The sequence below is a fragment of the Bos indicus genome, chromosome 18 (assembly GCF_029378745.1).
Source record: "Bos indicus isolate NIAB-ARS_2022 breed Sahiwal x Tharparkar chromosome 18, NIAB-ARS_B.indTharparkar_mat_pri_1.0, whole genome shotgun sequence".
In the NCBI taxonomy this organism is placed as follows: Eukaryota; Metazoa; Chordata; class Mammalia; order Artiodactyla; family Bovidae; genus Bos; species Bos indicus.
This window is the reverse complement of record NC_091777.1, coordinates 33205442-33493799: the sequence shown is the minus strand read 5'-3', so window position 1 is coordinate 33493799 and position 288358 is coordinate 33205442. Positions and strand designations below refer to the sequence as shown.

At 42.2% G+C, this 288358-nt stretch overlaps 1 protein-coding gene across 2 annotated transcripts; it reads left to right on the top strand.

The window, feature by feature from the left end:
• The first annotated feature begins 82068 nt into the window (after positions 1 to 82068).
• CDH11 (cadherin 11) lies at positions 82069 to 236224 on the top strand. 2 transcript variants are annotated; one of them, XM_070770690.1, is made up of 13 exons: positions 82069 to 82252; positions 146568 to 146695; positions 184892 to 185292; positions 189863 to 190157; positions 193152 to 193271; positions 195256 to 195423; positions 198901 to 199088; positions 205852 to 206105; positions 214718 to 214854; positions 215882 to 216015; positions 216245 to 216362; positions 232116 to 232367; positions 234898 to 236224. In XM_070770690.1, exons 3-13 carry the CDS (start codon positions 185065 to 185067, stop codon positions 235392 to 235394), a joined length of 2391 nt encoding a protein of 796 aa, XP_070626791.1. In that variant the 5' UTR covers positions 82069 to 82252; positions 146568 to 146695; positions 184892 to 185064; the 3' UTR covers positions 235395 to 236224. The 2 variants fall into 2 exon arrangements, with proteins under 2 accessions (XP_070626791.1, XP_070626792.1); XM_070770691.1 differs by lacking the exon at positions 82069 to 82252 and adding an exon at positions 126273 to 126453.
• The last annotated feature ends 52134 nt before the right edge of the window (positions 236225 to 288358 follow it).

Here is a 288358-nt window from a genome sequence, read left to right as displayed (position 1 = left end):
ATGATCACCTTGAAAGGTAAATCCAACATTTAAGCATTTGAATAAAGATCGCCTCTGCAGCCTTGCGAAATGAGGAGAGGTCACTTTTTGCCTTGTTTTAATGAGTGGGTCAGACAGAGAGGAGAGGGTTTGCCATCACCAAAGGTTGACAACAAAGGCTTTATCACTAACCATTTGCAGCTGACAAACAACGGTATCAGAGACAATTTAGGGACTGTAGTTCTGCCCCAGGCTCTGCAGGAGGCTCCAGTAGAAGCCTCTTGCTCAGAGCGAACTCTACGTTTTTGGCCTCAGGAAAAGTTTCCCAGCCAAGTTTAAACCCCTGGAGATTAGGGGTGTATAATTTAAGCACCATTACAAGCTAAGAGGGAGAGCAACAATACTAGTGCTCCCATAATGGAAAGATCATTATTTTTAGGTTTGTATAGAAAGCAGAGCTGGCAGCTGTGAGGGAAAATGCACCCTTTGAAAAGAACCTACCATTGTTATATTTAAGCTGTTGGGATATAAGGCTTCTGACTCAGAAGCAATTGTAATATGCTCAGAATTACCCTATGAACAGTCACAGGCTTAATGATTTTGAAAGTAGCAATATACAAACAATGAAAGGTGAGGGTCCAGGGCGGATAAGTGTTTTATGGCCCATTATTTCTTTTGCCAGCTAAAGAATTTGTAACCATACTCAGAGCTGATGGAGAATGATAATGCTAAGGGCTCTTTTTTTTTTTCCCTTTGCTCATAAATATTTACCTGTCTTTCTTTAGGCAGCATAACAGAGGTTAAGTACTTGGTCAAATGGAATTCATTTAAAACACGAGGCCTGCTACTCACTAACTATGAGACTATGAGTTAAGTTAGTAACCTCTCTCGATTTCCAGTTTTTCATTGAAAAGATGCAAAAGAGATAATAAAAAGCATCTGTTTCAGATGCTGCATAATGTTTCTTTCATTCTACATGTACTTATTGGCAGCTACACTGCGTCTGGCAATATTTAGGTGCTAGGATGCCAATTATTTTTCTTCCTCTATGGGAGGGTCAGGCTGACCACAAAAGAATGACCTGGCCGGGGGTAAGGTAAGTCACCTCTTGGAGTTTGTTTTCTCGCTTGGAAATTGAAAGCAGTAACACCTACTTCCAAGGGTTGGGGTAAGGATGACATGAGATAACTCACAGTCCTGGCATTCAGGAGAGGTTTTGTGAATCAAGAACCCCTCAGACTGAGATATTGACAAGTTGACAGTGGCAAAACAGAACCAAAAAACTGACCAGATCTGAAAGCCGAGTTAAACAGCTGGTCATTCTGGCCTGAGTCCCACGTCATTACCCTTTCTTAATATCTCCTATATTCCAGGTATCACACTGCAGGCTGTGGAGAAGTGAAAAGCACAGTTTCCCTGTCTGGGGGGTGAGGGGAGAGGCAGTTTCATAAGTTTCACCAGGCATGTGAGTCCACGACTGGGAGAATTCAGTAAGTGCTATGGGACAGACACAGATGAAGGGCTGTGAGGGGCCCTGTGGGAATGCAGTCGGGTCTGAGACCTGGCAAGAATGTCTGCCACACAGGCAACTGGACCTCTAGAGCACTGGCTACATTGGGAACACAAGGTTTTGTCATTCTGCAATCATGGATGCCTACCTGGAGGCGACCATCACAGCTGCCTCTGAGTGCCACACTAAACGGGCGGTGGGAGGGGAAAGCAAGAAGAAGAGCATCTACAGAGAACCCACTGGGGCCCAAGCAGTGGATCAGGTATATTAAACATCATGTCTCTTGATCTTCCCAGCCATTCTGTGAAAGATATGTGTTTGCACTCCTTCTAAAGGTGAGAAAACTAAATTTCAGAGGTTTTAACTCACTCGAGCAAGATGATACAATCCATAAGAGACAGTGCAATATGTGCATCCCTGGGTTTTATTGATTCAAGTCTTCTCTTTCCTGCCATACTATGATGCTCCTCAGTACTCATATACAGATCACAGTTTTCCTTAGGGGGAATAAAAGTAAGATCAGGAAGGTAGAAACAATTCAATGGATTGATTCAGCGTCATCCAAGCATAATTATTGTCAAAGGCCCAAAAGGAACTGGATTTGCCCAGGCAGAGTAATTTTCCAAAGACAGTAAGGTCTGTTTAGGTCCAGCATTCAAGATATTTTTATCTGTTGATTTTGGCCTGATCTCTGGATAGCACATAATCTACTGTGATCACAGGCAGTGGACTTCTAAGGGCATGAGTATACACCTTGAGTTAGGACACCAAGACATGATCTTGAAGTCATTATGGTGGTTAATGAGCATGTTAAAATGCTTATATCATCTAGAACTATCCATGAACTATAATGTAATTGGGTCAGTTGGTAGACATTATAAGGAAATATGGATTTGGAGAGAGATTCAAGGTAACTAAGCAATGTATGATCAAGGATCAGAGTCCCCAAAAGTGGAGCTTTATTTGTCCTGTGAGAGGTCAACTTACAAATTCATGAGATTAGTCACTGAAGGAATTTTCTTTAGAGACCAGATTTATCCCAATTTGAAAGCAAGAACAGATGTGCTTAGAAATTCAGTCAGGGTTTGGAAGGATGTAAAAGAATTCTGTAGTCTAGTCATTTGGTTGTATTAAATCTGGTGGGAGAGTATATTTTAAAAAAAAGGAGGAGTAGGGTATTTCTGTGTCCAAGAAGAAAAATGGTAGAACAATACTTCATCAGAGTTGACTCAGAACTGTCCAGGGAAAGAGATACCAAACAGAGTACAGACCATATTCTGAACACTAAGGGACAGTCCACGAGCCATCCCCATACCTAATATACTGAGAATAGTAATATATACTGAGAATACACTTGTCACTATTATTCATTGCTTTTTGTCTAATTGCTGTTCAAATTCAAACAACTGAAAAATCTGACATGAATTACTTGGGATCTGATTATTTGCAAGGTGTAAACCACAAATACATAGTTGGGAACTAATACCTTGGCCTCTGAATTGCTACTCTCATCTCTTGTGATGTTGGCCAATGTGACTCAGTCCCAAGTAGCCACTTACCTTTGAACGCCCTGACACTGTTTTTGAGCCTTGGTGCTGAGGCAACACCCTGGCTCTGGACGGTCATACCCAGGCTTACAGCCCAGAGACACCCTGTGTGGACATTTGATCATCACCTTCATTCACCTTCAACACCTTCACTCCCATTTCAGCACATCATGAGTACTGAATAATTCAGAATTATTATTTTTTTTTTATGTAGAAAGTTGTTCAACTAGGTCTCAAGCTGGAAGACAATAGTTGTAGCTTCTTTTTTTTTTCCAACAGTGTTTGGGTGACCGTGTCACATGTGACATTCCCATTTACTCATTACTGCCTTCACTATGTTAGCAGGTACAAATACAAGTAAGACTGAGGCACTGCCTATCCAACACTAAGTCAGGTTGAGGAAACCATTCGTACATTCACACATGAATTCACTTATACTTGCAGTCATTCACTCATTCATAAACACTGCGTGCCTACTATATGCCAGGCTCTAAGGAACCAGCAGTGATTAAATTCCTTTACCTCATCAGTCAATAAAGAAAGAAATCTGTAGCATTTCAGATGATGATCACTGCTGTGGAAATAAAAGAGTAAAGATTCTGTCTAATACACACAAGGAAACTCAAGTGACTTGTTTCTTACCAGATTCCTGATCCTACTCTAGTAGGGAACCCTATGAACACCCTCAAGTAGAAATAAAAAAGATGGAAACTCCCAAGATGCCTTTAATAGGCAAGAAACTGAGAAGGAGCAATAGGAAAGGAATGGCAAGAGTTTCTGGAGTGTCCCACATGCCGCCTCATTTTTAATCTTTCTCCAAAGATTGAAATGGAAGCATCAATACCACCTTTGGGAGAGAAAGGCATTGATGGTGACATTGGCAAAGGTGACTAGGCCAGCCCAGATGCCAACGTTTCTGAATACAGTGGCCTTGGGCACAGGCTAGGAGAAACTGTGATATGGTGGACACATGGTAAAAGCGGCTCAGTAGCAAAATAGTGACTCAGGGGAACACAAGTACAATCAAGAAAGAGACAAGTCAGCAAGACCCTGAGTGGGGGCCCTGAGGCCATTCCCTTTGGGTATCACTGCCAGACAGTGTGGCAGAAGCCATAATGGAGGTGACGAGATTGACAGATACACAGGCAGCAGGCAGGGTGACAAGCTGACCAGATACTGACGGGAGGTAACGGCAGCGGAATTTGGAACACAGCAGGAAACTGATGGCGGCTGACTCCATCCCCTCTCGATGAGCACATCACACATTTGCATGTGTTGCTTCCTTCTGGCTTCACGTGGGAGACATCTAAATGGGTTTGCATGCATGTTAAGTCTGTTCAGTTCTGTTCAACTCTTTGAAACACTATGGGCTGCAACCTGCCAGGCTCCTCTGTCATGGGATTTTCCGGGCAAGAATACTGGAGTGGGTCGCCATGCCTTCCCCCAAGGGATCCTCCTGACCTACAGATCGAACCCGAGTCTCATGTCTCCTGCAAAGGCATGCAGATTCTTTACCACTAGCACTGCCTGGGAAGCTCCTAAATGGGTTTAGGGCTTACCTAAGTGTTAAACCAACAAAAAAGACACTTGCTCCACAATCTCCCCAAGGTTTATTTTTCCATTATAATTTATGGTGCACTAAAACAGATGCTAAAGCTGAAACTCCCATACTTTGGCCACCTCATGTTAAGAGTTGACTCATTGGAAAAGACTCTGATGCTGGGAGGGATTGGGGGCAGGAGGAGAAGGGAATGACAGAGGATGAGATGGCTGGATGGCATCACCAACTCGATGGACGTGAGTCTGAGTGAACTCCGGGAGTTGGTGATGGACAGGGAGGCCTGGCGTGCTGCGATTCATGGGGTCGCAAAGAGTCGGACACGACTGAGCGACTGAACTGAACTGAACTGAAAACAGATGCATAATAAGGTCTGCACAATAATAAACGCAGCAACTGTCAACTTCTAGAAGTGGAAAACAGGAAAGGGTACACTAAGGCACTATGAATAGCTCTGACCACAGGAGGATACATGGCCTCAAGTGGGACACAGGGATACAGAGAATGAACTGGGCTTCTTCTGACTGAAAAGCAAGTGAGAATGCGAGGTCTGCTGCTGGAGGAGAGCAGAAACCAAAATTCCTGGGACAGAAAAGGGTGGTGAAAGAGATGCATAGGAGAGGAAGGGCTTGGAGAAACTTCCTCATGTGTCAGGTGCTTGCCTAGTAGCTCAGACGGTAAAGAATCTGCTTGCAATGCAGGAAACCCAGGCTCAATCCCTGGGTCAGAAAGATCTTCTGGAGGAGGGCATGGCAAACCACTCCAGTATTCTTCTCTGGAGAATCCCATGGATACAGGAGCCTGGTGTCACAAAGAGTCAGACATGACTAAGCAACTAACACTTTTGCTTTTATATGTCAGGTAATAGAGAAGGTCAAGTTCATGTCCAGGGCTGAAAACATGCTCAAGGAAAGCCCAAGAAGACCTAAACTTTCTCCTCTAGCCGACCTCCAGACTCTGCACAGTAGGCAGTGAAGACTGACGTAGGGCTGTGTATGGACTGCCTAAGCCCTGAAGAGGTACTCCAGCACAAAGTCTATTGAAGAGAACTGCAAATGTGTCTTTTTCTTTTTTTTTCCCTTTTCTGTAGTGCCAGTTGTTTAAAGAAACTCTTTCAACACACTAGCTGACCAGTAAGCAAATGGAACCCAGACTTCAGTGTGCACACGTGAGAAATAATATAGAAGTTACAAAAATAGTCTAGAAAATCACAAAACCACCACCATCCACAACAAAGTAGCTACAAGAAACTGCCATTGGAGGGGGAGTGTCTGATTCTAGAATGCCCATATTATACTATTCAAAACGCCCAGCTAGTTTTAACAAAATATATATACATATGAGGAATGTAAAGGTACAAGAAACTATTGTGCTCTTATACCCCGTGGTACCCTGCTGTTGTCCAGTCACAGTCGTGTCTGATTCCCAGTAACTCCACGGACTGCAGCACACCAGGATTCCCTGTCTGTCTCACTATCTCCCAGAGTTTGCTTAAATTCATGCCCATTGAGTCAGTGATGCTATCTAACCATCCTCTGCCAACTCCTTCTCCTCCTGCCTTTAAACTTTTCCAGCATCAGGGTCTTTTCAAATGAGTCAGTTCTTCGCATCAGGTAGCTAAAGTGTTGGAGTTTCAGGTCAGCATCAGTCCTTCTAATGAATATTCAGGATTGATTTCCTTTAGAATTGACTGGTTTGATCTCCTTGCTGTCCAAGGGACTCTCAGGAGTCTCCTCCAGCAACACAGTTTCAAAGTGTCAATTCTTTGGCACTCAGCCTTCTTTATGGTCCAATTCTCATATTCATACATGACTAGTGGAAAAACCATAGATTTGACTATATGGACCTTTGTCGGTAAAGTGATGTCTCTTCTTTTTAACATGCTGTCTAGGTTTGTCATAGCTCTTCTTCCAAGGAGCAAGCATCTTTTAATTTCCTGGCTGCAGTCACCTTCCTCAGTGATTTTGGAGCCCTAGGAAAGAAAATCTGTCACTGTTTCCCCTTTTTCCCCTTCTATTTGCCATAAAGTAATGGAACTGGATGCCATGATCTTTGTTATTTTATTGTTGAGTTTTAAGCCAGCTTTTTCACTCTCCTCTTTTACCTTCATCAAGACGCTCTTTAGTTCCTCTTTGCTTTCTGCCATTCAGTTCAGTTCAGTTTAGTTGCTCAGTGGTGTCCAACTCTTTGCGACCCCATGAACTGCAGCACGCCAGGCCTCCCTGTCTATCATCAACTCCTGGAGTTTACTCAAACTCATGTCCATTGAGTCGAAGATACCATCCAGCCATCTAATCCTCTGTCGTCCCCTTCTCCTCCTGTCGACAATCCCTCCCAGCATCAGAGTCTTTTCCAATGAGTCAACTCTTCACATGAGGTGGCCAAAGTATTGGAGTTTCAGCCTCAGCATCAGTCCTTCCAATGAACACCCAGGACTAGTCTCCTTTAGGATGGACTGGTTGGATCTCCTTGCAGTCCAAGGGACTCTCAAGAGTCTTCTCCAACACCACAGTTCAAAAGCATCAATTCTTTGGCGCTCAGCTTTCTTTACAGTCCAACTCTCACATCCATACATGACCACTGGAAAAACCATAGCCTTGACTAGACGGACCTTTGTTGGCAAAGTAATATCTCTGTTTTTTAATATGCTATCTAGGTTGGTCATAACTTTCCTTCCAAGGAGTAAGCGTCTTTTAATTTCTGCCATTAGAGTGGTATTATTTGCATATCTGAGGTTCTTAATCTTTCTCCCAGCTATCTTGATTCTAGCTTGTGATTCATCCAGTCTAGCATTTTGCATGATGTACTCTTCATAGAAAATAAATAAGCAAGATGACAATATACAGCCTTGTCTTACCCCTTTCCCTATTTGGAACCAGTCCATTGTTTCATGTCTGGTTCTAACTGTTGCTTCTTTACCTGCATACAGCTTTCTCAGGACACAGGTAATGTGGTATAAAAAATAAATTAGTAGGGACTAGAGTGTGTGCCATTTCCTCAAAACCAGTATGCCCCTTAGTAGATAAATGGACAAAAACTTTAACTGTGGTAAATCCATACAATGTAATATTATTCCACATTAAAAGGAAATGAATTAAAAAGTTACAAAAATAGAAATGAATCTAAATACATATTGTTTGGTAAAAGAAGCTGGTCTAAAAGGGCTACATGCTGTATGAGTCCAAGTATACAATATTCTGTAAAAGGCAACACCATTGAAAAAGGACATAATCTGCGGTTGCCAGAGGTGTGGGTGAAGAGTAGGTGAAGAACAAGACTTCCTAAAGTGGTAAAATTCTTCTGTGTGATCCTGTAACGGTAGATACAAGATATGATGCATTTGTCAAAACCGAGAGAACTTTACAGCACAGAAATGAACTTTAGCATATGTGAATTTTTAAAATGCCACTTAGGAGTTCAGGGGATCCTAGAATGAAATACATAATGAGATAAAAAGAATCTAATCACTTTATAAATATATGAACTAACCTCATTTGGCAGGGGTAGAGAAAAAGTGGGTGACCTAAGTAACTGAAAAGGAGTGGAGTCTGTAAAATAGAGATAAAAAGAGCTGTACACAAGCACTGTACTTTCTCATCAATAAAGCTATTTTTCATGGGGGAGAGGCTGATTGATCGCGTAGCATGATACATGTGAACTGAACAGTTAAGATGTCAGACGATGCCAACAGTTAAGATGGCAAACAACAGACAGGCTTCTCACTGTTGAGTGGGAGGTAACACAGAAGCAAAGGGAAGAGGCCAGAAGATCTATGGAGTGATGGATTACAGCCAGGGATGTAAGTGGGCATTCATGCTTAGCTTTACATGCAGGTAGTTATACAGAGAAATATGTATAGATACATGTATACACACAGTTTTAGGATACTCGCGTATTTTCCCCTGCTCTGTTGGCTGAGAGCCTGGAAGAGATGACACCCTAGTGACAGTGAGAACACACCAAACCCCTAGATCTTAATTTCTGATACCGTTTTCCAGTGAAAAGAAATAGGGCTTCTTGGTAAAATGAATGATTCTAGGGCAGCGACAGAAAATATTCAGGATACACTGGAAACTTCAGAAAGTAAAGGAGTGCTGAAAATAAGTATCTGCAACAGGGGTGTGTCAAAGGGACACAGGGACCAACTGAAAGAGCTCCCAGCGACCAAAGCTGACACAGTCTGAGCACAAAACAATCTTGGATTAAAATTCTGAGTATGAAGGGAGCATTGATGAGTCCACAATGATACCAATAAGTCAATGGATACATACACCAGGGTGAGAAAACAGACACACCTCTCCATGTGTAAGAATCCCAGGCTGTTTACACAGCACTCCTCGCTCCCGAAGTGTGGTCTGTGCACAGTGGCTTCCATCAGAAGGTTGAGATTTGGAAAGAAGGGTGCAAAGAATGACTTCACAGTAGAGAAACCCAACGAGCACTATCTCAGCCAGGTGACCAGAGATAATATCAACAGGGATAAGTCATCTGGAGAACATGCGGTCTCAATGTGGTGTGATGTGATGTGAGAAAAATGGTAACTTGTCTGTGAAGTCTTCCTTCCCCAAACACATAATGTCAATGTAATCTTGAGAAAAAAATATCAGATAATTCTCAACTGAGGAACATTTTTGAAAGCATCTAAATGGGACTTCTCCAAGATATGAAGATCATCAAAAACAAGAAAATTTTGAAAAACGGTCACTGCCAGGAGAAGCCAAGGAGAAGCAATAAGTAAATACAGTGTGGTATTCTAAGTGACCCTGGGACACATGAAAGACTTATGTTTAAAAAAAATTAAGGAAATTGTAAAAAAACACGGACTTCAGTTAATAATATCATATCAATATTGCTTCCTTAATTCTCACACATGTACCACACCAATATGAAATTTTCACATTTAGGAAAACCGGATAGGGGTATAGAAGTCAATATACTCAATAGGGCAGCAGAACTCAATACCACCCTAACAAAGTCTGAGTGAATATGAAACTGTTCTAAAGTGAAAATCTCATTTATAAAAAGAACAATGGTTAAAATCATTTTATATTTTCCTCAAGAGTGTTTTCCTATTTATTTTATATACATTTAAATTTATTTCATATGTACTTATATAATCTGTATTTTTTCAATTATTTTAAACATATGCATTTACTCTTATTCATAAAAAAGCTTATTTAAAACATTTCAATTGCAGCAAAAATTATGTATGGATGTACCATAATTTACTCCAACTCTATTACTGAACACTTTGTGTCAAAAGTCTCTGTTTAAAAATATATGTCCCACATAGAAGAGTATTTTGAAGGACTAGATACAGGAATGGCAGCCCATTCCAGTATCCTTGCCTGGAAAATCCCATGGAGAGAGGAGCCTGGTGGGCTACAGTCCATGGGGTCACAAAGAGTTGGACACAACTGAGTGACTAACACACACACACAAACACACACACACACACACACACAGATACAGACGAGCTTTTTTCCCCTGGTTTTCAAAGTTGAGTATCAGTCTTGTGATCATTCCACGGGCACAGAGTAGGAAACAGAGCTATAAGCTAAACATGATACTTCTCACACTTTCACATATTCAAGACTGGCCTGCAGATCCTGTTAGTAAAACCACAGATTTTGATTCAGTGGATCTGGAGTGTGGCTTGAGATTCTCCATCTCCAACAAGCTTCCAGGTGTGGTAGTGCTACTGAGCCATGGACCACACACTCGGAAATGGCCAGGCTGTAAACAGCACTGTGCCTGGATCCAGGTCACCCGCATTTTCTGCTTTAGCATTTCTCTCTCTCCTGTGATCTTCAAGAAATCACCTACTATCTGAAAAACACACACCCACCCCCCCCCCCAACCTCATTCTGCTTTTCTCCATTGGCTGCTATGAATCAGATCATGGGTGTAACAGCTCCCCATGAACTATGAGACATCTAGGGTAAGGAAGAGCTCTCTCTTTCTCTCTCTCTCAATGGGAAGCTCACTGTACAAAGGCACTCACACTGTACTTTTGTCAAAGTGTCTCAATCACAAAAATGGCAATATTAGCGACTAAGACATGCACAAAATGGCTGTAGCACCATTAAGGTTCCTACAGTCCTCGCTGCCAGGAGTCAGACCATTTAATCCTCATTAGGACCGATATCATTAACGGAAGGAGTTAGGAGACATAAGCGGCAATAAAACCTGAGCCTTGTTTTAAAGGAAATTGACATTCTTAGCAGAGCTGGGCAGGGTACGGGTCGTTAGGAATGGTGGAATCATTATTAAGCAAGAGCAAGTCAATCGCACTTGCAGATGGCAGGCGAACCTCATGTTTTCCCAGAAACGGATGCTCCCAGCAGCATGTTCCCATCGGGGGCCCACAGTGACACTCTCACCAAAATAAACAGGCATGTGGGGGGTTGCATTCTGGTCCCTGGGATGTGATCACTAAGTTGTCAAGTAACATGAGATCCAAGAGACAGAAATTCAAGACAGACAGATCCAGGGTAATAATCTCACAATGAGAAAACTTACTTGATTTCATTTATTTAATTGACTGGAATTTAATCAAATAAATTAATAAGACTCTATCTCATTATCTTATTATGAAGGCTTTGTCGGCACTGATGGATGGATGGGTGGATGGATGGATGGGTGGATTGATGAATAGGTGGATGGGTGGATAGATGGATGATTAATAAATAAGTGAAAAAATAAGTGAACTATAAGTGAAAAAATGAGTGAATAAGGGTTTGACAGACCCAATCACTCTGAATTTGGTGAGTAATGTAATTACATTTTTAACATGCCAGCAGGTCCCATTAAACATAAGGCTTCTAAAAAGTACGTGAAGAACTCTAAAGCTAACAAAAAGTAGGCAAATCAAATCTACTTACATGTGGAATGTGAAAATGGGAAAGGAAAGAGAAAAACAGCAAAAGACTAGATGAAAAAAGTCTGTGAGAGCAGGAACCAAGCCTATCTTATTTATGTCTATACAGCCAGCACCAAGGACAATTCCTGACACACAATGGGTGCTGAGTAAATATTGCTAAATGAGGGGATAAGCAGGTGACTGAGTCAATTGTGCTAAGACATTTCAAGTGGGTGAGAATCACCTGCGGGGTACACATGACGCCTTCATTTCTAAAGATTCTGATTCTATATGTATGAGGTGAGTCCAGGATATTTACTTCTTCAATAACCATCCCTAGATGACTCAGACACAGGTGAACCTCTGAGAAACCCCAACCAATTCTTTAAAAAATTATTTCCAGGTGTCTAAAGAGGCACTAGACATGCCATATGACATCCTGATGTGAACAGTTTAATAGCACAGCAGTGAAACCAGAGCTTTGATTTCCAGTTCAAGACTTGGCATCTGTAATGCTAAATTTGTCAGGCCGCTGGCTGAACATATAATTCTGCAAACATCTTTTTTCCAAGATACTGGCTGATGAACATTAGGAGCACCAAATGGAGAGATTCTAAAGAAGACGGATGCCTGAGGCATAGCGTAAGCCAGCAAATTCAGAGATCTGAAGACAAGGCTCAGGGATCAGTAGGTAGGACAGGTGTCCTCAATATAACCAGCTTGAAGACTTGGCCTCATCTGTACCCGCACCAGTTTCAATAAAACTTCACAGAACCACTCTCACCTCCCTGCTCACCCCTGTCTACTTTATTTTCTGAAATATGCTGGACTCAAAACATTTTATGTCCCGATTTCTGGTTAAAATCAAGGGAAAAGTCCACTGCAGTAAAATAAACCAGAATAGAAATAAACCAGGAAAGAATCCGTTTTTGAAACTGTAGTTTCATGTCATTTACTTTTATTCAATAATTTAGCTTGGGAAGGCCATGGTATGTTTCGTCATTGTGTAGCTTGAACTTGGGAGGAGGAAAAGCTTTTGAAAATCCAGTAAGTGACCACTGTCTTAGTAGCTTGCCCTTGAGATGACCCTGCTGGCTGAGCTCATATCCTCAGGTGAGAGAGGCTCATTCCCAAATATATATTCCCTTTGTGAATTAAAAAAAAAATGTGTGTGCTTTATATATTGCCTATGCTTCAAAACAGATGAAGAAAAGGTCTTAAATGCAATTCTGCCTATGAGAGAAACATGTATTGGAAATAGGTGAAGACAACGAAACAAAGGGGAGCAAGAGTGCAGACGTCAAGTGAAGCCAAGGATGAGTCTAGGTCGTATCTTCCCTCCCCAGAACTCCCTGAGGCTCCCAGGGCCTCCTCGATGAGTCTGGGTCATATCTTCTCTCCCCAGAACTCCCTGAGGCTCCCAGGGCCTCCTCAGCCTCCCCAGCACTATCAGCCTTGTGCTCTTCTCCTGAAGCTGACTTCATCATGCCCACGCCACCCCTCCCCACTGACTCCCCGAATCCAGGTTCCTGTCTAGCGTTTCTGCCCTGGTGGTCTTTCTCCAGCTTTCGCATGCACAGAAATCTCCCAGAGAGCTTGTTCAAGATTGCTGGGTGCTTCTCCCCTAGTTTTTCATTCAGCAGGTCTGGAGTGGAGCCTGAGAAGTTGCCTTTCCCATGAGTTTCCAGGTAATGCAGAAGCTGCAGGTCTGGGACCACACTGTTGAGATCCACTGCTCTTGTGGTGTCCAACTAACACACAGTCTTTGAATAAAGACAAAGTACTACCCCTGAATTACAAGGCCATGCTGGCCTCTCTCTTCTTTTCTAGGTCTGTCTAACAACATTCTCTCTTGAGCCTCTAAGCTCCTACTACAAGGCGCTTCACCCAGCTTCTTTAAGGGAGCCATTCTTCCTGCTGCCACAGCCACCCATGCATGCAGTACCATCTGACCCCCATTTCCCACCTGAATCTCCAAAGTCCTCTTTGTCTGGTTAATTCACATGTCATTTCCACAGGGAATCCTGTCATTCAAAAATCAGGTTTTATTGTTCTCTACTCACACACAAGCCTGTTTCTTCCCTCCACAATATTTATCTCAATTGGTAACTATTCATTCATGAGTGTGATATGTGGATTAATGCCTTTTTCATCCTCTAGACTCAAAGCCCCACGAGATTGGGAGCCCTATTTGGTTTCATGCAGTTTCCCATACCAATTTATCCTGAGCTCCTAGTGTTACTGAGCTAGGTTCCTTTAGCCCCATGTTTTTGTTGTTGTTTGGTTGCTCAGTCGTGTCTGACTCTTTGCAACCCCATGGACTGCATGCAACATGTCAGGCTATCCTGTCCTTCACCATCTCCCAGAGCTTGCTAAAATTCATGTCCATTGAGTTGGTGATGCCATCCAACCATCTCATCCTTTGTCATCCCCTTCTCCTCCTGCTTTTAATCTTTCTCAGCATCAGGGTCTTCTTTAATGAGTTGGTTCTTTGCATCAGGTGGCCAAAGTATTGGAGCTTCAGCTTCAGCATCTGTCCTTGTAATGAATATTCAGGTTGATTTCCTTTAGGATTGATTAATTTGATCTCCTTGCTGTCCAAGGGACTCTCAAGAGTCTTCTCCAACATCACAGTTCAAAAACATCAATTTTTCTGTGTTCAGCCTTCTTTATGGTACAGCTCTCACACCCATACATGACTAATGGAAAAACCATAGCTTTGACTAGACAGACCTTTGTTGGCAAAGTATTGCCTCTACTTTTTAATATGCTGTCTCAGTTTGTCATAGCTTTTCTTCCAAGAAGCAATCACCATGTGCAACAAACCGAAACACTGAGATGCCAAAGTTTGTGGCAAAGAGAGGGCTAATTCACAAGGCAGCCAAAAGAGGAGATGAGGAACAAGTCTCAGCTCTGCCTCCCGGAAGGCAAGGGGCTCAGGATATTTCTGGGATAAAGAATAAAGAAGTGGGGTGGCCTGGGGTATGGGGAATCTGGGGAAAGATGGCACTGATGTAACTAAGCTATGGGTCCCTGCACATTCAAAAGCCGAGGTGCTTAGCACGATCTGAGGCTGGTGTTTTCAGCCTCTGACATCATAAGGTCACACAATAGACCTTGGCAAGCTCAGAAGCAGCTTGGTGGTCTTAACCAGTCTTTACCAACTCAGCTTTAACTAAACACAGCCAACTCCCAAGTTTCTGGAAGACTCAGACAATCATCCTATTGTTTAGGCTACCTGCTGCTTGGAGGACATGCATGTTTTTTACAGCAATGTTTTAAAAGGACCTTGATTAGTGACAGCAGGTTAAAATCAAAATGGATTTAATTAATGATAGCTCACCATTTCATCAGCACACTATTTGGGACAGAGGAAAGCCATTTATTTTCAGTGGAATAAGACTGCATACACTTGCTAAAGTTGATCTCATATTTAGTTCTTTCTAGCCACAATATTAAAAAAATTAATTACATAATTCACATTCCATATTACCCATAAGCTGTAAGGAAATTAACTGTTCAGAATTATTATAAATATCATCTCTGATTCTTACACTGGTGTGGGGGTTGTATGTAATCCAAGCCTGCTGGTCAGTCCAAAGTAACAAACATGCATTGCGGTCATCCCAACTGCAAACTGCTAACCAGGGTCTTGGCTCCTGCCTCTCACTGAGTGCCCAGCATGGGTCTGGGGTTGACTTCCAGAACATACCATGGTGCTGATGGGTGGGCAGGAATTCTGCAGGTATACTACTGGTGCCTGAAGCCCTGGTTTAATCCAGAGTCCACAGAGTAATAGATGGATTCTACATACTCCAGGCTATAGCCCAAGAAGAATATTGTTTTTCTCGGCAAAACACTTGAAAACTTGATATCACCAGTGTGCTTAAGGTTTCAATCCCTGACAAGGATAGTTTGGGTGGGTTTCTTTAAACAGTGAAACCTGATGCTTTATAAGCCTACCTAGATGAGGAGCCTGAACCCTGGACAAGCTGCCGGGCTTATTGGGATTGCCAGGGTCATATTATTTAAATACTCATATTCTGGCCTCTGATCTGCAAGCCCAAAGCTTTCAGGCTCCAAATTTGCTACAGGAAACTTCAGTGGAGGCACAAAGATTTGTGCAGTGGGAACCATGTGGGCTGAACTTGGATCAACTTGGAGCAACCCTGGTTCAAACCCTGCCTGTGATGATGGCCAGCTATATACCCCAGAGTCAATTATGTAAACCTTCTCTAACCACCAGCTTCCTCCATTGAAAATGCTAATATTTTTAAAAGATTAGGGATAAATAAGATAACGTATGTAAAGTACCCAGCTTACAAGGCATAATAAATGCTACTTTTTTTGTCTTCTAATGAAGTATAAATAAATGCTAGTGCTTTTTCTTTTCTGGTCTTCTATGACTCATGATTTTAATCAGCTATTATTTTAAGAAACCCATCACCACAAAGTGATGTCACAGGAATTTTCATTTGTAAAGCAAAGCAGATTTGAGGTCAGGCTAAGCTGGGCCATCAGCCTTTATTCTCGTTCCCTCTAAGGCCTTGAGAAAGACCGAGTAGATGCTTTTTTTAAAACACTAAAATAGAAAAAAGTGACTCCCCAGGGCCCAGTGGATGACGGAGCCTAAAGGAATCAGTCTGCCTATTGCTCTCAGCCAGGTGGTGGCAAGGCAAGGGGCCCTAGAGCCACCCTCAGAGGCTTTTGTTCACATCTGAGTCCTGCAACCAAGGGTGCTCATGAACACCTTGTAACTCAGGTATTAACCTGGCATGCTCAGCTGCCAGATCCTCTCCCCAGAGGTTTCTGCAAAGAGTGTTAAGTTTGTCAGCTCATTTTTCACTTGCAGCATCTAACTCTGGAAATTGCAAATGGGCTTGGGCTGCCCCCAAACTCTGATTAGCACACAGAACATTTCTTAACAGAATCTTTCATTTTTAATACTGCCTGGAGCACCATAGTCAAGCAGCACTCACTTTGCATCAGGAGACATAGCTTGGACCTGACTCTGCCCATAAAAGGGTATCCAAGGAGAGGGAATAGCAAAATTGCAGAGACAACCAAATGACCTGTGGTATGTTGAGAGTATTTGGAAACCCAGTGTAGCTGGACTGTTCCAGTTCATGGGGTGGTGATAGAGAGTAAGGACAGACAGGGATGTTTGGAAGAGTCATTAAAGGCCCCTGTTGTTCCAGAGTTCTTCTTACTTTCATAAGCCACAAGAAATCAACATACGTAGGTTAGACACAGAGTTGTGGGTGCAATCAGATTATGAAATGCCACTATCATTCTGGCTGGCTTTGTGAAGGATGGAAAGAAGATAATGTATATATAAGAAAACAAAACACCAACTATGGAGTTGGTGAAATGATCCACACTTCTAATATATACACACACACAACCCCTGTATGAATATCTTAATCACCTCCTAACCATGCATGAACACACACACATTCACAGTTTAAGTAGAGAAAGTACAGTGAAGATAGATAGTAATCATTAAATTGAAGTGATTCTAAGGAAAAATCAACTGGATGTAGGAAGAAATGGGAAAAAGAGCAAGTTTTCAGTCTGCTGGCTTAATTAACCTGTCTAAGTGGATAAAGAGGTTATCATGAGGGAAGCTCTAAACAAATGCCTTCCCCTCCAGGTTCTGGTTTTGCCATTTGTAAGATTAGCAGACTGGAAGACAGAACCTTATTGAAACACAGGGGAAATGAGCAATCTTTGTTGGAACCACAGTCCTGTCCAAGGTGGCCTTCCAGTCAGCAAGCAGTGGCTCTATTTTTCGGAGGAAGCTGGTGATCTGAATCTGCAGCATCAAGATCCACATGCAAATAATTAACAACAGGGTTAATGGTTCAGGCCATACTGCACCTTTGAATTCTAGAATAAGAACTTGTACTTGATGAAATAATTCCGTAAACCGGAGGCAGATGAAAGTGGGCCTGGGCTAGTTCATTGAAAATTCAACCCAAGACAACATTTCTCAAAACGCTGAGTTCTCTGCAACAGGCATCCATGGGTAGGCTCTCTATTTTTAGATAATTTACATAAGTTGTTTCAGCCTTCACTGTGCTGTGCTGTGCTTAGTCTCTCAGTCATGTCTGACTCTTTGCAACCCCATGGACTGCAGCCCACCAGGCTCCTCTGTCCATTGGGATGCTCCAGGCAAGAATACTGGAGTGGGTTGCCATGCCCTCCTCCAGGCTCAGCCTTCACTATCTTAATTCTAAACAGGATAATTAGTACTGATTTCATCAGACTTTAGTGAGCTAGAATGAGAGAAAGTGGGCAGAATAACCACCACACCATTTGATATTCAGAAGGGCTCAATTGAAGTTATTCATTCCATCCTTCTGTTTAGAGGATGCAGCCTCATGTGATGGAGTATCTGATGATCTATAAGCAAATAAACTTAGAGTCTGTCTTATGAATGTGAGTAATTTGACTTCCCTGAGTCTCAACTCTCTTGTCTGTAAAATGGAGATGGGAGTAGCTACTTTACATGCTTGATGAAATATAGCCAATGACGTGTTTCATCTAACACTGTTCAGTGTGTGGTAGCAATAAATTGTATCAGCTGTTACTGAATGAGCTTCAACAAGAAGCAGGGTGTGGTTATGACAGGTCTGCTCAGACAATTACAACCAATCCGGAAAAAGAACTGGAACATGCTCCCTTTTAAATCAAGTTTAATGGCGATGAAAATGTGAGAAAGATGAGCTTCGTAGGTGGCTCAGAGGTAAAGAATCCATCTGCCAGTGCAGGAGACACAGGAGACGTTGGTTTCAACCCCTGGGTTGGGAAGATCCCCTGGAGTAGAAAACAGCAACTCACTCCAATATTCTTGCCTGGGGAATCCCATGGACAGAGGAGCCTGGCAGGCTACAGTCCATGGGGTCACAAAGAGTTGGACACAACTGAGCGACTAACACACACATGTGGGAAAGATGGAATCCTAAGCTCTAAGTAAGTCACTGAGAAAGAAGCAATGTCTAAATTTTGTTCTTTTTGCACAATTTATTATATAATAAGATAATTCAATTAGCAGCAAACAATACATTTGAGCACTGATCAAATACTCTGCGGCAGACACAGTACTTGGTTTTGAAAGTAACAGCAAAAGAAGAAAGAAAATACAAGATCTCATCAGTTTCCCAGAGTGAGCCACAAGCAAATAAAAATAGGCTATGGAGTCAGTCTTTCAGGTAATAGTGGCCATATTTGCAGCAATTTACAGACTTATTTCTCAGCTTGTTTTCTTTTCCTTAGGCAACTAACGTTTTCCTTTGCAAGGAGTTAATTCCTCAATTAGGAATGCACCCAACTATTCTGACTGAAGGACCTCATCACTAAGGTAACGGAAGGTTGTACTCTCCAAGAGAGGCTCACACACAGACACCAAGAGACCTTTGTTGTTGGTTTTTAGTCACGAAAATCACATCCTGACTCTGTTATGGCCCCCTGGACAAGAGCCCACCAGGTTCCTCTGTTCATGGGATTTCCCAGGCAAGAAGACTAGAGTCGGTTGCCATTTCCTTCTCCAGAGAATCTTTCCTGACCCATGGATCTGCCTCTCCTGCATTGGTTTCAGAGCCACCAGAGAAGCCCAGCATATAAGAGAGACTCACATAGAGACATGAAGAGATTTTGAACATCCATAAAACATGGGCCCCCTTCAAGGGAAAGAGAATGTATTTTCTATTTCTAAACAAACTTAATATTTTTCATCTGGAGTTAGTCCTGTACTGTCAGCAGAAAAAAAAAAAAAAAATCTTTGCATGTGGTTGTGTATTTATGAGTGAGTTTTATCTCTAAACAGATTTGTAACTAAAAACAGAAATATCTTTTTATGGGAGACAGCTGGTTGGGAGATTAAAGATAAACATGGAGAGAGAAAGGGGCTCAAATTAACAAACATTCCTAGACATAGAATGTCTGTGAGTATTAGGAATCTTTTAACTTGTGACCTAAAAAATATCTAATCCCTACCAGTTTCCCAGGATAGATGTCAGCCTCTTTGGCACTTAAAAGAAAAAAAAAAGTATCTTGGAAAGCCTTGTGCAGAGCTATAACTATCCAAAATCTCAAGGAATCATAGATAACCTATAAATATTTTGTGGGGCATAAAATTCCTAAATATTCAGTTCCATTTATGGGATTCAGGGAAAAAAAAAAAAAAAAACTAACCAGTCAAATCAGGCCAATTCTGGGATTACTCCCTCCTTCCTGAAATACAGAAAAAGATGTGCTTCTGAAATTTTGGATTTGATCTCCAAATTTCAAGCATCTGCCACATGTTTGTTCTGGGAGTGTGCTGTAGTTGCAATAAAACTATTCTTGGGTTTATGTTTCAAAGGGCAGTTACAAACTTGAATTTTTAAACCTTTTTCTTGAGGCTGAGTGAAACACTCTGAATATGGTAAACTAATCCCCAAATTGGATTTATAAGATATCAATGATTAAAACATTTCTAGTTTTTTTTTTTCCTAGTCCAGCAATGGCTTTTAAAGTAAATGGCCAGAACTCAGGCTAAATTCTTCGGAGACTGTGGTCACTGCCGTGAGAATGTTGGTAAGAGATGGTTAGAGGAAAACCACTTTCATGTGATGAGCTCCATGCCTCAACTGAAGAATCATATGTGCTTTAAGTTGATTTAATTTTTGAAATCATCTGAATAAGACCAAGGCATAGAATTGGCTACTGTAACAGCAATCATCAGGGTTGGCTGATGCAGAAGAAATTAAGCAAAATCTATTTCCCACATTCCTCTCAGTCTAGCTCCATGTTTCTCCAAATTCCATTTTTAAAATGGATTTACACATTTAACCTATTTGAAAAGAACATGTATGCCTTTCTCATGTATGGAAAAACAATAGCAACTGTCATAAGTAGAGGTTATGTACAAATAAATACAATGAAAATAAAATAGTGCTGGAAACGGTTCTCCCTGTAGACTCTCAGCCCAATGCCTACTCTTTGGTGGTGGCAGTTGTTAAACAGGAGATTAAGCAAGTTTTAATAGATGTTAAAGATAAATTGGGCTTCCCAAGTGGCATTAGTGGTAAAGAACCTGCCTGCCAATGTAGGAGACATAAGAGACACGGGTTCGATCCCTGGGTTGGGAAGGTCCCCTGGAGGAAGGCGTGGCAACCCACTCCAGTATTCTTGCCTGGAGAATCCCATGGACAGAGGAGCCTGGAAGGCTAAAGACCATAGAGTTGCAAAAGAATCAGACACGACTTAATGACTGAACAAAAGCAATATTTATTGTTGTGTGTTCATACTACCACGAACAGTCATCTGTGGTTTGTATTTCATGCCTCCGGAAACCCTTCTCTAGCGGACAGCTGCTGCTCTATTTAGAAGCCTTGTCACTTGGTAGTACACAACTCTTTAAGAGCTTACAAGTCATTAGCACCTGAGGGTGAATAAAGTTTAGATTCCCTCTTGATCTCCTTCCTGGTCATCAATCCTGCCTGCCTCATATTCCCCATTCTAGGGTTCAGACAGGGACTGAACCCTTCCTTTACTCATGCAGTTCTTCATGTAAATTTTACATGCACTGCTTCTAGGACCTAGAAAAGTTTCTTCAAGGTAGTCGTTCCTCTCACAAACACATCTTTCTCCACTTAGACAACTTTCACTCAACTACTCAGACTCAAAAGCCATTAGAGGACAAATGGATAATAAGTAATAAGTGTGCTACACTTTGAGGAATTAATCAGAAATATTTTCTTAAAGGTATAAGGATATGAGTACATGAGTGATTATTTTAGCACTGTTTGGAAAGACAAAAATAAAAGCTATAGTAATATCCATTATTATAAGACTGAATCAATAACCATGCTCCCTCCATAAAATATAATATTTTGAAGTGATTTTATTTTTAAAAATTTTGAGGCCTGAGAATTTATTTTCTTAATATTTATTTAGTTGGCTGCACCGGGTCTTAGTTGCTGCACACGGGATCTTCGATCTTCACTGTGGCATGAGGAATCTTTAGCTGTGGCATGTGGGATCTAGTTCCTGGACGAGGGATCAAACCCCAACCCCCTGACTGGGAGCACAAAGTCTTAGACACTGGACAACAAGGGAAGTCCCTGAAGTGGTGTTAAAAATGGGGTCATCTACATACTTACATGGGAAGAGAGCCCTTTTTTCTGTATAATTTATTGAATGCCTCCTTGGTCCTTGTCTGGATTGATTAATTCATTTATTGACTCTTCACAGAATCATTTAGGGGTTGCAGTATTAGCCCATATTACAGCTGAGGAACTTGATATAGGAAGACGAGGTTGTTTGCCCAACATTACTCTGGTAGTGTAGAATCAAGATAACCCCAGGAATTTTAATGCCTTAGATAGTTCTTAAGTTTTAGACTGTATTGTAGGTCTTGAAGAATATGTGTTAAATTGTCAATTTCATTTAACCTTTGAAGGAAGTAGCAGATCCACAAGGGATGTCTCTGCATCCCTACCTGAGCTCATGGTGTTTGTTCTCATTGCCTAAAAGGCTGACACCTTTAAACCCTAGTTAGAAAATAGAGACATGAGAGGAGACATTTCCATTTACGCTCTGGGTCCAATACCAGGCTCACAGTGTTACTCTCTGAGCCCCACTGTCTGGGTTAAAGACCTTCCAAAATGACTCGCCCTTACAGGACTGGTTTATTAGAACCATATCCCTATGAATCTCACTTGGGGTCACTAGTTGCCAGTCATAATTCCCCACCACTTCCCACCTCCAAGACCTCTCAGTCTGCAAGTGCTCAGTTGTGTCCAGTTCTTTGTGACCCTGTGGACTGTAGACTGCCAGGCTCCTCTGTCCACAGGATTTTGTCCAGGCAAGAATTCTGAAGTGGGTTGCCATGCCCTCCTCCAAGGGATGTTCCCTGGGATCCAACCTGAATCTCTCATGTCTCCTGCATCGGCAAACGGGTTCTTTACCACTTAGCGCCACCTGGGAAACCCTTAGTCTGGCAGTTCTTGTACCTTACTTGCCTAGTTCTCTTAAACTTCACCTCTTCTAAGATTTAAGATTCTTCTTAACGATTCCTGAATGTCAGAGATCAACTTATTCCCCCTTTTATGGTGGGGGGGATCTTAATTTCCAGAGTAATGCCAAGCTGCAAATTGTCCCCACATTAGGATGGGTAGGGCTGAAGGTGTGCATAGGCTACGCTTGTCATCCTTGGATGCCATCCATCTTTTCAAGGTGAAGTACAAAGACACATTCTAGGGAGCTGTCGATGGAATCACTGAGGCAGAAGCTGGCTTGTTTCTAAGTACATTATAATCACTATTGGCAAATCTATTCTGATAATCTCTCTTTGAAAATGAAAGTTCTGGGCAGTATGACAAGTATTGTGAAGTACCACCTTGCTACTGACAACCACATAATTATTATTATCATTGTTATTATCCCACAGAGATTTATTTGCAAACTTTAAATGGCAAGTGTTTTTATCTGGTTTCCTGCCAGACACCAGGTGTCCCTCCCTGTCTTGGTTAATAATGCCTATAAACATCCACTGGAAATAAGCCTGCTCTTCTGTGAACATTTACGTGATACCAAGTGGAGGAGACGACTGAACGCTGGGGACTGAACTATGACAGCAAGATCATCATCTGGGTCTGGGATGGGACAGACACTATCAAGTTGTTCATATTCAGAATCTCTTATCTCGTCAAGATAACATCACGGTTACTTTATGACACCCTATTTCAGAGGCTGGGATATTGAGGATTTAAGAGGTCATGTGATTTGATCACAGTCATCAGTAAGTTGTAGTAGAACCGTGATTCATATACACACCTTCCTGACCTAAAACCCCATCACACTGTCCAATTCCGGCTTCCATGGCCAAACCACAGACTTGCTTTAGTGATGCCCCATCTTTGAAAGGAGTTCCTTCCACAAATCTCAATGCCTAGGGAAGTCCTCTCTGACCTCTGGGTTGTGGCCACTGTGCGGGTGTGGGGACACACGGGCAGAGGCTGACTTTTCTCCTTCCTATCCAGAACTACACATTTTGGAAGCTCCCAACTCTTGGCACTGTGCTGCATCAGTACACAGCTGTGGGATGTCTTCCAGGGAAGATGTTTATTTTTGCTGACCCTTTTTCTCCCATGCTTTCATTTTATTTATTTATTTTCCCCCCGTGGGTTTCAGTGTGAACATTCACCATCCACATGAGATCTTCCAGCTGCTTCGGAAGCTCTTTGGAGACTAAGGTCTGAAAGCCACAGTCTATGACCCTGCCCTGTGAGAGGTGCTCTGAGGGAAGAATGCTGGGACAGGGGTGAGGCTGGGAGGGAGCAGAGGACCGGGGAGACCCAAGCCAAGGATGCCTATGGTCCCTCAGTGGCTGAGGTGGGGTGGGCTTTTGGGATGACTGGCAGAAGTGGAAAATCCCTCCAGCACTGCCCTTTTTTCTTTGCCCACTGGTCCTTTTTGAGGATTTCAGGACTTGCTTCTAAGTAATTTTTATTTGGTCTAAAGCAAAAGGCCCTAAGCTTGCTGTCAGGATCTGTAACTTTTTCCAGATCAGAAGGTGATCTACCGGATCCATTCCAAGTATGTGATGTTGCATTTTGTTCTTGTTCAGTCACTTAGTTGTGACCGACTCTTTGCAACCCAATGGACCCCATGAACTGCCAGGCTTCCCTGTTTTTCACTATCTCCTGGAGATTGCTCAGACTCATGTCTGTTGATCCCGTGATGCTATCCAACCATCTCATCCTCTGTCTCCCCCTTCTCCTCTTGCCCTCAATCTTTCCCAGCATCAGGGTCTTTTCCAATGAGTCAGTGCTTTGCATCAGTTGGCCAAAGTAATAGAGCTTTAGCTTTAGCATCAGTTCTTCCAATGAATATTGAGGACTAATCTCTTTTAGGATTGACTGGTTTGATCTCCTTGCTGTCCAAGGGACTCTCAAGAGTCTTCTCTAACATCACAGTTTGAAAGCATCAATTCTTTGGTGCTCAGTCTTTTTTATGGTTCACCTCTCACATCCATATATAACTATTGGAAAAACCATAGCTTTGACTAGATGAACCTTTGTTGGCAAAGTTGTATCTCTGCTTTTTAATATACTGTCTACATTTGTCACAGCTTTCCTCCCAAAGAACAAGCATCTTTTAATTTCATGGGGATTCTGACTCACATATAAATAGAGCAGAGGGTATAAAAGAAAAAACAAACAACAAAACAATAAAAGTACATATTTTCACCAAAAAGTTGTCCTTGAGTATCTGCAGGGGATTGTTTCCTGAACCACCCCCCACCCCCTGCACCTTGAATCTGCTGCTGCTGCTAAGTTGCTTCAGTCGTGTCCAACTCTGTGCGACCTCATGGACAGCAGCCCACCATGCTCCTCTGTCCACGGGATTCTCCAGGCAAGAACACTGGAGTGGGTTGCCATGTCCTTCTCCAATGCATGCATGCATGCTAAGTCACTGCAGTCATGTCCGACTCTGTTCAACCCCATGGACAGCAGCCAACAAGGCTCCTCTGTTCACAGGATTCTCTAAGCAAGAATACTGGAGTGGGTTACCATTTCCTGCTCCTATCTGCAGATGCTTAAATCCCTTATATAAAATATCAAATAACCTAGACACATCCTCGTGTATCCTTTAAATCATCTCTAGGTTACTCATGATACCTAATACAATGGAAGCACCATGTAAATAGCCATAAATACAATGTAAATGCTATGTTAATAGCTGCTTGTGTATGGAAAATTCAAGTTCTACTTTTTGGAGATTTCTGGACGTTTTGATCTTCAGTTGGTTGAATATGCTAATGCAGGACCTGTGGCTACAGAGGGCCCGTTGTATGTTGTGTCAGTATCTCCCTATTTCAGCCATGACAGGCACAACTCTTCAGCACGTTACTCTAATGAACGAAGGTATTCTTATCCAGCTATCAATAATATAGGCAACAAGCCAAGCAGCTTGTGTAGGGCAGGACTGGGTTAGTTTAGATGGAAACTGTGACATAGGACAAACATGTACAAGACTGAGGAGAGGTCATGTCAGACACTTGATCACTCAGCACTGGGTGCAGATCAACTTGGGCAGGAAAGACAGCTGGATAGATGGTGCCAACCTGCATCAAAGAGGAAGGGCTTCAGACAGAATCCCAGAAGAGAAGGGATACAGAGCCGGTCCTGAGGCCACACCCAAAGCTTTCATTCCTCCATTAGGAGGCCTCCCTATGGCTTTCTCTCTTCCCCTGTACCATTCTCTCTCTCAGAGATGCTATGGGTCCCCAGAGTAATCCTCATCTCCTCTTCTTGCTGGGCTGGAGGTGAAAACTGGATGCAGTCTTCCAGATGGATTTATGTCACCCTTTGATCTAGAGAACTAGATTTAAGGTTAGGGGTGTGGCTTCCTCCTTCTCACTGCTCATCACTGAAGAACTCTCTGGGGTTCTCTTTCCTCCAGTTTATGTTGGTTTGGGGATCTGTGGTTTGTAGTCAAGCCTTATTTTCTGAGCCCTGATCTTCAACTCTCTTTTTCCTCAATGACTCCACTTCAACATGATGCATCACCCCTTTTTAATTCCTTACCCTGAAATTGCTGAAAATTCCCTATTCAAAACACAATATTTAAAAGTATTCCCTTGAAGAGTCAGCACAGCAAAGAGGTCAGTCCTCTCCAAATTTATCCCTAAGTTCTGCTTATGAAATTCCTATCAAAATCCCAGCACGATTTCTTTGTAGACATAGAGAAACTTATTCTAATGTTTATATGAAAAAAGCAAAGGATGAGAACAAGTAAAGTATTTTGAAAAAGAAGAACAAAGGAGTCACTCTATCTGATGTTAAGGGTTACTATATAGATTCAGTAACTGAGACAGTGTGGTATTGGCAGAGGGAAAGACACAGAGCAATGGACAGAATAGAGAACCTAGATATAGACCCATGTAAATACACCCAACTGATTTTTGACAAAGACACAAAAGGACAGCCTTTTCAAAAAAATGGTACTGGGGCAACTGGACATCCATAGGCAAAATAAAAGGAAACTTGACCTAAAACTGAACTCAGAACTTACACAAAACTTAACTCAAAATAACTTGCAAACTTAAATATTTAAAACTATAAAATTTGTAGAAAAAAGTAAAGACAGGATAAAATCATCAGGATCAAGGGCTAGACAAAACAACTTTAGACTTGACATTAAAAGCATGAACCACAAAAGGAAAATACAATAAATTGGACCTCATCAAGATTTTCTAAATTTGCCCAATGAAAACTCTGATAGAAGGAAGAAAAGAGGAGCTCCAGGCCAGGAGAAAATATTTGCAAGCCACATATCTGGCAAAGGATTAATTTCTATTCGTAGAATATAAAAAGAACGCTTGATACTCGAGAGAAAAAACAACAAAGTATTCAGTTAGAAAATGTACAAAAGACATGGAAAGCTATTTCACCAAAGAGGATATATTCATGGCAACTAAATAGATAAAAAGATGCTCAACATCATTAGCTATTATGGAAATGCAAATTAAAACCACAATATCATTACATGTCTATCAAAACAACAAACAAAAAGTAGAGAAGACACCAAATACTGGCAACAATGAAGAGCAACTGAACCACTCACACATTTCTAATGGGAATGCAAAATAGTACCACCACTCTGGAAAAGAGTTTGGCAGCTTCCTATAAAACTGAGTATGCAACTCTCATGTAACCCAGGAACTGCACTCTGGTATATATCCTAAGGCAAAGAAAACTGATGTTCACACACAGACCTGTATATAAGTGTTCACAGAAGCTTTATTTATTTATTTATTGACTATAGGCAAAACTTCTAAACAACTCAAATATTCTTCAACAGGTGAACTGGTAAGCTACCTGTGGTACATCTATACCACTAAATACTATGCAACAATGAAAAAGACATGAACTACTGATACACACCCAACTGAATGGATCTCAAGGTAACTGTGCTGAGTGAAAATAAGACAGTCTCAAAACATCAAATACTGTACAATTCCATTTATATATTATTCTTGAAATAATCGAATTGGAGAGATAGAGAGCAGACAGTAGTTGCTAGACCTTACTGTGGTGGAGAATTGGTGGGTGTGGTCACAAAGATGAAAAGAAGCCTTGTGATGATTGAACAATTCTTCATCTTGACTTAATTGTGGTGGTGGTAATAAAATTAACATGGGACAAAATTGTATATAACTATAAACACATACCAGCATCCCCAGTGGTTCAGTGGTAAAGCAACCACCTGCCATGCAGGAGACAGGGGTTTGATCTTGGGAACCCCCTAGAGAAGGAAATGGCAACCTACTCCAGTATTCTTGCCTGGATAATCCCTTGGGCAGAGGAGCCTGGTGCTCTATAGTCTATGGGGTCCCAAAGAGTTGGACACAACTTGAAGACTAAATAACAACAACAACATATATTAATACAAATGAGGGCATATAATTAGCACAACCTGAATAAGCCCTGTGACTTGTACCAATGACAATTTCCTAGTATCACTGTTTTATATAGTTACAGAAGGTGTCATCACTGGGGGAAACTGTGCAAAGGATACGTGGGAACTTCCCAATCTTTAAAACTTCCTGTTAGTCAATGACTACTTCAAAGTAAAAAGTGAAAACAAAAAAATTTACTTTAGCACAGTATGTCTACAAATTATCCTCCTTTTATTCCTCCAATTAAAAAAGCCTATATTTGCCTCTCATGCTTCTCTTTCATTAACTCTATCACTCATGGTCTCATTGAACCTCCTACCAATTCATTCTAATTGCTTTCCTTGATGTCCCTGCCAATGCTTTGGTCTCTTCTCAGTCTCTTAGAGAGGTTTGATCATGCGGTGACTATTCACTAAACTCTGTCCTGAAGAACACTAATTTGATTAAAGATATTTGAGTAGGAAAATGCTAACTGAGTCTGTTATTCAAATACATTTCTGAAATGCTGAGCAAAATGACTTGCTTTACTGCTCAATTTCTAAGAGTCTTTAATGAAGTGATTTACTTTATGAACCTCTAAGAATCTGACAGAGCTTGAAACAATCTCCTAAGTATCCTTCCACATAACCTTTCTTTCAGGGAGTGAATTCATGGGACTGGTGTTCCATGTGAGGCAGCTCTTGGAAATGCAATATGTAGCCCCACACCTCTATACTCCCACACACACTTACACATCATTCTTTTTATACATTCTTTCTCTGACCTGTGTGTTTCTTCGTGATTCATGTTGTCAGTTCTATTAATGTATCCCTGAAGACGCATTATATTCCTTTCTTGCACCTTCCCATCCAGTTTCCCAAACTATATTTATTGTCTCACAACATTCAGTATTTGGGACACATATCTTTTTATTCTGCCTCTCTACACTTGGTGTCAATTCTCATGGTTCCATTTATCTCTTTGGAGCATCTTCTTAATCTGTCTCATTAGTCAAATTGTTGCCTCTCTAATCCCTACACACATGCCCAATCTCTATCTGGGTACTGTGAGAGCAACTCTAAACCAATCTATCTGGAGCTGAATTGCAATTTCTCAATCCTGACTGTTATGAACTGAATGTCTGTGTCCGCCTACAATTCATCATTTGAAGCCCTAACCCTCGATTCGGTGGTATTTAGAGGTGGGGCCTCCGGGAAGTGATTAGGTTTAGATGAGGTCATGAGGGTAGTGGAGTCCCATGATGTGATTAGTGTCATTTATAAAGAGGAAAAGAGACTGGAGCTCTCACTCTCTCTGCGGTGGGAGGAAGGACACATCAAGGAAGCAGCACCTTCAAGCCAAGAAGAGGGAACTCACCAAGAACCACATCTGTAAGCACCTCAATCTAGAACTGCCTTGCCTCCAAAATCAAGAGAAATCAAAATCTGCTGCTGAAGACTGTTGTGGTATTTTATTAGGGCAGCCTGAGCTAACACACTGGTCTTCTTAGTCTCCTCATTTCAGGAAAAGCCACCTCCACAAACCCAATCAACTAAGGGAAAAACCTGGAAGTGGTCCTACCACTTCCCCTTCCAAACCATAGATTCAGAATTAGCACTTGCAGAGTACCAGAACCCACATATGAATTAGGTCATATGTACCCTTGCCTTAAGGAAAATGTGATTTAGATGTTAAGTTTATACCAAAAGTAATACACCTATGTCATAAACCCCCTATCTGCCAGACATCAAAATCCAGAATCTTCTCACTTAACCACTCCACCTCCGTTAAATTCAGTATTTCAACAGCCTTTAATATTCATTCTCCCTTTTCCATATTCTCTGCAGTTTGCCATGGCTTCTTTTCTAAACATTCTGACAGTCTCCTTAGCTGACTTTTCACCTCCAATCTTCCCTTTCTCTATTTAATATTTCATAGCACCATTATATTTTCAGAACCTTCAGTAATAATTGTTGGCTTACACTGGATGCTGAATGAAGTTTACAATTTTTAATCCCAAAAGTAATAATGACTTACAATATGTCTCATCTTCTACCTCCATCTGTATATAAAAAATTACACTATTTTAAACAAATCAAACCCTCCTCTTTTAAACTACTTATTTCTATTTCTGTCTTTGATTTAATGCATTTATTTACTGGTATCAGAACTTCTGGATTGGAAGCCCTGGATCCAGTCTCTATACTGTTAGTATCTGTCAGTAACTTATATAAAACAACCTAACGAACTTTGAGGAGAAAAGCATATGGGAAATGTGATAAAAAGAAAAGATAGATGTTAATTCAAGCCACTTCCCACCTTCATATCTAGACGACTTGAAAAATGGTAAGTGGAAGGATGGATACACAGATACAAGGCTACATGGATGAGCAGGTAGCAGATCACAGTGTGTGTTAGAGTATGACTTAAATATGTGGAAAAAATAGCTAACTTCCTATGTCACTCAGCTTACGACAACAATAGGGAGAACTGGCTTTGCTAATCCTCTATTGGTAAAAGCAGGGAGACCTCAGTGCCACTCAATTCTCAGACTCCCCCATATTCCTGTAATCCCAGTAGTCACTCTCCTACCTACTTACTCCCCAAGAAATGAAAAGATACATTGAAAGACCATGAAACCAAAGGCAGGATACATTGTCCTGCCTGATCAGTGGATTTCCTATGGTCTTGAGTTTCCTCATCAGTAAACTGAAGACACTGGGTAAAGTAATGTGGTAGGATCAGCCTAGCCTTGGTCATTCCTTGCAAATCAGCCATAAGTGAAGCTCTTTCCTAGTATGGCTTCCAGTATGGTGGCCTCAGAGAACCAAGAATCACTTCTTGCATGGGCAGGATGGGACTATGGGGTCTCAGTAGACCACCTGCCTCCGTCTGAGCTTCCCCTGGATAACTTGCCTGTCTGACTTCATTTTCACTCTAGGCTTAGTTGCCTGAGATGAAGATTAATGCTGTAAGAATTTATTATGGAATATTCTTGGGATTAACAACTATGGAAAGATAGAGAAGGGAGTAGAATTGGGAGCAGATAGAGAAGTCAGGTGCAGTGTGGTCTCAAAAAGTTTTCAGTTGGCTTCATAAGGAACTCTGAAACCTGGATGCCTTAGAGTTATCCCCAGGTGTGATAGAGAGATGGGCCTTTACATCTCTGTGTCAACTAGACTTTGGAAACAGGATGCCTCAGTTGAGCAAAGCAGTTCTCTTTAGGCAAGGAATGTCTAGAAGGGGATTGACTGCCTGAGCACTATCTTCCAGCTGAACAATAGGCTCATTATTCCTATGATGGGTCTGGGGTCCATTTTAATGATGTGTTCTGTTCCTAGGTAAAGTATGGTCTCTGAAAACCAGTATTTCCTGGACAAGAAGTAGGAAGACTATGTGTTGGCAGAGTTGTCTTCAGTTCAGTTCAGTTCAGTCGCTCAGTCGTGTCTGACTCTTTGTGACCCCATGAATCACAGCACGCCAGGCCTCCCTGTTCATCACCAACTCCCGGAGTTCACTCAGACTCACGTCCATTGAGTCAGTGATGCCATCCAGCCATCTCATCCTCTGTCGTCCCCTTCTCTTCCTGCCCCCAATCCCTCCCAGCATCAGAGTCCTTTCTAATGAGTCAACTCCTCGCATGAGTACTGGAGTTCAGCTTTAGCATCATTCCTTCCAAAGAAATCCCAGGGCTGATCTCCTTCAGAATGCACTGGTTGGATCTCCTTGCAGTCCAAGGGACTCTCAAGAGTCTTCTCCAACACCACAGTTCAAAGGCATCAATTTTTTGGCGCTCAGCCTTCTTCACAGTCCAACTCTCACATCCATACATGACCACAGGAAAAACCATAGCCTTGACTAGACAAACCTTTGTTGGCAAAGTAATGTCTCTGCTTTTGAATATGCTATCTAGGTTGGTCATAACTTTCCTTCCAAGGAGTAAGCGTCTTTTAATTTCATGGCTGCAGTCACCATCTGCAGTGATTTTGGAGCCCCAAAAAATAAAGTCTGACACCGTTTCCACTGTTTCTCCATCTATTTCTCATGAAGTGATGGGACCGGATGTCATGATCTTCGTTTTCTGAATGTTGAGCTTTAAGCCAACTTTTTCACTCTCCACTTTCACTTTCATCAAGAGGCTTTTGAGTTCCTCTTCACTTTCTGCCATAAGGGTGGTGTCATTTGCATATCTGAGGTTATTGATATTTCTCCCAGCAATCTTGATTCCAGCTTGTGTTTCTTCCAGTCCAACATTTCTCATGATGTACTCTGCATATAAGTTAAATAAGCAGGGTGGCAATATACAGCCTTGACTTATTCCTTTTCCTATTTGGAACCAGTCTGTTGTCTTACGGAGCTGGAATTCTTGTGTCTTTCTCACTGTATGGAGGATAATCTGGAATGAGTTATAGCTACCTACAAATTCCTCAACAGGCACACTGCCACTGATACTGGTAGAGTAATTTACTGCCTGGCCTGATCTCTTTCACCCAAACATTTATATCTGACTAATTTTACTCTCCCTTTCTCAATTCACCTTCTTGCCAGATGTCATTTTCAGTCCTTTCTGATAAGTCTCCGCTGTTCTTTTGGATGGGTTGCTTGGAATAGGTTTCTTCATATAAGGCTGACTAGATGGGTAAGTAATCTGATGGAAGTTTGAGGAAAATGGATGGATTAATGGATGAGTGGATGGGTATATTTGATGGAAATAGGTTCCCATTGGCCAGTTTATCTTAAATTCCTTCCTCTTTTCCTTGTTGCAGTATCAGAAGAGAAATGAATGAACTGGAACTCTGGGGACTTCCCTGGTGATCCAGTAGTTAAGAATCCACCTGTCAATGCAGGGGACAGGGGTCTGATCCCTGGTCTGTGAAGATGCCCCCACATGCTGTGAGGCAACTAGCCTGTGCGCTACAGCTGCTCAGCCTCTGCTCTAGAGCCCATGAGCTGAAACTGCTGAAGCTCTCACATTAAGCCCGTGCTCTGCAACAAGAGAAGCCACTATGATGAGAAGCCCACACACTGAAACTAGAGAAAGCTTGTGTGCAGCAAGGAAGACGCAGGACAACCAAAAGTAAATAAAAATTAAAAACAAACAACCCAAACCTAGAACTTTGGTTGGAAAGAAAGGGAGAACGTAAAATAAAGTACAGCAGTGTCCAGAGGACATCAGTCTTACAGATCTCAAAGGCACCAGGCTCATGTCTGTCTCTGTTTCTTTGCCTATGTGCAATTCTCTCCATCTGTGATTTCCTGGCCTCAATTCTGGTTTCATTCATCCTTCATGACCCCAAAGCATTCCTCCAGACAACTGTGTCTTCATCAACCTACCTCATTTTATGAATCAAATTAGATTGAATAACAGAACTCAAGGTAAGAAACATTCATTGATCACCTATTCTGTGTGGCGACTGTCTTATGACTTTAAGATTAAAGCAAAATGGAAAAAACTCAGTTCTTCTTTCAAAAAGCTTGTTTTCCTTTTATACATATTTTGTAGCAGCACAACAGTAGTCATTACCACATGTAAGATGTGTTAAGAATAGAAGATGCATGAGAAATGCTCCCTGATTTCTTTTTAAAGGAATGAATGAATGAATAGGTTTGCATTTTGGCAAATCATTCAGGTTGGATGGATAGTTATGATGCAGGAAGGCAAGGTATAGGGTGCTGCCTGAAATGAGATCCTGAATGAGGACAGTGGCACAGAGGTCAGAAAATTAACTGGGTAGTCAAGAAAATGTTGCCTTGCTTAGGGACATACACACAGCGTCTCTTAGGGATCTATCAACAAAGCAAGTTGGGTCAACGAATAAATGATAATGAGGTTGGTACCCTGTCACATCCAAAGTCATAAATTCACTAAAGAGAGCTTATTTTCTTTTTCTTACTATTTTAAGTTTTTTTCTTGAAAAGTCACATTTCTCCTTCTTCACCAGCTTGCAGCAAATTCATTTATAGTTCAATTTAACTAATGAAGCATTTTACATAGTGATCTTTTCACATTTAGAATAATCACTCAGTTGTTTTCCCCAAACATATTTATATTAAGGCATTTTGGAAGCTAATTTGTAGTCTGCCAGCCATCAAACATATATTAAAGCTGAATCTTAGCAGTTTACCAATGAAATAAAATAGACTAAAACCTGAGTTGTCACGTTGTCGCTTTGGGCTCGGGAGTGACCAAGTGAGGAAGTGCGGGCTTTCTCCTGAGCTCAGTGCATAGTACAAAGCACCCCATTTTTTTCTGATTTGTTTAATACATGTATTTTTGAATTTCTGACTCAAAAAAATTAGGCCTCTTATCCACCACCCTACCACATATGCATATACTGACTAGGCTCAAGCTATAAAAAGCAACTAATTTCCACCTGCCCTCCAAATATATTTTTTTAAATTTCTTGTGTTTTTGTTATGGGTTTCTTCACTGATAAATGTTGTCTGAAACTCTTCTCTCTCAGATTTCCATTGTGAGAATTAGCCACTGTCTTCTCTGTCTTGCATACATCATATTAATATGTGTCATTGTTGATGTTTGGCACAAGAAAGGCATGTTTGATAAACATCTATTGAATTAGATAAATGCAAGGACCACAAGAGAAAATAAAAGACCAAAAAGGAAACACATTTGTAAAATCTCAGTGAATACATACTTCAGATTTTTGCATTTCATTGTCTATAAACTATTACATTTAAAGAAAAAAATGGTAAATAAATATTAACTCTAGTTAGTAATGTGCCTACTGAAACAATCAGGAGGAGTGTACAGGTGTCTACCATCTACTTGGAAATGTGTAAAAAAATAGATGGATCAGTGATGGATAGAGGGACAGACAGATGGATAGATGTGTGATTTACAAAGAAAGTAAAATCTACATGGCAGAATTTAGATGGTAGGTATGTGGTGGGGCTTCCCTAGTGGCTCAGCTGTTAAAGAATCCACCTGCAACGTGGGAGACCTGAGTTCTATCCCTGGGCTGGGAAGATCCCCTGGAGAAGAGAAAAGCTACCCACTTCAGTATTCTGGCCTGAAGAATTCCATGGACAGTATAGTTCATGGGGTTGCAAAGAGTCGGACATGACTGAGCGGCTTTCACCCATGTGGATGCTGACTGTAAAATTCTTTTGACTTTGCTCTATATTTGAAAATTTTTATAATAAAATTCTGAGGCTAGAAGATGAAAGAAAAGACTAACCAAGGAATATATAAATGCAACTAAAGTAATCAGCATGATCTCTCTTGACTCTGATAATCAGCATTATCTTAATTTTTTTTTCATTAACTTATATTTTAAGCACCTACTATGGTTCACATAACAATGCTTTAAGATAGGTAGGAAGGAACCTTTGCAAAATATTTCCATGGGAGGAAGAAACTGCCAAAGGTCACCCAGGGGGCCCCTCCTTTTCTGTATACTTACCCCCAAATTTATCCATCAGTCTGAGATGAAAATACAACTCATAGGTTTCAAGATTAATGACGGTATATGTGTGGTTTTGAGGTATGGGCAGGGGCATTTTATGGAAACAGCCAACACAAGATTTGTAGAGGGGTCACAGGAGCTCTGGCCTGAAGCTATTACATCATTCACATACAATATTTTATTTACTTGGATTTCAAGGAAATAAATTAAGGACACATTTGAGGGGTGAGAATGACGCTTTGGAAATCACATATATCTTTCTTTAGAGTTTAGAGTAGACTAATAAATAAAGGCTGGGGTTGGCTGATTAGATCTAAGGAGGTTGGAGAAAACATTGCAGTAATGGGGACCCAGGTTAGCTGGTTCCTTGGGATGAGCACCTAATTCGCAAGTTAGTTCACCTACTTTATGACTGTCAGCGTTCTTCAAACTCTCCATACTTTAATTGCCTCATCTGTGAAATACAGCAAGAGTCTCTTCCTGGACATCCTGCTCAACATAGCAGACTGAACACATTGGTTTGTCTCTGATCCCTAAAGAGTTCACTAAAATGAGAGTAAAAGTCTAAAAGCACAGGAGAACAAAGGAGGAAATACAAGAAGAAAATGAATGAAACACAGAAAGCAGATGAATAAGTGAAAACTGACTTCGTTGAAGGGAAACAGCTGAGGCCGCCAACCAAGGCAGGCCACTCTGTGTCTGTTTTGAGAAATGATCTGAAATCAGACACTCCAGCTATCTCTGAAGGAAGAATGAGCTGGAAGACTGAACTCAAAGAGGGCTTCTTAAATGACTATATAAGGCTGCTTAGATGCTGAGGTCAGCTCCTCCATGCTATGGGATCAGGGTCACCACCATTTCCCAACTTCAGTAGAAGACTGTGAATGTAACACTTAGAGAAAGAGAACTAGAAACTCTAGCCCCAGATCATGAAGTATGGATGAAGGTTTAAACGAGACAACAAATCAAATAAAGAGAGATTAAGACTGAAAGATGTCTACAGACTGAAAGATGAGACTCCACCTGAAGCCTCCTTTCCTTTTTTTGGCTCCTGGAATTCTGGTGAGCAGACTTAGGAATTCTAGGAAATGTGAGGATTCATTACTGGGAAACCTGACCAACTCAACAAAAATTGAAAAAAAAAAAAAATTAGACTAGGGGATGGATGGATAGAGGGAGATATTATATAAAGCTTTTTTGAAATAAAAAGAGAGAGGAAAAAGAAGATGAAATGTTTGACAAGAGGAAGTGGATATAAAAGAACTGAATCTCATCTTCATGCTAGGAAGTAATAGATGGTATCTAAAAATGAAAAAAAAATATGACCTTGGGCATATTACTTAGAAACATGAATGTAAATACTTGATGATGACAACCAAAGGATTTGAGAGCAGTTGTTTTGGGGTAGAAGACATAAGGCCGAGCAAAGTTTGGGGGGGAAGACGGCTGATTTTTGTTACCTGTTACAGAAGAATGTTATTACAAAAAAAAAAAACTATGCTCATATTTCACCTCTACAAAAAACTAATTTACCTTTACAAAAGCTAGCTAACTTAGCCCTGGGGTAACGCAGGCTGCTGCACATGGTAGGCAGTGGGTCCCAGAGGTTGAGATGTAAGCTCTGAGCTAAGTGGTCTAGTTTTCCTCTGGCTCCATGGCCTTACAAGCTGTGTGGCCTTGAGAAACTTATTTATGCTCTCATTGCCTTAATTCTTCTATCTGTAAATTGAAGACAATTTCATAATAAACATGAAGGACCTATTTCACAGCTTGCTATGGGGGTTAGAGGAATAGTAAATTTTTGGTGAGTTAGTTTTCAGCTAAGTAGGAAATGCTAAAAATGTATATTATCATTGTTATACACAGCTGATTATCATCATTATACAAAGTGACTGAATAATGATGTTCATATGCTATATATATATATATGTAAAATATATAGCAAATAATAAAAAGATAGTAAGATCTCTATTGAGATGGATGTTTGGCATATTTTTTAAAAATAGGAAAATCCTAGTAATATAAGCAACATATGAAGAGCAATTTCCTCTTAGTTGTGAACTTTTCTGCATTTTCAAATTTTTCTACAGTAAACATATCTCACTTTTATAATCAGAAACCAAACCTTGATTTTAAAATGCAAATGAGCTTTGGAAGATAAATCTGGCTGTCTCAGGGAGAAATGATGTGAAGATTAAATGAGAAATGGTAACATCTGGTGCAGTCAGACAAGGTATTAGCTTTGTCCAAAGGTAATATTCCAAAAGGAGGTGATTTTACTAGTTTTGTCCCATCTGGGCTCCAGTTGCGACCTGGGGTCCTGGCAACACACATACCCATCTCCACCAGTATCTGCAGAAGTTCTTTTAATCACATGCATGTGCAACAGTGATAAAATGTTAAATCAAAAATAACAAACTATTAGTCTTAAGAACTGCTATACATCAGTGTATAACTGGCCCGTAAACCCTTCAGTTCAGACGGTAAAGCGTCTGCCTGCAATGCGGGAGACCTGGGTTCGATCCCTGGGTCGAGAAGATCCCCTGGAGAAGGAAATGGCAACCCACTCCAGTATTCTTGCCTGGAGAATCCTATGGACGGAAGAGCCTGGGGGGCTACAGTCCATGGGGTCACAAAGAGTTGGACACGACTGAGTGACTTCACTCACTCACTCACTCAAACAATTTAAAATATTTATTGATTGAACGGATAAAATCTATTGGGATAAGAACTACATTCAGCTTACTGTGTCATTATCTCAACTGTAATATTGTAAAACAACCTACAAGGGTTGCTGACTGTATTCCTGATAAAAACTTTTAATTCCCTGTCCATCAGGAAACTATCCAACCCTGCCATCAATCACTGCCATGGGGGCCAGCGTATCGATGAAGTTTCTTCTGGACTTTTCCCCAGTGCTGCCCACATTCTGTTGATTTGCTTCTATCTAGTCCTCTCTGTTCCTTTGCACATTTACCGCATTCCACTCTCTTTTACCAAAGTTCTTGCATAAAATCCCCAGCTTTTGTTGACATTCTCACTGATGTTCACTTTATGTAACAACACAGCAAAGGAAACTTGCTTCCCTCCAAAATGTGTGCCACATGCTTTCATTCATTCATTTGCTCATTCACTCATTCGTTCTGTCAACAAATGAGTATTGAGACGGTACTATGTTCCTGATGTGTGTTGAGCAAGACATAGTTCCAGAGCTTGAAAACTGGAAGTCTAGTGGAGGCAACACACATTTCACTTTATATCCACAAGGGAGGGCATGCATGCCTTCAGTAGAGGTAATCACAGGGTGCTAAAAGGCATGTATAAGGAAGCACCTGGTTCAGAGCAGGCAAGTCAGGCTGGACTTCTTGGGGCAGGGAAACTGTTAATTACCTCTGTTCCACTTCTCTATGGAAAGTTTTTCATTCTTCCCAACTGGTGCTCCATTACATTCTTCAGTTATTTCTGGGACAGGTAGTTTCCTAATACTACAAATGGATCTCCAGTTAGTCTGAAAAATGACACATCAGTGTAATGTCATCAGATAAACCCCACATTGACAACAGCTCAGAGAACTCCTGCTTAACTTCTTCTCATCCTGCTACTCTAAGCAAAGTTCTGAGTTCCACAGAGCTTAGGAGCAAATCTGTCCTGCTCATGTTCTATCAAAAGTGTTCAGCACTGTTTCTCACATAGCAGGTGTTTCATGAGTAAATAAATAAGTGAACGGACTGTAGGGGATAGTCAATGTCCATTCATCTTTCAAATTAAAGGGCTGGATGAGATGCTCACCAAGTCCTGTTTCAGCTCGGAAATGCTTTAGTTAATATGTCCACTGGATCTTTTCATAAGAATGTGGCTTCTCTGGGCTTGCTTTCAACTGCCTCAAAGAAAAAGACACAAACAGTAAACCAAGAGGCTTGGAATCAAATGCTTAGGGACCAAAGGTATGACATAATGGACTTAGACCCTGGAAAGAGACACTCCTGCATTCAGATCCTGGTGCTGCCAGTCATTAATTATGAATCCCAGGGTCGATTCAAACCCTTCTGTGGGTCTTGGCTTTTACCACCCTCAAAAGAGAAATGGCAGTGTGTGGGACATGCAGAAGATACTTAATACAAATTCGTTGAGTGAATGAACTCAACAGGAAACTAAATGAAATAACCTATCTGTATCACCTGGCATAGGCATTCAGGGGTTCATTTCCTCCTTCCACACACTTTACAGTCAAATGCAAGTAGACAGGAAGATGGCAGGAGTAATGATTCCTCTGGATTTGAAGGAAAGTATACATTATGTCAAATTAAAAAAAAATAAAACTGCACCATTTTCCTACTTTCCAATGGAATTTAAATAGAAAAGAACAAGTGAAATGAGACAAGCAATTTATTAATCCATTTCACCATAGGCCCCCTATTACATTATCTTTAAGGTCCTTTAACAAACAAAAATTAATTTTCAGACCCACAAGTTGTTGGCACATTGATAGACTCCTTAATTACAGGGTCTTTGGTTTAGAAAATAATGATTGATTACTTTAGACTGCATTTCACTTAGTTATGGATGAGACCCTGAATATTTGCACAGAGAAATTATTTCAAAGTTATTATGATTAATAAGTGTTATGGATAGGATGTCTGAGTTACTGCAAAATCTGAGACAATGAAAATATTTTCTAGGGTATCTGAAAGGATTGTTCTGAGGTAGATGACAGGAAATTGGGAAAATGAATTGTGCTTGTTTATGCAACAAATATTTATTTGCTTCTTTCTAAGTACCAAATCCTGTGTTGGCCCTGGGAGGTCCAAAGTAGGACTAGACATGATTTCTGCCCCAAGAAGATAACAATATAATGGAGGAAACCAAATCTTACACAGATAGATTCAATGAGGTAATAGAAGTGTCATGATAGAGTTCAGAGAGGACTCTCAAATGTACAGTTTTATCTGATGTGCTAGATAAACAAACACACAGCACCTCATACACAATAGGACCCGAGCTAAAGTTGCAGAGATGAGGAAGGGCTTCCTGGGTGGACAAGGGCAGGGAAGAAGTGCCCAGTAGTGGCACTAGCCTGAGCAAAGGCAGCACTGTGCTTCCAGGCCCCTTCCAGGAGCTTGACTGTGGAGTGGAAGGTATCACTACCTCATCCAAGCCAGGATGAGGTCAGGAAGGTGAACTGTCCATTGGAGGTTTGCAAACGAGTACGGAAAATGACGACAGCCACATTTTAAGGAGACTATTCTGGTGTTAACACGGAGGCCTGAAGATGGCTAAAACTGGCCCTCTGAGAAACAACATGGATAAAGAGGGGGAGGGCAATGCTGGAATCCAAAATGACTATGGGATGCAGTAAAGGTTAAGGTGAGCCTCAGGTTTCTAACTCAGGATACTAAGTTGTGAGGTAAAGAGTGAGGTCACTCAGGGAGGTAGGCAACTCAGACAGAGAAATAAAGTTTGATGGGCTGGATAGATTTTAAAAAAGAAATGTTTACAGAGATCTGAACTAGAGGTGTTTTTCATTCATTAGAGACATATTCTTAACTAGATATGATAAAGTATTTGACATAGTTAAGTCTTGGTTTTACAAGTAAGGATCCAAGCTCTTGTAACCCTCTAGCTACCATAACGCTGAGCAATGTGGAATGCTTTATGCTTTAGCCTTGCCAATGGAATCTAAGTGGAAACACCATTCACGGTCATTTTTGTGGCGGCTGTTCTTGGTTTGAGATTCATTGCCTGCTTGTAAAAATGGAAAAGAGACCCCTACTTGATTCACAAGGTTAGGATATTAGGTGAAGGTGTGGCTAAAGGTGATAAAAAATATAGAAATTCATAGCTTCTCTCAAGCCAGGTTCCAAGCCTATATCTGTGTGTTTAGTTACATAAGAATAAAAATTATAGGAGAATAAAATCTAACTTCAGGGCAACCTGAAGTGACTTCGATCTTTTTCCTGTGGGTAGTCCATGAGATGAGGTTCTGCTCCTAATTTGTCCCTTTTTGTTCCATCTGAATCATATCCCTTGGCAGGAAAGTTCAAGGAAACAGCAGTGTTGACAGACAGAAGATATCACTGGATCACCAGCTAAGGGGGAGCCAGGACCAACACACTGCAAACAAGTTTTATGTGTATGACGCTGCTGCTGCTGCTAATTCTCTTCAGTCATGTCCGACTCTGTGCAACCCCATAAACGGCAGCCCACCAGGCTCTGCCATCCCTGGGATTCTCCAGGCAAGAACACTGGAGTGGGTTGCCATTTCCTTCTCCAATGCATGAAAGTGAAAAGTGAAAGAGAAGTCGCTCAGTCATGTCCGACTCTTCATAACCCCATGGACTGCAGCCTACCAGGCTCCTCCGTCCATGGGATTTTCCAGGCAAGAGTACTGGAGTGGGGTGCCATTGCCTTCTCCATTCTATGTGTATAGACTGTGTGAAATAGGGATTGTTTCATGAATTATGAAAAAGCAAACATTCAGAGAAGGGAATATAAAGTCCTGAACAGGCAGAGATCTTTTCACGTCCAATCTTTTGATGTAACATCTCTTAGACCAAATCCCCACATAAGCAGGCAGTCTTATGTAATAGTGTTAGTCACTCAGTTGTGTTCGACTATTTGCTACCCCATGGATGGTAACCCACCAGGCTTCTCTGTCCATGGAATTCTCCAGGCAGGAATACTAGAGTGGGTATTCCCCATTCCCTTCTCCAGGGCGATCTTCCCAACCCAAGGATTGAACCCAGTCTCCTGCACTGCAGGCAGATTCTTTACCATCTGAGCCACCAGGGTAGCACTGTCCTATGTATAAGAACCTCCAAAAAAAAAAAAAATGGGTTGGAACTCTGACTCAGTCGCTCTGTATATGACCTGGGGGAAACCTGTTGAATCATGTATTTGGCAGTGATTATAAGAATATATAACAATTACAAGAATAATTCACATTTTACAGGTGAGGAAACTAAGGTGAAAAAAAAGAGGTTAGAGGAGGCTCATAAAGGAGCTCAGGCTTAATCCTGTCTCCTGATCACTATCATGAATATTTTCTATAGGAGATAGTAAAGGAGAACACTATTCTGCTAGAGATGGTAGCAAGACTATGAACTTGCATTGAGTTCTTCGGAATCGTATCAGTATTTTTCCTCTCTTCTCAAGTCTGTTTAGGGTTGTGGGGCTTCCAGGGTAATTTGGGCAAAAATATTTACATAATTTATCAATCCTGTGCTTTGCTTAGGCTGTTTAGCTCTGCCCTAAGGGCTCAAACCAGGAGCCTCACTTACCAGTAAAGGCTATCAATCATTCAATCCATCCTTGTCCCCAGCCCACTGAGAAGAGCTGGAATAGCTAAAGGGAAGTTTGCTATCACTTATGGAACAGCCAGCACATAAATATGGTCATTCAACATGCATGCCTTTTAAAAACAGAATTTTTTTTTCTGTAATAAAGACAGGTAATGATTATCAGGGCAAGACCCACAAAATAGCAGATAAGAAATAAAATAAGCTTTTATTAGGTCTCCATTTCTACATGGTGGAAAAGGAAACAAATAACAGAAGGCAGAGCTAGTTGCTGAGGAAATATTGCCAAGGGTGGAGTCTAAATACTTGACTATGAAGCAAAGAAGAATCAGTGAGTTAAATATGTTGGTGAAATCAGAATAAATTTTCAAGTTCTCCACTGACCTTATGTGCAGTGTTTCTTTGTTCCCATTTTAAGCTCAAGGTGGACCCTTTAAGTCCTTTTTTTTTTTGCTTTTTCTAATCTCTCTTGATTTCATTTTAAGAAGTATTTAGCCGTTGTTAGGCTCAAATAAATCCTCTGATTCATTAGGATTCATTGAGATTTTATAATATGCTATTTTAAATAATACTGTAATTAATATTCTTTGTGCTCTGTGTTTTTATTCTCTGGTAATCTCTCTTTTGTCTCACCTCTGTGTGCTGACTTAAAGCTATTATACTCAATTTCATATGCGTGTGTGTAGCTATAGATATACATAAAATTTCATATGTGTGTGTGTGTGTATATATATATATATATATATATATATATAATGTTGCTGGTAGGTTGCCTAGGCTAGATTCTGATTGCTTTTATTTTGCAGGTCACTACAATGTCATATTCTTATTGAAGTCTTTAGTAAACTGCTCTCTGTTCTAGGAGGAAAGTAGAAACATGCTAATTTTCCTTCTCTTCTATCCTTAGGAAAAAAAAAATCATTTTTTGGCAGCTTGATGAATTTAAAAATCAGGCTTTACAGTTTTATTAAGTTCAGGTAAGAGTAAATTAAAATCTCATTCACTGATGCCTCATTAATTTCACTTGTTACCAATAAATGCATCTACATTTCTTGATACATTTGAATGTGTCCTATAAATATATATTAATAATGAATTCCCAGCAAGAAATATAACACATTGTTGTGTAAAGCATATTATAATGGCAAGTATTTTTAAAGTATGTGTTTAATACATAATTCAAATGATCAAGATGTGGGTGTAATAAATCATAGCAGTTTAGAAATGAACTTTTCAAATTTGTATATGTAAATTTCTAGCAAGAATCTATTTCTTTCTCTTTTTTTGTGAATGTGTGGGTTTGAATAATTACTTGATAGGAATCCACACATATTAATGGTTTCTAAGCATGTCATAATTAATTTGTCCTCCTAAATGTAGTACAAAGGTAATTTTTTCTTTAAATTACTTTAACTGAAACAGTAAAAATGCCATGGCTTATGTATACCACATAGAATATCTTAAATGCGGCTTTCCTCTTAGTTCAGTGAGTTCAGATACTGAATAGGATGGGTAACTTTTTTGACTTTTGTGTGGTTTAGAGTGAGAGCTGAGGAACTTGGAATGCAGACTGAAGAAAAAAGAGCCAGGAACATCCAAACTGTCTCCTCTCCCTGGCAACTGTAGCTTCAAATTTTCTCCTGTTGCTGTCAAAAATAAGGATCGGCAGGAAAGGGGGCTCACACTGGCTTTAAGGGGATGACATTACTACCTCACTCTCATCACCAAGAATTAAATTAGAAACTATGCCTGAGCATAGTTGGTCCAACTTTAGAAAGCAGGTCTGATCATCCCCAAGTATCACACCATAAGGAAGACTGCCTTAGCGCTAGTGCGTCTCCGGCTGTGCTGCGCTCAGACACTCAGTTGTGTCCAACTCTCTGTGACCCAGTGGACTGCAGCCCACCAGGCTCCTCTGTCTATGGGATTCTCCTAGGAAGAATACTGGAGCAGGTTACCATTTCCTCCTCCAGGGAGCCTTCCCAAACCAGGGATTGAACCCATGTCTCTTAGGCCTCCTGCACCGGGAGGCAGATTCCTTACCACCATCTGCAAAGCCTGCATTTCTGGCTCCTGAAGGTGTCTCTGCAAACCAGAAAACCACTTGACAAGGAAGGTGGCTTCCTCTACATGACTGTGAAAGAAAGTGTCTTTCGACTCGGTTATTTTATGATTCTCTCTCTAGGTCAAAGTCTTGTGAGAGAAAACAACAGCTCTTGTGGATTCTTACCTCAGCAAGGCAAATACTTTCAGGCCACCCTGCTTGGTTTTCTCCTCCACGAGATTAATTCAGAGTCTGGTATCTCACAATCTTAGAGGGTTGAAACAGAGGCTGCTTCTTGACATTTTCCTGCAAAGAGATGTCAAGTTAAAGAAACCAGTGTTGAAGGACAGAAGAGTGAAATGCTCCAATTAAAATCATACAGCAAATTAAGTTAGGCCTTGTTATAGCTTGAATAGTGTCCCCAGAAATTCATATATTGATGTCCTAACCCTCTGTACCTCAGGATGTCACCTTATTTGGAAATATATCATTGTAGATATAATTAGTTATGATGAGTTCATTAGAGGGGGGCGCTAATACAGTATGACTGCATTTGTGCTCAGTCGCTCAGTTGTGTCTGACTCTTTGTGACCCCATACATTGTAGCCCACCAGGCTCCTCTGTCCATGGGATTATACCAGCAAGAATACTGGAGTGGGCTGCCATTTCCTCCCCCAGGGGATCTTCCTGACCTAGGGATCAAAGCGGTATCTCCTGAGGCTCCTGCACTGGCAGACAGATTCTTTACCACTGAGACACTTGGGAAGCCCCTACAGTATGACTGGTGTCTTTATAAAAAAAGGAGAAATTTCGGGCACAGATAGAAATGCACACATGGAAAACACCATGTAAAGATTGGAGTTATGCTGCCACAAGTCAGGGAGCTACCTGAATCTAGGAGAAAGACCTGCAGCAGATCTTTCTCCTGCACCTTTAGAGGGAGCATGGCTCTGGGGACACTTTGATTTCACCTAGAGGTGAGATTTCTCTTCAACAATATGTCCAGTTCGTACCTGTGTCTGAAGATTGATCATAACAGAGAAGACTTCCTCTACATTTAAAGTGGTGTTGGACATCCCTTTAAAATCAATTCTGTAAACTAGAATTCTTCCATGATGAAGCAAATCTTCACTTATTTTCTTACTCTGTGCTACAGGTATTGCCAGGTTATAGGACAGTGGGTCTCCCTGTCTAAGATAACTTCTGATCTGTGGGGGTGAATAAACACAGTGGCATCTGATACCCAGATCCCACTGAAATTTTATTTAGGTTTCACCTGATTTGCACAACACTTTGACACTTTTATTACCCTATCTCTTCCTACTATCAATTTCAGAAAGTAAGCAAAAATAAAACCCTAATATTCTGCTTTAAACTTTTAAATGTCCCCATTCATAGAAAGAGTATGTGGACTGTTTAGGACCACAGAGTAAATTAATGATAGGGTAGGGACCAGTGTATTGGTATTTTGTGCAAACTGCTTTTCATCTATTGGATGACTGCCTTTGTTTTATGTCCTTTGATATGGGGCTCTCACGTATCTACTTGGTAAGCATTAAATACTCTGGCTTCACTGCCTTTTGGTTGGCCATGTGATTTGCACAGTGAATGCAATGTGAGTGAAAATGACATGTTTAAAATGAAGGAGAAATCTACACTTCATCATGTGGTCCCAAGATGCACAGTACCTCTGGCATAAGACTGCCAACACTCCCAACAGAAACTCTTCTTTCAGCTTGAGTTTCGGCATAAAAGTAGCACAGTGCAGGCCACACTGAACACATGATGGCCATGTAAAACGAATGATAACAGTCCGTGGTTGTAAACTGCTGAGGTTTGAGAGCACTTCCTCAGCATCACATCATGTAAGCTACCTGACCAACACAGACTTCATAGAAGTTATCTTCTCTATCCTGCCTCTGGAGGGAAGAAAAGGTTTTACTGTTTTTCAAAAACCAGTACAATAAAAATAGATAGTAAATGTATTATTCAGATTTTAATTTGATAATTAATACAGATAAATTAGATACTTGTGTATAATAAGACCTAAAGCTTACTATCTAGTATGTTTTTAAGGCTTTTATACCTTATTTTCTCTAACTCTCTCACATCAAACCTGAGTTGTAATGTGGCAGATTATAGAAATGTTGACAAAATTCCTTCCTGTAACACAGCAGGTCTGGAATGTAATATGAAGCTGCTGCTGCTGCTGCTGCTGCTAAGTCGCTTCAGTTGTGTCTGACTCTGTGTGACCCCAGAGATGGCAGCCTACCAGGCTCCCCCATCCTTGTGATTCCCTGGGCAAGAACACTGGAGTTGGTTGCCATTTCCTTCTCCAATGCATGAAAGTGAAAAGTGAAAGTGAAGTCACTCAGTCGTGTCCGACTCTTAGTGACCCCATGGACTGCAGCCTACCAGACTCCTCTGCCCATGGGATTTTCCAGGCAAAAGTACTGGAAATATTAAAAAAACAATAGCCACACCCCATTTCCTTTTTCTTAATGTTTTTTTTAAACATGCAAATTAAATCTCAAAGAAAGGAAGAGACATATTTAATACTTCTCAAGGTTTGTGAGAGAGGCAGTACTATGACCCAGTACACTCTATATCCTTGTTAGCATAAACTGACTACCTTAAAAAAAAGAATTTTCTTGAGAAGTATTGGGTTTCTGTTATTTCCCTTTAATCTATAACAACATTTATCTAGAGCTCCTCCCAGTCTAGAAGGTTGAACTGCTCCTGCTTGGCATAAACTTTTAATTTGGAATCATTTTCAAGACTGGTATCAGCAGGGCTTAAATTCATACACCTACCATATGATATATAGACAAAAAGGGCCTAGCACCTCCAGGCATTCAAGTAAATTCTTAGCTGTAAGGGTATCTGTGAAGATCATAATCTACATGTGGGACTGACTATCACGACAGAAACCAAATACACTAGACCAGAGATCAAGGGTAGAAGGTAAAATCTGTTGGAGTTCCCTAAGGGTCAAGAGGGTCATCATAGTGTACTGTTTTAAAAAGTCCTAATCTGTGAATGTGGCCATGGATGGAGCTGTTCCAGGGGTTGACTTGGCCTGCCCATCCAGAGGTGGAGGATGTGCCCGTCAGCAATTCAGGGGCGAAGAAAGTGCTAGATTCGGTGGATTCTTAGTGGCATCAATTAAAAAGTCACTATAGAAGATGGTCTCATGCAATGGACATGCCTCATAGAAGGTTGCAAAATAAACCAAGAAATGAATGTAGTATGTATCAACAACTCACCACCATACATTTGAGAGTGGAGAAGAGGCCAGAGGAAATAAGTGGTATATGTCCTCATGTCTTACAGAGGTAAAAGCAATACTTATGGAAAACAGGAGATAACTGTAAAAAGTTCTCGAGATCAACTACATATATTGCCAACATAAATCACTGTCAAATTGTTTTGGCATCAGTATAAGACTTAAATGATCTTAACAAGAATGAAAACGGGGGAAAAAAAAATCTGTAATGGCCGGGAGACAGAAGAGTAGAGTAAGGGGGAAAACCATAAATGTCTTAGGCTTAAGAACAGCATGGAGGGACTTCTCTGGTCGTCCAGTGGTTAGGAATTCACCTGTCAATGCAGAGGACACAGGCTCAATCCCTGTCTGGTAAGATTCTACACGCAGCAGAGCAACTAAGCTGTTCAGGAGCCACAACTCCTGAACCCCGTGCCCCTAGAGCCTGTGCTCGGGACATGAGAAACCACCACAGTGAGAAGCCTGAGCACCACAACTAGACCAAGCTCTGCTCTCTGCAGCGAGAGAAAGCCCGCAGGCAGCAATGAAGACCCAGTTTAGCCAAACATAAATAAATAAATACCTTAAAATTATTTTAAAAAAGAACAACGTGGACAAACATGTGAAAAAGTTGGCGACAGATGAACAAGAACGCTTGTGAGGGTGGGGTTTGCCAGGGGATGAGGAAGGCCTCGCAAATGTGTTAGCTCACTTAAGCCTATGACCTTTCATTATAACCACTTGCCCCTGCATCTCCTGTCGCCAAAGTCAGACTATTAACAGATACGCCTCTAGGGAAGATCTGTGTGTTGTGATACAATGAGGAGGCACTGGTAGGAATGCTTTCTGCCCCCTGTGGTGTGCCTTGCAATCACGCTCACCCACATTCCCTAAGTAGACTCCTAATGACTCAGGCCTTTTGACTCTTTCTTTGAACATTTTAAAGCTTTGCTGAAGTGTTTGAAAATTCATTATACTTTATTTGACTTCCTTTTATCGTACAGAAATAAAAAGTCCCTGATGGAGTTCTGGAATCGTTTCAGATATTGCACCCAGCAAAGTAGAGGAAAATCTTAAAAAAAAAAAGCACTCCCTGAAAGTCAACTAAGTATTAATGTACACATCTGTGTTCACACACACATGCAAGCATGTGGATTCACACCCTCACATGTGTATCACTCATGATACAGTCACACATTTCCTGTGAAGCCAACCCACCACCCCTTGAAAGTGAGGTCTACCCATCTCTGAAATAAAGTACACATGTGGCAAATTACATGGCAAAAGGAAAAAAAAAAAAAAAGTAAAAAGGAAGGCAATTCAAAAGGGTAATAGAACAGAGAGTAGTAGTTAATTATGATTTATAAACTTATTAAGTTGCTAAGCATTGTAACGAACCAAAGAACAAATTTAATTTTAAATAACATTAAAGTAGCAAAGTTGCCTAGATGAAAACACAAGCTCAGGAAATGTATTTAAAGACTGAGAAATCACATTTTTTTAGGAAATGGCCCAAATGTCACCTTTTAATTCTGCTTTCATCCATTTAACATGAAGGCAAGTAGAACTAATACAGAATAACAACAACACAACATTTCCCAGATAATTGTTATTAAGTGAAATAATGTGTGCGTTTTTTCCTTCCCTTTACACAAGTTGTGTATTATTGGCAAAAACAAATCATCGTGGGTGTATAGTTTTGAACTCTGATGCTCTTTGTGTACCTACTCTGCAAATCACGGACTCAGAGTCTTGATAGTATGCATGTACAACTAAGAAGAAGAAAGCATCATATCCTCTACTTTAAAAGCAAAAAAAAAAAAAAAAATTAAAATGATGTAGAAATTTTGATATTACAGAAGTCACCTATACACCACATGATGACAAAGGTAACTTCGTTACATTTGATTACATAATATTATGTTGAATTGTAATTCTGAACTTCCCTGTTTTTGCCTTCTTAGCATGTGAAACAAAAGGAAAATTACTTAGTTGCTCAGATCAGATCAGATCAGTCCCTCAGTCGTGTCCGACTCTTTGCGACCCCATGAATCGCAGCACGCCAGGCCTCCCTGTCCATCACCAACTCCCGGAATTCAATCAGACTCATGTCCATCGAGTCAGTGATGCCATCCAGCCATCTCATCCTCTGTCGTCCCCTTCTCCACCTGCCCCCAATCCCTCCCAGCATCAGAGTCCTTTCCAACGAGTCAACTCTTCGCATGAGGTGGCCAAAGTACTGGAGTTTCAGCTTTAGCATCATTCCTTCCAAAGAAATCCCAGGGCTGATCTTCTTCAGAATGCACTGGTTGGATCTCCTTGCAGTCCAAGGGACTCTCAAGAGTCTTCTCCAACACCACAGTTCAAAAGCATCAATTCTTTGGCGCTCAGCCTTCTTCACAGTCCAACTCTCACATCCATACATGATCACAGGAAAAACCATAGCCCTGACTAGATGAACCTTTGTTGGCAAAGTAATGTCTCTGCTTTTGAATATGCTATCTAGGTTGGTCATAACTTTCCTTCCAAGGAGTAAGCGTCTTTTAATTTCATGGCTGCAGTCACCATCTGTAGTGATTTTGGAGCCCAGAAAAATAAAGTCTGATACTGTTTCCACTGTTTCCCCACCTATTTCCCATGAAGTGGTGGGATCAGATGCCATGATCTTCGTTTTCTGAATGTTGAGCTTTAAGCCAACTTTTTCACTCTCCACTTTCCCTTTCATCAAGAGGCTTTTGAGTTCCTCTTCACTTTCTGCCATAAGGGTGGGTCATCTGTATATGTGAGGATATTGATATTTAGTTGCTCAGTCATGTCCAACTCTTTGCGACCCCACCAGGTTTTCTGTCCATGGAATTCTCCAGGCAAGAATATTGGAGTGGATAGCCATTTCCTTCTCCAGGGGAATCTTCCTGACCCAGGGATTAAACCTGGGTCTCCTGCATTGCAGGCAGATTCCTAACTGTTTGAGACACCAGGGAAGCCCCTGAAAAAATTACAGTAGAAAGTAAATGTAAATGTGCTTCTTTAAGCGTATCCCACTTGCTAGTTCTTTAGCACCTGGCAAGTGATTTTGTTCCTGTACCAATCACTTAAGTTTAACATGGATTGATGATCAGAGATAAAGAGGAATAATGGTGTGTCTCCCTATACTAAAAAGTTTCAAGGGACTAAAAACTTAACATACTCACCCTTTTTAAAATGGGCATACATGACTACCAAGCTCCTGAGTTTTAGGTTCATATGCTCCTTGTTTTCCTGAACTGTTCACACAGAGCTCACCAGTGCCCCCACAGAATCTAGCTCTTTTTTCTATTTATAAAACTGCACATGTGTCAAGCACTTATTCTACATCAAGCACTGTGTTAAGGATTTTACAGAGATTATTTAATTCCTCAAAAAAAAAAAAATCCATTCACATACGGGAAAACTGAGGATGAAAGAGTTTAATAATACACCGCAAAACATCAGGCTAAACTGGTGAGCTGGAAGGGGGTCTCAGGGAGCCAAGCTTTGCAGGATGTTCTTAAGACTCAAGCGGTGGGACCCATTTGGTGGATGGTTAGATGGCTGCTGTGTTCATCAGTTACTCAATTAGCCATCTGTTTTGCTGGTTTGCATGCCTTTTCCAATAAACAGGAAGCTTCTTGAAAATAAGGATTACAATTTACTTATTTATTCCTAAAGCATTGATTTTCTACCACAGACTAGATACTGTTCTGGGTAACTGGGATATAACAAGGAATAAATTAGAAGAAGAAGAAGAAGAAGAAGAAAAAAAAAGCAGCCTATTGGAGCTTACTTTCTGGAGGGGGAAGAAAGAAGAATATAACTTTACAAATACTGTGCCCCGTGCTGAAAAGTCCTTAGAGTCGGGGGTGGGGGGTGGGGAGGGGCTGGGGGGTTGCTAATCGAGAAAGTGGAAAAGGTTGTGTAAGTGTTTAGGAGGCAGGAGAGTGAAATTGTAAATGGAAGTCAAGGAAGGCTTCAAACTAAGGTGGTATTGACTCTAGACAAAAGATTGGTTACTACAAAGGTCACAGAGCATGACTACATGAACTGTGTAAAAGAAACACCAATCGGAACAGGTGGTAGAAGATGAGATCAGAGAATTAGTAAGATGAGGGAGGGACCCATCAGATAGAACCTGAGACCATTTAAATTCTCTGCATACATAGAAGGATTCCCGTTCAATCAATTTGAATTAAAAGATAAACTTGACTTGACCTTGACCTTGTTCAAGTCACTCAGGGTATCACTGATGCAGAATCATCATCAGACATCCATGACCTCTTCAAATATGATTTTAAGTTTCACATGTAAATTCCCATCAGTATAAGGTCTATTTAATGACTTGATAAAATAATTAATTTGCAATCAAGATCAATAAAGTCCAAGATCAAAAAACCTAGAGATGACCCTAGACTAATCCTAGATGAACTACACTGTGCTCAGGCCATGTTTTTTTCAAAAATCTGGCCATCTATGGGATAATTTAGGGTACTTTGTGAGGAATTGCTACCTAACTGGCATTGGCTCCTGGATCACTCAGAACAAAAGTAGATGGGGTGGGGGGAGAAGGAGCAGAGTGAGAGAGAAAAAGGAGGAGGAGACAGAGGAGGAGGAAAAGACAAAAAGAAAGAGGTGGTGAAAGGGGAAAAGAAGGACAAGAAAAAAAAAAAAGGAAAATGATAAGTAATTTTCTCAAGGACAGAAAATTGTGGACTCTTAAATCAGTCAAATCTAGGTTCCCAGCTCTTCCAGTTGGACATGAGAGATGACTAACTGCCCACCTGCAGACATTCCCATCTCCCTTCTTCCTTGATCACCTTGATCTTGTCTTCAGTATCCCCTACATGGCCATGTCACCAGAGTGACAGCCTACCTCAACCTCATGATCTGAATCTTTCTTGGTCTAAGGTCATATTATGGTTGTCTCATTTATCTTGCTAACTGAAAGATCTGGTGTATCTAGGTCCAACTACAGTCAGGCCCTGGGAGAACTTCTGGAAAAGCTCTGTTTGATCTTAAAGAGACACTAGACAGAAATGTTCCCTTAGTTGAGGCTCTAGCATTCCAGTTGCATGAGCCAACAGGCCTTACTCGGACAAGCTAAAGTAAGGGTGGCAACATGTGGGGCTGTTGGAAACCTGATCCACTGGGATGATGCTGAGTCAATGAATTAAAGTGTCTTGGACTTGAAACAGTAGTATCGTTTAGGCCACTTTCAGACAGGTTTTCTGTTTGCTGTAACTCAACTGAAAGTCAGCGAAGTAATGAAATTCATAAGACAAGTGATCTCCTTTCATCTATCAAATATTTAGTGAGCCCTGTGAACCATGCTAGGAGCAAAAGGTAAAATGATGATGAAATTTCTTAATCTGGCTGAGTGGTGCTACTGATGCTGACCTTAATACTGATCTCCATAATCTTGCTATGAAAAATAGGTTATTATTATTATTAAGCTTTGGAAACTGTAGGAAATCAGTTAAAAGAGATAATTGTTGCATAATTAGAAAAGTTCAATGCATGCCTCTAGCCCATTAAAATGGTTCCAATATGAGCTTTGGTAATTGAATGATGACTTTTCTTCAGAATATTAACATTAAATGAGGATGTCTAAAACACAGGTAAGTTTTTGTTCCTTACTCTGAAAAAGGCTAGGTAATACCATTGTGGTGTCATGGAAAGAATAATTTAGAACTTGGCATCCAGACAGCTCTATGATTTATTGCTATTTGGCTTGGGGAAAAAAACATGATTTCTCTTGATTCACTGAAAACAAATAGAAGCTATATTCAGAAAAGAAGTTCTACTTGCACCCATCACCAAATATTCTGAAGTCTCTATCACTATTAGCAAAGGTGTGTCTTTGCTTCTGTGTGGTGAGTGAAATCACAAGCTTTGCAGACCAGTTTTTCCTATATGACCTGGGCCCTCTCTCACCTAACTAAGGATCTCTCTTTTGCTGTTATCTTCTCTCTTTTTTGAATTATCAACTTTCCCCTATTTATTGCATTGTTGTCAGACTAGATCACTGTAACATTTCCCACTTCAACAAAAGCACTTCTTTTATCCCAGATCCTCCTTAAACTATTGCCCAATACCTCTGTTCCCCGTTGCAGAAGAACTCCTAGAACTAGAGGTCCATTCACTGTCTTGATTTCTGTCCTTCCTGGTCCTCTTCCTTGCACCCATTCCAGTTTTTAATGTGACCACTCCCCTGGAACAACTGTCAATTACTTCTGTCACCAACACAATTCATTAGTCCTCACTGGTCATTCATTAGTCCTCACTGCACTTAATCACATCAGTGCAACTGACAAACTCCCTTCATCTTTAAATATATAACTTCGTTTTGGAGAAAACCTTAATTTGAAAAGATACATGCATCCCAGTTTTCACTGCAGCACTATTTAATCCAAGACATGGAAGCAACCTAAGTGTTATCAACAGAAGAATGGAAAAGAAAATATGTTACATATATACTATGGAATATTACTCTGCCATAAAAAAGAACAAAACAATGCCATTTGCAGCAACATGGATAGACCTAGAGATTATCATACTAAGTGACGTAAGTCAGACAAAGGCAAACATCCTATGATATTGCTTGTATGTGGAATCTAAAAAAATAATACAAATGAATATATATATATATACACACACAATAGAAATAGACATACACACTGAAAACAAACTTTGGGTTACCAAGGTTACCTTTCCAGGAGGGAAGGGATAAATTAGGCATTTGGAATGAACATATATACACTACTCTATATAAAATAGATAACCAACAAGATCTACTCTATAACACAGGGAACCATACTCATTATTTTGTAATAACCTATAAAGAATCTGAAAAAGAATACATATGTAAGTATTCTTTTTCAGATTCCATACATATACATACATATACCTAAAATTAATCTAATATTATATTTCAATTATACTTCATTTTAAGTGTTTTTTTTTTTTTTTAATAAATACATAACTTGGCTTCTGGGATACCAGAAATTAGGTAAGGGAGCAGAGTGCTGTTGAATTGAGTTATTTTATATGTGTTGGTCATGAAAGGCCTGTTAAAAAAGATAAGGTTTGAGTAGAGGGATGTAGGAAGTGGGGCTGCAGGCAGATGACTGGAGAAAAGCATTCAGGCAGAGAACCCTAGATGCGAAGGCCTTCGGCGTACCTGGGGTCTTTAAGGAGAAAAGGAAGCACGTAAGAATTGAAATAAGTGAGGGAGGAGAAAAAGGTAGGAGAGGAGGTCAGAGCTTTGGTGGTTAGTGGCAGGGGAGTCTTGTGAACTTGGAAGACAATTTTCAGGACTGTGGCTTTTTTACTGTAAGAGCTCATGGACGTTTGGAAGATTCTGAGCTTAGGTGTGACATGATAGATCTTTAAAGGGTCATTCTGGCTGCTGTGATGGGGGAAGGGCTGGGAGCAGGTAGGCAAAACAGAGTCAGTTAAGAAATCAGTAGCCTGGACTCAAAGATAGCTGTGGGAACATGGAGAATGTTTGGATTTACAGTATTTCAGACATGACTCTGACAGCGTTTGCTTGTAAGTTGGAAATGTGAGGAGAGAAGAGGATTGGCTGAAAACAGAATGGGTGGGAGGGTGGTAAGTTCTCTGAGATTTGCAAGACTGTTTATACAGTCTTACAGAGGGGTTCGGAGAAGGCAATGGCGCCCCACTCCAGTACTCTTCCCTGGAAAATCCCATGGATGGAGGAGCCTGGTGGGCCGCAGTCCATGGGGTCGCTAAGAGTCGGACAAGACTCAGCGACTTCACTTTCACTTTTCACTTTCATGCATTGGAGAAGGCAATGGCAACCCACTCCAGTGTTCTTGCCTGGAGAATCCCAGGGACGGGGGAGCCTCGTGGGCTGCCGTCTATGGGGTCACACAGAGTCGGACACGACTGAAGCGACTTAGCAGCAGCAGCAGTAGTAGCAGCACAGAGGGGTTAAACCTAGCTGTACTCCAATACTGCATCTCCTTAGCCAGCCTTGACTTTAATATTTATGCGAAAGTATTATCTTCATAAACTCTTTTCTTGCACTATTAATAAATTTATTCTTATTAATTCTGTTACCATTTCTAGAAATACATGTTTTAGTCCTATGTCAAATACTCTAGAAATACAGTGATTTTTTAAAAAATTACTTTCCTTAAAGGAGTTGGATCACCCTTGTTTTGATGGTCAGTGAGGCCCAGATGTTTTTTTATATGGAAAATGCATGACATGGAGTAACTGCTATTTTTAATACCACTCTGCTTCCAGAATTTAATATTTTCCACAAGTTTTTACAGGATATGCCTTCCATCTGTCTATTAATTTGAGTATTCATATTGGATTGCTTTAATAAGAAATGGTTTTCAAAATAGAGTTTCAGACGTCACTTTGTCCACACACAAGTATGGGCTTCACTATGTTGTCTTTGGGAAGAGCATGGCCTTTGAGTTGGTTGGCCATGGATTCAAACACCAGCTCTAACTCATTCTAGCTCTAATGTGACCTGAAGCAGGTTGCCGAGTCAACCTGAACTCAGCTTTTTCACCTATAGGAACAACAGAAGGAACTCATATGGTTGTGGTCAAGCCTGAATGACAACTGAATGAGAACAGCATATAGAGTTCCTGGGAAACTATAGAGATATTAGCTCTCTTTTCCTTTGTTCAATCACCTGTAGATTATTCTTTTCTGCCACTTATGCCAGTAAATGTTGCTATGGTGTTGCTGCTGCAGGGACTGTCCCTAAAGGGAGATTACACAGGCCTACTCTGTTAAACTCTAAGGGCCATGTGAATTGTTTTGGCCAATGAACTGTGGAGAAAGCAACGTGTCACTTCTGAGCAGAAGCTTGGTCAGTCACACCATGTTGTCCTCGAAGTCATGACAACCAAAGGAAGACTGCTCTATTAGCCTGGGTCCCAGAGAAAAGATGACAGACAGCAGGGCTATAGCTGACCCTCAGTGGACTTGCAGCATATGAGAAAGCAGAATCTCCATGTTCTGAGTCACTAGCACTGGGGACATTTATTATCACTTTAATGTAGCCTACTCTGACAACACATCCCAACAATAAAAGAAACATCTAGAGTGTCTCTCCACCTCAACAACAAAAGCAGCAGCATCTAGTGTATCCAGGTGAAAAAAAAGTAAAGCAATCCAAAAACAAAAAACAAAAAAACAAAAAATGCCATGCTAAGTATGGCCAAGACTCTTTGTGAGTTGTTAAAATTATTTATAGATGATATTTGCCCTCAAAGAGATCACAGTACATTATTTCAACATATGTTGTTATAAATTATCTCTCTTTTGTTCACACAAGGGAAGATGTTCTCTGACCTGGAAACATGAAGGAGATGTCAAAAAATGTCCTTCTGCCAAAAGGGTGTGGAGTGAAGAGACATTTTTCTTTTCTCATTGTATCCACGTCATATTCTACATATATCCCAAAGCGACGAGCTCACTGCGGTGTCTGTTATTGTAGAAGGACAAAAAGCAATTCCATGAGCTATTTTAGTTTTCCTAATGGAACAACTAGATGCTGCAGATGAAAGAGTTATTAGAAAAATAAGTCTTAGCTTTTCTATAAAAGCATCCAAAATGTGCTGCACATCCTGGCCAGTCCATCAGCACTGTGAAGGTGTACATTAACAGACAGGATCTCTATTTAGATCTTATATTTCAAGTCTTCTTTCCCCAAGACAGTCGCCAAAGAAGAAGAGCCAGAAAAAACACCTGAAGTTGAATGAATGTGCTTTGGTCCCATTTTTTATGCATATGTTTGATGCATTTGTTTCCAATGACAGACAGAAGCCCTTCAGCTGGTATTCATTCAGGCCACTCGCCCAACCTCTGTTTTCTTTCTTCCCTTTCCTGGCCTTATGGTTCCTTGTCCCCACTCTCAAGTTCAGCTTTTGATGACGTGTTTCTTCGCCCCTGACCTCTGCCATTTCTTCTTCTTTTGTTTAAATGTTCAACTGTGATAAAAACACACATAATATGAAATTTACCATTTTCACCATTTTTAGGTGTAAGATCAGTAATGTTAAGTATATTAATATTGCTGTCCAATCCATCTCCAGAACTTTTTAATTGTGCAAAACTGAAATTCTATACCCATTAAATAACAACTCCCAATTTCTCTTTCCCCAGTCCAGGCAATGACAGTGCTTAGCTTCTATTTCCATGAGTTTGACTACTCTTGACACCACATGGAAACGAAATCACATAGTATTTGTCTTCTCTGGGACTGATCATTTTACTTGGTATAATTATTTTACTTAGCTCAACTGTCCTCAATGGTATAGCATGTGAAAGAACTGCCTTCCTTTTTAAGGCTGAGTAATGTGGGCTACGGTAAATGGAGTCGCATAGAGTCAGACACGACTGAAGCAACTTAGCACACATGCACGCAATGTTCCCTTGTGTGTATATACGACATTTCACTTATCCATTCATCAGTTGATGGACACGTGGGTTCCTTGCACCTTCTGCCTATTGTAATTAGTGCTGCTGTGTACATGCATGTGCCACCCCTTCTTAATGCTGACCTTAAGAACCTCAACACAAGATAAAATGCTTTTGCTCTTCCATCCTTGGGTACACTGGGCAGGGATCAAACAGTGGAGCTGGAAGTGGAGCAAGGTGATGAGGCACTTGCCATTGGCATAAAGTCAAAAGGGCTCCCCAAAACTCAGCAATCAAGGCCTACAGTATTTCAATGCATGCAAAAAAAACCCATGATAGACAAAACACCAAAATTTTAAGTGAAGAAAATAACAGTAATGGTACATACAGAGCCATATTAACACCAAAAGTAAAAGAAAAAAAATAATATTGATCCTGCCTTTATCTGAAATTTGCCACTCAGTCCATCACAGAATTTTTGCATTAAAAAAAAATACTGCATTGAAATATGACCTGGATTACTGAGTTTTGTGGTACCTCCTTAAATGGTGGTATATCTACCTATGGCAAGGAGCTCTATTTCCTCACCCTAGTCCCAGCCCCGTCAACCAGATTAGAGTTACGTGTTAATGGTCCCCACTGGCTTTGGAAAATCAGATCAGACAAAGCAATAGCTTCTTTATTATTATCTTTTTAAACCTGAGAAACAGGCCAACTACCATAATTTATCAATCTTGCCCATAATCCTGCCAAATATCTTATTCTCTGAAACACCCCTTCTTGTGAAAATAAATTTTTCATGGCCAAATTAGTTTTGTAAGTGATCAGTTAAACACAGCTAAACAGATTATTACTTGAGAATGTCTAGAAATATGCTGAATGTAACACTATATACTTCTTTGCCAATATATATATCATGAGCCTTTTGGATAGGTAGTGCTTGCATTATATTAGTATTTGAACAAGAAAGCACATTTTCAAGCACAAATCCAACCTGGACATCCAGGGAAATGCCTAGACAATCTTGGGGGAGAAATCTCAACCAACTGGAAGAAAATGCACACAGAGTGTGAAAAGGTAAATTGATAATAAGCATGCTGACACAATGTAAAAAATGGTGTCACAACAGAAAGATGAAAATAGCTCACTTGCTACTGGGGGAAGGAAGTTTACATTGTATGATTTAACATCCCCCTGTTGTTAGATAACACACAACTTCATGTAGGATGCGGTAGGAGAAATGTGAGTTATTGTTCATGCTTTTTCAGCTGACAGACTTTTCATTGACTGAAAAGTACCATTTTGCTAATTTCATTTTAACTTTTATAAAATCATCATTTTGAGTTGAAAGACAGGGTCAAAGCTGGCTTTACAAGAAGGTGGGGAAATGAACTGAAATTGATTAATCTGAAGGTATGTAAAAAGGCTTCTCTCTCAGCATAATAATGGTAAAATCCATTTCACTGGGTGAGGCAATGCAGAAGAGTTTTCTTTATTAGATATTGACAGATCGGCAGTCTTAAAGACATCCCATTACAAACAGTAGACAAAGCTTATTGGTTGCTCTCCACATGCCAGCTCCTGTGCTAAGTACTGAACATGGATTACATTTTTAGTACATATGATGGTCCCAAGAGGTAGATACTATACTTACCCTCATTTTACTGAAGATGGAAATTAGGTTCAAAGAGGTTAAGTCACTTACCTAACTGACATAGTACAGGATGGAGCTTGGAGCAGAAGCGAGGCAGTCTAACTCAACTCACCTCACAACCTCTAGAGGCTAGAACCTTAAAACCTTTGTCTTCTAAGTATCAGCAGGCATTAAGTTGGCCCCTAGCTGGGAATACAAACCATTCTGGCTACGAACAACATAAATAATGCTATCTTGAAGGAATTAAAGAGCAACGAAGGGAACTGGCAGCAGGACTGTCCACAGTAATACAAGAGCTTCACATTTTCCATGAGTTCAACAGCCAAAGAGAAAACAAGAACAAGCACCCCGTGCCATAGTACAGCTGTCACAGTAAGGGTGTGACTTCCCAGGAAAATAGAAGATTAAATCTATCTATGTCACATCATAGCCACAAACTTCCAGAGAAAGAAACTTAGAGGTAAATGATTCTCAAAACCTGACCACTGGCAAAGACGTTCACTCTCGTCCCCAAACCTATGTTTCCATCCCTGATGCAGCCAAATAAATAAATTTTAAAACATTTTAAAAAGGAAAATAGTAGCTATTATTATGTTTATATTACATGTTACATATTACTTATTATGAATCATTATCAGAATACCCTCTGAAGTTACACATAGCAAAAGCCATGGTAGATCTGAGAAGGTGAGAGAACTCAAGACTATTTTAAATTGTGAACTGTGTTCTTCTTACATGTATTTCTTCACATTTTAAGTGCATGAATTCTCTTTACCAAAAATATTTCAAAAGCAAATTTCATACTTGCTCTGTGAGCTTCTCACAGAACGTTTTGGATTCATACCTCAGCTTAACCATGACTTCTAATTCTGCAAATGGTACAATGTTCCAACACACAATATATATTTTGCTATGCCTCTGCTATAATTAATCAGGCAAAAAATGAGCATTATATTTCCTAATGACAACTTTGTGCCCGCAAAGCAAAACCCTGCCACAATGTTAATACATCTATATGGTTGCTTGCATCAAAATGCATGATCCTTAATTCTAATTTCAAGCTTTAATTGCTATAGGCCACACTAATAAAGGATTTTCAAATGAAAAAATACACTTTCTGTAGGCTTTTTCTTTAAGAAATGCTACATAGTATAATGATATATGACACCCAGAGAACAACTGGATAAAAAACACCAAGCATTACAAATGTGTTTGGAGAGAGAAAGATTAAGTTGCTACCAATTTTAATTTACTGGAACATAAGAAAATGCACCTAACAATAACAGACTTTAAGAATAAGGCAAAAGTTTTTGTAATAAGAAATGCGTGAAATGGAATACAGACTCTTCCTTCAAGCAGACTCCAGGAGATATTGGAGTGTTTACTGAGCTTCTCTTCTGTGCCTTGTTCTGCACCAGAAACTCCAGGGATAAAGACTATAAGGGAGGCAAGCTTCCTTTCCTAAGAATTTGAACTTCACATTGGGAAATTCACCCATCGTTGGGATTTTGGTAAGTTCCCACTATCCTGTCTTCAGAACTCAAAGCAGAAGCAACAAGGTTAAAAACCTTAAAACAAATGGTAGATGATCATCACAAAGGGATAAATGATTCTTGGGCAACAGAAAGGTTTGGCTGTAGCAGAACTGCTTATATTAATGTATTTGAAGACAAGTGTGGCTATCAAAAGAGAGAGGAGCAGGAAATGACAGACAGATTTACCATGTGTCTCAGCAAGGCCTGGAAGGTGAAACAGAGGCCAGACCTGCCCCCATGAACTGCCCTGCCCTTGGACAGGACCGACTGTATTGCAGGGAAGGTGCACAGGCTGTGAGTCTGAAGCCTGACAGCTTTGATCCTCCTGTGCTCTCCTTCTCCGTGTGTGTGTGTGTGTGCATGCTCAGCTGTGTCAAACTCTTGCAACCCCATGGATGGTAACTCATCAGGCTCCTTGAAATTTTCCAGGCAAGTATACTGGCTTGGGTTGCCATTCCCTCCTCCAGGGGATCTTTCCTACCCAGGGACTGAACCCATTTCCTGTACTAGTAGGTGGATTTTTTTTTTTTACCACGGAGTCAGCTAGGAAGTGACAATTATAACAGATCTTTTCATGCAATTCCCCCTTCCCTGAACACACATAAACACACACACACGCACGCACACACATACTTCTTAGACTTCTCATTCTTATCAACTTCAATAACATGTTTAGTTTCTTATGAAGAGTGGCTATGAATTGGCTTTCCCATAAGAAGACAGTGGGTTTCCCTGATAGCTCAGTTGGTAAAGAATACTCCTGCAATGCAGGAGACTCCAGTTCAACCCCTGGGTTGGGAAGATCCCCTGGAGAAGGGAAAGGCTACCCACTCCAGTATTCTGGCCTGGAGAATTCCATGGACTAAACAGATCACAAAGAGTTGGACACGACTGAGCAACTTTCACTTTCACTTTTACTATAAGAAGATAGCAAACACATGTTGAGTATTTACTATTTTCGTACAATTTACATTTGCTTTTTGTTTAATCCCCTAAACAATCTTAACAGTTTGATGTCAGTATTCCACTGTTATCTGTAATCCAAATGTTTCCTCCACCTTTAGTTCATAAGCTACATGGAAAGTCATCTTTCTCTGTAGTGGGAACTTGCCAGGCTTCTCTACCAATGTCAACTCAGATCCTCAATCCTTTTCAATATCCTACTTCCCAAAACAACTCAGTGTCATAAAATCATTATCAAACATGACTTGGTAGGGGTGGCAGGTTTTGAAAGATGTCTGGAGAATATATGACATGTAAAGAGAACATCATACGTGAAAAAAAGGCATGAGAACTTCAGTTTACTTGCTCAGTCATGTCCGACTCTTTGCGACCCCATGGACTGCAGCATGCCAGGCTTCCCTGTCCATCACCAACTCCTGGAGCTTGCTCAAACTCATGTCCGTTGGTTCAGTGATATATTTCCATATATTATTTCACTAAGGCTGGCATATGTGTCTGAATCAGCTCAACCAAATTGAGCTTCTAAGGTCCTTGGGAGAAGAGACTATTAAAATTTCTTAGAATTATGTTTTCAGATATCTGTTTAATTTTCCTATTCTTGAGGCACTGATATTATCTCCAAATCTTCTCACCATCTTTGACTTTCCAATTCCTATTCAAGTTCTTCTACCTGCCCTACCTAGAGAGAGAGAGAGATCAGTCGCTCAGTCATGTCCGACTCTCTGCGACCCCATGAATCGCAGCATGCCAGGCCTCCCTGTCCATCACCAACTCCTGGAGTTCCCTGAGACTCACGTCCATTGAGTCAGTGATGCCATCCAGCCATCTCATCCTCTGTTGTCCCCTTCTCCTCCTGCCCCCAATCCCTCCCAGCATCAGAGTCTTTTCCAATGAGTCAACTCTTCCCATGAGGTGGCCAAAGTACTGGAGTTTCAGCTTTAGCATCATTCCTTCCAAAGAAATTCCAGGGCTGATCTCCTTCAGAATGGACTGCTTGGATCTCTTTGCAGTCCAAGGGACTCTCAAGAGTCTTCTCCAACACCACAGTTCAAAAGCATCAATTCTTCAGCGCTCAGCCTTCTTCACAGTCCAACTCTTACATCCACACATGTTCACAGGAAAAACCATAGCCTTGACTAGACGGACCTTTGTTGGCAAAGTAATGTCTTTGCTTTTGAATATGCTATCTAGGTTGGTCATAACTTTCCTTCCAAGGAGTAAGCGTCTTTTAATTTCATGGCTGCAGTCACCATCTGCAGTGATTTTGGAGCCCAGAAAAATAAAGTCTGACACTGTTTCTACTGTTTCTCCATCTATTTGCCATGAAGTGATGGGACTGGATGCCATGATCTTCGTTTTCTGAATGTTGAGCTTTAAGCCAAATTTTTGTAAGAGAAACCCAAGTAAGACGGTAGATGTTGCAAGAGGGCATCAGAGGGCAAACACACTGAAACCATACTCACAGAAAACTAGTCAATCTAATCACACAGCCTTGTCTAACTCAATTAAACTAAGCCATGCCCGTGGGGCAACCCAAGATGGGTGGGTCATGGTGGGGAGATCTGACAGAATGTGGTCCACTGGAGAAGGGAATGGCAAACCACTTCAGTATTCTTGCCTTGAGAACCCCATGAACAGTATGAAAAGGCAAAATGATAGCATACTGAAAGAGAAACTCCCCAGGTCAGTAGGTGCCCAATATGCTACTGGAAATCAGTGGAGAAATAACTCCAGAAAGAATGAAGGGATGGAGCCAAAGCAAAAAGAATACCCAGCTGTGGATGTGACTGGTGATGGAAGCATGGTCCGATGCTGTAAAGAGTAATATTGCATAGGAACCTGGAATGTCAGGTCCATGAATCAAGGCAAATTGGAAGTGGTCAAACAAGAGATGGCAAGAATGAATGTCAACATTCTAGGAATCAGCGAACTGAAATGGACTGGAATGGGTGAATTTAACTCAAATGACCATTATATCTACTACTGTGGGCAGGAATCCCCCAGAAGAAATGAAGTGGCCATCATGGTCAACAAGAGTCTGAAATGCAGTACTTGGATGCAATCTCAAAAATGACAGAATGATCTCTGTTTGTTTCCAAGGCAAACCACTCAATATCACAGTAATCCAAGTCTATGCCCCAACCAGTAACGCTGAAGAAGCTGAAGTTGAACGGTTCTATGAAGACCTACAAGACCTTTTAGAACTAACACCCAAAAAAGATGTCCTTTTCATTATAGGGGACTGGAATGCAAAAGTAGGAAGTCAAGAAACACCTGGAGTAACAGGCAAATTTGGCCTTGGAATACGGAATGAAGCAGGGCAAAGACTAATAGAGTTTTGCCCTAAGTCCCTTCTAATTCCTCCTTAGGAGAAGATGTGGATATGTCACACACGTAAATTGACCTTTCTCATACAATTATGAGCCAGTGCTTCCTTTGAAGGATGCAGTGGCCACAGAATTAAGTAGATTCATCACAGCAGGAATCAAACAAGCCTGTCTTTGATCATGGCAATGTACACAACCAGCAATATGCACTCAGACACTCGAGAAATTAGAACATTTTGGGAACAGAGTATCACCTTTTCCCAAATAAATCTGAGTGAAGGATAGGATTTTCATGTTATTCCTCTCCATTGACTTCCTCTTCTCACCTCTTCTTTCCTCCCTTTCCTTCTCCCCACCCTCTCTGTAAAGAAGAGAGGTAACTAATTTCACAGTAAGACATACATGGGCTGGAGCACTAGTATCTGGCTAAGCAGGAGTGGACTGTTCACTCTCCCAGGGCTTCAGTTCCTCACGACCGCAGAAGAGTTGAGAGCGTTGACCGTTCAGGACTGCTGTGCAGGTAAAAGAACATGGTGCATGCAACACTGAAAGTATCTAGCAAAGGAATATGTGCCTTTTACACAGTAGCTACCCTGCAAACAGCAGCTATTCTATGACAATTAATACTAATCATAATAGTGGTGGTAGCCGTAGTAGCAGAAAATAAAAAATAAAACTCTGTCTGAGGCATATGGGACTCCATATGGAGACTCTGTACAATTTCTATTAAAACTGGTATTTAGAGGAGATCATGGGGTTCCTGTAACATCCTCTCCTACCCACAGCAGAAGCCCCCTGTGCAATAATGACAGCACCTGTCAGAGAGATGTACAGTCTGAGTTCCTGCATCTGACATGGACTGAAGCTCTGTTCTGAGCATGAGATCCGCGACAGAGACTCTTTGGGCCACACATGTTTCCTTAGACGGAGCGGCACACTCTCTCCCTCCCTGAGGTTTCTGTCCATTAGTCCCGGTTTTGTACCCCCTGGGGCCAACCAAGATGAATCCCATCACTCTTGTTCCTGACAGCGCTTTAGATATCTGAACAAAGTGGTCGTGTTCCCCCAGAGCATTCTCTTCTCCAAACAATCCGTGCTCAGATCATCTCTCCATGCGGTCTGCATCCCGGCTCTCCAGTGTCCTGACGGTAGTGTGACGCCCAATCTGACACAGTCTAGAGCAGAACACAGAGAGCAGAGAGCCGCCTGTGATCCATACCGTGTGCACCAATACGGTAAACAAACTGGCGAGCTCTGTATGTGGAATCTCACCCAGTGTGTGATTAAGACATCCAGACCTGTGATATGTGTGTGTCTGTACTGGTAAGTTTATATGTGTATGTGCATTTATATGTATGTATATAATTTACATATGCATTTTTGTACATATTTCTTGCTCTCTCTCCCTCTCCTGCTAAGAATAATCCTAGTTAAACAGTTTTAGTCGCACATGCATATTATGACATTTAAATGAGTTTCCACATAACTGCTTCCATAGGTCAGGTGACTATAGGGGAATGACACCTATCCTTATTATATCTTCACATGTATAGATACAGACTACTTGCCAAAGTCTGTGACAGGTTCCAGGGATATGCATGTACCTGGGAATATGTATCCTTAAACTACATATAAAATATTGCCTCTGCCCTTTAAGAAATAAGAGCCTGGGAGAAATTATTTTTAATGATGGGTCAATTACTGAATACTGTCCCCAACTTACAATGTTTTGACTTTACAATGGTGCAAAAGTAATACACATCCAGTAGAAACTGTACCTGGAATTCTTAATTTTTGACATTTTCTAGGGTTAGTGATATATGGTCTGATAGTCCCCTGTGACACTGGGCAGGGCAGCAAGTCTCAGCTCGCAATCAGCCACCTGAAAGTAGCCTAAATGACCAATACACAACAACCATTCTGTGCTTCACTTTCAGAATAGCATTCAATAAATTAGGGATATTCAACACTTTATTATAAAATAAGTTTTGTGTTAAATGATTTTACCCAGCCGTAGGCTAAATGTGTAAGGTAGGGTAGGCTCAATTATTATGTTCTGTAGGTTAGGTTGAAGTGAAAGCGTTAGTCGCTCAGTTATGTCTGACTTTTGCAACCCCCATGGACGGTAGCCCACCAGGCTTCTCTGTCCATGGGATTTCCAAAGCAAGGATACTGGAGAGGGTTGCCATTCCCTTCTCTAGGGGATCTTCCGGACCCAGAGATTGAACCCAGGTCCCCTGCATTGCAGGCAAATTCTTTACCATCTGAGCCACCCAGGGAAGGTTATTTATTAAAAGCATTTTTGACCTAACACTACTTTCAAGTTAGGACAGGCTGTAGGCGACATAACCTCATTGTATGGTGAGGAAGATCTTGGGAATTAGGCACATGGCAGGTGCACAGGACACAAAGGAAGAATGCTGAGTTTATACTGGCAGCAGGGGAGAAAGGGGCAGTGAGGGGTATCAGGAAAATGTTTCTGGAGGGTAGGACACTTGAGCATGAAATTTTCAAAAAATAAACTGGAATTAAGAGTATGAAAGGGCACACGTGTTCTAAGCAGCGGGAGGAATACATGCAAAGCAGATGATGCTATGCGCATGCAGACATGGGCAGAGCTGAACAGGTTTCCATGCATTTGGCTTCAGGATACAGATACATTAGAAGATGTTCAACGTCCAGTTTACAGGAAGTTATCACCTCAGCAGACAGAAAGCTTGTCAGCTTACATCTGAGAAATACCAGGGTGTACTAGAACGAGAAGGCTCTAGGGATACACCCAAGCTCCACAATGTCTAAGCTGTACCAACTTGGACATACAGTTTACCACCTGGCATACGACTTCCTCATCCGTAAAATGAGTGTAATTATATTCAGTAATAATATAGGGAAGGCACCTCCCTTCTAGTAACTACTTAGGATGCTGCTGCTACTTCTGCTCACTTATGACTTGATATTTAAGACAGACATGGGCCAAATGAAATGTATAACTATTCCAGAAGCCTCCCTGTTAACAAAAGGAAAGGAAAAGATGTTTATCGTGGAGAAGCAATTACTAGGTGGTGGGCATGGGGATGAGAAACAGGGTTATTAGGAAGGGGCTGGAAAGGACTGGCTGCTATTTTCAGTTGCCTTTCTGCTTTGAAATCCTACCTACTTAAAAGTGCTGGTCTGGCTACATCTCTATTTGTTCCACCAGACTCTTTTGTAAATATGCAAACTTTTAGCTAGAAAAAAGCTGCCACATCCCAAACTGCTTTTTCTGATGACTATTTTACAGCACATCTTCCGATGTCTGCTGCTGTGACTCAACTGACATAAAGAAATTAAGACTGTCTGGGTGCATTTCGCTAGTTTTCCATAGATATAAGCAAAGCTACAGAAGGAGAGCAAATCAGACTGCAAATACGCACCATGAATTTTGCTTCTTCTGATAAACATTTCTTAGTCAATCAAGAATTGCTTGTACTGAAGACTACATGATGATTGTATGCCACATAACAGAGAACTACTAATGCAATTGGGGCCATTTAATGGATTCTGCTTTTACCCTATTTTCCCTTCATCAGTTCAGTTCAGTCGCTCAGTCGTGTCCGACTCTTTGCTAACCCATGAATCACAGCACGCCAGGCCTCCCTGCCCATCACCAACTCCCGGAGTTCACTCAGACTCTCGTCCATCGAGTCGGTGATGCCATCCAGCCATCTCATCCTCTGTCGTCCCCTTCTCCTCCTGCCCCCAATCCCTCCCAGCATCAGAGTCTTTTCCAATGAGTCAGCTTTTCGCATGAGATGGCCAAAGTATGGGAGTTTCAGCTTCAGCATCATTCTTTCCAAAGAAATCCCAGGGCTGATCTCCTTCAGAATGGACTGGTTGGATTTTCCCTTCATATTCTATGCTAAAATCTCTTTAGAGGAGCGGGCATAGGTGATTTTTTCTCTCCCTCCTCTTTGGTCATCATCTCTTTTTGAGGATGCCTTCCTTAAACATCCTCATTGGCAGTAAATGTTAGCAAACATTTATTGAACACCTACTGTATGCCTGTGTGCTTGAGAGACGATGATGAAGTATCAGTGGTTGTTGGTCTCTAGACCTCTCCTACAAAGGGACTGGGTGGGACAGATGAGCACAGGGGATATGATACACTGTGGCGAGAGCAAATTAGAGACAAGACTCTGTGGGAAAGGAAAGGTCAGGAAATACTTTCCTGAAACGTTTGATGTCTTAGTTCAATTCTGAGAAACGAAAGATAATGACAAGTAGGAGTGAGTTGAGGGGGGAAGGGAGGGGAAGGAAAAAACATTCACTGTGCATGTACTGTATTCCAGGTACTCTGATTTATCACCTTTCCAACTCAACAATTCTCCGCAGGAGGTACAGATGTTATTACCATTTTATAGATGAGGAAAATGAGGGTCATGGAGAAAAAGATCTGCCAACAGTGAGTAAGGGTTACAGCTAGGATTCAGACTAAGGCAGCTCCATGTCTAAGTGCATTGTCTGTGTCGTGGAATTCTGCTCCTCCCCTGCCAGCAACAGAGAAGGAGATGAGTAATGGCATGGACACTTCAGGTGAGAAAGTGAACAGGTAAAAATCTCTGGAGGCCATGAACAACAAGGGATTGTTGACAAACGGCCCTGAGTGGCAGCAGCAGGGGAGCTGGATGAGCTTTGCCCTGAGCTCTGGAGTGGACTGAATGCCCCTGAGTGCCCTCTAGCCATTACTGCTGCTCTGCGTCCTATATCACCTGTGTCTCAGGACAGGACTCTTGACTGACACAGAATTACTATAAAAATATTCTTTGGACATACTTTTGAAAAACCGTGCCTAGAGTGAACGTATTCAGAAATTATGGGCTTTTAGAGGGAAACATCCCAGGGACGGGGGAGCCTGGTGGGCTGCCTTCTATGGGGTCGCACGGAGTCGGACACGATTGAAGCGACTTAGCAGCAACAGCAGCAGCAGAGGGAAACAGAAATGTAGAAGTCTTTGGGCCAAACTCCTCCTTTGAGACAAGAAGTGGCTCAGAGCAGGGCAAGCATTTGTCCAAAGTCCGAGTCTGGTCAGAGCTAAGGAGTCTCTCTTTTTAACTGGTTAACCATCAGGTGACACTGTCTTCCTGACCCAGGAGGGTATTTGTGGGTACTGGAAGGTGAGCAGCCTACTGTCCAAAATGGTCTCATAAAGCTGCAGCTTGGGGCACCTTACCTCCTACACCTGTTCCCAAACTCACACACCTGGTCATTCTCCAGACTCTTTCTGGTCAATAATAAGCACCTTTATCCAACTGCTTGAGTTAGTCTCATGAGAATGACTCATGGGAGTTCTCTCACCCACCACAACCAATTCAAAACAAAGCCCTGCTTCCAATCCAAAACACACCTAGAACTTGCACCATGGCCTTAGTCCAAGCCAGCAGCCCCTGTCTACAGGTAAACTGCAACAATCTGGATGCATCCATTCTTTATTTTTCTATACTGAAACATAGTTGACTTACAATATTATACTAGCTTCAGGTATAACAACATAACAAGTCAACATTTTTATAGATTATGTTTCATATAAAGCTATTATAAAACATTGGCTGTATTTGCTGTGTGGCACAGTATATTCTGGTACTTACTTAATTTAAACCTAGTAGTGTGTACTTCTAAATCCCCTCCTCTAGCTTGCCCCTTCCCCTACTCCTTTCTCCACTGATAACCACTAGTTTGCGCTCTGCATCTAGGAGTCTGTTTCTGTTTTGTTATGTTCATTTCTTTTCTTGTTTAGATTCCACATATAAGTGAAAACATACAGTACTTGTCTTTCTCTAACTTATTTCACTAAGCATAATCATCTCTGGCCCATCCATGGGAAAGTGGCAAAATTTCATTATTTTTTATGGCTGAGTAATATTTCATGTGTGTGTGTGTGTGTGTGTGTGTGTGTGTGTGCGCGTGCATGTACATCTCACATCTTCTTTATTCATTAACCTATCAATGGACACAAGTTGCTTCCATACCCTGGCTACTGTATGTAATGGTATGAACATTGGGGTTCACATGAAAAGAACCTCAACATTACTAATCATCAGGGAAATGCAAATGAGATATCACCTCATATCTGTCAGAATGACTTTCAACAAAAAGACAGACACAAAAAGTGGTAACAAAAAAAAAAAGATGAAAAAAAAATATAAAAAAAATAAAATTAAAAAAAAACTGATGAAATAGACTGTCCATAAATAGACTCTATTTCAGATTTCATATGAGTTTTATATGATAAGGAAGTTCTGACAAATCAATAAAGAAGAGAACCATCATTCTAAAAAAAAAAAAAGTGGTAACAAACATGTGGAAAAAAGGGAACCCTTGTGCACTGTTGGTGGGAATGTGAACTGGAGCCCCCACCATGGAAAACAGTATGGTGCTTGCTCAAAATATTAACAATGGAATTATGATATGACCATCAGATCAGATCAGTCGCTCAGTTGTGTCCGACTCTTTGCGACCCCATGAATTGCAGCACGCCAGGCCTCCCTGTCCATCACCAACTCCTGGAGTTCACCCAGACTCACGTCCATCGAGTCAGTGATGCCATCCAGCCATCTCATCCTCTGTCATCCCCTTCTCCTCTTGCCCCCAATCCCTCCCAGCATCAGAGTCTTTTCCAATGAGTCAACTCTTCCCATGAGGTGGCCAAAGTACTGGAGTTTCAGCTTAACCATCATTCTTTCCAAAGAAATCCCAGGGCTGATCTCCTTCAGAATGCACTGGTTGGATCTCCTTGCAGTCCAAGGGACTCTCAAGAGTCTTCTCCAACACCACAGTTCAAAGCATCAATTCTTCAGCGCTCAGCCTTCTTCACAGTCCAACTCTCACATCCATACATGACCACAGGAAAAACCATAGCCTTGACTAGACGGACCTTTGTTGGCAAAGTAACGTCTCTGCTTTTGAATATGCTATCTAGGTTGGTCATAACTTTCCTTCCAAGGAGTAAGCGTCTTTTAATTTCATGGCTACAGTCACCATCTGCAATACGATCCAGCAATTCCACTCTTGGATATATATCCAAAGAAAATGAAAACATTAATTTGAAAAGACCCATGCACCCCCTCTGTCTCTCATCCACTAGCAGCCAAAATGCTCTTCATTAACTAATACAACAGATCACCTCTACTTAAGTAAAAACAAATCAACAACTGCCCAGTGCATTTGAGATACAATTCAGGATTCTTTCCCTGTCCTGCGACACCCTGGGTAATATATCTCTGTATTTCCTCAAAGCTCATTAAATATCAGTTTTACAGATATTTTTTAGGTCCTCAAAACCTCCAAATTCCATCTTGTTTCAATGCCCTTCTGTAGTCTATGCCTTCCAGTAATAGTATCTCCCTACAATAATCCTAACTAGCCCATCTGCATATTTTAATTCTCAGCTTGAAAAGAATACCATTAAGAAGGCCTCCACTCACCTCTCTTTCCCACCCCTCCATATAAATTAGTTCCCAGTTATATTCTCTTGTAGACTCTGAGCAATTAAATCACATTTAATTATTCATCTATTAACAAACAATTTGACTTTGAGTAAGTGGTTCAATTTTCCAAGCTTCCCTGTTCTTACCTCTAAAATGGGCATAAGAATACTTACTCTGAAGAACAGTTGTAAAGACTGAAATTAAAGTACTTAATAAGCATTGAATGAATAGGAATGCAAACTAGTACAGCCACTATGGAGAACAGTGTAGAGATTCCTTAAAAAACTGGAAATAGAATTGCCATATGACCCAGCAATCCCACTGCTGGGCATACACACCAAGGAAACCAGAATTGAAAGAGACACGTGTACCCCAATGTTCATCGCAGCACTGTTTACAGTAGCTAGGACATGGAAGCAACCTAGATGTCCATCAGCAGACGAATAGATAAGAAAGCTGTGGTACATATACACAATGGAGTATTGCTGCTGCTGCTGCTGCTAAGTCGCTTCAGTCGTGTCTGACTCTGTGCGACCCCATAGACGGCAGCCAACCAGGCTCCCCCGTCCCTGGGATTCTCCAGGCAAGAACACTGGAGTGGGTTGCCATTTCCTTCTCCAATGCATGAAAGTGAAAAGTGAAAGTGAGGTCACTCAGTTGTGTCCGACTCTATCGAACCCATGGACTGCAGCCTACCAGGCTTCTCCGTCTATGGGATTTTCCAGGCAAGAGTACTGGAGTGGGGTGCCATTGCCTTCTCCACAATGGAGTATTACTCAGCCATTAAAAAGAATACATTTGAATCAGTTCTAATGAGGTGGATGAAACTGGAGCCTATTATACAGAGTGAAGTAAGCCAGAAAGAAAAACACCAATACAGTATACTAATACATATATGTGGAATTTAGAAAGATGGTAACGATACCCTGTATGAGAGACAGCAAAAGAGACACAGATGTATAGAACAGTCTTTTGGACTCTGTGGGAGGGAGAGGGGATGATTTGGGAGAATGGCATTGAAACATGTATAATATCATATATGAAACGAATCGCCAGTCCAGGTTTGATGCAGGATTCAGGATGCTTGGGGCTGGTGCACTGGGATAACCCAGAGGGATGGTACGGGGAGGGAGGTGGGAGGGGGGTTCAGGATTGGGAACACGTGTACACCTGTGGCGGATTCATGGTGATGTATGGCAAAACCAATACAATATTGTAAAGTAATTAGCCTCTAATTAAAATAAATAAATTTAAATTAAAAAAAGTTTATTCTTTAATTCTACCCCTGCCCAGAACAATACTCTTTGCAATGGGGAATCCATCATGGCTTAAGACCCAGGACTAAAGTGACTGTCAATCAGAATAGAGAAACTTCTCTGATATAGTGTTTCCAAGAAGAAGGCTCTTGAGCCACCTGAATAAAATACTGTCTTCTATTGTGACCCACCTGTGCTCTACAGAAACATCACTATTATCTCTTAGCCACCAGAGGGACAACTGAATAGGGAAGGGGAAACGCACACAACAAGGAGCTAAAGTACTGACATACTCACAGTCTGTGCTGCGTACATTCATCTATCTTAAGCCGAGGACACTCGAGAAGGTTTTTTTAAGCCTTCTCCATTTAAGGATCATTTCTGCCTTCCCCTTTGCAGCACTGATAGCCAACATTTCAACGTTCATGCAAATTGGAACCCAGAACTCTCAAATTCTGTAGCCTAAACCAACCTTAGACTGTTTGCAAAGCCAGCTGATTTGCAAAGTACCAATCTTGAGAACACTTCCAGGGATTCTCCAGGAGCACAAACTTATTTAAATGCACCTATTCACAAGCTTAAAAAGTAATGTAAATGTATGCACATACAAACATTGAAATAGCCCTCTGTGAGGAGTTTTAATAAACCACTCTCTTTGTCCACACAACAAACAAACCAGAATTAGAAATCAGAATCAGAATCATCATTATGCATACCTGCAATTCATTTTAAGAAATTCATATGTTCTAGAAAAGGTGTTTGCACACCACTATTTTGTACATTGGATTATATTTTTAAAATCACTAAATGAGGAAGCTATTTTAACTAGCTTTCAAATGAAACTTTTGGTAAACTGAAGAATCATTTTGTAGTGTGAATAATTGGCATCATTACATTCGTTTTGTAAATAAGGGACACTTGCACCACGTTTAGATTCAAGCAGATGATTCATTTGCTCTTGGTTTGGGGATTCATCCGTTCCGTTAGCATTTTTCATCCATACATTATTCATGTGTTCATTCTGCAAATATTTACTGAGTGCTTACCATATGTCTGGCACAGTATTAGATGCTCCAGATACAGGACTGAACAAGAGAGAACGAGAGAGGAGTGAACAAGTACTTTGCCCTTCCAAAGAAGTTTGTCTCCTAGTGGAGCAAGATAGCCAATAAAACAGGTAAATTAAAATGTGTCATATGATGTGAAGTAAATAAGTATGTTATAAACAAGAATAAAGCAGTCTAAAGGGATAAAATGTGGGTAGCCTACAATGGATTAGACTACAGAATGGGTGCTTCTGCTGATAAGACAGGCAGGTAAATCCTGAGTAAACAGGCAAAATGAGGGAGCAAACCATGGAAAGGGGCCAGGGTGCTTCAGGCAGAGGAAATGCAAGTGTCTTGAATCTGAAGTACAACTGACTTTGAACAAGAAAATGAGTGTGTCTTGATTGATCAAGGCAGAGACTGGTAGATGAGCAAAATAGTTGAGGGCTGGCTCAGGCTGCACCCTCTAGGCTGTGGCATAGAGGCAGGAATGGGGCCACTATTCTCAGCATGAGTAGGGGCAGAGGACAAATGACACTCAGAATCCACAGATTTCTGCCCATGATGGAAAACTGTGGTTTTTCCAAATGGATCAACATACTTATACCATCTCTTATTCTCCTTCTTCCTCTTGTCTTTTCTCCACTTCTATTGACCTTCCCTTCCTCTTTCTCTTACTTCCTCTCACTCTTTCATCTTTTACCCTTTCATAAAAGTATTTTTTGTGCACCTATTGTGTTCCAGGCACTGTGCCTAGGGATCCAATGGATGTCCTCTGTCTCGGGTGTAGAGCCAAGATCGTCTCTCTCTTCCCCCAACCCCCCCAAAGATGTCAAGATTAGACTCTGCTGCCTGAGCTCCTCCACTGAAAGGGCAAGCCTTCGAGTCAAACATACAGAGGTTGGACTTCCAGCTCCATTACTTATCAGTTGCATTTATATTGAGCAATGTATGTAATTTCCTTGCCTCAATTCTCTCATCTGTAAAATAAGGATAATAATACATACTTTGAAGGGATGTTTTGAGAATTTCTAGTTTTATATATAAGTGGGTGATTAATATTTTACATTATTATTTCTGCTTGCTTTCTTCCTTTCCAACTTGAACCTCAGAATAAAGGGGACATAATCCCATGGATGGAGGAGCCTGGTAGGCTGCAGTCCATGGGGTCTCTAAGAGTCAGACAGGACTGAGCAACTTCACTTTCACTTTTCACTTTCATGCACTGGAGAAGGAAATGGCAACCCACTCCAGTGTTCTTGCCTGGAGAATCCCAGGGACTGAGGAGCTGGTGGGCTGCCGTCTATGGGGTCGCACAGAGTCGGACACGACTGAAGCGACTTAGCAGCAGCAGCAGTGACGACAGTTTGGTAGGATACTGCAATCTACTTCTGATTTTCTGTCTCCTCTAATGTTGTATTCTGTAGAGGAGATATTCTGTCTCCTCTAGACTACTGTATTCATTATTATAGAATATAACCCATGGGCCCTGACAACCCAAGATGTCCCAGGATGGTGGCATGATGGAAATCTGGTTTTACTTACAGGAGAGGGCATTAATACTCCAACTCTTTACCTTTCTTTGAATTGAGACTCTTTTATGCAACTTCTCAAATTTCTTCCATTAAAAAATCAGATTATATTTCTCCACCCCTTTGCTTTCAGTGGGGCCAAATGGTGTGCTTAGGCCAACAAAATGAGACAGAAAAGATAGTTTCCAGTTTTAAGCCTATACCTCAAGACATTATGCATAATTCTGCTTGATGTCTTGTGCAGTTGCCATCGCCAGGAGAGTACGCCCAAGATAGCCCCAAGAAGGAGGATGAGAAACACAGGAAGCTGAGCAGAGTTGCCACAGCTCAGCCCAATCTAGACCAGGCAACCCCAGCCAACCCACAGATGTATGAAAATATATAATTGTTATTTTAAGCCACTGAATGCTGGGGTCATTCATACCCTAATATTTGACTGATAGACTGGCCTTAGTAAACAATATTGCTTAACATTATCAATTAATCAAATATATTGATTGGATTTTTAATGCACTAGATGCTGGGGATATAAACAAAACCGAAAACTATCATACCTGCCCTGAGGGAACTTACAGTCTAGGCGAAAGGGAAAGAAAAAGAAGCACTGCTAACCGAGTTAAAGAGGGTCTGTTTGCGACAGAGAATGCCTGGTCAGGGCTTAGCCCGAGATGACTGTCTGACTGCTCCTAGTGGCAGAAAGGGGAATTGCATTTAAGAGATATAGGCAGGTTCTTCACCATCTGTGGCTTCCCTGGCGCCACCAGGGAAGTGAAGTGAAGTGAAGTCACTCAGTCATGTCCGACTCTTTGCGACCCCGTGGACTGCAGCCTATCAGGCTCCTCCGTCCATGGGATTTTCCAGGCAAGAGTGCTGGAGTAGATTGCCATTTCCTTCTCCAGAGGATCTTCCCGACCTAGGAATCGAACCCTGGTCTGGCAGATGCTTTACCGTCTGAGCCACCAGGGGAGCCCCTTTTAATTTTCACGTGCTGTGCTCTGCTAAGCTGCTTAGTCTTGTCTAGGTCTTTGCAACCCCATGAGCTGAAGCCCACTAAGCTCCTCTGTCCATGGGGATTCTCAATAGTCTGACTTTCAGCACTGGAAGGGTCCTCCTCAGAACTTACTTTGGATAAGTTCTCATTTACATCTATGGAAACTAAAGCTCTGACTAAGAGAATGATTTACCCAAGGTAATTCAGTGAATTTGCAGATCTAGGACATGAATCCAGGGCCTGGCCCCCAAGGTTGGCACATCTGATCTATATGACCCATGACAGGCCTCACAGTGTCAGTTAATTCTGAACTGCTAAATATTCTTGACCAAAAGTTTTATTATTAGTATCATTTATGATAAGATGAAACTCCACATTGTTATAATTCATAACTATAACATGACTTCTTTCTTGCCCAGGTGATTTAAGGTGTGATAATAATCAGACCTCGTAATTAATAATAATAATTAATAACTTCCATCTATTGAGCCCCTGCTTGAAGCACAGTGCTCACTGCTGTAGGTATATGGGCACGTTTAATCCCTGCAACAATCCAGGCACAGATACCAAACCCTATTTTATGGAACTGTAAACTGAATCTCACAGAAACTTACTAGAAAACAGCAAAAGCAAGAATCAGACTCAGATCCAAGGCCTGCAGTCTCCCCACCTATCTCTGTGGGCTCAGCTGTGAGAATCTCCATCTAAAACGTCCGGTTCGGAAAAGGCATACCTGTTCAGTCTTCCTCAGCATACTCCCTCTGCCTGGGGAAGGCATAATGGGAGCCTACCACAAGGTGATAACGCCATCTCCCTATTTGGATCTTGCCTCTCTTTTTATACCATTTACCAAAGGCTGTCTCTAGAGCAGGAAGCTTTGAGAAGGCCTGGGGTAGCCTAGGGCTTCTAAGTGAAAACAAGGAACTGACTCAGCAGGGTCTGGCTATCTTCAGAGTCTGAGGACAGACACATCAAAGGGACGACAGCCTGGTACCTTTGATGAAGGAACCAACAGGAAATTATCAGCTTCTTGCTGACAAGGACAAAGACAAGAAAAGGCCCATTTGAGCCTCATCTCTGTCTGGATTGGAAGAGTCAGGAAGCAGAGGGGACTGTTTAATCCTGCCTCCAGAGCAACTATGAACCCTGGCTTCCTCCTGTGAAGAACAAGGTGAAGGAAAGGTGAGGCAAGTTAAGATAAACACCCAAACTTTCGGCTGCCTGGATGAACCGAACCTTTTAATTTAAACTGTCAAAAAAGAGGTTTCTTTTTTTTTTTTCTCTTTTCCTTTTTTAATCCAAACTGTAATCACACAATACTCCACCCAAGAGCTTGATATGGATTTCTAAGACAGAACCTAACATAGTCATAAAAAAATCCCCTCGGAAATGTGCACTTTGTACTGTGCCTATGTGTAGGTGTGTTTAAAATGTCACGAACTGGAATGCCTAACTCTGGTTCTCAGGAATTAATCACTTAAGAGTGAAAGGGGGAAATTAACTTGCTTTAACACTTATAAGATTCTCCAAAGCATTTGCCAAAATAGAACTCGCTGAATAGAAGCATGGTTATCTTTCCACAAGAACTAGCTTTTTTTTTTTTTACATTTCTCTAGAAAACTGCCTTGCAAAAAGTTTCCCCCTGGGGCTCAGCTGCAAGTCATAGATACTCTGGGAATAAAGGTGTAAAATAAAATTTTTGCCTTTCTTTTTGATTGTGACTCAATGAATTTTAGTAAATGTATAGATTTGTGCAACCATCATCATCATCCAATTTTAGAACATTTTCATCATCCAACACAGTTCCCTCAAGCCCATTTTCATCAGTTTTTATTCACACCCTTGGGACAACCACTGATCTGCTTTCTGTCTCTATTATAAATTTTCCTTTTTGGAACATTTCATATAAATGGAATCAGAAAATATAGGGTTTCTGCCTCTGGCTCTTCACATGTTTTTTAGGTTCATTCATGTTGTAACATGCAGCTGTATTTATTTTCTTTTTAATGCCAAATACTATTCCATTATATGGATATACCACATTTTATTTATTCACTCACTAGTAGATGGACACTTGGACAGTTTCCAGCTTTGGGCTATAATGGCTAATTCTGCTATTCAGGTACATGTGTGTGGGCTGACATCAATTTCTAGTTGTCTTAAGTAGATACCCAGGCATAAAACTGCTGGTTTGCGCAAAGGAATACTGACAGCCCTTATACACGGAGTTCTGTCTGATTCAGGTGTGCAATGTCAGTAAAAATCTACCAACCGATTTTTAACATACTTTTTAAAACCCAATATGTGATCATTCACAGAAGAGTCCGAAACCTCTGTGGCACCAGGGGCCGTTTTATGGAACACATATTTCCACGGGGGGGGGGCGGGGTCAGCGAGAGCAGGGACTGGCTGGTTATGCCAGAGATGGGGAGCAACTGTGAAGTGGCAGGTGAAGCTTGGTTCTCTCCCCATTCCCAGTCTGCTGCTCACCTCCTGTTCTGCTGCCTGGTTCCTAACAGGCCATGGACCATGGGACCCCTGGTCTAAAAAAAAAATCTCACCACCACCACCACCAAACTGCTGTTGCTTGACGAATTCTGAAACAAAGGCAAAGGATATATTCCTGATAACGTCAGGTCACATGTGACGAGGCCCATCCTTGGTTGTACCTCCAAAATGGAAATAATGACTTTTCTCACGGATCAAGTCATGTCCTAACCATCGTGAATGATCCTCGACATTTTTGTATACCTGCAATTAGACCGATGAGTCCTACACATTCCCTTCCTGTTCCCACTTGCGAGGAAAGCATAAGAAAATTCAGACCACAGTCAGGAGACAAAGAGCCAAACGCACGTATCTCTGAGGGAGAGCGGGCCCCTCTTCCCTCCTGCCCTGGAACTGAGAGCCCCCATCACCGTGCTCTGCCCCGTTAGAGGGTGGGGACCTTGGCCGAGGCCTAGGAGACATTCCAGGTTTTAGGGCTTAGAACGCAGAAGTGGAAGGTGAACAGACAGGACCAGAGACGCCAAGACAGGACGCAGGTAGGGTGTGGAAGGGGCTCCGTGGGGTAAGGGACCAATCTGAGGAGGGAGAAGAGACAGGCACCGCGGCCCGCTACTGCGCTCCCGGAAAGCGTTCCGCCTCCTCAGCCTCACGCGGGCGTCGCGTGGGCACCTGTGCGGCGAGAGCGGGTACCTGGCGCCCTGAGCCCTGTCTCCTTGCAACCTTCGGGAAGTAAAGGGGAGGGGGGTGCACTTAAGAGCAAAAGAAATGAGAAATGGCAAACTCAGCGGCCTCACCCCCAGCCCAGGAACCAGCAGTTTAAGGGCCACCGGGAAACGGAGAGCGAAGGACTCGGCGGCTCTGCCCTGGACGCGGGCGGGGGCGACCTCCGGCGCCTCTGGAATCCCGGAATCGCCGAGGAGCCCGCGGGCGCCCGGGGGGCGAGGGCGTGGTACCGGATGGCCCCGCCCCGCCGCCAGCCCCCGCGCGCATCCCGGGCGCCGCGTGCGAACGCCGAGGCTCCTTGTGCTACGCGGACTCGGGAGCCCAGGGCGAGGAGCCCGGGGGCGGGCTTTGGTCGCCCCCCTCGGTCCCGCCACCTCTCCAATTCAGTTCCCCGTTCGCGCGCTGTCCGAGGCGCTCTCTTCCTTTTTCGACCTCTTTTAATGTTAATTCCTCGGCCCGACTGCACCCCTCTCGCCCCCTCCCTCTTCTTGGAGAGCCCGTCACTCCTTTTCGGTCCTCATCGTTGTCCCTCCTGGGATTCCAGTTATCCTTTTGCTGCTTCATCTTCCCTCCACCTCAGCTTTTTCTGCCACCTCCCACTCGAGAAACTTGCTCCGGCCAGGGGTCCCCCTCCGGTCACAGTTGTCCCCCTTCCTCCCTAGGGACGGCAGCGTGTGCGGGTCCCAATACCGTTCCCCGAGGCACGAGCGCCCCGCCCAGTCCCTGGCGTGATTCCGAAGCCCAGGCCCGGCCAACGTTTTCTCCCAGCGACTCCACAAGGGCAGGAAGCAGGCCCGGGGCCCCTTCTTCCAAGGCGTCTTCTTAGAGGGGTATAGGGCAGGACTCAGGAAGGATGCGGGCACTGAATCCTTAGGCCGGGTCTCCCGCAGAACCGCACTCTCCACGGAGCCTGGGGTGGGGGGCGCAGCGAAGGGGCCTGAGGCAACAAGTGACCCTTCGTGCGGGCGGGGGCCGGGCCGACCCTGGTTAAGCGATCCTGGCCCCCTCCCCGGCCCCGTTACCCTTACGCACACTAGGCTTTGGAGATGGGTAGCGGGAGGGAGACCTGGGAGAGAAGGAGACGTGGCTCTTCCCGAGTCCAAAGTCTCCCTCCTCCAGGTTTCACCATCCGCACCCTTAGCAGAGTTTGCTAGGGATGGAGAGAGGGGGCAGGGCAGAAGCCGCCGACGTGGAGGGATCTTTGGAACGTGGGGTGGTGGAGTGAGGAGGAACAGTTCCCGATTGCCTACCCGACTTGGGCGATGCTTTTCCCCCTACCCACCACCCAAGCCTCCTGGGCCAGGGCCCAGCCTGACCAGCTGGAGCGGATTTGGGCGAAGGAGGAAAGAGGGGCCCCGGCGCCCTCCCCAGCTTTCCTCTGCCGCCCTCCCTGATTGGCTGTGCGTCCCTGGAGCCCAACTTCAGCCGCTCCAGACTCCATCTGAGACCCAGGGGATCCGGAGTGCGGCGACCCAGAGCGGGGTAGGGGGGTGGCCACGAATCCCCGGGCTGACATCCCGGGGGTCCCTGGGGGGAGGGGCGCGGACGGGCCGGCCCCCGCAGCCTACGCGAGGCCGAGCTAGCCGCGTCTTGCGGCCTCAGCTCCTCTCCGCCCCCCCGCCCTTTCCTTCCCTCCCAGCGGCGGCCTCCCTCCTTCTCCGCCCCCCCCACCCCCGCCCGCCCGCCCGCCACCTCCCCCCGGTTTCTCATTCCTGCCACTAGCGCGCTCGGCGGCTCATTCCGCGGCCGCCGCCAGCCGAGGGGAGCGTAGCGAGCAGATGCCGCGGGGGCCGCTCGCAGCCGCCGCCGACTTGTGAATGGGACCCGGACACGGGCCGGGGCTGACACCGCTGCGCTCGCCTTGCGCCAGGGACCGACGGCCGGCATCCCGCGCCCACCCTCCGGGGCCCCAGGTGAGGCGCGCCGCCAGTGCCTTCCTCTCGCCTGGATGGGGCTTTTTTGGGGTGGGTGCGGGGGGGCTCATCTCTGGATGAGAATGTCTGGCGAGCGGGGTGGGGGGTGGAGGACTGACTCGACAAGGTTTCACAAATGCTAAGCGGACTGGGGAGGGCGGAGGTTAAGAGAAGATTTGTTTAAAAATCGAAAAGGAAGAAGGGAGCCAGTTGTGGGCGCGGGCAGCTCAGGGGACAGAGGCGCCAGATGTGCGCTCCAGTCTCTCCCCGCAGCTCCGGTCTCTGAGCGGGTCTGCGCCGAGGCCTCGAGAGAGGGGCTTTACACCCGGCTGGAGCTGGAAGCTGCAGAGCTGCGCCCCGGACGCGCCGACCGCCCCCGGTCAGGTCTCCCGGGGAAAGTCGCCCCCAGCGCGGTGCCCGCCCGCCCTCCCGCCGGCGCTGCGCCTCTTTCCGAAAGCGACGACGTGACCGTGCTCTGCAGGGTCCCTACCCCTTCCTCCTCTATCCCGACCGGGCGCTCCCGGGGACTCAGTTCCTCCATCGAGATCGCCGGGGAAGCCCCGGAAAACGGCAGGAACCCAGCTCGGGTCGGCGATTTCCCCGCACTTTCAGAGCGTGGGTTTGGGTCCGCTGACTGCGGCTCGGGGGGGCTGCTGACTGCGGTGCGCGCTCCAGCCTTCAAGCCAGAGTGTCTTCGGGGGTCTCCGGGGGAAGTGTGTCAGCTCCCGCCAGCTTCAGGGGCGATACGTGAGCGGCTCAGACTCGGGCTCGCTCTGGCTGAGGCTTGGCGCAGCCTGCCCAGGTCAACGTTAACTTTGCGAAGCGAGCCTTCCCCGCAGCCTGCGCCTCCTTCCGAAGTGCGCCGAGCCTTTCCAGCTCCGCGCGCATGGCCTCCCTCCCTCATCTTTGCCCCGAACCCTAGCGGCGAGTGAGGAGCCTGGAGAAACCCGCAGGATGTGGGGGCGGCGAGGAGACCAACCCTCTCCCCCTACACCCGGGTGTAGCTATAGGAGGCCCGCCTGGTGCTGTGAAGAAAAGAGTCCCCAGAGAAAGTGGGGTCAGAGAGCGTCACCTCCCCACCTCCCGGGTCGCGCTTCTTCATCCCTTTCTTGCCAAGGCCTCTTCCTCGTTTTCTGGGGGTGAGGGTGGAAGTGGGGATGGGGTGGGGTAGGGAGCGGTGGTGTCCGCACGCCTTCTTCTCCCGCGTGAAAGGTTTTCTAAATGCTTGAAAAAGAAAAGCCCTGTTGCTTTGCTGATAATGCAGCAGGGATTTCACGGGCCATCGCACTGCTATTAAGAAATTGCATCTTCTCATCGTTTAATAACGCCACCTCTGCATGGCGACGGGTCGTTCCTAAGGGGTGGGGGTGGAAGGTTGTTTCTAAAACCCTGCTGCATGAAGGTATAGACATGCCTGTAAAGTCTTCCCTCCCTAAACAAATCTTTGTCGGGTGGCTCTGAAATCGTGCCTTGTTTTCCTCTTCCGATCATTCCTATCGTTTTTATATGAGGCAGAGTAAGTTTTCAGTTTAATCACTGGGAAGCCACAATGATTAATCTGGTGAGAGGACACGGGTCGATGTCTTTATCACTTGGGCTTGCGGCAGGCATCGATGATTTTGCGGGGTGTCTGGATTTCCCGGGGAAGGGGTCGTAGATCCGCCAGCATCATCGCATCAGCACATTTGCCACGCGGGGCTCCGAGAGCTAGAGTCTAATACGATGAGAGAGAGGAGACGAGGCTGACCTTCATTTCATTAATCCTGGAATTCTTTTTCCTACAAATACAGAGATGCAGACAGCAGAATCCAGAAGTAATCTGCCCAAACCCCAGCTGCAGGAGAGCCTGGTCTTAGTCCAGCAGAACAAAGGAATAAAAGTTGCAAAACAAAGAGACAGAGGGTTGGGGCCAAGGCCTGTGGGACCCTGAAGCTCCTGCTCACTGAAGTTCCTTAGTCATGAGCTCTGATTCAAAGTTTCAGAGTTGGCCAGTGGGCCCTAAAATTCAAACCTTTCTGCAAGACTGAAATCCTGCCTAGTACAATGGAATGTGAGTAGTTTTCAAGTACAGACCAAGGAAAAGCATCTGAGAGGACAGGAAAGTTTCCTTGAGTGAGAATTAGCTCTACATGCTGTTTTTGAAACAATGCAAATTAATACATTTAAAATGTCTTGCAGTCACATTTTCTTATTCATAATTATTATTATGGTCTTTTTTTCCATGTTGTTTTGGAGTCTGTATAAGTTGGTTATTTTATTACGTAGTTAGGGAAAAACAAAACAACACCCCCCCCCCCCAACCCTTGGGGGAGGGAACTGCATTGGGAGGACTGAGATAGGATAATCTGTTGAGGCCCAGGCATGTGGGTTTACTCAAACTGAGTTTACTGCTTACTAGAAAAATAGGCTTTGGAAGTAGCTCTAATTGAAGCAGTGGACCATCTTGATAGCACTTCAGAACTTTCATTATGTTCTGCATTCTTATCTGAAGGCTAGACAGTAAAATTACTAGAAATGCAAATTCTGTTTTCAATTAAGATGTAATCTTTTGTTAATTTGAGAATTTTTTTTTAAGTTACAACTGTTTTTTTTTTTGACCCAGAACTCAAGGTTCCTCTTTGCAGTGGTGGCTGTGGATGTGTGTGTATGTTTGTTCTTGAAAAGGGGTGGGGGCAGGGTTGGAGAGCCATGCCGTGATTTGGGGGAATACGGATCAATTTCATGCTCCTTTAATGCACTTGTCTTCATAATTCATGGTTTTTCTTCCACTTTGAATAGAATTACACGGCTGCTTTGTAAAGATTCTGGTTTGGGGATCCTCATATGGGAAATGCCATGACTTTGACCTCAAAGCTTGATTTACAATGCCAGAGCTACACTCCCTTGAGCCTAGTGTGTCTCAGAACCTTGCCTGTGAACGTCTGTGACTTATGAAGTTGACAGTTAACATAAACTTTGATCTGTGATATTCAAAGCTATTTTCGGAACCATCTAAAGGAGATCTGCAAATCTGATTTTACTCTGCCTTCATTTTCTACACATTTATGTAGGCAGATGTTCCAGAAACATGATCATTTTGTTTATTTTCAATATTGATTTCTTTCACTTTGATCATAGGAATACTTTATCATTAAATAATAATGATAAGACAGTGGTCTAAAGAGTTTAAAAGAGGGTAACCAACCTTTTTTTTTTTTTTTAACTGTCAAATTTGCAGAATAACTACTATCTTGTACATTTTTTTTCCTCACTAGAAAATCTCACTATTGTGTAAATTCACCAGCAAGTGATTAAAGAGACTGAAATGTGCTTGGGATATTTCCCCCCTTATGCAATTGGTCATTGTTTCATACAAAGTTACCTGATACGTCAGGAACCCCTGTCCTAGATTTACCAGCCACTGTAGTTGTCACTCTTTTTGGTTCAAAGTTATTGCCCCTGAAATATGTAAATGTATTTGGTCCTGTGTGTGTGTGTGTGTGTGTGTGTGTGTGTGATTCAAGGGACTAGGGGAAAAACATCAACAGGTCTGGTTAAAAAAAAAGATTTTTTTTAAAAGCTGGAGAAAGTTGGACAAATTCTATTGTACCAGTATGAGTAACAGTGAGGTTTCCATCAGTATTACTATGATAGCCATCCACAGCCTCCTCTATGGGCAAAGAAGAACTAAAGAAAACACTTGAGGAGGATAATTAGACATCTTCTGCTATAATTTTACCCTGACATTGAGAGCCTTGTGCGTCTCTGGAAATGGGTTCCTTCGCGGAAGATTGCATGTCTGGCCACTAGAGGGCAATGGCGCCCTGCTCCAGCTGTGTGCCTGGGGCCCATCTGCTTTTGAGGGCACCATGAAAAGCAGTTTTGTTACCACCGGCCTTGTCTGCACCTCTCAGGAGAGACCGAATTCAATCTAGCTGTGGTTCAGGCTACTGCTTCAGCAGTTTGTCAGGATTAACATCTTTCTAGTCCGTGGATCCCGTTACCTTCAGTCTCTTCTTCCCACCTTGGAGTTTACTAGAAAGTTGCAAAATCTGAATCTTGAAATCCTCTGAGCAGGAGATGAGGGGGGCTGGACTGTATAATAAACAAGGTCAGTTCTCACTGAGGCAGTGATCTGGAGGGTTTTCTGGTTCTTTTTTTTTTTTTTTTCCTGCAAAAAAAGCAACATTTCAGACTCCGAGGGGGGAGGGAAGGAGTATAAGAAGGGAAATATTAGTGAGATTGCTGTGATAACATTGCCTATTCTTTCAAGAGGTTTTGAAGATGTCTGCAAGGCATTTTTAATTTGCAAAAAAGAACAGCAGTTTGATCTTTGGTAAATACTTTGGGGCATGGAGTTTTAATATAACAGTCAATGTTTTACTATTACCTTTAAACCATTCTTGATATTGCTGTACAAAACCTAACTTTAGCAGAGTAAAATTTAATTCAAGATTGGTCCTCATGCACTGGAGTTTAATCATCTGACTTTTTTTTCCCTCCTCTGTGATATGGAAATTACTGCTTATGATTAAATTGCATATTCCAGGCTGCACAAATTTATATTTGTTACTGTTTGATAGTATCATTATGAATTTAGAAGAAGAATGAGACAAAAAAAAAACCCTGATGCTATATTATAATTAAGAGGAAAGCTCTATTTTAAAAAAATTACTGGCTTAAGTGGATTCTTATTTGTATCTTTCTTTTTTTCTTTAAAACTGAATATAGTCGCCTCCCTGGTGAATCAGCAGTGGAGTTCTTTGCAGCTCTGAGTATGTTGGAATGCATGAGCAGTTGATGAAGGAGGAATCAATGGAAATGGATCATGGGAGGGAGTATTAAGTAACTCAGTTGAAAGTAAGACAAAGTGTTTTGTAAACCAAAGCTCACTTACCGCCCGGACAGTTTATTTAACTTTAAACAGGAAGGCACTTTTACATTCTAAGTGCTTGTGAATAATGCACGTTTGTTAGAACTGGAGGCAAAATTTCACTGTTATTTGGTTTAATTAGTCGTCTGACTGTTGCAGAGTTCTGAGATGCTTATTGAGATAAAGCATTGTTCTCAGAGTTTCTATGGTCAAGGTTTTTGCTCAGGCGAGAAGCTAGTACGCAGGATGTTAAATGAGATGGGAGTTTAAGAGAGAAGAAAGGAAGAAAGAGGAGGGGGGAGAAAAGAGTGTGGGAGAGACTACGGATGCCCTTTCTCATGGCAGGTCAGGCTCTGGTGTCTCTCTCTTCTTTCCTCTTTTTTTTCACTCATTTAGACCATGCGAGGTGCTGAATCCAGAAAGCTGGCATAAACAGCCCCACAGGCCACGGTAAACAGTGGCCAGAGCCTTATTCTCTTGCCTTCTGGCACTGAATACTTGTCAAAGGATCCTGTGAATAAGCACTGCCTTTTCCTGCCTTTCCCCTGGTTGTTCCAGTTGAAGAAAAACCCTCACTTCCTCCATGAACTTCTTTATTTGCCAGAAATCCTCCTGACACGGTCCTCTGTGCTGGCATGATTTCACAAATTAAGATTACTTCTCCATGTTCACTTTTCCCTGAAGAAAATGTCTTCGGATGCAGCGTCTTCTCCACCACGATGACCACCTGACTCGGAAACTGGAGCAGTGGAAGCCCTGCCCTGGATTTAGTTTAAGACACACAGAGATCTCTTCTCAGCCGTCATTAGGCTCCACCGGTGGGAGGAGTGGGAGTTCAGAGCAACATCCTGGCCATGGATTCTCAGGAAGAACAAGCACGGATGAAGGCTGGGACAGACAGAGCGTATCTAATTACAGTGCATTCACCCCCACCGTGATCTCTGGGTGTGTGTTACCAATTGTCACATACCGAACAGTCAGCCCTATTTCCATCATTCCTGAGGCCTGGACCACCTATTCAGACTCAGAGTTGGTATTGCCGAGCAATCAGGCCAAGATCTGGGTGAGGAGAGTGAGGTAAAGACAGGCAAGTGCAGACTTAGATCCCGACTGTATTTAAAATGTTGGTATTTTGCTCATCATGGAGTTTTTTCCCCTAGTGATCTTGATTTTTGAAATGTTTCCTAAAAATACTATTTATCTTGATTTACTGAGTTTTGGGGGTTTCCCAGGTGGTGCAAGTGGTAAAGAACCTGCCTGCTAAAGCAGGAGACATCAGAGACGCAGGTTTGATCCCTGAATCTGGAAGATGCCCTGGAGGAGGGCATGGTAAGCCACTCCAGTATTCTTGCCTAGAGAATCCCGTGGACAGAGGAGCCTGGTGGGCTACAGTCCATGGGGTTGAAAAGAGTCAGACACGATGAAGTGACTTAGCAGTAACTGCAACTGAGTTTATTGGCACCCCCTTACATTTGGTGCCCACGGACGGAGCCCCACCTGACTCACCCTGGTTCCAGCCATGCCCAGCAGTCTGATTCTTCTCAGTTCCAGCTCCACCGCTTGCAAAGTAGGAACCCAAGACTGAGCTAAGTAACTTCTCTCAGACTCAGCTACCTCATCTGTAAAAATGGATCTAGTCATAATATCCATGTCCTGGCATTGCTATAAAATAACGGAAGAATTGGGTACAATGTCTGGTTCATGAGTTCTCAGTAACTGCTTGAGACTTTTTGTCCTCTGAGAAAGAGACCTGGGCTTCACTTTTATAGACTAACCATAGCAGGTAGAAGTATTGTTTATTAGAACCTGCCTTTTTAAAAAAAATATATTTCAGAAGTTTAAGTGATACATCCCTCTTCCATTTAAAATATTCAAGAGGCAGTCAAGATTTTAGAGATAATTATGGCTTTTGAAAAGTGCCTGCCTCCTCGATACCTTTGCATTTTCCCCTGCTAATTTTTACATACGGGCTGCTGTGGAAAGTTGCCCTGAAGTTATATCTTACTGGGAAAGTTGGCTAAGCCTGTGATGTTGAGATATTCATCACAAGGTCTGCCTCTTTTTAAAAGGGACTCATTACTATTCCAGACTAGCTGAAATGATAATTAGTCTCTTGATAAATTGTCACCATTTTCCAGAATATTCCTGTTTGTTTTTCAGGTAAATGTAGTTTGGGGTTTTCAGGAGGATGAGCTGTGACAGTCTGACTCCTGGAAAGACTGCGGCTTGAAGAAGCGCTTGCCCTGTCTGTGGTCTTCCTCAGGCCCAGGCAGAAGCACAGTGATTTGGCATTGGATTAAAGATAACAGGAATCCCTGCCCCCATGTAGCCCTCCATGGCATTCCAGCTGTTCTCACCCCAGTGTCACCATCAGGCTGCAGCTTCCAAAGCTCTTAGTCCTTCCAGGTTGCCCTGCTGTGCTCCATCTGCAGCTTTCCTGTGTCATCTGTCCCTACCCCAGGCCCTCCTGCCTTCCCTCCTGAGTACGTGGCACCATGAGAGCGAAGCACTCGCTGCCTGTGTTTGCCTGGAAAGGGCCAGGGGAGAGGGCCACCTTGATGAGATAGGACCGTGCTCCAGGTACCTCCTGTATTGTGTGCAGTCGCCCTGTGAGGAAGGTACTGTCATCTCCACTTTACAAATCGGGAGAATGACCCCCAGGAGGATTTGAGACACTCGTCCTAGCTCCGCAGGCTGGAGGAAGCAAAGGCAGGTGTCCAAGCCTGTTCTGACCCCAAGGCCAGCAGCTCCCTGTCATGTGTGACGTGTGTTGCAATCCCGGCCTCCTCGGCTTCCTGGAGAAGAGCAGCGGGACAGAGCTGAGTTGACGGCTCGACCCTGTGCCCCTACAAGCTCCCAGATGTTGTCCATTAAAGGAGCCTCTGAGATCTTACGGTCCAACTCGCCTCTCTGCAGGGTTTCTGCTTGTCATTGATCCTGCAGCTTCCTAAATGTCCTGATGACAGCCCGCTAACGACATCTCAGGAAACCCATGACACCAGAGGCGACTCATTAACTCTGTTCATTAAAATATCCCATCATATAAGGAGCTAAGATATCTTCTGCTGTAACTTTCTCCCAGTAGTCTCTTTGCCCTGCTCCCTGGCACTTTTTCCTTCTGAAAGCCCTACAAATACTGGAAAATGGCATCTGATAACAGTTAAAATCCATCATGTATTGAGCACTAAGCTAGACTCAGGCACTATGCTAAGGACATTCTATAACGTGAGAATTATCTGCAGCAACCTATGAGCTGGTTAAGATTATTGCTAGCATCTTATAGAGGAAAAAAAAAACCCAGAAATTTCCAGGGTTCCATCACTGTTAATTGGCAAAGCTGAGATTAAAAGCCAGGCATCCGACAGCCAGCTTAACCTGCGTCAGGGTGCTCTGCCATTCAGGGCTTCAGCTAACCTGATGAGATTACAGACCTCTCACCATCCTCATCTCTCATGTCTGCTTCCATTCTGTTTCATCATTGTCCCCCCTAAACATGTGGCATTTTAAATCAGAGTCCCTATTGTGGTCTAACCACTGTAGAGTGACTGGACCTCCTGTTTCCTGTAATGAAAATTGGACATCTCACTTTAAAGCAGAATTCTCAGGAATCAGGTGTCTGAAGTCACTTAACTGAGCTGTTGGCTATTGTCATCAACAATCTTTCAGAGATGAGGGTCCAGGGGCCCATAGAAGAACCACGACTCGCCTAATAACACATGCTGATCTAGCAGCAGGTGGAATAAGAAGTGGGTGGTCTTGGCTCTTAATCCTATCTCTTACCACTATCTAAAAGCAAAAGCCTTTTTATTTATTTTTTTAGAGTTGATATACCTGTGGCCTGATTATGATTTAAAACATATCACTAGTTCAAGTATATATATAAAAAAGATTCACCCTATAATATTATTTGGCAGTTAAGTTGTAACATCTAAATACGGAACTTTGTATGAATCTTTAATATTTTGAAGTCATGGTTAGCCAATCCAGTGTCATTTGGTAATATTTTGCAGTATGTACCATTTGATTTCACCCTTCAGCTCTGTCCTACTTTATAGATATCTACCACTAATATCTCTATTCCGAGTTTCCATAACTAACAGTAAGAATGGCATCACCACTTTGCCACCCCTAAGCTTTCACAGGGCCCGCTGGCAGGGTTTGGTTTGCACTCCATCTGAAACTCATTTCATTGTCCCCTACTTTAATGAAAGGCCTGGGCTGGGAACACTGAAATGCTCAAATCACAGGGCCTTTCCTCAGAGAGCTGACAACATCGATGGTGAAGAACATAGTCAAATCTCAAGGCTGCGTACAGTCAGTGCCCAAAGGAAGTAGAAGCAAGGAGGACCACAGTAAAGACAAGCCACATGCAGTTCAGTGATCAAGGATGGTTTGGGGAAGGGGAAAAAACATTGCACTCCTGCACGGGGGGAAGGGACCCAAGAGACCAACTGGAGGAACACATCATGCCACCAGGCCCTCCAGTCCTGGCTCCGTGTGCCAGTGATAGCCAGGGCGTCACTAGTCACAGGGAGCTCCTCACCCCTGGGCACAGACCACCAAGGCGTTAGGGACTTCCACATTTAGAAACACTTCCTTTGGGTTGATCCAAACTCTGTGTCCCCAGAGGTTGTACTCTTGGGTATGAGCCTTTGATGTCAACGAGGGATAGACAGAATTCTCCCTCCCCGTTGCAGCTGTTCAGTATCTGAGTGGTCTTCCAGGATGCCGTCTCTGTCTCCCATCTCCAGAATGGACACTTGTCTCCTTTTTGCCCTCCTCGGACAGCGGGACTGAGCACAGAAATCTAGAGGCAGCTTAGACTATCAACTCCCTCTGCGCTTCTTTTATTGCAGCCCGAGGCTACATTAGCTTTTATTGCCAGCCACATCACCCAGAGGACTTATGCTCCACAGTTTATTTCTTTGTTTTTCCTGGTGTGCTGCTGTTAAGCCCCATTTTCCCACCTGTCCCTGTACACAGAAGACATAATACGGCACCTTCAGCAGTGTGAGGGCGTCAGGCTGCCTGGCTTCAAAGCTTGGCCCTGCTGCTTCCCGGCTGTGCAAGCCACCGTATCTGTCTCTCGATGTCCTCATCGGTAACACTGGGTTAATAATACCAACCTTGCAGGTGTGGTTCTGATATTAAATGATATTAATATATGAAAGTGTTTAAAGAGTACACTGAATGAGGTTGCTGTTTTTATTATCTCTGTTACATTACATACCAATAGTCTGGATCCACTGATTCCCGAAATGTTTTTAAATTTAAACCTTTAGTCTCTTGTGCAGAATATCTGTCATCCCTCTAACCATGCAATAGTTTGGTTTACTTACATACCTACCTTTCTTATGAAAAACAGCAAAAACAGCAAAACTGATAGACGCAGGGACAGCACCTTGTTAACCACAGAAGACACTCCTTTTGAGTGATTCTACCCAGGTGGTGCTAGTGGGTAAAGAACCCGCCCACCAATGCAGGAGACATACGACATGTGGGTTCGATCCTTGGGTTGGGAAATCCCTGGGAGGAGGGCATGGCAACCCACTCCAGTATTCTTGCCTGGAGAATCCCAAGGACAGAGGAGCCTGGTGGGCATAGTCATAGGGTTGTGAAGAGTCGAACACAACTGAAGTGACTTGGCACGCACACGTGCCCTGGAATACAATCTTCTTCATGTTACTCATTCCTGGTGATGCATAGTTGCCGTTTTGTTTGCTTGTTTGTGTGGCTTCATAGCACCCACATCACCTTCCTAAGTTTGGAGATAATCCACAATAAGACTCTCTGTAGAAAGACTGCCTTCTTTCTACTCCACAGGCTTCAAGGGCCAGAGTCTCTGTCCTCTCTTTCCTGGAAGGTGGAAGGATGACTCAGCACCTACTTCCCAGTGTGTTTTAAACTTGGAATCAGTATCTTACACTTATGTGCCTGTGTGTGTGTGCACACCCACACAAGCACACACAGAAGCCCTGGCCATGAAGTAGCCCATGGATGCTGACCATAAAGAATCCACTCTGGTCGCTGTGGAGTGGCTGCTGCATCATCCAACATCCAGGAGTAACCAGAGTGGAAGGGAAAGCTGTCACTACCCATGTTCAGTGGGGACCATGGCAGTGCCCTCTGTGCTGTGTGCTGTGCTTAGTCGCTCGTTGTATCTGACTCTTTGCAACCCCATGGACCCACCATGGACCTGCCAGGCTCCTCTGTCCATGGAATTCTCCAGGCAAGAATACTGGAATGGATTTCCATGCTCTCCTCCAGGTTTGTGGCAGGATCTGGTCTGCGGTTCTGACTGTCGGGGCACCTGACGTTCCTGACCACTTCTCTAGTCTTCCTGCAAGCCATGTGCTACTCAGAGTTGCTTTGAACTAATAAACTCAAAAAGGCTTCATAGCCCTGGATATCCTTGCAAGACTGCTGCAAGAAAACTTATGCACTGCAATGGTGAGGGGAGATCTGGCTTTTGGGTTCCTCTCAAATGCTGAATAGAACGTGGATAGATGGTTAGATGTTCAGGTGTGAGGAGAGAGCAGAGGAAACCTTTATTAAACATTGGATGGTCCGATTTGGGTTGAGCAAGAACTGGGCAGGATATCAGAACCTGGGTGGAAGCTAAGTGATACGGCTCAGTAGATGAAGTGGAATTTACACAGGCAGCTATGGCAAACGGCACAACTGTTAGGCATGTGGATGGCAAACGGTCTCTTGGAAAGAACAGGGCAGGTTGTGTGGGAAAGTGGCCCATGGATGCTGGCTCTGGAGCCAATGCAAAATTCCCCCCAAAAGTATTATGCAGAGGAGACTAAGGCCAGATTCAAGGACGAGAGTCCAAATTGTATTCCTAATCTAAGGGCAGCCAGATAGAAAAGACTAGTCTGAATTCAGAGCCAAACATCTTGGAGAAGCCAGGATCAAATACATGCAGGCTTTCCAGGCATTGATGGGAGCACAAAGGATGCCCCTCCTCACCACAAATGACTTCATCACATCCCAGGTTCTAGGGGTAGGGGGCAGCTCCCACACCCTCCCAGCTCCCTGGCCCCTGTGTTGGCCCCAGGATTGGATGGCAGTGCTTAAAGCAGGGAGAGTTGGGGATGGGGCAGCAAAGAAAGAAAAGCTTCCTCTGCTGTCGGTCCCTTGTCATCCCAGGGCAGTCCAACCCTTGTTGAAAGGAATCTGAATCACACTTCTAGGGAGTGGAGCCTTCAGGGCAAGGTCAGGGTTTCTAAGCATCTAAGACTTGCTGGCCTGTCTGCTGGGCCTGGTAGTTAAACCACTGAATGGCTTGATTTTGTATTAATGGTGCCCCTTGCCCAGACCTGACCCAGGCATCACTGTGCCATGCAGAGCTCTTGGAGCCATGCCTCTCAATTTCTATGTGGCACTCCCCAACTGGTCACCATGGACATAAATCCAGACCACAAACCAAGAAGGACTAACCAAATACAGGTGAGGCTGGTTGGGCAGCTGTATCAATAGTTAGCATCTTTCCAGTGTCTAACTTATGGAAGCATGAATGTTTAAAGGTTTTAAATATTTAACAACATATTTAAAGGCTTTTAAAACAATATTTCTTTGACAATAGCAGCAAAACTGTGTTTAAATTCCAAATCCAAATTGAAAATTAGGAGTACCTTATGCAAACAATTCCAGTCCACAACACTTTGTCCTAAAGTAACCCAATAGGGAAGGGAGTTGGCTCTTGAACTGTCTCACTCCAGTATATGTTTCATATATAGACATAGCTGTAGTATAAGATGTAGTTTTCATTTTCATTATTATTCTCGGGAACTTAAGAAGCACTATATAAATGAAGTGTCACTATTAGTATTATTATCTTAGAGTGGAAATTGCAATTTAGCAGTTAGAACTGGGCACACTCGCCTTCGAAGTAATGCATTGGCGATTCTTGTGTTTTATTCATCACCGTTCCTCCTTGCAAACCTCAGAGAATCTTCAGCTTCAGCAAATCTCCACGGTGCGTTTGGGAGCATTAGTCAGGAGACTAATACAGCCTGAGAGAACATGTCTTTGAAGTGAGGGATGGAGCCTGCCGAATAATCTCAGCTGCCCTCATCCCAGCAACCCCCTCCTGCCGTGCCCGCATCGCAAGCCCGGGAGGGACCTGGCTTTCACTTAGAGAGAGGCATACCTTGTGTGCTTTTCTTATTGGCGCTTAGCTTCTGTCTCATTTCTCATGAATGGAGAAAGATCTCCATTCCTGCCTCCATTCCGCAGGCAAGCCTGCGGCCAATTGCCGACAGATTTTTCCCTAATAGGCTGTCCTGTGGTTCCCTCCTTCCAGGCAGACCAGCCTGGTGAAACCCTGGCATTCTGATAAATAGCTGTGTGGCCTTGGGCAAGCCACTTAACCTCAGTTTCCTCATCTGTAAAGTGGCCTGTTGGGTACTTTCCAGCTCTAAAATGGTCTGGCTCTCAAACCTTCTTCCACAAATCACCTGGCGTGGTGCCTTCTGACCATTGAATCTCAGCATTCTGGAAAAGGTGCCCTCCATGTGGACAAAAATGCCAGGGTGGAAATGCACAGATGATTTGTGTGAGCAGAGTGCACACGCAGGGTGGTGAGTTTGGGACTCTGTGAAGTATGTTGCGTATCAAATTTAGGACTTTGGACTTCATTCCCCAGGTCCTAAGGAGCCTTTGCCAGTTTAGAGTGGTGGTGGTGGGGAGGCTGTGTTCAATACTTTATTAAATGATATCTGGACCAACATTGAGAAGAACTGATAGTAGCAAGGGGCAGAGACTCTAAACAGGAAGACTGGCAGGAAGCTGGGACTAGGCGGCAGCATTTTTATTAGTAGAATCGCAGATATGTACTGAGTCTTTACTGGCTGCACACACAGTGCTCAGCCTTTCCTACAAATTATCTCAATCCATCCTCCCTACAACCTTAATGAGTTGGAAGCTATAATTATCCCCATTTATAAAACATGGACACCAAGACTCAGGGTAGTCGAACAACTTTCCCCAGCGTTATACATCTGGTAAGGGGGCAACTGGGGATTCAAACAGGAAGATTTTGCATTCTTCACTGCTCTGTTATCACAGGACCGATTTAAGAGGCTTCCAGGATAGGTTCATGAAACTTGCTCCTGGCTGTCAGTGAGGAATGGGGGTGGATGCTCTGTGAAGTGCTTACTGAGTGCCTGGGACTGAGCCTTCTAGAGATTATCTCGTTGAATCTTAGCAATAAACTCCATGAATAGAAGCCCCAACTTCACACTGATAGGCAGTTGCAAAGCATTTGAACTCAGGACATGAAAGAACCAGAAAGCTTTTCCTGAGACTTTTCTAATGTATCCCAAATTGCCGGGTTCTTGGCTTTTTCTCCGCCCAGGCTGATTTAAAGATTACACCGAATATTATGTCTAATGTCATGTGCTCATGACTTAGATATTTTAAAAGATGTGTTAAGCATGGAACAACAGACTGGTTCCAAATAGGAAAAGGAGTATGTCAAGGCTGTATATTGTCACCCTGCTTATTTAACTTATATGCAGAGTACATCATGAGAAATGCTGGACTGGAAGAAGCACAAGCTGGAATCAAGATTGCTGAGAGAAATATCAATAACCTATGCAGATGACACCACCCTTATGGCAGAAAGTGAAGAGGAACTCAAAAGCCTCTTGATGAAAGGGAAAGTGGAGAGTGAAAAAGTTGGCTTAAAGCTCAACATTCAGAAAACGAAGATCACGGCATCCGGTCCCATCACTTCATGGGAAATAGATGGGGAAACAGTGCAAACAGTGTCAGACTTTACTTTTTTGGTTTCCAAAATCACTGCAGATGGTGACTGCAGCCATGAAATTAAAAGACACTTACTCCTTGGAAGGAAAGTTATGAACAACCTAGATAGCATATTCAAAAGCAGAGACATTACTTTGCCAACAAAGGTTTGTCTAGTCAAGGCTATGGTTTTTCCTGTGGTCATGTATGGATGTGAGAGTTGGACTGTGCAGAAGGCTGAGGGCCGAAGAATTGATGCTTTTGAACTGTGGTGTTGGAGAAGACTCTTGAGAGTCCCTTGGACTGCAAGGAGATCCAACCAGTGCATTCTGAAGGAGATCAGCCCTGGGATTTCTTTGGAAGGAATGATGCTAAAGCTGAAACTCCAGTACTTTGGCCACCTCATGCGAAGAGTTGACTCATTGGAAAAGACTCTGATGCTGGGAGGGATTGGGGGCAGGAGGAGAAGGGGATGACAGAGGATGAGATGGCTGGATGGCATCACTGACTCGATGGACATGAGTCTCAGTGAACTCCAGGAGTTGGTGATGGACAGGGAGGCCTGGTGTGCTGTGATTCATGGGGTCGCAGAGAGTCAGATATGACTGAGCGACTGAACTGAACTGAAGCAGGAAAGAAGCTGTGATTCCACGATCCACGTTCTCTCTTGATATTTTGGTTCCCGTCCAGCCCTGGCATAGCTGAAGGGAAGATGCCACCAAGGGTGTCACATCAGAACATTTATTTGACACTCAGGGTTCACAGTGTATTTCTAGGAGGTGTTGAGAGAAGACGTGTAAGCCCATCAGTGGGCCCGCTCCGCTTTCTGATAGCAAAGGTGGGAGAAGATAGCAAAGTCAAATTGCAGCTGCCCTCATGCATATTAATAAGGGCCCAGGTTTCTGAGAGATAAAAGAATCATCTACACAGGATTTGAAGAGGACTCAAAGAGGCATCAGATTTGACACTCCAAGCTAGGATGGGAAAACAAATGCAATCGCAAACACCAACCTGGCAAAATCTTGTTCAAAGAGACGAAGTCCACAGGGTCTCTGTGTTTTGTGTTTCTTTATCTGTTCTCATATCCTTGGAGCATTCTCATCTGTATTCCCCTTGACCCATCTTTTTTTCTAGTCCGTAATTTGTTCGTCAACTCACCTTTGGACAAGAGGGAACGTGCTTCCTTTGTCTGGATTTGTTTCCTCTTATGTAGAGTAAGAAGGTTCCAATGGAAAATTGCTTCCCACACAGGAGGGATCTGGGAGACCAGCTGAGATCTGTTTGAAAAGTTAAAAAAAAAAAAGTCAGTCACTCTACTTGACCCAGAGAATACTTGTATTTTTCTCCTCTGAACCCAGCTCCTGGACTTAAGATTTTCACTGGGACAATTAATACCAAATGGGTGGTGGGCTACTGGGGACTCAGAATTTAGTTCTCAGCTAAATGGCAGCCCACTCCAGTATTTTTGCCTGGAAAATCCCATGGATCACGGAGCCTGGTAGGCTCCATGGGGTCGCAAAGAGTTGGACAGGACTGAGGGACTTCACTTTCACTTTCACTTTCTGGCAAAGGGCCGCCAAAACGTGTCTCCTGCCTCATTTAAAGCAATGCTTCCAAAAAAAAAAAAATGAAGTAAGAAAAGCTTTTTGGGCAAGAATATGAATTAATTTCATGGAAATAGCATCCCTTTTCAAAGATTGCCTATCTTTGCCTAAGTTGAAGATATTGATACTACCTCTGGTATTGTTTCCCCTGTTTTTGTATTTGCATGGGAAATGATTTGATGAATATTTCTTCTGAAGATGGTTTTCCTTCTCTGAGAAAGTTACATTCATCATATTGGCTTGGTCCACTGATCACACGTCCCCGTGAGGGGCCTATTTGGATGGAAAAGAGAGCTGTTTTGGAAACAGTAACTTTACCTGCCTTGTTGCGCCTCCTTTCAGGGATATGTTGGGCTTGCTACAGGAGAGCGTTGAGAATGCTGTTCACATGCTCTCGAATGCAAGAAATTGTGCTAATACGACTTTAATTTTCATATCAAATTGAAAAAAGAAATGAGTTTGTCGGAAATAATCATGACTCTTGCAGAGGTGCCAGGTTGGCTAGTTACTGAGGTGTGACCATTCCTCCATGTCTGTCCGAGTGGTGACATGTGGGCATGTAGATGGAGGTCATCCAGTGTGCTGGAGCCAGCTACACCCTCGGGGGACCTCCTCGGGACCATTCCTGGCAGTGACTCACTCCAGCTATGAGTATTCCCTCATCTCCCACTGTACTTGGCTCCCCCTCAGCCTTATTCCCACTGCCCTGGTGGGTCTCTTACAAAAAACAAGACAAAGCAACCCTTGATGTAAATAGTTCAGTCTCTGTGACATTCGTGGTGGTAGTTCAGTGGCTAAGTCCTGTTCAACTCTTACAATCCCTGTTTCTTCACCTTGAATAAAGATAGTGATGGGATGCTGTACTTACAAAGGTGAGCCTGGGGGTGCAGTGCAGTTCAGGAAAGAACTGGGAAGATGCACTCATTGCATTGAACATGTAGAGACGGGTTTTAAATCTTTTATCTGTGGGGCCACAAATCTTCTGGCTTCATATTTCATAAGTTAGCTTCTGAATGTTATTTATCCAAAGCACTCAATAATTTTTGCAGCATACTTCTGAGTTTCTACAGTCAACGTAGGTTCCGCCTCTTTTTGGGTCTCTTTCGGGTTCAATCCCTGGGTCAGGAAGAGCCCCTGGAGAATGAAATGGCAGCCCACTCCAGTATATATATATGTCTCTGAGCTAATGGGCACAGAGTGATTTACATGCAGTATCCTCTCCGTGCTCTGTCCTGCCTTCACAACAATGAAAACATGCCGCCTTCCTTGCTGGTCTTGACAGTGTAAGTCCACTGTCTGCCTCAGTTCTCGTGACAACGGTGAAAGTCTGATCTCGGTTTAGAGGAGTGAGTAAAAGCTCACATGTGGAGGGGGTTCAGACTAAGAAGGCTGAGATTTCGCTGCTACTGTTTTTTATTTTTTAGCTGTCTGGCCATGGGTATATACCTTATGAATTTGTGTGTTTGTCGGTTTCCTCATCTGCACCATTGCATTGACCAGAGTATCTACAGAGATCCAAATGAGCACTTAGTCCTTGGTAGCTGATAAGCCTATGAATGAGAAGTGTATTATTATTTCCGTTCTGCAGAGAGGCAGCGGAGGCACTGTGAGTTTACACACTCTTGCCTTGGGTTATATGGCAAGTGAGTAACACTGTGGAATTTGTATCCAAGTTCAAGTACTTAAAATCCATTTGTTCCTTTCCATTCCCTCTACTAAAGTTCGATAAGTGTTATTGTTTCTCTCTTCCGCCCCAAACTCTAATCTGAATTTGATGGGAACTAGTTTTCTATTGTCTATGAAGGTTTCATGCTGTACTTTCTTTAAAAAAAATTGACATAATGCTCTCTTTCTCAGTATGAATCATATTTGCATAGCTCTGAGGATGTTAAGAACTCAATTTTCTCCCGGAAATCCTTTGTTTTTGAGCTTTTGTATGTTTATCATTGAAATTTCAGGAATGATAGTTCTATCCATGCCCATGCTCTTCAATAGACGAGTAACACAGGCCACCAATGTAAGCCACAGATGAAATTAAAAATGTTCTAGAAGTCCAATTAAAACAGTGAAAAGGAAATATGTGGCAATTTTAATAATGTATTTTATTTAAGCCAATGTAGCCAAAATATTATGATGTTTAATTAATATAAAATGACTGATGTGATATTTCTCATTCTTTTTTTCATACTGAATCTTTGAAACCTCCTGAGTATTATACCGGAGAAGGCGATGGCACCCCACTCCAGTACTCTTGCCTGGAAAATCCCATGGACGGAGGAGCCTGGTAGGCTGCAGTCCATGGGGTCGAGAAGAGTTGGACATGACTGAGCGACTTCACTTTCACTTTCATGCATTGGAGAAGGAAATGGCAACCCACTCCCGTGTTCTTGCCTGGAGAATCCCAGGGACGGGGGAGCCTAGTGGGCTGCCATCTATGGGATCTCACAGAGTCGGACACGACTGAAGCAACTTAGCAGCAGCAGCAGAGTATTATATATATAAAACACATCTCAGTTGGAACTAGACACATTTTAAGAGCTCAGTAGTCACTTGTAGCTAATGGATACTGTGTAGATAGAACAGGTCTTAATTTTTCAAAGGATAATGTATACAACAAAAAATGTTAAACACCTGTGGGTGAGGGAGGTACTCTGTAAGGTATGTTATTATGTTATCTGATTTTATTCCCAAAACAACCTTGTGCTTTCACCCTTATTTTCAGGCTAAGAAACTAAAGGCTGAGATTACATAACATGCTTATCATTGCACAGCTGGCAAGATGCAGAACTTGAATTTAGACTTCACAGATTTGTCTCCTTCTCCAGGGCTCTTCCTACAATACTGTAACCACATGATGGTGATGATACGATGGTGAAATGTTAATAATATCAGCATAAGGATCCTGATAACCCCTGGTACTGGTGAATTTATAACTTTAACTTAAGGTTGTGTTTATTCACCTTTGATACACAGTCCTTTAAAATAAGTATTTACATCCTAAATAAGCCCTGAGCAGGTTGCAGACAGACAGGTCCAAAGCTAACCCAAAAGATGTGATAACTCAGCAAACCCAGTTGCTTCCAATGACAAGTTTATCCAGGAAATCACATTCATGTGAGGATTAGAGAGGGTTTCATGTAAAGTATGAACTGCAGGGAGATGCAGTGTGGTGCTTGAGCCACGTGGTCACACACATATGTGAACATGCTTGTGCAAGACCCAGGCAGAGGGAGACAAGAGAGGCCCAGGAGATGGGCTCATGGCCACTTGTCTGTCTTGGCACCTTTTGAACCACAACTTCCTGAGACCCCTTCTTTAACAATTCCTGCCTCCACTGTAGCTCTCCCAAGTTTCCACCCCAGAGCTGGGTCTAACAGAGGTATCCATAGAAAGGGGCAGGCCAAGACAGAGCCATTTTACCTCCAACCAGAGGTAATCCTGGCTTCCCGAAGTACAAGCGAGCTAATGTTGATGCACACTTCAGACCTTGCATTGTGGGCTACCTGTGAGTAAAAGCAAAATACATTAGATTAAAGATGTGTCACCCATCAGTTCCATACATTTAGCAAGTATTCATGATACAGTGATAGTCAGGCTGGAGATAAAAGAAAGGATGGACAAAACAGACATAGTTTCTACTCTAATGGGCCTTATATTTTAGTTTGAGGGAAAAGACAATAAAATATAAACAAGTAAACAAAGTATTTTCAGTAGTGATGAGTGCCATCAGTAAACATATCTGTGGGATGGGTTAAGAAGTGACTGATGTTTGAGAATGACAGCCACTCTGCCCATCTGGCTGAGGACTGCAGCTGATGAAAATGAGGAAGATGATTGCGAGGTTAGTTACCATTATTGGAGGCCTGCAAAGCAATGAGTAGAAGGGAAGAAGGAAAACAGATAAAAGAAGAAGAAAAGTGAAAAGGAGGGGAGGGAGAAGAGGAGGACAAGACATCAGTATCATGGCTGAGATTTTTCATGAATGATTACTGGGAATCCTGACACTTGTCCTGAGATTTGGGTCCCCTTCATGTTGAAGGTCAGCCCCAGAGAGGTAAAGGAGCTTGATCAGCAACAGAGGTGAGGTCAGGGCTCGGCCAGGAGTGGACTCTGGGCCTCTTTGTCACAGCACTTGAATCCATGCCTGCCTCTCCTCATCTCTACATCTTCTCCCTAGCTTTCATGCCCGGGATGGTCTGTCTTAGCAGTGATGTGTTGGGAAGGTGGTACACATCTCTTTGGGGTTCTGAGAGGTGGATGAATGGGTAGAACAAGTTTGCTCAAGTAAATGGTTGAAATGGATACATTTATTAGAATATAGTTCCTCTGAGTAATGGAAAGAAGCTTTGAGATGATGCCTGGAAGAATATAGCCCACGCACATTTGCAGGATTGCTTTGAGGGAGAAAGTTATTAGATTTTCACTGCTGACAACATAAAAAAAGCAACTAAATATCCATGTTACCAAAATACATTTACATTAAATTTGAACTTCTGCCTTCATAAGAGGGGTTAACTGTTAGTGGAAGTACAGGGGATTGTTCACTCAAAGGTCATTAAACACAGCGCTTGTCCACCCATCTTGGCTATCACCAATAAATGCCATTCTGCTGGAGACACCCTGGTTGCTCCTTTAATCCAGCTTCCTTAAATTCAGTGTTTCTTAGGTTTTCTTAAGGAATCTGAAATTTGGCCTTTGAATACGGGTAAGGCAACAGCTGTCTTTCGGGGGAGTTAAAATGTGTCCTTGGCTGTTGCATAATGGAGATTGCATAACCCTCTCCATTTCTTTGCATCTGAAATCTTCTGTAGTTTCCCATCTGTAAATATTGATGTACACATAAAGCCTCAGCCAGGATTCTATGAGGGGAACAGAATCAATAGGATATACATATATTAAGAGATTTATTGAGAGGAATTGACTTAAGCTATTGTGAAGGTTGGCGAAGCGTGTCTGAAACCCACAGGGCAGGTGGGCAGGACGGGCAGACAGGTGCTGTGGGGTGTGAGCACACACTGTGCTTCTCTTCATCAGGAAGCTTCCATTCTCCTCTTAAAGCCTTTCAACTGGTCGAATCAAGCCCATCCAGATTATCTAGGATAATCTTCCTTACTTATAGAAAATTAATTCTAGACTTTAATTACATCAACTAAATGCCTTATAGCCACTATGGAGAACAGTATGGAGGGTCCTTAAAAAACTAAAAAAATAGAGCTACCATATGACCCTGCAGTCCCACTCCTGGGCTTATATCTGGAGAAAAACATGATCCGAAAGTATGCATGCACCCCAATGTTCACTACAGCTCTGTTTACAATAGCCAAGATATGGAAGCAACCTAAATGTCCATGGACAGAGGAATGGATAAAGAAGATGTGGTACATATATACACAAAGGAATATTGCTCAGCTATTAAAAAGAATGAAATAATGCCATTTGTAGCGCCATAGACGGACCTAGAGAATGTCATACTGAATGAAGTAAGTCAGAGAAGGAAATATCATATAACATCCGTTATATGTGAAATCTGAAAATAAATGATGCAAATGAACTTACTTACAAAATAGAGACTCACAGACTTAGAAAATGAACTTATGGTTCCCAGAGGAAAGGGATAGTTAGGGAGTTTGGGAAGGTCATGTACACACTGCTATATTCAAAACGGATAACCAACAGGGACCTCTTGTACAGCACATGGGACTCTACTCAGTGGTATGTGCCAGCCTGGATGGGAGGGGTGTTTGAAGGATAATGGATATATGTATATGTATGGTGAGTCCCTTTGCTCCTTCCTGAAATTACCAGATTATTAATTGGCTATACCCCAATACAAAATAAAAAGCTTAAAGTTTGAAAAAAAAAAACCCCACAAAATACCTTTACTGCAATACCTCAATTAGTGTTTGACACATAGCTGGAGACTACAACCTAACCAAGCTGACACATAAAACTGACTGTCACATGTAGTAACTACATCTTTTTTTTCTAAAACCTATATTTTAGCTGGTGCAGTCTAGTTATAAAAATGCATAATGAGTGTGAAGGAATGTAAAATGCGGTATTTTTCCTAACAGCATGAGAGTACGGTTAGCCATGCCCAGCTACCTAGAGCTCATCAGTCTTCCATGTTTGGAGATACCTTTGTATACAACACACTAGTTGTGATTCCGCCTTGCAACTCACTGTGACGTCACACGGAGAAGCAGTGCAGCAGGCTGTCAGAGCTAGGAGTAAAGCCAGCCTGGACTCAGAGCCTGACTGTGCTGTGTAAGAGCCACGTGAGTGCCTCTGTGACTTAACTGCACAAGAGGTAAAAACACACTGCCTCGTAGGTTCTGGTGAGATTAGCTTGAGAGACACTTGTGCAGTGGAAGGCAATACAGATACATTCATGCAGAGATATGTGCATGTATGTGGACAAACACACGTGCACACATAAGCTATTTTAACAAACATCCATTTATATACAAAAAGATTCATAGCCACAGTGCTTAGTACTAGGCACACCGAGGTAAAGCTATCATAGTCTCATATCAAAGTGCTGGTAGTCTGGAGGAGGAAGCTGTCATTAAATTGGTAATTTCAGTGTGTTCTATACAGGCTGTAATGCAACACGTTTAAAACCATAAAAAGGTCTCCTAAATGTTGAGTAACTGAAAGCAATATTAATTAGCTAGAAGTCTGTTCTTTGAGTATATGCTCCTTGGATGACCGTGAGGACCAACTCTGCTTTCATAAGGAATTACTGTGTGTTAGGGTTTAAAGCTCTGGGCAGGCAGCCAGGAGAAAGGTGATCCGATTCCTGGAGGTTGGTCAGGTGAAGAGCTCAGACAGTATGGTTTATTTACTTTTTCTATTTATTTATGGCTGTTCCTGTTCTTAAGACAAGTTGAAATGGCCTTCATAAACACCAGCTCTGCAATAAAATTTCAAAAAAATTAAGTTTAAAAGAAATGAGGATGAGGGGAGAGAAAAAGTAAGGTTATAAAGTGGAGCAAGGAACTTCACTGGGAAACACACTGTAATTTATGAAGTATGGCATTGTTTCCTGGTAACCAAAGCAGCTGGAGAAACACCAAGAGTTAGACAACCACCACAAAGGAAAAATGCATTTGTTTCCAGGTGAGACAAAATTTTCCTTGAAACTGATGCCAGTAGAATTTCTTTCAAAGAGCCCTGTGAAGAGACCAGTGCCTTTAACAGTACAACAGTAAGCCCAAGCACAAACAGAAAGCTGCATGCACAGCACATATGCATTTACATATCGATGTGTACACGCACACACACACATACTCACACACGTACAGTGAGGAAGACATCTCTGAGGAAAAGACATGTTCTGACGCTCCTTTTCCTCCTTGCAAACCAAACAGTTAAAATGACATTTGAAAGAATAGCAGTGTCCTTTGCAAATTCATCTCAGCAGTAGCATAAGATGACAGAACTGATTTAGAGAGAGGTCTCCTGCCCTAAATTCTCTGTGGAATGTGCCAGGATATAAATAAAGGAAAAAATAAGTAGAAAAAGATCTTTGTATCTTGGGCAAGAGACGCTTTGATAGCTGTGGGACAAGGATGGGACTCCATAAGTAATTTTCAAGGTGCATTAATTTAGTGAATGTTTATTGGACAACTACTATGTGCCTGACTTTAAGCAAGGGACTGGGGCTAGGATGCCTAGTCATCTAGAATCTTCCTGCAGAAGGGCTTAGTCTTGAGGAGGAGGAGGTATATAGAAATAAAAATCTCTCTTGCACTGTAACATTGGTAGAGGGAAGGGATATGGGACACTTAGGACATTGGTAATGGTGCTGGTTAGCTGAGATAGGATCAAAACAGATCACAGAAAATGCTCAGGAGGAGTGTTTAAGTGGGAAAAAAAATAAGCTGCTACAGTTATTTTGGAGTAATGATATTATTTCTGCTGAGATTTTTACAATATTCATTTCACATTTTGGGGAATTAATACTAAAGTAGCTTAAAGTGCTAACAGTTAGATGCACAAAATATTCATCATAGCAACAACAGCAAAAAAAAAAAAAAAGGAAAACAGTGCTTAAATATCTACAAAAGAGGCGATCTGTAAAATTATGGTGTATTTTTATGGTGGGCTGTAATTGTCACTGGAAGCGTTCACAAAGAAGACGTAACTACATGGACATATGCTTAGAATCAAATGTTAAGAAGAGCAAAGTATGCCATTGAATTATCGGCTCGGTGTGATTTCAACTTCCTACACGCACACGCTGGAGGATGGAAAGGTATCATCCTGAAATACCAGTGGCCGTTATATAGGGGAGGTGTGATGAATTACTTTATTTTCTTTTAAAGTTTTACCATGTTCAGTTTTTCATTACTGTACATTAGTACTTGAGAAAGAAATACATTGAAAGCCACTCCAAACTTGGGGTGTTTGGAGAAGGATGGAAGAGTGGTTCCTTCAAGTTCAGTCTGTTTCTGATGAATTAGTCATTATTCCTCTGGAACAGAAGCTGAACCTTGAATTTAAAAATAAACTTTACATTTTGTTTTAAATTCTAAGCTTTTGCCATCTCACAGTTCATTTCTACTGTCCACATCCCGCCCTGCCCCACTGCAAATTTAAATGAAGCGAGAGTAGAAAGCATATGAGTTTAGAAAATCTGGTTTTATTATCTGTTTCTGTTGGCACTCAGGGAAGAGCTGAAAGAAAGGGCAGATCTTATTGGAGATAAAAAGGACCTCAGCATAGCCATTTTAGAGCTGAGAGCGCTAAGGCTTAGTTAGGAGGGGTGGTTTGTCTGTGGTCATGTGGCTAGTTTATAGGGTCATTAGACATCATCATGGTACAAGTGGGGAGAGTAAGGCAGAAAGGATATGGCCCAGGATTCAGTGTTGTTTTGGTGCTGATGGTGGTGGTGTTTATAGTGATAATCATGCTCAATTAGAAGCTCAGTGTACATAAGAGAGTAACTTCAGGATGCTTTCTTTTAAAACCAGAAGCACAATGTCACAAAGGGATTTATAAACTCAATACTAAATCAGATGGAACTTAAGGTCTAGATTTAAGCATTGCTGTTCCATGAAAACTCAGAACATGTCAATTTCAGAATAGAAATGTTTATCTCCATATCTGAATTTTAAAATTCATTGTGCATATGTTCTGTGATTTAAAAGTAACAGTCTCTTCCATTTTTCTTATTCTATTGCAAATTGCAATCGCACCATGCCATCAAAAAGTTATTTAGTGACAACTTCTGGGGAGCCAAAAAGTTTCCTATAATTTGCATATATTTTCCACATTTGGAATGTTGGTGATTACGTTTTTTTTGTGTGTGTTCACTTAAAATAATATATTATTATTGAAAATAAATATAATAATAAATGCAAAATGTTGGCTCTAACGACATATGCTAAACATTTTCACAGTGCAGCACAGCATATGCTTAGTTCTTCATTAAGAGATTTTAAAATAACTCGTATTTAGCAAGAATACATTATCTTTTATTCAGAATTAATTATATGCTGTTTTGTGTACCATAATTTAAAGTGCTACCCACTTCTAATATGTAATATGCAAAGGAAACTATGGTTACAATTCATTAGAATTGGCTTCTTTCCTTTGCAATTTAGTGGCATAATGAATACATAGAGCTGAAATGCTATTTGTTACTTGAATCAAAAGTTACATGAAATGCTGATAACTAACAGTTACAAATTCTTCATTTTTTTAATCACAGCATGCCTCAAGAGAATGGAATAAGTCATGAGAGTAATTCAGGAATAATTAGTTATTTTGCCGTTCTTTGATAGTTTTAAGAACAAAATTTTAGCAGGGCTAGAAGAACATTTAGAAATCATTTTGTGTTCTTCAGACACAGAGTATTATTAATGTTTGGCATGCCCAGGCAGACACTTTTTGAAAGCAAACTATGACTTTTATAAAGAATTTGATTCTAGGTATATATTAAATAAATGTAACATATCTTCTTAAAAATGAGACTCCTTGTCCCAGGCAATGACTTGGAGATGTTTTAGTTGTCTGGTTAAGTGTCTGCAAACTTCGTTTGATCATCTTCTGTTTTCTAGTAGTAAGGAAGATGATGCTGAGAGGTTAAATCCTTAGTGAGGGTAATACAGCTCATGACTGGGATCCCAGAGATGGAGTTGATGTCTCTTTGCTTAGGTAAAGTTGCTACCTGGGTTGCATGCAACTTACTCTTATTATCACTCAGCATTAATTATTACCAAGAAGTTCAATAAGCGAAGCCCATGTGAATACCATGTTACAGAAAACTAGCTAAAGGATAGCTAAAGAGAACATACTGTAGAGGACAGGAAACTCTACTTAGTGTTCTGTGGGGAACCGAATGGAAGAAAATCTATAAAAGGGGGGATGTATACTTCCCAGGTGGCTCAGTGGATAAAGAATCTGCCTACAGTGCAGGAAATACAGGAGATGTGGGTTCAATCCTGGGTCGGAAAGATGCCCTGGAGGAGGGCATGGCAAGCCACACCAGTATTCTTGCCTGGATAATTCCATGGACAGGTGGGCTACAGTCCATTGGGTCGCAAAGAGTTGGACTCAACTGAAGTGACTGAGCACACACACATATACGTGTAACTGATTGACTTCACTGCAGAAACTAACACAGCATTGTAACGCAACTATACTTCCCCAAAAAATTAACTAAAAAAAACCTAAACAGACTAGGACAAAAGCAAAGTATATCAAAAGTGAAAATGAAAATTCCTAAATGCATTTTCCATTTTTGAACTATATGATGACATCCTGACTTTTTCATTAAAAGTGACAGGACCTTAAATAATACTACTACTGCTCATGCTGACCAGGGTAGAATAAGATGAGCACTCTAATAATTTGCTGATGGGAGTATCAGTTAATACTGGAGGGCATTTGGCAAAGTGTTTCTTGAGCTTAAACATATACTGACCCTTTGTCTTAACTGTTTTACTTCTGGATATCTAGACATATGAAACACTCTGAAACACAAAAGATCGAGTCACACAGAAAGGTTCTTGCAGATGATTTCTTAAGGTCTGTAAATCATACCTCAATAAAGCTGTTAAAAATTGCTCACTACATTTTTTTTTATTGGAGTCAAAAGTGAAAACATGCTAAATGACTAGCCCTAGGAGGAAATCTTTAAATAGTAACAGTTCATACAATTTAGATTTGAGAAGTCATTTGTTACATATATGAGGATATTTTTAATAATATGGGAAATACTATGGAAATGTGATATAGTTTTATCAGAAGATGAGTAATAAAAATTGCATGCAAACTGCAATCTCTACTTTGAAAACTAAATTTTAAAAAGCATGGCTAAAATAATTAGGTATCAATAATAAACTGGATGAAAGTAATAATGATTATCATTGGGTGATAAAATTATCAGTAGTTCATTTTTCAGTCATTTGTTTGTTTATTCAGTCAACTTGAATTTGTTTTAAACCTCTGCATTTTAAAAATGTCCTTCCATGAAAATGCATTACTGTTAAAAATTAGTAAAAGGATGGTTTGAAAAGATCAAAGTGAGTTGGCCTCACACAGAGGCATCTTGGTGCTATCAAAGGATACATGTGTGGCATACTTTAGAATAGATTCAGCTGTGATCCAAAGATAGTCCTTACCTGTGAGGAGGACCCAGTTAAACAGGATCGGCAAAATCCATTATCATTTCACTTTCTCAGTCATTGTAATAGCGTATCATCCCTGAGATATCACTTGGGACATGTTATATCACAATCAATTCACTGAATGCAATCAATTTAAATAAATCCTCCCTTTTACCTTTAGCCAACAGTGGGGTTTTTAATTTCCATTCTTTGTATCAGTTATAATCAAAAGTGTTAAGAGCCTGGAATTCAGAATTTGCTCACTACAGCAGCGTGTGGTGAATGATTGGCATTAATATGCCAGCCCGTGCTGCTTGATACCTTCTCCTGGTCAGGCCATCGGTTCCAGTCCAGGATGTAAACGTATTTCTTGCAACTTGTTAACTCAATTACACAGTCCTCTGAATTGCTGCAAACATTTCTTATACAAAGCCACTTGCAGAGTCTCTATGGTAGCTGACACTTCGTAATTCCTAAGGGAAGGTATGAAGAATTACACTAAATTCCCTGGATTCTGAAAGAAAGGGAAAGTGATTAACATGTTGAAATTGCTTGGGCTGCACCGCTGTCATTGTTGGAGGAAGCGATCCTGTGTCAGGTGCAAAATGTAATAGCTCTGATCACCCCATACCTATCTTCCAGGACATTTCCAATTCACACCTAACTCTGAAGCCTGCTCTCAGTCAAAAGATTCCAGAGTGTGCTGGTCTAGAGCTTCCTTTCATCTCAAATGATACCATATTTTTCTCATTCAAAATTCACTCTGAAGGTCCTAAAGTCAAATATTTGACTTAGAAGTTTTCACACACACACACACACACAAATTAAATGGACTTTCTCTTTCTCTCTGTCATGGAATATCTAAGAGCATATAGTTCTGTGGGATGCCCAATATCGAGGCCAAACCCTGGCCTTCAGAGTGAAAAGTCTTAGGACCTATTTCCTTAAAAGCCCTGGGACTTGTCTATTTTACAAGAGTTTACACACCCTCTCCTTCTACGTTTCTGGGGACCTTGTTTCAAAAGAAGCTTCTAGGGCTCTAAGCCAGGCCTTGTGTGGCTGGATGGGGTGTAGGCTCTGAGAAGCTCTATTTTTAATAAGTCTCCAGATGATGGTGAAGCTTTAGAAAATTTGAGAAGACCTGCATTAGCGCTTGTCCATTTTCAGAAAGCACCCACCCCCACTATCTCATTCTTTACTTCTAAAGGCTATCTTGACAGAGGCACATGGATACTCAGAAAGGGAGAATAAGCATTCTAGTATTCCCACACCAGCAGGAATGAGTCTAAGACTTGACTTTCAAAATGTGCTCCCTGGGGGACTTCCTTGGTGATCTTGTGGTTAAGACTACTCCTCCACTGCAAGAGGCATGGGCTCGATCCCTGGTTGGGGAACTAAGATCCCATATACTGCACAGTGCGGCTCAAAAATTTAAAAAAATAAAATTAAAGAAAATGTGCAGCATCCATATCACTGGGGTGGTATTAGAAATGCATTTAGGATGATCCACTTGGGGACTTTCTGAGTCAGGAATACGTGTGGGGTGGGGTGCATTCTGAAGATTCATAAGGTTTGAGAACCACCGGTCTAGAGTGTGGGTTCCCAGGCTCCTTGCACTAGCTGCATGCTTCGTTTATGAAAAGTGTTCACCTTTGTGATTTTTGTAAAGCATGAGACAGGGCTTTCCTTCAGAACACAGTTTCTTTTAGAGAAGCTCACAGACTTAAAGATGCAGAAGAGATTTTAGAATCAATGTCTAGGCAAATGACGTGATGCCTTTAAAACAGAGAATGGTCCTACCAAGAAGGGAATAGTTTGATCTTTTAAAAGTAGCCCCCAGCTAGTCTGACAAGACCCACTGGGTTTGATATTAAAAGACGGGCTCCTAAGTTGAAGCTGGTTCAGCTGAATCTGGGTATTCACATGTACCAGCTGTGCAGCTTTTGGGAACACTCAAGATTATCTGGCAGCCTTACTTTTTCATATCTGAAAAAGATATAATGAGAGTTCCTTTCTTTCACATGGCGATTCTGAGCATTAACTCAGGCAGCAAGTGAAAAGGGCTTTGCTGAGGGCCCGGTAATCAGCAAGTGCCCAAAGAATGTTAGAAGACCTGTAACCATGGATATGCATTGCAGTTTTCTGACCTTTTCTTCCCTCATTTTAAATTGGAAGTAATTGTAGGACCTAAAAGTGGTGAGTTTCAGTAATAAAACAGAACTGAGTGAATCTTTGCAGCAATGGAATCTCAGGTCTTCCTATGAAAGATGAAGGGCAGAGACTGGACCTGTCTGTGTCCTCAGCCTCAGAGGGTTTCAGCACATGTTCAGCACTCGCTGAATAGACATGTATATGATTAATCAAGGCTCAGTTTTTAAAGAGCTAAATATTTTCAGAATCTAGTTATATACTGTAAGTTATTTTGTCTACGATAATATTGTTTATGGTAATTATGCTTATTATCTTGAACAAAATCCTTCTTCTGATGCTCCCAACAACTCCATGAGGAAGGTAGAGTTACTTACCTTGTTTTACAGAGAAGGGACCCAAGTCAGAGAGCTTGGGTAAACTATGGTGGAATGGAGTGACAGTTTGGGTTATCTGACCTCAGGGCTGCTGCTGTTGAGTCACTTCAGTCGTGTCCGACTCTGTGCGACCCCATAGACGGCAGCCTACCACGCTCCCCCGTCCCTGGGATTCTCCAGGCAAGAACAGTGGAGTGGGTTGCCATTTCCTTCTCTAGCGCATGAAAGTGAAAAGTCAAAGTGAAGTCACTCAGTCATGTCTGACCCTCAGCGACCCCATGGACTGCAGCCTTCCAGGCTCCTCCATCCATGGGGTTTTCCAGGCAAGAGTACTGGAGTGGGGTGCCATTGCCTTCTCCGGACCTCAGGGCACCCATGCTTGATTATTCTACTTGCTGCTTCAGCCCGCTGTGTGACTTTGGTGTTCTCTAGAAATAAGCAACAGGGGTGGGCAAGGTTAGAAACAAGGTTTTAAGTACCTGTGGGAAACATGGAGAAAGAAATTATGCACTTGGATGAATAAGTGATGCTTTAAAAAAAAAATTCTGTAGCTATAAGCCAATTAACTCCTAGCCAAAGTGAGAAAAGAAAAGCTTTTTAATTTTGTTGTTAATATAATTTTAAACTCTGTTCCTGTTAGCTATAATAGAGAAAACACAAAGACAGCTGTGCAGCTGAGTGTACTGTCCAAGGAGAGGACCTCTAAACCATCACTCCCCAGGGGGAGGGAGAAACTTACCTGGCAGTCCCTCTGCAGAAGTGTGACTGCTTTTCTGACTTGTATGGTGATCGCCATCTCATCTCCAGACACTGCAATTTAGTTTTGCCTGTTTTCCTTGTTTTATCTTTAGATAGTCCTTCTCCATTTACTTCCGTCTGTAGGTGCTTCCATCATTCCCTGTCACTGAAGAAATGGAATCATTTATCCTATGATACAGGGTTTCTCAGCCTCAGCATTATTGATATGTGGAGAAGGATAATTTTTTTCTTGGGGGTGTTGTCCTGTGCATCCTAGGATGTTTAGCAGCTTCCCTCTACTCATTAGATGCCCACAGCAGCCCCTTGCCAGTTGTGACAACCAAAGATGTCTCTAGATACTGCTCAGTGTCCCTTGGGGCTAAAACTGCTACCAGTTGAGAACCATTGCTCTGGAGTTTGGCTCTGTCCTCTTAATCTTCTGAAAACTGGATCTTGGATGAATCTTAATCACACCCAGATTCAATTTTTGTGTTTATTTTGTTCATTGCTAAGACTACTTTCTAGGTGTGAAACTCCCCCCCGGAGGCACACAGAGTCTGTAATTTCTTTCCATGATGCTAGTGACCACTGGCACCCAGTGCCTAAGGGGGCTGAGGGTGTTGATATTCCAGTTCTGTAATCGCCTTGCCATTGATTTATGGGAGTCTTTGTATGAAGAGAAGCCTGCCTCAGCTACAATTCAGTTGCCATTATGGCTTGTGTGAGAAAGGTGTGGGATTTCCATTGTCCTGGATTTTCCATTGTCCTGGGATGTCTTTCACCATTAGCCAGCCTTTACCATTCTTACCATTTAGACATACCCGTCTCAGCTTTTCAGTTCCATTCAGTTCAGTCCCTCAGTCGTGTCCGACTCTTTGTGACCCCAAGGACTACAGTACACCAGGCGTCCCTGTCCATCTCCAACTCCCGGAGCTTGCTCAAACTCATGTTCATTGAGTTGGTGATGCCAACGACTCAGCTTTTAAGGCCCAACTTATCAAATGAGTCAGGACCTAGAGTGACCCCTGGCCTGGCCTGTAAGATCAGCTGGTGCCACTGTGATGCTCGGGCTCAGTGTCAGACACACCATGTTGGGCATGATCATTGGTCACGATTGGTCCCTATGTCCTCTCTCTCTTTCTGCATCTCGATGCCAAGATTTGAACCACGAAGCCAGGTACCTTGGAAAGAGCACAGGCTTGGCAGTGAGACAAACCTGGACCCAAACTCCAATTATGAGAAGTTACTGCTGGGTGATTCAAGTGGATCCTCAAAGTTCAGAGGCTTTGGTGTCTTACTTGTCAAAATAGAAACAGTAAGCTCTCAGGGACCTGTTTTTAAGGATCAAGTCATTTGGAGCAGTGCTCATGAGAGATACGTTCAAAACACATGTATGGTGTTCTTTCCTGTTAAAAGAGGATCTTCTAGGGACTTCTCTAGCACTCCAGTGGTTAAGACTTCCAAGGCGGGGGGTACAGATTTGATCCCTGGGGAACTAAGATCCCACATGCCTCATGATGCGGCCAAAAAAATGTAAAAAGAAAAAAATTTTAAAAAGTACCTCCTGTTTAGGGAGCAGTCGTCTGGGCCATGCTTACTACATGTGCCCTTGTGTGCCCTCTCATTTGACCCCCCTGCAGTGCTCCTACCCTGTGTGGCAGGGAAGAGGAGGTTTACAGCAGTTAAGGGGCCTGCCCAAACCTTCAAGCCGACATGGTTGACTCTTGACTAAATTCAGACCTCCCTAGTGCCAAAATCCATTCTAATATCCCCTGTACAGCCTGCTTTTAATTGGGTGCTTAAGTTTTGAATGAATGGATGGATAAATGATTGACTAAATAAATGGTTATAAGAAGGTGATGCTAGAAGTTTATTATCAAATGGTTCTTTCCTCCCAGAGGGCCTGTTTTTCCTGGAATTTAGTTGAATCTGGACTTTTTATTTCACATTTGGATTGAGGCAAGAAAAAGAAGGCGGCTTGTCTTGTGGCTCAGGCAGTAAAGAATCCGACTGCAGTACAGAAGATCTAGTTCGATCCCTGGGTCTGGAAGATCCCCTGGAAAAGAGGATGGCTATCCACTCCAGTATTCTTGCCTGGAGAATTCCACGGACAGGGAGCCAAGCAGGTTGCAGTTCATGGGGTCTGAAAGAGTCGGACATGACGGAGCAACTGGCATGGATGCACACAAGGAAAAACTCGGGTTTTGGATGTGGATGTTGGGGCAAAGGGGAAACCAGTGTGGCTCTGTGACTGTCCAGTGCTGCAGTCTGCATGCTCCTCACCTCTGCTCAGACACTGCCTGGGACTTGTTTCTAGCTGTTCCCCCTTTTATGATGAGGGGCTCACTGGTCTACACCATCCTACTGGCAGCAGAGCACACTGGGAGAGGTCCGCGTTCCTGCCTATTCCTGTCTACATAGCTATTACCTACTAAAGGGTGAGTTTCCTAGCTGTCACCCAGAGCTCAGTGCAGCTGGGAACCTGGCCAGATGTCTGGATGCCACTGGGAGGCATGTAAGCTGGCACAGCCCAGGAAGCTGAACCTTCCTGAAAAGGATGTGGGTGGACAAGCAGCCCTGTGGTTTCCTGCAGGGGGTGGGGACCTCCTGTCCACAGCCTCTGAGTGGAATGTTGCCCAGGTGGGAAGGGAAGGGGAGAGTCTGGGAGCTGAACTCAGACTGAAATGAGCAGCAGCACTGAGGAAGCCCTGGGTGTGGTGCGTGGACCAGAGTGGGTCACCAGCACCACCATCTCCTTTGCTCCCCTCACTCTCGGGAATGCTATGTAGGCTTTCTGTGACATTTATTTGAACTTATTTTGTATTCACACTACAAGTCACATCTACGTTTTCAACACGAATTGATTTTAGGTTTTATTTACGAATATATTCAGGGTGAAGATATTTGAGTGATAAGATTGTGTGATTTAGAGAATCCAAAATACATGCCCAGGCTCCCTTTGGGGACGTTCTGGGGTTTTATCTGGCAAACACCAGTCTACTCCGATAGACAAAGTCATCCACAATTTAGATCGGCTCTATTATATTGCAGTCGATAGCGGACACTCACCCTCCCTATCTTGTGTGACCCATCCTAGCACTACCGTTACACTGAGTGCTCATCCTTGCAATGCCATTAAATTTTCATACCAATTTTAAGTATTTAAGAGAAATAATAGAGAAGTGAATATAGAGAGGTGCATATATGTGCAGTATTATCCAATATGATATATATTCAGTATAAATTATAAATGTATATTCAATACGAAATATACTCAGTATATATAAATTGTAAACATGTGCACTTTCCTACATAATAGCAAATCATTTGAGGGACGAGTTTTACTAAGAAAATACAATTCTATCTGGCAATGATTTATGGGTTGATTATGTCCTGGACTCTGTCATTCCATAAAATGCTGGAGACAAAAAGATGCATAAAGTAGGACACTTGTCCTAATGGAGGTCATGGTACATCAGGGAGCAAGGCATGTGAAGAAACAATCGTAAAGGAAAAAATCACAGGGTAAAGAATGGACAGGTTAAACTGCCAACTTTTGTACATCAAAGATATCACAAGCAAAATTTTGACCCAAGAGCAAATCTGGGAAATACTCAAAATTGATATGATCTAAAGAAGTATTTTAATATTTGAATGAAGAACTCTTGCAAAGGGATAAGAAAAAAATACCATCACCCCTAATCATACAACTCCCAGAATTGTACGTGTGATGGTACACACACATACACACAAACTCTCACATGAAAAATTCAACTGTGTTTGCTATTTAAAGAAAGAGAAACTCAAGCAACATTGCATTTGCACCTTTTAAAAAATATATATGGGTGGAGCAGTTGCTACCAAGAAGGGACAGGGGAGTGTAATGGGCATTTCCACCCTACTTGTGGTGTGTTAATTGAAACATCTTTTCTGGAGAATAATCCACAGTGTGTACATAGAGCTTTAAAATAGAACCTCTTTTGTACCAGTAATGTTACTTGTAAGCATTTCTTCTAATAGAATACACAGGTATATAGACAGAGATTAATGCACAATTGTTTGCTGCCTTGTTATTTATAATAAGAAAAAATTAAAACTACCAAATAGTCCACGAGTAGGATGTTGAATGGTTACATAGTTTGTTGAACATCCTAACTGGCAATAGCAGTTACCTTTAATAGCAGAGTTCCTGAAGAATCTTTAGAAGTGCTGAGGTCAGGTGCAGTAGAAGAAAGCTTTCACTTGTGTTTAATAAGGGGGGGATAGTGGAAGGAAATATTTATTTTCTCATTTATACATTTTATTTCTCAAAATTTTGACACTAAATATGCATTCTCTGGTGGGTTTCCCAGGTGGTGCTAGTGGTAATGAACCTTGCCAATGCAGGAGACATAAGAAACTCAGGTTCAGTCCCCGGGTTGATCCCCAGGGATCGAACCCACGGGTTGATCCCCTGGAGAAGGCAATGGCAACCCACTCCAGTATTCTTGCCTGGAGAATTCCATGGACAGAGGAACCTGGCGGGATACAGTCCAGAGTGTTGCCAAGAGTTGGACATGACTAAAGTGACTTCACAGGCACGCATTATTTGGTAATTACAAAAATATCAATAAATAAAACCTAAGAAATGAATTGATAATCATAATGCAATGTGAGTCAAGAATTACACAAAGGAAAGAGAGGTTTACAGGAGATTGATAAATTAATTCCACTTGATGAGTCGGGCAGCGAAAGCTGGAGAAAAGAGGTGGGTTTTAAAGACTGAGACATAATTTGCCCTGCGGAAAAGGGAAAGGTTGTTTCAGGCCCTTCAGGAGTGCGTGTTGTGCAGATGACAGAAGCATAAACACACCTGGAAGGCTGAAGGGATGGAGGTGATCTGGTGTGACGGGACCACGCACTCTGCAGGGCACAGGACTCAGCTGAATCAAGAAAGGTGAGAGATGCCAGGCTGTGAAAGGCTTTCCACTTTCAGACCATGCACAAAGGAGTTTAAGCGTCAGAATGTAATCGCCGAGTCTGGAAGACTTGGAGCTGAATGCCGATTGGGGAAGACACGCATGCATACACAGAGTAAGATACATTTCATAACACAAAGTAAAAGCATGTACAATTACTTTTCAGAAAACATCTTGGGGAGGACTAAAAAAAAATGGTAGTTCAAAAAATTACCATACTTAAAAATACTCTTCTCCCCACCACTACCACGGTTAACTCTTCTCGTCCTTCAAGTCTTCCTCGTCTTTAATAAATATGTTGGGGAGGCTATTCCTGACCAACTGTTCCTACAGCAGCAGTTCTTTCCTCCTGGTTATCTATTAATGATCACTAATTATTAATAGACTGTAGACTTTGTGCAGACAGTGAAGAGACCTATTGTATACGCCTCGGTACCCCCAGCAACTAGTAAATAAATCATGCTCAGTTGGAGTGTCTACCTGAATGACGTTACCATCCCTCTGCAAGTGAAAGGCTCTGTCAGAATTCATGCAGTGGCCTACTTTTGTAACTTTGCATGACTCAGACCACGCCTAGTTTAGGAATAATGTAGGCATATTGGGCTGGAGTAATGTCACTTTTAACACACATGTGGGTGTTCGTTTTGAAACTTGTTCAGCTTGGAGACAAAAAATGGCTGAATAACACATTGTTTGAGGTCAGGCAGTCAGCTGCCACAGATTTCCCAAATGTTAGTTTGGCTTTATTCCTTCAGTTTCTGCCCTGTGCTAAGAGGCTCTGAACTCTTCTGAGTGACTGATTTCTGGATCCCATCATGGAAGCATCTGCTGTTACCTGCCTCATGATCACCAGTGCAAAGTCCTAGAGGAAGCAGCACCTGATAAATGCCTGATGGGCTGTTCATCAAAATGATTATTAGACTAGAATTCTGTACGTTTTCAGACTGATAACACCATCCTATAAAGTTTCTGGGAAGTTCTAGAAGAAAATATCTGTTTCTTACAGTGTGACAGGGCATTTTTTAAATTGTATTTTAATCGGAGAGTCCATGGTTTCCTTTGGGGACTCTCAATGCCTTATTACAGTCATAGTATAATATGAAATACAGTTAGCCCTCTGTATCCACAGGTTCTGCATCCATGGATTCAAACAACTGCAGATCAAAAATACTTGGAGGAAAATTCCAGAAACTTCCAAAAAGCAAAACTTGAATTTGCTGCATGCCAGCCACTATTTACATAGCATTTACATTATATTATTATAAATAATCTAGAGATGATTTGAAGTATATAGAAGGATGTATGTAGATTATATGTCAAGATTGCACCATTTTATGTAAGGAACTGGAGTATCCACGGATTTTGGTATCTGTAGGCCAGGGGACGGAGAAGGCGATGGCACCCCACTCCAGTACTCTTGCCTGGAAAATCCCATGGACGGAGGAGCCTGGTAGATTGCAGTCCATGGGGTCGCTAAGAGTAGGACACGACTGAGCGACTTCACTTTCACTTTTCACTTTCATGCGCTGGAGAAGGAAATGGCAACCCACTCCAGTGTTCTTGCCTGGAGAATCCCAGGGACAGGGGAGCCTGGTGGGCTGCCGTCTATGGGGTCGCAGAGTTCGACACGACTGAAGTGACTTAGCAGCAGCAGCAGCAGGCCAGGGGAATCAATCCCCCTTGGATACTAAGGGACAGTGTTGTTGCTGATGCTAATACTAAAGATATTCTGTCCCTGATGGCTCAGATGGTTAAGTGTCTGCCTGCAGTGTGGGAGACCCAGGTTCGATCCCTGGGTTGGGATGATCCCCTGGAGAAGGAAATGGCAACCCACTCCAGTAGTCTTGCCTGGAAAATTCCATGGACAGAGGAGCCTGGTAGGCTACAGTCCATGGAGTCACAAAGAGTTGGACACAACTGAGTGACTTCACTTTCACTTTCTTTCACATTCTGTCCCACTGCTATCATAAATGCTCCTGTTCCCATCAGGAATGCTAATGTATCACATGTCTCAAGCAGAAGGCAGAGGTTTTGAGCTCAATAAATACATGTGTATTTACTCCCTAGTAGGGATCTGTGAATTGTTTTTCTACACATGGAAACAGCAGAGTGAGGGCAAGAAACTGCAAGGTCTTGTAGACAAACACCATCACACAATTTAGCTCTCTTGATTTCACTCTCAGTGTTGGGGACGTTTCTTTGACTTTTATATTTTGTCAGAATATATATCTGTATTTATATCTAGATATAGATATGGACGAGATTTCCAGAAGAATGAACAGACGATGCCATGATTTTGCCTTCAGTGATGATGTATCTCCTGGGGGAGGGGTGGGGTTTTCTCAAGCCAGTGATCATAGTCCGAGAATCAGAGGATCAACATAATTGCCGCCTTCTGCTTCAGAAGCACTTGAACTAAATGTCTCTGTGTTTCCATGTCTGTGAATGGTGTGAATGTGGGTGTTAAGCACACAGAGAACGTACAGATGCATTTCTGGCTAACATGAATTGAAGCGAAAATATTTGGAAAGAGTCGGCTTTATCCTTGATACGAAGAGGTAAGATGCTGCAAAGTCTTGAAGATGAACAGAATAGTGAATGATATAATGTTAAAGCCGTTTTATCAATCGATCCCATCAAATGCTTGGGAAACTTGATATTGCTGAGTTTTATAGCTGTGCAATGACTTAATATTTAAAAGGATTTCCCCCTTTAAGCATACTGTGTTGATTGCAAAAACCTGTACAGTTCCTTTTATGGTACCTCATAATTCACTTTTTCATTGTCTTGACTGTGAGAAACGTGTTAGGATATGTTGGGCGTGAGATGGAGCATTTGCTAATTTTATTTTTCCTTTCTTTTCTCTGCTGGCATTGTGTTTCTGCATTCGAGTACCATGTGTATAATTAGCCTATGCGATAGCTTCAGTTTCATTGTTATTAATTATCCTTTTTACATTAAATTTTCACGTTTCTGCCACAGGCACCTTATGGTAACAAATATTTTCTTCTGGAGCCAAGGAAGAAAGTACACACATGTAATGAGCTTCTATATCATGCCAGGCTCTTTGCCCCATCACCTCATTTTACCCCTGTGTAACCATCAACAAAAGTGCTTATACACATTTTTTCTTAAACTGACATTTAAAGAGATTAAGTGATTTTCAGGTTTTCATATATTGGGATGGTAGAGTCAGAAGTTACACCTGCTGGTGTCTTGGCTTCATCATGACCTTTGCATAGGGTGTTTGCTGAGGAATAAGAACCTTGGGGATATTTTTTTCCACTTAGAAATAACCTGGAATTATGGAAAGTGCATGGAATGTGCAGTCAGGCAGGTCTGCATCACATTTATGCCCCTGATACCCCTTAGATGCCTGTTGGAGATTGATTAGACTCTCTTGAGGCTTAGTTGCCCCTTAAGAAACAGGGTTGACCAGACTTCTCTTCCCAAATGTCTGCAGGATTAGAAATACCACGCTCTCCCAGAATGAGCTGGATCACAGGGAGCTAGTCATCTCCCTTTCTTATTTCTCCACCCATCCTTCATTTTCCCAGGCTGTGAGCCACTGACGGAGGTTATTGATGGCTTCTGCAGGTGGAAAAACAGCTCAGTGAGCCCCAGAGAAGGACAGTTCTCTTTTTCGGTCTGTTTGCATCACCCTGTAAAAAGAGAAAAGAACAAGTGAAGACAGCCACGCCTTTCAAGCTGGGGTGCAGGAGTTGGAAGAGGGGTTTGTAGGAGATAAATCAAAGAAAATTGTCTAGAATTGGTACAAACGAAATTTGAGCTTAATAAGTGCTGGAGTGGTGAGGCAGAATTTGTGCTCCTCTATCTGAAAGACAATTTACTGCACCTCCAGGGGAAGGCATCTTGTTGGCAAAAGCTCGGAGGCACAGGAGCACTAATCTCATCCTGCTGAGGACCTGAGACTCACAGCCTTTCTCAAAGGCAGAGCTCTAGGCAGTCAGTCAATGCCCCTTCTTTCTTGGCATACCTCCTTTACGGAAAATATTAGGTACTGCTGCCCTGGTGACTCAGTGGTAAAGAATCCACCTGCCAATGCAGGAGATGCAGGGTTCAATCCCTGGGTCAGGAAGATCCTGGGGAGGAGGAAATAGCAACCCAGTCCAATATTCTTGCCTGGAAAATCCCATGGACAGAAGTACCTTGTGGGCTACAGTCCGTAGGGTCTCATAGGGTCAGAACTGAGCACACACACATACACACATTCAAAGCTCCCTCCCCGCCCCCACCATGAACTAGGTGTGGGGTAAACCAAGTGCTCAATTACACCAGGAGAAAATGACAAATATGTGTATATCCAGGGAGTTTCTTATTCATGTTCAACTTCTTGGGTGCTTTTTTTTTGGACTTTGGGAAAGATAATGTTATTGTTCACGTGTCATATTAAAGTATGTGTTTATGAATGATCTCACTGCCACAATTTAACCTTGGTGACAGCTCTGTGAAGAAGACCTAACCATTTCCATTTTATAGACAAGATTGCTTGTTCAGAGAAGTTCAGTGGCTGCCCCGGGGTCACACAGCTATTTGGGACAGAGCTGTTCCATTCGATGCCATGTGGTTTCACTGGCTTTTCAGTAGCACTTTGTCCAGGGACAGTATCATGGGAGGATACGGCTGTGCCTGTTCCATCAAAAGAGATAGATCTGTAGGGCTATATTTCTTGTTAGAGGTAGATTCTCCTGAAATACCCTTTTGGCTATACTGTGAAAGCCAGTGATTCAAAGATCCTTGCCAAAGGATCATCATAAATCCTGTTTAGACACAGAAATCCCTGAAGGAAGAAAGGTTCTTTGCAGTGGCCCACAGCCTGGAGCAAGTGTCCAGAAGAGGGAAATTTGCAGCCACGCTTGAATGAGAGCTGAGGGGCTTGTTTACATGGGCAGGGACACAGATGGTCCCATAAGTAGGATTTGATGAAGAGTCCCCCTCCCCCGACATGGAGAGCGGGTGAGGGCTTTTGGACAGTGTTGTCTGAGTGGCCACTGTCACATGTGGATTCTTATAATCCCCGTCCTGAGTTGTTATGTCTCATTCAGAGACAAGCAAGCTTGTCTGATATTCTGTTCCAGACCTTGGTGAAAACTGAAGGCATGGCTGACAGCCATTTCTTCCAGTCCTCTCTCCCTCCATCCCTTTAGTCAAGTCAGGCTGGCAGACCAGTCTGGCAGTACACACCCCCAAATGGTGGAGAGAGGAGCAGATCACCAGGCAGGCAAGCTTATCCTTCTGTCGAGTCAGTCTGCTCATGTTTGCCAGGATCCACCATGTGTAGGACACAGTGCTCTGTGCTCGAGGGTGTGAGATGTGAGGGAGGAGAATGGTAAGCGTGTGCGTGTGTGGTTAGGGGTGCTTTCTTCCTTTTGAAGGGATATTCCCAGGCATCAGCATTTTAATAAAGAATATTAACCGTTTCTTCCACCCCAGGATGGAAGACACTTTAATATCACCACAATAAGTTCTGCATTATTTTGTATAACAGTTAGGAAGAATATTATTTGGAACACACACACTCTGAGGAAGGCTTGGGCTTGGAAACAGAGGTGAAAATTACAAGGGTATGTCCGTGGGAGCGTCTTACTAATGTTTATGTGCTTGGGTGCTTTTTTTGGACTTCAGGAAAGGTAATGTTATTCTTCATGTATCATGCATAAATCTATATGAATTATCTCACTGCAACAATCCTGTAAGGTAGACACTGTTAGGATCACTTTCCAAATAAAAAAGAAGGTTCAGAGAGGTTAAGTCACATGCCCGAGGTCACAGGGCTAACATGTGAGGGGACGGTCCTCTGAACCCAGGTTGTTGTTCATTCAGCACTCAGTCATGTCTGCAACCCCAGGGACTGCAGCATGCCAGGCTTTCCTGAACCCCAGGTTACTAAGTCCAAACCAGCTGTATTCCTGTCCCTCCCTGGAGTTTTACTGCAGGGCATTGAAAGACAGTTAATGTGGGTATGTTGAACAAGCGCTGTTTTATTATGCTTATCACAGCTTAATCCCTTTGGAGCCTTGGTGTTTTTGCAGTGCTAACTGATGCACAGCCCTGTCCTGTCCTCTGTGACATTCCTGTCCCTGCTTCCACATCCAGGCAGAGGAGCGAGGGGAAGAGAAACTTAAATGAACGCCCCAAAGGGCAGTCACTGGGAGTCAGTGTGTATTTGCTTTATTCTGTTTGTTTGATTTAGAACAAAACAACGAGTGTTCCCTGCCTCTGGGTCCGAGGACTTAGCTTCAGATTTTACAACAGTGGTTCCTATGAATAATGCAAGAATTTCCAGGTTGTCTGAAAATAACCATGGCATCGAAGAGACACACGGAAATGAAGCTCAGGTGTTTACTTCCTCTTCCCCATGTCCCAAGCTCAGCAGCCTCAGGAGGCCTCAGTCCTCTCCCCACACCTACTGGAGGAGAATCTGCATTTTAATAATATCCTTTGTTCCTATAATTAATGTGACTTGCCCAGTACCTCCCAGCCAAGACCAGGGCCAGGATGAAGTGAGTGAGTCACTCAGCAGGGTCTAAAGTTTGCTCCAAATGCAGTGATCAATGTGAGCAATATTTAATACAATATTTTAAATATATATACATATTTAAATTAAAGGTACCTGGACATCCTCAGTCTTCTCCCTTCTAGATCCTTGGGAGAGAGGGTGGGAGAAAAGGCTAGAGAAGTTCTGGGAGCTTTGATTTCTTGTGAAATTGCATTGAGTTGTTTCTATTTTGGTCTGCATACCTCTATATTATTGGATTTTCCATAACTGTGATTATACACAAAGAATGGACTATTATAACCCAAACATTTAAACTCCGAGTTCAGTTTGACTCCTGAACATGGATCATACTAATGATGCTGATAACGATCAAAGTAGTAGGTAAGGTTCATCTAGGGCTTGCAGTATGCTAAATGCTTTACATGAATGAACTTATTTCATCTATACAGGAACCCTATGAGAGAGGTTCCATTTTTATTTCCACTTTAGAGATGAAGAGATGGAGGGGTACAGAGGATAAGGCAGCTTGTCTGAGGTTGTCCAGTTAGTAGTAACTAGCAGGGGTTGAATTCAGATCCAGACAACTTGCTCCAGAGCTTGCTCTCCTGCTGCTGCTGCTGCTAAGTTGCTTCAGTTGTGTCCGACTCTTCGACCCCATAGACGGCAGCCCCCTGGCTCCCCCGTCCCTGGGATTCTCCAGGCAAGAACACTAGTGTGGGTTGCCATTTCCTTCTCCAATGCATGAAAGTGAAAAGTGAAAGTGAAGTCGCTCAGTCGTGTCTGACTCTTAGTGACCCCATGGACTGCAGCGCACCAGGCTCCTCAGTCCATGGGATTTTCCAGGCAAGAGTACTGGAGTGGGGTGCCATTGCCTTCTCCTTGCTCTCCTTACTACTTAACAAATCTACAAAGAAAATAGTGGCAGGGTTGGGGGGGAGGGAGATGAATTTACATGGTATTCAAAGTTCTAAAGCAAATTTATGCAGGTTTCTTTTCCTTCAGTGTTCAAGTATTAGATTGCCAAGTGTCTTTTTAGCCTGGAAAATCTGTCCCTTTTTACATTTTTTATGTTAAAACGCTCTTTAAAACAATGAAACGAGCAATAGACGATAGTAGTTGCCTTTCAAAAATGTACCTAAAATTTTGGCTGCCATTTTCTTTTTAATTAGGCCAGGAGTGGGGCGGGGCAAAGATGCTTTTCCTTGGAGGGGAGGACACATGTTTCAGTCTCCCCTGCCATGCTGGCCGCACCTGTGAGCCCAGGTGGGCCCCCCGGTGGCCCTGCCCCGCCCCTGTCTTTGCTTGCTCCGGCCTCCCTGGCTGGCGTCTGTGTGGGACTCATTAGCAGTGGGTGTGTGTCTCGCCACAGTGGTTTATTCACAAGGCTGCCGGCGGTGCCAGGGATAGTGGCCGCCTCTCTGGCTGCCCGGGCCAGTCGCCGCTCCCCACTGTCCAGTACAGAGCTGGGCCGCACCCTCTCACGGCCCTTCAGCCTCTGGAGTCCCCGTGGGAGGTGCCCTGGGATCGAGGAGGGAAGGTACCTTGGAGATGGACTGTCACGGCCGGCTCCTGCCTCTCAAGGAAGACTCTAGGCGGCCAGCGCCTGCGCGGTGACCTCTGCGATGGTGCAGTGAGTAGGCACTGAATTTAACGCGCCTGGCCTCTCCATCAGCCAGCTCGCGTGCAGGTGCCGGCCGCAGTGGCTGGCCCGGACGTGGGACGGGAATGATGGCACAGGGATCCCGGCAAAGGGAACAGGCTCTGGCGGACACAAGCTTAGTGCGGGTTTTATTTACGCCCCGCCCGGGCTATCGCAGCTGTCCCCTCCGGACCGCTCTGTACGATGTGCGCTTTTTCTGTACCTGCTACTCCCGACCTCCAGCTGATTTGAGGTTGGTTTTTAATTCCGGCTTGGGCGCTCCTGCTGTCAGAGCCAGGGCCCGAGGCTCAGCCTGAACTGTTGATCCTATTTTAGGAGTTTAGGGAAGTTTGTTCTGGCCCATCGGTGAGAGAGCTGGTGTGAGCTGGGACCCGTTGCCAGATTGTGGTGCCTGGGGACATGCACTTGGGGCACTCCTTCCATCTTTGTCTTTGTCTGGTCTCCTGCTCATTAAACCTTCCTGGGCCTGTGGAGTTGACTACCAATTGGTGCCTGACCTACTTACAGGCTCCCTGTAAGTAGGGAGCCACTACATTCGCCCTCGCTCATCATAATAAATGGATCATAAAGGCTGGTTCACTGTGATTCAAAGTGGACTCATTTTAGAATCCTTTCTACTTCCTGAGGTGTGTATTTGTGCATGTGGATACATGTGTGATGCATGTGTGTGGATTCATGTACGCCTGTGTGTGTGTGTGTGTGTGTGTGTGTGTGTTGTGCAGCTACCTGAATGCAGGCTGGCATGTTCCTCGTTGCTATGCTGGTGCTTTGCTTATGGGAGCAGTCCTGTGCTGTGTATCAGGGTATTGTTAACAGGCTTGCTGTTTTCCCTGCATCCATCTCCTTTCATTTTCTACTTGGAGCACTTTCTCGTGAGCAAGGGTGCTCACATTTTCTGCTCTTGGTGTCAGCTCTGTTTGCCTCTCTTCTGCCAAAGGGCACCATGGCGTTACTCAAAGGACCTTTTGAACTGTGTGTTCAATGAGTGAAGAGCTCATTCGGGACGGTTACTGGGACAGCACACGCTTCCAGCGGGTCCCGGTTGCCTCATTGCTGGGCCGTGACTCATGCCTTTGGCGTCTGCCTCTGCTGATCTCAGAAGCCATGTGGGAGGTTGGTTTTGTTGGTGCATCCCGGGGTCTGTGACCTTTTCAGCACCGTTTTATCTCACATTTTGAAAGATACTTCCCCCCTCTCCAACAAACTGCAGTTATAAAGTAATAACCGATCTGTGTTCTCATTTTTAATTAATCGTATATACATAATTGCCAATCAGAGTTTCCAATCAGTATGAGTTAATCAGCCTTAACATTTATTTATTCACCCAGCACCTTCTCTGTGGCTGACCTATGCCAGGTGCTGGGAATAGAAAAGGGAACACGAATCAGTCTTAGTGGGAGTTTCCAGTATATTCTGTTCTTGTTAACTCATCATTTTAACTTGGGGTAGAGTTGATTGAGCTCCCTCTGTGTGTCCAGAGTGGCACCAGTTTCCTTGAGTATACCACCCCGTTTCCTGCTCAGAGCACTCCAGTGAGGTAGGCATTTGACACACCACTTTTCACATCAGGCAACTGACAGAGTTACAGAGTTGAGTCATTCACTCCAAGTCACATTTAATCACAAAGCAGAGGATTTGAACTCAGGATTGCAATACTCTAAAACTTTTCCATGGATATTACAATCACTAACTCCCTGAATTCCTTCCTTCTCTTCCCTACTGGGTAGGTGTTTGCTTTCATGGGCACGAGAGTGCCGTATGTTTTCTCCATGTTCTAGTGTTTCTGGTTTAGGGTTCTCCCTCCCCCTTTTTCTGAGATATAATTGAAATATAACGCTGTCCTAGCCCAGGGTGCACCATATAATGATTTGATATATAGATACACCACAAAATGATCACCACACTCAGTTAACATGGATCGCTTCACATAGTTACATATTTTGTTCTTGTGATGAGAACTTTTAAGATCTACTCTCTTGGCAACTTTCAAATATATAAAACATGATTGTTTGAAGTCTCTGTTTGTACTTAAGTTTGAGGTCTCTGAAAACCCTAAGTACAGATGAGTGTGTTGCCTCATAGAATAAATGGAGCTGCAGGCTTCCTAAGACATTCAGCTTACTCACCTCCTGCTTAGATGAGGAAACAGAGTAGCAAAGGGGTTTGCCTGTGGTCACACAGCCTCAGAGTCTGGACATGTACTCAGGACCCCTGACGTGTTGCTCACAGCACATTTCCTTGTTACTGGCTCATCTGTTCTCTCAAGAGGTCTTCTGGGTAATTCTCTTCAGGCTGGCGGTAAGAGCAGCCAGCATTAGAGGAGGACATGGGCTCATTAAGGGTGGAGTCTAAGTTTGTCCACCCCTCTGTTCCCAGTCTCCAATACAGCCCCACATCCACCTAGGTGGTCAGTAGGTGCATGTTGGATGAAGGAACTGGATGAAATGAAGGGGGGCCTCCAGGGATAATCCAATCGTGCTACCTTTTTGGTACTTGTTGAACTCCCTTCTTGCATCCTCCCACACCAAAGGGTACTTTAGAACCAAATTGATGATATCAATATTTAATTGGACACTTTGATGATTCAGTCATTTAGCATCATAAACTATTTTCCTGTTTCTATTTTGGAATAAATTGGCTGGTTCTTTTGGTATCTCTCGGCAGAATTTTTTTTTTTTTTTTTTTGGCTCTACGGGAAATTGATGGAGGGATTTCAGTATCAGGCTCCTGGTTCCCTTTGGGTGTGGCCACCTCATGTTATCTTCTGTGCAAGAGAGATGCTGCCAGTTGCCTAATGAGACTTTATACAATTGCAAATTTATGTCTAAGACAGATAATATCTTTTTTTTTTACATTATATAAGAAGTGAGGAAGAAGAGAGGGGAAAAACCACCCACGGTTCCTCCACTCTGACTCATAAATTGTCCTTATTTTTCTCCTCCTTTCCAGTACTCAAGAATATTTTTACATCATCGTAATTGGAGTGAAGATTTTGTTTCATAATGAACCGCGTTGAAAAATTCCAACATGTTCTTCCACATTGCTTTACAATTCGCATAATTTCAGTTTGGGGAAGGACTGCAATTTCATGCAGGGTGTGTACTGTGTCTTACTTTAAAATCGTCCTATTACAACAAGGCAATTTTGGCTTTAGGTGAGCAGAAAGATATAGTTATTATTGAGAATCTGGGTGAAATAGAATAGGATTAGAAAAGATTTGCCATACCTAGAAGGTCCTGTACTTCAAGTCAGTTATTCCATATCAGCCAGCTTGTTAAAAGCTCAAGTGCTCTGTTTCCTTAATGAAAAAAGGAACACTTGAAACATTCACAGAGAAGCCGAGAACTGGCCAATATCAGAATTTTTTGGTCCTTTTCTCTATTTTTAATAATTTAGAATGTTAAAATGCCATTAGAAGCAAGCATCCTTCCTAATTGCCAGAAGCATTTTCCTCATTTCTGAAAATGGGTAGCATTTTAACTGGCAGCCAAAACAACCAAAGCAATAAACAGTGAAAGCTGAGTACTTAAGAAAGCCAACTTGGTCTTCAAACTTCTTCAGGAGAAACAATTAGAAAGGCAGAAAATGGCTGAAATAAATCCATCCACTCACGTTCAGTTCAAATGTGTTAGAAGTCGTCCTTGTAGGAGGCTATGGGGTTTGAGGGGATGTGGCTGCAGAAGTGACCTGGTGATGAGCTGACCTGGAAGAGAAGGTCGGGAGGCTAATTCTGTTTGCATTGTAATCCAGCGGGGTCGTGGAGGGGATCTTCTTTAGGCCACTAAAAATTGACAGTCTAGTAGATCCAAGTAAGCTGCCATTTCTCCTTTCTTTTCGTCCTATCTTATTTTGGGAGCTCTCTCCCTTCTCGCCCTCCCGCCTCCCCTGTAACTCGGTGTTTGCTTTGGATAAGCCATGGGTGTCTGTGTGCTGGGGACGAGAGGGAGGCAGGAGATGTCAGGACCCCCACTCACCCTGCAGCTACCATACCATCCACATTTGCTTCCTCCTTTCCTTCTTCCCCCTCCCTCCCCGTTCCTTTCTGTCCCACCTTAACTTGGTCCTCAATACTAGTGTTTATGTCTGCAAAAAGACTGGCACATAGAACTACTCGACACGTTATTATTGAATAAGTGAAGGAATGAATGGTGAGAGCTGTAGAGAAGAAAGCCTTGTAGTGAGGGGACCGTGGGGCTAGGAAGACGTCTGCCTCCCTTGAATGCACACCCATTACTGTTGTGATGCCCTCCTGTTTCCTCTTCCTGCGTGTACCCGCTGCGTCCTATGTAATATCTAACCTGTTCACATATATGTTCTCTCTGGCTGCCTAGTCATCTGTCTGTTGTATGCTCTAATGAGCATACAAATAGAAATAATTTTCTATTTTCCCCCTTGTGATTCTGTGAATTTCCTGCAGATTTTTGTGAATAAAACCTTACTCTCTTGTACACCCATAGCTGATTCATGTCAAGATATAGCAAAAACCACCACAATATTGTAAAGTAATTAGCCTCCAATTAAATAAATTAATTTTAAAAAAACCCTTACTCTCACCCCTGCTATGTATAAAATGGACAAAACAGAGCTCCCGTGGATTAAACAGAGAAGAGGAAGATGTGGGGATCCCAGAACCCCACCCACCCACGCTGCCCTCACCCACCACAGCCCCGTCAGTAGCCTCTGGGGAATCTGGGAATTTCCTAGTCTCTGCTAAACACAGTTAGAAGAATCGCTGGATTAGAGCACCACTGAGTTTCCAGTTGGCTCTTACATCCTGAGATTTGTGATGACCTTCAACCTTCAAGTCTGCGTCTCTGTGCTTAAAGTTTATAACAAATGCAGATAATTATACACTAGGTGCTACAGGAGATTTAAGGGATGCAGAGCTTCTGCTCTCTGTAAGTTCACAGGGATGGGGGGTGGCAGGTAAATGTAATGGTTCCCTAAAACAACGAGGTACCCTAGGGCGTAAGGCCAGAATGGCTGATAAAGATTGTGAGCAGTCGATATTGCCCCGTGCCTGCATGCTAAGTCATTTCAGTTGTGTCTGAAATGTGACCTAATGGACTGTAGCCCACCAGGATTCTCTATAGCCCATGGGATTCTCCAGGCAAGAATACTGGAGTGGATTGTCATGCCCTCCTGCAGGGAATCTTCCCAACCCAGGGATCGGACCCGTGTCTCTTATGTCTTCTGCATTGGGAGGTGGGTCCTTTACCACTAGCGCCACCTGAGAAGCCCTCGATATTGCCTCTCATTCCATCAAATACTGGTTGAGCATCACAGTTGATTTAAAAGGGTCCCAAGAAAAAGACGTGATCCATTCTGTTTCATTAACCATTTAAAATTTTCTATGTCACTCATCATTAATTGTTTGCTGCTTATTTTTTATGCTTGCTTCCTAACTCTGCCACTGGATATAAGCTCTGCAGAGATAGCAGCCCTGATGTTTGGACTATAGTGTCCTGAGCAGGATCTGACACATAGTAGATGCTCAAGAAGCAGTGGGGGTCGGGTTGAATGGTTGGTAGTGATGATGCCCTAAGGAGCTGGTATGTATGTGTGTGTGTAGAGGTGGGAAAGGAAGGTGAATTATCATGAGGTCATCATTTTGTTAGGGCCTTGGAGGACAAAGAAAAGTTTAAAAAGATGAAAAGAGTTTAATGCATTCTATGCGAGACAAAAGTGGGATCGAAGATCGAGAAGGGTGAGATCATATGGTAGGTGGGGCCAAAAACGATCAGTTCCTGGAAGGAGCTGCCCCTGGTGAGGCGGAAAGTTGGCTGAGCTCGCTCATGCAGGGCGTTCTGTGGGGTCAGAGTGGGGTAAGAATGAAAGTCAGATCGCCAGGGTTTGAAGCCCTATAAGTTAGGGGCCGGGGTGCATTAACTCAGCCTCTCTGTGGTACATTTCTCCATTTTCTAATTCACGTGGTGATCCATGTAAGCACAGGCCCTCGAAGAAAGCCATCTTGCTTGCGACAGCCAGAAGAGGCCAACCCAAGGAGGACTTCTATTCTTTGAAACCAGGAGCGGCAGAAGCCGACTCACAGTGCAGAGTAGGACTGTACCAGCCTGTGCAGGATGGACGGGCCCTCACATCCTCCAGGGAGAGAGGTGCTGCCGGCATCCTCCCACAACCCCTTCCTTCCCTCACCTGCTAGAGACTCTGCGTGTCCTCCACACCCACTCTGCTCTAAGCTGCCAAATAATTCCAGCTCCACTGTGTTTACTCTCAGGATGTTGCTCGTTGCCTGAGGCAGGGTCGTCCATGTGAGAACCAATGGGGTAAATAACTGTCTGGCCTCAGTGTCTGGAATGACTGTGATCTGAGGACGGGCTCTCCTTTCGTGGGCTCGTGGCCCTGCACCTGAACGTGGTTTCCGTCCCCATGTGTGGTGCAGCCTGGGCGAGTGTATGAGTTCTTAGCCAGAGCTCTGCCTGTGAACCTTCGTTCAAATTATTCTGTGCTGCCATTTCTCCTCTTCTCGCTTTTATCGTGTGAAGCAATACTACATGTTTTCTGTGCTGTAGGCCTCCTCGCAGGCAGCCTTAGGTCCCCTTTGGGATAAAACAGGGTGTACCTAAGATGTGTGACAGGAATTCTAAAGAGAGGCAGGGTGGATTCCGTGTCCAGTGAGTTTACAACCTAGTTTCTTCTCCAGGAAGACCTATGTTCCTGGAGATTTCTGGACTCTAGCTCTCGCCCCCACCACCAGGTAGGGACTGAGGTTTGTCTCCTCCTTGTCATTCTGTCTCTACCCTTGCAAGGGAGCCATGGCCATTCCTTGCAGTCCCCTCATGCACAGGATCTGAGGGGTCACTCTGGTCACTCTGGTCACTCTGAGGCTCCTGCAGAGAAACCATGGGATGCTGGGGGCAGGGTCTTCGTGGGCCCTGCGCCTTACCACCTCCTACTTGGGGCCTCGGTCTCTCCTTCTAGGGCCCCCCACCACCAATTTCAGTCAGTCATTCATGCTGGTCTTCAAAATCTGGTGTGAATATCTGGTCTTCACCCTCATTGCTATTTACTTCATATTTTCTTTTGGCTCATTCTGCTTTTCTTCAATATTTTTGAAGAAAATTATATCATTTATCATCAATGGCAAACTAGTACCTCATCATGAATAGAAAGTGTTAAATGCTCAGTCCTGTCCCACTCTTTGGGATCCCATAGACTATAGCCCACCAGGCTCCTCTTGTCCATAGGATTTTCCAGGTGAAAGTACTGCAGTTGGTTGCTCTGCCCTTCTACAGGGGACCTTTCTGACCCAGTGATTAAACCTGGGTTCCCTGCATTGCAGATTCTTTACTATCTGAGCCACAAGGGAAGCCGCCATCCTAAATAGAAATGCTGAGTGCTGCTGAGTGCTAGGTCGCTTCATTCATGTCCAGTTCTTTGCGACCCTATGGACTGTAGCCCGCCAGGCTCCTCTGTCCATGGGATTCTCCAGGCAGTATTCTGGAGTGGGTTGCCATGCCCTCCTCCAGGGGATCTTCCCAACCCAGGGATTGAACCCATGTCTCTTGTCTCCTGCATTGGCAGCCAGGTTCTTTACCATGATCACCACCTAGGAAGCCCTCCTAAATAGAAGGTAGCCTTCAACTAAATAAAATAAAAAGGAAACAATATAGTCAGTCTACTCTGAACCTGAGACTACCTTCTCAGTTAAAAGAGATATTTGTTCAGGGATCACCGCAAGTAGAGACATTACTTTTGCTGAGATCAGGACAGAAAGATAATTGAAAAGGTACTTCTCCACTTCCTGATTCATTGTCATTTAATGGCAACAATAATAACAGTAATTTGTTGGGCCCCTATTGTGTCAGGCATTGCACTAATTGTTCATCTTTACATAGAGTCGGTGTAACAGAAATGTGATAGATTTTTGATCATGATGATGTGGACTAACATTTAGTGAACAATTAATTTGTCCCAGAAAATAATAGTGTACTTTGCATGTATTAACTCATTTGCCCTCACCACCAGAGGTTCCGAAGGGTGTTGAGATGCCTATTTTACAGATAAGGAAACAACCCTTAGTCATGGAGCTGGTGAGGAGTCAAGTCCCAAATGCCAACAGGCAGGGCCGCTATTTCCTACCCCAGCAGGGGCTGCGCTTCTTTCCAAGGTCTGTCTAATCCACAGCATGGCCTCCCTACCCTCTTGCTGCTTGCTGGGTGACACGCCCACTTGGTCTGGTTCCTGGCTGTCCCTGAGGTAACCAGACCATCTTGTCAGGGGCTGTGAAATCTGGCTGTGTTTACATGTCTCCCCGAGAGCTAAAGGAAGACTTTGTTTGCCCTCATGGTCTCCTGCATATGCAGTGTCCTCTTAAAGATGGCTTCATCCTGGTATCAGGTTTGCCCCATGAAATCAAAGACTCAGAGTGACTATCAGGGAGGGAAAGAGCCTAGAGATCTTCTAGCTCAGTATTTTCCCAACTGTGGTCAGAACTCTGTTGGAAGGAGCTGGGCTGCTGTTAGCTGGGGAACTGATTGCTTCAACTGCAGAATTTTGTAGACTCAGAACAAGAAAGAACCTTACTGACCATCAAATCCAGTCCAGTGCCCCGGGTCAAAATGTATAAGTTGCTGGATATGGAATGTGGTTTAAATATTTTAAGAAGTAAGAAATCAGCATGTTCATAGTGTGTGTGTGTGTGTAACTCACACACTTACAGTATCAGATAACTGAAGATATCAAAGCCTGGAAAGCATACAGAAACCCTGTTTCAAAATTCAGCCTGATTTTCTCGGCTGAAACCTTAAGATAGCGATTTAGCAAGTGAACATTACGGTGGAAGGGGCTTCCCAGGTGGCGATAGTGATAAAGAACTAGCCTGCCCATGCAGGAGACACAAGAGATGTGGGTTTGATCCCTGAGTTGGAAAGATCCCCTGGGGGAGGGCATGGCCATCTACTCCAGTATTCTTGCTTGCAGAATCCAGTGGACAGAGGAGGCTGACAGATTATGTTCCATAGAATCACAAAGACTCAGACACAACGGAAGTGACTTAGCACGCACCCAGCACAGTGGAAGACCTCACAGAGCCTCTGATTTGAGTACAGAAAGGCCATTTGCCTGTCACTTCCACATTAATGATCTAAGCTCAGTCTAATAAGATGACCCAACTCTACACAACTGTGATCAATGCCATTTTATCTTCAGTTTCAGTTCTTATCATTGAAGTTGGTAAAAGTAGCCTTCACTTGTTATTTGAAGAATTTCTTTTTAAAGATGAAAAGAAAGAAATGGACGATGGTGTGTGTGTGTGTGTGTGTGTGTGTGTGTACTTCTGCCTGGGAGGGAAGTCCAGGGGGAACAGCCTAGAAAATGCTTCTTATGAGGATATTAGATTCTTGATATTGGCATGCCATTCTTTAAGAATCTCAAAATTGATGCACACAGTGGAGAATATTATTCTACCAATAAAGTGCAGCAAAGTATAGCTGAAACCTTTTAATGGCCCACTTCCCCTGCCGACCCTGAATGAATCCAGCATACTTAGTGAGGTGTGATAAGGATGCAGAGTGCCCACTAGACTAGCCTGCTGTCTCATATAGTCTCTCTGTGGCCAAATTCATATTTATTCCTAAAGAAAAACTGCAAGTCACCACCGACAGTGGGCCTTCTTTGCACCTGTGCACAGGTGGGACTTTGGTGTTAGGGACTTACTTCTTTATTTATTTTTGATCATTTGTTCAGAAATCACTTGGGAGCATTAGTTTATGCCTCTGTCCACCTGATTTACAATAAAGAAGAAAACATTCATGATTCCTGACCTTGTGGAGCTTGTCGACACTTTGAATTTGTACAGCTTGTATCTTCGGAGTAAGTGTCTAAGAAGAGATGAATAACAAAATGGCATTTTCTTTTTCTTAATTTTACATTGCAGAAGGACACTCCTATTTACTTTTGAGAAGCCTTGGGCTCAAGAGAGAACCCTCTCCTACTACATCATATATCAGCCATATTGCTATGGCCAGTGCAGTTTGCTCTTCTTCCTAAGAGAAGTCTGAGACTGTGACTGTTTCTGCTGCTGCTGCTGCTAAGTTGCTTCAGTTGCATCCAACTCTGTGCGACCCCATAGACGGCAGCCCACCAGGCTCCTCCGTCCCTGGGATTCTCCAGGCAAGAACACTGGAGTGGGTTGCCATTGCCTTCTCCAATGCAGGAAAGTGAGAAGTGCACGTAGCAAAAACTCTCAGAGAGTGTGTATGGCCATGTATGTGCGTGTGTGTAAAGACCAAGACATTTGCAAATAAGTGGCTTTCTTGGCTGTATGGAGGCTGCTCAGATTTGATGAAACTACTGTTTCAGGCCTCGGGTCATGGTCAGAGGTCTTTGCTGTTCATCATTTCATTTGGGGGGTGGTGCTTCATCAATGTCTGTTCTCTCTCTCTCTCTCTGGATACTTCAGTAGCCTAGTAAGGTGATGTAGTAGTCCTTGATCTTTTTATTTTTTATTTTTTCAATCACTGCATTATTTCCCTAAATCAGTGCCCTAATTTATGTCTGAAGAAAATAGTTGAATGTTGTGGTTGGATGGATTGCCATAGGTTCAAACTGCTTGTGTCCCAATCATGGCTTTGTTGTTTAGTGACTTTTTGAATAAGGGGCAACTTTATTCAGCCTTTCTGTGCCTCGATTCCTGGTTATGAAATAAAATAGCACCTGACATATAGGACGGTTATGGGATTAAATTCTACATGATAGCCCAGGGCCTGGCACTTTGTGAGCTCTCAGTAACTGTTAGAAATCGTCTTAGCTGTTTGGATTACGGTGTGTCTGGGTGCTCCCCAGCTCCAGGGGGTGCGGGAGAGCTGAAAGAGCTAGCATCACGTGTACGTGACTGTAACCATACCCTCGAGTCCTCGGAGATGATTAAGTGCTTCACTTGGCTTCGAAAGTATTTGGGAAGTATTGATCACACTTTTTCAAACTCAGTACTTGTACAAACACATGGATTTACTGTCAGTCACTAAGGAAGTACCTATTGGTTACCCAGTGTTGTTAATAGCCAATTGCGTACAAAATGATAGTCCATTTTACTGATCTTAACTATTTTAGAAAACAAACTGAACAGCTCCACATAGCTGTTATCAAGGCTCAGTAATTTGGGCCAAGGGAGTGTCTTATTATTGTCCTTAAAAGATTATGAATTTTACCATCAGGTAGGTAAGAAAGCAATAGGTTTTCAGTGGTCTAAAATTTAAAAACTAAACACTTTTATGGTGGTTCTCTATTTCACCTCTACATTTTCTGCATTTCTTCCATAGGCCAAGCCCTTTAGAGGGTTAGCAGGCTGACCCAGGACAGACAGAAAATGAGTGTAAGACTTGATTTCTGTCTTCTAGGATCTCAAAGCTTTCTTGGATGCAATGTTGGAAGAGGCAGACAGCCATAATAACAAAGAACTCTACCCGTGGGAGAAATCAAGACGTAATAGGGTATACCAAGGGAATCTGCACGCCCAAGTCTGCAACAGGGAGCAGGGAAAGTTCCACCACAGTTATACCAGCAATGAATGGGAGGGGAATTCAGCTGAGGGAACAGTATGTGCGGGGAGGAATGGAGGTACATAGCCTGCTGGGAATAGCAGGCCCTACCTGGGCAGGAGGTAAAGCTGGGACAGACCAGGGAGAATTGTGTCAGCTGTGTTGTGCAGTGTGGATGTTTCTTCACCTGGTAGGGAACTGTTTACAGTTTAAATATTCTCAGAATCATTACGTAAAGATTGCTCTTCAGGCTTCCCTAGTGGTTCAGTGGTTCAGAATCCACCTGCCAATGCAGGGGACACGGGTTCCATCCCTGGTCTGGGATGATCCCCACGCCTTAAGGCAAGTAAACTCGTGCACCACAACTCCTAAGGCCGTGCTTAGAGCCTGGGAACCACAGTTAATGAAGCACACTCGCCCTAGAGCCTGCACTGCGCAAGAGAAGCTACCACAAGGAGAAGCCTATGAACCACAGCTAGAGAGCAGCTGCTGCTTGCCACAACTAGAGAAAGCCCTCCAAGCAGCAATGAAGACCCAGTGCAACCAAAAATAAAATACTAAGATTGCTGTCCAAGGAGGTTTCTGTTTTGTCATGTGCATTACTGTCAAATGTTGGATGTTTGTTCATTCACGACAAGGAGACAAGCTAAATAAACTTCAGAAGAAGGAGCAGATATTGTTCTGAGACAGGTGTGATCACGTGTGCCCGGCTTGCTTTGTTTACCCCAGCAATGCTTTCTACAACTTTTCCAGTTGATCTGATGGACATCCCCAAGATTCTCCTGAGGCTGCTGCTGCTGCTGCTAAGTTGCTTCAGTCGTGTCCGACTCTGTGCGACCCCATAGAGGGCAGCCCACCAGGCTCCCCTGTTTCTGGGATTCTCCAGGCAAAAACACTGGAGTGGGTTGCCATTTCCTTCTCCAATGCATGAAAGTGAAAAGTGAAAGTGAAGTCGCTCAGTCGTGTCTGACTCCTAAGGACCTCATGGACTGTAGACCACCAGGCTCCTCTGTCTATGGGATTTTCCAGGCAAGAGTACTGAAGCTAGATTATATTTATTTTTATTTGCTTTCCATCTCCTCTTCACCATGGCCCCCCAAAACTTAAAAATAAACTTGCTGCTATTTTAGGGCAAAATATATATGTATATATTCTCTTGGAGAAAGGCTTTTCATTTTCTTTCTAAGTGCTCCCAGGTTCTATAACAATAGACTCATGTATGTATGTGACTTTTATAGTGGATGTGTTTAGCTTTTCCTCTTTCTCTGACATTGTATTCCTTTTTTATTCAGTAGAGAAGTCATGGCGAAGTGGGAAGGCAGATCCTTGGGAGCATGGGAAGTGTGGATTTGAATTCTTATTCTACTGCTAATTAGCTTTGTTATCTTGGGCAAGTTATTTAACTTCTCTGAGGTTTGATTCCTTTCTCTTTTAGGAGGTAGGAACAGAATAAAACAAGCCCCGACCAGTGCTGTCGGGAAGATTAATTAAAGGAAAAATGCATGTAGAGGCACCAAGGCTATATATATTGGGGCTATGTAGTAGGTACAAGTAAAACTGGAGCATCCTCTATTGCACTTGTTAATATGGTAAAGGGTAGAAAGAGAAACTCCATCATTTGGGCAAGAAATAGGGATAAAATGTAGAGTAGCAGGAGGTTTGCTCATATGCTAGGAGACTGTTTGTTTATTCATTTCCCAAAGATATTACAAAGGCTGTGAATATTTATTTAGTTCTGCTCCCAATAGCCCTTCTAATAGGGAATTATTTGGGTACAACGAAAGACATTTGTAAATGCGGCTGATAAGACTGACACTGGACAAGGAGTGTTTTGTTGGACACAAGAATTCTATTGTCCCTGGCTTCAGTTGTCAAGTGCCCGGGGAACCCAGAATTTATGGTGACAGCACAATGGGCCTTTCAGGGCCCAGCGAAAGAGCTGTGAGATCCTGCTCCCCGGCTTTTCAGGGCTTCTAATCTTTTTATCGGGCCCGGACAATGCCGGATTCAGCTGCTGCCTGCGCCTCCTGACTGTCCATTGGCCGTCAGGTATTGTGCGGTAATTACCATGGTGACAATGGGCCCTCTCTACGCCAGTCCATCGGTGGTTTGGAAAACGGCAAAGGTTGTCACTTTGTATTAGGTGCCTCTAAAGGCATGGCTTACTTAGAAAAACTACCAAAGAGAAATCAAGATAATCGTGTTAAGAGTTTGATTTAAAGGGCCACTGTGTCAAATCCATTTGGAGCCCAGGAACTCTATGGATGTTTCCTTGTAATTACAGCCAGACGTTGGGCATCATCCCACACAAGCAGCAAGTAGCCGGCCATGGCGAGTTTGCAGGGAGCCCTGAGCTGTGGGCAGCTGGCAGCCTTTAACGTCATATGGAACAGAGATCTCAGCTGAGCCTTTGAACTCTGAGGGGTCCCTGAACTTCTCTGAGAATTCAGTTCCTCATATGAAAAGGAATGGGGTGGAAAATGCTTATGGATGAATAGTAATTATATATTCCATGAGTATGTATTAATGTATGCAAATATAGTCCCATACAGATGTGACAGTTGGACCATAAAGAAGGCTGAGTGCCGAAGAAGTGATGTGTGTGAATTATGGTGCTGGAGAAGACTCTTTAGAGTCCCTTGGACAGCAAGGAGATCAAACCAGTCAATCCTAAAGGAAATCAAGGCTGAATATTCATTGGAAGGACTGATGCTTAAGCCAAAGCTCCAAGACATTGGCCACCTGATTCGAAGAACAGACACAGTGGGGAAAAACCCTGATGCTGGCAAAGTTTGAGGGCAGGAGGAGAAGGGGGCAACAAAGAATGAGATGGTTGGATGGCATCACCAACTCAAAGGACATAAGTTTGGGCATACTCCAGGAGAGAGTGAAGGACAGGGAAGGCTGGTGTGCTACAGTCCGTGGGGTTGCAAAGAATCAGATATAATTTAGCAACTGAACAACGACAACAAATATATGAAAGTTATCCACCTACCATAGAGCTCTGTAAATAGCAAATATACAATGGAAGGTAAAGCGATTTAATCATACACAATTGAAAAAGCATAACCTACGTGTTTTTGTAATTGCAGCTACTAATTATCAACTGTCTATTCTAAGTGAGGTATTTATTCTCACTATTCTTTATGATAATCAATAATCCCACAAAAATTATTGATATCCCCATTTTATAGTGAAGAAAGTGAGGCTCAAAGAGTTCTTGCCAAAGTCAAATTAGCTTGGAAGAGGCAAAGCCTGTATTTTAAGTCCTGTCCCCTCACATTTAATAACTTACTTCTTCCCTCATTTTTTAAAAAATCATAATCTGCAAACCTGTCTATCTTACAAAATATGCTTCATCATGTGGCTTTGGAACTTGGGTGATAAAAGGAAAGGAAAACACCCAGTGCTGAGTATTGTTTTGGTTTATTCATCCCTTCCACAATGTCAGGAACATGTGACCCCTGTACAAGGAAATAGCCCCCACCTACAGACACCCAGTCTCAACTTCCTCTGCCCCTTCTCCTGCCTGAAGAGCAAGAACACACAGCAGCATCAGCAGCACAGCCTGGTATTCCTAGACCACCAGGAAAGGATATGGCCTTTGCTTGAATTCTTTGCCTAATAAAAGTTTCAAAAAGCTGATATTTTATTTATTCAATAATAATGTATTTAATCATAGTTCGTATTACTCAGTTCCCTACCAAAATATCTCAGATTGACTGTTGTGTTGTTAGACCAAAAAGTAGAAATGAACGATCACTTTTCAAAGGAACAGGCATGATTTACCCTGGCAAGTAGGTCTTGTCATGGATTCTTAAAGCTGGCGGGAACGGAGTGGATTTTTTTTAGCGATTTGATCTGTTGCTTCATTGCACTATACGTTTGGATGTTTACCACTCAGCCTGTTTCTTCACCTGTAAAATGGAGCTGTCACTCTATCCGTTGGCAACCCTCCCCCACTCAGTGGCAGTTCTTCCCCTTTTATACCCACCACTGCTGTGGCATACTTACACACAGTAAGTGACTTGAGGATCCTGAAGCAGGCGCTGATGGAGTACGTGGGGTGGAGACTCTTTTAATCTAACTCACGTATGCTTTCAGCGCTTACCCTCCCCCACAGCACTATATGTTGTTGGTGGTGGTGGGGTGCTGTTGACAATGATCCAGGAACACACCTGGCCTGGCTGAGCCCACATTCTAGAAGAAGACCCACACATGGAGAGCTAGGAGCTGGGCATTTGATCTGGAGCAGAAACCTTAAGAGAGGGATGGCAGTTTGACTCAGGAGTCAGAGGGGAGGATGTGGCCCTGTGTGTACCAAGCCTTCCATATGGTCAGAGTGCAGCGAAGGAAATCTGCCTCCACCGCCGAGTTTCCTCCTCGATTTTGATACCCGTGCCAAGTATGTTCTCCATCCCAGTTTACACCCTTGGCTTCATGGATTTCTTTTTCCTGTTTCTCAATCTCTCTGAACTAGTAGATGGTGTGGAGAGTCTGATTCTAAGAGGCTCAGTGTGGGTGGCCAAGCACGGCAATGGGAGGGGCTGGTAGAGGGCAGGGCAGTAGGTGAAGAGGGCCCATGATGGTACACAGGACTTGGGGGACCAAAGGACGGTGCCCTGAGAGTAGGTAGGAGTGGGTGCTGCAGCGCCGGGTTGTATTTCCCTGTCACAGAAGGGAATACATGATTCCAGGTCTTGGAGAGTCATGAGATGTGGGGGACAGGCAGGGAAATGAACATTCCAACCCAGAACACCAACAGTGCAAAAAGAGAACGTCTCTAGTACACTGCCCAGCCCTCTAGTACACTGCCCGGCTCTCTAGTACACTGCCCAGCCCTCTCAGACCCAGTCAACTCTTCTTTTCCCCCCATCATCTCTGAAAAAGTACAAAAACAACTTAGATTTTTTTCTGTTTATTTTTTTTCCTCTAAGAAACACAGTGTAATTATATGCAACATTGTCCATAGAACCTAAATCCTCTCTTTCTCAAAAGTTTGCAGTAATCAGAATTCATAGACAACTTACCCATTTATTTTTGCTTTCCTTCCAAAGCTCTTAATGATCAGTGCAGGCTTTGGGTGAGAGGAGTTTTATATGAGATATTTTACAGGGAAGAGCCCCTGGAGAAGGAAATGGCAACCCAATCCAGTATTCTTGCCTGCAGAATCTCATGGACAGAGGAGCCTGGGTGGCTACAGTCCATGCGGTCACAAAGAGTCGGACACGACTGAGCGACTGACACTAACTAGAGAATGCAAGGCAAAGTGGGCGTTCAATTCATTTTTATAGATAACAACTAAAGTTTTGAAAACACACTGGCCACGGATATAGACGTGTCATGAACTGATTGGAGACAGCAGGAGAAAAACACAGGAAACACAGGCTCTGAAGTCAGTGCTGCTGGATTCTGATCCCACTGTGGGTGTTATGGGCTAGATGCCCAGGGCAAAAGTTTGATCTTTTTAGGGGTTGGGGTGAGATGAACCCTGATGGGTTCATGCTACCCAGTGTGGTTATACGCATTTAAAGAGAATATATTGGTAAGGACAGCACCAAATGCCTGTTCCATCCTGTTCATGGTGTTCTATTTATCCATTTCTGGGTAACATACCATCCCCAAATTTAGTGTCTTTTAACAACTGTCTATCCTTACCTCTTACAACTGAGTGAACTCATCTGGGCAGTTGTTGCTTGGGGTCTCATGGTGTAAAGTCAGATGGCTGGAGTCACGTGAAGGTCCAGGTGGGTTGGATGTCTAAGATGGCATCTTCACTCACCACTTGACTCTTCAGCTTAGATGCCCACAGCAGCTGGGGATGGCTGGGCATTTCTCTCGCTATCTGTGCACCTTCTCCACATGGCTAGCTGGAGCTTCCTCTCAGCATGGGGATCTAGAGCATTCAGACTCCAGACATGGCAGCTGACTTCTCTTAGAGCAACCTTTCTAAGAACACAAGACAGGTTACCAGGTTTTTAGAACTCAGCTTCTGAAATCATATATTAATAGTATCTCTTTTGCTATGTTTCATTGGCTCAGTTCAGTTCAGTCATGTCCTACTCTTTGTAACCCCATGGACTGCAGCATGCCAGGCCTCTCTGGCCATCACCAACTCCCAGAGCTTACTCAAACTCGTGTCCATTGAGTTAGTGATGCCATCCAACCATCTCATCCTCTGTCCAACCCCTTCTCCTCCTGCCTTCAATCTTTCCCAGCATCAGGGTCTTTTCAAATGAGTCAGTTCTTCCCATCAGGTGGCCAGAGTATTGGAGTTTCAGCTTCAGCATCATCCCTCCAATGAATATTCAGGACTGACTTCCTTTAGGATGGACTGGTTGGAACTACTTGCTGTCCAAGGGACTCTCAAGAATCTTCTCCAACACCACAGCTCAAAAGCATCAGTTCTTTGGTGCTCAGCTTTCTTTATAGTCCAACTCTCACATCCATACATGACTACTGGAAAAATCATAGCTTTGACTAGATGGACCTTTGTTGGCAAAGTAATGTCTCTGCTTTTTACTATGCTGTCTAGGTTGGTCATAACTTTTCTTCCAGGGAGCAAGTGTCTTTTAATTTCATGGCTGCAGTCACCATCTGCAGTGATTTTGGAGACCAAAAAAATAAAATCTGTCACTGTTTCCCCATCTATTTCCCATGAAGTGATGGGACCAGATGCCGTGATCTTAGTTTTCTGAATGTTGAGTTTTAAGCCAACTTTTTCACTCTCCTCTTTCACTTTCATCAAGAGACTCTTTAGTTCTTCACTTTCTGCCCTAAGTGTGGTGTCATCTGCATATCTGAGGTTATTGATATTTCATTGGTTACCCCAGGGCAATTTGGAGTCACATGGAAGGGGATCACAGAAGGGTATGGTTCTCTGGGCATGTGGTTCATCCAGGGAGGGCTGTTGGAGAGTGGCTGTGACATGGTTGTGAGCTGGGTCCTTCCTCTGGGGTTATGAACAGGTCCTTCCCCTGTGGCTTTTTCTCCATGACTCCAGGTACATCTGGGAATGACCCCAGCCCTGCTCCATTGTTGACATCGTGGAAATAGCACACATGGTAGGAGCCAAAGGAGATACAGGTTCTATCCCTGGGTTGGGAACATGCCCTGGAGGAGGGCATGGCAACCCACTCTAGTATTCTTGCCTGGACAAGCCCTTGAACAGAAGAACCTGGTGGGCTACAGTCCATGGGGTTGCAGAGTCTGATGGACTGAGCACGCATGCACAGGACAGTTCTGCTGTTCTTGCTACAGTCACCAAATTAAGGTGCTGTGAACAGATTTCAGTAGATGTACAGTCCATCCTCAGCCCTGTGCAGATGGGTTTTCCCATGTTGCTGTTGTCCCTGTTGTTTTGGAAAAGGCATTGTATGTGAAGAGTTGATAGGTAGAGCCAAGATGAAACAAGGAAAAGTGGGTCTGGGAGAATGAAGGATAATAGAGTCAAAGTGGGCGTCCCTGGTGGCTCAGATGGTAAAGAAACCACCTGCAATGCAGGAGAGCCTGGATTCGATCCCTGGGTCGGGAAGATACCCCGGAGAAGGGCATGGTAACCTACTCCAGTATTCTTGCCTGGAGAATCCCCATGGGAAGAGGAGCCTGGCGGTCTGCAGTTTATGGGGTTGCAAAAAAGTCAGACACGACACAAAGTCAAAGTAAGAAGCTGTTTAAGCCCTTAGTGCAGCCCGGGTTGATCCTCGAAAGTAGATGTTCTAGAGAGGAAGGACATTCAAGAACTCCTTTCTGCTGTCGTGTTTGGGAAGTTATGCCAGCGGCACCTTCCTTGGTTCAGTGCCTTGGTTTTTTGAAGACGGCAGCTGTTCAGACACTCCATATTCCTCTCTTCATTCATTCAGCAAATATACATTGAACAGCTGCTCTGGGCTAGGAAAAGTGGTAGACACTTCAGGAGATATGAAGATGAATCAGACCAGCATCCAGGCAGAACACAGCCCCCACACACAGAAACTTCAGAATGTGATGTGGAGCAGGAGGGGGAACACAGAGGAATGTAGTCCTGATAAAGAATCGCAGCTCTGTCAGCCCAGTGCTCTGCTCTGCCAGCGTGGGGATGACATCTCCTGTCACGACTGCCACCGCTGTCACTCTTTGCCCTTGAGTCTGTCACTCCACCAGGATTTGACAGCACCAGGATGGTGCTTCTCTCTTTAGAAGGGAGGAAACTAGCTTTGGAGGCCAGTAAAATGTGGATTCTATCAGCCACTGAGTCTACGATTTCCTATCTCCCCCACAGGTTTGTCGTTTGTGCTAGAGCAAATACGTGTGAAGTATGTAGAATAGTTCATGACGTTGGATACATGACTGCTTTTATCTTTGTTATCAAAGAACCGAATGCATAACATTCATCGAACCATCCTGTGGTACCTCATGACAAGTTTTTCCCACTTTGCACACCATTGTGGTCATTTATTTACATCTCTCACTGTATACATGGACCCTTATTGTCAAAGAGAAAAGCGTGTCCTGTGCAACTGTGTACCCCCAGCGTTTAGGAGAGTATCATTCTGTTGATTCATGTCACCTCCAGGTTACTAATGATCCTTTCACTTTTTGCAGAAATCGCTGTGTATTCGGCTCAGAGGTCTCCTGACGATCCTTCCGGTTGCCATTTGTTGAATGACCAATCAGATGGGTGGAGTTTTGTGTTACAGAAACTGGCAGCAAGTATCCAATGGGTGAAGAAGGTAAGATGGACCAGCGTTACTGAGTGTATCATTACTTTATTTGCGGGGACAGAAATGATGGTTTCCAGGACCATCCCGCAAATGTGCCTGCCCTCACAGATCCCAAGTAGAATTTGACAGGGAAGTTATCCTGGGCCTTGAGGAATGTGATTATTCCTGTTATTATTGGGTTATCTTTAGGGGGCACCTATTATGTGCCTGTACGAAGATGATAATAGTTTTTTGTTTTGGGTGTTTTTCTTTTTGGACCATAGAAGGTTGATAGGAGATAGAAGGAACTAAAGGGATTATATAATTCCATAGCAAAAACTTGGCTGGAGAGACTAACACGACTACCATGTTGTTCTTTATCCCCTTTTCTTCTTTTGAAAAGAATTCTTTAAATGTGTACAAGGTGGCTTATATCCCTCAAGGAAAAGAGATTGCTAGGAGGCTGAATCTTTTAGCTCTCAAAAGACAGAGCACTAGATCCTAAGCTGGGAGACTGACTTGAGCTCCAAACCTGGCTCTATCATTCACTGTCTGTGTGCCCCTGGGTTAACAAACTCTTCTCTGGGCCACAAAGGTGGTTGGGTCCAGAGTAACTAATGGTCCATAAGTTTTAGGATTCTATGAATACATTTACCTCCTTTATCGGGTCACTAGGAACTGAAGCTATTTTTATAGGATGTTGAAATATTCCGATGAAACTTTAAGAATTAATTCTAGCAGCATGACTTGCCACACGGTCCCATCGTAGAACTCACCCTTGCGTGTGTCAGTGGCTCATCTCGCTGTGAGTGTCCACCAAGTGACCTAGATGCAGAGGCCAAATGCAAGTCATGACCTCTCCCCCTAAGCCTTTGCCTTGTCCTGTGTGCCACATTTCAGTGCCAGCATCAAAACTCACTGAATCTGAAACATGATGCATCCTATATACCTCCTAGCCTCTTATCTCCAGGAGTAATTGATTCCGATTGGTTTGCTCTCTGATTATCTCTGAAACACTTTATTCTGTCTACCCACATTGCCACCATCAAATGCAAGCCAGAATCCCTTTCTCCAAGATTTTGCTGCAGTTGCCACCTCACAGATCTTTATGCTTCCAGGGTTACTTTTCGCTCTGTCAACTCCAGCACGATCCGTCTTTCATACATATCCTGAACAGTGTCCCTAAATCCAGATAGTATGTTACTTTGCTACTAATCCTTTCCCTTTGAGGCATCTGAATTCCTTTTCAAGCTTTCAGGACCCTCTAGTAATGGGCCCACTGTTGTGCTGTTTAGACCCCCACTCAGCTGTTGTCTCTGCACACCTAGCCTTCACTGTACTCATCCACTCTAGGTCTACTGTAAGGCACAACCTTTATTTCACAGAGCCCAGTGAGCTCCCTTTCCTCACAAGCTAGCTTTTACTCATTTTATACCTTCACTTGGACCTCACTACCTGTAAGGATTTCTTTCTAATTGCTGAAGACTGAGCTATGGGTGTCTCCTGGGCTTTAGTCATCAAGATTATACCATTTACTATGATTCCCACTGTTTAGGTGTCTGTCTTCCTAGCTAGACCTGGAGGTTCTTGAGGATTGGCTTTATTTTGGGACCACCGGGTTCCTGGTTGTAAGCACTATTCTGGCCCCAAGTAGGTTCTCAATAAATATTTACTAAACATATGAATAGAGACTTTAAGATAAGAAAGGGAGCCTGATGTTACCACACAGAGAAAAGTCACAGCACTGGCAGCTAACAGGTATTGAGTGCTTATGCTATGTCAGGAACATAAGGTCTTTAAAGGTATCACTTCCCTTAATCTTTGCAAAAACCTACTGTGATAGGCACTATTAATATCCAAAGATTCTATAAATGAGAAAACTGAATTTTAGAAAAGATAAGTTGCCTGTAGCCATATTGCCATACTTTTTTTATCTTTGGAAGTTTGACTTTAGCCAGAGCTTTTATCTTTGAGCACTCCTCTCTTTTGTTTTCCCCGTGAGTGAATCTGGTCCATTATGGACAAAAGACATGTCCTTTATGGCAGGCTGAAGACTTTTTCGGCAGTCCACACCAACTATTTTTACTTAGATGGTCAGCCCCTGTGACTGGGACATGTAAATATTTGGTGATTTTCCAGATGTTTTTCACTCATGTTTTAATGTGGGTTTGTTTGGGGACAAAATTTCAATTTGGAGAGCCCTACCCCATCTCCTTCTCTCATGTTCTGGTCGACATTTGTCATGGGAATAAACCACTAAATGAAAATACTCGTAGTGGAAGCAGGGCCATACTTCCCTGCAAATGTATCAATATGATTTGGAAATTATATAGTTGGCTCCTCTCACATTAGCATATTGTGCTCTGAAGCCTGGCTCAGCAGAGGAAACGCATCCCTCCTGTGGAAAATGCCTGTGAATGACGATCATCTCATTTCTGTGAAGCCAAATAGGTGTCTTCATTTCAGCAGCCCTTCGAATTTTTCAATAGGACATGCGACTGACATTTTCTATTTTTCTCAATAATATTGACAATTAGAATGAGGTAGAAGTGAAACAGAGTCAGAAGTTAAATAGAAAGTACTTCAATTTAATTTCTCATCTAGGAAATTATTTAGGTTTTTTTCTTCCACTTTGAAATTAAGAACAGCCTGTTTCGAAGAGTTCTGCATCGCTTTTATTCCAAGGACAGGAAGGTAAACTATTCTGATGTTTGCAGCACCCTTAAAAAAACACAGCATAGTACAGATGGAACAGTCCTTAACAGTCCTTTGATCTTTCAGAACAATCTTCTTGTTTTAGACAGAGGATTTTTTTTTTTTTTTGCCTAGAGAGAGGAAAGGGTTTATTCATGATCACACTATAAGGTTTTGGAAGAACAAAATGAAACTAACCTACAACTTTGGCTTAAGACCCAGATTCTTGATCCTCAATCCATTCATGATGCCAGCATTTCTTAAACAGGTGCTTATGATGTACTGGGACACAGGCAGGGATAAAGTAGCTTTCACTTTCTTCAAGGAGCTTACAGTCAAGGAGCTCCGTATAAAGTACCCAGAATCCTGATAGGAAGAGAAAAGAGGGATATGGGGGTTGTGTAGAGAGAGAGAGAAACATGTTTCACAAATGGTGGTGAAGTGGTTTGGACTTACAGGAGCAGCTCTCCAGCTGACTTCTAGGGAAGTCCACTTGAACTTCTGTTCTTGGGACATCTGACTGACTCAGGCATCTTCCCGGAGCAGGGGAGGGGTGACCTAAGCCGCTACAGGACAGAGCTTCCCGGCCGCGCTACCTCACTGAGCTTTTAGTAGGGCAGTGGGGCACAGATCGAAAGTCTTAAAGTGAAAAATATTTGCTCTTAGACTCATGAAAAGTGTACACACACTGAGACCCTCCCGACTGATTACTCAGCAGGGGCTGCTCCTCACAGGTCACTGATTCTCTTTCATTTGCATAAAAATCAATCCTGAAAAGCTTCCTGGGGCCTGGGCAACTCACCTGTGCTGGAGCATCCTCCAGGCTCTGCCCTGTCCCTGACAGTTTGAAATGTTGGCAGCCTGCCTCCTAACCCCCTCTGCCTGCTGGGTCTGTCTGTGAAGGCATTTCCTATTTTGGGATGTAGGCCACTGTGGAGAAAGAGGCCAAGTTTCTGTCTGTAGCCGGTGCCATGAGAATCATAAACAGACAGTCAGTTCACTTGCTGACTCCTTTGCAGATCTTCAGTGTGTACCGTGTGACTGTCACTAACGTGATCGACCAAGAGCTAGGAAGCTCCCGTGTGCCAGGCAGTGGAAATGTCCTACCTTTGCCAGAATCAGTACTGAAAGGACAAACTTCAACCGAAGTTGTGGTTCTCTGATCTTGCTTTATTTTAGGACGGATGAACACAATGCAGAGACCCTCCTGATTTAATGAGATGCCCGTATGCAAACACTGGGCTACATGATTTACGTTCATTGTCTTGTGTGACATCACCAGTGCTTTGGTATGTGCCGTCATCCTGCTTCTTTTATGATGAGGATGCTGAGGTTTGGAGAGGTTAATGAGCTTGTCGAGGGCCATACAGTGAACTCTGTAGAGTCGGGGCCTCCACGCCGTAGTGCCCCCAGTGTGTCTCTTCTGATTCTTTGGTATCATGCTTTCTGATCTTAACCAAGTTGGAGGGTGGGGTTATATTACAGTTCTTTTGGTGGTCATGTCTTAAATCTCCATGTGGGCCAAGTGCTTCTGGCTAATACAGCAGTGTGCTGCTGAATGTGTGTACTGCGTGAGAGATAACCCATGGGGAGAGGAAAAAAGAATCCCAAGTGTGTTCATTCATAAATCATCTCTTGGAAAGCATTCCTGTTTTAGGCCGTGGACTAAATGCAGCCACAACAAATGAACCCGATGCACATGTATCTACACAACAGTTGTATCAAAGCCATGTCTTTAAAGAGCACCCCTTCTTCTGATGGAGACAGGCCAGCAGACAATAACCATGGTGTAGAGTTTTTTGGAGGTAGCTCCATGGGTTTGTAGGAGCACAGAGGGATGGAATCTGATAGAGGAAATCAGCAAAGGCTTCAGGGAAGAGGTGACTTGTGGGTTGAGATATGAAGCATAAGTCAGAATTTACCAGGAGACAATCATGAAGGATTTTTTAAACAAAGAGAACAGCGCAGAGGTTCTTGAGCCAAAATTTTCCTGACTAGGTAGTTTGTTTATATATAGCGAAAGTGGAAGTTGCTCAGTCGTGTCCAACTCTTTGCAACCCCATGAGCTATACAGTCCATGGAATTCCAGGCCAAAATACTGGAGTGGGTAGCTTATCCCTTCTCCAGCAGGTGTCCTGACCCAGGAATCAAACCCAGGGGTTTCCTGCATTGCAGGTGGACTCTTTACCAACTGAGCAACTGAGCTACCAGGGAAGCCCAACTATATATATATATATATATATATATATATATATACATGCCAATATATATACACTCAAAGATACATATAAAGATATATATATATATATATATATATATATATATAATTATAAATATAAATAGACAAGACAGTTACAAAGTCTACAGAAAATTAAGTATCCTTCAATCCTATTTCTAGTCCCTCCCTCCTTTTGTGGAGGCAACTTCTAGGTTCAGTTTTCTAATGTGACCATTCAGAGTTTCCAAGCAGTCATGAAGCTACAGCCACACACACCCATGTACTTGTTTCCTGCGCATTTGGATACACTGGCGGCATCCAGCTGTAAGCACTAGAATGTACACTGTTCCGCACTTTATATTTTAATAAAAAAGAGAACTTTAAATAGTCCCCCTTGTTTTTGTTGCTTGTTCTCTGATTTTAAACTTTCTTGAAGTTTTAAAACATTTCAAACCTACAGAAAAGCTGCAAAAATATTGATAGTACAATTAATTCCTATAAACCTTTCATCTAGAGTCATTGATTTTTTAAAGAAATCATATTACTCACGTTCCACGCAACAACTGTATGAATTTAATGCCTGACCGAGATACAGCTTGACATCAGTTACCCAGATACTTTGGTGAGCTTCCTATTTCCCCCCAGCACTTATTTAGTAAGATGACCAAGATGTACTTGAAACCAAGAACACATTCCTGTCTGTGTCATTTTCCCTGATATTCCAGAAACAGCAAATGCACCCTCAGGATGGAGACAGCAGGAAGGGCCCTTCTTTCGGCCATGGACTGCCCCTCTGATGCTCATCTTTGGGAAAGGATCAGTTCCCATCTCACTGAGCACTGGAGTCTTGGCCAGGTGATCGCACTCTCTGCACACTTGCCTTCAGGACCCAGGGGTCCAGGGTGGGAGCAGACAGTCCTGTTGAAATCTAATCACTTCATTTCCGACAACCACTCATTTAGATAGTGTGACTTTTCTTTTTTGCTTGTTGCAGTCAACACGGCATCTCAAAGGCTGGTGTAGGATTCCCTCCTTTTAAAGATCAAAGCGCTTGAGCTGCTCAGGTTTATCTGTGCATTTCCTCTGTGCATTTCATGGCAAGAAATAGTTTGTACTCCATGTGAGAGGGACTTTGAATACTGTGACAGACGGTAAGTAATCCAAGAAGACGGAATAATATATGGTTTTGCAGTCAAGTGCTCTGGGCCCAGGGGGATTGTTTTCAGGGGTTCATTCATTCACTCGTCAAATAGTTCTTGAAAGACACCGTGACATTCTTTCATGCTTTGTGCCAAGACCTAGGCATGCTCTGTGCAGGCTGGATGCTCATTGTCTATAGGGTGATAGATGAATGTGGCCTGAAGAAAACAGGTGGACCTGAGAGGGGTGGGGTGAAATCTCCAGGGAATGACTTCCTGGCCATTCAGTAACTGATTCATTCATACATCAGATGCATTTACTGACTGCTTGTTGTCGCTCAGTTGCTCAGTCATATCCGACTCTTTTGTGACCCCATGGACTATAGCCCGCCAGGCTCCTCTGTCCATGGGATTTTCCAGGCAAGAATACTGGAGTGGGTAGCCATTTCCTCCTTCAGGAGATCTTCCTGACCCAGGGATTGAACCTGCGTCTCCTGCATTGGCGGGTGGATTCTTTACCACTGAGCCATCTGGGAAGCCCTGTGCTAAATCCATATGTGCATCTGTGACTCACTGCACTTCCTGTTCTCATGGAATCATGTGCCAGTGATGGGGCTCCCCGACCCTCTTCTAAGTCTACCTGTTTCCTTCAGTTGGGTCCATTAGGAAGGTTCAGCTGCTCCCAGAATGTTTCAGGACAAAAATCAGGCCACTGCCTGACAGCCCTCCCAGCTCCACATGCTTTCTAAGCCAGAGACTCATCGTTTCCTCTGGAGGCTACTAACCCAAATTACCCTGCGCCCTGTGGGGGAACTCAGAGCTCAAGGCAGTTTGAGAGAGCGGAGAAGGAAGGGTAACAGGACAAAATCTGCCACCAACTAATTGTGTCTGCTGAGGATCTAGAAGGCTGCAGCTGGACACCTGGCAGGCACCTCTGTGTGCAAGCTTCAGAAAAACCGTGGAGGGGCCAGTGAGTTCATCTTCTCAGGAGGCTCTGAATTTTAGTCTCTAAACACCACTGGAAATGATGTTAGGTTGTCATAGCAACCATTTTTGTTGAAAGAAAACGGATGTTTAAAAGTTTGGCCACACACTTGCAAGGACTGGTGAGAAGGAACCTCTCTAAAGGAATGTCTAGCAAGTTTCCTTACGGATCACATTTCTGTCCATAACTGATGCTATTTTGGACCTCTCGACACTCCCAATCTCTCTTCAGAATTTCCGCTTGAGAAATGGACTCAGGAGAATTGTTATTCATTGCCCCTAAACCATTTACATCATGCTTTGGGCAAAGAAAAGGCCTTGGATGCTTGCATGGCCACACTCCTGTCCAGGGCTTGTGCTGGGCCCCACAGTGGCAGGGAGCAGCCTGTGCTCACATGGGAAGGGCCAGGGTAACTGTGACTGGGTTCATGGGAGCACATCCGGCTCCCTGATCTCTTCCCCAGTCCTTTTCTGCCGAGCTTCAGAAGGATGGGTTTTTCTAAAGCCTAAATTGTATTGAGTTCCTTTCAGTGAAAAGCCCCAAGCTTCAGAAGTTTGTGGCCCTTAGCAGGATAAACTGCAGGGTCCTCTGCCTGGCTCCTAAGGCAGGATCCAGCCCCCACCCCCTCCCATCTCCTGAAACCTCATTCCCTCCTCCCAGTTAACTCTCCATCCGTACCATGTTACTGTGAGTCCCGCATATCATGATGCTTGACCCTCCATGCTCTTGGGCTGGTTCTCCTTCTCAGGCTCCATTTGTCTGAAGAGGTTGAGAAGGACCCTATCTTCCAGCTGGGGTTCTGGACTGGAGTCCTTGGTTCCTTAGGGATCTTGATATGTCTTCATGGGCCTGGGGCATCTTTGCCTTTATGAACTCTTTTTTTTCTATTAAAAGAAAAAATTAAATACTGTATTTATGACTGCTTCGGTATGAAGATGAATATAATCTTCACCCTCAAAGATCAGTTTTTCTTCCGACTTGAAAAGAAACTGAAACGTTCCTTGAGCCCCTAGAAATATTGTGGACTCCAGGCACTCTGTCTAATGGAGGAGCCTTGGGGCCTTGGCCCTTTCTCTTCCCTCAGTCTCAGTCTCTTCATACCCCTGATTCTTCATTGTTTAGGGTCTTTCCTGACATCACCACCTGTAAAGCCATACCCACTGCTTTGTTATTCGTTACTTCATCCTGCTGTCTTATCCCTCACAGGAGTCATCATAATGTGTGAATATCATGTCTAGTTCCCTTCATGGTTTACTTGTTTATTTTCTGTGTTCCCCCGTGAGAGTCTAAGCCCCCTGAGGTTCAGAGATGTGGCCTGCCTTGCCCACCCCTATATCCTCAACATCAGGAGCAGTGTGGTCCAGGCTAATTGTAGCTCAGTAAATAGTCCCCGACTGAATGACTTCAGCCGATACCTAATTCTTGAACGTCTCTTTTATGGGTCGGCAGGAAGATGATGGTGGGTTGCCGGCCTTAGAAAATCGCGTGGGGCCGAGGGCTGGAGTGTGGGCCTCTCCATATTGCTGGCTTGTTCAGAATCTTCAAGCCTCTCTCCTCTATTCCTCATATTCTCTCTCTCCCCCTCTGGGCTCCTCCTGGGCCATCATTCAGATTTGAGTGACACCGGTTCCCAGAGCACTCCACTCTGAGGATGCCAACAGCTGCATAATGGCTTTCCCGCATGTGCATCTGTGCATTAACACAGGCCTTTCGGGCCTGCGCTGGCTTGCCTGACCCTTCTCCCGCCAGGAAAGAATGTGCATCTGTAATACTCTGGAAAATTGGGGCTGACATGTAGCTTGGTACCCAAAGTGGTTTCACTCAAGCAAACATAGAATAATAGCCAAGCACTTAAATGCTTGAGCGGATATCAATTGGAAGAACGTTCCAATAATCCGTGTTTATGAAGCCTGTAGTATGAATTTTTGAAATAGCACTTAAACCCCACTTTATTCTTGACAAATGATGTTTGTAGCTGTTGAGATATTTTTATTTCAATTATGTGCCGGTGTTGTGGGGAGAAGGTTTCTGACAATAACAAAGACATAAGCCATTTTTATTGTGCCTCTATCACTATTCCCATTGCTAAACTCGACTGGACAGTTCATTAAGATGAAAAATTAACAGCACATGCTTTGGGGAGAATAATCATGGAACATGACAGCTTGTGGAGGCATTGGCGTTCAGAGAGGCAGACAGATGACAAACGTGCTGGTCTTCTGAAGAAGCGGCGACTGGTCAGTCGGTCGGGAGCCAGGCATTTACCGAGCGCCTACGTGTGTGTTCATCCCTGAGCGGAGGTGCTGGGGGAAGGAGAGTGCAGGCAACACGGCCTTTGCACTCCAAGAACATACCATCAATTTGGGCAGGCTGGGCAGATTTCCGCTGTCAACCTGGAAGCGCCAGAGGGGTGTACATCAAATGCCTAACGCTTTGGTGCTGACTGTAAGTTGAGGAGTAATTCATTGTGGACGTTGGTGAAGAGTTTTTACACCTTGAGGAAGAACAGGATGTTAAATAGGAAACTTTATTCTAAATATAATAGCTGCTAGTGGCTATAATTTTGTTTTTGGGAATTGATGAAATGTTCTAGAAATAGATATATGTGGATTGATGTACAACTTGGAAGATTTACTAAAAACACTGAACTATATATTCTTTACAAGGGTATACTTTATGTGAATTATATCTCAGGAAATCTCTTATTTTTTAAGTGTTAAATTTCAGTAAATCTTGTATACGTTCAGAGAGAGTTGGGCATAGTTCCGAAAGAAAGAAGGGGTGAGACAGACTAGCTTGGATAGGAAGGAAGCACATACCCATTTTTCAGATGAGCAAATGAAGAGTCAGATCAGTTTGTCCTTTGCCCATGAAGCCACAGTAAATATTCAGGCCACGACTTCACTTCTAGCCCTTCTTGGCTCCAGTGTTTAGATGCTTTCCCTACCACACTGCCGGTGCCCAGAAAAAAACCAGCCCCTGGAATGTAACAATAACACAAATGACAAATAACACAAATAACACGGTAACAGTGACTTCCCTCTGCAGAGCACCCTCGCCTCTCTTTTCTCTCGTCTGTTCTTACGGCATCCCTATGAGAGTGATGGGTACAGGTGTGCCTGCATCTGTGGAGGTGGGGTGTGTCTAAGAAGAAGGAGATCACATCTGCTTTCCAGTCCGCATAAAGAACACTGGCTTCTCTTCTCTAGGCATTCAGGGTGCTTCCACCTCCACTTAGGGCTCTGTCTCTCCCTGGACCTGGATATGCATCCTGTTTCTCCAGTGCAAGCAGAGTTTCTAAGTGAAACCATAGAGATGTGGGATCCACAGATATTTAGAAACAAGGCCTGGAATTGGGTGTCGTGTGAGTGTAACGTAGAAGTCAGTGCTGTTCTTTGGAAAGAGCAGATACACGTTTCCATTGTAAAGCACATGTCTAGATTAAAGTCACTTACATCATTATCTCCCCTGCAGTTCATAAGAGAGCTTTTGATGTCATTCTCAGCTTACTAGTGTAAATAATGGCTCTCATTCTCATCCTGTTGGACAGGATGGAAACCTGACTTGGGATTTGTAAATACTGCTGCACTGCATTTACTTTCACGGGGACATTTTCTCCCCCAGCAGACACTGGAATAAACAGCATCCTGGGAAACAGCTGGTGGGGGAATCACGAGGCATTAACCTAAGGAGTGAGATCAAAACAAAAGCTCTGTTTGCGATCTCCCGCCAGAGCTCACATCCCGGCAGTCCCCACTGTTCAGCTGCGTTCAGGATGCGTAAATAAAATAAGATCTTTGCAGAGTAAAAAGGAGCTGAGCTTTAGGAAATGAGTGCCTTTGTCAAGCAGAAGAATCCTCTTTCCCAATTTCATTACAGTTTTCTTAGCTTTTAAAGAAGTTAAAAGAATTTTTTAAAAATAAAAGATTAGTACTTCCTGAAATATACCCCTGTCTGTTTCAGAGGGTTTGCTTTTTTCCTCTCATCGAAGGGTCTGGACTGGTGGCCTGACTCAGGGCTGGGAATGCTCGGGTTCTAATCTTGTTTCGTGCTGGAAAGTGACTGCTCTGGGTGCCTCTTTACTAATTTGTCAAATGTGGTCAACAGTGGGGTGATTATTGTAATCGCCCGATGATCAGCATCTACTCTGTAGGGATTTTGTGACAGTGGATGGAGGTATTACCTCTAAAGCACTTAGAACAATGCCTGTCACGTGAAGAGGGCTTCCTCAACAGGACTCAGGGTGGAGGTGATGGTAGTGTCTGAGTCTATACAGTTCCAAATATCCAGGTATTTCCAGATTCAGGTCCATGTAGACAGAAATCTGCAGTGGTTGATGGAATCCAGATCATAGTCAGGTTTGTATAGCACGTGCACGCAGGCTTACCCTGGAGGGCTGGCGCGCTCTTGAACTGGCCTGAGTGTTAGCCTGTGAAGGTAGCAAAATTAGTTCCCATGGATGGGGTGCTCCTCTTTGCAGAAGGGTAGTGCCAATTAAAGTGTCCCAGAAGATACAGGACAGCAGTGCCTGGGTCAGGGGCGGGGTGGGGGGTGGGAGTGGGAGTGGTGTCACTAAAGGGACCTGGGTTGGAATTTCGCGTATTCCTCTAACTGTGACTTTGAACAGATCAGTGACTCTCTCCTGTGCTCATGATTCTTTGTTTCTGTTTTTAATGGAAACAAAACAGACTGTCTTCCAGGGTTGAAGAAGGACTTGCATGATTAAATTGTGAGACTGTGCATTCTTCCTCCTTCCCCAGCAAGATGCAGCTCAGTAAGAGGAGCAGGAGTGATGGCCTCCCCCTTCCCCCCAGCCACACATCATCTCAGTTCCCTTGTGAACTGACAACTGCGACTTCTGCCAAGAGCTTTAACTCCACAAAGCACCCACTTTCTCATCTGTTAAAAGGGTGTATAGATTCCTGTTGCTGCTGTAACAAACTGCCACAAACCTAGTGGCTTAAAACAACCCAACTTTATTGTCTTACAATTTTAGAGATCAGCAGCCCAGCATGGGTCCTGAGGGCTAGAATCGAAATGTTGATAGGACTGCGTTCCTTCTGGAGATCCGAGGGGAGAATCTCGTTTCTTGTCTTTATCGGATCGGGGGAGGCCTCTTGCATACTTCGGCTCGTGGGCTCTTCTTCTGTCTTCAGAGTTCATCACCTCATCCTCTGCTCCTCTAACCCATTCTCTTTCTGTCTCTGTCCTTCCTGCCTCTCTTTTATAAGGACTCTTTTGATTACATTGAGTCCACGTGAATAATCCAGGATGCTATGCCCATCTCAAGACCTTTACTTTAACCACTTCTGCAGAGTCCTCTTTTCTATACAACTCAATGCATTCCTAGGTTCTGAGAATTAGCACGTGGACATTTTTGTGAAACCGGAGCATTGTTTGTACTCAGAGGGCAAGTGCAAGGATCGAATGAGATAATGCGTGTAAAACACTGAGCACGATTCCCAGCTCATAGGAGTGACTCACTAAGTGTGTCTTCTCCTGCTCAGAATCACTGATAATGACATTTGCTTGCATACCTCCCAGAGACAGCTAGGGACGGCCACAGTTGTAACTGCCCTGCTCTGCATGCTGGCAGGGACAGTGGCCTTGTTTGGCAGTGACTGGAGGCTTCCACTCATCTCAGCCCTGGAAGGAAGCCAGTCTGCAGAGACAGTTCTGTCTGAACAATGCTCCCTCCAACTGTGTTAGCCTGGCCAAATTTCACCTCTTTCTAAGTGTCCCCTTTCTTATTTGCACACTGAGGTTAGGAGGAGGGGCTTGGCTCAGGAGCTCTGGGGTTCAGCAGCTCTTCTGCTGAAAATCTATAGACTATAAGAAATGGTCACACGTGAACCCGCAAAGGTGCAGGTTGATGTTAAGGGATGTTCCCTGGCTTCTCAGAGAAAACGGCACATTGCAAAACAACAGCAATAAAAACAGCTCTCGTCTTCTCCTGCCTTTCATGAGCCTTCAGGAGGGTTGCTGACTGGGTGCTCCTGGCTCAGGTTGGGCCACATGATGGGGTAGACAGGAGCCTGGCACTGGGCGCTTTCTGTAATGACTGGATCCCAGACAAGTGAGGATCTGAGCTCAGGCTTCCACGCCTAAGGTGAGGGTGGTGGTGGTGAATTCTTCTATTTAGAAGATACATCAGTCATGGATACAGTGTTGAGGAGGAAGAAAGCAGAAAGAGGAGGATGCCTAGTAGGTGTCAGACATGTAAGGGTGCTCTCTTTATATCACTGAATGCCCATCACTTGGCCCGGGTAGGGGGAGCGTTTTATCTTCCTTTTTCAAATGAGAAAACAGAGCCTTAGAAAGACTGACTAATTTGCCTGAGGCCTCACAGCTGGCAAGTGACTGGAGAAGAAGGAAACTGAATGAATACTTCAAATTCCAGAAACGGGGCTTCTTAGCTGTAGCAGGGAGCCTGCTTCAGCCCGGGTGGTCCACTTTCCCGGATGCGCATCGCACTCTGTGAGGCGACTCGGTCAGCCCCGGTGGTCTCCACTCTCCCTCCCTAATGGTCAGAAAGCCAAGGCCGCGGTATATTTCACTCCATCATTTCCTTTTACCCAAACTCCCTGAGAAAAACATCTCCATCGGCCCTGTTGTCTCCTTTTCAGCCTTCTGTCTTCCTACCTCAGATCCCTTTTTTCCGAGTTATTTTAGGTGAAGTTGAGTGATGGGAGTTTGCAAACAAGTTGAGACCCCACATCTGAGGGACCCACGTAGCCTTCAGAGCTCACTTCCCCGCACACATTGGAAGCTGTCTTGGGAGAGTACTGGAAGTTTGTCAGAGTCATCCAGAGATAAGAGAGGTGCAGGCAGTGAGGAGGTCCTGCCACTTAGTGGGGATTGTGGTGAGCTGTGACTTGTGCCTTTGATGAGGTGGGTCTGTGTGTCTTCTGTGACTCAGAAGCTGTCTCCATAAGGACATTTGGATGCATGCATTCAGGTGTTGGGCTTCCCTGATAGCACAGTTGGTAAAGAATCTGCCAGCAATGCAGGAGACCCCAGTTTGATTCCTGGGTCAGAAAGATCCCCTGGAGGAAGAAAAGGCTACCCATTACAGTATTCTTGGGCTTCCCTTGTGGCTCAGCTGGTAAAGAATCCACCTGCAGTGCGGAAGACCTGGGTTTGATCCCTGGGTTGGGAAGATCCCCTAGAGACGGGAAAGGTTACCCACTCCAGTATTCTGGCCTGGAGAATTACATGGACTATATAGTCCATGGGGTCACACAGAGTTGGACATGACTGAGTGACTTCCACTTTTATTCAGGTGTTTACACAGAATTAAACTCCTTAGTTGAAAACCACAGTCTGTACAGAGGAGGAACACAGCAGGCACCTTCCAAGTGGGTGAAGTATCAGACCCAGTGCCTGTAAGAGTCCTGAGCAGAATGAAGCCAACACTTGAATCAAACACAGATCTAGCCTTGAATCCGACCTGGTGCAAAGTGCAGTGAAAGTCAGAAGGCTCTGGGGGTGGGAAAAAAGAAAACAGATCCTATGTTTTGTTATTTTTTCTCTTTACAAGAAAGGCTATACTAATTGAGCAATCCTTAAAGTTGAATTGTTAAAAGCCAGGCCTCTAAGGTCAGATGGTCAGGGTGGTATTAGTTATGTGACCTTCGGTGAGTCATTTTACCTTTCAGAGTTTCCATGTTTTCACCTATAAAATGGGGTTGTTTTGCTAACTTGTGTCTGACTCTTTGTGATCCCATGGACTGCAGCATGCCAGGCTTCCCTGTCCTTCATTAGCTCTCAAAGTTTGCTCAAACTCCTGTCCATTGAGTCAGTGATGCCATCCAACAATCTCATCCTCTGCCGCCCCCTTCTCCTCCTGTCCTCCATCTTTCCCAGCATCAGAGTCTTTTCCAATGAATTGGCTCTTCACATCAGGTAGGCAAAGTATTGGAGCTTCAGCATCAGTCTTTCCAATGAATATTCAGGGTTGATTTCCTTTAGGATTGACTGATTTGATCTTCTGGGAGTCCAAGGACTCTCAAGGGTCTTCTCCAGGTTCCTCTGTCCATGGAATACTCCAGGCAAGAATACTGGAATGTGTAGCCATTCCCTTCCCCAAGGGGTATTCCCAACCCAGGGATCAAACCCGGGTCTACTGCATTGCAGGCAGATTCTTTACCGTCTGAGCCCCCAGGGAAGCCCTATAAAATGGGGAGCACAGTAGTATAAACCCTCAGAGTTGTGTGCAGATTATCAAAATGAAGCATGCATGCAGAGTGCAGGGCTCGATATTCAGCATGGAGTAAGCACCCTGGGATTGTGAGCCCCCTTATCACCGGCTGCTGTTAATCAGCTCTGTCTTGGATGAGAAGAAGGCCAATTGGGAGCTGATTTTGAAAACTCTGTTCGCCCTCAGGGAAATTCTTTCGTTTCTTGGAGCAGGATTTTCAGCCTAAGCCCTACTCGCAGATAGCAGCCTTCACCTTCACTGGTGTCTGTGCACATTAAAGAGTCTGACTTATCCTTTCACTCTCCATCAATTAAACGAGGGTGATAATAATAACCCTTACTTTTGTTGGATGATGAGTAACACGAGCTAATGTGTGTGAAAGCCCTTTGTAAGTTACAAAGTGCTCTAAATATGAATTATTATTGTGATTGCTCTACTCCAGGCATCTTATAAACAATGCAGAAAATTAAGGAGGAGAACCAGTGCTATTCAGAAAGCATTTATGCCTCTTTAAGTGTGTGGCTATAAACTATGAGCAGATGGATTTGACACTGCAGTCTTCAGTACCGCTGAACTGTCAGTAACTGCTCAGTGCCAGCAGCATTCTAGCAGGGGCAACACTTCAGATGCCAGCAAGCAGTGGAGCACGATGGTCAGCGGGGGCAGCTCTGGGATTCCACTGGGTTTGAACACCAGCCACTGCTGTGCTTTGTGACTTTGCCCAGAATCACCAAAGGACTCCTGAACCTCACTTTCCTCATTTGTAAAATATGGATAGTATTCTTACCTCATGAGTGGCTGTGAAGAGTAAATAAGATAATGATCTGAAAGCTCTGGACATTACCTAGTGCGGTAATGTGGAGGACTTAGACAGTCCCTCAGGACTTCCCTGGTAGCTTAGCAGCTTGTAGCACAAGCTGGGTGGCTTAAACAACAGAAATGTATTGCTTCACAGTTTGGGAGCCCCAAAGTCCAAAATCAATGTGCTGGCAGAGTGTGCTTCTTCTTGAGGCCTGGCAGGGAGACTCTGTGCCCCCCTTTCTCCTAGCTTCTGGTGGCCTTGGGCAGTTTTTGGCTTATTGATGGTGTTTCCCAGAATCCTAATGTCCTCTTCTAATAAGGAAGATGATCCTTATGAGAGACTATCCTGATGACTTTATCAACATCTTAACTTGATCATCTGCAAAGACCCTGTTTGCAAATACAATCACCTTTCCTTCACAGTTCCTGGGAGTCAGGAGTCAAGCCTTTGTTAGAGAAACACAGTTTGGGCTATAACACCTCCAAGCTTATTTCTAGGGTTACCACTTAAGACACAAATGTGTCCACTCCGAGTCTTTTTCTCACAAACTCAGTCAACAAGTATTCATTGACTGCTGCCCATGTGCCCAATATCAAGCTACCGACTGGAGATAGGATGATGAACAAAACACATATGACCCCCATTGTCATGGAGCATTGATGATGCACTCTTAGAGAATTTCAGTCCTAGACACTCACAGTCCTACAGCTAAGCCCTTTTATCAGTAATTCCAAATGGCTCATCTTAGCAGATAAGTGAATGTTAGTGGCAAAGAATCTGCCTGCAATGCAGGAGATGCAGGTTCGATCATTGGGTTGGGAAGATCCCCTGGAAAAGGAAATGACAACCCACTCCAGTATTCTTGCCTGGGAAATCCCATGGACAAACGAAACTGGTAGGCTGCAGTCCAGGGGGTCTCAAAGAGTTGGACACGACTTACTAACTAGACAACAAGACACCTCCCTCCCTGCAGCCCCCTTGCCCTGGGGATAAGCTTCATTATTCTGAGAAAATCTAGAGAGAGTAACCAGAGAAAAATACTAATATTTGATTAACTTCATTTGCACATGCACATCTCCAATTCATCCATTGCTTTGCAGCGTGGCATGTGATTTCTTCAAAGTCTCTGTGTGTGTGTTTTCCCCTAGTTTACTGGTGGGGTGTCATCACAGGCCTCCCAGACCAAGCACTGAAAATAGGATGATTTTAGCCATAGCGTACCACTTATTAGATGGAAGAACGATTTGCCTGTGCTCTGTTTAATTAAGCCTCACTTAATGGACAAATGTTTTCTTTAACGGATTTGCTGTCACCTCATCAGTTATTTAAGGCAGTTCATTTCACAGCAGGGGGGAAAAAAAAAAGAGAGATAGGAAAAAAAATTTCTCATTTGCTCCTAGTCGTTTGGTCTGAGGAAAAGCTTGGCTGTCTAGAAGATGCCTAATTGCCGTTGTGATCGTCTGCTTAGTCTCTATTTAGTCTTAGGCTTCTTATTGAAACGCTAATCAGGGTTAGGTCTCACCTCTTGATGAATGATTTTGTAAAAACTTGATATTCCTCCGCTTAGCTGGGAATGTCTGCGTGCAAGTATAATGCCACTCCGACTGAATGGAAAGATAACTAAGGCCCTTAATTTTGCAAAGAGGGCTCTGATTTGATACATACAGAGCAGATCAGGGAAAATCAGAATGAAATGAATCTCCTTCTTTGCACGGGCACCACCTCTGTTATATCATGAGCCACTTTTCTTTGGCTGATTTTGTTGGGGATTGGTAGAATGCTGAACACATGTATTTGAGCTTATTTCCTGTAGTTGGGGTGAAATGGAAGTTATGCCATTTTATCTGGTGACAGAACTTGGGAAACTGAAGTTCTGTGATTCTTTGTTTCATCTGTCAAGTAGGAATAGTTATCCCTACATCACAAGACTGTAAGGAATTCAAGCATCATTCATGCTTCTAGCTTGAAGTCTAATATCTTCATAGGCAAGGGATACAATATTATGTGCCTTTCCCTTTGTTCTCCTTCCCTTCCCCCACCCACCAATCCTTGAAGGGTGGAGCAGAGTTGGTTGCTTTTTTGGTTTTCTTTTCTCCCCATGGCCATAACACACTCACCTTAAATCTGAGTGTTAGGCACTCTGCTGCTTCTGAGTTCTCAGGTCTTAATGCATCCAGATGGAAAATGAATAATTGAAGCAGACACCCATTTATGTTGACAGAGAAGAACCACAGCGTTGGACATTTGGCTATTTTTGCATAGTCAACTGACTCACTGCTGACTTTCCCTCTTTGCACTGCTGCAGTATAGATATGAAGCCAAGCATCTCCTTCACCTGCACTGGCCAAAGAGTAAATGCTATTAGTATTATAGTAATTAGCGATTATTTTTGCTTGTGGTCTGCCTTGTGCCCACCTCTGCTGCCTCACCCGCTTCCTCCTCTTGAGCAGACCCTGTGCTTTCATTGTTCCTGCTGCTGCTGCTGCTAAGTCACTTCAGTTGTGTCCGACTCTGTGCGACCCCATAGACGGCAGCCCACCAGGCTCCCCTGTCCCTGGGATTCTCCAGGCAAGAACACTGGAGTGGGTTGCCATTTCCTTCTCCTTCGTTGTTCCTACTGTTACCCAAAGACAGCATCTAATTTCATGCCATAGATTTTTATTCCTACTGGTCCAACCCTGAACATCTGATTCATTCATATATTTCAAGACTTAATTCTGCTTTATCAATTAAGTCTTCCCTGCCCAACCTCATCCTCATGCCCTCATTTACGTGAGTCTCCTATGAACTCTTTCTGCTCTCTCATATCCCCAGCAAAGCTCCTTCCACATCCTATTTCCCAATTTTCTAGGCTGCTGCCCAGTCTGCCACCACCACGAGACACTCGGTGACTGGAGGACCATGACAACATCCTCTTGTTATTCCCTCTGCTTGACTCAACACTGGTTTCCCAGTTCATGCTGAGGGCATTTCTGGCTAATTCATTTTTATTAATGTGTGTGTGTGTGTGTGTGTGTGTGTGTGTGTGTGTGTGAAAGAATAGGGATCCATGAATGCTGCCTTCTGAAAATGACCTTGGAAGTTGCCTGCTAATCTGGCATGGTATATGTTCCTACTATAAATGATCTTGACTCTCAGACCTAGGTATTGGTTTGTTTCCTCAGAGCCAGTGTCAAGTCAGAGGATGAAAGAGAACATTATTCCTAATTCCTCAATCAATTAGCGCTATAGATAATCCTTTCATCCTTAGGCTTTCTACATTGTAGGTCACCTGTCAATATCTGATGGCCTATTCTACCTTCTCTGGGGAAATCTAAATTCCTGCTTTGGATTTCTCTGACCTCAGTTACGCTGTTGTTAAAAGTTCCCAAACTGTCAACATTTCCCCAAATGCAATCTTTTCTGCCCAGTCTGTGATGTTGCTTCTGTGGGCAGGAGTGTAATGAGTTCACAGAAAAGGTATTTGAAGATAAGATGATTTGGGGATTTAGGATAAAAATAATTTGAAGCTTGAAGATTGGCTTACCTAGTCTGGTTCTTTATTTATACAAATGTTTCGGCTTTTTTAGACAAAATACTGGGCTTCCAGTTAAACTTGAATTTCAGATAAACAAAGACATGTTTTAGTATAACTATATCCCCCAACATTGTGTAAGACATGCTTGAACTAAAAATAGTTGTTCCTTTGAAACTCAAATTTATTTAGACGTCCTGTATTTTCATTTGCTAAGTCTAGCTCCTCTGTGTGTGTATGTTTTAAGTTGCATCAGTTGTGTCTGACCCATGGACAGTAGCCCACCAGGCTTTTCTGTCCACAGGATTCTCCAGGCAAGAATACTGGAGAGGGTTGCCTTTCCCTCCTCCAGGGGACCTTTCCGACCCAGGGATCCAACCTGAATCCCTTCTATCTCCTGCATTGGCAAGTGATTTTTTTTTTTTTTTTAAACCAGTAGCACCACTTGGGAAGCCCGGAGCTCCTCTACTTTTCATTAAATTTAATCACCTGCCCATTATGATTTGATAGGCCTCACATCAGCATGACAAAGTTGGAAACAGGCAGATTTTCTGAGTCCTAAACCAGTATTCATTCCTAAATCATGTGATTGCAACTGGAAATTTTTCTACTCTGACACACATTGCTTTTTGCAAATTTGTGATGATTATTCCTAGAAATCTGCCCATTTTAGTAAAGAGTTGTTTCAACACACAATCCAACTCAGTAGAAGTGAGCCATATTAAAACAGTTTCCTCGAGGGTAATTGCAACATGGTTTCGTCATTTCAGCCCACAAGCCTGACTGCACATGCCAGGTGTGTGCGCATTGAGGCTAGGTTCTCTCTTTTAAAAAATGCTGTTTTCTGTTATGCGAGATGTTGAGAAAGGAACTGTACTGAGGATAACCAGAGTCATACAATAGCATATTGGCAAACAATTTCCTCTGAAGCCATCCATTTAGCCAGTATACATGATGTCTCGTTGTCTCCAAAATAAACTCCAGTTCTCCATGCTTACTAAGGAACTGATTTAAAATTCTTTAACCAGTCATAAGTGAAATAACTGTCACTCTTCTGCTGTAATCTGAGTTTCTCCTCTTTGTCATGCTTTTTTGTTCCAAGATGACTTCACTGGGAAAAAAAAAATCACGTCTTTGTATTAAGGTCTTCCTTACTCTTTGCAGGGGGAAAAATGTATCTGCTCAAAGTGCAAACTCAGCGCCAAGTCTGTGACTTGTACCGATTTGAAGGAGACGGCTTCTTTTAAGTATGTTCAACAAAATGTCTGCCTGCTTTTTCTTATGACCCCGGAAAAATTTTTTTCTGGCTTTTGGTTTAGATATCACTGATATTTCACTGTGGGTTTTCTCATAGTGAAACCTCCATCCCCTCCTCACCCTCAAGAAACCTATACTCCTCTGCTCATTTTATGGTTAAGAGTCACTTTTCAATCTGGAAACAATCTGAAAAGCAGATTCCCTCTTTCTGTGGAAACATAGTTGCCAGGCTGTATCCTGTGTAACACTTAAACTTTTCCTCTTCAGTGGGAAGGTATTACCCAAGCACTGAAGATTGACCATCTGTTGAAGAGGATGTGCAAGCTGGTGAAATCTGACAGAAGACAAAGATTTAAATTTTGTAGCAGCTGAAGGTTCAGTTCACTCCCTGTAGAGTGAAACAGCAGCAAGGTGCAAAAACTCTGTCACAGGGCCTGGTGGGAAGGCCTCAGCGGCAGGGTGGGGAAGGGTGGGGAAGGGTGGGAAGGGGAGACACAGGTGTGTGTGTGTGTGTGTGTGTGTGTGTGTTTGGTGGGAGCCATTAGCTAGAACAACTTTAATGGAATAGGAAGTAATAAGACCCCAGGACCCCAGAGTCCTTGCCATGGGTTGGTCTAAAGGGTATAAATCCGGGAAAGAAGCATAGTCCTTGGCAGAGATACACAGCAGATACAGGCAGGAGGCAGCATCATTTGTTGTCTCCTCTGCGCAAATAGAAGGGAGACCCCAAGAAGTAAAATGTCAGAGGCAGGGGGCAGACCCCAGAGAGAAAAACCTAGCATCGCCTAGGTAGAACCTCAAAGCTCTAGGCAGTCCAGCTGGGCACATCAGCAGAGCAACAGTCACGGTGAGGACTAGGCAGTGGGTTTCCCATCAGCTCCTGTTGTGGAGAGCATGTCTTTGGAGGAGGAATAAGAAACAGGCTACAGTACCGTCCTTCCATTTTCTGCCTTTCAAAATTCTACCGATTTGTTTCCAGATCTAGGTCCTATCTCCTTTCTTGGTAAAGCGGCTGTGCCATCCTGAGTGTATTTTGACCTCTCTGAATGTTTATCTCTACTGTTCATTTAAATGAGCTGACTTGATCCAGGGTTGTTGGTGTTTTCTGAATAGGTGTATTTGTCAAATCAACTAGCTTTCAAATTCTGAATCTTCATTCCCCACCTTTCCCCCCCACAAACATACACCCAACTTATAAGTTCTGGGTGAGCATTATTAGGTTGCTGGGATTTAGATCTTAAAATATCTATACATAGAAGAGATGGAGGATGGGAACTTAAATGTTGGGGATGCAGAGGGCCCCAATCTGGGATACCCAATGTCATGGTTGGATTCACATTCATAGGAGCACACTGAATGAGGAGACGAAGCCATGTTTCTATGACCCTCTGGGCAGCCATCCTTGAGAGGCAAGAGTGGGCATCTCTGTTATGGGTATCTTTCAGGGAAGGCTTAACTAAGTCCTTGATGGTAAAGTTCATGACTTATACAATAACTGGTTTGTTGTTCTGTCTTCATCTACTCCTTGTGAGATTGGGGCAGCTCTGGTCCAAAGGCACATCCCCTTACTGGGTGACACTGAAGCACCCTTTTTACATTTTCACGGATTGCAAGTTTTCCCTTCCAATAACATCTTTTTGGAAAGAGGTACTTGCTTAAAGGATGTAAGATTCTTGAGAGCAAGGGCAGTGCCCATCCCCTGCTGCACATGCTTCCCCTGGGGAGCCGTCATGCATGTCTGGGGAAATGTCACCATAGTGCTCTATATACTGATGAAAGTTTTTATACTTTTATTTGTTTATGTAATTTTATTTTTTAAAAAACTTATTGTCATCCCCCTACCCACCATGTTTCCATTTGCTGTTAAAAACTGAATTGAATCTCCTTTGCGGTGTGGGTACTGTGATGGTCTTCCTGTCTGAGAGGAAGGCATACGTCTGGGTCTCACCTTGAATGTCCTTGGGTGAACCATTGATGTGTGGGACTTGCCTCCATCAAAGCATAATCCCTCCTTCCAAGAGCGACATACCTAATCTTTTCAACGATGTTAGCACGTGAGATCTCACGGAGCTGTCTCACGTTGTTGGGCTGGTTCCTTTTGTTGGAAGGTATTTATTGTCTGGCTGTCTTCCTACAGTTCCGTGTGCTGCTTGTATCTTATTACTCATTAGCACCTTCTTTGAGGCTGAGGCAGTGAAGGGTGTAGAGCAAAATTTTGTTCTAAAGTGGAAAATGTTGTGTGTGAGAGATAGAGGGGAGTTTGGAAATCATGATTCATTCCTTTGAGGACTGTTCTGAAGAGCGGGGCAGGCTGGAGAACATCTAGGGAAGGGCTGGGGCAGTTGCTCTAAGGAAATATTAACAGACTGGTACTGTTTAAAATGGAGAATTAATTGCAAGACTCTTAGAGGGAATGCACACTCTAAAAAAGATAGTAACCTGAGTTCCTTGAGAGCAAAGAATATGTTTCACCTAAGTTTGTAGCATTTAACAACTGTGGAAATCCTACAAATATTTATCAAATGGTTGCCATGTGGAATGAGATCTCACTGAACTCTGAACATCCCTGGAAGGAAAAATTAAGACCTTCAGAGAAGAATTGTAGAGAAGTTCATCATCAAAGGCAGAAAGATAAGAGCTTCCAAATGGGCCATATATGGCTTCAAATTCCACTGCAGGTTTCAGAATGCTCTGAAAATGAAGTGCCCCTAGCCCTTGCTTCCATATCTAGGCAAAGGAGGCAGTAATACAAAACTCTCAAAGGTGCTGGGGAGAGAGAGGCTGTAAAGAATCTACGTATAGCACCTAGCAAAGCACCTATCCCATAGTAGGTTTTCAGAAACACAGCAGCTAGTTTGTAGATGATAACTTTTTAACAGTAATGCCATGCGCCTCTTTTCTAGGGATGGGGCTCTTTCAAACGGAGGTTAAATGGTGAATAAAGGATCTGCTAAGGTGGCCTCCGAGAACTCATCCAGTTAAGGGAGCCAGCCCTCTCCTGTGATGAGCATTTGGCATCTTTGTCCACATTCCCCATGATCACTCTATACTCATCCATATCAAGGATAACTGAAAGACCCTTAGATTCTGCAGAGGGACTTCTGGTCTGTATCCCTATTGAGTCTGGGGGCCCTAATACACTGTCACACCTTTCCTTGTGGGAATCAGCCATCCCACTTTCCCCAACACACACACCATCCCCTAGACAAGGAGGACAGTGTTCTCACAAGTCACCACTATAGAATCCCATTGGGTCCAGGGGCAAACAGAAAGGATGCCCATGTCCATTGCAGCATCTGAAAGATTTTATATCCCTATCAGAGAAAAGGAGTGAAGTCACAAAAACAAGTCATTTACATTCATCTACAATCCACGCCACTGAAGGCTAAAAGCCAAAACTTTAAAAAATTACTCAAATAAATAGATGTTGCCACTGCTGTCAGCGTTTCACCAGGCTTGTCCTCACCCATGTAGCCCACGTTATGCTTTGACAAAGAGCTTCCCAAACCATTATCTTATTCGACCCTCAGATTAACTTGGGAGCCAGGGAGGTCATGCATCCTTCGCCCTCCTTTTCATAACAGAAAACAGATTCAGAGAGGTGAAGTGAGTTGTCGGTTGTCAGTGGTCCCACAGTTTCCTAAGCCTGGACCTCCTTCCTGAACCGGGAGATTATGGGCACTGAAGCAGGAATTTACTAACCATCCCTGGACTGAGACAGCAAGTTCTGTGAAGTATGAAGATCTCAGAAGTGGTTTCTTTTTTTTTTTTTCCTTTGTTTTTTTGTAATGCAGTTGAACTGCTTTTCAAGGAAACATTTTGGCCAGTTTAGCTGGATGTTCTGTTTCCTGTGGAGTATGGGGCCAGTTCACGTGGCTCATCAGTATAAAATCTACCTGCAGCGCAGGAGTCTCAGGAGTTGCAGGTTTGATCCCAGGGTTGGGAAGTTCCCCTGGAGGAGGGCATGGCAACCCATTCCAGTATTCTTGCCTGGTCAATCCCATGGACAGAGGAGCCTGGTGCCTATAGTCCATGGGGTCGAAGAGTCGGTCCTGGGTAAAGCCTGCGCGCTCACAAGGGGCCAGTTGGCTCAGTGGCCCCACCCATTGTAACCCTGTCCCTTGGTTTTTCTCAGGCATTCTGCTAATGTCACGTAGAGATTCACCAGCTTACTCAGCCCTTTGTTTCACAGAGAGGAAAACTGAGGTCTAGATGATAGGAATTAGGCAGTGAGTTCATGGCAGGTCTTTAAATGCAGTGTTCTTTGTCCACCTTCATTCAGGGAACAGACATTTCTGCTTCAGATGAGGATGTTTTAGTGTCCAAGACCAGCACTGATGAATAACAGAACTTTTTTTTTTTTTTTTGATGACTGAAATCACCATTGAACACTTGAAATGGGACTAGGGCATGGAGGAAGTAAATTTTAACATTTATATAATTTGTGTGCTAAGGCGCTTCAGTCCTGTCTGACTTTGTGACCCCATGGACTATAGCCCACCAGATTCCTCTGTCCAGGAGATTCTCCAGGTGAGAATACTGGAGTGGGTTGCATGCCCTCCTCCAGGGGATCTTCCCGACCCAGGGATTGAGCCTGTGTCTCCTAGGAGTCCTGCATTGCAAGCAGATCTTTTACTGCTGAGCCCCTGGGAACGCCCTTCACTTAATTTACATGAAGTTAAATTTAAAAAGCTATATGTGTCTAGATTGCTACCATATTGGATAGTATTACTCTTGACGAGTGGTTCTCATCTTGAATGTACACTGGAACCACCCAGGGAACTTCAAAAAATATTGATTGCTAGTTTCTTTGCTTTTAATTAGTTTAGAGTAAGGCCTTGGCAATGGGATTTTTAAGACACCCCCCTCCCCAATCCCAAGCTTCCCTGGTGGCTCAGATGGTAACAAATCCACCTGCAATGCGGGAGACCTGGGTTCAATCCCTGGGTTGGGAAGATCCCCTGGAGAAGGGAAAGGCTACCCACTCCAGTATTCTGGCCTGGAGAATTCCATGGACTATACAGTCAGAGGGGTCACAAAGAGTCAGACATGACTGAGTGACTTTCACTTTCACTTTTCCCCCATTCTTGGTTAATTCTAATATGCAGTCAAGTTCTAGAGACACTAGTCTATATTTTAAGTTCCACGAGGGACAGAAGGCCTCCTGGGCCCTCATGTCAGCATATACATCACTGTAGTCAGGGGCAAGGTATTCAGTGAGAAGTTAACTGTTGTGTCCCCAACTCGTAGGGAACTTAATCCTAGGGAAAAAAGAAAAGAAGTGAAGTCGCTCAGTCGTGACCGACTCTTTGCGACCCCATGGACTGTAGCCCTCCAGGCTTCTCTGTTCGTGGGATTTTCCAGGCAAGAATACTGGAGTGGGTTGCCATTTCCTTCTCCAGGAGATCCTCCCCACCCAGGGATTGAACCTGGGTCTTTCGCATTGTAGGTAGACGCTTTACCGTCTTGAGCCACCGGGGAAGTACTTAGGTAAAAGGAAGACATAATTAAATTGTTTTAAAGGACATTGTGATCCAAAGGAATGGGAAAGGGTTTCTTCTACCTGGTGGAGGGAGAAAATGAAGTAGGTCTCTTTGCAAAAATGACTCTGCTAATGAATTATAAGTAAGGTATATATTTTTTCCAGAAATGCATTTGTAGCAGTAGATGTTTCTGCCAGGCAAGTGAACTCACGTCTGTAATTCACAATAGGATTAACCTGGGATTATAGAAAATCTAATTAAGTGAACCACATTATCTGAGACCCACAAAAGACACTTAAAAGTCCTGCCTGTCTGAGCGTTGGGTATATGCTTCAGAAAATGCTCCGTGCACGTCTGTACAAGGCACTTGACTAGTTTGCTGTATCCCATTACTTTTCTTTTATGCTTAACTTTTTTTCAAAAAAATCCCCTTCCTTTTGATAAATGACATTAATGCACTTGAAAAGAAAGAAGTGGGTTTCAGAGATTGGATTAGTTGGAACCACAATGCAATCATTATGAGGCTATTGTTGGTGTCTGCTTTCTGAGAACAAGGAGGGGGACCCTCTATGGGGTATATAAAGATACAAAAAAAAATAATAATAAAAAGCCATTTAAAAACATGGCAGAGTTTAGTCTACTCTTAGCATGATAGCATAGTTTGAGGAGGTCCATTGGAAAGAGACCTCCAGAACAGCCCACCCACGCTGCGATAAAAAAAAAAAAAATTGTGCCTCTGATAATTGGAAGCAGCTTGAGTCTGTGCTTTCCTCACTCCGGTTTGGTGGCTGATTAAGCTGGACGGATGCACACGGACTGAGGTGGATTGGGGTCACAGGCTGGCCTTCTCAGAATTCTAAAGGCTCTTGGAGGTGCTGATTGGAGGCACTCTCTCTCCTCGCCTTAGTAATTATTTCAGAAAAACCACATCAGGCCCTTGTCAGTTATTAAGGCCACCTTGGGATAATTCCTCCTCTTATTGTTTGTGCTTAAGAAACAGACTTTGTGGACAGTGGCTCTCTGCAGGATGTCACAGTCGAGTGAGAATATGTAGATTGTTTTTCCTCTTCCAGTTCTCCACAGATCATCTTTAAAGAGCTCCCAGGTCCTTATTTCTGACTGACTGTTCCCTTATGGAACCTGGACTGGCTGTTTCCATAGAAATCTTTTGAAAAGGAGGGTTGCTTTTAAGCCAGGTTTTGTGAGGAAAGGGCACGGTAGATGCTATAAAAATTTCCTTTCACTGTTGATACTTGTTCTTCCCCCTGCATTTTCCCTCTGTGCAGCGAGGGCTTTCAGGTTTTGTTCATGTTGTCTCCTATTTTGCAAGTTACTTCTCACTTCTGTATCTCAGTTTCCCATTTGTCTGTGGAATAAGGACTAATAGTGGAAAGTCTACCTAGGGCTTCCCCCAGTTCTGAGATTCTAGGATTGATTAAGGCAACAAGGTGTCCAAACTTGAAACAGAAATGCTGACGTTGACAGTACCTGCTTTCGGAAATACTTGGAAACCGAACTTGGACTTAGCTCGCCGCTTGAGCATCAATCCACTGGCTTTACAAGCTTAATATGTTTAAAACCAAACTCATGCTTGTTATCCCCAAACCAGTCTGTTCTTCTGTTGAGGCCAGGAATAGCACTGCTGTCTTCTCTCTCTCTGCTCAGACTGCAATCTCATCCTTTATCCTCAACCTGTCCAGGTCCCAGAGCCCTTCACACCTGCGTGGTTTCTAGAAAGTCCCCTTTGCCTCCATGTGGGCCTTATTTTCTAGTTCAGAACCATACTACCTCTCACCTGAACTACTGCAGTGACTCCAGGAGTCTCCCTGGACTCACGTAGCAGCGTCAGTGCACTCAGCAGTCCTGTTGTAAGTGTTATTGTGTTTATGTCCTTTAATGGACAGCCTCCTGGAGCCCTTTGTAAGGCTTGTACTGTATGGCATGCTGCTGTATGTATATTACGCGTCACATTCATGCATCCAGGGCTTACAGTCCATATTTATGTCTTCTTGTTCAAGGGACAGAACTCCTAATGTACCCTCTTTATCACTTTCTGTGTGCCAGCCAGTGTCAAGTACTACACAGAGCTCTCTCTGGGAACCATCTCATTTCATTTTAGATCTCCCCTGTTAAGAACTGTCCTCGTGTTTTTCGCATTTTCAGTAAGGCAGTGTGGAAACTCACAGAGGCTGAGTCACACAGCTAGTGAGTAGAAACTCTTGAGCTGTAGTCCTCTAACCCCATCAGACTCCTGAGCCCATGCTCTCAACCATTTTGTTAGAAATGCCATTTCTCACGCTGGTTTATCCTGCATACCTCTGACAGCTCGGGCTCCAGCAATCTCCTGACCAGAGTTTTTAATGATGCCCACTGTCCCTCAGGTGAAGTCTGGATCCCTGATGCTGGGTTTCCAGGCCTGTCACATTATCAGGGCTCTGCATTGCCGGCACCATTCACATTCTATCTGATGTAAGTGGGGCCTCCTGGACTTGTGTGTGGAGCAGTCCTGCCAGCACAGTGGGATCCAGACCTTCTAAACCTTCTAAAGAGATCTTCACCTCTCTCCACCCCAGGAAAGTTGCTCTGTCGCAGCCCAGCACAGACTCACAGGCTCCTGTAGATGTGGAAGACCCTTCATAGGCTGTTACCAGTTTATAGCAGGGGAAACTTAGTCCCAAATGAAAAGTGTCTTTTCTAAGGTTACACAACTGTTCAGTGGCAGAACCTTTCCTACAACAAAACTGTCTTGACTTTTATTCTAGAGCTCTCCCTATTGCTCAGAGGGTAAAGTGTCTCCTGCAACGCGGGAGACCTGGGTTCAATCCCTGGGTCGGAAAGATCCCCGGAGAAGGAAATGGCAACCCGCTCAGGTACTCTTGCCTGGAAAATCCCATGGACAGAGAAGCCTGGTAGGCTACAGTCCACGGGGTCGCAAAAGAGTCGGACACAACTGAACGACTTCACTTTCTCCCTATTGCTCAACATGCCTTGGGAATTCAGAGAGAGAGAAAAAAAAAGGCATTTTGTACATCTGAACAAATGATCTCCATAGCTATGTTACTTCACCCTCTACCAGAGGAAGAACCACCTAACTTTTCCTCTGGATTATTATAGTTTACTAGGTTTGCTGTTTGATGATAAAAAAGCACCCAAGGTGGCTCATGTACAAGGGGCTTAATGTTACCTATGCATGGGGAGGCAGTGCAAAGAACCTCACAGAAATTCCGAAACGGACTATCATTAAGGCTGGGCCCCATGGAGACAGCAGCTGGAGGGCAGTCCTTGATTGCCAAAATCTTCAGAGACCAGGAAGGGCCATGCATTCTGCCATTTACCTGGCTGAGGGACAGAGGCCATGCTTGTTGCTGTTTGGTTTCTCATACCTTGTTCATACCTTGATTTTACCAAAACATTGGCCATCAGATATCACTTTGTTGCTATTCCATCGCCTATATGCCTCTTGACCTTTCTGTTTCAGCTCCCTTCGTTGTTTAGACACTAGGTCGTGTCTGACTCTTTGCAACCCCATGGACTGTAGCTCACCAGGCTCCTCTGTCCATGGGATTTCAGCTCCCTTACTAACTGGCAAATGGTTCTGTTTCCTTTCATTCCAGTTCCCCAGTGAATCTAACTCACCCAGGTTATCATTTTGACCAGGTTTCACAGTTTGAAGCAATCTGTGGTTGGTTTATGGTCTGGTTGTGTCACTGGACTACATGTGGTTCAATCAGCCGTGGCTCAGGGTGAGAGCAGAAATTCCAGATGTGGGAGATTGTTAATATACATATTTGTTAACACTTGGAAGAGGCAGGAGTAGGCAAGTTCCAAAAGGCAGAAGGGATATGTTACAGATTCATCTGCAGAGAGTGGCCACTGATGCCTCTGTGTTCTGATACCCAGTTCTGTCTGCACGTGTCATGGCATACCATCATCTATCTGCTCAGACAACTGTCTCACCATCATTTGAGTCTTCTACAGATCAGAGACGCATTGCAGCTATGTTTCTCCAGAGACCAACTCAGGTGTGACACTGAGAAAAGTTACTGCTGATTGAAGGAACCAACAAATAAAGAAAACTTTATATATAGATTTTTCACAGCTCTGAGACAAAGAGGGATTTACACATAGGCCTTTGATACCACCAATGACATTACATTATGTTGAGGATCTGTTTATCGTTACCATTTTTGCCCTGATCTTCCCTCTGATACTTTCACTCATGCAAAAGAAAAATGGAAAATAAGATCGCTCTCTTTCCACACATTCATATGGGATGTTTATTCATAGCCCAAGATGACACTGGTGACAATGTTATTTCCTGTATGGGTCAATGTATTTCATTCATCTTAATGATTAACATTTAAAAATATTACAGTGAGGAAAAGACGATCTTAAGGATTGAGTAGAGCAAAAATAATAAGGTCTTCACAGCACACATTGCATTTAGTCATCTTATGATTTGGAGATGATTTAATTACTTGAAAAGATAAATAAATAATCAGCGAGGGATTCTGTGTGTTTGAGGTCTGGGGACTTAAGCTGGATTTCTGTGATACTCTGTGGCCTAAGAATATAAAAGCTGATTGTACATACTTAAAATAAATGAAATTCACCTCTAACAAAAATCTTTTCAATGTCAAATACTATATGGAGTTTAGATCATCCTTGGAAATGGATCCTGCCTCTCCATGTGTTGAAGATCTTAGTGTTTGGGAGCCAGGTATTGCCAGAGCATGGGTTTTGCCGTCATATAAATTTGAATTTGAAGTGCAGCCTTGCCAGTGTTTCAGGGTGTACCCTTGAGTAATTTATTTAATTGCCTAGAGCCTTGGTTTCCTTGCAGATAATATCATGGGTGATATTTACATATAGTTGTAGTGGAAATGCAATTAAATGCGGTACACCAAGCCCTGAGTATACTGCCCCGCAGTACAGAAAAAGCAAGTACCTCATCGAGGATAATTCCTGCTCTCATTACCTAATTTTATATCTCCCACAAGTGATGAGCGATTTGGACCCGGGCCTTCCCAACACCAGGCAGGGAGTGATCTTTTCACTTTCAAAGCTGACACTCCTGTGGTTCTCTATCTCTAGAAGCAGAGAATCACATTTACATTGGAGCGGTTTTAAACATTCCACTTGCCCTTATAGAACATCATGGTCATTGATAAGGGGCCCCATTTGCTTCCTATTTTAACATTTGAATTTGGTATTGGAGATAGAGTAACATATGCAATGCCTATTTTTGCATCTCTGCTGTGTATTTTGCACCTAAGCAGAAGTGATTACTACTACAAGCTTATGCTTTGCTCCAAGTGTAGAAATGGGGGAAGAAATGTGATTCAGTGGTTCCTGTACTACTTCCTGTCCCCATTCTCTGTGATTTCCACAGACATGGCATAATTCCTGTGATTTGATTTGAAACTAGAGACCAGCTCAGTGCTGAGTGATGAGATCTGAACTGGGAATAAAATATGCTTGAATTAATTTGCATAATGGAATCCGATTGGTTACAAAGCTGTGTTTGTTGCAGTGGGGACCAGAGCCCCTGAGCTCCTGACAGGAGGACAGAGCACTTGCAGAATAAGGTTTTGAGCTCTGGTGGGCTCAGTAATATTCTTAATGTAATGATAACCTGCCTTTAACTGTAAATTAACTCCCTGGAAATGAAAAGAACAGGTCAGCCGTCTGATCTTTCCAGCTCCGTGGGGGAGGAGAACGCTAAAAACCAAAGCCGCTTGCTTTGTGCTAAGCGCTTTCGTCTTTCTTTCTCTACCCGATAACAATTTCCAGCAGGAGTCCAAATATACTTAAACACCCGTCTATGTCATTTTCTTTTACGGAGACAAAAGCAAGCACAGCGAGAGAGTTTTATGCTCAAGGCGCGGTAGCTCATGACGGGCTATCTGCTCTCAAGATAGAGGGGCGAGCCTTCCACTTAAGAGCTGGTGGTTTTGCAAATCCATTTTCCTGTCGTGTTATTACTTCTGTGACTTTCAACAACATTTATTTTTCCTTCCAAGCAATATGCTTCTATCATAAAGTCCTCCTATATGTTTTAGTAGAACTTTAATGCTTAGACATTTCTGGCATACTGCTAGAAAGTGCTTTAATAGGACTGTTCAAGAACTGCCTTGTGGGGGGGGTCTTTATTAAAACCAATTAGAACATTGATATATTTCCCTAGTTGTTGCCAATGTCAAGATCTTCTTAGGAGGGCTGTCCCCTGTTTTTATGCATGATTCCTGCAAACTCTGTACCACTGCATATATCAACCAGATCTCTAGATTTTAGAAGAATTTCTAAATAATACTAATGATAATCTTTCTGAACACATCTTTTTAACCTATACATTTGAAAATTCTGAAACTGTGTTTAAAAATAAGAAGTCAAAGATTTACTTTTGTGTAGTGGTGCTGTTCAAGGATCTGGTTATACTATTCAAGGACTTGTTATAACCTGTATACTGGTTAACTGGTTATACTGTTAACTGGCCAACTGTTTATATAACCTGGTTATATTGGTATATACTGGTACCATAGAATCAGATAACAGATATAATTACTTCCTATTCATCTTCACTTTGATCACTGCTATAAAATGTTTTATCTTCCTCTTTCTGGTTTGGTTTTAACATTTTAGTTACCATATTACCCCCTACCACCAAAACTTAAATTGTTTTCATCGTGAGACTGTTGTCTTATGATATGTGTATATATGTGGCCTCCTGTCTTCTCTTAGAGAGGCAATATCACGTGCATTGTGGGGGATAACAATGCAGGTCTTGGAACTAACCATCCAGTATTCATATCTCAGCTCCTCCACTTGCTGTCTCTGTAACTATGAGCAACTTACTTCATGTTCATATGCCTCAGACTACCTATCTGTAAAATGGGGATTACAATAATACTGCAGTGTAGAGTTATTATGAACATTTATGACTCAACTCATTGAAAGCACTTGGAAGAATGATAGCCAAACAATGAAAGAGGTGAAAGTGAAAGTGTTAGTCACTCAGCCATGGCTAACTCTTTGTGACCCCATGGACTGTAGCCCTCCAAGCTCCTCTGTCCATGGGATTCTCCAGGCAGGAATGCTGGAGTGGGTTGCCATTCCCTTCCCCAGGGGATCTTCCCAATCCAGGGATCGAATCCAGGTCTCCCACTTTGCAGGCAGATTCTTTACCATCTGTGCCACCAGGGAAGCCCAGGCAAACAATAAGACTGGGCAAATGTTAACTGTTATTACCATTTTCATCATAATCATATTATGAGCATACACCTAGTTCTCCTATTGGTTCACTGCATCTGGGTTTCTATTTCTGTCACAGTGTCCGTATCATTCCCTTACGAACCTCAGAAGCCAACAAGTGGTGACAGCCGGTATTGCTCACTGGTTAAAGACAGACTCCAGAGCCAGCTGTCATGGGCTCAGACTCAGTGCTGTGATTTATCAGAAGCATAACTTTGCATAAATTGCTTAACCTACCCAGATCTTAGTTTCCATCCTTTCAAATAAGAATATTCACAGTCCCCCATTCATAAGTTTGTTATAGAAATTAATAGATGAGTTACTATTTATAAAGATTTTAGAGCAATGGCTAGAAAAAGATTTTGCTCAGTAAATTTTCATTCCAAAATTGAATTAAAAAACAATGTCTTAAAAATTCATCTTAACATACCTGAGATTTACCATTAAAATAACTTTATATAATACACACAGTCATATAAGCACTTCCAAATAATGGTTTCAAGGAACTACTTTTAAAAGCAAGTTGATCTTGCTATTCTTTCCAACAGAAGAAAATAGATAATTTCACCTTTTTAACAAAGGGTGAAATGTATCACCTTTTTAACAAAGGGTGACATTTATCCTTTATTGGTCACATGAAAACTTAAGTCTGTTAGTATCAATCTAGAAATTTTTTATAAAGAAAAAAAAAGTTGTCATCTAGTTTCAACACATTTAGTGTCAGAAATAATTGTGCTTTACAGCAAAATGGCAGCCAGAAGAAAGAGGTGCAGAAATATCAACTTTAATTAAACCCTTTATTTCAAATACTCTTCACAGTATATGCAAGAATAATTTATCACTGTGTGAATGAACACTTAATACTTGGTGTGGTGTGAAATGGGCAGAGATCTTGTTGCACCATATGCTTTTACTTTTCTATTTCTTCCTCTTGAGATTCTATGGAGGCATTATCAAGTTTGTACTTGAAGTATGGGGTTCAAATCATATATTTAGCTTTTACTGGTGTCCTGCTCAGGCACTGGCCACCCAGTTGTGAATAAGATATCATCCCAACCATTAAGAAGCAACCAGTCTAGTAAGGAGATGGTGCTATGAATCAGAAATGCCTCCAAAATCTTTCACCCAAATGAGAATGTGAACCTGGAAACCACCTGTAGAAAATGTCACCCAATGGCTTCCCTTTACAGAGAATGAGGCACAGCTGCCACTCTCGGAGCTGAGGCATGCCCCACCGCGAGCAAAGTGGAAGATGCTTAATCATATCTTTGGCTTTCTGACTTAAATGCAGTCATCTTCCTATGACTTCACATTACCTCACTATAGGATTTAACTCCTCCTGGTCCCTTCCATGCAGTCAGTTTGCTTTACAAGAAGCAGAATTTGATGTAGTATTGATATGCCCAAGTCGCGGGAGAAGCTGTTAAGTGACCACACTGCCTCCTGAATCTTTCTCTCGTTTCTACACAGCCTTTAACATATCCTGGAGTCTGTCTACAACAAATACTGAAGTCCTTATTCCTTGAAAAGGGACTTACATAATACATCACAAAATAGTATTCAGGGCAGTGATGGATACTTGGAATTACTGTACATGTGTGACTTCTCCAGATACCATTTTGCCATATTACATACAAAGCATCAGAAAGGCTTGGGTCAGTGAAATGAAAGAGCCTCAGAAGAAAAGGAGTTGTTCACCAGCAAAGTAGAATTCCACCAGTTCCCTTATTTCTGAGACTTCTAAGGACAGATGGCTCTGGTATCTCCATGTAACTCTTATTCCTCAATTCCTCTCTTAGAGAAAGCACTTCACCCCTGTCTTCAGGGCATCTCCACCTGCAGATCAGAGCACTTCCTTCTGCTGAGTGAGGCCCACAGACTTGGACTGTGGAGCTCTGGAAAGAGAGGAGGAGACCCAGTGTGTGCCCAGTTCTCTCTCTGTCTTTAGCCCCACATGTGTGCACCAGTTCTCGTCATCCCCGTTGTTCAGATTAGACCTTGAAGCCTCAGAGTGCCTGGCCAATGTGCGCAAGGCCACCCAGACTGAAGTATACAATAATATTTCAGTTCAGGTCAACCCAACCTCGAAATCTAGATATATTCCACTCTGCCAAGATGCATACTGTCTCCTTTCTGTTCACCTCTCTCCCCATCCAACCACTTTGTCCAAATCAGATAGCAAAGAATTAGGTGATGGTTTTTATTCATACAACATTCAAGAATCTTACCAGTTTCACTGGTACAGCTACTATGGAGAACAGTATGGAAGTTCCTTAAAAAACAAAAAATAAGACTACCTGCAATCCTATTCCTGGGCCTATATCTGGAGAAAACCATCACTGAAAAGATACCTGCACCCCAGTGTTCATTGTAGCACTATTTACAATACCCAAGACTTGGAAGCAACCTAAAGAAACGTCCAGAGACAGAGAAATAAAGAAGATGTGGCATATAAATGGAATGCTACTTGGCCATTAAAAAGAATAAAATAAAGCCCTTTGCCGCAACATGGTTGGGCCTAGAGATTATCATACCAAGTGAAGTAAAGCAGACAGAGAAAGACAGACCTCATGATACTGCTTATATGTGGAATCTAAAATAAATGATACAAATGAACTTACTTACTGTACAGAAATACACCCACTGGAACAGAAAACAAATTTATAGTTTCTTCCCCTTATAGGGGAAATCGAGTTCCCTTAAAGGAGAAATGGAGTGAGGGAGATAAATTAGGAGTTTGGGATTAACATAGGCACACTACTATATATAAAATAGATAAACTAACAAGGACCTACTGTATAGCACAGGGAACTATATTCAGTTTTATAATAGCTTATAAGGGAAAATAATATGAAAAAGAACATTAATATGTGCACACACAGCTACATATAACTGAATTGCTTTGTGATACACCTGAAATGGACACAATTGTAAATCAACTATACCTCTCAATTAAAAAAAAAAAGAAGAAGCTCACCAATTTCATTTAGACCCATGGGGGTTGAAATAGAGTTGCAGCCTCCATGCCCAGCAACTTTCTGAGAGCCCCTCAGGTTACAGGTAAGGGTGGTAGTGAGGACTGTCTGGTTCTGGGAACTCAGGCTCCAACTTGTGTCTGAGAGGTGTTGCAAGAGGAGATGATGATTGTTCAAAAGAAGGTGTGGGATTCTAAGACAGGAGAATGAGGACTGGAAGTTCCTTGGGGAAGAATAAGTTTCTGGCACCAGAAAGACAGTCCCATAAAGAAGCCAAGAAACCTGAGGCAGGAGTTAAAGATCAGAGAGAAGAACCTGAGTGCTGGAGAGAGGACTAGAGTGACTATAGGGGAGAAACCACAGAGGCATGGAAACGTGTTAGTGGCTCATCCTTACTGTCGATGAGCAGCGGAGTTATGGCCGAGTGCCAAGAACATGACCTTTGGACCAGTTGGTGGGGAATGCTGTTTTATTTTGTTTTTCCTTGTTGAAGGGAGCCTACAGAGTATGCTTAGAAAGACTGTCAGGTTAAGGTAGGATTTTCATCTTCTTGGGTGGACATGTGACCAGACAAAAGCAAATTGTGCTTATTGAATTGACACTATATTGACCCAACAATGCAAATTTGACCCATTATTTCAATGACAAATGTTTTAGTGGCCATCACTGACCATCTCAGGGTCTACCTTGACCTCTCATATCTTAGGAGTCATTGCTGGCTTCCTCCTTCTGTAATACCATCCAGTAAATTGAACAGTCTTGGGAAGTGCTGTGCTTGTGAACAGGTCTGTGCTTTGGGGCACGCCGTTCTTTCTACCTGGACATCCGATCCATCCCACTCTTATCACAGTAACTCATCTGACAGTCGAGCCCTTCCATCCCATCCTTCTGGAAGTCTTCCTTAACAGTCCCCACTCTCTGTCATCTCCATTCTCAATCCCCATCAACTTTGTGTTCCTCTGTGGAATGCCCATAGTGCCCTAGGCCTCCCTACTACAAAAACACAGCCAAGAACGATCATTATCATTAATATAATGAAAAGAAAGAAAGTGAAGTCGCTCAGTCATGTCTGAGACTCTGTGACCCCATGGACTGTCAGCCCACCAGGCTCCTCCGTCCATGGGATTTTCCAGGCAAGAATACTAGAGTGGGTTGCCATTTCCTTCTGCAGGGGATCTTCCCAACCCAGGGTTTGAACCCGGGGCTCCCACATTGTAGGCAGACGCTTTACCATCTGAGCCACCAGGGGAAGTCCCACGATCATTAATATAATAATAACAGATAAATATGAAGTGCTGACCACATAGGAGGTCTGGGCTAAGAGACTTAGGGCTATGACTCAGATCTGTACCTTTTACTGAGTAGGATTCCCCGGCCCATTTCATAAATGAGCACACTGGGCTCAGTGTTGGCTTACCCTAAACCCAGAGCTAAGTAACTGGTAAAACTGACTCTCAGACTTGGGCAGCTGGACTCCACAGCACACACGTTTTATCCTCATATAGACTTTGAGGGGTTTCTTCCTGTACCTTTATCTTATTCTGCGTGGTGAACTGGCTAGAGCCTGGAGACTATTTCTCACTGGCATCTGCCTCCTCAGTACCCAGCGCAAAGCCCTCACGGCGTCCAGCGTGGGTCAGTGTTTACAGAATAGAATGGAAGTGGGGATGGAACCTGTGACTAATCTGACCTTTCCTGCTCCCTGCAGAGGCCGACCGGGGACGTGGGCAGCCCTGACGTGATGTGCTCGGCGAGGAGAGACCTTCCAGCCCGAGTGAGGTCTGTGTGACGCGTCTGGGGAGGCCGCCATCCGCCAGGCAGCCGCACGGTCGGCGGACGGGGTGACAGCCACATTCTCCTGTGCCTACCACGTAACCAAAAATGAAGGAGAACTACTGTTTACAAGCCGCCCTGGTGTGCCTGGGCATGCTGTGCCACAGCCAGGCCTTCGCCACGGACCGGAGGAGCCACCTGCGACCCTCGTTCCATGGGCACCACGAGAAGGGCAAGGAGGGCCAGGTGCTGCAGCGCTCCAAGAGGGGTTGGGTCTGGAACCAGTTCTTCGTGATAGAGGAATACACGGGACCCGACCCTGTGCTCGTGGGCAGGGTAAGGCTGCTCTAACTGCATGCTCACTTCTCACTCCCCACCCTCTCCGGACAGGGGTCCTGGCAAAACAAAAATCTAGGAGGGAAGGTAGCAGTGGTCTGATCATCACTAAAAGCCACCACATCCTATTCATTCATCCTTCCAGCTTTTTTTTTTTTTTTTTAATTCCTAGGCATCCATGTTAAGAACACTTCTGTTTCCACTTGATATTATACCCTAAAAACTATATTTTTAATGGCTACCCAGTAGTCTCTTGAATAGAAATGATGATTATTTATTTAACCATTCTCCAACTGGGGGCATTTCCCCCACGACGTCCAAACCCCAGCGAGGATGCCTTCCTTTGTGTTCTTATAATGCTCTGTACTATTTTCCTCATGGCTTTTTCCCTGTAGTACACAGGTCTGTGTATCCCTCCGTCTCCCTCACTGGACCCTGAGCCACTTCCATCAGGAACTGGTTCAGTTTTGTATCCCCAGGTTCTGACACCAAAGCCCACTTCTGGGGACACCTCTGTGAATATTTGACAAGATGAATGGATGCGTCATGGGAATGGGTGGGATTCTATCCAGTTGGGCTCAGGGATGGAAAAACCCATTTCAGAAGGCTTGAGAGTCCTAGTACTACTGAGAAATCCTGCATTCTCTGAGTATCCCCTCCAAAAGTGCAAGGGCAGAAAGAGTCCAAAATATGTTTGAGGGCGTGTTCCCTGGTGATCTAGGGGTTAGGATTTGGCACCTTCCCTGAGGAGCCCCTGATGGGGGATTTGGTTCAGTCCCTAATAGGGGACCTGAGATCCTGCAAGCCGTGCAGCCAAATTTCAAAACCCAAAATAAAAACAAACAAAATAACAAAATATGTTTGAAAAACTGACTGCCAGCTATCACTTGTGGTAAAACATACAGCCATCTTTCAGATACATAACACATAAGAGCAGAAAGCCTGCTATGTGAAGGTAAGAGGGAGGCAAATGGTAAACTGCAGTAGAATAGTCCCTGGCCCCAAAGAGTTCAGGGGCTAGTGGAAAAAGAGACACTTATCTAAGCAATTAAAAAAAAAAAAAACTAAGATAAGGAGTAGAATAATAAAGAAATTCACTAAAAGTGATTATGAACTTACGTGGCAAAGTTTAGGAAGCATGAAGGGAAGCTTCATGGAGACGATAGTAATAACTTGTGACCTGAAAGATGAGCAGGAGTTATCTAGTGAAAGGGGAGAGGGACAAGAGCAGATTTGTGGGGTTCTCATTTCTGAGCCTCATAGATTCCAACGAAGTTATCTTAGTTGCTGCTTAACATGGAACTACCATTCCATATTTATGGAATTGACATCTTTGGAAGAGGTTCATATTAGTGTCCTGATAATATTGTTAAGGGTTGGAAAAGGGTCTTTCTGAAGAGATGTACCAGAGCAGTTTCATCATTTGTATCCAAAATGGAAAGATCACACCCAACGTAGAAGTACCCTTGAGAAATGGAGCACAGGGAAATGATTGGCACATAGAATTCCTTCCATCAAGGAGATAGTCTCTATGCCCAGAGAGGAAGAAGAGACTTGAGCCACAGCAGGAGCTGTGTGGCTTGAACCATGTGGAGAGTGTCTGTGAATTGTTCTGAGAAAATAGAACTTTGGCCACAGGGACTTTCTCCATAGGGAGCAGGGTGTGTGTTAGGGTGGGGAGGGCAAAAGACACAGGACCTAGAGGGCATCTCTATGGAGCAAGCAGGTGTTGTATCTACTAAAAGTCAGCGTCAGATACAAGAGGAGGGGAAAATCTAGGCACGTGAGAATGAAACAGATGTCAGATTGGATGGGGAAAGAAAGAAAAAGAAAGAAAGTGGTTAGAGCCTATGGAACTTCCCTTTGAGATAATGCTGATCTCTAGTTCTCCATGAATAGGAGGATTAGACTAGATGACTTGTTCCCTAAAAACCTTGATTTGGTGTCATTTGAAATTGAGTGATTTAGGATGTTCTGATGGAGAAGGCCATGGCACCCCACTCCAGTACTCTTGCCTGGAAAATCCCATGGATGGAGGAGCCTGGTAGGCTGCAGTCCATGGGATCGCGAAGAGTCGGACACGACTGAGCAACTTCCCTTTCACTTTTCACTTTCATGCATTGGAGAAGGAAATGGCAACCCACTCCAGTGTTCTTGCCTGGAGAATCCCAGGGACCGGGGAGCCTGGTGGGCTGCCGTCTATGGGGTCGCACAGAGTCGGACATGACTGAAGCGACTTAGCAGCAGCAGCAGCAGGATGTTCTGAAAATGTGGAATTTGGCAAACTATGGACTTTTAGATCTGCAGGGAGCAGAGTCTGCATCATGCTATGCTCTGCTGAGGGGATGGCCTCAGTCTTGGGAGTTAGGAATTGGCTGTGTCTGCCTCAGCAACTGATCCCTTGATAGAACTGAATGGGTTTCCAAACTGCTTTTTGTGTCCAAACTAATAAATGTCATTGTTAGTTGTGTGGTTAGTTGTTGTTGGAGAGGGCAAAAGGGAATTTATATCCAACTTTGAACTCTGAAAACAAGATAAAAAATATAAATGAGCACTATATTTAAATGTTTCAGTTACTTGCTTGATCATGAAATTTAATTCCCAAGAGTCTTCCCAAATTCATATGTAATATATAAAGGTCCCTAGAAACATTCCTTGTCTAGACTCCCATTAAAGGAAGTGTTGCATTGACTTCCTTGTTCCATATTCCACAGTCATGGCTGAGCTCCTGACTTTTGCCAAGTCTGAGGCAGAGAAAACAAACAAATATAAACAATTATGGGGGGTTAGGAGGACAGCCAGAAGACTGTCTGCCTCTACTGTGGAAACTTGTATGAAGATTGGGGCAATTTGAGTCATCCTTTGGAGCTTCTGTATATTCAGATAACTTTGTATGTTATAAACTGCATTATTCATAAGAAGTGTTTAGCCATAATTTCATGACAACACATAGCTTGTCATGAATAACAAGTTCTGAAGGAAAGTATTTTTTCCCCCTAATAAGCACTATAGACTAAAATCAAAATGTAATTTGTACCTACAGGTATCCCTCTGTGCTGAAATAATTGGTGTTTCACTGAGGCAATGCAAATCCATTAGATATTTTGGGGAAAATTGAAACAATGCAAAAAAATTTAAAAAGCAATGTATTCTATCCTGCTTTGTGATTCTGGGCAAGCTTTCTAGGTCTTGGTTTCATGATAATAATAATAATTAAAATCACATTAATAATAATATTAAAACGGCACTATAATAAACATTAAGATAATAATTTTAAGTAATAAGTATTATTATCATTATTACTTCCCTGAGAATAAAGCTTTTTAGTTTACACTAGGTTTTCTTAGGTAGTAGGTAGAACCAAGGGCTTTTTATCCACCTGCCTATTCTTGAAGCCTATGAGAACAGTGAAAGTAATGCTTATCTTTTCCCATAAAGGGTAAAATGAGGGCAGAAGAACTCAGATTAAGATGATAGCTGCAGAAATTTAGGTTGGACAACAAAGTACACTAAAGACTTTATTGCTATGGGAAAATTGGATGTGGTCTTTAGGGGAGTTCCATGTTACAAAACACAGCAGAGTAAGGCAGAAGGCACAAGTAGGTGGTCAGGTGACCTGGATGACTTCCTGGCCCTGCCAAGTGTGGATTTAGGTGAGTTCCATCATTTTGCTGGGCTTTGTCAAAGGAGGGGAAAATCTCAAGGAACTAGTCTTTCTTTAGTCTAAGAAGCTGCATGTCTATCCGCCCTCTCCACGCACTCCGTGCTTATGAGGAGAATGGGGGAGGTCCTCCAGCCAGAGTCCATCCCCAGAGCCTCATACTTTCTGTGCCACACAGCAGGTCATCCAGAAATCCTGATCAGTGAATTGTTTGCGGTAACAAAAGCCTGGTGTCCGTTGGAACCTTAGTGTCCTTTGGAAGAAGACTGAAATAATGACCTCTATACAATGGATGAGATCAATACATATATACCAGTTTGGAAGGGTCCTCTGAATTTACTGTGGTAGGAAAACAGAGTTGAGAGTGGTGTGTGCACTGTGCACTTTATTGTGTAAAAATAAACCGGAGCACATGTATTTGTATAGATAGTCTGGCATATGCATAGAATATGTCTTAGAGGACTCATGAGACACTGATAACAAGAGCTGTCTTTTACAGGGAAAATGAAGGCGTGGCAATCAGAACTTACAAGATTTACTTCTTGCTCAAATGTGTGTCTTTTACTTTCTATAATATGCATGTATTTCATTCAAAATAGCTCTACTAATGTGTATTATATGTGTTTCATATGTGTGCATATGTAATAGGAAAGGGAGACGGAAAGCATGAATCTTAAAATTCAAATCTTCTGGACTCTGGCTTCACTGCTCCCCATATGTGCCCTTAGCCAAGACATCTTCTCTAAGATTACATTTCTTCATATGTAAATGGGTTGAGAATGTCTCCCTCTCAGTGTGTGTGTATGTCTGCGTGTAAACAGTGTATTCTAGCAAACAGCATGTGAGTGTGTCTCTACCTCCCCAGAGCATCCGTCATGGAATTACAAGTCTCCATTTCTCTTTTCCTAGCTTCATTCCGATATTGACTCTGGTGATGGGAACATTAAATACATTCTCTCAGGTGAAGGAGCCGGAACCATTTTTGTGATTGATGACAAATCAGGGAACATTCATGCCACCAAGACATTGGACCGAGAGGAGAGAGCCCAGTACACGCTGATGGCTCAGGCGGTGGACAGGGACACCAACCGGCCCCTGGAGCCACCGTCGGAATTCATTGTCAAGGTCCAGGACATTAATGACAACCCTCCTGAGTTCTTACACGAGACCTATCACGCCAACGTGCCCGAGAGATCCAACGTGGGTACGTAAGGGGGGGGGACGGACCTGCTCCGCCTGCAGGCGTGCTGTCTCTGCGGGTGGGTGGGCTGCTGCCCATTCTCCCAAGTCGGGATGTAGGACTTATGCTGTAGCTTCTATGTTCAAAACAACAAACAAAAAACATTTCATGTATATAGTTGAAGTTTCAAATATTTCAAATTGCCCTGACGTTTTAAACTGTAACCTTACAAAAGATGAGGAGGCATAGAAGAATAGGAAAAATGTGATGGAACTCAGGCCATCCTGGCCCTGGTGCTTGTTAACCTTTTGACTTGGAATCAGTTCCATCTGTTCTCTTAGCCTGAGTTTCTCCTCTGTAAAATGGGACTAAAAGTTTCGACTCATGTAGGATTATAAATAATATACATCTGGTCACTAGCGCATGTTGGTGTTCAGTAAGTAATAGCGGCAGAGTTTGTCGCATGTCAGCACAGTGCTCATTAATGATTTACATGCCCTGTTGCATTTAATCTTTTCAGTGACTCATCTTTGCAATGAGGTAGGTCCTATTTGACATATTTTGTAAATGGGAAACCAAAGCTAGAAACAAGTTAATTATAATTTATTCAAGGTCATCTGAGCTATTAAGTGGATCCAGGATATACACCTCACCATGACACTGTGCCACCATCTGTTAGAATAATTCAGAAGCAGCTATGTCTCTCATCATGCATACAGACACCTAACATTGTTAGTGGACAATTCTCCTGGCAATAATGCTTGTTTGACTTTATAGAATGCAGGTTGTTGTGCTTGCTTTTTAGAAGCATGCCTCATATTAAGAAGGGTTTGCTTTTCAGACAGTGACCAGGGCTGTTCTGATCAGGGAGTAAGTATGGTTATGAAATCAGAGATTTAAAGTTCTGATGAGCTTAAGGATCATCAGGGCCTAACTGCCCGTTTTACAGATGAGAAAACCAAGCACTGAGACTGAGAATCAATTTGCCCAAGAAAGTTAGGTACAGAAGTGACTCTAAAACCCTACCCCTCGGGACTTCCCTGGTGGTCCAGTGGTTAAGAATCTGCCTTGCAATGCAGGGGATGTGGGTTCAATCACTGGTCAGGGAACTCATATCCCACATGCCTTGGAGCAACTAAACCTATGAGCCGCAACCAGAGAGTCTGCACACCGCAACGACAGGTCCTGCATGAAGCACCTAAGACTGGGGGCGGCCAAATAAAGATTTAAAAAACTACTCCTTCCACTTGGCATATAGAGCTTGTGGTGCAAAAAAAAAAAAGCCCTCTTCTCCTCCAACTAACGTGAAACCCTTCTCATACTTTATAAAAACTCACCTGGGCCTATTCTGTCTTGTCTTTGCCTTGCCCAATTCTTTAGTTTCTCAGTAGTCACCTGGGGACTTTTAATGAGAAGCAGCAGACATCAAAGAAATCATTAAATGAGGACAACAGTGTCAGCAGCTGAGCCAGGGGGAGAAGGCCAGTCATCAAAAAGGATGCTCCAGGGGAATTTTCATTGACCCCATGTCTTGGGGCAGCTTAGTGCTTAAGGATTAATATGAGACTTTGCATCGTGGCCTATGAGAGTTGTCTGCTGTCAGATAGTACTGGATTGGAATCATGGCTGTACCTCTGACCAACCAGGTCAACCCAGACAACAGCTTACATCTTTCTCAGTTTTCATTTTGTCATCTATAACATGAGGATAATGTAAACTCTGATGAGGGTTAAATAAACATAGATGTAAAATACAAAGAGTTTTAATGAACTTAGTGGATTTCTTGAAGCAAATTAAGCATAAAAAATAATACTTTCACAAGCTCTACCATGAAAATAGAAAATAGAGCTTATTAATGCCATTACAAATGTCCATGATTTAGAATAGTACCTAGTTTTGTGGGATGAATCCTCCCCCAAAAGTTGTTTGTATGAAAAAATGAATTACAGAATTTTTTTAAAAAGTAAAATTTGTTCTTACACTGTGTGAAAATCACCAGCAAACTTGTAGATCAGAGGGCTGACGGGCTGTATAAATGGGCTGCCTTGCCTCTCACATGGAACCTGGCTCCTTGGTTGAAACTGTCACGGAAAGAACTTGGGCTTGGTTGTTTGCTGGGTAGAGGTTAGAATCCTGACTCTGACAGTGGCCCACTTTGCAAAACAGCCTGCAGAACTTCCTACCTGTCACACTCAGTACCTCACAAGCGCAATGAACGAAAGCACCTAGCAGAGGGGCGGAATACTTGGAACATGCCCCAAACAGTGCTTGGCACAGAGGGATTCTATAATTACCAGCTCTCTCCCTTGACCGTCTCCCCTGCCCCATTCTGAACCGTAAAGGAATAAAGGGTTTTCCTACGAAAAACAGAATCCCCGCTTCTTTCAATTCCCTGGTTTCTTTCCACTGTGGCTCACAATTGCTGGCCTTAGATCTCACCAGATGTCTACTGGTGATTTCTGTTGTGTGACTACTAGACCCATTGCAGGTGGGAAGATGCAATTTTCATGCCAGTAGGGAACAACATTCTGTACAATATTTATGGCCATAAATTAATTAAAATGTAGTATTAGCAGCCATTTTATTACATGCAAAGCAACAATAAAATGATGTATTTATTGCTCTGCTACAGATGGAAGACTGCACTCTGTCCTTTCATGAAAAGCAATTCATCATTAATTATCCTTTATTATACTCTTTGGGAAGATTTTTATTTAATTATTTCATATACTGAACATTCCAGTTGCATGGGCCTTAGAATGTTTTTGCAATAATGTTCACATTATTATTTTAACTACTAAGCATAGCAGGATGCACTATGAATATAGAAAGTTCATTTTTAAACTATGGGGATTAAAAAGGGAGGGGGGAGGAAGGGAAATTACTTTTGCATCTCAGTCTGGAAAATCAAAGCATATTGGGGCTCTCGTTAGTTTTTAATCTTAAGACAAAATTTGCAAACTAGCATATAATTTGAAAAGCGGAGGGATTGTCTCTAATGAATATTTCACTTTTAAGGAACGTCAGTGATCCAGGTGACAGCTTCAGACGCAGATGACCCCACCTATGGAAACAGTGCCAAGTTAGTGTACAGCATCCTGGAAGGACAACCCTACTTTTCAGTAGAAGCACAGACAGGTACCATGGAATGGCGTTGTGATTTGTGACACATTGTAAATAAGGAGTCCAGGCCTGCTGGCTGAAACCTTTTTGAGTCTCAGTTTTCTAAAATATAAAATGGGCCACCTAACAAGACTATTGTGCAGTGTAGACACTGTGCATTGCCTGGCCTGTAGTTAGCATTCAATGAACTATGCTTATGACTGCTTTTATTTGTATTGCAGCATGTCACATACTGCACATGGCCTGGCCTGTAGTTAGCACCCAATGAATTATACTTGTGACTGCTTTTGTTTGTATTGCGCCATGTCACAGCAATAAATATAATCCTAGACTGCAACTTTCCTCTTGATATCAGTTCTTAAAACTCAACTTCAACTTAAAAATGTATCTTCAAATATGTTTTATCATAAAATTCAACTGTGGATCCAAATTAAGAGACCATAGGACTTGAGGACTTTTAAAAACTGGCAGCTCTCAAAGCTTGAAGACCTCTGTGCAGGGTTGGGGGTGGTGGGGGTGGGAACTGATGAGGCTCAGGTATGTCTGGGAGGTGGCACATCCCCACCTCCTCTGCTGAGCTTCGAGGTTCCCAACAGGCATTAACATCCAAAAAGGAGGTTCTGCAAATCCTTACAGAAAACAAATAGCAAACAAAAAGAGTGAACGAATATGCCAGCCAAAACCTACACTAAATATTTCACTCCATGTGTACCAAATTTGATTCTAGGATCGTTTTATTAGAATAAACACTAAAATCCTATGAAACTGTCAGTCCACAGTATTATACCTCAAACTCCCTTCTTTTTTCCACAGTATACCCCCATATGTTTGCAAAATATTTACAAAAAATCCACTTATATTAATACAGTTGAAATTTATCAAATATATGCATATATGTGTGTGTGTGTGTGTATAATATTATATTGCATAGCCTGCCAATCAGATATTTTGCCTGCTTACCGAATATAATTTCCACTTACCTATGTGATCATTTGTTTGTAGACACTATGCTTTGGATCACAATTTAGGGGGCTACTTGCTATGATTTCATCAAAGGCATTTACCAATTAATTTTGCCAAGGATAAATGTGGAATTGCATCTAAGTTTTTGAGATACTAAAATTGCTGGAGGGACTCTAGTTGCAATATTCGTTATCTCAAGGACTCATGTTAGGAAGGACAAATTTGAACCTACCAAATTATTTAACAGACAAGAAAAATGAGGCTCAGCGAGTTGAAGAATATTGCTGAAAAAAATACAAACATCGGGGTCAGAAAAGGATAAGGGCTTAAAGCTTCCACGACACTCTCTTAGATTTCCAGTGTAAATGTTGCTACATCTACAGACAGAAAAAGCTTGCACGTGTTCCCAAAAGATTTTAAGGGAACATGGTTTCCACACGAGTAATGCACTAATATACAGAGATCATGTAGAATTTAATTATTAATGTATCCTTGTCAGTGATAGGTGATAGTAAACAACTAGAGTTGACATAAGCATTGTGTATATTTCTAACCCATTTGTTATACACTTAAAAAGCTAATATTAACATTTTAGTGTATTGCCATTTACTTTTAACTTAAAATAGACCAGAGTAATGTTTCTAAGAATTATATGCAGGCATTGATAGTCAAAGGATTCTGCTGACAGTCCAGAAGCATGGGTTTATGCTATGGATGCTCATGTAGTGGGTCCTCAAATGTATCAGTCTTTAGCATCTTTAATTGTTATACCTGAGAAGGATGAGATTATAATTTGCATTTATAGTACAACATATAAAACATAAAATTTTAATGCTACATTAATAACGATGGCAGTTTGCTGGAAAATATGTCTATATGATGCTCCAAGTATGGCTACTTTTGATGATAAATATGTTGGAGTGACTCTTCTGTGCGGACAGCTGCTGTTTTATTCATCTCTGCTTCCTGTGCCTAGACCTTTCTTGTTATAATGTAATTAATGAAGATCTGTGGTGTTCCCTGCTCGCCTGTCCAGGTATCATCAGAACTGCCCTTCCCAACATGGATAGGGAAGCCAAGGAGGAGTACCATGTGGTGATCCAGGCCAAGGACATGGGTGGACACATGGGTGGACTCTCAGGGACAACCAAAGTGACGATCACACTGACCGACGTCAACGACAACCCACCAAAGTTTCCGCAGAGTAAGTCAGTGGGCTTGGTTTTCACTTTCCAATGGTGCCACAGCCAACTCTCTTCTCTGACCCATCCCTGCTATACTCAACTTTCCAGAAGGAATCTAGAGTAACGGAGGCTCTTTATAACATTCTTGATAAAAAAAAAAACAAAACACAGAAGACAGCAGTAATAACAACAGAAATCTTAAGTGGAGGAGAGGTAGTGGGAGAAAGTGGGAGAAAGGCATGGAATGTTTCACAACCCTGGAAAGAGAAAAATCCATTTTGCTAGGCACTCATAATGTGATGTAGTAATTAATTAACTTTTCTGCCTCAGTGTTCTCATTTCTAACCTGAATATGTAATCGTAGCTGGATCAGTTCTCTATTGCTACCTAACAAACTACTTCGGATCTTGTGCTTTAAAACAATAATAATTGTTTATTTTGTCATGAGTCTGAAATGTGGGCAAAACCTGAAAGAGGCAGCTTGTTTCTGTTTCACAGCATAAGTTGGCAGAGTTTGACTGAGGCTAGAAGATCCACTTCCAAGCTGGTTCAGTCACGAGGCTGGCAAGTTAATGTCAGCTGTTGCTTCCCGTCCGTGTCAGCCTCTCCAAGGAGTGGCTTGGATGGGTTCTGAAAGTGAGAAGAGCCCCAAGGACACCAAGTAGAAACTGTATTGCCTGTTGTAACCGAGCTTCAGAAATCACATAGCATCATTTCCACTGTAGTCATAAGACTGCTCAAATTTAAGTGGAGTTCTTACAGACCCCACCTTTCAAGGGAAGGACTGTTAAAGCCTCTTTGAAAGAGAAGCATGTGGGTTGGGAGATACTGTTTGGACTATTTTTGCAAAATAAAATCTTCCACAAGACTCAGTTAATAGGATACTGGGACTCCCCCGGTGGTCCAGTGATTAAGAATTTGTCTTGCAGTGCAGGAGACACAGGTTCAATCCCTGGTCGGGGCATTAGGATCCTACATGCTCTGGGGAAACTGGGCCCACGTGCTGCAACTACTGAGCCCGAGCCACAGCTAGAGAGTCCATGTGCCAAGATCTTGCGTGCTGCAGCTAAGACCCAGCAGAGCAAAATAGACAAATAAATATTTAAAAAAAACATTTAAATTAGTTGGATATTGTTAGAACTACATGAGCTACTGTAGAATCTTACAATGATGTCTGGCATAAGCTCTCAACAAAGGTTAGCCATTGTTATAATCTAGGTGATTATAGTCCTACAAAATTAATAGGATTGCAGCAGGAAATAAAAGAAAAATAATTTGAAAGGTCATTATTAACAATCATAATTACAACAACTACAACCTTTCAATGAATAGTTACTACTATTGCAAATCTCTATGAGAGCCTCTATTTCACAGATAAAACTGGGTTCCATGGAAGGTGCTGTAAGTTGCCTGAAGAATTACAGCATAGCCAGATTTTGAACACAAATCTGGTTATGTGTATAGAGCAGGTATAGACAGAGGTACAGTATAACCATAATGATGCTGGTGCTGATAGATCATGGGGAGTTCAGCATGAAAGCTTCTTTATTAGATTAGCTGGTAGAGCCTATGAGTTTATTGCCAGAGAGATGGCACTTTTTACAAATGAGAAAACAGGGAAGGCCACCAAGTATGGTCCCAGAAAGGACCATGGTCACTCAAAGGAATTCAAAGACAACAATCTCTGGAAGGGAGACATTAAGGTGGAGGATTACAGGGTGACAGCCAATTCTCATAAAGTCCCCAAAGAGATGAAGATTACTTTGCTTGGTCAGGCACAAGATTCAGCATCCCCAATAAGCTTAAGCCTCATAGAGCACTCTAAGAAGCTGCATGCTCCATTATCCACACTCTGAAACTGTCTGGTATGGATGCTGGATGGAAAGGACCATGCGGGGCTATTAGCAGGCGGTGATCAATGTCCTTGCTCACCTGCCGGCATAGAGTGAAGGTACATCACTGCTGTGAAGATAACCAGTTTTATAGCTGTGGACTTGAATGAGATTTAGAGAAAATTACCTGAGAGCAAGTTTTTCTAAACCTTGATGTAAATTGGTAATTATCTACAGAGACTCCCATCTCCTACTTGTGCTTTATCATGGAGGACATGGTGTGTTTAAGTTGAATATGGGTCTGAACAGAAAGCAGTCACAGCCAAACAATATAGATAAATGTACACAGAGTATGAAAATTGATAAAATCCACGTAAGGAGAAACTAAAGCTTAAATTGCTTAAGTAGCTTGTCCCAAACTACTAGGTTTGGCGGTGACAGAGGCAGAGATATCCAACCCTTGCTTCTCTACGTTGTTTCGCAGAGAATATTTTTTTAATTCTGATGATACAATTGAGATGATCTCAAGTCTTATTTCTTTAATGAAACCTTTCAGCAACTTCCTACACATTTTTAAAGAAACTCGGACATCTTTTCCGGCTCCTGCAGTGCCCTTTGTGCACAGTTAGGCCCCAGCCCATTTACACTGATTTCCTACCAGAAGGCTGCAATCACACCTGTGGTCTTACTCTTCTGTATATATTCACTGTTTTCACTTTAGGGTTTTTGCAATTTGCTGTTTGCTTTGTTTGTACTTTCATCCCCAGATATTTACATGATTTATCCGGCCCAGTCCTTTCAGGAGATATTCACACACACACTCACATGAACACACTCACACACAACATACACTTATACACAGTCACACTTATACACTTTCATTATCCTTTGTCCCTTACTGTATTTTTCTCCTTCTTAGCAATGATATCAGAGTATGTATACATATGATTTTTTTTTCTCTGTAGAAGGAGGGAAGAATCTTGACTCTTTCATTTACTACTGAGTTTCCAAAGGCTAGGACAGTGCTCAGCATATAGTAGGTTCCCAATACATATTAAATCTATGTGGAAATGTCACACTGTGAGAAACCTTTCCATATAAGATATTCATTCATCAAATGGTGAAGGAGGTAAAGTAAGAAGAGAGTCAAATATAGAGCTGGAAGGGTCATGACCTTGAAAGACAAAATTTGCATTTGACTTTAAAATAAATACGGAGCTACAGAAGGCTTTTAAACAGAGAAGACATCCTCTTTCTGGGCACCTGGGAGTGCCATATGTGAGCCTGAGAATGAACTCTGGGCCATTCCAAAGACGTAAAGAGAGGTTTTGATTTTTTTTGAATGTGTGAAGATATGCATGGGCCTCCATCAGTTCCTGATGGGAAATGTAACTGGGCATTGTTTTCCTTTCTCACGTGTGGCACGTGCCCCCACCCTACCACCCTGGACCCTGATATTATTTCATCATTCTTTACAGAAAACATTTCTTTGGCAAGCAAGCTGTGTGGGATCTTCCTTGCATCCATTCACTTCTTTTCATGTTTTCAATCAATAGGAAGCTCAGTGTCAAACCCTTTGAGAAATTTATTGGGATTCAATGAAATCTAAAGTCTTACAGCTGCCAAATAAAAGGGAAAATAAAAATAGATATCTTCTTCTTCTAGGCGTATACCAGATGTCTGTGTCAGAAGCAGCTGTCCCAGGGGAGGAAGTGGGAAGAGTGAAGGCTAAAGATCCAGACATTGGAGAAAATGGCTTAGTCACGTACAATATTGTTGATGGAGATGGGATGGAATTGTTTGAAATCACAACGGACTATGAAACACAGGAGGGCGTGGTGAAACTGAAAAAGGTGAGTTAGGGTGAGGAGTCAGATGTGGCAGCAGTGTGGCCTGCTTTGCCAGGACAACGCTGCAGGAAACAAAGAGTTGAAGGCTAAAAACTGAGAATATGGACAACTGAGGGCTGGACTTCAGACTTTGCAGCTGAGCTTTGAGCTTTTGGGAGAGAACAGAACTATATTTCAGAGGGAGCTGGCAGAAGGGACTGATGATGCCTACCTGAGATTGATAGTTTTTATACAACTTGGGGACTATAGTCAATAATAATGTAATATCTTGCTATTGTGACAGATGACAATCAGACTTGCCATTTTGAAATGTATACAAATATCAAATCACTGTGTTGTACACCAGGAACTAGCATGGTACTGTAGGTCAATTATTCTTCAAAAACAAACCAAAAAACAGACTCATGGACAAAGAGATCAGATGTATGGTTATCAGAGGTGGAGGATGGGGAAAGGGGAAGTTGGATGAAGGCAGTCAAAAGGGAAAAACTCCCATTTATAAGACGAATAAGTATTAGGGATATAATTAATACTGCTGAATGTTATACATGAAAGTTGTTCAGTGAGTAAATCCTTAAGAGTTTTCATCAAAAAGAAATTTTTGCTTTTTCTTTTATATCTATATGAGATGATGAATGTTCACTAAACTTACTGTGGTAATGATTTCATGATGTATGAAAGTCAGATTTTATACTGTATATCTTAAGCTTATACAGTACTGTATGTCAATTATATCTCAGTAAAACTGGAAGAAAGAGAGGGGGTGATAATACTTGCCTTGAGATTACTGATTAGTTCTTGTATGCCTTGGCACAGTTTCCTCAGGGAAAGAAAGATGTTTAGATAAATCTAGATTTTGGAGCAGCCCTCAGCATGCATGAGGTTTCCTCGTTGGATCTGCCAAGCTGAGTCTATTAATATAGATTCTCCAGAACTTTTCCCATCTCAAACATCCAAGGTCTGTTACATTATTAGGCCTTCTATGAAACGTGAACCAAACCCTCTGCTCAATTTTCTCTCAGAACTGAGCCTGAGAAACAAAAATAATGGATCTTCCCTCATAGTCAGCTAAATTGTTGCTAAAAATGTGTTCCTGGGATTAATTCACTACAAAGATGAGCTTATGGTTTATTCTTATTTTGCTTTTTTAATTTATTCAATTCTAAATATTGGCCAGAGACAGCCTGTGACTCATACTAACCTTTGTTTGGTATATGATGAAAATCATATAAAATAGATGGTAGTATCCCTGTGGGCAATGATACCTTAGTTTAATTAGGAGGAGGCTGGGGCTCAGACAGGTTAAATAATTTAATCCTGTTGTAATCACACAGCTAGCAATTTAAAGACATGGAATTCAAAATTAATGTATTCTAAAACATCTTTCCACTTAAGGCATTTTGGAAATAGCTGGACCAAAAAGGTTTTATAAAAGAGAGCCAGATTGGTTTTGCTTTCAGTGTATATTCTAGTAAAACGATTACCACCCCCCCCACACCGATTTACCACTTGAGAAATCAATATCTCTCCATCATTAAAGTATAAGGAGTATCAAATCTGAATTGGATGATGGAATTACCTTGGTTTTAATCAAACATTCATTTTCAACTTGATTTTGTAGCCTGAAGATTAAGCTCCTTGGTATGATGGGAAAGATTGGACTTGAACACTGATGAAAAAATTAATTTCAAGAACCAATAAAGAGTTTAGCTGCTGGAGAGGAGGCAAGGGTGGGATGGGAGGGAGATTCCTGGGAGGAATCTTTTAGTAAAGGGAGCAGGGAGAGATGTGTTCTCAGAAGCCCACTTTTCACAACATATGAAAGCAACGTTGTTGGGTTTGGGAGAAATATGAGGGGACCCAAAGACAAAGAAAGTAGGAGTGACTCTGTCATGAAAGAGTATGGAAGTTGGGTAAACTTTGGATATATGGAAAAATCAACATTAGTGATGATGAATGGTATAGTTTCCGAAGCCTAATCACCAGCCACAAGGGGCTGGGATAATCACTCCCTCTGGTTTCTCCTCTGGAAAAGTAGCTGTGTGAATTGGCCTGTAGCATAGAGCTGTCAACTTGCTTTGTTAATTAATATGACTATCCCTCCTGCCTGACACTGACATACAAGCAGTGACATCAACGATTCCTGCCCGCATCCTTGGCTGTTCAAATAATTGGGTAGTTGGTTATGCTAAGGTTGTCACCTGTTTTCAGTGTATTCAGGGTATGAACACACACTGTGTCTCTAAAATCTGAAACATTTAAGTCACCCCATGGGACTAACACATTGCAAATGAGCTCTCTGCATATGATTAATTTGCACATTTCCCCCCAATTCAATGTGTTTATTTCAGGCAAAGGAATAATCTTCCATAAAGCACTGATGTTTAGGTTGAAAACAGTAGGATGTTCTTTCATTTGTAAAAGAACATTTCCTTAAACTTATAGCATAAAGTTCTAACTGTCCAGGAGGAAAAAAAAATATTGAGAGGTGAATTTAATAGAGTAAATTGATGGAAGCATTATATATTATTTAATAATATAAAAAGATGTCGAGAGACCCACCAAACTATTTTTGCCTTTTAAAAATATTCACTAATATAGTTGTTTTTTTTTCACTTGTTTCTTAATTCATTCAACTTATTTTTCTACCAAGAGTGATTGAGTTTTTATTATTTGTCAGGCAGGCCCTTTGTGAGAGGCTGGACATCTAAAATTGAAGAAACAGAGTTCTGGTCACAGGGAGATCAGAATTTAACAGGACAGTTAAGCAAAAAAGACAATTAAAATAGAGAGGGTGTTTCTGACCCTTGAGATTTTTAACATTTCAGGACAGAGACTTCTTTGATGTAGGGGGCAGTTCTGTGCATTGTATGGTGTTTAGCAACATCCTGACCTCTCCTTACTTGATGTCAGAAAGCACACACCCAGCCCCACCAGCTGTGATGATAAAATATAGCTCCAGACAAAGCCTAATATTCCCTGGGGTGAGGCACAGCAAAATCACTTCCTGGTTGAGAAGCAACTGTGATAACGCGTGATAGTGTCTATGAATATGGGTCATGGATGACCACTTACAGGGAGCAGTTCTAGAGCTACGTCTTCATAGGTGAGTAGGAATTTATCAAGTGGATAAGGAGAGAAGGGTCAGAGAACACTAGTGCCTGAAGGACTGGTCTTGATGAAAACAGGACACATTTAAGAAACTTGAGTGAGTTCAGTCTTGAGGGTTTTGAGATGGATACAGTGGGACCAGTTGAAAAAATCTTGCTAGAATTCAAGAGAGAAATTACAAAGACTGGAAGAAGGCAGAAGAGATAAACGTAAAGAATTCAAGAGTTACTTAGGAGTTACTCATGTATTGAATGGGCTTCCCTGGTGGCTTAGACGGTAAAGAATCTGCCTGCAGTGCAGGAGACCCCGGGTTCAATGCCTAGGTTGGGAAGTTCCACTAGAGAAGGGAAAGGCTACCCACTCCAGTATTCTTGCCTGGAGAATTTCATGGACAGAAAAGAAGCCTGAAGGGCTCTAGCCTATGGGGTCACAAAGAGTTGGACCTGAGTGACTAACACTTTCACTTTCTTGTACTGAATAGCTTAGAAAATAATAAATATTTCTTGAATACCCTGTGTGAGACAGAGTAAGTGTCAGGCTTATAAAAGAGAGAGAGAAACGGAGGAGCTGCCTTCAGCATATTGAGATGATCTCTGTGTGACTAGCTGAAGAAGAACCAGTGCAAAGTAAAAATGAGACCTGTAGGTGGCTTGGTGGACTTAGGAAAATCCGATGCTGCAACAGCTTTGACTGAATGGGATTCCCAGTTATCACTGAGAGATCTCTTCATGGTATCTGAGGTATTCGCTTTCAAACAAATAAACTCCTTGTAAAGCAGTGAGAGAGCAGCATTAGAAGGCATTTTAAATATTTTAAAAATAACAATTTTAATAAAGCCACTTTTATGCCTGATTATGGCTTCCCCAGTGGCTCAGTGGTTAAAAAAAAAACAGAGTGCCTACAATGCAGAAGCCACAGGAGACGTGGGTTCAATCCTGGGTTTGGAAGATCCCCTGGAGGAGGAATGGAAACCCTCTCCAGTATTCTTGCCTGGAGAATCCCCTGGACAAAGGAATCTGGTAGTCTACAGTCCATGGGGTCACAGAGTCAGACACAACTGAAGCGACTTAGCATGCACTCATGCATGCCTGATTATTTCTTTATGTTCTCTGTCCACATATATATAGATGTGGATGTGTAACATTTAACACAGTTGCAGTCATTGAGTAATCAGATGTGTTAACTTAATAGCACATCATAAATGTCTTACATGCTGTTATATAATATACATAATCATTTTTAATGACTACATAACATCCCATCCTATTGATGGACCATTATTTCCTTAATAAAATCTCACAGTTGGATTTGGTGTTTTGTGTGTATGTTTCCCAGGATTAGATATAACCCCTCAATGATGTCTAAACAACATCATGCATTTTTGAATACTGTGTGTTTTGGTTTTATGTTGAATTAATCCCTCAGGCAGGATTTTTAGAGGTGGGATTAGTAAACTCGGGAGTATTGAGATTTTTATGGCTTATGTAGTATGTTGCTTCATATAGCTTCATTTCAACTACTCATAACATGGATAGGGAAACTACCTTAAATCTCTTTTGGAAGGAGGCAGGGAATAAATTAGAGGCAGATGCTTAAATGTTGTCCATCTATCAACTCTGCTTTCCTTTCAGCCACAGTGATTGGTGCATACTATCACTTGGTATAGTCATTCCTGGGTGCTGGGGAGGCAGAGGTCAGCAAAGATCAACGCAGCTGCGTATAGTTCTTTGGGATGCTCCTCACCCAGCAGGGGTGGGGGACAAGGGACTGCAGATGGGCAATTAAGGGGCCAGACCAATCTGTCTGGGGGAGATGGGGAGGATTTCATAAGCCTGGGATGACCACCAGACGACAGTAAAGTTTCACCAAACTAGAAAGGGCATTCCAGACAAGCATTTGCAAAGATCTGGGGAGAATTGCTCTAGATTCAGCAGGTACCAGTCAAACTATACTATACCAACTTTAACATTAACAAGGTTTTCCAGTGGAAACAGTGCTCTGGGTCCTTAGGCATGTACCTAAGTCAAGTTCAAAACATTCTGTTACCAGGTGAATCGATAGATTACCTGAGAGAAGAAAATTTCTTCTTGCCTGGTCTCAGAACTATCATATTCAGGTTTTTGATTTTGTCTAATAATCACAGAGATTTTTGAAGGATTGCAGCAGTCTCACACCTTCAGCCTATAAATACCCTTCCTTCCTGCTGTTCAGTAACCCAGTGAAGGACAAAGAGACTGCTGGGGAACCTGGAACAGCTGGGGACAGATTTTGCTTCAAGAAAAGGGAGTGTTCTCTGAATCTGGCGAGAAAAGTTTCAAGGGTGTTGAATGCTTCTAACCTTCCTGAAACTGGAACCATCCTCAGTTAGAATTCTGTAGAATTAGGTTAGGACTAAGCCCTATGATTACATGCCCATTCAAAATAAAACTAGGCGGATGACAGCAACATGGCAGGCAGATGCTAGCCTTAAAAGACCCAACTCTTTGCAAACATTTGGGAGTTCAGCATCATTCAGAGTGCTAATTAGAAAGTTCGGTTTCCGGGCAGGAAGGCTTGTTTCTCCTCTGTGATTTTACTTTGCACCCGTTGCTGACTGATTCACAGAACCACCCCTCCTTCAGAATGTGGGAGTGCTTACTATCAGTTTCTTAATAATGACAGCCATTCAAATGTTACTTCATTTTTTTTTCACATGTGTGTAAAACCTATATTATTTATAATTGTTTTTCTCTCAATGGACTTCTGTACAAATATACATTCTTGTAACTGGGAAGTACTCACACTGTCCTATATCACTTGCCATAAATAGGAAGTAACCTAAAAAATGAATTCAGTCCAAACAAAGTGATGTCATTCCATTCTAGCTAGAGAGTTCTATCGTAATCTTTCAAAAGGGAGATTAGGAAGCATAACAGGTATGTTAAAAATTAGTACTGAGTAGGAAGCATAACAGGTATGTTAAAAATTAGTACTGAGATGTCCTTGATGTGTTTGAGAATGAAAGAATTGGAAAAAGGATAATAGTATCAGTAATGAGGATAATGTCATTCAAAAAACCCACCCACTCAAATTACCAATAAACCATGTTAAGTTGGTCCGTAATCTGTTAAGTCAGATTATGGACCACTGCTGGTAAGGTTTCTAGACTTTGAGAAATGCTCTGTCATCAAAAAGTTTAAAAATGAGACTGTTAATATGATTAAGCCAGAGTGTGTGTGGGTAGAGGGGAGAGTCATCTAACAAGACATTGCTTTTTTCTCTAAAATTCATTGAGTATTTTTATTACCAAGATTCTTAGTACTTTTCAGAATGGGCTACAACATTTATTTTTGTAATGTTTTAATTCCTTTCCTTAAGTGATTTTAGTGACTGAATTGGGAAGCCTTAGTGTGTTCAGATAATGTGGTTCATTTTAGATGATGGGGTCCTTCGGAGTCTGCCGTGCTCCTAGAATTACCCATTAAACACATTCCAAGTTTTAACAATTGATTTGTCTGATTTTCTGACCAAATGGCTCAGGTAATTGGATATTGAATAGACACTGATTTTCTCTCTTTGAACAACTATTCACGCTGCCCTATAAAAACAATCAGGTCTTTCTTTTCCATTATTCTTTCAAGGAATTGGTTGTCAATCTTCTCTTCTTTTTTGCCAGCCTGTAGATTTTGAAACCAAAAGAGCATACAGCTTGAAGGTAGAGGCAGCCAACGTGCACATTGACCCAAAGTTCATCAGCAATGGGCCTTTCAAGGACACCGTGACAGTCAAGATTGCAGTAGAAGATGCTGATGAGCCCCCTATGTTCTTGGCCCCAAGTTATATCCACGAAGTCCAAGAAAATGCAGCCCCTGGCACTGTGGTGGGGAGAGTGCATGCCAAAGACCCTGATGCTGCCAACAGCCCAATAAGGTACAGATAAACTTATTTTTAAAGTCTGGATGGGGAATTCTAGAGGCAAGAGGTTTTAGGAAAGCCCTACAGGAGCCACATCCTTCAGTCTCAAGAAGGGTCCAAGATATCATTCAATGTAAACAAGATGAAGACTTAGGAGACATGAAAATTCTACTCCAGTTATTTGGATAGACTCATTCAGGCTCCATAATTTCTGGAGCAGATTTCCTGGTTATACTAGGTGATATAACCCTTATCTTCACCTGTCTGTCTCAGAGAATTGTGGTGAAGTATAAATAATGGTTGTAAAATAATAACTGTAATTCTAATTTATTGAATACCTTTCTATGTTCCCGTTACTTCACTAAGGGGAATCAGATACATAAATTAATTTATCCTGTCAACATTATTTTATAGGAATTATTATTCCTTAAGCTGAGACAAAAACAGGGTTCTGCAGGACAAAGTGACTTAACCAAAGAACCCAGACAGTGATCAGGGGGCTCAGAAAGCAAGCCCTGTCTATCTAACTGCTGAACATTTTGAAGAGACAATAAAGTGACCCTCAAATTTAAAGTGCTTTTCTTATCATGAATACATTTTTGTGACTTAGAAAAGAAAACTAGAAAACAGAACCCTGACTCCCCTGTCTCCCCAACCTGAGCTAATAACCAATGAGACTGATGATGAAGATGAGACAGTGTTGAGAAAGAAGCTGACCAGAAGGAAGCTTGAGTTATACAGTCAAGGCATGTCTATATAGGGCAGGAATGGAAAGTTGTCTGAAACCTGCCCTGGATTCTAGCAGGTGTTTGTACTTCCGTGGCCACTCCCCTAATTCTGTTCTTGCTTAGATTCCTTCCTCTGCCTGCTCATGGTCTCCCTACCCCCAGACTACCACCTACCTTTCCATCATCCTGTAGCAAGATCCAAACATCATATCGTGCTTCAGTTAAACAACAACAACAACAAAGTCACTGATCAAATTGTTTCTCATTGTCTCATAGTCCAAAATAATCTCAAGTCTCTCACTCAGCTTAAGCTCTTCTTCAAGCCCCACCCCTCAGTTACTGCTGGTCTCTCTGCTTTCTTCCTCTCCCTTCTCACCAGACTCTCAGTTGCAGCTAGACTAGGCTATTTCCTGTCCTTTTCTAGTTCCTGACTTTTGTATGTTCTTCCTCCTGGTTGGAGCTCTCTCCCTCATCCTTTCCAGCTTGCAACATGGTACTCATTTTTCCCATCTCCACTTAGGTGTCATGTCCTCTAGGAGTTCTCCCAGGCACCCTAAGATAGATCGGATGCAGCTTCTACCTCACAGCTCTTACCATGCTGCATCGCAGTGACAGCTTACACTGTGTTGCCATTGGCATACTCAAAGAGGGCCAGGGATATGTCTGTCTAGGTCATGGGTTGATAAGTTACAGCCCACAGAACAAGCCACCGTCTGCATTTTGAGGAACCTCTATACTGCTTTCCATAACAGCTGTATCTTGAACAGATACCTGAACTCCCATGTTCACTGCAGTGTTATTCATGATAGACAGGCTATGGAAGTAATCTAAATTTCCATCGACAGATGAATGGACAAAGAAATCATGATATATCTATATAATAGAATATTATTTAGCCTGAAGAAAGAAAATTCTGCCAATGGTGATAACATATGTGTATTTTGGGGATAAACTCCAGTACTTTGGCCACCTCATGCGAAGAGTTGACTCATTGGAAAAGACTGATGCTGGGAGGGATTGGGGGCAAGAGGAGAAGGGGATGACAGAGGATGAGATGGCTGGATGGCATCACTGACTTGATGGACGTGAGTTTGGGTGAACTCCAGGAGTTGGTGATGGACAGGGAGGCCTGGCGTGCTCCAATTCATGGGGTTGCAAAGAGTCGGACACGACTGAGCGACTGATTTGATCTGATCTGATGCTAAATGATGAATAAATACTATGCTAAATGACAAAGGTCTATATAGTCAAAGCTTTGGTTTTTCCAGTAGTCCTGTATGGATGTGAGAGCAGGACCATAAAGAAGGCTGAATGCTGAAGAATTGATGCTTTCAAATTGTGGTGCTGGAGAAGTCTTGAGAGTCCCTTGGACAGCAAGGAGATCAAACCAGTCAGTCCTAAAGGAAATCAACCCTGAATATTCATTGGAAGGACTGATGCTGAAGCTGAAGCTCCAATACTTTGGCCATCTGATGCAAATAAATGACTCACTGAAAAAGACCCTGACGCTGGGAAAGATTGAAGGCAAAAGGAGGAGGTGGCAGAGGATGAGATGGTTAGATTGCATTACTAACTCAATGGACATGAGTTTGAGAAAACTCCAGGAGATAGTGAAGGATAAGGAAGCCTGGCATGCTGCAGTCCATGGGGTAGCCAAGAGTTGAACATAATTTAGCAACTAAACAACAACAACAACTGCTAAATGAAATAAGCTGGACTCAGAAAGACATAAGATATAGCATGTTACTCCTATGTGGCATCTAAAAAAGTCTAATTGATAGAAACAGAGTAGAACAGTGGTTGCCAGGATCTAGAGAATAGGGGAAATGGGGGGGATATTGACCAGCATGGTAACTATAGTTAATAATAATGTATTGTGGACTTGACATTTACAAAGAGAGTAGATCTTAAGTGTTCTTGCCCCCACACACAGGCACAAACACACACAAGAATAGTAACTATTCGAGGAGGCAATGAATATGTTAATTAGTTTGATCATGGTAATCATTACACAAGGTATACTTATTTTGAAACATCATGTTGTTAGACATTAAATACAGATTTTTTTTTATTATTAATCATATCTCAATAAAGCTGGGAAGAAAAGTAAATATATCTGAATATGAAAAAAAAAATCACAGACAGTGGAGTTTTTCTATTTATACCAAAAAAAAAAAAAAATGCTGACAGAGCAGAAGGAAGTCCAAATGTAAATGTTGTTCAGTTGCCTTTAAGTCTTTAAAGGCAGACAGTTTTTAAAGGCAGAGAAACGAAGACAGTTTTCTTGGCTCCAGACAACCCTGCGCTAAGTTATAGAAGTTAATCCTCAAACAACCTTGAGACAGTGATCACTTTAGGATCCAATAGATGGAAATACTGGAGCTCAAAGTACTGACGTGAATTGCTCAAAGTTACATGACCAGTCAGTATTGGAGACTGGATTTTAATCCGTATCTGCCTTGGGTGGTTTACTCTGGCTGAGCAGGCACTAATGGAAAGATTTCCCAGGAAAGTTTGAGTACTGTGCTCTGTATGCAAGAAGATACATTACGTAACGACTGGAAAAGGTCAGTGTTCATTCCAATCCCAAAGAAAGGCAATGCCAAAGAATGCTCAAACTACCGCACAATTGCACTCATCTCACATGCTAGTAAAGTAATGCTCAAAATTCTCCAAGCAAGGCTTCAGTAATATATGAACCGTGAACTTCCTGATGTTCAAGCTGGTTTTAGAAAAGGAAGAGGAACCAGAGATCAAATTGCCAACATCTGCTGGATCATGGAAAAAGCAAGAGAGTTCCAGAAAAACATCTATTTCTGCTTTATTGACTATGCCAAAGCCTTTGACTGTGTGGATCACAATAAACTGTGGGAAAATCTGAAAGAGATGGGAATACCAGACCACCTGACCTGCCTCTTGAGAAATCTGTATGCAGGTCAGGAAGCAACAGTTAGAACTGGACATGGAACAACAGATTGGTTCCAAATAGGAAAAGGAGTATGTCAAGCCTGTATATTATCACCCTGCTTATTTAACTTATATGCAGAGTACATCATGAGAAACGCTGGACTGGAAGAGGCACAAGCTGGAATCAAGATTGCCGGGAGAAATATCAATAACCTCAGATATGCAGATGATACCACCCTTATGGTAGAAAGTGAAGAGGAACTAAAAAGCCTCTTGATGAAAGTAAAAGTGGAGAGTGAAAAAGTTGGCTTAAAGCTCAACATTCAGAGAACGAAGATCATGGCATCCGGTCCCACCACTTCATAGGAAATAGATGGGGAAACAGTGGAAACAGTGTCAGACTTTACTTTTTTGGGCTCCAAAATCACTGCAGATGGTGACTGCAGCCATGAAATTAAAAGACGCTTACTCCTTGGAAGGAAAGTTATGACCAACCTAGATAGCATATTGAAAAGCAGAGATGTTACTTTGCCAACAAAGGTCCGTCTAGTCAAGGCTATGGTTTTTCCAGTGGTCATGTATGGATGTGAGAGTTGGACTGTGAAGAAGGCTGAGCGCCGAAGAATTGATGCTTTTGAGCTGTGGTGTTGGAGAAGACTCTTGAGAGTCCCTTGGACTGCAAGGAGATCCAACCAGTCCATTCTGAAGGAGATCAGCCCTGGGATTTCTTTGGAAGGAATGATGCTCAAGCTGAAACTCCAGTACTTTGGCCACCTCACGCGAAGAGTTGACTCATTGGAAAAGACCCTGATGCTGGGAGGGATTGGGGGCAGGAGGAGAAGGGGACAACAGAGGATGAGATGGCTGGATGGCATCACTGACTTGATGGACGTGAGTCTCAGTGAACTCCGGGAGTTGGTGTTGGACAGGGAGGCCTGGGGTGCTGCAATTCATGGGGTTGCAAAAAGTCGGACACGACTGAGTGACTGATCTGATCTGAGGAGCTTGATAGCACCTTTAAACTACTCAAAAATTTTCATGGTGTTAATTTTAAACTAATTAGCTCTGCCCTAGGATATTGAGGTACATTAGCAGCATTTTCGGAGAAGGCAATGGCATCCCACTCCAGTACTTTTGCCTGGAAAATCCCATGGACAGAGGAGCCTGGTAGGCTGCAGTCCATGGGGTCGCTAAGAGTCAGGCACGACTGAGCGACTTCACTTTCACTTTTCACTTTCATGCATTGGAAAAGGAAATGGCAACCCACTCCAGTGTTCTTGCCTGGAGAATCCCAGGGATGGGGGAGCCTGGTGGGCTACAGGGTCGCACAGAGTTGGACACACCTGAAGCGACTTAGCAGCAGTAGCATTTTAGAAGTGGTGACGTAAAAACACATGAACAACCGCTCATTTCCTTGGCACCTCATTATTTCTGGGGATCCACATCTGTGATTGGTTATTTGGGTCATATTTTCATTTGAATGAAATGAATGAATGAAGGCATTGTTCATGTCTATAATTATCCAAAGATGCTCATTACTGCCCTTGAACCAACTTCCCTCAACCACTCAGGTCCTAGTTGTTAGAACTACCAAACAGTTCATAGAAAAACTTTTAAAGTTTTTTATTCGGTAAGCTTTCTAGCCAGACTGCCTACTTTCCTGAGTGCTTATTTTTACCTTTAAGGGCATTTGTGTCCTTGGACATACAGGTAGGGCCTTATAGTGTCACCCAAACTCTTAGCTGCTTAGAAATTTTTGCAAATCTTTCTTCTCAGACTCTGTAGCATTAGAGACCCTTTCTTTACCATTGCCTTCCTAAAATATTCTTTCGTCTTAGCTTCATTGCCAGTAACCTCTTCATGCCTCAGACATACGTGGTGTCTTTGCTAGTTTTCCATCCCAGCCCAGTCACTGGGGACTCCCTGAGACTCAACCTTTGACCTCAGGTTTTCTTTCTCCCTGTGTCCATTTATTTATAGTTTCATTCCATTCTGCTGTTTAAATTGAGTTAATGCTCCAGATTTTCTACCTCTAGACTGATCTTTCTCCCTGACTCTAATTCTGTACTTTTTCTGCTATCTGCTGTGCATTTTTACCCACTTCCTTTTCCCTTCCCTCGCTCATTCATTAGAAAGATATTTTTGAGCCTATGCTTCTTGTGACATACTTTAAAAAGAAGACGAAGAAGAAGATCAGCTCTTCTCGTAACTTTGTGAAACCTATGATAGACTTGAATCTTTCCTCTCTGGCATGGCAGCGTAGCCCTAGTAGAATTTAAGTCTCTCCTTCCTGCTAAGTTGACTTTGTTTTAGTATTTCCCAGTGCCTCCCTCTCTGTGACACTCATGCTAAAAATTCTCTAGGACTCTCCCAGCTTCCCACAGATCCCCAAATATCAACTCAATCTTACTGGTTCTGTCTTTATCACATGGCCTTTCATTCCCTCTGTCACTCCTACACCGAACTCTCTTATCACCTCATATTCCTTAAAAAGTACATCAACTCCTTAAGTTTCCACTGCTCCTTCCCCCACTCTCACTAGCTCAGCCCACCTTGCCCCCCGTATCGTGTTCATCATCCTGATGGTCTGATTCAGTCTGTTTTTCCTCTGATCGAAAGCCCTTCGTGATTTTTTCACTGGATGAAAGTCATACTCTGTTGACTGACATTCGAGAGCTTCCATGGTCTACCCAGTGCGCATTAGCGGTGACAACAGCAAAAATCATAGCAGCTGTATTTGTTGTTCTGTTGACTCTGTGAGGCACTGGGTTGTACATCTTCAACATCTGTTGTTTCATGTCATCCTCACAGAAGACCTGAGAGTTGGGAACTATTAATATTCTAGTTTAAATGATAAGTAAGCTGAGATTTAAAGAACTTAAGTGGCTTCTCCAATATCACTTGATGTATATACAGTGGGGACATGAACTTGTACCTAGGACTTTACAAAACCAAAATCCATGTGCTCCACTTGTATAGAATAACACTTTGTTAATTATCTTTCTTCCCATGAGCCTGTCTTGTCATGTCAAGTAGATAGTAAACTCCCTGGAGTCAGGGAAAATACGTTATTTTTTTCTCTTTTTTTCACATAGAGCTCTACTTAGGGTTCAGTCAGCTCAATCACTGAGCTTCTACTGACATTTATGAGGTGTGTGGTAGTTTATCTTCTGTTTTATCACCGGGGAAGGGGACTCATCATTCCATTCCCATAGGGAGCTGTGAAGTCAACGGTATCATGGATGAGCTCATGTTTTATGTTTTATGAAGTGCTGCTCCATACTTATTTCCTCTTTCTTGGAAATAACATGATCTAGAAGTGGAAGATCCAGGTTCTAATATTGGCTCCCCAGAAACCAGGAGATAGGTCATTTGCAAATCCCATCATTTATAAATTGAAGAGATTAAACTCTGTGACACCCAGGGTATTTGCTATCTCTTTGTAATATTATTTGGTTGTATGGCTCTCAGTGAATGCCTTTAGACATATGTACAGCTGGCCGTCTTTAGCCATGGATTCTGCATTGATGGGTTCCATATTGATGGATTCAATCAACTGCAGATCCAAAATATTTTGCAGGAAAAAAGCCCAGAAAGGTTCCAAAAAGCATAACTTGATTTGTGGAACACCAGCAACTACTTACATAGCATTTACATTATATTAAGTATTTTAGTAATCCAGAGATAATTTAAAGTGTACAGGAAGATATGTGTTGGTTATATGCACATATTACACCATTTTATATAAGAGACTTGAGCATCCATGGGTTTTGGTATCCTCAGGGATCCTGGATCCAGTCCCCCATGGAAGTCAATGGACAACTGTCAACACTTATTAGAGCCGCGTCTCTAGTACATTGGGAGAAGGCAATGGCACCCCACTCCAGTACTGTTGCCTGGAAAATCCCATGGATGGAGGAGCCTGGTAGGCTGTAGTCCATGGGGTCACTAAGAGTTGGACATGACTGAGTGACTTCACTTTCACTTTCCACTTTCATGCATTGGAGAAAGAAATGGCAACCCACTACAGTGTTCTTGCCTGGAGAATCCCATGGATGGAGAAGCCTGGTGGGCTGCAGTCCATGGGGTTGCACAGAGTTGGACGAGACTGAAGCGACTTAGCAGCTTAGCAGCTCTAGTACATTATCCTGGGCAAGTTATTTTACCTTACTACACCTCAGTAAAGACCATTCCTCTTGACCATATTCTACCTCACCTTGCCCTGTAATATTCTAGAAATTACTCTGTCTTATTTTAGAAAAAAGCAAATTTTCTAGTGGACTGGAGTAGCTGAAACCTTCCAACTATGGTGTTAGGCTTAGTAGGGGGTCATTAAAGTGTGGGGAGGATGCTCTACAAATGAATGGCCAAGCCTGCTTTACATATTTCACAAAGGAATTCAAAACCAAGCTACCTGGAGAACCGCTAAAACCAAATACATTGAATACATTTACTCAAACTGTAGTTATCATTTTCCTTTAAGTATGGAGAAAACTGATTTTTTTCTAGACTGTGAATGATCTTTGATGATAACTTTAGGTAAACTTAAAAGTATTTAATATTTCATATGCAAAAATCTGGCAGAAGTTCCATACACTTGTGACTATTTGAGTAGTTTGGGAGCAAGGTAAACCCGCTTCCCAAATGCAGGTTCATAAATATTCAGATGGTGGATGATTGTAGTAAATATGAAGAAATATGCAGCCTGTTATTCCATTTCTCAATCAAATATGCAGCATGTTATTCTGTTTCTCAATCAAATATGCTAAACAGCTCTTTCATTCATTGTCCTGAATAAAGAATTCCAATGTGGCAAAATGATTTCTATAAAAGATTCATGTACGGAGTTTGAAAAGTAAATTTGATTAAAAAGAAAATCTAGCTCAAGCAAGTCATTGAAAAAGTTGCTTTAAATATAGCATGGAGAAAATATTCCAATATTAAGCTGCTTGGAATATCTCAGTCTAATTGCCTCACTTGCATTCTGCTTAGGTATTCAATCGATCGTCATACTGACCTGGACAGGTTTTTCACTATTAATCCAGAGGATGGTTTTATTAAAACTACAAAACCTTTGGATAGAGAAGAAACTGCCTGGCTCAACATATCAGTTTTTGCAGCAGAAATCCGTAAGTATTATCCTAAGGGTTTTGATTCTACTTTGCCAAATAGTATTCCTTCAGACTCTCTATATTCTGGAAAATAGTAGATAGCTGAGATAGAACAAGCTTTTTTTTTTTTTTTCCAGTCAAATATATTTTTCAATCTTTAAAATTTATTTTTGGTCATCTATCTAGAAAGACATGTAAGCAAATAGAGTTGTTTTCATTTTCTTTGGCAGAACTGGGTACAGGCTTGGCACATGAGCTGATAGCCTGTAGCAGCTTGAAACTCTTCACCACCACCAAAAGATTCCCCACTTTATCCTCAGTTTTGTTTAAACCCAGAGCAGCAGAATCCTTAGAGCCAAGATTTATGGGTTTTTGTTTACCTATGGGGGCTTCCCTGGTAGCTTAGATTGTAAAGAATCTGTCTGCAGTGCAGGAGACCCAGGATCGATCCCTGGGTCAGGAAGATTCCCTGGAAAAGGGAATGGCAACCCACTCCAGTATTCTTTCCTGACAGTTTCATGAACAAGGAGCCTGGCGGCTACAGTCCATGGGGTCGCAAAGAGTCGAGGACCAGAGATTCTCAAACTTGATCATGCAGTGGATTATCATGAAGGGCTTGTTGTAACAAAGATCTCTGGACCCCACCCTCAGAGCTTCTAACTCAGGTCTTGGGTTGGGTTTGAGAATTTTCATTTCTAACAAATTCCCATATCGTTTGATGCTGTCCTGGAACCCTCCTTTGAGAACTGCTGTTGTTGGACTACACTCTGGGGAGCCAGGCTACACTATAAGCCTTTGGAATTAAACCTCAGCAGAAAGGGAAAAGTGGTGTTATTTCCTACCGGTCTAATGATAGCCTTTATTCTAGGACATCACCCGCACGTTGGACTTGGCATGCTTCGGGGTTTAGGTGACTTTAGTGCCAACAGTGCATTTGCCTGCAGGGCCTGAGTGAAGCTGGAGCTCACTCTTTCCTGAGAGTAACCTTGGAGCAACATGGATTCTTCCCTTGCACATGTTTACCATCTGAATTCTCTCCTTCCAGACAACCGGCATCAGGAAGCCAAAGTCCCTGTGGCCATTAGGGTCCTTGACGTTAATGACAATGCTCCCAAGTTTGCTGCCCCCTATGAAGGCTTCATCTGTGAGAGTGACCAGACCAAGCCACATTCCAACCAGGTAATGCTGCCCTGCCCTGGCTAGGAGCAATCATTTAGGACCAGAGTTTGCTTTTGAGAGCATCCCTTGGAGAAACTTCCCAACTGCCCAAGAAGGCTTCAGAGCCCTGGTTTAGCTCAGGAGCTAAGTTCTCTAATTAAAATCAGGCTTCTTAGCCAGACAGGAATTTTTAAATAAATGATGTGTCAATGTTAGCATGATTTATTTATGGGCCACCTTTCTCTTTCAGCCAATTGTTACAATTAGTGCAGATGACAAGGATGACACAGCCAATGGACCAAGATTTATCTTCAGCCTACCCCCTGAAATCATTCACAATCCAAATTTCACAGTCAGAGACAACAGAGGTTCGTACCAAGGTTCCTGTGTGTTCAGAGAAGTAGAAATGGAAAACAAATGGCTTTTGTATTGCAGAGCACAAGTATTTCCCCCTAATCTTAATAACGCCTTTCTGTTGAAGAACAAACAAGAAATAATAACGCCACCTTTATTTTGAGACACGGGCTCATTTGGTGCATAGGAATAAGTGAGTCTATTTTTATTTTACTCTTTGTTCTTGTTGTTGGCTTTGATATTCATGAAGTGCTGAGGAAACCAAGCGGGGATGCTTACAGGGTCAATATGCAAACAACTTCATTTATTTTTTTTAAGAGGTTGATAAACCCTTTGGGGACAGTATGGCTTTATGAATATTGATATCAAGAAAAGCATTAAAAGAGATTAGTTCAACTTTGTAAGGCAATGTAATCTTTCAGCTGTCTTTCCCTTTCCAGCACAGTTTTATTGTAGTATGGTTGGGTACAGAGCTTGATACCTAAAGGTGGCTGTAGAATTATTGCCTGAAGGGCATTAGTCTCTCTGCTGTAAACATGGCAAGATTTGATGTGATTTCTACTTCTTATTTCATTAGTCAAGGAGATTCTAGACTTGCAAATTGTTTGCAGTAGTTGTTTTTCGACGTTGTTGTGTAGGCCAAAACAGTTCAGTCCCTAGACAAAGCTGGCAGCAGAGCCAAGATCAAAAAATAAGTTTCTTGACTCCTCTCCAGACTATTTTCATCTGCACCTGCTCCTATAAGCCTGTGACAATGCAAGTCTGTAAAAACAGGAAGACAAATGCTGTGATTCAATATAGGAATAAAAGAAGGACATGTGGTCCTTCTTCACACCTTTTCATTAGATACATGCTAGCTATGTGGGAGGTTATATATTGATTTCTTGGTGACTGAGATCAGGCTTATAGCTTCTTCAATTAAACTAATTATTATTACTTTCCCCATCACCGTTATCAGTGTTATCAATATTATAAATACCAGTTAGTATGTTCTAGGGGCTTCCCCATTGACTCGGGGATAAGGAATCTATCTGTAATGCAGGAAATGTAGGCTTGTTCCCTGGGTCGAGAAGACACTCTGGATGGGGAGATGGCAACTCACTGTAGTGTTCTTGCCTGGGAAATCCCCTGGACAAAGGGGCCTGGTGGGCTACAGTCCATGGGGTCGCAGAGCCGGACATGACTTAGTGACTAAACAACCATCACGACAAACTATGTTCTAAACACCATGCCAAGATCCTTCCTGCACTCTGTTAAATTTTCTCAACAGTAAGAATTAGTATCATTCCCATTTTGAAGATGAGGAAAATGAGAGACAGGCCATTAAGTAAGTCAGCCACGTGGGAGCGAGACCTAGATTTTAAACCTGGACTTTCAGAAGGCTAGAGGTGACAGCTTGAACCATTGTGCCCTCCTGGGTAAATTATTAAAGCAGAGAAGTGCTTCCCATGCCCCTTGGATTTGAAGGGATATGGTACTTTATTATTACTTCTGGGGCTGATTTGAGCATTTCATTATGATCCTTATATCTGTGTATTCATATAATCCCCAGTTTACATCTGAGGTCTCACTCCTGGATGTATTCCTGGCAACATCCCTATTTATTACTGGACACCTCCTGAAACAGCTGGTGTTTCTAGGCTTTTCTTATTGTGCCAACTTCACCTCCATCACCTGCCTTGTCTTCATTTTATGTGTTCTTTAATATTTAGTTGCTATTAACCCTCTGAAAGCATTATACTAAGACCTATTGTTCTCTGATGCTGCTGCTGTTAAGTCGCTCAGTTGTGTCTGACTATAAATAGTTCACTTTGTCAATACTTTGGGGATGCCATCTATATGTTAAAGGAGATTATATTACCATGGAGAAGCCAACCTACTGCATGATTTGTTTCCCCTGCCCTTTCCTATAAGAAACTAATTCTATGTGGAGCCCCCACTTTTGCACAGAATTGCTACTTTTTAAGAAAAATGCCTTTATTAACTATGGCAAACAGTTAATGAAAACTCCCATGTTTAGAGCTATTACAAAACCTTAAAGCAAATACAGTCCTATAATTATCATTTAATAGAGTTTCTTTGTACCAGCTCCTAAAAGTAATTACATATTGAAGTAATCCAAAAAGAGTAATCACATTCCACATCCTATTAATAGCCTACTGAGTTACCAAATTTCCCGGCTGAGACTGTTTTCCATAGAAAACATGAGATAATGGTTTATAGCATGCTGAGTAAAAGCATCAGCTTTCTCTCTCCTTGAGTGTTTACCTCCATTATGCCATGTAAATAATCAGGATTGTGTTTGCCTAAACTCCGTGGAAGCATTCGGCCTCTTTAAAAATATAAGAGGGGAAGCCATCTTAATACACAGGAGCCTTTTATTTCATATTTTATCTTACTCCGTTCTACAGCACGGGAGCTTCAAAGACAACTCAGCAGGGAGCCGGGAAGTAGAGCACTGGTAACTCTTCAACATCCGAGTCCATCTTTGGCTATTAATATCAAGAGTGGTGCTGTTTGGGGAGATGAAGAGCTGATCCACCCAGGCTTTGAGATGCATTTAGTTTGAAAATACTAGACTTATGGCATCTTTTAAAAACATGAGGAACATGTAATGAATAAGAAAAGCACAAAGAAAAAAATACTGAGAATAGCACCTCTCGTGTATGTAGCTCTTCATTGGTTTATAAAGCTTTCTAATTGCCATTTAATTCCTAAACAGCCCCAGAAAGTAGGCATTTTGGATATTTTTGTCCCCATTTCCTAGATGAGGAAGGAATATGAAAAGTCAGAAGATTCAGAGACTTGCCTAAGGTCACCCTGCCAAGAAATAAATTGACCTAGAATGCTTGTGTGTTTACTGAGTTCTGTCAGGTGTAGTAACACTGTATATTATGAATATAGAGCTTGTGTCTCTTCTAATTTCTGATTTTGGAATTATTGTTTAAAAAATCTTTGTTTACCCCGTAATCAAATAACAACAGTATTTTGAAGAGAAAAAGATCTAAAATTCAATTCATCAATCTAGGATTCCAGGGAAAGTATGAAGAGAAAAGGACAAACTGTAATTTTAATCAGCCATGGAAATTATAGTAAAATATATTTGTGAAGGACAAATTTTATAATTTTATTCTACTGCATAATTAACACATATTCCTTGTATGAAAATTAGAAAATACAAACAAGCAGAAATAAACTTAGAAATAATCAAATAACTTGGTAATATACAATCTAAAAATAATCACTGCTAATTTTTATAGCCTTCTAGCTGTTTTCTTGGCATATATTTTGATCTTTAAAAAAAGGCAGCCATAAAATAATGTTCTCTTTTTTCCCTACATAATAATACATGATGTGCATTTTTTAGCATCATTATACTTACGTCAACATATTTTTCCTAAATAACCTCCTGACCTCATTATGAGGGTATATGATATCAATTGACTATTGTTGGGCAAGCACATTCTTTTCACACACTTTTCTTGTTCAGTTGCTCAGTCCTGTCTGACTCTTTGTGACCCCATGGACGGCAGCACACCAGTCCTCGCTGTCTCTCACCATCTCCTGGAGTTAGCTCAAACTCACGTCCATTGAAATGCCATCCAACCATCTCACCCTCCGTAAAGTGATGTCTTTGCTTTATAATATGCTCTCTAAGGTCTGTCATTGTCATAGCTTCCCTTCCAAGGAGCAAGCGTCTTTTACTTTCATGACTGCAGTCATCCTCCACAGTGATTTTGGAGCCCAAGAAAAGAAAATCTGTCACTGTTTCCACTTTCTCCACTTCTGTTTGCCATGAAGTGTTGGGATCAGATGCTGTGCCAGCTATTTCACTCTCCTCTTTCACCCTCATCAAGAGGCTCTTTAGTTCCTCTTCACTTTCTGGCATTAGAGTGGTATCATCTGAGGTTGTTGATATTTCTCCCAGCAATCTTGATTCCAGCTTATGCTTCACCCAGCCTGGCATTTCACATGATGTACTCTTCATATAAATTAAGTGAGCAGGGTGACAATATACAGCCTCGCCTCACTCCTTTCCCAATTTTGAACCAATCTGTTGTTGCATGTCCAGTTCTAACCGTTGCTTCCTGACCTGCATACAGGTTTCAGAGGAGGCAGTAAGGTGGTCTGATATTCCCATCTCTTTAATAATTTTCCACAGTTTGTTGTGATCCACACAGTCAAAGACTTTCACATAGTCAATGAAACAGAAGTAGATGTTTTTCTGGAATTCCCTTGCTTTCTCTATGATCCAAGGAATATTGGCAATTGGATCTCTGGTTCCTTTGCCTTTTCTAAACCCAGCTTGTACATCTGGAAGTTCTTGGTTCACATACTGCTGAAGCTCTGCATAGAGAATTTTGAGCATAACCTTGATAGCATGTCTTATCATACCTACTGCATAATCTCCCCACTGTTTCAATGTTCTTTCAGTCCTGTTTATGCTGTGTGTTTTTTAAGTTTTTTTTTTCGTTTTAATTTTTTAAGACCAAAACCATTTTGTATTGGGGTGTAGCCAATTGACAGTGTTGTGACAGCTTCAGGTGAATGATGAAGAGATTCAGCCATACATATACGTGTATCCATTCTCCCCCAAACCCCGCTTCCATCCAGGCTGGCACATGTCACTGAGCAGAGTTCCATGTGCTGCACAATAGGTTTTTGTTGGCTATCCATTTTAAATATAGCAGTGTGTACATGACCTTTCAGTTTTTCTGTGTAATATTATTCTTAGCAAGATTTGCCTCATGAAAAATTGACATCAATATTCACTTAGCTTCTCTCTTATATATCACATTTCCCATTCCAACCTTTTATCCTTATGAGATAAATACACAGGCTCCCTTTGTTGGCCATTTTTAAAATGTTATTTAAGAAATAGTCATTTCTAGCTTCTTTGTAACACCATCCTTATTTTCACCTGCATTACATACTGCTAAATTTTATAGATTATCAACATTTCCTATTCTAGTTACTCTCATGAAAGCATCATATTTTTCATTAATGGTTTCACACATATTATGTTAAAATCTAAAATTTGTCCACATTGTTTTCCTTTTATTACTCTTCCTTAGATTTTGGTTTCTTTGTTCCTCCAGATATAATTTAGAACTTTTTTAGGTGCTTGATAAGTATCTTCATGAATTTTGTTGTGTTTACCTTAAATTTACAGATTAATTTAAAAACTAAGAATTTTAAAGTATTCTTCCTATCCAGAAGCATGATCTGAGTTTCCACTGAATCTGTTCTCTTTTTAATTACCATAAGGGATATTTTATAGTTTTCTTCATTTTTGTTCTTAGTATTTCTTATTAAGATAATGACTAGCTACTTTATATTTTGGATGCTGTCCTAGGATAGATTTTTAAAATTATGTATATTTTCTAAGTGACAATTTTTAGTATAAACTATAGCTATTTTACTTAGTTCATTTATTATTGGACACTGAGAAGTTATTAATATAACTTCTCAGCTATTTTCCTAGGTTTTCTAGGGAAACAACTACATAAAAATTAAATAATGACAATTTGCTTCATCTTTTTTAAAAAAAAAATTGGGTTTTTTTGACAAACTGCATAGATTTGTGCTTTATGTGTTAAATAATAGCAATAATAATGGCTTTACTTGTTAATTTAATGGGTATATTATTTCTAGAGTTTTATTGTTAAGCATAATATTGATTGTTAGATTAAAATTAAGATTTGTGTTGTGTGTATTTTAGGAAGCTTCCTTTCCATTTTAATTTTATTTTAAAAAACAGATGTTCAGTTTTTAACACAATTTTTGGATACTAATAATAAGATAGTATGATTTTGACCCCTGACCTAATTGATACATTAAATTGAAATATCCTGATTTTGAACTTCATATTTCTAATTTCCAAACCTCTATTCCACATAATGATAAAATGTAGAGGAAAGAGCAAGGGTTAAAGATTAAATGTTGGCTGTAGCAGCGAGTGAGATATAGTCCCATGTATCAGGAGATTCCTAAAGCACATGCAGCAAAGTTAGCTGTTTCGTGAAAGCACAGGTGATTTTGGTAGTGACTGTCCATGACCTCCTGCAGAGGAGCTGTAACCATCACGGCGGCCTCCAAACAGGCTGACTCTACTCGTGCCCCCATGTAACTTAACTTGCCCCCACTGATAATGTCTTTCTTTTTTAAATTCTCCTATGGGTCTCCATTTCCTATGGCTTTAACTGAAACTTTATAGCCTAGTGAGCAAGAAATGATATGACCTACTTCCCATAAACTTTGGGTCTATCATCTCCTTTCTCTTGTTACCGTAAACCATGCTCCAGAAACTTCAAACCATCTTTATTTTCCCAAATACGCTGTGTTCTCACATGCCCATGCTTTTGTTCTGTGGAAATGTATCCCCGTCCCTGCCTATTATACCTCCTCTTTCAAGTCGCGTAGTAAATGAAGTCTCTTAGGTGAAGCTCTGTTGGGCATCCCAGCCCATCCCTGGATGCTACATCCTCTGTGCTCCAGGAACACTGCACTAACCTCTAGTGTTTTTTAATCACTCTGCGTTCTAAGCATACGTTTCTCTGTCTCTCTCCCGTTAGAATATGAGCTCTGGCATCCCAAAACTTAAAAAAAAAAGTGGGTTGACCAAATGCATGAATTAAAGTGGAAAAAGTAGATAGAAAGACATGCAATGTGCTTCAGTCATTTTGGGGGTTAGTTATTATTGTGGAAAAATGATTATGTTATGAGATAAGCTCCAGGCTAAAAAAGACAACCCTTCTTTCTCTGTTGGAAAGTTCTGAAGGAGTCAGTACCAGATCAGCCACCCCTTCCATCCCTTCATCCTTTCATCATATATTATTGCACAAAGTGATATTGGACATCTAAGGTCTGGATCCAGGAAGAGATGACTTTCAAATGTATTAAATTTGTAAGTATATTATCTAATATGCACCAAGTTGCAGATCAAATGAGTTCTGATACATGATACATTCAGAGTTAAGTTTAAACTGCTAAAAAATCAAATTAAATCAAATTAAAAAAAATAGAACAACTAGGAATAAAAGCACCATATGACCCAGCAATCCCACTCCTAGGCATATACCTCAAGGAAACGAAAATTGAAAGAGACACATGTATCTCATTGTTCATTGCAGCACTATTTCAATAGCTAGAACATGGAAGCAACCAGATGTCCATCGACAGATGAATGGGTAAAGAATTGTGGTATATAGACACAATGGAATATTACTCAGCCATAAAAAGGAATGCATTTGAGTCAGTTCTAATGAGGTGGATGAACCTAGGACCTATTATACAGAGTGAAGTGAGTCAGAAAGAGAAAGATAAATACCATATTCTAACACATATATATGGAATCTAGAAAAATGGTACTGAAGAATTTATTTACAGGGCAACAGTGGAGAGAAACAGACATAGAGAATAGACTTATGGACATAGGGAGAGGGGAGGAGAGGGTGAGATATATGGAAAGAGTAACATGGAAACTTACATTACCATATGTAAAATAGAGAGCCAATGGGAATTTGCTGCATGGCTCAGGAAACTCAAACAGGAGCTCTGCATCAACCTAGGGGGATGGGGAGGAAGATGGGAGGGAGCTTCAAAACGGAGGGGACATATGTATGCCTATGGGTGATTCATGTTGAGGTTTGACAAAAAAAGAGCAAAATCCTGTAAAGCAATTATCCTTCAATAAAAAATAAATTAATTAAAAATATTTTTAAAAATAGAACAAAAAAAGTTTGTATGGAAAGCAGGTTTGGCTGGGTAAGGAAAGATAGCCAAGACAGATTCATCCTGATTAGACCAACTGGCAAACATCTTTCTTTCTTTCTTCTTTTTTTTTTTTTTTTTGGTCTAAACGAATGACAATTCTTTTTCTGATGAGCAGCACCAAAAAACATCCAAATATGCTTCTAGCTTTTCACTTTTATAATTTAAAGATAATTAAACAGATTTCTGTGGGACTTTTCCCCCCTTAATTGCTTCAATATGGAAGATTCTCTGTTGGCAGATCAAAATGGCAGATGGCTTTTAATGCCCTGACATTTTCACTGTATAAATAATTATGTTCCTTTTCTGCCTGAAATTCACTGCTGTGGTTTGTCCAACACAGAACACAATTTGTCTGGAAACCCACCCCCTCCTCAACCTTAAAGAAGGAGAAATAGGTTTTTGGTGAATTAGATATATTATTCTTTCAAGGTTCACTCTGGTCAGTGACTTAACCCTTGGGATTTCTCAACTCATTAAAAGACCCTAAATGTTTATCTCCCACTGAATTCCTTGGTAGTTTTCCTTTTCTAAAACCAGGAAATACGTTCCTTTCTCCCTCTCTATCACCAAGAGAAAATTATCCTCTAACAAAAGTGGAAGGAGAGTTGATTCTCAGGAATGTGATAAACTACAACCTGAAAAGTCTGTTGACACCAACAAAGAGCGCACACTTAGATGCTCCTATACACATCAGGTCAGTTCAGCCCAGGTCAGTCATATCCAACTCTTCGTGACCCCATGGACTGTGGCATGCCAAGCCTCCTTGTCCATCACCAACTCCTTGCTCAAACTTGTGTCCATCAAGTCAGTGATGCCATCCAACCATCTCATCCTCTGTCATCCCCTTCTCCTCCTGGCTTCAATCTTTCCCAGCATTAGGGTCTTTTCCAATGAGTCAGCTCTTTGCATCAGGTGGCCAAAACATTGGAGCTTCAGCTTCAGCATCAGTCCTTCCAATGAATATTCAGGACTGATTTCCTTTAGGATTGACTGGTTTGATCTCCTTGCTGTCCAAGGGACTCTCAAGAGTTTTCTCCAACACCACAGTTCAAAAGCATCAAATCTATGTGCATATATACACGCACATAGGCAGTTATTCCCGTGTTATTTGTTGTGTTTTGAATTTTGAATCTCAGTATCAGAGATAAAATTAAAAGATCATAATCCCCCTTCCTCTGTAAGATGTAGGCCTTCATTTACAGGGGAGACATAGCCTTCTGAGTCTTGGATCAAACTATTTTCTACATTAATATTTTAAGGCTAGTCTCATAGAATTTACCTCACTGTAGCATTTCCATCATTCCAAAATTTTAGAAAAATAATAGATTTCTTTTTACATCTGGATACTGGTTTGTTTTTGAAGGTGTGTGTGTTTCTGGAAATGCTATGGGAAGAGAAATGTTGCACATAGTTCAAAATTTCTTTGGGGTTAAGTAGGTGGAAGTAACAAAGAATAAGTTTTGCACATATTAGCAGCTCAATAAATGTTACTTAATTAAATCTGACTCACCCAAAATAATAAGAAAAAATTATGAGATAAAGAGATGATATTTTCCAGGAACAAAATCTATAATATAGATAGAGGCAGTGATGATCAAGTTGGGTTCAAAAGTACAAAGTGGGAGAAGATAGGCAGTCTGGAAACTGATGGCAAGCTATTAAGTCAGTAAAATCTGACTGTGTGGAAAAGCCAGATGGATGCTGAATGTAATGACAGAAACCTCCTTCAACTGTTTATTTTTCTAGCTCACAAAACACTGCTGACCAAACAAAGATGAATAAGCAAGGTTCTTGCCTTCAAGGATGTTACTGTCCATTGGAGAAGACACACATTCAAATAGTTGTCATAGATTGTGAAATATTCAATATGAGCAATGACTACAGGTAGATAGGTGGCTCATACAGTGTTTAGAAAGACAATAAAAGATATATACAGAAGCTATTAAGTTTACCTTTAAGCATTAGTCATCTCAGAAAGTTAATGCTACAAACTTTAAAAACATTATTTGAAATTTCTATTATTTCAGTCCCTCCCTCAGATTCAAGGTGTCACAAATACTGCCATCAAAAATTAAAATTATTTTTTCAAAAATCACAAAGGTAAATGGGTACCAAAAACTCTAAATAACTAGACTTTTCAATGATGTCTTTTGTACAATAATTCTGTAGCATGTGTCTTTCTGAAATTTTAAAAGTTTGAAGCTTCACTAAATACTTTTGGGACACACTTTATATATATATATATATATTTTTTTTTTTTTTTCATTATCCTGATAGAGCTATTGCCACATATATAAGGAAAGTAGAAAAGACCCTGCTGCTGCTGCTAAGTCACTTCAGTCGTGTCTGACTCTGAGCAACCCCATAGACGACAGCCCACCAGGCTCCCCCGTCCCTGGGATTCTCCAGGCAAGAACACTGGAGTGGGTTGCCATTTCCTTCTCCAGTGCATGAAGGTGAAAAGTGAAAGTGAAGTCGCTCAGTCGTGTCTGACTCTTCTCGACCCCATGGACTGCAGCCTACCAGGCTCCTCCATCCATGGGATTTTCCAGGCAAGAGTAGAGGAACATAATCATGTCATGATTATTCTGCTAGGGACTGCATAACTGTCTTCAAGTGTGTGGAAGCTTTTAATGGGGTGGATGGATTTAGTTTGTTGCTAAGGTTGGAGCAGAAAGGGTAAATTAGGTAGATTTAGGTCAGAAGTGAATTAAATAAGAGCAAGGCTTGGCCTAGATCTTTTGCAGTCTCAAGAGATGGGCTCTAGTAGGATGCAGACAGTGTCTGTCTGCACAGGCTAAGTATTAATATCTCTGATCAGGTTGATCAGTAGGGGGATCTTTAGCTTTGGAGCAGAGAGGGACAGAGGAAAATAAGTGGTAAGGAAGAGTGTCTTAAGATGCTCTTTAGGGCACTATTCTCTCACTTTAGGCCAAGCCTCTCTTCTGACATCATGATGAGAGCAAAAAGTACTAAATCCTTTGCTGCAGTGATTCCTCTTTTCAGGTTGCTATGCCCATATATGGCTTCCCTGGTGGCTCAGATGGTAGTCTCCCTGCAGTGCGGGAGACCCAGGTTTGATCCCTGGGTCGGGAAGATCCCCTGGAGAAGGAAATGGCAACCCCCTCAGTATTCTTGCCTGGAAAATCCCATGGACAGAGGAGTCTGAAAGGCTATAGTCCGTGGGGTCACAGAGTCAGACACGACTGAGTTTGCCATTTTGCCCTGGTTGTTTTTCTTTTGGCTAATACAAGACTGGCACCCAGTGCAGTTGACGTATCAAAGGCTGCTTCCCTATCATAATTTTCCCTTTTAATATCCTTTGTATATATCCCTCCCTTGGGTGATATCATCATCATGGCCCTTACGTTTGTATCTCCAAACCGGTACCATGGAGACCATCATTATGAAGAACTTTTACCTTTTGTTAAAGTAATCACAAAGTATGCAGATAAAAATAGCATCCAGTTAGGAGTCTAGGTTGTAGACATAAAAATTTGAAACCTGAATTTATTTACCATTAATAGAAATACTACAGTTTGTACAAGACATATACTAGTAATTAATGACCTCATTTGCAAGTTTTTGCCTAAGGTGGCGGCGGGGTGGGGGTGGTGGAAAGGAAAGGCTTCCATGTTTGTGGACAGGGAGAAGAATATAAGGTGTCAGGATGAAACACCAAGGTGATTGAAAAACATTTTCTTACCATGGGAAATACCTTACCCAGAACTGAAGAGCATGAACTATCTTCCCACCTCTGAAGGAAGCGCCCTTCTCTGTAGGCAATTGCATTCAAGGCTGCAATGTCATTTCTAAGAATTCACTTTCCTCTCTTTGCCAATATGTTTCTCTTCCTCATTAGTCTACTGCACAAAGAGGAGAACTTCCAAAAAAGAATTGATATTTACTGGTCATCTGCAACAGCCTGGCACTGTGCTAAATGCCTTTATGAATGGAATCAAATTTAACCCTAAAAACTATTAATTTCCTGGATGAGAATATAGCAACTTAAGACATTTACCTAATATGTCCAAATGTCAGGCAATTAATATGTAGAAGAGTCATGATTCAAACCCAGATCTGTTGGAGCCCAAATACTGAGATTTGCTCTTTGGAAGCTTTATAGAAGAGAATACTTTGCCCACCTGATGTGAAGAGCTGACTCATTAGAAAAGACTGAAGGCAAAAGAAGAGGGTGGCAGAGGGGATGTTTAGATAGCATCACTGACTCAATGGACGTGAATACGAGCAAACTCCAGGAGACAGCAGGATAGAGGGGCCTGCAGTCCATGGGGTGGCAAAGAGTTGGACACGGCTTAGTGACTTAACAACAACAGTAATAAAGGAGAAGGATTTGAGAAATCTCTTGATGAAAACTTAAAAATTGATAGAACATTTGTCATTTTCTGCCTCATCTTATTAACCATGGAATCAATTTGACACTTCCCTGAAAATATGTCTTACAGAAGCTCTTATTTTTTTTCTTGTGTGACCCGTACATCTCAGAAATGTGTATGTCCAAATTGAGGGGACCCTCTCAAAGATGGATATAGAGTAGCTGGCTAATTAAAATAATGAGAGAATTTGTAGCCAAACCTAGGATACAAAAATGATTTCCTACAGAGGTTTTATTATTCTTGTCAGTTTCATTTTCCATGTATTTTGCTCGAGTTGTTTTTCATGGACTCCCTGCCTATAGTGGTTCTTTTTGTTAATAAAGGATCAGTGACCAGAGTGGACAACAAGAAAGACCATCACAGACATGGTGCTGTCTCCTCCAATATGGCCCTCCCTGCAGCACCATCCCCCCGTTGGTGCTGATGTCTAGATCTAAAGGGGGGATATTGTATGCATTCAAGCAACAGCAACCACCTAAGTGCCAAGCTAGTCTGGTTAGACATGCTTCTCGTCTAACTATGCCATATCCTACTCCGCACCAGTTCACGAGCTCTGGAGGACCTGGATTCTGGTGCCAGGTTTTCCTATAGAAGGATTCCTGAGCTTCCTGGAAGCACAGCCCAGAGCACAACCAGAGGTTTTTATTATTTGGTCCTAATCGCAACCCCAGGTCTTCCCTGTAGCTCACAGGGTTAAGAGTTCTCCTGCAATGCAGGAGACCACGGTTCAATTCCTGGGTCAGAAAGATCCTCTGGAGAAGGGAATGGCAATCCAGTCCAGTATTCTTGCCTGGAAAATCCCATGGACAGAGGAGACTGGCGGGGTCCGTGGGGTCACAAAAAGTTGGACATGACTGAGCAACTGTTACTACTAATCGGAACCCCATGAGGCATGCTTGCTATCAACTTGTGTCCTCACTTTAAAGGTGAACAAGTAAGGCTCTGGCAGGACAAATGACTCCTTCTAAAACATGTGTTTGGACCATGCCGAGGAACAGACATTCAGTCCATTTATTTTCCACCTCTCAAACTAATCTTAAAATCCATATGTGAAACATTTTTTAAAAGTTCTTGAGATTCTACTGATGAATCACTCAGAGACAATAAACGATTCAGTCAGCTGGGTCCTTTGATGAGCTTTCATTTCATAGTCTCAGTGTGTCTGAGAGGACTCAGCTGTTCGGAATATGAAACATCTTGAATTCACAGGCTGGTGTCCTGCTCAGATACATGTTTTCCACTAGTGTTTGATTTTCAATTACCTCCATGTGTAAGCCAGCCTGCTGTCATCTGGAGGTACAGTTTTGCATGGATTGCACACTGAAGAGTAGATTTTTAAGCCATGGCCTCCACAGGTTTAAAGAAAAATAAAAACACTCAGGTCACGTTCCCACCAAACTTCTCCATGGGTAACAGGATGGGACTCAATAGATGACATCTCTTGGGGGTGTCATTCATATCAGAGAGGTATATTTGACCAAGCAATTTAATTAATTTCTTCATAAATTTTTTCATATTTATTTTTATTCATGATGGCATGGCATTTGTGATATTTCAGATCATTAAAATACAGTAAATGTTTTAACATTTAATTTGTGAAAGTCTTACTTGAATTCAAATAAAATTATGAGAAGGAAAAAATAACATTTGAAGTAATTTATGTATATATGTCAGTTTTTTTGTGTTTGTTAAGCATAGAACAATGGTATAGCCTACAATAGGAAAGAACAGTCAGCAAATGGAATGTTAAGTTTACATTCTATTTGACCAGCTTTTAAAAAAAATCATGATTTTTCGTAGTACATATAATTTTTCTCCAGTGATAAGAGCAATATATGCTAATCACACAAACTTCAGAAAATATAGAGAAGAGGGCTGGCAGTTCTGCCCTGTTTGATTGAGAGATTGGCAGCAAAGGGCAGAAGATCTGTCATTAATAAGATTTGCCAAAAACCAGCCAGCGCACACACCTTAGCTTCTGCAATACTCAAAATATCTATTCAGTCCTAAATGAGACTGAACCTGGTATAGATATTTTTTTTTTTTTTTTTACCTCACACAGACTATGTTACAATTTCTTTAACCTAAACATATGAATTCAGCTTTTAGGTTCTAGGATAATTTTTCCTACCACAAGAGCTAATTCATGGTACTATCAATTCATTCAAAGCAATGGGCCATCATCTTGGTCATAACCTTGCTATAAATTACTGATTCCAACCTCACAAAATGAGGCATGCCATATTGAGCGTGTGTGTGTGTGTGTCTGTGTAATTTGATGGAGCATATTCAAAACTTCCACTGTTTTATAATAGCAATGTTTTCCAAGCGCAGAGCATATGGTCTAGAAAAAATCTTTTTGGCGGGTAGAGATATGCAGAAAACATGATGAGGAAGCATTTGGGAATAGGTTACAAAAGATTGAGAAATACATGAAAACCAACATCTGGAACTTGGGTGAAACCTTTCCCAAAACATGGTTACGACATTTGTTCAACAAATATTTGTTGAATGTCTGCTGTGTGTCCAGCACTGGAGGGACTGAGATGAAGCAGATAACAGCCCCTGTTTTCCAGAAGTCCACAGTCTAGGGGAGAACCAAGTATTTTATGCCAACAAATAATGACAGAAGAGTGGGAGACTGATTTTTATAGGAATGTACAGCGTGCTGGGTCCCAACGGAGATGGGGGGAGAGGTCTAGAAAGGAGACTTTGGATTCAGTTTTGAGGCTTGAGAAACTCACTTGTCATGATTAAAGGAACTTTGGGTGGATCGGAGGGCATTTTAAAGCAAAGGGTCAAAGTCAAGGCGTACAAAGAATATGGTGTGCTGGGGAACGATCGTTAAGTTCTGCACAGCAGGCTGAACTGGGTGTGTGGGAAACAGCAGGCGTGAGGCTGGAAGGCAAGGTAAATCTAGATCAGGGAACTATCTGGTGATCCACTGTGTAGACGTGGGCTGTGTTGTGTAAGCAACAGAGAAAACATCATTGTTTTAAGCAGGAATGATATTTTCAACTGGGTGGCTGATGTTTCTTGAATTTTGGAGAAACTGTAAACCTGCTGCTAGGTTTATAAAACATTTTCATTTTAAAGATAACATTTCCCTTTAGGACTTATGAGTGGGTTCGTAGTTTGGGCAAGATTTGAGAGTGGATTAGAAATCTCTCAAAAAACTAACAAAAACTGGCCAAAGGCTTGTCGTGAAGTTGGGAAAGTGCACACTCGCCTATTTAATTGTATCCTTCACTAAGGATACAATGAAGCCCGTACGTCCTTGTATTTGAGGAAAAGGACACACACTCAAACAGAAAATGGTGCCCAGCCACTGAAAGCATTCATATTGACAAAATAAAAAAGAGCCAATTTCTGAATTTTGTTTCCAGATGGGACAAAACTCAGGGATCTTTGTCATGCCAAGTGGCAGCGGCTTCTATAGATGTCTAGACTAAAGAACAAGTGGGGCGGTTCTGGTTGTTAGCCTTGGTGGTGAGAAGAGCACGCTCAGATCAGCCAAGCTGAATGGAGCAGGGTGAAGGCTGTGACTTCCTGGCCTTGCTCTCCAAGTGAGCCTTGTCTCCCCTCTTCCCACAGATAATACCGCGGGGGTGTATGCCCGGCGTGGAGGGTTCAGTCGGCAGAAGCAGGACTTGTACCTCCTGCCCATCGTGATCAGTGACGGCGGGATCCCTCCCATGAGCAGCACCAACACCCTCACCATCAAAGTCTGTGGGTGTGACGTGAATGGGGCGCTGCTGTCCTGCAACGCAGAAGCCTACATCCTGAACGCCGGCCTGAGCACCGGGGCGCTGATCGCCATCCTTGCCTGCATCGTCATTCTCCTGGGTAAGGGATCTCCCCGGGCACCCGTGGGAAGGGCCTTTCAACCAGATGCCCATCCTTGGCACACGTATATTTCCCAAGTTATATGTGCTATATACTGTGGGTGCAAGTTGGGACAAAAAGAGAAGTGGTATCTGCCTGCTCCTCTATTTCAGGGTATGGCGGGGGGGAGCAGGTGACTAAACAAGCATTAGAGCAGAGTTGGGGGAACTTTGTATTGAGCAAACTGCTGGCATCACCAGACTGCTAGCAGAATACATCTGGGGGCATCAACAGAAGCCCAGGTAGAACATCAGAATATTTTTCAGGAGAGCAATTTAGGCAGAGATATAGCATATGAACAACCATTTGCCTTACAAGAAGAATGAGAAGAGTTAGAGGTAGAAAGAGTAATTGTGACGTCAAAGACGGTCTATGGAGGACTCAAGGAACTGGATGAACATTGGCCCGGCTGAAGCTGGATCTTGGCTCCCCGCCACCCCCCACCCCAGATGTCATATGTAATATCTGGGTATATGCCCCAGCTCGGAGGGACCTGGGAGAAGCTTTCCCTGCACTTGCCCGCTGAGTTTGGTGCCCCTCTTCCGCACGTCGTCCCATCTATAGTTTACTCTGTAATAGCAGGAAAGCCTCAGGAAGATTGCATCAGTAGTTCCAAAGTCTCAGAACTCATGCATGACAAAAAAGTCAGGATTCAAATCTAAGTATGTCAGACATCAATATATACTTATTCCATCATGGTTAGTTGTCTACTGAATGAATTAATGGATCCTCGATGCATAGGGAAGAGCCAACAAGTTGAATTCAGCAAATAGTTAATGAGTATTTTCAGGATACCAGGCCCTGGTTCAGCCCAGAGGGATAAAGAGAAGAATTATACAAGATTTCAGTGATCAAAAAGTTTATCATCTATTGAGGAAAATAGGCATGAGCAGATAAATACAGAGGCACATGGTGAGCACCATGTTGGGGATATGAACATAACAGGCAGTGGGGGCACAAGAGTAGAAAGTGCCTGACATTGAGTGGGAAGGTAGAGACATCTTCCTGGAGGATGTAACACACCTATCAGATGCTGAGTGTTCCATCTGAGGAAAGGGGCTGGGATGGATGGATAGTCCAAGCAGAGGGGACAGAAAACAGAAATGTTCTGAAAAGTTCATCATCAAGTGGGAGAGGCAGATGTGTGAACAGGGTAACACGTGTCATGGTGATGGCCAGGTGGATACATAGAATGGATACCAGCAGTCCTGTCTGGCATCAGAATGGGATATGAGGAAGGATTTTTGTGATGAAAGATTAAAAATTATCCAAGCAAAGAAAGTGGAAAGGAGTGATCCTGGTAAAGGTGTTGTTAGGAACTAGGCACAGGGGAAAAACTGCCTAGTGAGCACTGGAAGTCATTCAGAGTCTAGGCAAGTGCACACCCTCATTCTACATCTCACAGTGATGGTGGATCCAAAGAGGCTGTAAGGTCACTTGCCAAGTTCAGTCACAAACATTTTCTGCAGTCTTGCTGAGTATGTAGTTGCTGTTGTTTGGTTGCTAAGTGGTGACTAACTCTTTTATGACCCCATAGACACCATGTGACCCCATGCCAGGCTCCTCTCTCTATGGGGTTTTCCAGGCAAGAATACTGGAGTGGGTTGCCATTTCTTTTTCCAAGGTATCCTCCCGACCCATGTCTCCTGTACTGGCAGGTGGATTCTGTACCACTGAGCCACCAGGGAAGCCCATGTGTTCCAATGAAAGACTGTAGAAGCCTCTTACGGGGAAGTGGGGGGGGATTGCCAGAGGAATGAAGCAGTGGCTGAGCTTTCTTTGTAAGCAACTCTGCTCACTTACCTAGATGGCCTGAGTTTGGTGGAATCCCCTCTCTCAGAGAAGAGACAATAACTGGTTTCATCTGGAGTTTCAGCTGACACTGTTTTCTGTTCAAACAAATAGAGAAAATTTGTCATTTGTCTGTTGGGGGTCTTTATAAGCTACCTGTCTTCTATATGGTGGTCTGAAGAGAATCTAGCCATGCTTATGATACAGTTTCTTATAAAGGTGTAGTGGGTTCAGTGCTGGCCTCACCTCAGAGCTCTTGCAACCTCTTTTAGAACAGCACCTCAAGTCTCTCGTGTCCTCATTTGTAAACTTTGGAGAGGCAGCTGCCTTCCTTTGCAAAAAGAGACAGGCATAACCCACATTTAAGAGGCTGCAGACGGACAGACATATTTAGAATCTTCCTAATTCTTTGGGAAATGACTTCCAAATAGTATCAGATTGATTTGTAAAAAGCTCACCATAGTTCCAACTTGCCACTTTGTTTGGATAATAATATTTTCCTGGCAGCGTTTTTGCAGAGGAAGAGACAGGTAGCTTTTGCGAATCTTTGAGGATTCTAGGTAAAGCACTCATTTCATAGACTGGTCCCTGTTCTGAAGCCTGTGTACGCCATGCTTTAAGGTAAGCAGAGTTCCCCTGGGAAGAGAACCCCAGAAGACTGGACTTAACCTTTGCTTCCTTTCTTTGTCTTTCCCTGTAGTTATTGTAGTGTTGTTCGTGACCCTGAGAAGGCAAAAGAAAGAACCACTCATCGTCTTCGAGGAAGAAGATGTCCGTGAGAACATCATCACCTATGATGACGAGGGCGGTGGGGAAGAAGACACAGAAGCCTTTGATATCGCCACCCTCCAGAACCCTGATGGTATCAATGGATTTATCCCTCGCAAAGACATCAAGCCTGAGTATCAGTACATGCCTAGACCTGGGCTGCGGCCAGCGCCCAACAGCGTGGATGTGGATGACTTCATCAACACGAGAATACAGGAGGCGGATAATGACCCGACTGCCCCTCCGTATGACTCCATCCAGATCTATGGTTACGAAGGCAGGGGCTCCGTGGCTGGGTCCCTGAGCTCCTTAGAGTCGGCTACCACAGATTCAGACTTGGACTATGACTACCTACAGAACTGGGGCCCTCGGTTTAAGAAACTAGCGGACTTGTACGGTTCCAAAGACACTTTTGATGACGACTCTTAACAATAACGATACAAATTTGGCCTTAAGAACTGTGTCTGGCGTTCTGAGGAATCTAGAAGATATGTAAACAGGTATTTTTTTAAATCAAGGAAAGGCTCATTTAAAACAAGCAAAGTTTTACAGAGAGGATACATTTAATAAAACTGCAAGGACATCAAAGTGGTAAATACTGTGAAGTACCTTTTCTCACAAAAAGGCAAATATTGAAGTTGTTTATCAACTTGGCTAGAGAAAAACCACTTGGCATACAAAATATTTAAGAGAAGGGGAAGTCTTAATGGTGAACTCACAATGAAGGGAAATTGTTTATGTGTCATGAACAATGAACTCTTTTTTTTTCTTCTTTTTGTTTTTAATCTGTCAAAGATGCTTCCACAAAATTAGAAAGGACAACAGTTCTGAGCTGTAATTTCGCCTTAAACTATGGACACTCTATATGTAGTGCATTTTTAAACTTGAAATATATGATATTCAGCCAGCTTAAACCCATACAATGTATGTACAATACAATGTACAATTATGTCTCTTGAGCATCAATCTTGTTACTGCTGATTCTTGTAAATCTTTTTGCTTCTACTTTCATCTTAAACTAATATGTGCCAGATATAACTGTCTTGTTTCAGTGAGAGGCGCCCTATTTCTATGTCATTTTTAATGTATCTATTTGTACAATTTTAAAGTTCTTATTTTAGTATACATACGAATATCAGTATTCTGACATGTAAGAAATGTTACGGCATCACACTTATATTTTATGAACATTGTACTGTTGCTTTAATATGAGCTTCAATATAAGAAGCAACCTTTGAAATAAAAAGATTCTTTTTTAATTCTGGGTTTGATTCTTAACATTGAAAACAATTAAGTATTTCTAATTACCCATTTATAATTCTAATTTAAGATATTTGTGATCTTTTCATAACCCTATTTATGATCTGTTATAGTCTGCTGATTTTATTGTTTATTTAAAATTGGATATGTTTTACAAATTTTTTTTTCAGACAAGATTCTGTAACATTGTGTAAAGCCTTTTTGTACATTCTTGGTGTTAGCTTCTTAGGTTTTCTTCATACACATCTTCTATCAAAGAAGGATGCTAAAGATCTAGGTCAGTCTATGATTTTGCAATACTTGTTATATAATACGGACTTATCTTGTATATCAGTAATTTGATGCTTATGAGAAATGAATCCATGTGGGAATGAATCTATTAGAACTCTAAAGTTCAAGATGTGGATGTTATTGCCCCATACCGAGCATTTGGGGGTTGGCGGGGGTGAAGAGTAAAAAATACACATTTGCCACGTGTAGTTATCAGATCAGACCTCCAGTGTTATTCTATTTTTCCTTACTTTGATCTTGCCAGGCTATCATAATGACTCTGACAGTTGAAACTGTTTCTTTTTCCTTTTATAATTGTAACTCCTTTTAAAATGTGGCATTTCAAAGTTTGATCAAAGAAAGAGCAATTCATTTCTGAACCTTTGTTTTAAAATATGCTTTGGGCCATAAGCTCTGAATGAGGACAGGGACCACGGTGGGATTCTGATGCAGGGATGCCTGCAGTCTCCTGCGGTCCCATCTTGCTGTCTAGGGGTTGGGACTTCTGTGAAAGATACTTCACCTGCTCTGTAGGGCCAAAGGTCAAAACATAGCAATACTTGGGGGAAGAACACGCCAGTCACGCTGTGCTGGAAGTGCTTTTTCTCTTTCCCCTAGACACAGGGCACATGCTTTCTCTTGGATTGCAGATAATTTTTAGATTATCTTCTCTTTTTTTAAACTTTATTGTGGGAGTTTGTTTCAAGCAATTTCTTGATATCCTGCTACAGACTATTTTTATGACTCAGTCAAAATGCATACAAAGAGAAATGTTTTGATGAAGTGCTCACTTCCACATTCCTTTGCATTTGAATCAAACTGTCTGAACACTTCAATGGAATAAATTCTGTGGACGATGTCACTTTGGAATCTTTCATTTCAGTGAAGGATTGCACACTCTCAATACTTCCAAAATGACAAGTTTTGTTCATTTTTTTATATAGTTTTTGTAATCCAAAGAATATTTTGCTAGGTTTGCACAGATCTCCAATTGAATTTGAAGTGAAGAAATAATTCAAAAGGAAAATGAATAGCACTTAAACAAGTATACAGCTGTAAGTAACCCCGTCACTGTGGATGATCCTTTTTTCTAGGAATGTATTTGGATTAGATTTGACTACATTTTCACATTTTTGTGTTTAAATTTTTTTTAAAAAGCTGTTTACTTTTTCAATAGTTAAAATACTTGTTTTTCATTTTTTTTCCTTTTTATCTTCTTTTTCGCTTTAAGCCTCTATTGTTTGTAGAACCCTCTTAGAAGCTCTCAAATAAAGTGTCTTTCCTGACTAGTGGAGTCCTTTTTCATTTGGAACATATTCCCTTAAAAGCAAGCTTTAGTTTAAGTGGTCCTCCCTTATTTCGATATAAAGGAATCTCTGCATTATGACATGGATTCAGCTCAAGAAAGGGCCCTGCTTCATTCTTCTTGTCCTTCAGTGGTAGGTACTATTCCATCCGTCATTCATTCACTCATCAAAACGTATTTTGTAGACCCTGTAGTAGTTTCTCAAGGATACAGAATGAAGAAGCTTCCTTGATATCTTCTAGTCTTTGCAAACTTGTTCCAAAATACCTATCCTGTTAATCACCTGTTTACCTCTGTGCCCACCTGCCTCTCCAGACAATGCATCTGGCTATTTCCTATCCTTAAGGGTCGAGGGAAGGAAACAAATCAAAGGCCTAACAGAAAACAGTGAGATGCTGACTGAGTGGAGGAACTTTCTGGACAGACCTTGTGTTTGCTAAGTCGCATTTTATGAGCCAGTGTTTCTGGCATGATGGGGAAAGTAAGAGAGCAGATGATCTACATTTCTTGGAGACCTTATTAAAAATTACACACTCAGGCTGCCCAGAGAGGATGGCCTTGTGAATCAGATGGGACCTGGTCAACAGTATTTGAAATTGCTCCTGGCTGATTATGCAACGTCCTTCATCTCTTTGAGAGCCTCTGGAGGACAGCAAGGGGTGAGTTGGGATCTCTGAGAAGAGTATTGAAATCTATCTGGCAGGCAGTGTGGACACATTAGGGTCATATAGACCTAGAGGCATGTCAGGAGGCTTTTTATGAACATCAAAATGTGACATACGTATTCTAAAGTAATTCGGTAAACTGGTGATGGAAAAGAGGCAAGGCTTTGCTGCTTCTGCACTGCTGCCAACTTGGCCTAGCCCATCATCATCTCTGACCTGGAGGATGGAAATAGCCTCTTAAATTGATCTGCTCCCAGCTTCTCCACAAAGAAGCCAGAGGGATACAAACACCCAACTCAGACCACCTGACTTCATACCTTAAACCTCTTCACTGGCTGTCCAAAGTCTTAAATATTGCTTTACATGACTAGTGCCTTGCAAATCTCACCAACTTGACCTTCCTCCATTCTCCTATCAGTGCACTGTGATCCAACCACCCTGGCCATCTATTACTTCCTCATACAGACAAAATGTGCCCCCCTTTCCATCTAAAGTGGTTCATCCTCTGTTGGTCTCCTTTGTCTCAATTAGAACTCTGTAAACTTATTTTGCTTATTGGCTTTTCTTTTGTCTGTGATTCTGAATGCCCCTCCAGAATGTAAACCTCAAGGGGGTAGAGGTTTTGTCTTCCTATTGTATGCCCAGTCCTTTGCATTGTGCAATCAATACTTGAATGGATGATGGTACCCAATAAGGCAGACTGATTGGGATTTGATGACTGATTAGAGAATGCCTGTGTGATACTAAGCTTTCTTTACCTGAGAAATTGAGTGGATTGTGATCTTGGTATCTGAGACTGAGAATCTAAAAGGAGAAGTGGTGTGGGGGCAAAGAAGTTGAATTAAGTTTGGGTTGGACTTGTAAATCGCAGGTGCTTCTGTGGCAGCTAAGTGGAACTAGGTAATGAGAAATATGGATTTGCCATTTAGCTCACTAGAGAAGTAGGGCTGGGCATGCGGAGTAAGCCTTATCAAGGGGGTGAAGTCTCAGGAGTGACTGTATGTCTAATTGGGTTTCACTGCTCTCTCCCAACTATAAAGGAGTGTTTTGATGGTAATGGAAGTCCCTCTGGTGTTGAAGAGTAATGCTGGCTTTAGTTTTATTAATAAGGATAATTAGTAGGCATAAACCTTATTCATGTATGTCAAATGCTTTGAAAATAAGAAGGGGATATTAATTAATGCATTAATTTTTTCTTCAATTAATGAGGCTTTTTTTTTTTTTGAGCCTGTACTGTGTGAGAATGTGTACTAGATACACGACACTGATTCCTATGAGAAGACAAAGGTTATGCTATGATCCTCACCTTACTAGACCAGAGAGGCTAAACATCTCTTCAACACATACACAGGAAGTGATTGTCAGAGCCGGATAAGAATGGATCCTGTTTCTCCCACCTGGTGTCAAGGGCTTATCCTTTAAAGAGCTAACCGTGATAGCTATTCCTCATCATCAGTGACTTAGCTCAGGCTTGGCAGTAAGAACTTGGGATGGACGGTCCTTTGAGCTGCCATTCACCACAGAGCTGGACAACTGGATCCAGTCACAGCTCTGAATGCCTAGCCTGCCTTCCAAGTCCAAAGTGATTCATGAGACAGGATTGTGAATTCTTTCTGCTGGGGTTTGAAGTCTTTTTACAAGATGGCTGTTGAAAATCAGATATAAAAGAAACTGATAAGGCATGTCATAGCTGTTTGTAATATGTTTCACAGAGAAGTTTGATATTTCATCCTCTTCGTTGCAATAAAACTGTGCTGGCAGGAAAAGGTCAATGTCTAGAGTCTTTGTCAGGCCCCAGTAGACTGGGACGAAGAATTGAATTTTCATCTTGCAGACTAACTCGGCTGATCATTTTTAGGATCACGGAGCATTCTTCATTCCAGGTGTCGTGATCCATTTTTACATGTGATTTTACAGTTATTTGCCACTTGAATCAGCTGATGGCTGGCACATGATCATCTCTCACAGGCTCACAGAGGCAACACAAGTCTAAGGCTCAAACCTCACAAACCTCAAATCTTCAGCTCAAGAGTAAAAGCTGTATACTACCCAGCCTTTTTGGGTGGGCATTCATTGCACCACTGTGTGTAAAGCCTGGCTCCAGCACTTACTAGCTGTGTGACTTTGGCCAGGTACACTGACCTCTCTGAATGCCTTTTTCTACAAATGTGCAATGCAAAAAATAACATGGCCTGTGGTGGTAATGAATAAATGAGCTCATATTTCTAGAGCCACTCAGATTCTAGAACAGGGCAAATGCTTTAAATAAGGTAGCAATTATATTATTAGGATGAGTAACCTTTTCTCAGTCCTAGGTTGCTGAACAATGTAAGGGAAGAATTTTCTTCTTTATACCTCCTTTTTCCTCTTCAAAATCAATTCACTGTCTCATCATTCTAGCCTGAGCCAACAGTAGAACATAGCCTGGCATTCCATAGCTTAGGACAGGCAGAGGTTACTACCACCAAATATAAGTATGTAGTCGTTGTTGTTCAGTCGCTTAGTCGGGTCTGACTCTTTGTGACCCCATGGACTGCAGCATGCCAGGCTACTTATAATATATGCAGTCCATGTATATGTTATACCTTTACATATATATATAATAAGGCTAATTACTTGATCGATGAATTCAGCTGTTTGACTACAATGTATAGCACATTGGTCAAGCACCAGGTAAAATAGATTTTAAATGTTTCATTAGAAAACAATAAATAAATTGTCCTGATTATGAATTGTGTTTAATTAGGTAGAAATTATGTATCAAGTGATACATGAAATTGGGATGAGGTTGTCAAGAACTGCACAAACTTTGACATTTTTAATACAGTGCATTTCATATTTGATATATCTTTGCTCATTTGTTCAAACAATGGGAATCCTTTTTAATAGACATAACTCTGAAAATATTTAGATTTGAAGACATATAATTTTATTAGAATACTTTTTTTTTTAACAGCAATCCTGATGAGTTTAATTTAACCACAATTTTTACTTCATTTAGCACTCAGGAAATTGGAAATTATTTCATGCTATGGTAATTTTCTTCCTTTTTTTTCCTCCAAACACTAACTGGGATGTGAATGAAATAATAGTGCTTGGAAATACAATTTTCAAAATGTTTTCTCAGATAAATTAGTGAAGAGGTGGTTAGTTTGATGATGGTGACCAAGCAAACTAGATCAGTGGGAGACCCACCTTTTTTTCTCTCTCTCTCTTTGGATCCCTAGCCCAGGACAGGTGCTGAGCAAATGTTTGGGGCAGGAATATAAGGATGAACGGGCAAAGGAAAATAAGTTCTTCATTTTATGACCTAGGTATTATAGCATTTTAAACTACTGGAAATGTGTATATGGGGATTCCTCTGGGTACCTTGCCTCCACTCTGCCTCCATCAAAATGGTACTATTTTGATAGTACCATTAATAATGCTTTGGATTTAGATTTGACATGACTGGATATTTACCCAGCATACAGTCAGATCAAATTGGGCCTGGATGCACTGAGCAGATCACTGAAGCGTCATCTGATAATCTATGTGACTTCCTAGCCCTGGAACTCTACTTACCGTCTGTGGGTCTCATTTTTTTTTATACAGTGGGGATATGTAGTCTGTCTGGCATTCCTCCAAGAAGTCTAGGAATGACTGATCTAGAATAGGAAAATTAATGTATGACTTGCTGCACAAATGAGAGATTTTATTGTTGTTTCTGATGTTATTTGGGCTGTTTTCTACCATAAATTGATCTTTGTAGCATCTGCAAGAGGTGACCTCTGATCCAAAGTGAAGTCAAGAGAGATTTGGTTTTTCTTTTGAAGACTTTGATCTGGTAGCCTTAGGGTAGGCTTTAAACTGACTCTAAGAAATGGATACTGCAATTTACTGTGTAAGGACTGTGGTCCCACGGGTTCTCCCAGACTCGCCTCTCAACTTTGTTGCAGATACTCAAGTCCTTTATATAAAATGGCAGAGTATTTTCTTATAACCCAAGCACATCCTCCTGTCTACTTTACATCAACTCTATATCATTTATAATACCTAATTCAATGTCAATGTTATGTAAATTGCTGTAAATACAATGTAAATACTATGCGAATAGTTGCTGACCTGCAGCAAATTAAATTTCACATTTTAGAGTTTTCTGGAATTAAAAAAAAAAAAAACCCATCTGTGTGGTTGAATCTGCGGATGCAGAACCCGCCAATGCAGAGTGTCAACTGGACTCATTTTCAAGTGGAGGCTATGAGGAATAGTCCATCCTTGTCCATTGTTTTCCAAGTTTGAATGTGCATTTCTACATTTCTCTGGTGGTTGGAAGAAAAGGTTTATTTACATGTCATTAGCAATACTAACGGAGAAGGCAATGGCACCCCACTCCGGTACTCTTGCCTGGAAAATCCCATGGACAGAGGAGCCTGGTAGGCTGCAGTCCATGGGGTCGCAAAGAGTCGGACACGACTGAGCGACTTCACTTTCACTTTTCACTTTCATGCATTGGAGAAGGAAATGGCAACCCACTCCAATGTTCTTGTCTGGAGAATCCCAGGGACGGGGGAGCCTGGTGGGCTGCCGTCTATGGGGTCGCACAGAGTCAGACATGACTGAAGCAACTTAGCAGCAGCAGCAGCAGCAGCAATACTAAAGAGAGAATAGCGTCTTCTTTTAAAATAGTAAACTGATAAAATAAACACAATTCTCCTCTGCTTGGAATCCACTTCCCCCTTTGTAGTAATGCAGTGTTAATTGCTCAGTCGTGTCTGACTCTTTTTTGATCCCAGGGACTGTAGCCCACGAGGCACCTCTGTTCATGGGATTGCCCAGGCAAGAATACTGGAGTGGGTTGCCATTTCCTTTTCCAAGACATCTTCCCCACCCAGGGATAAAATTGGTGTATCCTGCATTGCAGGTGGAATCTTTTATCTCTGAGTCACCAAGGAAGCCTAAAACCACTAGAACCCCCTTAGTGTAGAGAGATAGATGTATCTTTTGTAGTGTTAACTAGGTGACTTTTTGAACACACCTAAGGTTCCAGGGGCTGATTGCTGACCATCCAGGGAGGGGAGAGAGGTCAACCACAACAGATTTAATTGCCAATGATTTAACCAGCCATATTTATGTGATGAAGTCTCTGTAAACTCAAAAGCAGAGGGCTCTGTGAGCTTCCGGGTTGGTGAACATGTGACATTTCGGGAGAGTGGTGCTGCAGAACATGGAAGCTCCATGCCCCTTCCCTTTACATTGGCCTCGGCAACTCTTCCATCTGATTGTTCCTGAGTTATTTCCTTTTATAATGAACCAGTTATCTAGTAACTAAAATGTTTCTCTGAGTTCCATGAACTTCTCTAGCAAATTAATCAAACTCAAGGAAGGGGTGGTTGGAACCACCGATCTCTAGTCAGTCAGTGGTAAGCACAAGTGACAATTTGGACTTTTGACTGGCATCTGGGATAGGGCAGGGGAGGGGCGATAGTCTCAAGGCCTGAGTGCTCAGCCACCCACTCCAGGAAACAAACGCACTCAGAAGGACGATGCAGACAATAGAGTGCAGCATCTGGAATAGGGCAGGGGAGGGGCAATAGTCTCGAGGGCTGAGTGCTCAGCCACCCGTTCCAGGAAACAAACTCACTCAGAAGGACAGTGCAGATAGTAGAGTGCAGCATCTGGAATAGGGCAGGGGAGGGGCGATAGTCTCAAGGCCTGAGTGCTCAGCCACCCACTCCAGGAAACAAACGCACTCAGAAGGACAGTGCAGATAGTAGAGTGCAGTTTAGTACACCAGTGGGCACAAGGCAGAGTCTCTTCTTAGCCAAGGACCCTGACCAGTTTTTGTGAAAGCCCACATCCCCAAATTCCTTAAATCTAGCCTGGAAAGTGTTAAAGGGAGATACAATCAGGTTACAGCCATGATTCATAATCAGAAGGGTCAGCGGGTTACACATTGTAGCCTACACCAATGGGTGCCATAAAGATTACAAAGGTGACTGACTACATAGGGGATTATCACATTCTTTTTGGCGATGGGAAATCTTGGTATAGTCTGGTGTTTATCAGTCTGGGAGGCCAGTTTGGCTGTAGGTATGTTATCCCCATGGCTACTAGGCACATGGTCCAAAGCTCACTGGAAGTGCAAGATGGAGTTTCCTTCTTTTTCAAGATGGAGTCAGCTCGGCCTGTTCCTTTCCTCCCTCAGTCCCATGGTTTGGTAACAACACCATCTCCATAACAGTGTCAAAACTAAACTGACTTATAGGATATCTGGGCTTCCCTGGTGGCTCAGACAGAAAAGAATCTGCCTGCAATGTGGGTGATACGGGTTCAATCCCTGGGTTGAGAAGGTCCCTTGGAGAAGGAAATGGCTACCTACTCCAGTATTCTTGTCTAGAGAATCTCACAGCCAAAGGAGCCTGGCAGACTATGGTCCATGGGGTCAAAAAAGAGTCAGATATGACTGAGCAACTAACACTAACACTATAGGATATCGTTTGTACCCAGTAATTACTTGCTGGTGGGGAAAATCCAATCCCCTCCCCTCTGGATCTGGGTGCATAAACCTTTAAAAATACATCTGTTTAGATAAACAATGAGTTATTTAAAGATAAATGTATATTATGTAAATAGTACATATTACTCAAATATGTTGACTGGGCAGAGGATGGGGAAAGAAGGGATATTTCAGTGGTCTCCTGAGAGTTTGGGCAACACTGGCTATTTATGGATGAAAGAATTGAGGTCCTCAGAGAAGGCAATGGCAACCCACTCCAGTACGCTTGCCTGGAAAATCCCATGGACGGAGGAGCCTGGTAGGCTGCAGTCCATGGGGTTGGGAAGAGTCGGACAGGACTGAGTGACTTCACTTTCACTTTTCACTTTCATGCATTGGAGAAGGAAACGGTAACCCACTCCAGTGTCCTTGCCTGGAGAATCCCAGGGACGGGGGAGCCTGGTGGGCTGCCGTCTACGGGGTTGCACAGAGTCGGACACGACTTAAGTGACTTAGCATAGCATAGCATACTATGAACAAGGTATGTAGACAGGAGGAACCCGGCAGAGTCTGCTTGTTAAAATTCTTCTCTGTGTCCCACTGCCTCCACAGAGCCCAGCAAACCTTTTTTTTTAACCAAACATTTGCTATTTCATCTCCAGGTGAATTGTGTTCTTCCCCTTTGAAGGACCCCGATATCCTCTTTTGTTTTTAGCTAAAGATAGTATTTAAGGATGAGGGTTTCAGCCATTTTGACACATTTCTCCATTTTCCTGGGTCTCTTCCACATATACATGTTATTAAATGTTTGCTTTTCTCCTGTTAATATGTCTAACATCAATTTGACTCTTAGACCAACTAGAAGAATCTAGAAGGGTAGAGGAAAATTTCTCCCCTGTCTACTAATATCTTGCCCTCATACAAGATCAATTGTTTTAGAATAGGGTGGTACTTACACATCTGTATTTTTTAAAGCAGTGCTTTATCTAGCAATATTGGAGCCAGAAGGAAAAGAAAAATTAGTAATACCAATTTTGCCTTTATTTAGAGAGTTGATATTTTCCTCATCTTGTATTTTTTAGACTAATTTTGACTCTCCAAAAAAAAAAAAAAAAAGTTTGCCTTAAATTTTTTTATCTTGAGAATTGAATTTTCAGAGCTCTCTTATATTCTCCACCCAAGGCCAGTGCCTCGGGGGGATATACTTCAGCCCTGAACTCTAATGCTTGCCTAGAGAAGCCTTCTGTAGGCACCAGTCTAGGCCTACACGTCTACAAATTGAATGTGCATGTGAACTAACTTGGGATCCTGTTGGAAACTGACTCAGCAGGTCTGGAATGGAGCCTGTAGGATGTGACCGAAAATAAAAAACCATCTGAAGTGAGTCATTTCATAACCCACAGGACTCCCCATTAAGTAAACAGAGATTGGAAAACAAGAGGTCTGAGACTCCTCTTGCCATTACTACTGACCAGGGTATGACAGCAATCCTGCCCAAAGGAGGCCCCAAACTCAGTTTCTTGAAAATCACCATCAAATTCCTGTCTTACTCTGTATCCTGTTCATATATTTCCTTCAGGTCCCCACAAGCCTGCCACAGTTGGTTGAAAAAGTCCCTTTCGGGTCAGGGGTCAGTGGGCAAAACATCCTACCTGGAGTACATACATTCTATTGCTTTGCTTTGATGCGTGCAGCTCAAAGTGGGTTGAGCTGCAACCAACTCTGACTGGGAAACTGTATAGGTTTTTAATCTCAGACTGCAACCTTGGTACTGCAAAGAATACCACTGTCCATTTTTTTTTTTTCTTTTAAGTCTATTTAATCTATGGGGGCATGTCCAATCTGCCAAACTGGATGAATTCCACCCCAGCCTTTATTGCCCCTCAACTTTCTGTTTGGGGTTGCACTCGAGTCTGGAAACCTTCTGAAAAATGGAGGTATAGTCTGTAATCTCTACTTCAATGTAGTCTCAGCAGGTACCTCTGGGTTTTGTGGGTCAGTCCCATCAGATGAGTATCACACCTTTTTGTCTTCGTTGAGACCAGAGGTGGAAGCTTAAATGTCTCCCCTCCCACTGTTATTATTTCCTCATTGAGTTTAATCTTTCATAAAACAGTTTGAAAAGCTATTTGACTTCAGGCTATGTCTGCTTTCTCCAGGGCAAATATCCTTGAGGCTAGAGGTACAAAACATTCTGGCAACTTTTTTTCTTTTAATGGGCTTCCCTGGTAGTTCAGCTGGTAAAGAATCTGCCTGAAATGCAGAGGACCCCAGTTCAATTCCTGGATTGGGAAGATCCCCTGGAGAAGGGATAGGCTACCCGCTCCAGTATTCTTGGCACAAAACCTTTTGTCAGCTTTTTTTTTTTTTCTTTTTAATAGAGTGCGATGGAGACTATAAGAAGACTCAGGTTTGATTAATATTTAGCAAAAGTATACTACTATTTCATTTTAGCAATGGGAGAGGGCAGGCAGTAAGCATGACACATGAGTAACACATAATACTATATATAAATATTTATAGCTATAATTAAAGTTATATATAGCTGTATAGTAAAAAGTGGTAAGGAGGAAAAAAATAAGCCAGTGAAAATGGAAAAGAATTGTCGAGTGGAAGAGAAGCTATTCAAATTTTAAATGGTGTGACCAGAGAAGTTCTCAGTGAGAAGCTGTTATTTGAGTACAGCCGTGAAGGGGAGGCATAGCTAATCACGCAGACATGTGGTGTAAGAGCATTTCAAGCAGTCAGAACAGCTAGTGCAAAGATAACCGAACTAGAAAGGCAAAGAGAGAGAGAGGGAAAATATTTCCATGAAATACAGCAGGTAAAGGGATCCCATCTTTAACATACAGATAACTCAAATCATCAGTAAAGTACTAATAGATAAATGAGTAAAGATTATGAGCAAACCACAAAAGAGTAACTTCACCGACCAGCAATAAACCAAAAAAATCATGTATATAGTATCATTGACAAGTAAACAAACAAACATACTAAACTAAAGTAGCGTTTAAACCACTGTATTTCAATGAAACCAACATAAAAACAAGCAAAAACAACTAAAATTATAGTGCTTGTCCTGGCAAGAATTCATAGAAACAAACACACTGGTGTTTTGATGACAGAAGTATAAATCAGTAATCAATTTGGCAATTTGTACCCTAACCCAAACTGGGAAAGGAGTACGTCAAGACTGTATGCTGTCACCTTGCTTATTTAAATTATATGCAGAGTACATCATGCAAAATGCCAGGATGGATGAATCACAAGTGAAATATCAATAACCTCAGATATGCAGATGACACCACCCTTATGGCAGAAAGCAAAGAGGAACTAAAGAGCCTCCTGATATAAGTAAAAGAGAAGAGTGAAAAAGCTGGTTTTAAACTCAGCATTCAAAAAACAAAGATGATGGCATCCAGTCCCATCTCTTCATGGCAAATAGATGGGGAAACAATGGAAACAGTAACAGACTTTATTTTCTTGGGTACCCAAATCACTGCAGATGGTGACTGCAGCCATGAAAGTAAAAGACACTTGCTCCTTGGAAGAAAAGCTATGACAAACCTAGATAGCATATTAAAATGCAGAGACATTACTTTACTGACAAAGGTCCATATAGTCAAAGCTATGGTTTTTCCAGTAGTCATGTATGGATTTGAGAGCTGGACCTTAAAGAAAGCTGAGTGCCCAAGAATTGATGCTTTTGAACTATGGAGTTGGAGAAGACTCTTGAGAGTCCCTTGGACTGCAAGGAGATCAAACTAGTCAATCCTAAAGGAAATTAGTCCTCAATATTCATTGGAAGGACTGATGCTGAAGTTGAAGCTCCAACACTTCGGCCACCTAATGCGAATAACTGACTCATTGGAAAAGACCCTGATGCTGGGAAAGATTGAAGGCAGGAGGAGAAGGTGACATCAGAGGATGAGATGGTTGGATGGCATCACCATCTCGATGGCCATGAGCTTGTGCAAGCTCTGGGAGTTGGTGATAGACAGGGAAGCCTGGCATGCTGCAGTCCTTGGAGTCGTAAAGAGTCAGACACAATGGAGCAACTGAACTTACCCTAACCCCAAATGTCATAGGAGCAGTCATTCTACCTCTGAGAATCTACCCAGGAATGTCACCCAAATACAGAAAAAAATACATGCATGTGTGTATTCACAAGAGTCATCAGTGGTATCAGAGGCAAATTAAATGTCTAGCATGTGATATGAGCTAAGAATTATGGCACAGTCTCTCAATGAATTAATATACAGCTATCAAAAGTGGTTAAAATGTCTAGGTAACATGGTGACACAGTAAATGCTACGACATATTAAACAAGAGTGGGAATGGAAAAAAAAGCAGCCTCCATTGTACCATATGGAGCAGATCTCTTGGAGAAAAGTGATACAAGAGGAAGGAGGACACTAGTTGTGTTGAGCAGACAAAAGGTGTGACTAGAGTCACTGCAGGTGTTATCCTAGCCAGCCCACTCAGAGCTTTCAGTGTGGCATTAATGTCTTCTCTGGGGACCGCCCTGGTGGTACAGTGGATAAGAATCTGCCTGCCAATGCAGGGGACACCAGTTCAATCCCCAGTCTGGGAACTAGGACCCTACATGCCATGGGACAACTAAGCCTGTGTGCCACAACTACTCAGCGTGCACCCTAGAGGCCGTGCTCTGCAACAAGAGACCACACCACAAAGAGGAGCCCACGCACCACAGCTAGGGAGCGGCTCCCACTCGCAGCAACTAGAGAAAGCCCACACACAGAAGCAAAGAGCCTGTGGACTGCAACGAAGAACCAACAGAGCTAAAACAAAAATCTTCTCTTAATAATCATTTTATATTCCAAGGACAGTCCTTTATTTGTTCAACAGAATAAAGGGGGGAATGATAGATATCTGTCTGCCCCGGTCACATCACAACTATAGAATTTTTTCTAGATATGAAAATCCCAGTTGTCATAAAGCACTAACAAATTGATATCTAAGTGATAAAGGATCTTAAAACCATTTCACAGGAATGAAGGCCAAAGGTACAGTCCTGTTAGTCTACAAAACAGACCCATCTGGGTATGTTTAGGACTGACAATAATCCCAAGGATTATCCTATGGGATGGGGTTAGGTTTCCTCCAGGTGGGACAGGGGGTGGGAGTAACAGCAATAAAAACATTGTTCTCAGTGTAAAGAAGGACTACGGAATGTATGTCTTTGGAAAATAAGCTTTCCATTACTGGTGGTATTTACAGGGATATTATAGAATTACAGGTTAGGGTTATTGCTTATACATTGATTGTTAGGGATTTAGACTAAAATCTAAAGGTCCTTCTTTTTTTTTTTTTTTTTTCATTTCTAAATACTCTTACCAAATCCAAGAATATTAGGGTTGGGTTTGGGTGTAATAGGCCTAGACACCTATAATTCTGAATGTTACAATGAATATTTTGATATAGCCCCGTTTTAAGAAAATCCAGCTTTTCTTTTAAAGTAAGGGAAATGTGTAGATGGCCAATAAACACATGAAAAGGTGCTTAATATATTAGTCACTGAAGAAATACAAATTGAAGCCACAGGAAAACTACCACTAGACACCTCTCAGAACTGGTTAACATAAAACCAACGAAAACAACAACAAAAAACCAAGTGTTGGTAAGAACATGGGCCAGCTGGAATTCTCACACCTTGCTGGTGTGTGCAATATATTACAACCAATTTAGAAAACCTTTCAGCAATTTTTCATAAAGTGAGGTACACCTACTCTTCAGTGTTTAACCATGTAAAATAAAAATGACTGGGAATGGATAAACTGTGGTACATCAAACAAAAAGAATGAACTGTTGATAGGGTTAAATACATGGGTAGATTTCAAAAGCATTTATGCTCAGTGAAAGAAGCCAGCTTCAAAGGTTACATATTACATGCTCCCATTTCTGAGACCTTTTTTCAAAGACAAAACTGTAGGAACAGTATGTAGACCAGTGTTTGCCAAGAGTTGGGGGTGGGGGAGAAGTCAACTATAAAGAAAAATGGAGGAATTTTCTTCTATATCTAAATTATGGTGGTAGTTATGTGACTGTCTATATTTATCAAGCCTAGTAGAACTCTGCTCTTTAAAGTATGAATTTTACTGCATATAACTTACACCTAAATAAAATAAATGAAAAAAATAATTGTATTAGGATACAAAATGTTGGGGCTTTAATAAACAAGAGCATCTTCATCTTGTGCCATCCTGCCAGCAGGCTTCCTGGTCCAGATCCGAAATCCCAGAAGGGGATCTTGCCACTTGGCATACCTATGTGTACTTAACACAGGGTGGGCTTAATGCCAAAACCAGGCAGCTTCTCAAGCTGCCAGGATGAATTCATCAACTCCCATTAATCCCATTAAGAACAAGCCAACGACTTTAATTTGGATTCCTGATTGAACTATAAACTACACTCCATCTGCTTAGTAGTCTAAGCAACAGATAGCCAACCCTTCTTGGAGAAGAATTCACTCAAATGCTCAAAGAGGGGAATTGGACGGCTGGAGGTGTTGGTGCCAAACCTCTGGTGGTTAGAGAGATCTTCTTCAGTTCGAATATGAGAAGGGCTATTTCCCTGGTATATCCTTATTAGTCACTCCTAGGCCCATCTGGCATTTGTGGGGGTGCAGGAAGCCAACTGTGTCTCTTCATACAGCTGTGTAAGTGTATTCCCATCATCTGTGCCTGCACTTCCACTCCAGGCTAGCAGACTTGCCCCAAACGGTCTTGTTCGTTCCTGCTGTGGGCAGAAACGAGGGGTTTCCAACCAGTGCCTGCCCTCTCACACCTTAGTTGCTACTTCACTTAAACTTAAGAAAATACATTTTTTTTTCTGGTAGGGTTGGGGACTTTGCTTTGTGACCAGAGCAGAACTTTTAGAGCCTTAACAACACGGAATAATTCCAGAGGAGAGGATACAGCTGAACTTAGAAAGTTGTGTGATGAAACAAATTATTCAAGTGAGTATCCCGGCTAAATAGATTATGTCTTAGGGGGCTTCCATGTCTTGGATTGTAAACACTGCTGCTATGAACATTGGGGTGCATGTATCTTCTCAAATTATGGTTTTCTCTGGATATATGCCCAGGAGTGGAATTTCTGGATCATGTGGTAACTCCATTTTTAGTTTTTAAAGTAACCTCCACACTGTTTTCCATAGGGGCTGCACCAATTTACATTCCCATCTTACAGTGTAGGAGGGTTCCCTTTTCTCCACACCCTCTCCAGCATTTATTATTTTTAGAGCTCTTAATGATGGCCTTCTGACTGGTGTGAAGTGATACCTCGTTACAATTTTTATTTGCATTTCTCCAATAATCAGGATTGGTGAGCATCTTTCCATGTGCCTGTTGATCATAGGTATGTCTTCTTTGGAGAAATATCTATTTAGATCTTTTGCCCATCTTTTTTGATTGGGTTGTTGTGTTTTGTTTTTGTTTTTTAAATTGAGCTTTTTGAGCTGTCTGCATATTTTGGAAATTAATCTCTTTTAGGTCACATCATTCACAAATATTTTCTTTCATTCTATAGGCTTTTTGTTTCGTTTATGGTTTCCTCTGCTGTGCAAAAGCTTGTAAGTTTATTTGTTAATTTTTTGCTTTTCTTTTGCTTTGGGAAGCTGACTGTGGAAAATATTGCTGTGAATTATATCAAATAATGTTTTGCTTATGTTCTTTTCTGTTTCCTTGTTTCTCTCTATTAAACTTCTGTTGACTCTGCCATTTTGTTTCTACAATAGAGCTACTCTCCACCAAGATCTCATTTGTTCTCCACAACATCTACTGTCTTAGTCCTTTTGGGCAGCTATAATGGAACCAAATGTATGTCTTATCAACAACACCATTTACTTCGTACAGTTCTGGAGGCTGAAAGTCTAAGATCTGGGTGCCAGCATGGTTGGGTAAAGACCATCTTCCTGTTTCATAGCCAGTATCTTCTAACTGTGTTCTTATATGGTGGAAGGTGTCTCTCTGAAGCCTCTTTTATGCCCTTGTGACTTAAGTACCTCCCAAAGGCCCCACTCAGGAAAACTATCATCTTTCAGGTTCAGGACTATGAGTTTGGGAGAAACACAAACATTCAGACCACAGCACTCATAGGTAAGGAAGCAGAGTGTAGAGCCTTCGTCCTGTGACCTGCTTTTCTCCAGGTCACAGGGGAAATGTGGATGGAACTGGGGATGGAACCCACTCTTCCATGAGTGATATCAGTGCCTTATTATTGGGCACTATGTGGAAGCAGAAGTTCACAGTCTTCTCAGTTGCCTCTTCAGCATAGCCGCTCCTCTCTATGAATGAGCTGGGGCAGAGGTGATGGGGAGGAATTGATGGAGGGCTGGGGCTAAAAGCATTCTTTCCCCTTAGGAATGAGGGATAATTGAAATAGAGAATAGAGCCCCTGTGACATAGGCGTGAGGGATAAAAACCACAGGTAGCCTGCCTATCATGGGTAGACCAGTAGCCCCACATCATGAGCTGGGGAAGAAGGAAACTCTGTCTTCTTGACTCCAGAGTAGAGTGCCCAGGGTAGAGTTTTTGTGACATGGGGCTAGGAGGAAAGGGAGCAGGTCCTAGCTCAGATGCTATGGACTCTTGTTTTACATATTGAAACTTAGTAAATTTTCTTAAATACATATTTCTTCATTTGAATATGTCCTTGGGATGATTTCCAGATACCTTAGGCAATCTGTTTTTATTTTTTATAATTTCCATGAGTTAAATTATTCTTTTGCTGGGGAAACTATCCACCAGCCTCCTTACTCCACCATTTTAGAAGTCCTAGAATTATTTTTGTCCCATAACAAGTGTGTAATATATCAAATGAGGGAATGAGTGAATGTTTTGTCCACATGCCATCTCTATTTGCTTATTTTATCACTTTAATTTTATCTATACAAACTTATATCTCTTAAGCTTGGATTTTTGAAACTCTGCTACAAATTCATCCCTCCCCCCACACACTGAGTGTGCATTTATCTTTCTGCTCTTTCTATGAAGATAAATACAGTTGTGAATATTTATGGAGTTCTTTCAAAGTTTTGGCTTTATTTCTCTGTAGCGGATTTTTACCGGCCTAGCACATGAAAGGGCCTTAATCAACATTAGTTTCCTTCCTTCTTTCTTTCCTTCCTTCTGTATCACTTACATGTTATGCCTTAGGTGTACATGCTAACCAAACCTATCTTATCTCCTTCACTAGACAACTCAGTCTCTGAAGGTAGGGATACCCATTTTTCTTTCTCTGACTTTCCCATGGAGCTGGCACTACACTTTGCATACGGCAGGCCCTCAATGCATGTCTGATTATTGATTAATTGCACACAGCAAAATTGCCCATGCTGTAGTTCTTCTGGAAGGAGGGAAGAAAAACAAAGGTAGCGAGAAAGAGACAAGAAAGTGACCAGCATCAGATAATGTATGTTTTAGCAGCAGACCAAACTGTGGAGGAGGTTACTAAGCAGTCTCACTTCCTTACTTGCACTAAATCTCAGGCTGGATGATCAGGCGTAGATGAGAGCTGTGGGCAGCGGAAGACGTGGGACAATGAACATGTCATTACAAAATGTGAGAAAGAGTCCATTGGAAGTGGGAGGAATGCACTGGCTTTGCTAAACATGAATTTCAGGTGTTTATGGAAATAAACACCTGTGCACCTTTACTAAGATAACTGAAGGCTTGGAGTGTCAGTTGCAGAGACCTTCCAAAAGGAGCTGATATTGACATTTATGGGACACCAAACTCATGACAATGGAGAGAGACAGATAGGACTAAGAGCTTAATCAAGACCAAAGTTTGTATCAAACAAGTTGGAATTTTCTCTTTAGTACAATGCAGGGGTCAGGAACATTAGACAAGTTACAGAAATATGTATGTTTATTGTATATTAAAGTAGCCAGACTCTCTGTGCTCTGTGGGTGGGCTGGGTGGAAATGACCCCTACCAGGGAGGGAGCGAGTTGGCCCCAGTGACTGATGTTGCGTGTGTGGGCTGAGAAGCCTCAAACGTGAAATTTATGAGCACTCAAGCCTGATAATGAAGGGAGGCAAGTGGAGACATCTGGGCTGTGTGCCTGTGTACAAAACATAGCCTGGCAAGAACAAGAGAAACTTTTTGATGAAGAGGTGCCTTTTAAAAATCGACTGCAGATATTATACATTAAAAAAAAAGGATGCCTGTCCATTCAAGAGTACCGAGAATATTCAGTAAAGTAGAAAGAAAAGTTGAGAACAATCCATACAGAATCCAGCTGGGAACATTTTAGAGCTTTTCCTTTCCCCCACTCTACTTATTTGCTTCTAGCCTGTTTCAGATGCAAGTTTTGCATGATCATGATCATATCCCATGCACATTTCTGCACCTTACATCTTTCTCCTAAAGTATTTCACATGTATTTTTTGTTACCAATTTTTCATTAGCACTATTTTAATGGCTGCATAACAGTCCATCATATAGATGGGTTATCATTTAATACTTTCTTTTATTATCTATTTAGGTTTTTTATTATATCAACAGGATGGGAAACTATGGTGTGATAAATATATTTCTGCAAATATATTTAGGCATGTTTATTTTCCCCTATGTCTTAGGTTATTTCATTTGGATGGATTTCTGAAAGTGGAATTGCTGGCTCATAATAACCCTCTGTGAACATTTTTAAGACTCTCAATCCATTAACGCCAAATTGCTTTGCGAGACTTCCGCATCAATTTACATTTCCATGCAGTGTATGGGAGTTCTGAGAAAGATAAATATTACGACACAGAGAAAGTATGCCAGAGTCTCTAGGTAAGAATTGATGGAAAGAGCTGTTGGGTATCAGGCTTGTAGTGTCAGGTGAAAGGAAACATCACCATATCAGTGATATACAAATAGAGAATATTCCTGGCATCTACCTGAATAATAAGTGGGTGCTTGTTCTTGGATAATCACCTTTATTCTAGAGCCAACTCTTATGCTACTACCTCCATGACATCCCCTCACATACTCCAGTTAAAACAGGCTACTCTTCTCCTTGAAGATATTCAGAACCTTTCCTCTGACCTCTCTTCTTAAAATTAGTCCTAACCACCGTGCTCACTCAAGCTCAGTTTCATCACAGATACTCACACAATGTTTGCTGAATTTAATCTCTATCTCCAAAGTCCATGATGATATGAAAAGAATGGAATCAAGAAGAAAGATGAGCTGCATATTACTGTGGAGAGACAGGATGAATTGAATGAACTGATTTATTGTGCAAGGACTGTGCTTTCTTTGGTCATGGTGAGGAAACTATTGGCATCAAGATTTTCTAAAGCCTTTAGGAAGGAGAGACTAAAGAGAATTGGCATACATTGAGGTCATCTCACACATGGGGATATGAGAGACTGAGTAACTCGTATCCTGAGAAATAAGTGTCTGTGTGCTGAGATGGGGTCTCATTGGGGTCTCCTATAGCAGGTGCTGGGGATATTGGGTGGGGAGAGTGTTTGTTAAAGGGAACGGGGACTCTAGCTATCAATCACCCTTGGAAGAAGTCATCTTGACTAGGAAAAGAACCAGGATGAGAAAGTCTGATTTCTGTAGAGGCATTGAGTGCAGTCTGTGTTCCAAGGAGGGGCAGAATAGTCTGTCCTCTCTGCTATAAGCAGATCTTCAGCAAAACCTTCATGCACCTTGCTGGCCATGTCTCTGCAGCCTTAGGTAAGTCCCAGGGAAGGGGTTCCTCTAGGACCAGAGGACATGAACACAGAGTGGAGGCATGCACAGAGTCACCATCAATGCACAGCTTTTCCTAGACAAGTGGGGACTTCTTCAGGGTCACTGCTAGAGAGTGAGTTGAGGTAGCTAGATGACGAGGTGAGGAAAAGGCCAGAGGACCTGCTCCTAGGCACGCCTGAAGCATCACCTTGGGGACCAGTCAAGATGAGCTCATGATTGCATTCTGCACAGCCAGTCTCCAAACACAAAGGGTAGAAGGAGCTGTGGCCATTGTAACTCATGTCACACAGCAACACCACAGGGATATGACTTACCCTGCTCAGGCTTTTCTCCTGCTACAGAACTTACACATATGTAGACTTAGTAATATCTCAATTATCCTATATAGTCAATGGTTATTCATACTTTTTTTTAAAGAGATGGCATATATATTTTACATTAAACATAGGCATTAAATTCTGGTTCAGGAAAGTCAGAATTTGAACATCTCTAAAGAAAAGTTCAAAAGAGAAGATAGTAAAGAGGGAGAAATTGATCCTTCTCTTTACCAAAAATAAAATAAAATAAAATATAAAATCTATGAAATCAATTAGCCAAATGCTAGAGATGTAAAGATGCTGGAGATGTGGGCATGCTTACAAAGTAAAGGGCAGGCATTTTATCTGAAGGGTTATAAGTAACCTTTGGGTAGAGGGGTATGATTATCAGTGATTGAATCATTTTCTTTAGTGTTGATTTGATATATTCACTGCTAATTGAATATGCTTGAAATTAAAGCCAGTTAATTGGGAATGGAAAGACAGAGGCAGACTTGGAGAACAAAGAATTTCCAAGGTTCCAGAAAACCTGAATCTTAAGTGTGTGTGTGTGGGGTGGGGGGAGTGGGGATGAACCACTCAGAGTGCAAATTTCATCTTATGGAGGTTAGAAGGAGAAAACCTGGAAAAAAGCTCCCAAATACAGGGTTCATAAAAATAATTGATAAACAACATCTATCATATAGCTTACAATATTGAGAGAAGAAGCTTACAAGTGTAGTATAAAAATAGCTTTTTAAAATAAAAGCATTACAGGATGCAACTACACACCATAGAAGTACACAAAAAAGTATAAAACTAAAGAAGTTGCTGTGAGTATTTTTATCGTTTAGGTAAGCTACTACTATTTCTTCCAGCAGGAGAGTATCCTTCATCTCTGCATGTACAAATGCCACCAGTCTCTGTTATATTCCAAATCACTGACTGCCTCTTCCCTGATCAAAAGTGCTTTATATTTCTATGCCACCTAATTATGATAGCTTCTTTTAGACAGAGTCAGTTGTCTCCTCTGGAGATCCCTGCTTTGGAGTTTTTTTATATTCAGTGGATATTTGCTAAACATAAATCAAATGCTTGCAGGAGAAAGCCTTGCCATTTCAAAGTGTTCTTCATGAATTTTAGTTTCAGTAATGTAACAGTTGTGAAAATAAAGCTCCATTTGCACATTTATACCAAAGCAGAATTACCTCCATCCCCTTCAACTTCAATATTTGATAGCCCTGTGAATCAAAGGGAAAATAAATAGCCCCACTGGTAAGCCTTGATTGACACAGCCCATCTATTCCGGGCAAAGTTCTATGCTCAGCATGGGGATGGCTGAATCAATAGAACACTAAAGCCTCAAACCCATCTTGGAGATGTTTGAATGCCCGAATGGAAATGTTGACCTTTACTTGTTGGAAATTCACTCCTCCATTTAATGAAGTTGCAGCGGCAAAAAAAAGTGCGTGGTCAGCTGGAGTCAGAAAATAATTTCATACTGATTGGACGTTGATCATTCCTGACATCAAATCCCCTACCCTGATGCTGTTACTCCAGGCCTTCATTAGAGGGCATAACCAGAAATGACCTGGTCTCCATCTCCTCTCTAAAGCAGAGCAGAGAGAAATGAGATTTCAGGAAGACCAGGCAAGGGACAAGTCACCCACACATTTTCTGAGGGACTACAGGGTGAATCAAACAAGACATTGAAAAACTATCATCTGAGAGGTTCCAAAGGAGAAAAGAACAATAGTGTAAAATTCTGATTTCCCTCTACTTTATAGGAAGAGGAAAGGTTACATGTTCCTAGAACACAGAGATCTCAGAAATGGATGTTGAGGACACATTTTTTTTTTCCTCCCTGGGCTCAAGGTGAGGTCCAGGGGCTTTTTGTGAGTCTTGACATTTGGGGAGGGGAAACAGGTGTCCTTGATATCCCTAGGATGAAGGAGGTGGTCTTTAGAAAAGGAGACAGGGCACTCTGAGTTCCTAACAGACATCAGAACAGGGGCCAGTTTCTTCATCTCACAAATGCTGAGTTTGTCACTCATTGGGAATGACTTGGCCCCTGAGTTGCCTCTGAGTCACATGTGAATAGAGAGAAGAATTTTCTTCCTTGACTATAGTAGACACAAATAAAGTTTCAGGTCAGAAAGGGTCAGAAAATTAGTTGTGGTTTGGTATCAAGCGTGTTGTTCTGTTTGTTTTTAAACAGTCAGACCAGAATGGACTGAGCTCGCTTTGGAGGAAGAGGCATGAGCTAATATCCTCAGAGGTGTACAGACGTGTGTATTCAACAAGGCTTCTCTGCAATGTTAGCAAGATCCTGACAATGCCCATGAGCAAGGAAAGGCTGGGGCAGTGACTTGGGTGTCCTTTGAGACTCACTTCAATTCCCAACGTCTGAAACTTAATTTCATCATCTGTGAAATGGGAATTTAAAAACATCCCACCCTCATGGGAACTGAACATGCCTAACGCTGCAGCATGCCTATGGCAGGACGTTAATTAAATTTCATTATCTCCTAGACAATTCAGCTCCAATCCAAGCTTCACTGTTCTGGAGTTGTGATTAACATTTTAAACACATACCATGTTCCAAGGTGTCCACCTGAAATGGCTCAGGAAGAAGAAGTTTTAATAAGTACACATGCTTACAATGGTGATATGCTGACATTTAAAAGCAGTAATATTTGAACTGAGCAAGGAAAAAGGCTGGCACCTCAATGTGACTGCCCTGTGTAATTGCCTCGACCCTTTTCTTTTATGAGGCAAGAGTACACATCCAACCTCAGCATGGCACTGCATGCTTTGTTTGCAGGGAAAATCTAAATCCAGTGCCAGTCATAGATTTGTTATTGCTCTGTTCGTTTAGTGTCTCTGTCAGAAAGTAGAAATGAAAATCTTGTGATTTTTCTCCATAACACTCAGACCTCTGGGAGGTAAGAAACTCAGTTCTAAGGGAGCAGTATCAAAATTAAGTCCTCAGCAGAGACACAAAGTGCCTGGCCAGCTACAGTCCATAGCGTGGCAAAGAGTTGGACGCGACTGAAGTGACTTAGCATGCACGCATGCAGACAAAGTAATCATCTTTTTCTTTGATTCCCTATGTGAGTATTAGTAATTAGTAATCATCTTTTTCTTTGATTCCCAATGTGAGTATTAGAAAATTTCACTGAGTGTTCAAAAAAGCCATTTGCTTAACATGTCTTTAGTCTATAAGTTAATGCATATATTTTATTAATCCTAAATAAAACATCAAAAGGAAATGCCAGCAGCAAAATAAAATTATTATAAAATATTTAGGGGCATATACATGTCGATTAATGGCTTAATGAAATGGCAAATACTAGCTCTTTTAGGTATGCTGCTGCTGCTGCTAAGTTGCTTCAGTCGTGTCCGACTCTGTGCGACCCCATAGACGGCAGCCCACCAGGCTCCCCCATCCCTGGGATTCTCCAGGCAAGAACACTGGAATGGGTTGCCATTTCCTTTTCCAATGCATGAAAGTGAAAAGTGAAAGTGAAGTCGCTCAGTTGTGTCCGACTCTTAGCGATCCCATGGACTGCAGCCTACCAGGCTCCTCCGTCCATGGGATTTTCCAGGCAAGAGTACTGGAGTGGGATGCCATTGCCTTCTCTTTTAGGTATAAAACTATATTATACAGCAGCAAAAACATAATACAGCATGGTGCTTGTACAAAATCAGACAAATGAATTGATGAGACAGAAGGGAAAACCTATTTGTGTAGGTACCCATATGACTTCAACATGGCATTATATAATTAGAAAGCAGGGACCATTTTATAAATGATATTTGTAAAATTAGTTAATTTTTGAAGGGATAAAATTTCAACAAATCCTTTACATCTATGTGCTAATATAAATTCTTAATGGATAAAAGACTAACAGATAATCTGAGCACAAAAAATAAAAATCGACACTTTATGATAAACTATGTATGCATTTTGAAGTGATAGTATCTTAAAGGAAAAATCCACAGTTTTATCTCTCATAAAATGAAAATGTTCTCTGCTGTAAAGTAAAAGAAACAAAAAAATTAAGTGAGATTCAGAAGAAAAAAAAAAGGCTTTAAATCATCAATAAAGTTGATATCTGAAACACCTATAGAATGTACACACATTGGTAATAAAATCAATCCCAGATCATAATATACATTGGTACAGAAAAATTCTCAAGTAGGGAAGAACAGTCTATGGTCAAAAATGAGGACACAGATGGAATGTTTTCATTTGCTATAAAATAAAAAACTGAAAAATGGAGTAATTTGGCATTTACTTGTGATGAACTAGCAAACTCATGCTATGGGAAGGCATGGAAATTGATAGAAACCTTTTTGGACTTTAATATATAAAATATCCAGAGTCATGAAAATATTCAAGCTTGTTAAAAGAACTAACCAAAGAATTAATATGAGGTAAGTTGCATGTGCTCAGTCACTCAGTCGTGTCCAACTCTTTGTGGCCCCATGGACATAGCCCACCAGGCTCCTCTGTGCATGGGATTTTCCAGGCAAGAATACTGGGGTGAGTTGCCATTTCCTCCTCCAGAGGATTAGGGAAGTTATTCAACAGCAAACAATGTGCTTGATAAATGGTTAATATCCAAAATATATAAAGAACTCATACAATTCAATACTGAAAAACAATCTTATTAAAAAATGAGCACAAAAACTGCATGGACGTTTTTCTAAAGGAGACATATAAATGGCCAACAGGAACATGAAAAGATGCTCAACATCATTAATGATCAAAAAAATGCACGTCAAAACCCCAATGAACTATAACCTCACACCTGTCAGAATGGCTGTTATCAAGAAGACATGAAATAATAAGTACTGTTGCCAAGGATATGAAGAAAAACAAATCCTTGTGCTCTGTTGGTCGGAATGTGAAAGTGAAAGTCTCTCAGTCTTGTCTGACTCTTTGCGATCCCATGGACTGTACAGTTCGTGGAATTCTCCAGGCCAGAATACTGGAGTGGGTAACCTTTCCCTTTCTGCAGGAGATCTTCCCAACCCAGGGATCGGATCCAAGTCTCCCACATTGCAGGTGGATTCTTTACCAACTGAGATATGTAGGCACTGTGAAATTCAGACACCATGAAATATAGTATGGGGGTTTCCCAAAAAAGTAAAAGAAGAATTATCATGTTGTCCAGTAATCTCAAAGGTAATGAAAACAGTATCAAAAAGACATTTTCATCCCATGTTGATTATAGCATTATTCACAATAGTCAAGCTATATAAACTACCTAAATGGATGAAAGAACAAAGAAGATGTGAATGGGATATTATTTAACCATGAGAAAGATGGAAATCTTGCTACTTATGTCAACATGGATAGATGCTGAGGACATTATACTAAGCGAGATAAACAGATACTACATAAGCAGAATCTGAAGAACCTAAACTTGTAGAAACAGAGAAAGGCAGTTTCCAGGGGCTGTGGGGTGGGGGGACTGGGGAAACATTGACCAAAGGGTATACAGATATAATCGGAAGATGCATAAGTTCTATAGATCTAAAGCAGAGCATTGTGATTATGGTCAACAATACTGTCTTATATACTTCAAAGTTGCTAAGAGACTAGATCTTAAATGTTCTCACCACAAAATGCAGTGATAATTATGTGACATGATGAAAGTGTTAGCTAGTAGTTAAGGCTACGGTGACAATATATAGCCTTGATGTACTCCTTTCCTGATTTGGAACCAGTCTGTTGTTCCATGTCCAGTTCTAACTGTTGCTTCTTGACCTGCATACAGATTTCTTCGGAGGCAGGTCAGGTGGTCTGGTATTCCCATCTCTTTCAGAATTTTCCACAGTTGTGATCCACACAGTCAAAGGCTCTGGCACAGTCAAGAAAGCAGAAGTAGATGTTTTTCTGGAAGTCTGTTGCTTTTTTGATGATCCAGCAGATGTTGGCAATTTGATCTCTGGTTCCTCTGCCTCTTCTAAATCCAGCTTGAACATCTGGAAGGTCATGGTTCATGTACTGTTGAAGCCTGATTTGGAGAATTTTGAGCATTACTTTCCTATCATGTGAGATTAGTGCAATTGTGTGCTGGCTTGAACATTCTTTGGCATTGCCTTTCTTTGGGATTGGAATGAAAACTGATCTTTTCCAGTCCTGTGGCCACTGCTGAGCTTTCCAAACTTGCTGGCGTATTTAGTGTAACACTTTCACAGCATCATCTTTTAGGATTTGAAATAGCTCAGGGGAATTCCATCACCTCCACTAGCTTTGTTCATAGTGATGCTTCCTAAGGCCCACTTGACTTCGCATTCCAGGATGTCTGGCTCTAGGTGAGTGATCATACAATTGTGGTTATCTGGGTCATGAAGATCTTTTTTGTATAGTTCTGTGTATTCTTGCCACCTCTTAATATCTTCTGCTTCTGTTAGATCCATAGTGTTTCTGTCCTTTATTGTGCCCATCTTTACATGACATGTTCCCTTGGTATCTCTAATTTTCTTGAAGAGATCTCTAGTCTCCCTCATTCTATTGTTTTTCTCTATTTCTTTTCATGGGTCACAGAGGAAGGCTTTCTTATCTCTCCTTACTATTCTTTGGAACTCTGCATTCAAATGATTATATCTTTCCTCTTCTTTGCCTTTAGCATCTGTTCTTTTCTCAGCTACTTGTAAGGCCTCCTCAGACAACCATTTTGCCTTTTTGCATTTCTTTTTCTTGGGGATGGTCTTGATCACTGCTTCCTGTATAATGTCACGAACCTCAGTCCATAGTTTTTCAGGCACTCTATCAGGTCTAATCCCTTGAATCTATTTCTCACTTCCACTGTATAATCATAAGGGATTTGATATTGGTCATACCTGAATGGTCTAGTGGTTTTCCCTACTTTCTTTAATTCAAGTCTGAATTTGGCAATAAGGAATTCATGATCTGAGCCACAGTCAGCTCCTGGTCTTGTTTTTGCTGACTGTATAGAGCTTCTCCATCTTTAGCTGCAAAGAATATAATCAATCTATTTCGGTATTGACCACCTGGTGATACCCATGTGTAGAGTCTTCACTTGTGTTGTTGGAAGAGGGTATTTGCTATGACCACTGCGTTCTCTTGGCAAAACTCTGTTGGCCTTTGACCTGCTTCGTTTTGTACTCCAAGGCCAAAGTTGCCTGTTACTCCAGGTATCTCTTGACTTCCTCCTTTTGCATTCCAGTTCCCTATAATGAAAAGGAGATCTTTTTTGGTTGTTAGTTCTAGAAGGTCTTGTAGGTCTTAGAACAATTCAACTTCAGCTTCTTCAGCATTACTGACTTGGATTACTGTGATATTGAATGGTTTGCCTTGGAATTGCCAGGCTGGAAGAAGCACAAGCTGGAATCAAGATTGCTGGGAGAAATACCAATAACCTCAGATATGCAGATGACACCATCCTTATGGCAGAAATTGAAAAAGAACTAAAGTGCGTCTTGATGAAAGTGAAAGAGGAGAGTGAAACAGTTGGCTTAAAACTCAACATTCAGAAAACTAAGATCATGACATCCAGTTCCATCGTTTCATGGGAAATAGATGGGGAAACAATGAAAATAGTGAGAGAATTTATTGTCTTGGGCTCCAAAATCACTGCAGATGGTGACTGCAGCCATGAAATGAAAAGATAGTTGCTCTTTGGAAGAAAAGTTATAACCAACCTAGACAGCATATTGAAAAGCAGAGACATTACTTTGCCAACAAAGGCCATTCTAGTCAAGGCTATGGTTTTTCCAGTAGTCACGTATGGATGTGAGAGTTGGACTATAAAGAAAACTGAGCGCCAAAGAATTGATGCTTTTGAACTGTGATGTTGGAGAAGACTCTTGAGAGTCCCTTGGATTGCAAGGAGAGCTGACCAGTCAATCCTAACAAAACTCAGTCCTGAATATTCATTGGAAGGACTGATGCAAAGCTGAAACTCCAATACTTTGGCCACCTGATGTGAAGAACTGACTTGTTTGAAAAGACCCTGATTCTGGGAAAGATTGAAGGTGGGAGGAGGAGGGGATGACAAAGGATGAGATGACAAGATGGCATCACCGACTTGATGGACACGAGTTTGAATAAGCTCCGGTAGTTGGTGATGGACAGGGAGGCCTGGTGTGCTGCAGTCTGTGGGGTTGCAAAGAGCCAGACACAACTGAGTGACTGCACTAAACTGAAGGCTACTGTGCTAATCATATTACAATATATGAATGTATCAAATCTAAACATTGCACAACTTCAAGTTAGACACAGTGTCAATTATATCTCAAAAAAAAAAAAAAGAGTATGTTGTAAAGGATTAGAAAAACATCTAAAATCTTAAGATACCCTTTGAAGCATTGTCTGCAACTTGAAAAGGAAAATGGAGGAGAAGATAGAAGAAAATTTACAATAGTGTCTGGTTCAGAAATAGGCTTAGGTCAAGCCATTGACTGTATCTGTATGGAGGGAGGCTGGGGGCAATATTTCCAACACCTACACTCTGAAATTCTTGTCACAGGCTTTGGAAACAGCCTTTGGAATTTAAAGGATGCAACCTAATGATTTTCAGCCATGGCTATACATCAGTCCCTCCAGGGGATCTTCCCAACCCAGGGATTGAACCCAGGTCTGCCGCATTGCAGGTGGATTCTTTACTATCTGAGACACCAGGGAAGCCCAAGAATACTGGAGTGGGTAGCCTATCCCTTCTCCTGGGGATCTTCCTGACCCAGGAATCAAACCAGGTCTACTACATTGACGGTAGATTCTTTACCATCTGAGCTACCAGAGAAGTTCCAGTAGCAATTAGGAAGGTTTAAGAAAAAAACAAAAAACACAGATTTCTGGGTCTCATACCCCACCAATTAAATCAGAATTACTTGGTGTTGAAGATTGGGCTTCTGTAAGCTATAAAGTTCACCAAGTGATTATAACATGGAGACAAGATTAAGATCCTATGTCAAAAAGGCATTTTAGCATTTAGCATTTAGCAAAACCCTGGTTTTGGTTTTTTATAGCATTCCAGGAATACATTGTTTTGTATTTCTTTCCTTTTCTTTTTCATTTTCTATCCTAAATAGGAATAGAAACAAGACCAGACTATCTCAGGCCTCAGTAAAACTGAGTAAAAGAAACTGTGTACTACTATTTACTCACATATTTAATGTATTTATTTAAACACTTATGCTTATACTCTTTAAAAATTAGTATTTTATCTGAGCATATGACCTATGGTTATGAAATGTTACTCTCAAATTAATTCAGGTTCATGTTGAAGTTTTAAAGGAAGAACATAAAACTGAGTATCATCATAATTCACAGCTCAAAGAAACAACTACAAATTTTTTGCTGCATTCTTTTCACCAATCTCCTTATGCATGACTTTACATGAACTTTTTACAGTTAAGATTGTATTATGTATAAAATTTTAATGGTATGTTTTCCTATCAAATTCTGTATTTTTGGTTTTTCCTATATTAATAAAAAAATCCCAAGATATCATTTAAAATGTTTCTGTTTGCTCGCTAAATTTTTTAATTAAAAAACTTAATTGTGTGAGAAAGGATAATGAAGTTGCCTGACTTGTATACCGTTCCATATGAATTAAAATAATATTTAATCGTATCTGCCCTTGGAGAAGTTGCGAGGCTCAAATGAGATGAAGCATGTAAATTTCTTAGAATAATCTCTGTTATTTAGTTAGTAGGTAAATAAGCGATTAGAGTGAAAGGGTATCTTTTATTCTATGATTTGGTTTTATTCATGGGTTCCTGAAATAACTTCAGATCCAGAAAGGTGGAATGGGTGTTTTCTGTTATTTACAACAATTCCCTTTCAATGACACGTGAATTTATGTTAATGAGGTGATTTTTGGAACACCCCTAGATAACTACAGGATGGGGGCTTGTTGCCAAAGGAACCAGCTGATTAAAGGGTTGGAAGTTTTTAGTCCAGTCTAGACCTTCTGAGAGGGGAAAGAGGCTGGAGATTGATTCAATCAATCACCAATAGCCAATGGTACTCACATTATATGTACATAGTAAAATCTTCAGATAAGTCCCTTATGTACAAGTTCAGAGAGCTTTAGAGCTGATGAACACATGAAGATACCTGGAATATGACATATCCAGGGAGAGCATGGACACTCTGTATCCCTTCCTACATACCTTGCCCTAGGCATTTCTTCCTCTGGTTGTTCCTGAGTTGTATCCTTTTATAATAACCCATAATTTAGTAAATAAACTGTTTTACTGAATGCCGTGTGTTACACTAGCAAATTATCAAACTCAAAAAGGGGTTGTGGGGAACTCTGAATAATAGCCAGCTGGTCAGAAGCACAGCTGACAACCTAGACTAGTGACTGGAAGTGGGGGCAGTCTTGTGGGACCGAGTCCTTGAACTGTGGGTTCTGGTGCTATCTCCAGGTAGATAGTATCTGATTTGAATAAAATTGTAAGACCCCTGCTAATGTCTGAGAATTATTTGGTATGGAATTACCCTACCCACCTCTATGTATTTGGGTACCAGCAGTGTCAGAAACATTCTGGAAGTAGAATGTGAGTAAAGAAGAAGCATAAATATTTCTTCTTCAGTATATTTACCCAGTGATTCATTTAGTATAAATTTCTAGGGTTGATGGGCACAAGCACACATGAGTGCTTGATAGCTTCAGTTGTGTCCAACTTTTTTTGTGATCCTATGGACTGTAGCCTGCCAGGCTCCTCTGTTCATGGGATTACTCCAGGCAAGAATACTGGAGTGGGTTGCCATGCCCTCCTCCAGGGGATCTTCCAGACCCAGTGATCAAACCTGCATCTGACTATGTCTCCTGCATTGCAGATGGATTCTTTACCCACTGAGCCACCTGGGAAGCCCAATGGGCACAGAGCACGTTTAAAATTTTGTCAAGCCTGTCACTGATAAGTAAGGTGGCCTGGTTTTATTCCTATACAATGCATTAAAGTTCTAGTTTCCAAAATACTTTCCACTACTAGGTATCATCTCTCTATTCATTTGTTCATTCAATTTGCCAAACTAATAGTCAAATTATGTCTTTTAAATTTTCATGCACTTGATTACCCTAAACTTAAGACTAATTTATAGGCTTATTGTCCAATGTGCTTTTTCCTTTCATGTTCAGAGTATCTGTGCTTCTCCCAACCATACCCTGTTGCTTTTCAGAATCTTAATTTCTCGTTTCCATTGCTGTACTGCCCCCAGATTCTTCAGACTCTCTATTCATAACAACAACAGCAGAAGGCTCTCAGCTGTACTTTTGGAAGGAGTGACAGGTGTTCAAGTATACTGCAAGGCAGTGAGGATGCCTGAGGCAGCCAAGTGTCTAATTCGAGGCTTTGCATTTCCTTCTTGGAATCCCTTTTGCTGGTGAGCTTTGGTCTCCTGGGAAGAGAAAGCTTGTCTGCTGTGCTTCTTGTCTGATAACTGACTGGGTATTGGCTCAGCTTCCCTCAGAACTCCCCAGGGATCAGGGCTCCTCCATTCTTGACTGGTTTCCACATTTAGGGAAGGAGAGGCTGGGATGGAAAGAACTGGGGTATCTTCTGCTTCAGTGAGACAATGTGCATCAGAAGGAAGGAGTCTGGGCCTCCAGGACTCATCGAAGATGAATGCGGGGGAATGTCATCAAGATCATTCAAGACAGACAGGGTAAGAGCATGCTCACAGAGAGAATGCTGGGCTGCCAGTTACCAGACTTTAATTCTTTGCAGTAAGTAGGGGATACTGGGCTTCATGCTGCTGCTGCTGCTGCTGCTAAGTTGCTTCAGTCGTGTCCGACTCTGTGCGACCCCATAAACGGCAGCCAGCCAGGCTCCCCCGTCCCTGGGATTCTCCAGGCAAGAACACTGGAGTGGGTTGCCATTGCCTTCTCCAATGCATGAAAGAGAAAAGTGAAAGTGAAGTCGCTCAGTCGTGACCGACTCCTAGTGACCCCATGGACTGCAGCCCACCAGGCCCCTCTGTCCATGGGATTTTCCAGGCAAGAGTACTGGAGTGGGGTGCCATACTGGGCTTTATAAATGTCATCATTTCACCTTTGCACCTGGTTGGCAAGAGGTGTGTATTATTGTCACTATTTATAGATGATGAAACTAAACCTTCAGTTTCAGCTATTTCTTATCATGATTCTGATTTCATTTGGCTCTTGACCATCTTTTCTTTCCAATCCAAGCAAGTTAAGAGTTCCATGAGGGAGTCATTGGTGTCTTCCTCTTATGTGCGAATAGCTCCTGCCTCTCCTTCCTTGCTTTCGCCCCTCAGGGGTGGGACCCAGTGGTTCTTCTCCAGCCAGAAGCAGCAGGATCTCAGGATGACGTGGCTGTGGTCTGTGCTGCTTCTCCCATAGGATGTATCAGAAGTTCCCTCACTACTTCCCATGCAGTGGGGCTCCATGGGACAGTAAAACATTATACACTTGTTCCCTTAAGCTTTTATATTACCCCTTGTGTCTTCTTACTGTCTCTTGGTCTTTGATTAGGGAGCTCAAAACACTCAAAATGCAGCTGACTTTGCTACCTTCATAGGACTGTCTAGCACTGAGGGATGCTCAGCTGAGACGGTGACCACATGGCCAAAAAAAAAAAAAAAACCAAAATGTTCAAAAGCAAGGTCAAGAAATATTTAATTGTTTAGTTTAAACTATCTGTTGCTATAATTTTGTAAGGGCTTTTTTGTTTGTTTGTTTGAGAAAAACCACATCTTAATATCAGTCTCTGATTTCCATATCTTATTTGGCATATACAAGAAGATATGTTCTGTTTGAGGAGGTGGATAAAAAGTATTTGGAGCACTGCTTTGCTACCAAAAATTATCAGTGTATTGAAATCTGCCCTTCTATTTGCCTATCTCTTCCAATAAACTTTGAGCCTCTTGGGCAGACACTAAACTCTTCTGATCATTTTAACTCCAGATTATCATACAGTGCCTAGTCTGTACCTCAATAATTACTGAATGATGAATGAATGAATGGACAGATATTGCTTCAAGTTATAGTCCTTGGACAATAAAGTTCACGGTCAACATTTTTTCCCTCTGACAAGTGACACAATTTCAAACAGACAAATGCCAGAGAAATATATAGCCAGGAGGGACCTTTAAGAAATTCTATAACCAGGACATTTTTTTCCACTAGATGTCTAAGAATTATGGCATAAAGGGTCTATGTTATAGTCACAACGTGCATTCAAGTGATAGTTAGGCAGCCGGATAGATACTATTCTCTGTACGTCTATCAGTTGAGTTCAGTTCATTCACTCAGTCATGTTGAACTTTTTTCGACCCCATGGACTGCAGCACACCAGGCCTCCCTGTTCATCACCACCTCCTGAAGTTTACTCAAACTCATGCCCATTAAGTTGGTGATACCATCCAACCATCTCATCCTCTGTCATCCCCTTCTCCTTCTGCCTTCAATCTTTCCCAGCATCAGGGTTTTTCCAATGAGTCTTCTTCACATCAGATGGCCAAAGTATTGGAGTTTAAGCTTCAGCATCAGTCCTTCCAATGAATATTTAGGACTGATTTCTTTAGGGGGGACTGGTTGGATCTCCATGGTATATGTCTATATCAACACATATTTATTTATTTATATACATAAATAAGGAAATAAATAAATAAACGTATACATGTTTACACACAGCTATGTGTTCATATGCATGAAAATTCTTAAAGACATGGGAATACCAGACTACCTTACCTACCTCCCATGAAACCTGTATGTAGGTCAAGAAGCAACAGTTAGAACCAGATATAAAACAATGGATTAGTTCAAAATAGGGAAAGGAGTACATCAAGGCTGTATATTGCCACCCTGCTTATTTAACTTATATACAGAGTATATCATGAGAAATGCTGGACTGGATGAAGCACAAGCTGGAATCAAGATTGAGAAATATCAATAACCTCAGATATGCAGATGACAGCACCCTTATGGCAGAAAGTGAAGAAGAACTAGAGTCTCTTGATGAAGGTGAAAGAGGAGAGTGAAAAACCTGGCTTAAAACTCAACATGCAAAAACCTAAGATCATGGCATCCAGTCCCATCACTTCATGGCAAATAAATGGGAAAACAATGGAAACAGGACAGAATTTATATTGGGGGGCTCAAAAATCACTGCAGATGGTGACTTCAGCCATGAAATTAAAAGACACTTGCTCCTTGGAAGAAAAGCTATGACAGACCTAGACAGCATATTAAAAAACAGAGACATTACTCTAATGCTAAAAGTCCCTATAGTCAAATCTATGGTTTTTCTGGTAGTCATGTATGGATGTGAGAGTTGGACCATTAAGAAAGCTGAGCACCCAAGAAGAGATGCTTCTGAACTGTGCTTCCAGAGAAGACTCTTGAGGGTCCCTTGGACTGCAAGGAGATAAAACTAGTCAATCCTAAAGGAAATCAATCCTGAATATTGATTGGAAGGACTGATGCTGAAGCTGAAGTGCCAATGCTTTGGCCACCTGATGCAAAGAACTAACTCATTGGAAAAGACCCTGGTGCTGGGAAAGACTGAAGGCAGGAGGAGAAGGTGACATCAGAGGATGAGATGGTTGGATGGCATCACTGACTTGATGGGCATGAGTTCGAGCAAGCTCCTAGAAGTGGTGAAGGACAAGGAGGCCTCGGATGCTGTAGTCCATGGGGTCGCAAAGAGCTGGACACAACTGAGTGACTGAACAACAACAATACACACACATACATATTTTTAAACTGGTTCACGCTTAAAGAATACTCACTGGATGCTAACCTTTCTCTCCTTCTCCCCAAACACCCCACTTCCCACCACACACACACTGTTGTGATTGGTGTGGATCACTCTTATTAGAGACTAACTTGAGGATACTAGGACCCATGCCATGGAGCCAAGCAAAGGCCTCCTGTGATAATCCAAGCTGAGAGGGACAAAGCCCTAGGCTCAAGCAGCATGGGGAGAAGGATGGGGTGCGGCCAGTGGAGGTTAAATATTCAGGGGATAAACTCAAGGAGACCAAATTCTTGTTCCTCCTCTTCTGGGAGTGGATCATGTGTTGAGTTTGTCTGTGACAGCGACTGTTCCTGGCCTGAGATGGTCTCTTGAAGTGAGAGACCAGAGCCACCTTCCTTGGTTAAGAACACATGCCAGGGAGAATATTGTTTCCAGCTCTTAAAAATGTAGAGCTTCAATTTAAAAAAAAGTCCTATACTTTGAGATGTTCCTGCATTAAGCAGATGACCACCCCTCCCCCCTAGTGAGCAGACCCAAAGGCTAGTGACACAAAACAGTCCTTCCTCTGATAGATGGAATCACACATTCCAGTACAAATCCCTGGGCGCCTTCTGCCTCACTTATTTGTGGAGTTTTCCTCTTGTCTCTGCTCTCCCCTTTAACTCCATCTGTCTTATCTCCCACTTGCCTCTGAGTACCATAATGTGATCTTTTGCTCTCTTCCTGGCCTTGCAGGCAAACACTGCTGCCCCAGAGGAAACTTTGGCCTTGGATTTGTGGTGGACTTGCTGATGTCTTTGACCTTGACCTCACTCCTCTAAAGCAGGGCTTTCTGGCAATCTTGTCTGGGCTCTTATCTCCCCCATCCCTGCAGGGGTGTCAGAATGTCCCAGGGAATCATTCATCAAGGGCCCCATCCTGACACCAGCTCTTTAGAAGCTCTCGGTGCCTTGAGTGCATCAGGAGATCCAGGCAGACCTCACCCAGTGGCTTTTATCCACAGACCCTTCCCAAAGCAGTGAACTGATTGATGACAAGAAGGAGAATTAAACATTTATGTGTGGAGACCAGAAAGGCAGGCACAGGAAGAAAAGAGTTTAAATGCATGGGCTTTTTGGAGGAACAGTATTCCATATAAGCACAGTGATTCCTATGAATAATGCCTGTTTCCTCTCATTATTACATGCCTGTAAGGAAAATCACCCTGATGTAATATCAGTCCTGGGCTGACAAATCATATTAGGAACTAGAGCTGCTTTTGCATCCAAAAAACCACAAAAGACTTGGGATGTATTTCTCTTCCTTCAAGATGTGATAAAGTACTATTCTTTTCAGTCTGTTTCCTGACAGCTTCTCTTACCTTAACTCTGCAATGAATCTCTTCTCCCAGAAATAGTTGAGGCCCAGCCTCTTCACTTCAGAGAATACTTAGGGGGTTAGGGGAGGGAGGGTGACACCCCCTTGTCTTATTTAATGTGTATCATGATTGAGAGGGACAGCACTTATTCTGGGTGTGGTTGGAACTTCATCTAAATAGGGGCAAGAACTTCTAGCAATGTCAGAAACAAAGCACATGCACTATCTTGGCAGGTAATGGAATTTCCTGCATCTGGAGGTTTTAAGAAAGTGTTGGGTAATTGCCTTGAAAGCAATGGAGGATTCAAGGTCATGGTGTAGATCCGTGTGATTTTCAAGGGCCCTTCAAAATCTAAGAAGCTAGGGCTTTCTTCCCCTTTTGCCATTTCCCAGCTTTCTCCCCATGATATTTTAGAATCAATGTTCTATATTTTAGTCTCAAATCTGTTACAGTGATGGTAGTAATCTTCATACAAGCTTGGCCAAGGGCACCATTAGGGAATATGATTCTTCCATAGAGTGGAACACTGTTTTTTCTTCGGGCTTCAGAGGAAGTCCGAAAGTAGGTCTATGGGGTCGGACACCTAATTCTCCATGTTTTTCAAGTGGTTTAGAAAGGTTTCCTGCAGACTTAAGTGGCTGTATTATTCTAAGTAGAAAGGTAAGTTGCCTCCTTTTTATGATCAGTGAGTTCTTAACTGTGAGAGGAACTTTGCTAGTGAAATGCCAGCATTCTCAACATAGTAGTAGAGTGAGGACACCTTCAGATCTTTGGGTGCCCCTACCCTCCATTTCTTTTTCTCACTGTCTGTTTCTGTAAGTCTGTCTCTCTTTCTCTCTCTGGTAAATTGTATCATCCTCCTGAATAAGTGATACAAGAGCAGTTGTCATGAGTATCTCACGCAGGTCCAGGATGCTATGGGGAGGAGACAAACAGAGAACATGCAAGTTCTTGGGGAAGCATTTGGGATTAAGAGCCACACAATGCTTGAGTACAGGCTTTGAAGTCTGTTAGATAAATGCTAATAGATCCTGTCTCAAGGATCTAGTTAAATTATTGTAGGATCTGTTGGCATCTATCAGTATTGACCTGCTAGAAGCAATAGTTATTACTAATATTAATTCCATTTTATTAATGAGGTATTCATTAATTCAGATTCAAAGCTTACATCAAACCAGAATTAAAACTTATTAACAGACTATAAGTATTGATTTGCTATTAATTATTAAGATAGTAACTATCATAAAAAGCCACAAATAGTTTTTTTTTTTCCAACTAAAGTGTCTGCTGGTTTTATGAGCTAGATAGAGAGGTGTGCTATTTCATAGAAACAGAACTTATGAAACTGACATAAAGAGAGAAGTAGAAAGGAGTCACGTATTTAGGAAAGCCACTTTTTGAAGTTCAGTAATTCTTAGTGGTGGACATGTTAAGTTGACATGGTGACATAATTAGGTCTAAACGGCAAGGCTAAAATGGATTCTTGTTGGTAGAATTTTCCTTTCACATATTTAGAATGTCAGAGGAGTTGGAAGATATTCAAGAGCTTAGCTCTCTCTAAATAAAGATCCACATTTATAGGGTTAGTGTCACCATGGTCAGAGGTGGCCTAGTGGTTTGAGGGATTCTGAGTAAGTAGTGAAAAAAGTGAGAGTGGTCACACACTGTGCAGGAGGCATACTGCTTGGGTCTTGTATATGCTCCCTTGTACTTTTACAACAACTTGAGAGGCAGATGCTGCTTTTGTGAGGTTTTTTTCTGTTTTCAGGAAGCAACATATTTTAGAGCAGAGAATGTTCTCAGAATTGCTAGCTGTTTTGTGATATATCTGTGCTAAAAACACTTCCTTTGTGTATCCTTGTCTTGACCTTCAGGAGTTGGTCCATTCTAGCCAAAGTCTCAGTGGCTCCATGGCCTGTGAGTGATCTTGTCTCCTTTTATCCTTTGCACTTTAAGATAAACTGTATCATTCTTATCATATTGTGTGGACAAACAAAAATATCATAGAGCTAATCACACTGCATTATATTATAACTGTCAATTGCATGGGTCTTCCCTTTTCGTGAACCATGAACTTCCAGATGTTCAAGCTGGATTTAGAAAAGGCAGAGGAAGCAGAGATCAAACTGTCAATATCCACTGGATCATCGAAAAAACAAGAGAGTTCCAGAAAACCGTCTACTACTGCTTTATTGACTATTCCAAAGCCTTTGTATGGATCACAGCAGACTGTGGAGAATTCTTCTAGAGATGGGAACACCAGACCACTTGACCTGCCTCCTGAGAAATCTGTATGCAGGTCAAGAAGCAACAGTTAGAACTGGACATGGAACAACAGACTGGTTTCAAATCAGGAAAGGAGTACGTCAAGGCTGTATATTGTCGCCCTGCTTATTTAACTTATATGCAGAGTACATCATGACAAATGCTGGACTGGATGAAGCACAAGCTGAAATCAAGATTGCCAGGAGAAATATTAGTAGCCTCAGATATGCAGATGACACCACCCTTATGGCAGAAAGTGAAGAGAAACTAAAGAGCCTCTTGATGAAAGTGAAAGAGGAGAGTGAAAAGGTTGGCTTGAAACTCAACATTCAGAAAACTAACATCATGGCATCCGGTCACATCACTTCATGGCAAATAGACGGGGAAACAGTGGAAACAATGACAGAATTGGGGCTTCAAAATCACTGCAGATGATGATTGCAGTCATGAAATTAGAAAACACTTGCTCCTTGGAAGAAAAGTTATGACCAAACTAGACAGCTTATTAAAAAGCAGAGACATTACTTTTCCAACAAAGATCTGTCTAGTCAAAGCTATGGTTTTTCCAGTAGTCATGTATGGATGTGAGAGTTGGACTGTAAAGAAAGCTGAGTGCGAAGAATCGATGCTTTTGAGCTATGGTGTTGGAGAAAACTCTTGAGAGTCCCTTGGACTGCTAGGAGATCCAACCAGTCCATCCTAAAGGAAATCAATCCTGAATATTCATTAGAAGGACTGATGTTGAAGCTGAAGTTCCAATACTTTGGCCACCTGATGTGAAGAGCTGACTCATTAGAAAAGACCTTGATGCTGGGAAAGATTGAGGGCAGGAGGAGAAGAGAATGGCAGAGGGTGAGATGGTTGGATGGCATCACCGACTCAATGGACATGAGTTTGAGCAAGCTCTGGGAGATGGTGGACAGGGAAGTCTGGCATGCTGTAGTCCATGGGGTCACAAAGAGTCGGACACAACTGAGTGTAGGATTACATGGTACTCCATTCTACACCAGAGTAAAATGATCCTTTTGATTTGTTTTAGAATCTTCTTTTAAGTAAGTGATTTCAGACTTAATGGAATGCTTCTCTGCCAACTTGTATGCATCATGCAAGAAATCAGAATAATTTATAATTTGATTCCAGCTCTAACCAGTAGTTTTCAACACAATCAAACACGGGGGCATTTCTTGATAGTAATGAGTGTGGGTAAAGTGGGAAATCTGAATTTCTGTAACTGAGGCGTTCTCCAGCATAAGGTAGTATCACCCTTCTCGGAAACAACATAAGCATCTTTATTATGGGGGTCCCCTTGAGATATCAGCCCTTCTCACACACATGCATTATGGAGGGTCTACTCCATTCTGCTGTCAGGTGGGTTCCTGGTTAGCCATTTCAGTCTTTGTGAAAGCAAATCTGGTGTATGATCTCATACATAAATGGCTATTTATGCTGGGCTTTCCTCTACCCCAGCCCATCAGACCACACTCCTTAGAGACTTCTTTTAGGGTTTTAATGTATTATCTAAGCAGAAGTTATCACGTGGTAATGGAATTTTCCTCCACATGCTGCTGTCTGTCATAATATATAGTCTTCCCTTTACTCCATATTAAGCTACTCAGTTACATATGACTGCATTCTATCAGCATCTGTCTTCCTTAAAAGAATTCTGTGACAAAGGATACTTTGGGGAGATAATTTTTGTTCTTTTTATTGTTTTTTTCGGAAAATGTCTATGAATTAAAATGTGGATAACAGGAATGACTAGGAGCTTGTTTTCTTCTCTTCTCTTCCTGGAATGTCTAATCAATGAGACCACACTGAACATTTCTGTTCACGTAGGGATAACTCAGAAAGGTGGTGAGCGCTGCAGTCCTGGTGTTCGATCTTGACTCTAGATCCAGTTCTGACAGTGACTTGTATCTTACACGCTTAATAAGTAGTAAGTGATGCTATCACTGTTGTCAGGCCAGTTCAAACCTTGGTGACGTGACCGCGAGCCTCAGGCACTCTATACTACTCCTGTCTTAACATGCTGGCCCCTCAGTGATGATTTCTTCCACTTGGATCCTATTATGTGCAGTTGTAGTGGAGCCGAGGTCTTTGAACTCATGTTCTATATTGAAATGCACAAACTGGCTTATTGTCATATGGCTTCTGCCTATCTCTTTAGTGTTAACTTTAACTTTTCCCTTCTCCTAGTTTGTATACCACCTTAGAGAACTACCTATAGACAGAATGATCTTAGGCAATTTACTTAACTTCTCTGAGCCCCTCTGCCTCTAAGGTGGTATAGTATCCTCCTATGGGTTGTTGGAAGACTAATTGAATTCATACACACAGGCACTTATGAGCATTTCAGGCCTTTCTGCAGTGTGGAGTGACTGATTAGTCAAAGAGAGTCCAGGTAGGAGTAAACTGTACTAGAGGTGACAAGAGCCCAGAGTGGTGCAGTGACAGCAATGAACACACCTAACATGTATCAGCAGTTTCACATTCCAGGCATTTAGCCTGAACTGATAGCCCTAGTCCTTGGGAGAACCCTGAGATGTAAGTATACTGATTTTAAGGAGGAGCAGCATATAGTAGAGAGAGAGAAAAATAAAACAAGACAAAAATCCCCATTTGGTTGGTAGAACCAGGATTTGATCACCATTTCTGTGAAGCAAAATACTAGTCTATTCTTGAAATAGTAAGGAAACAGAAAAATAACAGTTTGTGTTGTGTTCATTGCTTATAAAATGTTCTCAAACATTTTGTCTAATGTGCTTCCAAAACACATAGTAAAATCACAAAGAACCCTATTTACAGTCTGATGCAAACAGGAGTATTATGATTTAGGGAGAAATAACTGAAAACTAGGGGAAATGGTTCACTTGTGCAATGAACTACCGAGCAGCCCTTCAGAAAATAGAAGCCTATCTTGATGTTGGAAAACACGCTCTGCAGGTTTCAGTTGTTCCGTGATACAAGCAGCTTAGGGAGCAGCTCACATGGTATGATGCCACCTTTATGAATGAGCACGCATTTTTCCACAATCAGAAAAATAATTTAACTATTTGAATTTGAACCTCACAATTAACTGCTTTCCTCACACTGGCCAAAACGAAACCAAATCCCCCGTACCTTAGTTTCTAATGAGTGCTTCCTCTACTAACCTGTAAACTCTATGAGGGCCATGGCCATGCCTTTCTGTCACTTTGTCCTAGCACTTAGCACAGGGACTGGCATAGGGTGTTTCTTCAAAAGGAAAAGGTTTTGTTTGTCTGTCAATAATACATGAGTGCATATGTAATGTAAAGTGTAGCAGAAGCCTAGTCATTTAGAGCATCTCTCTTCAGTTTTCCCAGCTGTGAAACACCAGGTAAGAGTTTTTCATTCACTCATCTGCAGTTTTAATGGGAAATTTTGCTCATCTGATAATCCTTTCCTTTTAAAATTTCTTCTTAAATAAATAGAAATGTCCCATGGTCCTGGATTCCCGTCTACCCCTCATCACAGAGAGTAAGCGTTGCTCTTGCTATGCACAGAGGTCAGAGCTGAAGGCCCCAGATTTCTGGGGGCAAATAGTATCACATTCTCCATTTGCTTCCTACCTGTGATGAGGGGGGTCCCTGGACACCCCCAATCATTGGGTTTCAGTGTTTATAGCCATCTTGCCCAACTGAACCTTTTCCTAGCTGTCTGCTAAGTCTCTTCCTGACCCACTCATTTGATCCATCTGCCACTTCCAAAGAGGTGAATGGACATTACTGTGACTAGTATTATACTTGGGTAGATTTATTATCAGATGATCAAACTAGGAAAAGTCCCTTCAAAGAGATGTGCAAAGATAGGAGCAAAAGAAGGGCGAGGTTTTTTACCCAAGGCAGCTTATGACAGTGGAACCCAGTGGAATTTATAGACTGGAAGTGCAGCAAGAGACCATAGCAGAACAGAGCAAACTAAAGAACACTGGTAATAAGAATACACACACACACACACCACCAAATGATGGGAAATATGAGAAAGGTTTGAAAATGTTGTGTGGGTTAAGCCAAGAGAAATGACTTAAAATGAAAATATGCAGCATATACCAGAGGAGTGTTTCTATCTGATGATGTCAGTAACAGAGTTGGTAAATTAAAGCATACAGAATAAGCAAAGAGAGTGAAGCGCAAGGAAAGCCTTTTGTGGCAAACTCTCTGTGGCAGACACACCCTTCTCCCCAGATCTATTTCGGATATGCCCAGCTTCCAAATGCAGAGATTTAAATACTGGTGTTCTGCTTTCATGTCTCACTCCATCCTTCTACAGATTTCAAAGAAAGAAAGAAAAGACAATGTGGGAAGTCTGGACTTGAATTCTTCCAAGACATATATACATATGTTTTTTCTTTTTCTTCTAAGACACCTGTAACATTCTTTGATTTTTTTCAATTCACTGTTTTTAGGATCCACACCATTTTTGCTCATGTTCAAATCTTTGCAGAAATGACACACACACGAGTGTTTTGGGTTTGCCTTGATTTCATTTGTGTTCAACTCTGCTAAGCTTGCAGATACCAGTTTGGGGACATTCACAGGGAATGCAAATGGCCACCAGGATTTTCACTGATCAAAGGGAACATGTTTAAACAATCCTCAATAGATTTACAAATTAGAGAACTCCCCACTTCAGGATTTCATTCTGAGAGAGCACTTCCTTCCCTTTAATTGTATGCTTGCCCCTTCGTTACTTCGCTGTTCTCTATCGATGTTTAAATGCTGCAGCTGTTTTTTTCCCTGGTGTTTGCCTCTTTTAGAGTAAACCATCAACTTGCCATTTCAATCTTCTAAAAAAATGCTTATGATTGACAAAACTTTATGAAACAGTAGCAAATTGGAAGAAAATTAATGCCCCGAATGGAGAAACAGCTAAGCAGTACTTGGAGAGAAATTTGCTATTGTGGGCTAACAGCGTAATTGGCTGGTTAAATATATTATAAACAGGTTCAGTTTTATACTCCCACCCCTCTCTCTTTTTTCTTTCTGTTTTTTTCCCCTGAGGCTTAAAGTTGTACAATTCCATGTCACTTGGTTTTGCAAGTTTTCTGAACTTTTTTCCCCCAAAATTGGAGACATTTTTGTTTGGTTCATTTAAAAACGCATGCCTTGGATATAGAAGGTGCTACATGATAATCATCTTTGTAAACATGAATTGGCACAAAACCTTTAGCTTTGTTTCCCCACTAGAACTGAATGCCACATTAAACTAGCCAAGAAGGCCATAAATCTAGGTAAATTAGGTTTATGTACTCCTAATATTTGTGTATTTTAAATTGAGGCACAATTTACATATAGTAAATGCAGAGATTTTAATGTAGAGTTGAGTGACTTCTGACCTGTTCAATACTGCAATATTGAAGGAAATCAGATTTCTAGAAAGCAGATTTAAAGCATTAGTTTTATAGGTCTTCATCCTCCCCACCCTCAAATGATATAGGAAAAAAAAAATCCCTTGTGAAGCATACTCCTTTAATTCTATGTAAAGAATCCATGATTCTAAATCTAAAATTAGCATTGTCCAGAAGACCTGGTTTTTCAAACAGCAGTTGGGTAAGTGACTGAAGACAATTCAGTGGGGTATGATGGCTAGGGTGAAAAATCAGACACTTTTTCGTGGACTGAAGTTTAAGTCACATAAGAGGTGCTGATTTTAGTCTTTCTGTAACTACCCTTGGAGCTCCAGTTCACAGCTCTATGTTCTGAAATAGAACACTGCCATGAGACAGAGCTGGCAAATCATTTATGTACTTATTTGTTCATTTCTTTATTTCTTTTCTTTGGGTCTGCAGCAGCTAAATGCAGTTATAACTGCTAATTAAAATAGCTTTTAGACATTATACTTTTCAATTAAGATGCAATTCACTAAAACAATCAATTATAGGCTATTACAAAATCTCAAAGGTGACTTAAAATGCAATAGCACAAAATTAAGGAACCATATTTTGCTCAAGAGGGCCACCTTTATTTTCAAGTGTCAACTGGCAGACAGTGTATGGTCTCCCCAAAAGTGTGGTAATTACGTTCACTTCCTTCCATGGCTGATTAATGTATTAAAATAAATTAAAAGGATAATTTAGAACTATGCCTCTCAAGTTGCCCCTGTATTATTAAATCAGGGCCAAAGAATCATATTCTTTATGCCAACTTGCTATAATTTTTTACTGCCCTTGAGATAAACACAAATTGGGAATTGCTACCATCAGCTTTTGAAAAAGAAGTGTGTGCTATTATGAAGGCTTGTCCTTATTTCTGGGCTGTGTGCTTAATTGCTCAGCTGGGTCCAACTCTTTGAAAGCCTATAGACTGTAGCCCACCCAGCTCCTCCGTCCATGTGATTTTTCAGGTGGGAATACTGGAGTGGGTTGCCATTTCCTTTTCCAGGAGATCTTCCTGATCCAAGGACTGAATGCACATCTCCTATGTCTCCTACATTGGCAGATGGATTCTTCACCTGCTGAGCCATCAGGGAAGCCCAAATACTCCTGTATGTACCCAGATGTGGACACGTGCATCATTCTTGTGCATTCTTTTGACAGAAGCTCATAGTGGGAAATTTTTCATTAGGCAAGAGCTATGGATGTCATTAAAAAGAAACAAGATTAGTATTGACTGTGGGAAGCAAAGGTCAGAGAGGGGCCTGCCTTTCCCATTACTGCTGTTTTTTGTTTTTTTTCATATGTATCTAATCATTTCAGGTCCTGGTGAGTCATTTGTGTGCGAAATTCCCGCTTTATGTGTGGTAATACATCACGTCAAGTTCATCTCAAAGAATGTGCTTCGAAGGCTGTTCCAATTTTGCTGCCATAAATTTATTATTTAAAGAAAATGCTGTGACAAACAATATTTTAGTATCTTAAAAATGCAGGAGGGCTAACACAGAGGGCAAAGAAGGGAAGAGAAGATGAGCAATAACTTTCACAGGTTGTTTCTGGAGTGGGACTTCCCAGTGTGTCCAGAGAGCTCAAAAGTGGTGAAGGATCCAGAAACAACAGAGGAGCCCAGAGGAGGAGAAGGCCTTTCTTCGGCACTGCCGTGCTCCTAAGGCAAGGTCTGTGGCCTTGGCCACAGGAGGCGGGAGTTGCAGTACAAGGCTTGGCGCAGAGCCCATTTCCCCTCCGAGGTCCTGGCCAGGCTGCCAGAGCCTCTCACTGCCCCTCCTCCTTCCAGGCTCTCTGTCCAGAGATGCACACCCAATGGCCCTTTGCCCACCTCTCATCTACCATGGCTGGTTATTTTCTCTGGTCACTTCCTAAATCCCCAAGGGATTAAAAACCCATGCAGTCTGCTGGAATGAATCCCTGGAGGGCAAGGGCAGCCTGTCTCCACGCACTCTGCAGCCGCAGAGGCACCGTGGTGATGTCAGTCCCCCTGGGCCCCATCCTCCCAGTCGTGCCCTTGAAGAGAATTCTACTCTCTGTGCTTCCGTGGCCTCACTTGCAAAAATCACAGCCCTGCCTCATGATGTCGGGACATGTCAACCAAGTGCTACGTGCAGCACACTTGGCACGGGGCCTGCCACAGAGTGAGCCCTGAGTGTGTGACTTCTGTCTCCTTGACCTCCTCCAAAGCATCTCCCAGTATGTCTCTTATCTGCCATTTTTTAATGTTCTGCAGCTCCAGACAGTGTGTTAGGGCCATCAACACACCCTCAGAGAGGGAAACTGGTTTCCATTGCCTAAGTCTTAAGGGTTCTGATTCAGGAGGCATGTTATTCTGTGCCCTCAGGAACTTTGACAAACACACATTTTAACACGGGGGGAGAAATGTGTGTGTGTGATTAACGTTCATATCTATACTATATCTATATTCATACCATCTCCCTTTCTTGTTCTAAACTTTTGAGGGATTAGATCTGAGATTTGCCTGTATATTTCACAGTGAGTGGAATAGGACCCTAAGCATGGATTTTTGGGGAAACCAAGAATCCCAAATGAATTCTGCTATCTCCATGAGATGGAGGAGGGCTATATTCCCAGGGCTGGTGTTAATGTTCATGGATTAGATCATAAATGAATTAGATAGATGAATAACAAAATTAAAAAAAAATAAAAGCCTTCTCTCCAATATGTGACATTACCTTCATCTTTACAGTAAAAATATTTTATCTGAATACAGAAATAAAATGCTCTGACATTTCAAAGTGTGACATGCAGAAGCTTCAAGAATCCTCCAGAACTTAAATACCTTTCTCACACATCTTATTCCCACTTCATAGAGGAGGGACTGAGGCTGGGAGAACAAATGTCAGCCTGGAGGAAATTGGTGGATCCAGCTGGGGATTGAGATGATCTTTCTGGAATGCAGTCCATGTGACAACTGCTGTCCTGAGGAGTCTTTGCTCTATAAGGCTTAGTGCTAAGATTCTGGACCCCAGAATCAGTTAGATGCTGGTTCTGACCCCAGTTTCCTCTTGCATCCATGCTGCTGCTGCTGCTGCTGCTGCTAAGTCGCTTCAGTTGTGTCCGACTCTGCAATCCCATAGACGGCAGCCCACCAGGCTCCCCCGTCCCTGGGATTCTCCAGGCAAGAACACTGGAGTGGGTTGCCATTTCCTTCTCCAAGGCATGGAAGTTAAAAAATAAAGTGAAGTCGCTCAGTTGTGTCTGACTCTTTGCGACCCCATGAACTGCAGCCTACCTGGCTCCTCCGTCCATGGGATTTTCCAGGCAAGAGTACTGGAGTGGGGTGCCATCGCCTTCTCCTCTTGCATTCATAGACTGTGCTAAGCCCTGCCACCCTTGAGGACTTTGTTTTTCCATCTGAAAAGCAGGAATGACATTGTTTGCTCCCTGAGGCTTTTGTGAGTATGAGACTTGATAGCACTTGTGAAAGTCTGTTTTGCCAAGTTTGGCATGTGCTTCATGCCTTTAACCATTTCTGCCTTCACTTCTTTCCCTTGGGATGGTACTTTTGTTAAACAGAGTAAACCTTACCCCATCTCTCAGCTTAGGATGCCCAGGCCACAGCTGCTGAGAGCTTGTGTGAGTTTAAGTTTAATAAAGAGCCACATGGGAGATTTATCACCCGGATGTGACAAATGGGGCCTTTCCTTTTTCATTAGCTTGTGGCAGGCCATATATTGAAATTACAATCTGTGATCTCTCTTGATAACCTTTAAGCTATTGATCCTTATAATTTTCTTAAATGAATATTCCATCTGTAGGACATGTGCCTGCCAATTTCAGAGATCAATATAATCCTTTTTGGTGGTCATTGCAGGAACTTGTTAATTTTATCCCTCAAACAGATGCTTGAGTCAGAGGGAAGCAATTCATTCTGTCCAGTGCAAACACACCTCAGCATTCTTGTTGGGGAATACAACAAGCTCAGAGAGGCATTAAAGAGTCTCTAAAGAGCATTTCTTAGTGGGACGGATTCTACACTCAATGGGGAATTTGAGTCAGTCATTTGTAAGATCACTGAACATTCTTTTATTACTTTAATCACCTTCAATGTGTCAGACTTGGTACTGAGCACAGTAACTAGAGTTGGAGCTTCCTAGGATGCATACACACACACACACTTTTGTGTATTATGTGCTATACACACATATGTATACATAGATGTCTATATTTCTATAATAGAATCATTTATTTGCAGAGATGACATGCACATACATAACTACTAAATGACCAAATGTATTATATTTCCAAAGGGACAGACAGCTAATAAACTATGAAAATCTAGAAAAGAAACCGTGTCCACATTGGCTAGATCAGAGATGACTTCATAAGATTGTAAAGTTTGGGAGGAATGTGGATAAACACATCAGGAAGCAGTGGGTACTGAAGAAAGAAGAAAGAGTTTAAGTGCAAAATGTGACTATGACATGGAGGGCAGACTGGGTTCAGTATAAACTGAGAACAGGGGCTTGTCTCCCTTATCTTTGTTTCCTGACACCTTTCAGCAGCACATGGTAGGTGCTCATTAATGTTTTGTTGAGTGAGAGTAGCTGTGGATTGACTAAACAAGGTTAGGGATGATTTTCTTTATAATAATATAAATGTTATCGCTCTGGTCCCTGGGAAATTTAGAGCAAGAAGGAGAGAGACAGATAATGGCTATGGCTATGTGTAACGGGTAAAGGTATAGATATAATTATGGATATGGCTGTGGATATCAATCACATACACATTTCTCCCCTGTGCTAAAATGTGGGCTTGTCAAAGTTCATAAATATTGTGCTAATGGTTGACCTTAGAAATATATGGTATTTGAATAACAAAGATGACTTCGGTTCATTTAAAATGTGGTGCAAAGTTGAACTGTATCTTGTAGGGGGGACACTGCCAGGAAGGTCTATCTGCTTCAGCAGGAAAAAAGCCCCTTTCTGAGCCATAAGTCTGATGTGTGGTTTGCAGTGCAGTGATTTGGAAGAGTCTTCATTTATTTCTGGCTGTCCTTCAAATTTGTAAAGGCCTTGGTGCTGAAAGAGGCTGAGATTCTCTAAGGCTGACCCCATCAGAATTCATCAGTGAGCACAGAGCAAGTCCCTGAAACAACGTGCCATCTGGTGTGCTCAAGATGTACACAGCCTGGAGGCAGGGTGAAGGGTGGCACCCTCACGGGCACTCAGCATTTGACCTGCGTTCCCATAAATGTCTGCACTGGTGGCAGCCTCATCTTTGGAGCTGTTCATGCCCTCCTTGAAGAAAAGGATTTGAAGGAAGGCATGATAAAGAGGTCGAAGGTACAAAGGAACGGAGAAAAAGTCTTTCAGTGGGGGACTTCCTTGATGGTCCGGTGGCTAAGACTTCATGCTCCCAATGCCTGGGTTCTATTCCTGGTCAGGGAACTAGATCCCATACACTGCAACAACGCATTCTCATGCTGCAACTAAAGATGGAAGACCCTGACTGTGGCAACGAAGACCTGGCACAGTCAAATAAGTGAATAAATATTTTAAAAAAACCAGTCTTTCAGTAGTAAGTAAAAGAAATTTAACTCAAACTAACCTAGGGCAAGGGGTGGGGTGGGGGTTGGAAAGAGGAGAATGGGAGGGGAGGGGTGGGAAAGATTTACTTTCTTACCTAAAGAGAAAGTCTGAGGTTCAGAGCTAAATGTCTCCAGTGACTTTAGGGCTATTGTCATCTTCCTCTCTTTTCTCCAGTTCTCTTCTCCTTCTTGGTCTCTCTTTCTACATGTCTTAGCTTTAATTTTCTCGGTAGATGGCCCTTTATCTTTCCTTCCCTAGTCAGGCATCCTCCGTGTGGCTGGACAAGAGAGTCCCAGGCATAGCCAACTCCAGGTTTTCACTGGCCTATTCTGAGCCTGAAGGAGATAGAGAGCTTAACTTGTCTGTACACAGTCCTGACTGCCGACACACTCATCACTATGCAGTCATTGCGGCCACTGGGCTGGGGCAGCAGCCCCAGACCTGGCTCACATGTGTACACGCAGAAGGATGGAGTACTGTGATTGGGATACCTGCGGGCTAAGTCACTTCAGCTGTGTCTGACTCTTTATGACCCTATGGACTGTGGCCTGCTAGGCTCCTCTGTCCATGGGATTCCCCAGGAGTCTGTTGCCATACCTTTCCCAATCCAGGGATCAGACATGAGTTTCTTATGTCTCTTGCAATGGCAAGCAGATTCTTTACCACTAGTGACACTTGTGATTGGCAGCAACAGCAGAAGAAAGATGCGCTCCAAAAAGGATGTTTTGGAGTGGGAGGAGGATGTTACTAAACACAAGATGAGGAGTCTGCCTTTTCAGAAATGTAGAAAAGAAGTGAAAAAAAACTGGTGAAATGGAAGAACTTTTTCAGAGTCCTTGCTAATTTGGTAAGGGCAGCAAGTTAGAACAGAACAAAGAAAGTACAGCCTTGGGCATCGCCACCGTATTCCAGCATGTGGCAGAGTGGCCTGATTCTGCAACAAAGCGGAACTAGGACCTCTTGAAATGCTGAAGCTTATACTCAATATTAACTATTAACTCTTTTAAAAATTTTAGCCACACTTAATGGATACAACTTTTGAAACAGGCATAGTCTTGTGTTCATTAAATAAGTTGTAATAATGATGATGACAATGTTCTCAGGTCAAAAATATACCATGAAATGGGCTTAATCATAAGGCCTTAGCGTTCTCAAATTATATGGTGGTCCGAAGGAAGGATACAGGGAAGTTAGGCCAAGTAGGATCAGAGTTGAGGGAACTGACTTGGTTCTTAGGAGTGACACTCAAAATGAAATACTGAACATCAACTCTATGCTGAATCTTGTTCTTTTTATATTAAGCTCTCATTCAATCCTTCAGAGCTTCCACCAGCAAGCGGCTGTTATCACTTCTGAAGAGAAGACTGAAATACAAAGATTTTCTTGTACCAAGTCCAAGATTGATTAGGTTAAAACCTCCTTTGCCACAAACAAAGAAAAGCCAACAGCAGGAGCACACAGTGTCAGGACACATCACTCCAATGCAGTTAGCATTATGAGGACAGGAAGACAAAACACTTTAGGAACACAAAGGAGTAAGCAAAAAATGTTGCTGGTCTTGAAGGCGATAGGATATTAGCTGGAGTGAGCAGACAAAAAGGAAAGCTACACATTGAGAATGACACTGCAAAGGCCCAGGTTCTTACAGTCAGATATTCCATTGTGAGCACCTGACCCCAAAGGCACTTGGGAAATGCATATTGGAGGCCTAAATGAATGAATGAATATTTATTCATTCAGCATTTTTTACTTATAAGCCTTCATTATTAATTCACATGATATATTATATCTGCTTCAGTCTTTGAGGAGTTGAACAAATCAATATGTTCCTTATCTCATTTCCACAAAGCTTTCTACAAGAATGAAGTTGAGAGAGAGAGAGAGAGAGAGAGAGAGAGAGTGTGTGTGTGCGTGTGTGGAGCGGGGGTGGGGGGCTCATTCCTGCTGCCCTCTTCCCATCCCTGCCCCTAGATAGCTCTTCCTAGGGGGGCTGTAAATCTCTGCCTCTGCACCCAAATCCTGGTGTCTGACAAACAAAAACTTCCCGTGAATTATAATTTGAATTTTTTTTCAATATAGGGCAGTCAGAATGAAGCTTTGTGGTGGCCG

What these genes read in the sequence shown, in the direction of transcription:
- CDH11 (XM_070770690.1), top strand. Translation starts at nt 185,065, where the DNA reads ATGAAGGAGAACTACTGTTTACAAGCCGCCCTGGTGTGCCTGGGCATG. An exon ending in TTCAGTAGAAGCACAGACAG is followed by an intron (nt 193,272 to 195,255) that starts GTACCATGGAAT and finishes TCGCCTGTCCAG; the next exon opens with GTATCATCAGAACTGCCCTT. An exon ending in CCCACCAAAGTTTCCGCAGA is followed by an intron (nt 195,424 to 198,900) that starts GTAAGTCAGTGG and finishes TTCTTCTTCTAG; the next exon opens with GCGTATACCAGATGTCTGTG.